At 39.8% G+C, this 288,358-nt stretch overlaps 5 protein-coding genes, 1 long non-coding RNA gene and 5 pseudogenes across 16 annotated transcripts in view; 6 read left to right on the forward strand and 5 right to left on the reverse strand.

The window, feature by feature from the left end:
- The first annotated feature begins 24,306 nt into the window (after positions 1–24,306).
- LOC109266277 (60S ribosomal protein L7a-like) lies at positions 24,307–25,350 on the forward strand (annotated as a pseudogene).
- Positions 25,351–29,036: 3,686 nt separating this feature from the next.
- NRROS (negative regulator of reactive oxygen species) lies at positions 29,037–56,059 on the forward strand. Of its 2 annotated transcripts, XM_019448727.2 has the most exons (3): positions 29,133–29,230; positions 50,104–50,224; positions 53,834–56,059. In XM_019448727.2, the coding sequence occupies exons 2-3, from the start codon at positions 50,117–50,119 to the stop codon at positions 55,802–55,804; spliced, it is 2,079 nt and encodes a 692-aa protein (XP_019304272.2). In that variant the 5' UTR covers positions 29,133–29,230; positions 50,104–50,116; the 3' UTR covers positions 55,805–56,059. The 2 variants fall into 2 exon arrangements, with proteins under 2 accessions (XP_019304274.2, XP_019304272.2); XM_019448729.2 differs by lacking the exon at positions 50,104–50,224 and having other exon boundaries at positions 29,037–29,230.
- A 36,233-nt stretch (positions 56,060–92,292) lies between these two features.
- On the reverse strand, positions 92,293–99,931 carry CEP19 (centrosomal protein 19). 4 transcript variants are annotated; one of them, XM_019448734.2, is made up of 3 exons: positions 99,819–99,931; positions 94,299–94,495; positions 92,293–93,685 (listed from the first exon to the last, which is right to left on the reverse strand). In XM_019448734.2, exons 2-3 carry the CDS (start codon positions 94,426–94,428, stop codon positions 93,324–93,326), a joined length of 492 nt encoding a protein of 163 aa, XP_019304279.1. In that variant the 5' UTR covers positions 94,429–94,495; positions 99,819–99,931; the 3' UTR covers positions 92,293–93,323. The 4 variants fall into 4 exon arrangements, with proteins under 4 accessions (XP_019304279.1, XP_019304277.1, XP_019304278.1 ...); XM_019448732.2 differs by having other exon boundaries at positions 94,299–94,498; positions 99,819–99,930; XM_019448733.2 differs by having other exon boundaries at positions 99,626–99,842.
- Positions 95,962–131,979, forward strand: PIGX (phosphatidylinositol glycan anchor biosynthesis class X). The gene is made up of 8 exons (XM_019448090.2): positions 95,962–96,004; positions 99,632–99,814; positions 99,925–100,359; positions 102,989–103,052; positions 115,684–115,825; positions 124,667–124,880; positions 127,293–127,393; positions 130,834–131,979. The coding sequence occupies exons 1-8, from the start codon at positions 95,962–95,964 to the stop codon at positions 130,975–130,977; spliced, it is 1,326 nt and encodes a 441-aa protein (XP_019303635.2). The 3' UTR covers positions 130,978–131,979.
- On the reverse strand, positions 111,660–112,734 carry LOC109266553 (ras-related protein Rab-5A-like; annotated as a pseudogene).
- A 4,692-nt stretch (positions 131,980–136,671) lies between the features above and the next one.
- PAK2 (p21 (RAC1) activated kinase 2) lies at positions 136,672–230,858 on the forward strand. The gene is made up of 15 exons (XM_019448730.2): positions 136,672–136,963; positions 179,355–179,562; positions 198,273–198,373; positions 198,729–198,876; positions 201,672–201,703; positions 202,493–202,600; positions 203,648–203,780; positions 205,155–205,218; positions 208,158–208,206; positions 208,695–208,807; positions 209,896–210,013; positions 211,575–211,674; positions 214,422–214,618; positions 226,184–226,321; positions 226,779–230,858. The coding sequence occupies exons 2-15, from the start codon at positions 179,376–179,378 to the stop codon at positions 226,863–226,865; spliced, it is 1,575 nt and encodes a 524-aa protein (XP_019304275.1). The 5' UTR covers positions 136,672–136,963; positions 179,355–179,375; the 3' UTR covers positions 226,866–230,858.
- LOC128777264 (uncharacterized) lies at positions 137,240–141,235 on the reverse strand. Its single transcript, XR_008422474.1, has 3 exons — positions 141,161–141,235; positions 139,717–139,827; positions 137,240–137,913 (listed from the first exon to the last, which is right to left on the reverse strand). It is a non-coding gene; the product is annotated as an uncharacterized LOC128777264 (long non-coding RNA).
- Positions 163,009–167,431, reverse strand: LOC109266239 (40S ribosomal protein S21-like; annotated as a pseudogene).
- LOC109266555 (NADH dehydrogenase [ubiquinone] 1 alpha subcomplex subunit 5-like) lies at positions 179,589–181,336 on the forward strand (annotated as a pseudogene).
- A 32,731-nt stretch (positions 230,859–263,589) lies between the features above and the next one.
- Positions 263,590–288,358, forward strand: part of SENP5 (SUMO specific peptidase 5) — a 50,775-nt gene continuing 26,006 nt past the window's right edge. For 3 of the 7 annotated variants that reach the window (XM_019448736.2, XM_019448740.2, XM_053903505.1), the window contains exons 1-2: positions 263,591–263,823; positions 283,570–285,098. In XM_019448736.2, coding sequence (XP_019304281.2) covers positions 283,601–285,098 — 1,498 coding nt within the window. In that variant the 5' untranslated portion in view covers positions 263,591–263,823; positions 283,570–283,600. Of the gene's footprint in view, positions 263,824–283,045; positions 283,425–283,569; positions 285,099–288,358 lie in introns of those variants that run through there. The other 4 variants (XM_019448738.2, XM_053903506.1, XM_053903507.1 and 1 more) reach the window with 4 other exon arrangements.
- The window catches only part of LOC128777266 (40S ribosomal protein S24-like), a 4,342-nt pseudogene continuing 2,457 nt past the window's right edge, over positions 286,474–288,358 (reverse strand).

Consider the following 288,358-nt stretch of genomic DNA (forward strand, 5'->3'; position numbering starts at 1 on the left):
ACAGAGCATGAACAGGGGAGGGTCAGAGAGAGGGAGACACAGAATCTGAAACAAGCTCCAGGCTCTGAGCTGTCAGCACAGAGCCCGACGCGGGGCTCGAACTCACCGACCGTGAGATCATGACCTGAGCCGAAGTCGGACGCTTAACCGACCTAGCCACCCAGGCGCCCCTGATTATTCTTTTTTTAAATGTTTATTGATTTATTTAGAGAGAGAAAGCCTGCGTGCACGTGTGGGGGAGGGGCAGAGAGAATCCCAAGCAGGCTCTGTGCTGTTAGCACACAGCCAACACAGGACCCCATCCCACAAATGGTGAGATCATGACCTGAGCTGAAATCAAGAGTTGATTGCTTAACCAGCTGAGCCACCCAGGCACCCCGGTTTTGATTATTCTTGGCCCTTTTGCTCTTCCCATTTGATCGTTAGATGTAGCTTGCCAAGTTATCCGAAAATTCTGTTACGATTTGTATTGAAAGTAGAAAATATAAATCAATATACATATTAAATTAATAACCTTGGGAAGAACTGATATCTTTATGATAAAGAGTATTCTCATCCATTATCATGGTACATCCCACCATCTTTTATCTCTTTCAGTATTACCTTTGAGTGTACAATAATTAAATAGGATTCCCCACTTAGGTTTGGAACAAATTGAGGAAAAAAAAGGAATAGTACCTGGGAGGCCAGAATTTTACCTTTACTGCTGATAGAGACCATGTTGGAGGATGTGGCTTTAGGTTAGATAACCAAGTGATTGGTAGTTCAAGCCAACAAATATTAGTAAGCATTCAAAAGATTTATGCAAACAATATAATAGACTTAGCTATATATAGGACACTGTCAGCAGTTGCTCCCCAAGAAGAAGAAAAACAGAACTGAGCCTGGCATGCCCAGATTATTCTCCCTAAATGTACTATTTAATGTCACCCTGTCCTCCAAGGAGCAGAATGAGTAAAGGGGCAGAGAGACAGAGTGCAACACCAGTAGAATTCCTTTCAAATGTATGAAAATCTTACAGGTAGGGAAGAAGTATTCTTCCTGACAGGCACCTAGGGTGCTTGGTTTCATTAAATTAAGAATGGAATTTGTTTCCCATTACATTTTCTCATTGGTTACTATCAGCACATAGAAATTCTACTGGTTTATCTATGATGACCTCATTTTCAGCAACCTTAGAACAATTTTATGAGATAATACACCTTTATCATTCCTCTTCTATATGAGGAAGCTGAGGCGATGAAGAGTTTAGGTAGCTTGATCAAGGTCACAAGCCTAGAAAGTGGTAGACACTGGCTCTGGTGTAGGCAGTCTGATTTCAGACTCATCACACTAAATCCCCAAAGATCCATTGGATGACCCAATGCTTATTTACCCAGTCCCTGCTGGTGGGCATTTAGCTCATTCTGTTTTTCCTTATTACAGATACACTGCAATAAATAACCTTGTACATGTGTCATTTTAAACACATGTGGGATAGATTTTTGGCACATAGATTTGCCCTCATTCTTGAATATGTTTGACTAGTGAAACAAATTCTGAGTTAACAGTTCCTTTTCCTTAGCACTTTGAAAATATTACCTTATTATTTTCTGGCATGAATAGCTGGTAATAAGAAGTCTGCTGTCAGTCTAATTATTATTTCTCTGTAGTTAATCTTTTTTTCTCTGATAGCTATTAAGATATTTTCTTTATCCTAATTATTCCACAATTCCACTTCAGTGTGCCCAGATACAAATTTGTTTTCATTTGTCTTACCTGGTACTCAGCATGTGCTTTTTAAAAAAATTGAATATAGTTCACACACAATATTACATTAGTTCAGGTATACAACATAGTGATTTGAAGTTTATTTCACTATAAGTGTAGTTACCATCTGTCCCCATATTACAATGTCACTGGCTATGGGGTGCCTGGATGGCTCAGTCTGTTAAGCATCTGACTTTGGCTCAGGTTGTGATCTCACACTTTGTGAGTTTGAGCCCCGCATCCTGCTCAAAATAAATAAATACACATTTAAAAAAAAGAATTAAAAAATACTTATAAAAAAACCAATACCACTGACAATATTCCTTATGCTGTGCATTTTATTCCCATGACTTATTTATTCCATAATTAGAAGCCTGTATCTCCCACTCCACTGCACCCATTTTGCCCAACCTCCCTCCCCACACCTTCTGGCCACCATCAGTTTGTTCTGTGTATTTATAGGTCTGATTCCTCAGCATGGACTTTTTATACGAGGCCTTATGTTTTTCTTCAATTCTAGACAATTTTCAACTATTTTTTTAACTTTTTTGAGATATAATTCATATACCGTAAAATTCACCATTGTAAAACACACAATTGATACTTGATTCCTTTTTATGTTGTATAATATTTCGTTGTATGTACATACCACATTTGTTTATCCATTCATCAGTTGATAGACATTTGGGTTTCCACTTTTTGTTTTGGTTATGAACACTTGTGTACATTTTTTTAAATGTTTTTTTCATTTTTTAGGGAGAGAGTCAGAGCATGAGCAGGAGAAGGGCAGAGAAAGAAGGACACACAGAATCCAAGGCAGGCTCCAGGCTTCAAGTTGTCAGCACAGAGCCTGATGCAGGGCTCAAACTCATGAGCCATGAGATCATGACCTGAGCCGAAGTCGGACGCCTAACCGACTTAGCCACCCAGGTGCTCCTTGGGTACTTGTTTTTATGTGAATATATGCACAAACCTATGCTTTCAATTCCCTTGGTTGGAATTCTCTAGAAGTAGAATTGCTGGGCCGTCTGGTAACTCTATGTTTAAATTTTAAGGAATGGCCAGACTATTTTCCATAGTGGCTGCACCATTTTACATTTCCAAGAGCAGTGTATCATGAGGATTCCAATTGCTCCACATCCTTGTCAACATTTGCTTTTTTAATTTTTAAATTCTAGTCATTCTGGTGGGTATGGAGTGGTATCTTGTGGTTTTACATGATGTTGAACATCTTTTTATGCACTTATTGGCATTTGTATATGTTCTTTTTTGAGAAATGTTTATTCAACTCCTTTGTCCATTTTTAAATTGTAAAATTTGTCTTTTTAATTGTTGAATTGTAGGAGTTCATTACATACCCTAGAATGATGGTGTCTTTTTGAAGTACAAAAAATTTTAATTTGGTGAAGTCCAATTTATCTCTTTCTTTTTTTATCAGTTGGACATTTGGTGTCATATCTAAGAAACATTTACCTAATCCAAGATAACAAAGATTTACTCCTTTGTTTTGTTTTGGTTTTTTTAAGGGCTTTATAGTTTTAGCTATTACGTTTAGGTAATAAACGTAATTTACGTTTAGGGAATAACGTAATAAACGTAATAACGTAAATAACGTAATAAACGTTTAGGGAATTTGGAGTTAATTTTTTGTTTATGGTATGAAGTGGGGGTCCAACTTCATTCTTTTACATTCAGATGTACGTGTGAACTATTAATTTAAAAAATTCTTCTTGGGGTGCCTGGGTGGCTTCCTCGATTAAATGTTGAACTTTACCTCAGGTCATGGTCTCAGCGTTCATGAGTTTGAGCCCTGCAATGGGGCTCTTTGCTGTCAGTGCAGAGCCTGCTTCAGATTCTCTGTCCCCCCCCCCCCAAAATAAATTAATATTAGGGGCGCCTGGGTGGCTCAGTCGGTTGGGCTGCCGCCTTCGGCTCAGGTCATGATCTCACAGTCCATGAGTTCAAGCCCCACGTTGGTCTCTGTGCTGACAGCTCAGAGCTTGGAGCCTACTTTGGGTTATGTGTCTCCCTCCCTCTCTGCACTTCCCCCATTCGCACTCTGTCTCTCTCTCTCTCAAAAATAAATAAACATTAAAAACATTAAAAAAATTAATATTAAAAAATATTTTTAAAAAGGATATATTTAAAAATAAATAAATAATAAAAAATTCTTCACCGTTCTTTCCATTCTTTTCTTCTGAGACTTCTAAAAGAGATTACATTAGACAATCTATTCTTCATGTTACTTTGCTGTTATATGTTTTTACTTAAATCATTATTACTCCTCTGCTATTTTTGTTTAAGTTTTTTTTTAATGTTTATTTAACTTAGAGACAGAGACAGAGCGTGAGCAGGGGAGGGGCAGAGAGCAAGAAGGAGACAGAATCCAAAGCAGGCTCCAGGCTCTGAGCTACCAGCACAGAGCCCGACACGGGGCTTGAACTCACAAACTGTGAGATTATGACCTGAGCCGAAGTCGGACCCTTAACTGACTGAGCCACACAGGAGCTCCTATTTAAGTTTTTTTTTTTTTTTTTTTTTTTACATTTATTTATTTATTTTGAGAGAGAGAGAGAGAGTACACAAGCGGGAGAGGGGCAGAGAGAGCGGGAGAGACAGAGAATCCTAAGCAGGCTCCACACTGTCAGGACAGAGCCCAATGTGGGGATCAAACTCAGGAACCATGAGATCATGACCTGAGCCAAAATCTAGTCAGATGGTTAACCCACTGAGCTACTCACGTGCCCTCCTTTGTTATGTTTCAATTAGTATATTTTCTTTTTGTGCTTCTGTCTGCTGTATTTTTTAAAACATCGAATAAATATTATGTTCCCAAGATTTCTAATCCATTTTTTTCTGATTAAGAAATAAAACATTTAGGGGTGCCTGGGTGGCCCAGTTGGTTGAGCGTCCAACTTCGGCTCGGGTCATGGTCTCGCAGTTCATGGGTTCCAGCCCCGCTTCAGGCTTTGTGTTAACAAACAGCTCAGAGTCTGGAGCCTGCTTTGGATTCTGTGTCTCCCTCTCCCTCTCCCCCTCCCTTGCTCATGCTCTGCCTCTCTCTGTCTCTCAAAAATAAATAAATGTTAAAACACTTAAAAAAAAAAGAAATCAAACATTTAATTAATTTATTATTATGCAATATAAGCTTATACAAAATTCAAAAGATACAAAATATAACTAAGAGGTTATTGGGTTTTTAAGATATCTATCTACCTGTTCTTGTTTCATTTTTGTCAATTTTTGTTTCATAATTTTGTATCCATATAATGCACAAAAGTCATTGGGCTGTTGGGAGGAAGGAGGAGAGAAGCATTGACACTGAAATGACAGTGGGAAGGAAAGGAGGGGCAGGGAGAGTTTGAGAACCACGAAGGGTTCAGTTAGATAGGAACACAGCCTGTGGAAAGAAGACCAGTGGGAGGCAGTGGCTGAAAAGGTAGGTGTCGGGGTCAGTCTGTGGACTTTGGAATAAAAAGTGAGAAAAGCATAGGTGAAGATTTTCAACACTATTTTCCTAGCCATGTATGCAGTCTATGAAGATTTTTTCCCCACACAATAAACACTATGCTTTAGGAAAAGTAATATGTTTCAGATATGCCAAAGGGAGAAAATGGGTATTCTAGGCCTCATTAAAAGCCTTCGTCTTGGGGGATCTCTCCTCCTTGCTCTGTCTTGATCTCTTTTAATAGGCCTATGTACTTATCATAAGCCAGATGTTTCAGACACTTTACCCATTCAAGTGTTTCTGTATTTAAAATACTGTGTTTTTTTGTCTACTCCTTGGAGTATTTTAAATGCCCCTGATGTGGAAAGACATTTCCTCCTAAAGCATTCTTCTTCCCTGGGTCCCGCAGGGTTCTCCCAGCAGGGGGCGGCAGTGGCACACTTCAGGTGCTAGGGGAAGGGTGGGGTGTTGTGAGGTGCCCTGTGGGGAGGAACTTGTAGGAGGAAACCCATAGAGTGGAAAAAGTTAACTACTCAGTCCCACCTCAGAGCCAAACCCACACCCTGTGGTGGGTGACGCCACAAACACCATGTTTTCTGTAAAGCTGACAGTCTTTTCCTCTGGAGGGAAGAGAATGCTCTCAAAGGTTTTGGGTATGTAAGCAATGAATCACAGGAATCTACCCCCAAAACCAAGAACACACTGTATACACTGTGTGTTAGCCAACTTGACAATAAATTATGTTAAAATAAATATATAAAAGAAGAAAGAAAAAAAATAGGTTTGAGAACCTGACTTTTCGTTCTTTGCTTTTTCCTAACACTTTATCTTCTGCTTTTGCTCATGAAAGTTCTAGTTCCTCCAGCTTTCTTTCTCCCATTCTTTCATTTCCTCTATTTTCCCACTGCCATGATCATTAACCAATCTACATAATCACCTTACTGACACCCAGTCATTCTGGGAATGGAGATGCAGTGAGAGGAAGGGGCAAAGCCGGGTGCTCCCCTAGCTCTTTACCGCCCCCAGAAGTATCACATTTCTCTTCAAGACTCTAATCACCTCTATCAAAGGCCTTGGACAATCTCTAACACGTCTTCACTCACTTGCTGGATGCTCCACCTAGACGGGATGAGAATGTGGGGACCCACTTGCAATGTGGCCTGTAGCTTGGTGTACACATGCCGTGTGGGGAAGGAATCCGGGGGAGCAGCGCATGTGGGAATCCTGGGGATCAGAGCACAGTAGTGAGGGGTGGTTTTGCAGGGATCCCAAAAGAATGTGACCCTCGGACCTTCTCACTGCTTTCCCCCCAAATCCACATTGCCCTTCTACATTATCTCTGTCCTGTCATATTGAAATAGAGGCAGTGTGGGGGATAGAAGTAAACACATGGGAGTTTGTCACCTGGGGGGTGTGGTAGGACTCAGCCACAAGCCATACACTGATTTTACTGCTGTTGGTTTGGGCAAATCACTTACCGGCAAGCCTCAGTTTTCTCATCTGCAAATGGAGGTTAACAATGCCCTCCATAACTACCTCACAGAATTGAGACAAGCATGTAAGATAATGATATGAAAAGGTTTTATAAACAATAGGATGCTTCCAAAACAACATATATTATGACTATTTGTTTTTCAAGTATTCTTTGGCTCCTGTTTCATGGGCACAGAGTCAGGTATTGGGACAAATTGGATTCTTGAAGGTTCCAGGGCTATTGAGAGGCAAGACAGGACAGAACAGAGTGGGAGTATTTCCAGGGACTTGGCTTCTAGCCTTCTGTGAGAGGAACGGATTTCTTTTCTTCTTTTTCTTTTTCTTTTTTTTTTCCTGTGGCCAAGGAAATCTAATAGGGAGATCTACTTCTAGAATTCTGGTGTGGACAAGACCACCAGAGAGTCATCAGTCTTAGACCATTTCCCTGTCCCTCACTTAAGCCTGCATCTAAATTACACCAGATATGGGGCACCTTCGGGGTTCAGTCAGTTAAGCCTCTGACTCTTGATTTCAGCTCAGGCCATGATCTCACAGTTTGTGAGTTCAAGCCCTTCATCGGGCTCCATTCTGACAGCACCAGGGCCTGCTTGGGATTCTCGCTCTTTCTCCCTCTTTTTCTCTCTCTCTCAAAATAAGTAAATAAACTTTAAAAAAAAAACAAATAATAAATAAATAAACTTAAGAAACAACAACAACAACAACTATACCAGATGGATAAGAAAGAATATGGCAGGTAGTCTGTTTGTTAGGTGTTTCCAGGGAAATTCCATAACCTCTCCTGGTAACTCAGAACAAAGTATATTTTACAGTGAGTCTGTATATTTTATTTTTGCCCTTTGGCTGCAGTTGAAGGTTTGGAAGGCTCTGAGGGAAGGAAAGCCTCTATTGATTTTCAGGTCCCATCTAATCCCAGCACAAAATGGCCCTGATGTTGACCTGATCTGTATTGTTCTGACCTCACCAGAGCTAGAAAATATACTGCTCTCCATTCTTGAAATATAGTATTTGCAAAGTTCAAAACAACCTTTGCAATAATTTGGCTTGCTACTTCTCTCCTAACTCTCCCTCCTTTGGGGACCAAGTGAGATACGAGTAGGAACTGGCAGGACTGAACTCCCATTTGTGATCAAGGACAGGCCCCATTATGGCTTGGCTTGGACTCTCCTCCCTTTCCTTATCGCATGAAATCAGCCATTGCAGGAAATTGGCTTCTCCAGATTGTGAGCGACAGGAAGCAACGCTAAGAAGCAGGGTCCAAGAGGGAAGCCAGAGATTTAGCACACGGTCCAGCCCCGTCATTGCCTGGCCCTGTCCCCACTCCTCCTTTCTTGCAGTTCTGTCTTGTTCTTCACCACCTCTGGCCTCACACACCCTTTCCCTGGGGCCTGGCGTGGGAGGCTGAAAAGGACTGTATAAGTCAAGGCCCACGCTCTCAAGTCTTCCAACATGTGCTGGACTCTTCCAGAGATGGGAGTTGTGCTCTTTCCCCAAGAAATCAGCTTCATTTTGCTTTTTATCCAGCTGACAGCTGCCTTTGTAGTCCTTACTGCCCTCTTTTCTCATGGGACAGCTCTTCAGGTGCCTTAGTCTCCAGGCTGACCATCCCCCACCTCAGGGAGATCCTGATAAAAGCTTGAGTTTCTCAGAAACTTAAAAACCCAAAGGGAGTCAGAACAGGAACCTAAGTGGAAAGGAAATGCTGAGAACAATGCCCTTAGTGAGCTCTTTCCTTGCTGAGGAGACCTGGGGTTTACGCTGATGTTTACTACAACTTTGACATACTGCCTTTTCCTCTTCCTGTGAGCCCAGTGTCTTCTGGGAAGATATTTTCCCCCCATTCAGCTCACTTCATTAATGTTTGCTAAAATATTTAAAAGTATTTTTAAAGACATCATGGCATTTTGCTCCTAAGTACTGCAGTATATGTCTTTAAAACATAAAAGGGGCGCCTGGGTGGCTCAGTCGGTTGAGCGTCCGACTTCGGCTCAGGTCATGATCTCACAGTTCGTGGGTTCGAGCCCCGCATCGGGCTCTGTGCTGATAGCTCAGAGCCTGGAGCCTGCTTCTGCTTCTGTGTCTCCCTCTCTCTCTGCGCCTAACCCACTTGCATTCTGTCTCTGTCTCTGTCAAAAATAAATAAACATTAAAAAAAAAAATTTTTTTTTTAAAAACATAAGAATATTTTCTCGGCAGAGCTGAAACCAAAATATAATACCTAGCAAAATTATTTACAATGATCTAATACTTAATCTATATTCATTTATTTATTTTTAAATGTTTATTTCTATATTTGGGGGGGAGGCAGAGAAAGAGGGAGAGAGAGAATACCAAGAAGGCTCCCCGCTGTCGGTGCAGAGCCCAACATGGGTCTCGATCTTCACAAACTGTGAGATTGTGACCTGAGCCAAAATCAAGAGTCGGAGGCTTAATCGACAGAGCAACCCAGGTGCCCCAATCTATATTTAAAATCAGACCAATGCTTGGATGTCTTCATCTTTGCCTTGCTCTTGAGAGGCTACACAGCCCTCAGCCAGCAAACTTGGCCAGTCATTGCTTTTTCCCTCTGCATGCTATCCCTTCGTGACCCAGACTGGTGTCCCTGAGACTTTGGGTCCCTCAGCTGGTTGCTTCCAGTCACGTGGCCCAGGAGCCAAAGCTCCTGCCAAGCTGAGCACCACGCCATACAGTTGTGCTGGGTCACTGCAAAGAGCACCGAGCAGAGGGGAGGAGCGAAGGCTCAAATCTGCCCACTCTTTTACCCGTGGGCTGTGTCTGGCTGGAGGGCATTCCTTGTAACTCACACAGAGACACTGTATGGCAGAAGCCCTGCCCCTGGAGATGTTGGTGGTACTGCCAACCTAGTAGTTAATCCTTTCGCCAGTACTTCATTGTGCAATTTAACCTTCATAGAATCATAGTCTCAGGGCTGAGGGGTTCCGAAGTTCTGAGCACTTAGTCTATCCCCAACACCAATAAGGTGTCCAAATCCCTTCTGAATGAGGCATGGTATTTTGAATTCCCCAACCTCCCCCTCCCTTCAAGCACTTAGATTCTTACATTATGCCTGCAGCAATTCCCCCCCATCTCTCTCTCTCTCTCTCTCTCTCTCTCTCCTTCTGACTCATTGCTTACGATAGCCTCATGAATTCTCAACAAAATATAAATTACCTTGAATCTTTTATCCGGTTCATAATGACTATCACTGACAGACACAATCAACAGAACATGAAACTGACAATTGCTTATAATGAGACATTTAAAAAGTTGTAACTAAATACTGGAAATAAAAATTTTAACAAAATTTGGGCCTGCAAAATTTGAATCAGAAAATTTGGACTTCATAGGGGCGCCTGGCTGGCTCAGTCAGAAGAGCGTCCAACTCTTGACCTTGGGGTGGTGAGTTCAAGCTCCATGCTGGGTGCAGGGATTATTAAAAAAAAATAATAAATGAATAAATAAATAAACTTTAAAAAAAGAAAATTTGGACGTTGTATACATAATGGCCATGTAAACAACTCACAGTGGTCATTAAGGTAATTTCAGTTGCAAGGAATAAAGAGTTCAACTGAACGGGCTTAAAAGGGGGGAGCAGAGAGGGGATTTAATGACTGTACAATAACCATAAAATCCATAAAATAGCTCTTTTAGATGTAGTTTGATCACTTTTGTTTCCATGGAGGCCCCTACGTCCTGCCCCTCTCTGTGTGCTGGTTTAGTCCTCAGCCGGTATTTCCTCATGGCAACAAAATGGCTGCAGTGATTCTAGGCTTCACATCTTCACACAACCCTAGGCAGAGGAAGAGAAGGGACCTGCTTTTCTAGAAGCCCCCACCAAAAGTCTTTTTCCAACCTCATTGGTCTGAATTAAGTCATGTCCTACGTCCTGCCATAATAACATTCCAGTGCATCAGCCAGGAATGAAGTTAGCTTTCCTCAAAGTTCCTGGATTGCCTGGTGAAGACATGGTTCCTGGACAAAAGCTGGGGTTGTCACTAGGAATAAGGAAATAGATGTAGGGGTGGGGGGGCAGGGAGTACAGTCACAATGTCACCTAATATGACAGAAACTGTGGTAAAATTTGATGTAGATCTGATACAGATAAAGAAACTGAGCAATGAGACAAAACTTAACTTAAAATTTTAAATGGAGAAGAATTGATCCTGGTGAAAATGTCTCAGCTGACTAAAAATAAAAACAGATAAAATGGAAATGTGTCAGTATCATAGAAAGATGAACAAAGAATTAAAGTGGCTTAGTGTCTGTTCCAGAAAACACAATCCTGATGAAAATTAATCAATGTTGGTAAAATTCATTTGAAGTGTTTGCATTGAAAAGCTCCTTGGGGACAAGATGGAAAGGATCAAAATGTTCTCTAGCTTCCTACACCAGCTCCTAGTGACCACTGCCCCTTTGAGGTGCCCACGAACCGTCTCATTAATAATCCATTTTGGTTCTGGGGATGGAAATAAACACAATGGTTTGTGGTGTGTAGAATTGAATTTCCTCACTGTTTTGAAAATTGTAATGTGTCTGCCTCTACAGGTCTGTCCCTTAGACAATGCTACAAGGGTAATTCATTTACAAGTCTTCCCAGACTCTGAAAGATAATTTGTTCTGGTCAGATTCCTGGAATTCATATAAAGTCACTGGGTTTGTCTCTTGCAACTTTTTCTCCCACCTTGGGTTAACTTTTCCTCTGGGTGTTTCTATTCTAAGAACATTCCCTTTGACAGAGAAAACAGAAGCAAAACACAAATTGAAGAGTTCTGCTTTCTCTTTGTCACCCACTAACATGACAACATTGACCACAAACAGTGTATCCCCTTTTTGCTTTGAATATGACTTTATGAAGCCCTTTATGGGTCTCTATTCATGTGAGGCTTTCACTTTCTCACAAGTCCATTGGGCATCCGTTCCATGTTTTTGTGTTTATCAGTGGATATGCACCTCTCTGTTCATCTTGGGCTTACTTTCTCATACAATCAAATAAACAAACATACATGCAACTGTTTGGTTTCTTTAAGCTCCTTTCCCTTTTTCACTGACGTGGGATTTTACAGGTAAAGTGAATGTTCCTAAGAAGTACTGAATTCAGGGTACCTGGGTGGCTCAGTCGTTTAACCATCTGACTCTTGGTATCGACTCAGGTCATGATCTCACAGTGATGGGACTGAGCCCTGAGTCGGGTTCTGTGCTGAAAGCGAGGGGCCTTCTTGGGAGTCTCTCTCTCTCGCTCTCTCTCTGCCTCTCCCCTGAGCATGTGTGTGCTCTCTTTCTCTCTCAAAAATGAATAAGCAAACTTAAAAAATAAAATAAAATCGAGGGAACACATCTCAGTGTGTGCTGTCATTTTTCTCACCACCACGAACTGCAAGAAGACACAGTTTCTTTCTTCCAAAGGTTCCTGTCACTTCCACTCTGCCAACCAATTCCTCCTTTTGGCCAAATTTAGGCTCAGAGTGGCAGTTCCCCTTATCACTTCCTCCGTGCTCTGGAAGATGAAATTGTCAGCAAGCAATAATAATAGCTAAGGTCTATTGAGTGCTTGCTGGTTAAGGGGCACCATTCCTATGGGGAAGCTGAGGCCCAAAGAAGATAGGTGTCTGCTCAAGTTCATCCTCTTTGGCAGGTGCTAGAGCCTGGACATTAGAGCCAGAGTCTGACTCTAGAGCCCAAGTTCTGTCTCTGGTTAAAAAGCTTATCACACTCACACTTGGTCTTAGTTGGACAGACTTTTAGCCAGACTGACGATGTAAAGATCTCTTCATCAGCATCTCCCTACTTCTGGGCCATTTTTATGATGTGGAAAGACTAGCGGTCAGCTTTCTGGATCTCTCCTCTCGTCCTACTCTCAGTCTTCGATCCTTGTGGCCTATAATCTGATAGCCTTTCCACTCCTGACATGGGTTCCTTGGTTACTTCCCAGGATGCCTTCATCTCTTCCCCCAACAAGTCAGGCAGAGAGGTTTCTTTAATTTTATTTATTCTTTAAATGTTTATTCATTTTTTGAGAGAGAGAGAGAGAGAGAGAGAGAGAGAATGAGCGGGGGAGGGGAAGAGAGAGAGGGAGACACAGAATCTGCAGCTGGCTCCAGGCTCTCAACTGTCAGCACAGAGCTGGACACGGGGCTCAAACTCATGAACCCTGAGATCATGACCTGAGCCAAAGTCAGACGCTTAACCCACTGAGCCACCCAGGCCCCCGTAGAGAGAAGCTTTTTTAAATGCCTTTGCTTCCTCCTGCTGACAGATCATCTTGCACTCCTCATAGACGTGGTAGGGGAAAGATAACAGGGCACACCTCTGGGGGCCACTTGAGGTTGTGATTCCAAGTAGTATGGCTATTCCTGTGACTCCTCCTTCTGCTCTTTTGTTTTTGTTTCTAAAGTTAGGTAGGTTGGAGAGTGTTGCACCTTTTCGGTTTCTTAAGTAACCCTGTTTCAGTTAAACTGCTGCCCAAGCCTGTTTCCGTTTCCAGTCATCAGGAGTACATCTGACTTTACCCCAAGTAATAAAAAGCCTAATAATCACAATCTGTATGATTGAAGAGATAAGATTGAAAGGAACATTTCATTGAAATGATCTCAGGGGCGCCTGGGTGGCTCAGTCAGTTGGGTGTCCGACTTCGGCTCAGGTCATGATCTCACGGTTCATGAGTTCGAGCCCCACGTCTGGCTCTGTGCTGACACCTCAGAGCCTGGAGCCTGCTTTGCATTCTGTGTGTGTGTGTGTGTGTGTGTGTGTGTGTGTTTGTGTCTGCCGCTCCCCTGCTCACACTCTGTTTCTCTCTCTCTCAAAAAAAAAAAAAAAAAGAAAAAGAAAAAAAAAGAAATGATCTTAATTCAGTATTGCCAAATTTAACCTATAAATCACTATAAACTTAGAATTATTTTCTTGTTGATAATTCCAATTGTAATAACTGTGATCACAATTACATAGAATTCTAATTTCAGAATAGTTTAAATAGTAATTATATAATAGTATATATTATATGTTATATATATTAATATATAATAATAACCCAAATCACAAGAATTTCTATCACATAATCATAAGCCAATCTTCTCAATTCTTAATTTGAGCTGATATTATTTCACCTGTAAAAATTTATTGGTTAGGAGTGCCTGGGTGGCTCAGGCAGTTAAGTGTCCAACTTCAGCTCAGGTCATGATCTCACGGTTTGAGCCCCCCTTGTCTCCCTCTCTCTTTGCCCCTCCCCTGCTCACACTCTATCTCTCTCTCTCTCTCAAAAATAAATAAATATTAAAAATTTTTAAAAAATATTGTTTATTAATGTTTCCACTAATATCTTCGGCATGTTTTATTTATGCATTTATTTATTTTTCTCCATATCATTCCAATTTTAGCATATGTGCTACCGAAACGAGCACTGGCATGTTTTAAATATGTCAGGTTTCCTGTATTATTATCAAGTTTTGGCTAACATTTAACTCTTGTTCTTGTATGTGTTTCCAGGCCTAACTCACCCAGAAGTATACCCCAAGACACTATTTCAGGCTATCAGACACAACTCTCTCTGAAGACAGCTCTATCACTCACGTAACTCATTTCCTTCTAGGGTGGGGGACTCTAATTTTTGACTTGTGCCAGTTGGATTACAGTTCATATTTCCTTGGGGTCCAGCAGCTTTGCTCACAGCTGCACATCATGTGGTCCTATTCTTTTTTTTTAATTAAAAAAAAAATTTTTTTTGGGGGGCGCCTGGGTGGCTCAGTCGGTTAAGCGGCCGACTTGGGCTCAGGTCATGATCTCGCGGTCTGTGAGTTCAAGCCCCGCGTCGGGCTCTGTGCTGACAGCCCAGAGCCTGGAGCCTGTTTCAGATTCTGTGTCTCCCTCTCTCTGACCCTCCCCCATTCATGCTGTCTCTTTCTGTCTCAAAAATAAAATAAATGTTAAAAAAATAAATAAATAAATAAATTTTTTTAAACGTTTATTTATTTTTGAGACAGAGAGAGACAGAGCATGAACAGAGGAGGGGCAGAGAGAGAGAGGGAGACACAGAATCAGAAGCAGGCTCCAGGCTCTGAGCCACCAGCCCAGAGCCCAACGCGGGGCTTGAACTCACGGACTGCGAGATCGTGACCTGAGCTGAAGTCGGAGGCTTAACCGACTGAGCCACGCAGGTGCCCGTCATGTGGTCCTATTCTAACAGGAGTTGTTGCCGTCATTGCTTTCTGCTAGTTCCAGGAAAATCCTTATTTTTACCTTTCCAAATCCCAATACCTCCTTCTCGCCACTGCCTCTCCTCTTTCCCCCATCAACTCTTCCAACTTACAGAGGTTTTTTTTTATTCCCCCTCCCCCCCCACCATTTGGAGGGGTTCTTGAATGCAAGTGTTTCTGACTTCAACCAACAGAAACTGTGCATCCTTTGGGCAGGAAAGGAATTCTTGGAAGGACAGTAGGTAGGTGTCAATGTGAGGCTGAAGATCTTGGTGAGCAAATGAACAGCACCAAGGGGAGGTGGGCAGCTGTAAGCACAGCCGTGGTCATGCCATGGGGACAGCCTGCTTGGAAAGCTGTGTCACTGTGGCTGCTGAGCACTGCCCCTTGCACTGCTGCCATCATTGCCTCAGACATCAGAGGCTGCCGCTGTCACCTCTGGAGCAGTCAGCTTCTTTGCATCGCTTCCTCCAGACCCATGGTTTTAAGCACAGACTCAGATGGTTGAGCCTGGATCATGCAATCATACGCTAATTTCCAAGGCATGGGGCTCTGTTTCCTACCACGGCCGTGCAAAGAAAGACTACATAGTAAGGGGGTTTGGATGCTGACCACTTCTCAAAAACAACCCAGCAAATACTATTATAGATCCAAGTCTTTGGTAAATGGTGTTCTTTTCCCCAAACAGAAGAAGGGAGTCATTTCTGCTCTCAAAGGGATGAGTGTCCCTTTCTCTTTCACAAGGAATACCAGCTGCCTGGAGTTTTCTGATATATACTGACATATAATTAATTTTTATAGTTAAACGATATGAATTTGTAAATATTTATATGTTTATTATCTTTATATTACACTTAAAATAACTGGATAATATATTATATTAATATAGTATAATTAATCTATGTTAATGGTCTCCTTAGCAACCATCTCCAACATAGGATTAGGATAATTGTATTTTAAATAAGAAATGTACGGTACTCGCTCCAGCATCCCGTATGCTAAGATTGGAATGATAAATAAGAAATCTATAACTTCAAAATTTCTAAAACGTAACATTTAAAAACATTTAAACAGGGGTGCCTTGGTGGCTCAGCCGGTTAAGTGTCTGACTTTGGCTCAGGGCATGATCTCTCCGTCCGTGAGTTCAAGCCCTGCTTCAGGCTCTGTGCTAACAGCTCAGAGCCTGGAGCCTGCTTCAGATTCTCTCTGCCCCTCCCCCACTAGTGGTCTGTCAATCTCTCAAAAATAAATATGCATTTAAAAAAATGTTTTAAACCACATTTAAACAGATATTAAAGGGAGTGTTCAATAGTAGGGAAATATTTTTGCTTTGGAAGGCTAAATGTATGTACTTGCAATACTCCACAGCTACAAAGAGAAACTCTGCACACTTTCAAGGATAGTGTGGTCAAATACTACATCAGTCTGTCACTTAGCATAAGGTTTTTGAGCATTAAGATGTTGACAGTCGCTCTAATATCTCATCTACTTTAGAGTGCAATAGTTAGGAAACAAGATGTTTTTTCATAAATGTATTTTCCAGGTAACTGGGTATCAACCTCAGCACTGATTTTTTTCATTCTGATTGTTTAAAATTCTTTTTTTATGTTTATTAATTTGTTTTGAGAGAGAAAGTGTGTGCAGGCATGCTCACACATACAAGCAAGGGAGGGGCACAGGGAGAGGGAAAGAGAGAATCCCAAGCAGGCTCCCCACTCAGAGCCGAGCCCACGCAAGACTCAATCTCACAACCACGAAATCATGACCTGAGCTGAAATTAAGAGTTGGTCGCTTAACCCACTGAGCCACTCAGACAGAGGGTTCACAGAGTTGTACACCCATCACCACAATCAATTTTAGAACATTTTCGTCACTTCAGAAAGAAACTCCATACCCATTAACGCTCTCTCCCCAACACTCTTCAAGCCCCAGACCTACGTAACTGCTAATCTTTCCATTTCTATAGATTTGCCTATTCTGGACATGTCATATAATCAATCATGTATGTGGCCTTTTGTGACTGACTTCTTTCACTTAGTACGTTTTCAAGGTTCATCTGTGTTGTAGCATGTATCAGAACTTTATTCTTTTTATGGTCGGATAATATTCCATTGTACAGATATACATTATCTTTCTACGTATCCTTCAATTTTGTCTTTCTACGTATCCTTCAATGGTTGTTTTGCTGTTTCCACTTTTTGGCTATCGCAAATACTGCTGTTATGAACATTTGTGCATATATTTTTATATGGCCCTATATTTTCATTTCTTTTGGGTACCTACAAATGGAATGGCTGGGTCATGTGATAACTCCATGTTTAACCCTTTGAGAAACTGCCAGACAATTTTCCAAAGTTTCTGCACCGCTTCACATGCCTGACAGAGACGTGTGTGAGGGTCCCAGTCTCTCCCCATCTTCGCCAGTACTTGTTATCCGTCTTTTTATTTTAACCATCCTGGTGGGTGTGAAGTGATATCTCATTGTGGTTTCGAGTTGCATTTTCCTGGTGACAAATGATGTTGAGCGTCTCTTCATGTGCTTATTGGTCATTTGCATATCTTCTGGAGAAATGTATGTTCACATTCTTTGCCCATTTTTTAATTGGTTTATTTGTGTTTTTGTTATTGAGCTGTAAGAATTATGTAAGTTAGTCTGTTCTTGATGACCTAGAGCCCTGTTACGAGCATCGATGACTGAGGGTCACTGCGCATGGGTTATGGACCCCTGCAAGGCTGTCTGCCCTATTTTAAAGGGCAACATGGCATGGTCAGGAGGAACTAAAAGCAGTTACAAGAGCATGCCCTCATATATTTATGTTTCTTTTTTTCTTACTCTCTGCCATCACCCCTTATTCTCAAAGGGGATAAATAAAGAAATATTTATTATTACTCTAGGTAGAGGCTGAGGATGACTCAGTTTATCCCATGTATGAGGTGCCCATCTTTGAGACAGCATTCTGCTGTGTTTTGGTTAATGATAGTTGCCAGAAATTTGATTTCTGGAAGAATTAGGTGGCATTTTACATAGGCAGAGGTAAGAAATTGAATACGATGGGATTAATTAGGGCAGGGTTTGGGGGAGGTGAGTCTTCAGTGAAATCACTAAGGTAGTGATAATAACCTGGTAGAGAAGAGGAGATCCCTGCAGGAAGGACTTTGCAAGATGTGTATGGGAAATGCATCATGGGTGCAACAGATCTTGGTAACTATGGTGAGAAGCAATGAAGAGGAAGAATGTCCTTCAGAGTGGTGAAATTTGCCCGAATTCAGCCTTTGCACTCAGTAGTAATAATCGGTTCTGACAGGTCAATCATCCTCTTCTGCTAGTGTGAGGAAAAAAAAAAAAAAGATCACTCCTCCCTGTTTCCGCTCACCAGCTTCCCCTCCTCTGCGGACCCCACCCTGCCCCCAGCTTGTGGCTAAACTGCCCAACTGCCAATTAAAACCCACACTTCCCAGCATGCCTTGCACAACCCAGAAGCCCCCATCCCCACCATTCATTCTGTTCATCAGCTGAAAGCAGCCGTAGCAAATCAGCTTCCAGATTCAGGGCGCCTACCACAGGGCCTTTCGCTCTCTGGGGGCCTCTCCTCACTACCTCCCCTGACTGTGGCTGAACCTGCTACCACTTGATAGCAAACCACACTTGACACAGGAACAGGGAGGAGAATGGGGCCCATTGCTCTGCGCCTCTACAAAATCAACAAAGTTGTGCTTCTTCTCCTCCCACAACAGGCTGCTTCTGAGCCTTCCGCCCTTCCTTCCTCTCTCCCAGGGTCTCAGGAGGCCTGGCAGGGCCCCCAGTGGTAGTCTTCTTTTTGACGTGTAGAGCTTCTGGGGGTGGGTGCGTGTAAAATGAATTTGAGAGCTTTTGACTGGTGCTCTGTAGCAGTTTGTATGTGCTTTGCCCCACGCCAAGGCCTCTTGGGTCTCCAGAACCAGCACTTTCTTCTCTCTCTGGTGCTCCCTCCCTTCTAAGGAACCCGCTTCTTGTCCTACAGCTGACCTCCAGACCTGAACCCTCCCTGTTTGAGGAATCCCACCACCAATTTTTTTTTTTGGATTCTTTTGCTTTCCTGAGCAGCCAGGACCTTGTCTCATGCTTAGGCCTTTCCTTCTCCTGGCATGCTAGAATGCCCTAGCTGTTGGGAAACACAGGCAGACTGTGGAGCAAGCCAGGCTTCAAATCCTGACATGAGTCCACCATTCTGAAATCTCTGAAAATCAAAGGTGTTTTTGTTTGTTTTGCTTTGTTTGTTTGTTTTTGGTGTCTTTTGTTTTGTTTTGTCTTGTTTTGGTGAGTTTGGCACAAACTTACTGGGTTGCAAAACCTGACCTGAACTGACAAAACCCTATTTTGCTCACTTTATCGTTTGCCCACTTAGTATAAATATTCATGTTTGTTGAAAAAATATTAATTTGTTGATTTCGGGGTGTGGTTCTAGACCCTGTTGAAAGAATTAGCTAGCATATGCACTGTGTTACCCTTGTAAATCATGAAAGAGCATGATTTTTTGAGACACTTTTGGCCCCAGAATTTTAGGATGGGTTATTTTGGACCTGTACTATAATGCCACACAGAAGAGGACTGGATAATTGTAGACATCCAAGTGAGAGAACACCACAGAGCTGATCAAAATCACAGCCATGAAAACTTAAGGGTATAGGAAAATAATTGCAATGCATTGTTATAAATTATTTATGTAAATTTTTAAAAGAACACATGGAATCTGAACTTTATATTTATTTCTGAGAGAGAGAGAGAGAGAGAAGAGAGTGTGCACAAGCGGGGGAGGGGCAGAGAGAGAGGGAGACAAGGAATCCAAAGCAGGCTCCAGGCTATCAGTACAGAGCCCCATGCAGAGCTCAAACCCATGAATTGGGAGATCATGACCTGAGCTGAAGTCAGTTGCTTAACTGAATGAGCCACCAGGTGCCCCTAAACTTTATATTTAAAAAAACATATTACTTATGCATAGAAGAAGCTTGGAATGCAACATACCATAATGTTAATAGAGAGTTGTCTCTGTATTGTGCCTCCATGGTTGATTTTCTTCTTTTTAGCCTTTCCAGTGTCTATGTAATGCTGTTATAGTCAGCAATTTTTTTAAAAAAACCACTAACTTACTAAAAACAAGTTGGTACTAACACTTTTTACTTTGTGGCCTTGGGCAAGACATGTGACCAACCATATGACCCCAATTTTCTCTTCTGTAATTTAAGACTATTAGTACCTACTTCACAGAGTTGTTGAGGGACAATGTATGTACCTAGGCAGGTGGCCATGATTTTTGGACCTCATATCAAGGTCTGCTTTATCCTCCACCAGGCGTGGGCTGCCCATTGTTTTCTTACAATAGCACAGGGCAAGTTCCCCACACCTTGCCTGCTATGACTCCTTGTAAGCAGGGATGATCAATCAACAGTCCATTCAGGTCTGTCTGTCAGTTGCCTTGCCGTTGTTGTAGTCTTCTTCTTCTTCTTCCTCTTCTTCTTCTTCAAGTTTATTTATTTATTTTGAGTGAAAAAAAGAGAGCAGGAGAGGGACAGAGAGGGGCCGAGAGAGAGGGAGATGGAATCCCAAGCAGGCCCCATGCTGTCAGCACAGAGCCCAATATGGGGCTTGAACTCACAAACTGTGAGATCATGACCTGAGCTGAACTTGGCTGCTTAACCGACTGAGCCACCCAGGTGCCCCACGTTGCCTTGACTTCTGCCACACGCAGAGGGTTTTCCACTCTGCCAAGTCTTATGCCAGTTGTGGACTCGATCCCATCTCTGTTCATCTCGACCTGATCCCTCTGCCAGGGAAAATAGATATATTTATATGACAACGCATGCTTTGCGAGAGATATTCAGCACTGACCCTTCCTTTCTTTCATTACCTTATTTCTTGAAAGAGCAGTTGTCCCTCCCTGTGTTTATTTTCATATGCCTAGGCACTAATTAACCAGCACCCTGGCTCCTGACCCCACCCCTCTACTTAAAAACTGCTGCTTTGAAGATCATTCATTCGCTAGTCCACGTACACATACAAGCACCTGATGTGTGTCAGCAGTGAATAAAAGTTCTTTCCTTCAGGGGCACCCAATCTAGTTGGAGAGGCAGACAAGTAGTGAGTACATTTATAAGATGTTAGCCAGTGACATGAATTTAAAAATGTTATGAAGAAAAATTAAAGTAAGGGAAAAGAAAGTGATGCAGGGGTGCCCTTTTAGATGCTATGTTCAAGGAAAGCCTCCTTGAGGAGGTGACATTTGAGCAGAGGCCTAAAGGAAATTAGGGAGTGTGGTGTTTGGCTATCTGGTGGAGGGAGAGGGCATTCCAGGCCTAGGAAAGAGCAAATGGCAAAAGCCCTGAGACAGAAGCCTGCTTGGCTCAAATGAGGAGCTATCAGGAGGACAATATGCTCTGCGTGGAGCAAATGAGGAGGAAAGTGTTAGGGTATGAAATCAGAAGGACAGAGAGGGGACCTGTAGGTTCACAGCCCTCCCAGGAGGGTAATCTGAAAGCCCTCCCTCGTGTAATCTGAAACTGGCCCCTGTACTCAGAGGGCAGGGAGAGACCTAAGAAAGGGCAGGCTGCTCAGGGTTGGTAGGTGGCAATGTTAATAATAGGTACGGGAACTTACATACAAGTCCTGTCCTGAGCAGCAGCAGCAAGATGAATGGATCCCTGCACCCGCCCTCCAATCTGAAAAGTTTATAAGGAGGACCCGACTGGGCACATAGATACCATGCAGGTGTTTTCAACATCACATCACCATCTCAAGGCTCTGTCCTTGGAGGAGACTCTGGGAGTGGGAAAGGAAAGTGGAACCCATATTCCAAAGGACAGGGGAGGGAAAGAGGAGCCTATGAGTGCCTAGGTCCAGCTCATGGGTCTGTCAGTGATCATGTCTTTTTTGATCACATTCCCCAACAGAACCAGATCACGCAAGGCGTTGAGCCCATGATAAAGACTGAGATTTATTTTATTTTATTTTATTTTATTTTATTTTTTATTATTTATTTTGAGAGAGAGAGAGGGAGAGAGAGAATCCCAAGCAGGCTCCACCCTGTCAGCACAGAGCCCAACGTGGAACTCGATCACGACCCAAGCCAAAATCAAGAGATGCTTAACCAACTGAACCACCCAGTTCCCCTGTAAGGACTCAGATTTATATTCATCAATTGTGAAAAAGGATTTCTCAATGACCAATAAGTGACTTTTCTTAAATCTTCAACCTCTCCAACTGCTCTAGAGCAAATGACACTTCAACCTTCATTCATTTAAGAAATTTTCTGTTGCTAGAGGCACCTGGGTGGCTCAGTAGGTTGAGCTTCTGACTTCGGCTCAGCTCGTGATCTCACAGTTCTTGAGTTCAAGCCCCATAATGGGCTTGCTGCTGTCACACTGTCAGCACAGAGCCCACATTTGATCCTCTGTCCCCTTCTCTCTGCCCCTCCCCCACTCGTGCTCTTTCCAAAAATAATAATAATAAACATTAAAAAAAATTCTGTTGCTAAAAAACAAAACAAAGAAACAAAGGTTCCCTGGATGGTTCAGCCCATTGGGCATCAGACTCAATTGGGCTGGGGTCATGATCTCACAGTTCATGGGATCGAGCCCTGCATTGGGCTCCATGATGGCAGCGCAGAGCCTGCTTGGAATTCTCTCTCTCTCTCTCTCTCTCTCTCTCTCTCCCCCCACCTCTCTCTATGCCCCTCCCCTGCTCTCTCTGTCCCTCTGAAAATAAATAAGCATTCAAACAAACAAACGGAAACAGACTCATGCAGAAAACAATCTGGTGGTTGTGAGAGGGAAGGGGTGGGGCGATGGGAAAAATAGGAGACGGGATTTAAAAGGTATAAGATACATCAAGGAGATGTAGTGCACAGCATTAGGGAATATAGTTAACAATATTGTAACAACTTCGTATGGTGACAGGTGGTAGCTAGTCTTCTCACAGTGATCACTTCTTAATGTATGTAGATATTGAATCACTATATCGTACCCCTGAAACTAATACAATATTGTATGTATTGTTCGCCAACAACACTTCAATGAAAAGAAAGAAAGAGGGAAAAACCTTTGCTGGGCACCCACTAGGTGCTAGACCAGGTATTGCTAGGGATGCATACCAATGTGAACAAACCATAGTCCCTGCCTGCCAGGACCCCTACCCCCGGAAAGGCAGAAGTGGAACAAGAACTGCCCGTGTGCAGCACTGGACAGAAGAACCTTGATCAGACTCCTGCAGACGTGCAGAGAGATGCCATCACCTCTCCTACAGTCTCTCCTTGGCATGACTTTATCTCATGCATCACCTTCCTGATCTCTCCTTCGGTCTTTGACCCCACACCCAGTCCCATCTTGTAAGCATGCAGTTCAGACGCTGCCTTTTCCACAAAGCTTCCTTTGGAGTCACCCAGTAGTCATGCACCTTTCTCCCATGACTCTCCCAGCACCTGTCTTTGCATGATTCATTCCCTCCCAACTCTGCCCTGAACTGAACCATGCCTATTGTGTGTGTCCCTCCCCATCAATGTCACAGTGCTAGCTGCACCTTGGCACTGACAGGATACTTCTGCAGGAATCTTGTCATCTTTGCACCACACGAAATCTTTGATCATATGTTGATACTGTCAGTATTTCTAGAAAAGGAAGAGGCAGGGGCAGGGTCCACACGGAGGTCAGTTACTGGAATTAGTGGCTGAGTGAGGCCATGGGCTCATTATCCTAGGAGAGCTTTGTGAGTTGTGTAAGTCCCCACCTCGTGGGCAACAAGGAGCAAGAGGAGCTGACCTGAGGATTTGAGACCCACCCCCTCGCCCAACGGTTACAGCAGAGGAGTAAATAAGCCAAGAAGGACCTTCAGCCAAGCCACCCTCCCTCACCCTCAGTCGTTGCATTGAACCCTAAGCTTTTCCAGGACTGGCATCATGAGGGGTTGAGTGGTTCCACCGTGGGCGGTGGCCTCTCCTCTTTCCGTTTTTGACTTTTGGTTCTTAAAAACTACATTCCAAACGAGGGAAATGAAACTACTGAAGACTCTCCCCCAGCAGCCGGCTGATGTGGGGCAAGAGAACAATTCCCAGTTAAGGCCCCAAAGGAAATCCCCTCCCTGTCATGTGCCGAGGCCAGGAGAAGTGGGGGAGGCACCAGCTCATTGCTTGGCCAGGCCCAGCTACCAAGGTATAGGGCCAGATGGAAGGGCTGCCCTGTCTGTGGTTGGGGCAGAGAACCCAAGGTGAACTAGAAAACACCACAGGGAGATCTCGGTGGGGAGGCTTTGCAGAGGAGGGGAACCCAAGCAATGCCTTGGGGATGGGGAGGGTTGGGGTAGGCGGAGGAGAGGCCATTGCAAATAAGGGAAACCTCTGACAGAGGGAATACAGAGTGGGGAACATTTGTTCTGTGTTTAGGGAAATTGTGAGCAGACCAGATTGGATGAACCCACTCTCTTCACTGAAAGGAAAGAAGGCTAAGAGGAAGAAGGTAGTCCCAGCCCCTGCTGTCGTCAAAACTCAGGAGGCCAAGAAGGTGGTCAATCTCCTGTTTGAGAAAAGGCCCACAAGTTTTGGCATCAGATCGGACATCCAGCCCAAAAGCGACCTCACCTGCTTCTTCAAATGGCCCCACTACATCTGGCTGCAGAGGCAAAGGCCTTTTCTCTAGAAACGTCTAAAAGTGCCTCTCATGGGGGTGCCTGGGTGGTTCAGTCGGTGGAGTGTCTGACTTTGGCTCAGGTCATGATGTCTCGGTTTGTGAGTTCAAGCCCCGCATTGGGCTCTGTGCTGACAGCTCGGAGCCTGGAGCCTGCTTTGGATTTTGTGTCTCCCTCTCTCTCTGCTCCTCCCCCACTTGTGCTCTGTCTGTCTATCAAAAATAAATAAAATGTAACAAAAAAAATTTTTTTAAGTGCCTCTTATGATTAACCAGGTCACCCAGGCCTTGGACCACCAAACAGCTATTCAACTGCTTAAGCTGGCCCACAAATACAGACCAGAGACAAAGCAAGAGAAGAAGCAGATATTGTTGGCCTGAGATGAGAAGAAAGCTGCCAGCAAAGGGCATGCCCCCCCTCGGTGGCCACCTGTCCTTCAAGCTGGGGTTAAAACTGTCACCACCTTAAGGGAAAATAAGTCTCTGCTGGTAGTGATTGCATATGATGTGGATCCCATTGAGTTGGTTGTCTTCCTGCCTGCCCTATGTCATAAGATGAGGGTCCCCCACTGCATTATCAAGGTGAAGGCCAGACTAGGGCATCTTGTCTACAGGAAGACCTGCACCAATGTTGCCTTCACACAGGATAACTTGGAAGACAAAGGTGCTCTGGCTAAGCTGATGGAAACCATTAGGACCAATTACAATGACAGAAATGATGACATTCACTGTCACTGAGGAGGTAACGTCCTGGGTCCAAAGTCGATGGCTCACATCGCCAAATTGGAACAACCAAAGGCTAAAGAACTGGCCACCAAACCGGGCTGAGTGTGTGCTGTTGAATGTTCTGTACATCAAAGTCATAAAGAGTTCTCTTTCAAAAAAAAAAAAAAAGACTGGTTGAAACCCACTTGTAGACACATGTTGAAGTGTGGGAGGTAACAATGACGAGAGGCTGGAGGCAAGATCAGGCTACAGGAGGCACCTGGACTTTCTCCCCCAGTTGACAAGTGTCCAGCTTCTTGCTTTCACCTCACATCTCCTCGGAAACCCTGGTGTCCTGCTTGACACTAAATTTGGCTTTGTTACAGTTGAGCAGGAGATGGGTACAAACTCACATATGGAGCAGGCTCAAAGAAAAAGGCTCAGAGTCCCCCAGACTGTCACCATCCCAAGGAGGGATGTGCTTGGCTAGGGCAGGGCTGGATGCACGGTTGAACTCCAGAGGAAGTACCCTGATCCCCTCTGCCTCGACCAGCCTGCTTGGGAAGGGGTCTAATCCTGGGCTCTGCAGCCAGGGCTACAGCCTTGCTGGCATGAAAAGTGATCTGTCTTCAGCTGCAAAGCAACATTGGTTTCAACTGGAAGTCTTAGGTCCTTCCAGCTCGCTCTAGAGCTGTTGGTGCAATTTGCCAACAGACTGGCCTGTCTCCACACATCCATGAAGACCACTGGTTTTGTAACCGTTTTTGTTTTTGTTTTTTGAGGGGGTGGCCACTGCCTTTCTTAAGAGAAATTCTGTGAAGAATCTCAAAGCATAAAACATTTAAAAGTGGAATTGTTTGGGATGAGGAGGTAATGAAATGCCCGGAGTCCCACCAAGCAGTCCTTAGGCGCCTCTGAGGAACCCCTAAACTCACTGAACCTGGTTTTAAGGTAAGAAAGGCAATGGCAAGCCGTGAAAGTGCTTTAAGCAGGAAGTGAGGTGATCGGATACACATTTTAGAAAGACGCCTGTGGCAACTGGGTGGAATCTACATCGGAGACAGAGAGCCCTGACAGAGAGACAGGAAGCTACTGAAATGATCCAGACAGGAATTGATGAATCTAGACCCAGGACAGTGGCAGAAAGGATGAAGAGTAAGTTTGGATTCCGCGTTAGAATCAGTACGAATGGGTGGCCAATTGGCTGTGAGGGGTAAAGTCTTCCCATGAACAGTGACAGCCAAACAGGGAGAGAAACTGGCTGGGACAAAGGATAAAAATTCAGTTTAGGATATATTGCGTTGCAGCCACTATGGGAGGAGTTGACTGACCAGCAGACAGTTAAAAACAAAAGTCTGGATCCTATTGGGAAGATCTTGGGAGAGAACGTTGGAGCTGGAGATTGTAATTCAGGAGTTATCAACATACAGGTTGACACAAAAGACACGAGTAGAAAATGCATCCCACAAGAAGAAAAAGGCCTGGAAGAGAAACTTCATTCTCTTCCATTTGACTTTGATTGAGTTTTTTCATTAATGTCATCATTATTACCATTATGAATGAATATTTTACGGAGCAAAGACAATTTTCTGGGTATTTGGAGAAGGAACGACTTACTCTTGTTCTCTTAGGATGGACATTCCAAGAATAATAATGCCATACAGAATCACAAATCAACAGGCTACAAGAGATGAGAGCCAACCCTCCAGGACACTTTAACCCTCTAGCTCTGATGGGAAAGAACAGAACTGAAGATCCCTTCCCTGACTCCTACTGTGGTTGCCTGCATTTCTCACTTGGGATGCAGCAGACACTATAAATATTTTGCCTTCTCCACTAGATTCAAGTTCCTCGAGAACAGGAGCAATGAGGTAATGCACAGAAAGCTCTCAGCGTAGTAGTGCCTGACAGCCGATGGTGGCTATTATTAGCTCAATTATTCTTTTGACCTCTTGGCAAGAGCTAGCAGGGAAATTTGTACATATAAGGAAAAAAAAACTTAATCCATGCAACCTATGATCAAGAAGTTCATGGCACTTGATGGGGAACCTGGTGGCTCAGTCTTTGGCTCAGGTCATGATCTCACAGTTTATGAGTTTGAGTCTTTGGCTCAGGTCGTGATCTCGTGGTTCATGAGTTTGAGTCTCATGCTGGGCTCTGTGCTGAGAGCCTGCTTAGAAGTCTGTGTCTCCTTCTCTTTCTCTCTGCCCCTCCCCCTCTCACATTCTGTCTCTATCTCTCACAAAGTAAATAAACATTTAAAAAAAATTTTTTTTAAGTTCATGGTACTCAAAAGTTCACCACAAAACAATTTCTGTGTCTTTTTCTTTTTTTGATATGTGGGACACATAAAAGGAGATTATTAATAAACTATCTGAGTGGATGACTCTTCCAAAGGTGGACTCTCTCCTGATCGGAAAAAAATGCATATCCTACCCATATCCCAAGTCTGCTCCTGCTTGACCCTGGGCTATAACCATGGGGAAGAGTTTCTGGGTCAGCAGAGCTCATAGGAATTGGTTCACCACCCCTCAAAATCTCTAAGGCAAGAGAGTCAAAATGGATTAAAGACCTAAATGTGAGACCTGAAACCATAAAAATCATAGAAGAGAGCACAGGCAGTAGTTTCTCTGACACTGGCCATTGCAACGTTTTTCTAGATAGGTCCTTTGACGCAAGGGAAACAAAAGCAAAAATAAACTATTAGGACTATTTCAAAATAAAAAGCTTCTGCCCAGCAAAGGAAACAAGCAACAAAACTAAAAGACAGCCTACTGAATGGGAGAAGATATTTGCAAATGACATCTGAAAAAAGGTTAATATCCAAAATATATAAAGAACTTACACACCTCAACCACCCAAATAATCCAATTAAAAATGGGCAGAAGACATGAACAGACATGTTCATCATTACTTATCAGGGAAATGCAAATCAAAATTACAATGAGATATCACTCATATCTGTCTGAATGGCTAAAATGAAAAACATACGAAACAACAAGTGCTGGCGAGGATGTGGAGAAAAAGGAACCTTTGTGCACTGTTCGTGGGAATGCAAACTGGTGCAGCCACTGTGGAAAATAGTACGGAGTTTCCTCAAGAAGTTAAAAATAGAACTACCCTATGAGCCAGCAAAATACTGGGTATTTACGCAAAGAATCCAAAAATACTAATTCAAAGGGATATATGCTTCCTAATGTTTATAGACGCATTATTTACAATAGCCAAACTATGGATGCAGCCCAAGTGTCCATCAATTGATGAATGGATAAAGATGTGGTATATATACCTAATGGACTATTACTCAGCCATAAAAAAGAGTGAAATCTTGCCATTTGCAACCACATGGATTAAGCTACAAAGTATAATGCTAAGCAAAATAAGTCAGAGAAAGATAAATACAATATGACTTCGCTCATATGTTAATTTAAGAAACAAAACAAATGAGCAAAGGGGAAAAAAAAGAGGGAGAGGCAAACCAAGAAAAACACTAACTATAGAGAACAAACTGATGGTTACCAGAGGGGAGGTGGGTGGGGGAATGGGTGAAAATAGGCAATGCGGATTAAGGAGTGCACTTGTGATCACAAGGGTGATTAAAATAAAACTAAAAAAAAAAAAAAAAAAAAAAAAGGCTTTAAGGCAAGAAAGCCTGGGTAACCTTGGTTAGCAGTCCTGGGAGACCCCCCAAAATAACCAGACTCGTGGCTAACGTGCAGGCGGCCTGCGCGGGGTGGGGGGCCCTGCGCAGCCGCCCTCTCCCATCCCCCTGTCAGCACCGCAGGGCAGTTCCCTCTAAGATGCCTGCTCTTGCGAGTGCTGAGTCGCTGAGCAGCTTGCTCTCCATGTGACTTCAGTTTCCGTCCGTTCCTTCCGCAAGTGCTAAAATAATCTGATGCCCCAGGGAGAGGAGGCAGCCCAGCCCCGCGTTCGGCTGCTCTCGAGGAGTCCGAAGCCCCGGGAGAGGATGCACCCCGCGGAGCCGCCTGGGCCTGCGGGAGCCGTGAGTATTTCCTGCGGGACGGCCCTGCTGGGGTGGGCGAGCTGGCGCGCGGCTGGGTGGTAGGAGGTCAGCGTCCGTGGCTCGCAGCTCGGGACTGACCGGGAAGTTGTGGCTTGCTGCATCCAAACGCCACCGCTTTTGTGCTCGGTTTGGGGGCCACAGCTCCGGGTAGGTGGAGAAACCTCCCTCTGGGAGCACTTACAGCCGAAAAAGGTGGTGTGGTGCAGTGAAAGGAATGAAGGCTTCGGATTCCTCCTTTGGGGGTTTGAGTCCTGGCCCTCTGGGGAGAACACTTGAGCCTCAGTTTCTTCATCTGTGAAATGGGAACACTAATGCTCCCTTCCTGGGCTGAGTGACTGGAGGAGGTGATAAGACTCTACTGTGAACACTCAACATGCTGAGTGCTTGGACGGATCTCCTTTCCTGTCCCACGACGTGGATTGAGAATCACCATTTCATAGATGAAGGCACTGAGACTCATTTACAGCGACACATATTTATGGATGTCTTACATGTGTCGGTGCCTTCAAGGTATTGGGGATAGAACTTGAATAAGACAGGCAAAGCCCATTCCCCAGAGTTTTTGTCCTTGGGAAATTCTGTAGGGTGTTGTTACTCGGACCCACAGCTAGTAAGTATCAGAGGGAACCTAGATCCCAGGCTTTTCTGGCCTCTTGTCCAGTGCTCTTCTGTAGTAGCCCTGGTGGCCTATCCATGTGGGCCAGATTATAGAGGTTCAGTTTGTATCCCTGTGCACTTAGGAGCTGTCATAAGTAAGGAGCCACTGACCAGGCTTTACCCCAGAGAGAAGGTGGCCACGTGCCCAGCTATGGCTGGAACTATAGGAGGCTGAGCAGGATCTTAAGAATGGAGCCCCTGGAGAGGGCTAGTCCTGAGTGGTGCACTTCCAGGGGACCCCACTGGAGGTTTCTTCCCTGATGGGTGCAGCCTATTGGAGTCTGATGGGAGAAACATTCAGTACACAGAGCCGGCCCTGCGAGCCCCCATGTTGTGCCCCCTTCACCTACTGGCTGTGCTGCAGTAGACGCTGATGGTTTGCTGGGTTTTATAGCCCTGAGACTTATTTATTTTTCTTACACGCCCCATAGGTTTGTATATGTATGTCTGAGAGTTCCTAGGGTGATTAGAAAATCATGGGCCAAGAAAAAAAAAAATAGAACAAAACAAAACCTTGATTATTGCCTTTAGGTTAAAAGAAAACAAAACAAAAGTCTGTTTCACAAAGAGGGTGCTTCATCTAGTGGGCGCCCTTATAGGAACTTCATGAAAACCCATATAAACCTGATCCCACGTAGTGCTTAAACCATTCATTCAAGAGCAGGGACTTCCCAAACAGAAGGCAGGGCCTGGGGTCTTTGGCCTGAGGCCTTTTTAGGAATGCACTGGCCTCTGTCGCTGTATTGTTTCTTCCTCACAGAAGAGTGATGCCAGTACCCGTTACAATTTTCATTCTGACTGCAGTGTGCATCCACACCACAAAGTGTAAACTAGACTCTTGGATGGACAACTAGATGTACCTCACGCTATCCTCAGACCCACATTATAACCACAGAAGTTAGGGGACAGTGGGCTTTCAACCATGACTGAAAAACCTTATCTTGCTCAGGACATGCTATATGCTCAGTGATGCTTACTGACATGCCTGGATATTAGTGACGAATCTTTTTTGCCTTTGATAGAACTTCTTTATTATACTCATTTCCCACCCCTCAAACTATTCTTCGCAACATCACTGATAAAATGTCATGTGCTCAATGTGTAGGGGCTTCTGGGCTAGGTGAGGGGATGATCTCTGAAAGCTCAGAGAGGAGAGGAGAGGGAAAAAGGACACTGGCACTTGGATCTTGTCAAGCTTCACAAGCAACTGTAAACCTGAGTTCAGCGGTCTTTTAGTTAGAAATGACAAAAACCTAACTCAGCCTGGCTTCAGGGGAAAAAAAAAAAATATTGTTTCAAATAAACAAAAAGCCTGTGTGAAATAGCTTCAGGCATGGCTGGGTCCAGGTGCTCAAACACTGCCAGCTTTGCCTTTTCCTGTTATTAGGCAGGTCCTAAAGTTGGTGGCAAAGATGATCCCATTCCTCCATGAATTCAAAGAACTGCAGCTCCAAGCTTAGTTCCCACAAGTTTGGCATCTGAAGGCAAGAACAGAAAGCCTCTTTCCCAATAGTTCTAACAACAGTCCTTCTCTTGATTGTCATGGGCTTGTCATCTGTGATGTACCCAATGTAAACCCATCACTGTGGTTAGGGAAATAGGGGGCTCTGATGGGCCTGGTCTGAGGCCTCGTGCATAGGCCCCTCCTTGGAGCCAGGGATTGAGGTCAAACCCAAACAAATGTGGGCTTCTTAAGAAAGGAAGGGGGTTTGTTGCATGACAATGGAAATGTACTTAACACTATTGAGTTTTACGTTTAAAAATGGTTAATGGGGCGCCTGGGTGGCTCAGTCAGTTGAGCGTCCAACTTCAGCTCAGGTCATAATCTCCCAGTTCATGGGTTCGAGCCCCGCATTGGGCTCTGTGCTGATAGCTCAAAGCCTGGAGCCTGCTTCAGATTCTGTGCCTCCCTCTCTCTGTCCCTCCCCACCCGATGAATAAACATTAAAAAAAAATAATAAATAAAAATAAAAATGGTTAAGATGGTAAATTTTAGGCTATGAGTATTTTACAATTAAAAAGCAACAAAATAAAAAAGGAAGAAAAAGGAAGAGGTGGTTTCCTCAAAGGGGAATTGAGGAGATGTTACCAGAAGGAGAAATGAGTGTGGGTAGGAAAAACCAACTGATTTCCAGAGCAAATGGAGTCAGGTGCTGACACCAAAGCACATGTATCTTCTTGCTCTAATGCATGAGTGATTTCAGACCAACAAAGGGAATAAAGGAGGAAGTAGAACCCTGTCGTGTTCTCACCAGCGAGGTAGGCATAAGGAGCAGAGCTAGCGCCTATGATGGGCTGAATGTGGCCACAAAGCCCTGTGAGGACACAGGGATGCCCCACATCCAGCCCCGACCCAGAAGGTCGCTGTAGTCAGGTGCTAGCTGTGTGCCCCAAGAAACTTTCTGCTGCCACCTCCAAGAAGAAAAAAGAATCAGGAGGGGATTTCTCCACAGAAGATAGCACTTGGGGCTCTGTCTTTTTCCCTTGACTCTGTCCTTTTACCTTTTTACCTTGGGGCTCTGTCTTCTCAAGCAGGACCTAAATGTCTGAGGCAGCCCAGCACCCACAGTGCTGGCAGGGGCTCATCTTGATGTGCACATCATGTTCTCCAGTAACTTCATGTCACTCCTTTCTAGATGTCAGGCTGGACACTGGTTCCTTCTGGTCCTTCCTGTTGTTACTCCTCGTCTAGACCAGCTATGGTCCCTTGGGTCTCTCCTGCCTTTCCAATGTCTCCTTGGGGGGTCCTACCAGATGCCAAGGCTGAGCTCTCTCTCTCAGGTCTTTCCTGGGTTGGCCCTGGGTCACCTCCTTCAGCTTTCAGACACGCTAATGGTCTCCTTATCACTGTCTAGGCTGACAGCTGTAGACCTCCTCGTGGGACTCTCCTGATGGCCTTTCTCTTGTTCTAGGTTCTCCAGACTTTCCCCAATCCCTGAACTGAAGCTTCCATTATATTTAGTAATACTGGCTTCTTGTTTCCTTCTAAATTCCCAGGTTTTTCCCAGGCTTTGTAGCTCCTTTTGCAAACCTGTAAAGGCCTTCACCTTTGTCATAGTTACACTTCATGGCATTGACAGGTTACCCACAGAAGACCATGGCCCCATGAACACTCAGGGGTACTTACTATTCAGAATATCAAACACTGTATGGCACAGGCACTGACCAATCGGAATGGACATTGTCATTAGAAGCAGAATCCTGGGGCCCATGTTGGGTCAGGTGTTAACCTCCCTGGCTGCTCGATCATGGTGGGGCCTGGAAGTTCCAAGAGAGGGGCCAGGCTCATGGGATACCTATTTGCCAACAAATAACAAACCTGTGCAACCCAGCTGAACATTCACTCGACATATATTCGTCCCAGGCAGGTGCACATCCAGCACCTCCTACCTGGGCCAGAACTTGGGTTTTGGCTTGTTGAACAATTGATTTGGGTCTTTCTGAGCCTTGGACTTCTTATCTATAAAATGGAGATAATAAGCAGGGACTTGAACATAGATTTTCATTCCAGTATTCATAGCAGTCTTATTCACAGTGGCCAAAAGGTGGAAATAACCCAAATGTCCATTGATGGGTGAATGGATAAACAAAATGTGATCTATACATACAATGGAATATTATTCAGCTATAAAAAGGAATGACATTCTCATACATGCTATGACATGGAGGGACTAGAAACCTGATGCTAAATGAAATAAGCCAGGCACAAAAGGGCAGATATTACATGATTCCACTTACACAAGGTACCTAGGGTAGGCAAATGTATAGATAAAGAAAGGACTGTGGGAGTACCTGCGTGGCTCAGTTGGTTAAGCATCCGACTTCGGCTCAGGTCATGATCTCACGGTTTGTGAGTTCAAGCCCCGTGTCTGGTTCTGTGTTGACAGCTCAGAGCCTAGAGCCTCCTTCAGGTTCTGTATCTCCCTCTCTCTCTGCCCCTCCTCCACTCATGCTGTCTCTGTCTCTCATAAATAAATAAACTTTAAAAAAATTTTAAAAAAGAAAAAGAAAAAAGAAAGAACTGTGGTTACTGGGAACTGAGGGGAGGGGGAATAGAGAGTTCCTGTTAAGTGGGTACCGAGTTTCCATTTGGGATGCTGGATAGGTCTGGAGAAGGATTATGGTGAGATCGCAGGGCAAAGTGAATGTATTTAATGCTACTGAGTTGTACACTCAAAAAGGTTTAAAATGGTAGCTTCTATGGGTATTTTACCACAGTGAAAATGGAGACAGCAATGCCTATTTTATAGAACTGTTGTGAAGTACTAAACGAGATCCAAGGTCGGTAAGAAGACTTTGCAACTTCATGCTGTTATTGCTATTATTATTCAATAGTGTTAAGTTATAATCCAATTGTTTTGGCTTTATCCAAGAATCCCCTAAGAATCATTGGTATTGGGCACCTGGGTTGTTTATTCAGTGAAGGTCTTGGTTTCGGCTCAGGTCATGATCTCACCGTCCGTGAGTTTGAGCCCTGCATGGGGCTCCACGCTGACATTATGGAGCCTGCTTGGGATTCCCTCTCCCTCTCTTTTTGCTCCTCCCCCGCTTGCGGATGCGCTCTTTCTCTCTCAAAATAGATAAACTTGAGAAGAATATTATTTTAAAAATCATTGTTATTTTTGGCGGAGGGGATTTCTTCTCTTAAAATCACATTATTCCCATTCCTCTGTGAATTCAAATAAGTTGTAGTGAAAAAAAAATCAGCCTTAGAACAGGCAGCCACCTTGTCAGTGCAATTTGGGGGATTTTGAGAAAGACAAAAATCATCTCCCCTACCGTCCTGAACCTACACCATGAAAACTTTATTATATTTCATCATAACTGATATAAAAGAGCCTTGTATTAAAGAGCATATCCGTGTAAAGAGCTGTGAAGTGTAAGATATCCATTAAAGAGCAGTGTATTAAAGGGATATCAGTCACTTACACTGCAGTGTAGACAGCTTTCCTCCTAATTTTGAGGACTCTAAAGCAGTGATTGTCAAATCTTTTTTTTTTTTCTTAACAAGACAAACTTTTCTCCAAGTAGCTGACTTTGCAATCTCGATTAAATTAATTGGATTGATCTAGAAGGTTGAACAAGTAGTAGCTTCATTTTTTGTTAAATCGCTTGATATGCATTCTAAAGTTTTTAGGGGGAAGTATACTGATGACTGCAATCTATATCTTTTTTAAAAGTTTGTTTATTTATTTATTTACTTATTGAGAGAGCACAGGGGAGGGACAGAGAGAGGAAGAGAGAGGATCCCAAGCAGGCTCTGCACTGTCAGCACAGAGCCCAATGCAGGGCTCGAACTCACAAACCATGACATCATGACCTGAGCCGCAATCAAGAGTCCGACGCTTAACCCCAGTGAGCCACCTAGGCGCCCTGACTGCAGTCCATTTATAAATGCATCAAAAAATGAGACGACTTGAGCTCCTAGGTGGCTCAGTCAGTTAAGCATATGATTCTTGGTTTCAGCTCGGGTCATGATCTCACAACTCGTGAGTGCCAGGGCCATGTCGGGTTCTGTGCTGGCAGTGGGGAGCCTGTTTGGGATTCTCTGTCTCCCTTTCTCTTTGCCTCTGTCTCGCTTGTGCTCTCTCCATCTCTCTCTCTCTCTCTCTCTCTCTGTCTCTCTCTCAAAAGTAAAAAAACAAAAGATCTTAAAAAAAATAAGATGGATTGAAGGCTGGATAGAAGGATAGGTAGATCGATAGCTATGTGATAAAAACAAATATAGTAAAATGTTAATAGCACAATCTGTGTGATGGGTATACCAGCAATCACTGTCAAATTCTTTCAACTTTGCTGTGTGTTAAAAATTTTCACAATAAAATATTGGGGAAATGTCAAATTACTCACAATACCTGGTAACTGCTCATTTTGCTTTTCATAAACATAAAAATCAAATAACAAAAATATCAAAAAACTTCAATAAGAGCTGTAACTCTATGATATATTATTATGTTATATGGATTATTGGATCATTGCTCAACTGAACTATTAGAATGAGATGAGGAGGTGACATATGCACTGGGCCTTGAAGGATGAATAGGAGTTTGGCAGCTGGAGAAGACCAGAAAAAGGACCTTTCCCACAAAGGAAACAGTGTGTGAAAATATACAATTTAGTCATGGATAGCAAGTATCCCGGGTGGCTGGGGCTTGTGGCATTGGGTTGAATTTTGCTGGATTCACAGACTAGGTTTGAATCGCAGCTCTGACATTCTCTAACTATATGGCCTGAACCTTTGTGAGCCTCAGTTTACCATGTGTAAAATGAAGATGATAGCATTTATCTGCTAGGATTTTGTGAGGATTATTATATGTAAAGCACCTGGCATAGCGCTTATCCCAAGGTGAACCCTCAATAAACATTAGCTATCGCAATTGAGAGCCTGGGAAGCAATTTGACAGCTTGAATACCACCCCATTGAGCTGGTCCGTTGTCTGGAATCTACATCATTTCTTTCCTCAGTTGGGCTCTTTTTCAAGGGAACCAAGGTTGGAGGGGCGGAGGCAATATAGTTCCACTCTGGGCCATAAGCCTTGGTTCTCACCTATAACCCCTTCCCTGCCTATAGTCTCCCACAGACTTTGGGTGGTCTCTCCTCTTCCGAACATCTCCAGATCCACACTCCACAGCTCAGACGGATGGGAGAAGGTTCTGCCACTCTTCTGTTTTATTTATATCAGTATGAGCTCCCTGTTTGCACAGAGGAATTCTGCGTTTAATTCTGACATGACCTTCTCTTGCTAATGAAGTCTGCAACATTTCCTTATATTGACAAAGTTCTTCACACACATTCTCTCATTCGGTCCTGAAATAACCCTGTGAGGTCAGCAAGGCAGGTATTATTGTCACCTATGACCACATTGGAGTGTGAGAGAGAAACCTGTGATATTGAAAGGAAATGACAAGTTTGAAACTAATGCGTTGTTGGTAGGGTTCCTGTCCACAGAGATTACGTGGGTCTCTCCTAAACGAAGGTGACAACACATGCCCAGTACCACTAGCCATGTAAGAGCAAGGTGTTATGGCCCCAGTGGGAGCATATTTGCATTTTTTAAAACCTGTGGTCATGGAACAGGACAGAGCGAACTGACCTCCATTGGTTCTAAAGGGCTGACCCTGACCACATAGGGAAGCCGGCTGACTCATTTGTAGCCCTGAGGCCACAAAATCGGGCAGGATAGTGTTTAAGCAGCATTCCCTCCACACCGGCTGCCAGGAATTGGTTATAGGTAGAGCCCAAGAGAAGAAAAGCTGCTGTGGCCTCCAGCCTCCCTCCAGGCAGAGACAGAACCTAAGCCATTCCCAGATGAAGACCCTTCCCCCAAGAGTGGGTAAAGCTTGGCTGATCACGTGTGCTAAGCTGTGGTACAAACAAGAGATCTATCTGTATTTTAAACCAGTGCTTGGAAACCACTGCACGGTGTTCCCTGTGGCACCTTGTCCATATCATCCCATCTCTCTGGCCTGAGTGTTCTCATCTCTAAAATACTGGCGGGTAGTTCCTTCAGAAATGCTACAATTCTCCTGAAGAAAAAAAAAAAAGTCAGTTACTAGATTTGAACGAACATGCACGTGACAGAAGAGTCATGTGCAACAGAACTGTCCTTTCTCACATAAATTCTTGGGGCCACACATCCAAGGAGCATTCTAACAAATTCAAATGATACTCCTCGCTTATTTGTGCAGGGGATCACGAGTTCTAGAAGTGGGATCCGAGTTCTGGAAGCAAATGCAAGCGGAATTTGCACAACCAGCTGCTTACAAAGCAGTGAGCTCCCACCTTGGGTGTGTTTAATGCCACAGGCAGGTTGATTACCTGCCAAGTATGACACTTTAAAGATGACAAAGACTATTTTTGAACCTTCTTTTAAAACTTACCTTAATATAGTAGCAACCCTACCACACAGGCATTATGATTCCCATTTTACTGGGGAGGAAATCGAGGCCAAGAAATTGAGTGATGTACTGAAGGTCAGAGCCAGGCTTTGAACCTGTTCCATTTGTCCCCTTAGCCTGGACTCTTTCTTCACCCTTACAGTCACCTTTTTAGAAGCTGGACTAAGAACACGCAGCCCAAAATCTAAATCCCTGAGGCCCTCAAAAAGAAAAAGAATTTCTATAAAACAACTTAGTTATTTTAGTTATTAGTCAATGATATTTTTCCTCCATTAACTCCAAATATCCCTTTAAGCACACTTACAATAATTTCAATTTTAAGCACCTATAAGAAATTCTCTATTTTTGTGATATTTGTTAGGCTCTGATTATAACATATATTTGAATTTCAATTAATAGTATATCGATTCTATTCTTTTAAAACTTGTCTTGGGGCACCTGGGTGGCTCAGTTGGTTAAGTGTCCGACTTTGGCTTACGTCATGATCTTGTGGCTTGTGAGTTCGAGCCCTGCATTGGGCTCCATGCTGCTTGGGGATTCTCTCTCTCTGCCCCTCCCCTGCTGTCTCTCTCTCTCTCAAAATAAATAAATAAACTTAAAAAAAACTTGTCTGGATATAGTAATTGAAGTTGATTGTTGGAGAATTAGAAAACACTAAGAAACAAAAATACAGATGTGGAAAAAGTAAATATTAGGTGCAGTTCTCTCCACTGTTGAGATTCAGCTGTGTACCCTTTCAAGTATTTTCCATGCACATGCACATGAGTGCAGATTCCTTTAGCACACTTGGGATTATACCATACATTCTGTTTTGCATCTTCCTTTTTTTCTTAATATTTTATTATGACCATCTTTCCATGTCGCTAAATATATTGCCACTGAAACATTTTTTATTGTATCATATAGTTGTATCATAATGTATTTAGCCAATCCTTTCATTGTTGGACTTATAGATGGTTTCCGCTTTTTAAAATATTATCACTAATATCTCACTGAATATCTCAGTAAAAATATCTTTGCATACATTATAATTCCTTAGGATAAACCTCTAAGAGGGGAATGATTGAATCAAAAATAATCTACATTTTCAACGTCTTTGATAAATTTTGTAAAATTGTCCTTCAGAAAAAGTGTGCCAATTTTCCCTCCCACCTTCAGGGTCTAAGACGATGCTGGGGGTGATGGGGACTCAAAAGCTATTGTGTTGCCTATGTTTTAACAAGTTCATTACTAAGAGAGAAAGCCAGAGAAGCAAATTGTGAGGTCTGAATTCACACATCACAGTTCTAAATGCCATGTTGCCCCAATCCTCAGTATGCAAGTTCTTTTTTAGATGTGTTCACCATCTGAACATTGATTCTATGCAAAATATAGGAATGTACTAATTCAACCAAAGATTACAGCTGGTTCTTCACTTTTATGACTCTTCTTTATTTTCTTTCACATATAATACCGAAACCAAATTTTAAAAAATCTTTGGATATAAAAGTCCACTGTTTGGACATTTATCCAAAGATATAGAAATAAGTCAATAAAGGCATGTGACTGTTCAACATTATTAGCCATTGGGGAAATGCAAGTTAAAATCACAAAGAAGCCACCTCACAACTACTAGGATGGCCGGAATACAAACGACAGAAAATAACCAGTGTTGATGAGCATGAGAAGGAAATGGAACACTCCTGCCCTGCTGGTGGGAATATAAAGTGTGCAGAAACTGGAAAACATTCTGGCAGTTCTTCAACGTCAAACAGAATTACAATGTGACCCAGCAATTTCATTCCCAGTATGTATAGGCAAGAGAATTGAAAACATGGCCACACAAAGACTTGTACATGAATGTTCACAGATGCATTATTCATAATAGCCAAACGGTGGTAACAATTCAAATGTTCATCAGCTAATGAATTCATAAACGAATGTGGCAAGTTTGTCCGGACAATGAATATTATTCAGCCATAAAAAGGAAGGAAATACCGATTAATATGTGCTGCAACATGGATGAACTTCGAAAGCATTATTCTAACTGAGAGAAGACAGACACACATTGTATGATTCAATATACATAAAACATCCAGAATGTACAAATGCATAGAAATGGAAAGTAGACTAGTGTTTGCCAAGGGAGGGAGGAAGTGACTGCTAATGAGTAAAGGGTCTCATTTTGGGGTGTTGCAAATGTTCTGGAATTAAACAATGGTGATGGTTGCACAACGCTGCGAATATACTAAAAACCATTGGTGAATTACATAGTATGTGAATTATGTATCAATTTTTAAAGTATATCTGTGGCTTATTTGCAGGAAAAGAGAGCACAGAGTATCTTTAAACCTTTTTTAGACATGTTTGTTTGATAGCTAGTTATCAAAGTAATCCAAACTCACTGTTCAAAAGTTGAATAGTTTTTATCTTGAATTTGTGTGTTTGTTTGCTTATTTATTTATTTATTCATTCATTCATTAACTTACTTACTTATTGCCTCAATCAGAAGGACTCCCCCCCCCCCCCCCCAGCCTTCTCATCTTGAATTTAAAGTTTGAATCAATGGGGCACCTGGCTGGCTTAGTCAGTTAGAGCATGTGACTCTTAATCTTGAGGTTGTGAGTTTGAGCCCCACATTGGATGTAGAGATTACTTGAAAATAAAATCTCAAACAAATCAAAACAACAACAAAAAACCAACATAAAGTTTGAGCCAAAATGTCATTCTTGCTTTTCTTTTTTTTTTCCTTCCTTCCCTTTCTTCTTTCCTTTTCCAGACTACATTTTAAGCAATAAATATATCTTGCTAAACCATTTGCTTGGTGTCAGTACAATTTCTCCAAGCAAAAGTCTTGCAAATCAAGTTAGTTTTATGTGCAGATTCTTATAAAACAGAAAAAGTGTCTACAGTCATCTAACATGATGATTTGTCAGTACTCAAAATAAGTCAGTTTTCCTGTAACAAGAATCTAATTAGTTTTGGAGTGCACTTTTTAAAAAATTTATTTTGAAAGAGAGTGGGAGAGGGACAGAGAGAGAGAGAGAGAGAATCCCAAGTCAACTCCATGCTGTCAGTGCAGAACCCAACTGGAGGCTGGATCCCATTAACTGTGAGATCATGACCTGAGCAGAAATCAAGAGTTGGTCACTCAACTGACTGAGCCACCCAGGTGCCCCTAGAGTGCACTTTTAAAAACCATTTGTGTTTTTATGTGTTAATTTTTCATAACTTTTAGCTTTAAGTTTATTTATTTATTTTGAGAGAGACAAAGAGAGCGCACGTGCATGCAGGAGCATGCAAGTGGGGGAGGGGCAGAGAGAGACTCCCAAGCAGGCTCCACACTGTCAGCCGAACTCAATAGTCAGACGCTTAACCGACCAAGCCACCCAGGTGCCCCCATAACTTTTATCTTTGAAGCCGTTTCTAACTTACAGAAAAATTGCAACACAACTAAAAGAATGCCCATAAATTCTTCACCTCTGTTCACCAATTGTTAAACATTTTGTCATATTTGTTTTCTTTCCCTCTCTCTCTCTATTTATTAAATATATATATATATATATATATATATATATGTATTTCTGAATGATTTGAGAATAATGTTGCAGACATTATGCCCCTTTACTTCTAAATAATATAGTGGGTTTTTTTTCTAAGTATAAGGATAGTCTCTTACATAAATGTAATCAAAATCCAGACATTTAACTGGATCTCCACCATAAAACTGTTATTTTCACCTTTGCAAAATTAGTAACTAATCTGTAGAGAGATAGTTTAAGACTACTGTCTTGTTTCCCAACAAATTTTTGCTCTTCAGTTTTCCTTTTCCTTGATAAGTCTTGCCTATGGATTGCACTTGGAAAAATACATTGCTAGCTTTCAGATTTCAGCCACTGTCTCTAATTTTCAGGTAGCATCATGAACCTTGCATGCATCTATTGTCCAGTTTTATCCTTTGGGTTTAAAACTTATTAAAGAGCAAGTCCTATTTTAGTTGGCTCCTTTTTGTTGGCAAGATGCAACAGTAGGGCCAGCCTTTGAGGGGTGTTGTGGGGTACTATCATGAGAAAACATGGAGGTTGGAAATGGATCTGACCCTGCAGAGAACCATCAGGAACCCTAGAGGCAGCCTCAGAGCCCATTCTCACCACCCAGCCTGGAGGGCCCATCCTCCTGTCATTCTTCCTATCCTCCCTTCTCTGATCTCTGTTGAGATGAATGTTGACTGTTTTCATTCTTTTCTGTTAACACACCTTGTCATCTGACTCATAGCTTCTGCTTCCTCACAGCAAGATCCCTCAAAAATTCAATTCTACCTTCTCTCTGTGGCTTTTAGTTCCAATTTCCACTGCCAATGACCTAATTGTCTCCCTTGTGTCTGCATTGGGATCACACATAGGGTGCTGGCTGCATGTAAGGATTGACCTCGTCTGGTCAGATGCTTCCCCAAGATTCTATTAGCTTGTTGGAGGTGGAGGTGGAGGGATAGGTAGAGATGGAGGTGAGGTCATGTGTCTCCCTTGAGGGCTGCCTCGCCAGAGGGACTGTAGGTGTGGTGGACAGAGCTATCGACCTGGACAGTGGAAGTTATATTAGTACATCAGGTCAGAACACGTGATCTACCACTCTAGGGCTCTTTTCAGATAGGAGAGAAGCAGCCTGGAAGCTCTTATTTGAATGTCAAATGTTCCAGTTTTCAGGATATCTTTAAGGTTGGTGTGTATGTGCATTTTTAACTTAACAAATGTTTACTGAACACCTTTCTGAGAAGAATATTTGAAAAATATATGTTCCAGAAAATGCTGGGACAGAAAATTACCATAATTCTCCCTCTCCCTTTAGAAACCCCAACATTTATTTCATTTTCCCTATTAATTTTTATTTTGAAAAATTTCAAACTCACCGGAAGGTTAAAAGAAAGTATCATGCTAAATTTATCAGTTGGTAATATTTTCTTTAATTTTCTTCCTTCCTCTCTCCCTCCCTTTCTCTCTCTTTCTCTCTCAGGCCATTTGAAAGTAGGTTATATAAGTTGTAGACATCATGAAACTTCACCCCTAAATACTTCAGCATGCATTTCCCAAGAATAAGAGCACTTTCCTACATGACCAAAAAATCATCACTGCACCTAAGAAAATCAGCAATAATTCGATAGTATCATTTGTACATAATACCATCTGAAAGCACATTATTCAGTACACATATTACCTCAGTTGTCTCAAATTTTTCTTTTAGAGATTTTTAAAAATCCAAAATCCACTCAAGGTACATGCATTACACTTGGTTATTATGCTCCTTTTTTTTTTTATGTTTATTTATTTATTTTGAGAGACTGAGAGAGCGTGAGAGGGGGAAGGCAGAGAGAGAGGGAAAGAGAATCCCAAGCAGGTTCCACGCTGCCAGCGCAGACCCCGATGTGGGGCTCAGCCTCACGAACTGCAAGATCATGACCTGAGCCGAAATCACGAATGGATGCTTAACCGACTGAGCCACCCAGAAGCCCATTAAGCTTCTTACTCACTTGTAATCAAACCTCCCCCTTTTCTCCTCCACTGCCTTTTTTTTTTTAATTAAAAAAGTTTTTTTAATGTTTATTTATTTTTGAGAGAGAGAGACAGACAGACAGACAGACAGATCACAAGCAGGGGGAGGGGTAGAGAGAGACAGAGACACAGAATCTGAAGCAGGCTCCAGGCTCTGAGCTGTCAGCACAGAGCCCGGTGCGGGGCTTGAACTCACCCACTGTGAGATCATGATCTGAGCTGAAGTCGGATGCCACCCAGGCGCCACACCTCCACTGCCTTTCTTTCTGTTTCAAGACTTTGACTTCTTTGAAGGGCCCAAGCCACTTGTCTTATAGGATGATGTATAGCCTGGATCTGTCTGATTGTCCCCTCATGACTGGGTCCAGGGCAAACATTTTTGGCAAGCGTACTGCCAAGATGGGGCTCTGTGTTTCCCAGCGTGCCACATCTGGAGGCTCAGAGTTTCAGGTATTCTCACTATGGGAGATGCTAAGTTTGAACATTTGGTGAGGGCTCAAGTCACTTCAATTTTTTGCTACGATCAAAGAGACCAAAGCTGTTTGCCTGGGGCTTTCAAATACTTCTTGGTAGTAGGAATGATTTGAAGTGTTCACAGACTGGTGTTTCTGTTTTTTATTATCTATTCTCTGTGGTGTGTGACCAGCTGCCCTTCCCTCTCTCCCAGGACCCCAGGTGGGATTTGCTCTTTTCTTTTTAAACAAAGGCAGACTCCCTTCCTGTGGAACCCTCTAGCTAGCAACTGTACCTTTCTTCAAGGGTCTCAACGTCACACATTCACACCCACGCTCTGCCTCTAGAGATTTCCTCCCCTCAGGCCAGTCCATAAATATTTGTTTCTGAGACCGGTACCTCTGAGAGTTACTATCTTTCTCCAAAGTCCTCTTTCTTTAAAGCATTTTCAGCTATTTGATTACTTTGAGGAGGAAATTCTTAATGACATGCTAATGTATGTATCACATTCTTAACACTGATCGCGCCTTTAGCAAAGAGCGCGCAGTGTGCAGTGGCAGCTCTGGGGGCAGCGGCTAGAGTAGCAGCGGTGACAGAAGGTGGGGAGGTGAGAGTGTGGGAGTGAGGTGATATTCGGGGTGCCCCTGAATGTTAGAAATCCAGCATCCTTGCCTGAAAATGAAGCGGAGCTCTCCCACATTCATGTCAGGGTTACTACTTAGCATTCCCAAACTTTTCGTACGAGGAGATCTTTTTACGGACAAAAATACCTGTAGATTAGCCTTTACTTGTGGTTGTGTTTCACTCCCAGCTGGTTAAGACGTTACATCATGACAGAAAGCTACTTGAAATTAATAACACTTAAAAAAAAAAAGTTTTATTTTTTTTTGATTAATACAGGAAAATCGACATGCATTTGGAAAACAAGCAGTGTACATATATGTTTAAGTGTTAGGGGGGGTCTAATAATACTAAGTGTGCTGCTGCACCCCTGGATGATTTTGATTTTTGTGAGGACAGGGACATGGAAATTTCAGGACTTCCAGAAGCAGAGACCAGTCAAAAGATTTCACTCACCCTCTCCTTCTGTCCTTCGTAAAAGCAAGCAATCTCCCACACGTCCCCTTGCTGAAGCCATTCTTTGGCCTGCATGCCGCCACCTTCTTCCACTAAAGCCGTCCTGAGCCCAGAACTGATGTGGTCACGGGGATGGATATGGAAAGCGCTCACCCAGCATACAGTCAAGCTGCTGCTGGCAGGATCGGGACACCCTGTCCAAAAGGAGTAAATGTTCCCACCCCTTTCAGCCCACTGGGCCGCCTACTCAGTCTTCTTTGACCTTACTTGGCTCATTGAAGCAGGACCTTTTCCCTCCTACCTTGTGGAAATAGAAAAAGCAAACAAGCACACTTTCTAAAACAAGGAGGAACTTTTACAGCTGATGTGCATTCTTCTTCCTCACTGTTCATGTTCTCTTGCTGTAGAATACAGTCTCGATTCATGTTGTTTTTGTGAAGTGGATCGGTTTTCACCACTTATTTATATTCATACTAGGTATGAACAGAGAAAAAATAGACAAAAAGCCATATTGTATTTCTGCCTGAAAAGGAACACTGTGTAGGGTAGCCTGGCTGGCTCAGTCAGAAGAGCACGAGACTCTTGATCTCAGGGTCGTAAGTTTGAGCCCCACATTTGGCACAGAGATTACTTAAAATAAATAAATAAACTTGTTTTTTTTTAAAAAAGGAACACTGTATGCACATGGGATTGATGTGGGTTGAGTCACAGTTTTCCATGATAGCCGATTAGAATGCATAGTCTCAAGACCATTGGTTGCATAGGGGATGCCATTAAGCATCGGAGGTCCTGATATTTCAAGGACTTCTAAGAGAGGTTTGTGATGACTGGACACAAACAGAATAGTTAGAAGATAAAGAAGAAATGTAAATTCAATACTACGAGGACTTCACTCTAACAGAAGGGTAGGATTTATAATCTCAATATCTCCAACTCAAATGTGTTATAGACACAGTACAGTACTTACGTCCTGCTAGCACCCGAGTCAATAGTGCCTTGTCTTTGAAAGCTTTTCACTGATTAGAAGCTGACAATCTCTGGCATTAGCCATGATCAGGAAAACCATGACTGGATAAGACATAGAGAGACCTTATAGAAATTATTAACTGAATAAAAGAATGTAGGATTGTAGATTCTATATAGAAGAGAACCGGACTTACCATTTGCTGCCTCTACACTTAGAAGGAACTCTTCAATTTTGTTACCTGGCTTAAGAAGATACGAGCTGAGTCTGTTAATGCCATCTGCCTCTCATGTCAGGATCTCAGCTTTCATATAGGGGAGTTTCCCAGTGGTTACCCGGACCAGGAGACGTCATACTTATTCAGACCCTACTTAGGGAATGATTTGCAGTTTCTTATGGCTCCATTTCCTCTGTGGCTCCTCAGTGGTCATAGTCCATGAAATGGAAACCATGAATCCAGGACCTTTTAATTATAGTGAGGGGAGGTTCCAGGTTACCTCATTTAAATTATTAATTTCAAACGGCGCCTGGGTAGCTCAGTCGGTTAAGCTTCTGACTTTGGCTCAGGTTATCATCTCACAGTTTGCGAGTTGGAGCCCCGTTTGGGCCTCTATGCTGACAGCTCAGAGCCTGGAGCCTACTTTGGATTCTGTGTCTCCCTCTCTCTCTGCCCTCCCTCACTTGCGCTCTGTCTCTCTCTCTCTCTCTCTCAAAAATAAACATTAAACATGTTTTTAAAGTATTAATGCCACACTCATGTGTCCTCCATTATAATTATTTTCCTTTCACTTCCCTTTCTCTACCCAAAGTGTAGTTGAGGTGATTTGGCTTAAAAAATGGATGTATTTTCTAGAAGATGCCAGAGAGATTGGAGTGAAGTGGGACAGTTACTTATTTGCCACAAGCTTAGATGCTGTCTTATAGCTCACCCAACTAAGGTTAATTGTGAGGAGGGGAAGCAGTCCTGTGCACACAGCAGAGGGTTCATGCGATTTCCAGTGAGATTTGCCATCCAAACTCATCTTGTACTCTTTGCAGCTCCATGGCTCTGAGGAATCCTTCTGCATACTCTTGGAATAGCGTTTCTCAACCTGACTGGTTAAGAGAGAATAAAAAGCCTTTTATTCTTTTCAGGGTCACTATATACCTTTTTTGTTCAGGACTGATCCAAAGCCATTCTCACTTACATCATTGTATCTGCCAGGGTCCAACCAAGAAACAGAAACACCCAGATTATTTGTTAAAGAGAAGATTTAGTGCAGGAAATTGGCTACACATGAAGAGGCTAAGAAGCTAACCAGCAAATAGACAATCAACCCAGAGGTTAGCAATTTCAGGAAGCTATGATCTTCACTAGTAGGGGAAGGATAAAGTAGGGAAAGGATGGTGTTACTAGAGTCTAGGAGTCACCAATAGAAGCTCAAGGACTTCTCAGTCCAAGGCAGGGAGAGATGGAAAGATTCAGTCCTCCTTCTGCTGTCTAACTTCCCATAGTTCCTCCCATTGACCAAACCAGCTGGAGGCCAGCTGACACCCAGAGCTTGGGAAATAGGCTTCAGAAGTCAGTTCCCTATGATACAGAGCAGGGTAAGGCATCTATCTGAGGACAAACAGCTCTCAACCAGCATAGTCTTCTGTTACTGGGAATTAACCTTGTTCTGGAATTTATTAACATAGAATTTTTAATGCAATCTTCCTGCATACCTTTCACACACCAGTTGGTATAATGATATATTCATTCTTACATCCAGATTTTTCATTCTTTTCCCTTCTTTGTGTAACTTGAATTACCTTGGAGATGACACGTAACAGCCACTCAACCAGCTCAATGGTGTTTGAAACTCATAAATAATAATTATGTCATTAACTACCTTCACAGTTAATGAAGCACTTTCACATATACTGGTTGATCTCGTAAAAACTCTGAATAGTTATTATTATCCCCATTTTATGGATATCGGAGTCTTGGAGACTTTATATGAATTGCTTGGAGGCTTTATATGAATTGAAAAACAAATCCTGGAGCCAGAATTCAAACCCTGGTCTGTCTGGCTCTAAATCTGATAATTTTTCCACGCTGCCTCATGAAAGAAGGAGTTGCCCAGAGGGAACAACAGTAGTTTTTCTGGGCTGGTTGGCTGATTTTAGGAGGAAGGAGAAAATATATTTTAAATTTGCAAAAATTTTCTCATTGACCCAGAAATTAAAATTATGCTCAGGGCATGACTTCGGGCCTATCTAACATTCCAGTCTAAAGAATTATATTCTCCCTGAAGAAATCACAATCTTTCCCTGTACATATCTAGATTTAGCATTTCAGTATAAATTGAAATGGCTGTTCTAGAAGGGTCATTGTCACAGCAGCATGTACCATCCCAAGCCTGACAGAAGAGGTGAGGGAGGAAGGCAGTGGGGAAAGTCCTTGGTTTCCATTTCCCTGTCTGTTTTCAATAAAATATAGGACACCCAGTGAAATTTGAATGTCAGGTAAACAATGAATTTCTTTAGTGTAATTATGTCCCAAATATTGCATGGGACATATTTGCACTAAAAAGTTATTTATTGTTTATCTTACATTCAAATGGCATCTCGTAATTTGCTAAGTCTGGCAGCCTTATTTCCAGTTGGGCAGTGATCCCAAGGTTGTTTTGTGTGTGTGTGTGTGTGTGTGTGTGTGTCCTGTGTGTGTGTGTGTGTGTGTGTGTGTGTGTGTGTCCTGTGCAGATCCTAAGGACAAAGCCCATATGGCTCTGCTTCTGCCATCTGTGCCCTGTACATGCCATGAGGTAGTACTTCCTGCACAGGTGCAGAAATGGAAGGAGGGCCGGGAAGGGGATTCCCAGTGTCCAGCAAATACCGATGAATTCTCAATTGGAGGTTCCCTTTGTGGTAAGGAGCGCTGACCTGACCTGAAGTGAAGGTTAAAGTTAATTTACCTGGTTTCGCTTTGCTTTTCTGTTAGTCTGTTTTCACTGGTGAGTATTAAAATCTGACCATGAAGTTAAAGTTAGCCTCAGAGATGTGTAAACTTATTCAAAGAAAGAGGAAGAGGAAGGGGCCCAAGATGGCCTGGGTGTGTGAGGCAGAAAGGTCTGTGGGTCCCATGGAATGGGCGAGGAGGTTCATTTCAGTGCTGGTGCTGCTGGCCTAGGAGAAGCCTAGGGAGCAGGCCCTGTGGTCCCTTCTGGGGAGATGTCAAGGAGAGGATGGAGCAGAAGAAATGCTGGGGCCAGGCACTTGCATCTGTTTGTGAGGAAGCAGAGCTGAGAAAGGAATGTCACTGGGCTCTAAGCCCTCCCAATAGGAGGGCAGTCAGTTCAACAGCACCCTCAGGGAGAGAAATTATGCTGCTTACTCATCCTGGAGCTCAGGGAAGGGGACCTCGGTGGGGGCTGCTCTCAGCCCTGCTACTAAGTTGATCTGGAACCTTAAATAAGCCCTTAGTGTCTCTGGGCCTTTGAATGTTCTCCTGTAAAAATGCAATGGCAGAGAATATAATATATTTCCATTATGGTTTTGCTTAGTTCTAAAATTACATTGGTATATGTATAATTTTAAGCCTTCTCATGGTTCCTGTTCTGTGTTCACTGGCCAGGTAAGAGGGCTGGCAACCACACCTCATCAATAATCCTTATTATACCTGAAGATTACTTTTCATTTGCCCCTTAGTTTTTTTCTCTTATTCAGGCAAACTATCAAAGTCCTTTTTTGCAAAAGGTTATATTCAAATGAGTCAAAACCAATGAGACCTACCCTCCGAAAAGCCTCATGTCAACACAGCAATTAGTAACTCTACAGGACCAGAAGCTACAATTAGTATTTCAATCCCGGTTCACCATTCTTTTGTTCATTCATTCATTCATTCATGCAGCAAATATTTACTGAGTTCAGGCAATGCATCAGGCAGATTTGAGCTTTGGGAGGAAAACTTCAACAGAACTACAAAATGTGGCAAACTCTGGGTGACCTGAGATCCGGTTCCTCAAGTCCTTTGCCTCTCTCTTCTGTTGGTGGGCTCTTAGAAGTTTCAGTATTCAGCCACCTGTCCATCAAGTGGTAGAGGCAAAACAAAAATAAGTTCTTGTCAACTTGTAGTGAAAGGTTGAAAGTGTTGGCTAACTTGAGGTATTTGAATGATCTGTGGGTTTCCACCTCCTGATAGCTGTGGGCCTCTAAGACCAGACATAGCTGGGAACTGGCTCCTTCTACCAAGAGTGCAAAGCAGCCCTCTGGGATGTCCTTCTCTTACTCACTTCTTCCTTGCCCTCTGTTCACAGTGCTGCACTTGAGATGGAGTTACTGCCCCTCTGGCTGTGCCTGGGTTTTCACTTCTTGACAGTGGAATGGAGGAATCAAAGTGGAATGGCCACAGCAGCTTCCCAAGGGGGCTGCGAGTTGGTGAGTTTTCCAGGAAACTCTGTCTGTTGGTTTTGTTCTGACAAGGTCTGGTCTATTGGAAGACTGATGTATTGTCAGTCAAAGAGGGCAGGGAATGAAAGAGTCTGAATCACTCTGTAGCTGCCTAGCATGAGGCCATGTGCAAGCTGCTCCTTAACCAAAGGTTCAGATGACACCTGAGAAAGACCAGGCAGTCCCTGCCTATCTTCCTCATACCTGCTGAAGCCAGGAGGCCCCAGAGACAGGCACAGGTTAGTCGCCTGAAACAAGAGCACCCTGTTAAAAATCTGGATGATTGAGCTCTACTAATGGTATCAGAATCCCCGAGTAGGGCGTAGTAAAATTGGATAAGCCCTGACTCAGAGCTTGTATATGAGCCAATAGCAAATGCTCAAACAGCTGTATTGCAGAGCAACATTCTTGATCACATTCAGGCTGAAGACGATCAAGGGAGTGGATATCTGAGCTTTTACAGTTTACCCTCTCCAGGGCTTTCAGCCTCTATCTGGAAACAGACCTGGCTCATAACAACTGGGCACATTTCTGGAAAATTTCCCCCTTGCCTATAAGTCAAAAGTCTGCTTGAGAAACATATATTTCATAAACATTCCTTGAGTCCTATTATATACTAGGTACTAGAAAGACAAATTGGATGTCGGGGTTAATACCTACAATCAGAATTGTATTCTTAAAGCTGATAAATTTTAAAAACCCAGTTGGTCATGGTTCTTAACCACCTTTAGTAACCTCTGACCACTATGCTGTAGTATACTCTAGTACAGAGTGGGGGTTATGAGCCAGACCAGGTTTAAATCCCAGCTTGGGGCACCTGGGTGGCTAAGTCGGTTAAGCGTCTGACTTCAGTTCAGGTGGTGATCTCACAGTTTGTGGGTTCGAGCCCTGCGATGGGCTCTGCGCTAACAGCTCAGAGCCTGGAGCCTGCTTCAGATTCTGTGTCTCCCTCTCTCTCTGCCCCTCCCCTGCTCATGCTCTGTCTCTCTGTGTCTCTCTCAAAAGTAAATAAACATTAAAAAAAATTGAAATCCCGGTTACTAGCTGGTGACATTGGTGGGGGGGGGGCACTCTGTGTCTCAGTTTCCTCATCTGTAAAATATAGAATAGTGGCACCAACCAATAATACCATAACACTGCATTGCTATGATGATTAAATGAGCTAGTGTATATAAAGCACTCAGAACAGGGCCTTGTTTGTACTAAGAGCTATGTGTTTTATCTGTCATTATTGTTGTTAGTCTCTGTTACTACAGACTTCCATTAATTCCTTACAGAGGCTATTAAAAATTAACTTCAGGGCCGCCTGGGTGGCTCAGCTGGTGAAGCATCTAAATCTTGATTTTTGGCTCAGGTCATGATCTCATGGTTCATGGGATTGAGCCCCACATCGGGCTCTGTGCTGACAGCTCTCTCTCTCTCTCAAAATAAATAAATAAATATTTAAAAACAACATTTAAAGGTTAACTTCACAGTAGCTAAATCAAGAGGGAATCAGAAAGTATGAGTTCTTTGATAGCCTTTCAGGGTTCAGGCTAGACTGCCTGTCTGACCCTCTCCAGCCTGGTGGACAAGAGCAGGGGTCAGCTGCCAGGGGGTTCAAAGAGTGGATCACCCATGGCTCTTGGAAGGCTGAGAGTTTGAGGGTCCAGGTATCTCCGGTGCCCCGCCTTGCCTAAGCCACATGTTATCATAAAGTGGACATGGTGAGATTTTCTTGGGCTCTGACAGCCACCTGGTCCTTTTGCAGCTCTTTGGTGGGGCCACAGGGAATTGCAGAGGTTGACCCCATGCTTACAGCAGCTGTGGTGAGACAGGCTCTCATGGCTTGAGGAAAGCCCCTCACCACAACATTCTCCAGAGAGTCCCTGTCAGGGGCAGACCAACACTTACACAAATAAAGAAATGCACCTTGTTTCTGCATGGAGGGATTCAATTTTGTAAAGATGTCAGTTATCCCCCAATTAACCCATAATTGTAATGTAATCCCTGTCAAAATTCCAAAGATTTTTGAGGGGAGGGGAAGTGTGAAAGGAAGTTGGCAAATTCACTCTGACATTCATCTAGAAATTAAAAACAACTCAAACGTGCAACAACAGAGATTAATTAATCAGATCTTGCTAATCATTATAGCTAACATTTATTAAGCACTTATGTGCCGGGTTGTGTATTAAGTGTTTTTACGTAAACAATCACAAGGAAAAAAAAAAGCCCTTATGAGAAAATTACAAGTATAATTTCCATGTTACAGGTGGAGTAATGAAGGTCCTGACTAGTCAGGTAACCAGCCCAAAGTCACCCATTTGATAAAAAGCAGAGCCAAACTGGACTGACCCTAGAACTCTTGCCTTTGACCACCGTGCTATTCATGCAACAAACTGATATAGAGTTATATAACAGGATGTGATCAAATGTATTTTTATTGCCAAGACGCTATGTCTATACATATTATCAAAGGTGGTAAAAGTAGATCACTGGACAGTTTGCGGAGTATGGTCTCATTAAAAAACTTTTTTTTCAGCAATCATTGACTTTGTCCTACTGACCAATCCTGGGAAAGGAATGTCATTATTCTTCTATCTGATCACTTAAAACTTTTTTCCTGGACACCTGACACCCTGTGACTGATTGTTTTTGCCAGTCTTGTAGAACATTGCGGTGCGTTAAAGCATCCTAAGGCCTGTGTGACCTCTACTATGAGAACAGGGTCGTCCCATCCATCCTGCCTCCTTATGTTGCACAGTTGTGGTAGAACACATCCAGGAAGAGCACTGACTTGGGCATTAGAAGTTCTGGACTCCTGTCCCTGCAATGCCACTGGCTCTTCGCTTCTCTCCAGACCCCACTTCTCTGTACAATTCAGGGTGATGTTGAGGACTAAAGTCCTTCTAAGCTGTAATATTTATCAACCCAGAATGTAGAGGAGCGTCCCAGGCAAAACTCCTTTGGGTGACATGAAGATGCCACAGCATGTTGGCTGTTTTGTGCTAACCCTGTTGGACACACAGGTGTTAGGGTAATAGCGATAACAATACAATAGCGACCGTTTACATTAACGGTGTTTGCTGTGTGTCAGGCTCTGTGCAGCCTCTCACCTAATCTCACTGCAATCCTCTGGGCTAGCTACTCTCTATCTTCATCTCCGTTTTTTCAGAGGCAATAACAGACTTAGGTTAAGTTACTTGCCCAAGGTCACGTAGGAAACAAATGGCAGAGGTGGGATTCAAACCCTGATTCAAACCGGCAGACAGCCCTGGTCCTCAGTCCTTCTCACAGTTGAAACCAAACTGCAAGCACAGTTGTCACCACGCAGAACCCACGACACAGGTGCTCAGATTTTCTCTGACGTGAGGTGTGTTTTAAGTGAGGCCTGGAACTCAGCTCCTAGCTGACTATTTCAATGTGAAGGTAAAGAACCAAGAAAAGTTCCTTTTGTTCCACATTTTCCTAGCCTTTTTTTTTTTTTTTTAATTATGATCTCTAGAGTCACTCTCAGAAGCTGCGGTAAAAGTCAAGTGAATGAGTCACATTTCTGTACATAAACTTGTCTGCCTCGGAGGCCCTCCTCCCTGCTGACCAGTGTCTGTCTGATCCTAGGTTGATGGAGTAGCCAATTGCCGAGGGCAGAACCTTGCATCAGTGCCCAGCGATCTCCCTCCCTACTCCCAGATGCTCATCCTGGATGCCAACCCGCTTAAGATCCTGTGGAACCATTCCCTCCAGCACTACCCTCTCCTGGAGAGCCTCAGTCTGCACAGGTGCCACCTGGAGTGCATCGGCCGCGGCGCCTTCCAAGGGCAGGCCCGTCTGCGCAGCCTGGAGCTGCCCGACAACTCCCTCTCAGAGAACTACAAGGAGACAGCGGCTGCCTTCCACCACCTGCAGGCCCTGCAGAGGCTGGACTTGTCAGGGAACTCCCTGACAGAAGACATGGTGGCCCTCATGCTCCAGAACCTCTCTTCGCTGGAGGCTGTGTCCCTGGCGAGGAACACCATCATGAGGCTCGACGACTCTGTCTTTGAGGGCCTGGGGCACCTCAGGGAGCTGGATTTGCAGAGAAACTACATCTTTGAGATTGAGGGTGGCGCTTTCGATGGCTTGACTGAGCTGAGACACCTCAACCTGGCCTATAACAACCTCCCTTGCATTGTGGACTTCAGCCTCACACAGCTACGGTTCCTCAACGTCAGCTACAACGTCCTGGAATGGTTCCTGGCGTCAGGGGGAGAGGCTGCCTTTGAGCTGGAGACGCTGGACCTCTCCCACAATCAGCTGCTCTTTTTCCCACTCTTGCCCCAGTGCAGCAAGTTGCACACGCTCCTGCTGCGGGACAACAACATGGGCTTCTATGGGGACCTGTACAACACCTCTTCGCCGCGGGAGATGGTGGCCCAGTTCCTCCTTGTGGATGGCAATGTGACCAACATCACCACTGTCAACCTCTGGGAAGAGTTTGCGTCCAGCGACCTTGCGGACCTACACTTCCTGGATATGAGCCAGAACCAGTTCCAATACCTGCCTGATGGCTTCCTAAAGAAAATGCCTTCCCTCTCCCACCTGAACCTCAACCAGAATTGCCTGATGACGCTCCACATCCGAGAGCACGAGCCCCCAGGGGCGCTCACTGAGCTGGACCTGAGCCAGAACCAGCTGTCAGAGCTGCACTTGGCCCCGGGGCTCCCCGGCTGCCTGAGGAGCCTCCGGTCATTCAACTTGAGCTCCAATCAGCTCATGGGTATCCCCACTGGCCTTTTTGCTGATGCCAGTAACCTCACTACAATTGACATGAGCCACAATCAGATCTCACTTTGTCCCCAGCCGGCTGGCTTGGACCTCCCGGCCCCCCCAAACTGTGTGGATTTTAGGAACGTGGCGTCTTTGAGGAGCCTCTCTCTCAAGGGCTGCGGGCTGGGGGCATTACAAGACTGCTCGTTCCAGGGGACTGCCCTCACCCACTTAGACCTGTCTGGCAACTGGGGGGTTCTGAATGGGACCGTCGCCCCTCTCCGGGGTATCGCCCCCACGTTACAGGTCCTGTCTCTGAGGAATGTGGGCCTCAGTTCTAGCTTCAGGGAGTTGGACTTCTCTGGGTTTGGGAATCTGAGAGACTTGGATCTGTCAGGGAATTCTTTGACCAGTTTCCCACGGTTCAGGGGCAGCCTGGCCCTGCAGACCCTGGATCTCCGCCGAAACTCGCTCACAGCCCTTCCCCAGGGGGCCGTGTCTGAGCAGCTCACGAGAAGTCTGCGGACCATCTACCTCAGTCAGAATCCGTATGACTGCTGTGGGGTGGAGGGCTGGGGGTCCCTGCAGCGCCTGCACGCCATTGCCGATTCGGCCATGGTCACTTGCAACCTCTCCTCCAAGGTCATTCGCCTGATTGAGCTGCCCGGAGGCGTGCCTCAGGACTGCAAATGGGAGCGGGTGGACATGGGCCTGCTGTACCTCGTGCTCATTCTTCCCAGCTGCCTCACCCTGCTGGTGGCCTGCACCGTCATCTTCCTCACTTTCAAGAAGCCCCTGCTTCAGGTCATCAAGAGCCGCTGCCACTGGTCTTCCATATACTGACCTGGCCACGTGCCATGGTTAGAAATGGGGTCTGTGCGTGGAAGAACCCTTTCTCTGCCAGATTTCCGGATCTGACGCAGAGAACAAATCCAGTGAATTGAGGTTTAGGTGAAAGTTTAAAATGTTTCCAGCCCTTAGTTGCCCCACGTTCTTCTTCCATCGTTGTGAATCATCCTCATCATCCTGGTAAAATATTTATTAAGTGATGTTCTGTGAAAATAAAACACGTGTCTCATAAATATTTTTTAAATCAAACTCGCCTTGTGTTTTTTCTTTCTTTAATGTTTTTTGGTAGTTTCACTTAGATTACTTTGCACTGTCCTTCCCTTGGTGACATCCATGGAGCTGGCTAGAAAGGGTGCCAGTTCAGGCAAAAACAACCCCAAGAGCATGTCCTGTGGGTGGTGAGAGACAGTGCCCTGGGGGTTCACCAGTTCACCAAGAACAAGAATTTCAGAGCAGAGCCGGGAGTCTGAGGTGAGAATTCTCACCTCTTGTCTTGGCTTGCATTGTCGCTGCAGCCAGAGCGGTCCTGTCTGAGTGCCCTGGGTTCACACCTGTGGTCTCTGCAGGCAGGCATGACCCTTTCTTGGAAAAAAGAGAACACCTGGGCCCTGAGTTCATTCGTGTAGTGAACTGAACACCAGGCGCAGCTCTTGTTTGAGCGAAAGTGAAGAGAAATGTAGAAAGGAGCGACTTCTGCTAACTTGTAGGCAGCCCCCACTCTTCACAAAAACCACAGACAACTACTCAGCCGACTTTGATTATATGTGCACTCACTACATTCCTAGTTTCCTTCGCCTCCTTCCCTCAGTGAACAGGGAATGATTTCTGTGCTCCTCTGTGGGGAAAAGACAATGAAGACACAGGTCTTGCCCTTTAGGTAGTTTAGAATTTATGCTGTCCTTACACTTTTTATCCCTGTTTATCAAATCATAAAGGGGCTACATGCAGGGGTGGGGGGGTGGGGGGAGGAGGTGGGGAGAGGATGGAAATCCCACGAGTTGATTACTATTACCGTGAAGACTACATGTCAGCAGAAATGTTTAGGCAAATCAGAGAGATAAAAACAGTGGTCTTAATTTGACAAAGCAGAAACTTCCCTTGGCCGCTCTACAAGGGCAGAAAAGGCCATCCCAGTCAGGCTCCGCACCCAAGCACTGTGTCAGCCTGCGTTAGATGTTGCCGGTACTGCTCCTCCATCTCTCCTGCCAGTGTGCCTCTCTCCAGCCGGCACTGTCCCAGCCTCGAGCCTCGTATGTCCCTCAGGTCTCCTTGAAGCCTCCGTCCGGCGCTGTCCTGGGCGAGCCCCGTCACCCCACGTCCATAAGACCAGCCGCCCCTAATTTCTTCCCGCATCAACACAAACACTTTTTCCCCGGGGTTCTGCTGTTTCCCAGGGTGACAACTAGCTAATTAGACAAATGAGTCTATCTGCGGCTTGTACATTTACGGTTTCTCTTGAGCTAATGTGTCACCCCTCCTATCAGTTCATGATCTTAGTTTCTTGCAACTGAAGATGACTCTGTCTGATTTAAGCAGCATGGGGGTTCAGTAAAGGGATACTGGGAAGCTCCGGACTCTCTGGGAAGGCTGAGGGACAGAGCTGGGAAATGGGCAGAGACCCGGATGCTACACAGCCGTTCTGACTGCAGCCCAAATCATGCCACAGACAATAAATGTGAAGACATGACTGTGGCCACCCCTTTACTGCTGGGCACCACAGTTTGCCCTGCCACCACTGACCGCTCTGGACAGGGCCACTGCCACAGCTGCCACCCACTGCCCAAATACGTGGCCTCCCAAATTCTGCTCTCTTGTATCACTAGCTCCTGATGCACGGTCTGGAGCAAGTGGACCTGGTCGGTTGACCAGTCCCGGTATGCCCCTGCCCTGGTGGTAGAAAATGGGTTCTGCTTCCTATAAGTACTATACAGGGTGGAGTTCTCAAAACAGGAAGGGAAGTTCAATGTTGAGAAGACGGAAAAAAAAAAAAAAAGACAAATGTGCACCACACCCTCAAGCAGCATGTACATTTTAGCAGAGGACTTCTTGAAGCAAATTCTTAGCATAAAGGAATGACTCAAGTAATGGAAACTTCACGGAGTCGTTCAGGCCAGCAAGGGAGATAGTCTGGGGTCTGGCAGGCCCTTTGAAGCCACTCAAGTCACACCGTGTAGCTCACTACCCACTTTACCTGTCCTTAGGGCCTAGTCTTGGAGAATGGCAAATTGCAAGGACGTTAGGACAGAGCTCTACTCCTGCCTGTGGTAGTAACTTCAGAAGGCTGTGGCCTTTTCTAAGTTGATTGGTCCATCGCTAGGGTCCAAAGGTGATTTCCTAGGTTTCTTTCAGTATGGTGAGAAGAATGACAACAGCAGGTGGATTCCGCAGCCAGTCCTGAGCTATGATTCACCAGCAGATTCTGTATCTTTATCCTCCTTTGCCCACCTCTCCCTCCACCTGCAGAGAAGAGTATACTCTACTGTCCACTCTGGGTGGGTGATAGGCACGAGGACCCACAGATCCTGTTCTGAGTTCCCTGTTGGGACCAGAATGGTGTCTGCCTAAGGCCTCCCAGACAGCCAGATTGAGCACCAAGTGGTTCTTCCTCAGTGGATGGGAAGGGGGGGGCCACCTCCAGCTGCTACATGCCAGAATAGACAGAATCAAAGATACATAATGTCAGAGATTGGACTATTAACATGAGTGATAGTAATTTGGACTTTGAAAACTCAGTCATAAAAAAAAAAAGCTTAAGATTTTTCTAGAGGCACAAAATGTTACTAGGAGAGGTCAACTGATTTTTTTTTTTTTTTTTTTTGAGGACCCTCATTGCAAAAAATTGGGTAAACTATAACCTTGTTTCATATCACTGGTCATCTTTGGTCATCGTTGATCCATACAGAGCCCACTTTTGTTTGTTTAATGTGCCAGTTATCTTGCGTTTGCCCTTCCAGATCCACTCTCCACCCTTCTCTGTCCTGCCCCAGGAGGTGAACCTAATGGGCTTCCTTGCTCTCTGGTTTCCGATTGTACTTGGCTAAGAAGGAGCCTTGGCAGATCAGAGAGAAGGAAGATAGTGAGGTCAGGGTGTTCACTCTCCTGTCCATTCCCTATGGATTTGTCTCGAACTGGCTGCACTCAAAACCAAAGTTTATACTCCTCTGAAGGTGGTCCTTTCTACACAAACCTCTGCCTTGAGGTTCTAGGAGCCACCAGGGACGGGTAACAGGTTTGTTATTACCAGCCCCGTGTCATTGCATTATGTCTCAGGTTTGCCTTTCCCTCCCTGTCCCTTTGTTTTATTTTTTAATTTTTTAAATGTTTATTTATTTTTGAGAGAGAGAGAGAGAGAGACAAAATGTGAGTGGGGGAGGGGCAGAGAGAGAGGGAGACACAATGCTAAGCAGGCTCAAGTTGAGCCTGATGTGGGGCTCAAACTCATGAACCACAAGATCATGACCTGAGCTGAAGTCAGACACTTAACCAACTGAACCACCCAGGAGCCCCTCTGACGGAAATCCACTGTCCCTTTGTAAGCAGTCTCCTTATAAATCCTCCTTCAGTTACCCTTGTTTGAATATGGTTCCCACATTTACCCATCTGGTTTCTGTTGGAACCCTGAGCAATGCAGTTTGTTATTTTATTTAGCAATACTGAAGTAAAGAAGTCTCAGTACTTGTGTCAGAAACCCACAGAAGGCTAAGGATGCAGCCTGTGGGTATAGAGGCCAATCCTTTGGAGACAGCTGTCCTTGTGATCTGTTGTGATTGGACATGAGGAAGAAGCTGGACATGAGGAAGATGGCATACCTCATCATTTTACAAATAAATTCAGATGTGCCCCAGATTGGAGATGAAGTTTCCAGCCTTGGAGACCTTCTTTCAAAAGTATGAGTAAGAATGCCTGGGTAGTTCAGTTGGTTAAGTGTCCGACTTCAGCTCAGGTCATGATCTCACGGTTCATGAGTTCAAGCCCTGAGTTGGGCTCTGTGCTGACAGCTCGGAGCCTGGAGCCTGCTTTGGATTCTGTGTCTCCCTCTCTCTCTGTCCCTCCCTTGTTTGCACTCTCTCTCTCTCTTTCAAAAATAAATAAACATTAAAAAAATAAATAAATAGGGGCGCCTGGGTGGCTCAGTTGGTTGTGTCCAATTTCAGCTCCGGTCATGATCTCACGGTTCATGAGTTCAAGCCCTGAGTTGGGCTCTGTGCTGACGGCTCAGAGCCTGGAGCCTGCCTCAGATTCTGTGTCTCCCTCTCTCTGTTCCTCCCCTGCCCGCTCTCTCTCCCTCCCTCCCTCTCTCCCTCTCAAAAAAAAAAAAAAAAAAACAATAAAAAAATTTTAATAAATAAGATAAAATAAAATAAAAAGTATGAGTATTGTGATGGCATGGAGCCAAAGAAAACAGACAATGGGACTAGGAAATAAGTGTTATAAAGAAAAGAAAACGGAAAATACTCCTCGCTAACTAGTCATCTTCTATTCCGTCGTTACCCACAATTACTAAGTGCTTATTTTGTGCTAAGCTTTTGTAAGGATAATTTCTCTTCATTTGGGAAAACCTCAGACTGAGAGCAGTTGAAGTTTTCCCAAGGTCACACTGAACTGTGGAAAGACATTATTAGCATTAAGTTGAAGAAGAGAAAAGAGCTTCGGCAACTTTGTCTTTATCAAGTTCACCGAACTAAGGACAGCACCCCACAGGTGGCTGGTGGCTACTGACCAGCACAGGTTGGCTGATTAAATGGCGGATGTGGGAGGTTCATATGGGGCATAGATGAGGAAGTCCACAGTGCTTGAAGACCTCCGAGTGCTCAGGCAGCTCTTGGTGTCAGCGTTCCCATGTGTGGTAGACAAGGGCCCCTGAACCCCAGAAAAGACAAACAGAGGAGAATTGCCACACTCAGGCCTCGACATTCCACATGGAGTCTCTCTCACATGATACTTATCAAGGGCTCTTAAAACATTTAGTGACTATTCCCAAGAGCTGCTTGTGTATTTTACACTTTTAACTGTCCCATCGTCATGTCAGTGCAATGACCGTCCTCAGCAGCCTTTTGGGCTGTTCTTGGTCCTGTGGACATTCCTCAGGTGCTCAGTCCTACACTCCTGCCACCTTCAGATCCCTTAATATGCCATATATGGAGGACTAGATTCCAAACTTCTATCCTATTTAAAACTCTTATCCCTGGACAAAACAGTCCCTCCCTTTGCTTATTTCAAGAATGTTTAGCTTATAAAGGGCAGCACATATCATTTTATGTATAAGAACATGCACAGCAATACTGATACCAATTGGGTCTGTATCACAATGATTAATCCCTAGTTACTTTAAGCAACAGTACCTCACATGTTGCTGAAACTGAGAGAAGTTTCTTCCATAATCTCACCATTTTAGGGGAGGTGGCATTAGCAGATCACAGTTTGAAAACAACCTTCCCCACAGATGTCCAAAAAACATTACCTGAGAGGAGGGTTTCGGGAAGGTATACAGCCAGACCAAATTGAAATGGGGATAAAATTGGCTTGAACACTGGACTGGCCTGAAAAGTGCAACCCCAAAGGGGCCTCTAAGCCTCCAAGGGAGAAGGGGGGCCAACGTGGGGAGGGTACAGAGGAGCAGGAGGGTCATGCATTCTGGAGGGTGGGTGTGTTTCTTTCTTTTCCGGCTACTGTTATCGATGCGGTAAGCACATCCCTTCAGCTGAATGCCCTGGAGAGGAAGCCCCGAGCTTCCTGTTGTCTTACCAGTGCTGCAAAATGCAATGTAGAAATAAAGAAAAATGGGGAAAAGAGGAAGAAATGGGAAGCTCCTCTGGCTAGGTCAGGAATTTCCAGGAGGAAACCTAGCTCCTCTTTTCCTGGAAGGGTAGAGGAAAAGGCACATCCTAGACGTCAGCTGCTTCTCACATCAGTCGGGATCCAGCAAATAATCTCTCTATATAAAAAGGAACTTTATGAGGAACAACAGAATAGACAACAAAGTTGAAGATCTTGAAGGGAAGAATAAAGAAATGTGTATAGGGAGATACTGCCAGAAAAATATAGCCATCCCCTGCGTTAATGCCCTTAAAATCCCTCTGTTTGTGAGACTCTACTTCCAAAGTTTTACAGTGTTGGAAAGAATAGTTTTAATATCAGATTCCGTTTTGTTTTGCTGCAACAAGAACCTTAGCTATCTAGGACATACTTTGCGAGATTTAGCTGAAATAACACCCAGGCCTCCAGGGTGAATTAAACAGGTGGGGACAACAGGTTGTCATACACCTATCTATCTATCCATCTATCTATCATCTATTTGCTTATTTATATCATTAAATAACGTATCACTTAGCAAAATAGTCAACCCTTGCCAGTTTTATCCCCATGAAAATCTTTAGCCATGTACCTTCCCCAAGCCCTGCTCTTGGATAATGTTTTTTGGAGATCTGTGGGAAAGGCTGTTTTCAAACTGTGATTGGCTAATGCCACCTCCTCTAAGACTGGGATGATGCGAGGAACTTCTCTTAAACTTTTCAAGCCAACCCTGACTTTCCTGAACTAGATTTCTTTAACAATATTATCTTCCTCTATTGCCTGTGTTTCACATCACAGAACATCCTTCCTCTTAAAGAGATTAAAAACAACAAAAATTCCACTTTGATCAGAACAGTCGATTAGAAAAGGAAACTCCCTCCAGCTTTCTAACTTTTCAAAAATGTCATACTTTCCCCTTGAAATAGGAATAAGTTTTGCATCCCCAACTGCAAGTCCTACAGTTTTCCTAGCAGGCAAGTTAGGTGACACGTGGTGACAGAGGCAAAGGGGCACAGACATCTGCGTTGCTAACATCACGTTACTTTCTTTTTTTGTTACATCCAGTTTTGTTTCTAAAGACAAAGTTTTCCTACTTCTCTCTACTCTCTTTGACTAGAAGCTCCAACGGTATTTAAATGATCTTCTGGACTGACAGTTCTGAAAGATTATCAGATATTCTGCAATATGAATCACATCCCAGAGAAAAGACCTGATATATACATGTCAAGGGACAACCTGAAGTGCAGAGGGAGGTGCCCAGCTCTCTCAGCTGGTTCTCCTTGGGAGTGGGGAGCATTGCAACAAAGACTAAGTTAATTTTTCCTTTCTTTTTCACTGTTGACACAAAAAACTGTCATGAATTGCAAAAATGGCTACAAATTCTGCTAAAGCATTAATTGAAACAAATACAATGCAAGTGGTTCCTTAAGAAAGGAAAGACTGTACGGATACAGGGATTGAAAGCTTCCATGATCATGATGTAGAAAAAAAAAAAAGGTGGAGCATCTGGGTGGCTCAGTGGGTTATGCATCTAACTCTTGATATTGGCTCAGGCTGTGGTCTCATGGTTGTGAGACTGAACGCCGCCTTGGGCTCTGCGCTGAGTGTGGAGCCTGATTGGAATTCTCTCTCTTCCTCTCTCTGCCCGTCTCCTGCTCGCATGTGTGCTCTCTCTCTCTCTCAAAATACATAAATAAACATTAAAAAAAAAAGTTTCACATTACGTGGATTGGGTAGTAATGAAAACACAGTGCAACCCATGAGCATGACAAATTTTGAGCAAAATCAGTCTATTTAATGCATCTAGAGAAAGTAGTTGCCCAAGATAAGGCAAAGTCACACAGGCTTTTACCTAAGTTCCGGTTTCACGTGGATTTCAATGCCATTTGGATATGTGTATGAGGATAGACAGATGAAGAAATTGCATGTGAAGACAAAATAAAAGGGGTGGGAAATGGGCTAGATGGGCATTGAGGAAGGCACTTGTTGTGATGAGCACTGGGTGTTGTACGTAAGTGATGAATCACTGAATTCTATTCCTGAAACCAATATTATACTGTATGTTAACTAACTAGAATTTAAGTTAAAGGATAAAATAATTTAAAAAAAACATAAAATAAAAACAAAACAAAAAACAAAAAATAGGAAGGTCCACAAATAGAAAAAGTGCGAGATCCCCATTTTATCAATATTAAAGGACAAAAGCTTAACAGAACAGTAGAAATTCAAAGTGTACAAAAAATATGAATAGTTCAGTGAAGATATTATCAATGGGACAAATTAATAACAAAAAAAGATGAAAAAGAGGGAAGAAAGTAAAAATATTCGATTTCATAAAGACAGTTTCATTCAGAAATGAAGGACGGTTTGCAAAAAGAATGTGTTCACAGGGGTGCCTGACTGGCTCAGTCGAAGGAGCATGGGACTCTTGATCTTGGGGTTGTGAGTTCAAGTCCCACATAGGATGTAGATTATTTAAATAAATAAATATTTTTTTTTAATCCTTAAAAAAAAAAAAAAAAGACCGTGTTCACAAACAAGAAGCTGGTATTTGTGAAGTCACTCCCTGAATAGAATCCTGGAGAAAGGCATTCCTGCCACTATTCAGCTTTCTCTACGTTTGAGGGGCCCCAACGCCCTACCCACTTCCCGTAGGAGGTAGAACAACTTTGTACTTGAGTTTATTCAGACAAATGGTGAAATCTTTTGACAGCTGGATTTTATTTTCTTCTGATAGCTATTAACTTGAGTACTCCCCCTTTTTAGCATTTAAGATCTTGTATTATAGTTACAATTCATTTCTCAGTCCTCAAAGGAAGAATATTGCTGATACTTGAATTATTTGAGAAGCTCAGCCTCTAGTCGCTGGCACTGAATTCCGTTGGGTCATCACTGAATTTATCATCTTTTCTCTTCCTGATTTATTTAATCTTCCCCCCCCCCCGCCCCCCCCCAAGTTTGTACCTCCTCACTTCCCTTCTTTCACTGTTAGGTGCTCTTCTTGGGTGTATTTTTGTGACTTCATGACCAAATTTTGCTTCTTTTGGGGGGACTTAACTTACCAGTGTTGATTTTTTTGTCCCATAATTGTAAGTATCTGAACCCTGGCAAAATGTTGGGCTTACTGTTTATTTTTGTATTTTGTTTGTAGCTTTAATCACTGAGTCATTTAGGGAAATGTATTTCTGTTGCATGGTTACCAAGATAGTGACTGTCATGGCTCGTTTGTTAAGACTTAACTGATGCCTGAACTTTCATGTCCGTAAAGTTTGTTCATTTTTAGAGGACAATTGAAGTTTGAGTTGGTAGATGAAACTACTAGTTCTCATATTACTGGGTTTCAATATTAAATTCTAGGTCCTGCTTAATTTCTGGTGGCGGATGACAGTGCTTGCTCATCACCTCCTTTGAGATGACTGAGTATAGTCTCTTTTGGGGGCTTATAACAAATGAGGGAGGGTTGCTGTTTGAATGATCCTGCTCCTTTAAGTCCTCGATGACTAACAATTTCTACCTTTCATGGGACGTGGTCTTCTTCCCAATCCCAACCTATTCTCTTCTACATAAATGATTTTTAAACTAATCATTTGATGATAAATTTTTCCACTGTCAGTTCCTGAGCTCTGATAGTAGGAAGGCAGGACAGTCTCAGGTCTGGCTGTTGAATCTACTTTGAAGTTATTCATGATAGAGGAGCAGTACTAGGATAACAGAGGAGTTTTAAACTCGGAGTTATAGCTGAGGTTATAGTCCCAGCGTGGCTTCTAACTCCACGTGTCCCCTTAAATCACATATTTCTCTCCCAGACTTCACCTTCACCACCTACAAAATAAGGAGGTTGAACTAGATTGTCTCTATAGTGCCTTGCAAATCTAACATTCCATGGTTCTTAAGGAGCTTTCTGTTGGACTACGTGAATGAATCCTGCAACTATTATATTTGTAGATAAAATATTAATTTTTACAATAAAATTAGCAACAGTGGGGGTCAGCTTAGGTAAGAAATGGAGTGATACAAAGGTGCCTGGTTTGCTAATGGCCCAAAGATGATAATGAAGCAGCCTTAGCTTCTGCTACACACTTTTATCTAATGGCATGTAACTGTGAGCTTCCAGAATTTTGAGAACACATGGATTTTTTTTTTCTTGTTGTCTATGAGCCTTTTGGCCAATTTTGATCCAGTAACCCTTTGAGGCTGGTGTGTCTCAGGTCTACCTTTCTCCTCAGGGTTCCAGGATCCACCTAAGGGATACTGACCAGAAACTTCCTGCTTAATGCCCCTAAAATGGGCCGGAATTCCCCTCTGCGCACAAACCAACTGACAGCAACTGAGGAGAACAGGGCAAGAGGAAGGTTAGAAGTTACCAAGCATGACAAGGGGTGCTCTGCTAGAGAACTGCCCACAGGTTTCTTGGTATCAGTCAACTGGAGTTTAAAAAAAAAAACAACAAAAAACAAAAAAACCCCAGCTTCATCACCCCACTACCACATCCTTAAATTCCTAATTCCTAATAATTCCGAATCAGGGAATTATAGCTCAGTGTCTTCCCTATGATTTCAACATCATGGACCTTTTAGTTTTGCTAACTTTTAAGAATAGTCATTCATTTGCTTGGGGCTTACTTCAAGTTCAAATGCCCAGAGGAAATACCTCACTCCTTGTTCCATGCCCCTCAGTGTTCTACAGTGAAAGAATGGGCACAGATCCCCACGGCATTCATTTATTCAGCAAATATTTAGGGAGCCTCTGCTCTGTGCCAGGCATTACTTACTTCTTGGGATATATACAAAGCTATTTTTCTTCTCATTGGTTGTCATTTATAAATAATTTTCTTTGGGTGCCTGGGTGGCTCAGTCGGTTGGGCGGCCGGATTGGGCTCAGGTCCTGATCTCGCGGTCCGTGAGTTCCAGCCCCACGTTGGGCTCTGTGTTGACAACTCAGAGCCTGGAACCTGCTTCGGATTCTGTGCCCGCCCCCCTCTTCCCCTTCCCCATTCGTGCTCTGTCTCTCTCTGTCTCTCAAAAATAAATGTGAAAAAAATAAATAAATACTTTTCTTCACTTCCCTCTCTTCAGCCCTCCACTGTTCTTGACTCTCATCAGAATCCATGAGAGCTGAGTCCTGAACTATTCTGGTGACTACAGGGCTGAGGTACTCCTTGCTATATTTGGGCAGTTACAAAAAGAGAGTATCACAAGTGTAGTATACAGTCTTTTCTGTGTCTTCAGTTTTCTTAATTTAATGTGCTCCTGAAAGATGAAAGAGTTTCTGTTCCTGTGCCAGCCATTTATTTGCCACATAATACAAATCTGCACAGTGGCCACTTCTTTACTCTTGATTCTAAAGCTGGGGGACATAGACATTAACCCATCACAGATCCAGTCATCCAAAAGATACTTTAGCCCAGGCTCTGAGACTCAGAATCTCAAAGAAACTAGGAAACAAGTAATATTGGCTTGAGCCCTGGTGCCAGCCAACTGCTTATTTATAGTAGTTTCATATCCATTCTTAACCCTTCCTGTTTTGCTCTGGATCTATTTGCACTAATATAAAGAAATGATTGAATACATGAATGAAGAAGAGGAGATAAGTATTCCCCACAGAAGAATTCTAAATAATGCATGTAGATATACACCACTCCAAAAGGCAAAACTCAGCCCCCTCTCATCCCCCTTGCTTTTGAGTGTGGGCTAGCATTAGTGACTGGCTTCTAAAGAAGATGGAGAGAGAAAAATAACAACTTTACAGTGGAGAGATGTGGTAGATATTACTTGAACCTGAGATGTGGTAGATATTACTTGAAGGGATCAAGGTTAACATCACCAGGCATGTCGTGTGGATATTATGCCTCCTCTGACATGATGTGATGCAATCGGCACTTCATCTCTGTGGCATTATTTCCAAAACCCATAACCTCAGTCTAAACATGAGAAAAACAGAAGACAAACCCAGTTTGAAGAACATTCTACAAATATCTGACCAGTAGTCTTCAAAACGTCAAGGTCACGAAAAATAAGTAAAAACTAAGAAACTGATAACTAAACACAATGTATTATCCTGGGTTGGATCCTGGAACAGACAAAGGTCATTAATGAAAAAGTCTGGTGAAATATGAGTCTGGAGTTTAGCTAATAGTAACATAGCAATGTTGGTTTCTTAGTTTTGACAAGGGGAAACAAATTTGAAGGGATATGGGAACTTTCTGTGCTATCTTCACAACTTTTCTTGCAAATCTAAAATTATTCCAAAACAAAAAGTTTACTCAAAGAGTTTTCTAGAAAGACTGATTAAGAGGAAAAAAGCACAAATTAGCAATATTGGGAATGTAAAAAAAATACTGCTACAGATACTACAGCATTCAAAAGATAGTAAGATGAGAAAACGATCTTTGTGCAAAAAATGTAATGATTTAGGTGAAATCAGCAGTCCTTGAAAAATACAAGTAAATAAAATTGTTACAGAAGAAAGAAAAAATCTGAATAGTCCTATCAATTAAATCTGTAATTAAAATATTCCCACAAAGAAAATTCCATGTCTAGATGATTTCACCAGTGAGTTACTCAAAATGTTTATGAAAGATACAATGTAAATATTGTTTAAATACTTTCAGGGGCACCTAGGTGGCTGAGTGCAGGTTCAGCTTATCATGTTGGGGTCACCAATTGTGGGTTTGGCTTTCGGCTTTGTCCAGCAAAGCCCAGGACAACAGAAGGGATTACTCAAGACTCCATGCAACTCAAGAGAGGTGAGAGGGAGGCTAACGGAAGTCTCCCTGAGCTGCTCTCAAGCTCCCGTATTTATTAGGCATACATTATAGGGAAAACATTGCACAATGTTTTTGGTGACTACGTGCCAGTATGAATGTATAGAAAGTGTGCAAAACAACAACAACAACAAAAACCGAACAAGGTGTTCCCAAGACTACAAAAGAGCAGATATCAAAAGCAGGGTGGAGAGCAAGATAAGATATTCCATAGATAACATAGTCTAAGGAATTCTTGAGCACAGGCAGGACTCAGTCCCTAAATATGCATTAACTAGATACCGGTGAGCTGTTTTCAGCAGGGTCAGAAAGCAGTGTAATAGGCTCCTTATAATCTCCTTAACAAGGATATAGCTATTTGATTTCCCACAGTTCAGTCAGACTCTTGATTTCGACTCAGGCTATGATCTCATGATTCATGAGATGGAGCCCTGCATCTGGCTTTGGGCTGACAGTGCAGAACTTGCTTGGGATCTTCTCTCCCCCTCTTTTTCTGCCCCTCACGCACACTCTCGTGCATGTGCTCTCTCAAAATAAATAAACAAACTTAAAAAAATACTTTCAAAGAGTAAAAGAAAAGGGAATACTTCCCAATCTGTTTTATGATGCTAAGATAATCATGATAGCAAAAAAGGAAAATTACATTACATTACATAAAAGGAAATTTTTAAACAATAAATGTATTTCATGAACCTAGATATAAATAGGCAAACCAAAATATTCACAAATAAAATCCAGCAATATACAAATAAATTATATCACATCTTAATCAGTAATGCCATGTTTATTTCAGTAATGCAAGATTAGTATAAAAGTTGCAATCAATTGATGTAAATTTTACATTAAAGATTAAAGGAGAATAACCATGTAACCATCTCAATATGCAAAAAAGTATTTGACAGTTAATGATAAAACACTCAGCAAGCCATTAATTGGAAAAAAAAACTTTTAATCTAATAAATGGTATCTATCTACACAAAGCCTATGAGTATCATCACTCTTAATGCTGAAATATTGAACACTTTCCCCCTGACATCAGAGACATGAATGATTCAATATTGTATTGGAGGTTCTAGCAATTACCATAAAACAAAATAACAAAGGCATACAAATGAGAAATAAAGAAATAAAACTGTGATTATTCACAGTTGACATGATAATATACGTAGAAAATCTAAAAGAATCTGCAAATAAACTATTAGAATTCAAAAATGAATTAAGTAAAATTGCTAGATAGAAAAACAATCTGCAAAAACAGTTGTAGTTTTTTGTCTTATTATTTTTTTCTTATTATTTTAGAGACAGCACTGAAGAGGGGAGAGAGAGAGAGAGAGAGAGAGAGAGAGAGAGAGAATCTTAAGCAGGCTTCAGGTTCAGCTCAGAGCCTGATGCAGGGCTCAATCAGACAACTGTGAGATCATGATCTGAACTGAAACCAAAAGTTGGATGCTCAACTGACTGAACCACCCAGGCACCCCCCAGCTGTATTCTTATATGCTTCTACAATCAATTAGAAAGTGAAAATCTTAAAGATGAAACCTATAATAACATAAAAACACCAAACACCTAGAAATAAATATAATGAAGGATGTGCAAAAGCCCTATACTAAAACCTACAAAACATTGTTAAGAGAAATTAAAGACAACATAGCAACGGAGAAATATACCATGTTCATGGATTGGAAGACTCATATTGTGAAGATGCTGCATCTCACCAAATTGATCTATAGATTTAGTGCTATCCCAATCAAAATCCCAGCAAGATTTTTTTGTAGAAATTGATGGAAAGATTCCAAAATTTATACAGAAATGCAAAAGACCTAGAAGGGTCAATATATATTCAAAAAGAACGAAGTTGGATGAGTTATACTACCATATTTCAAGAGTTAGTATAAATTACAATTAATCAAGACTGCATTGTATGGGGGTGAAGACAAACAAATTCATTCATAAGAGAGAATAGAGAATTCAGAAATAAACTTAACACATATACTCTCACTTGATGTATAACAAAGGCACCACTAAAATTTAATGGGGGAAAGATGATCTTGTCAATAAATGGGACTAGAGCAACTGGTCATTCTCACAGGAAAAAAAAAAAAAGATCCTCTAACTCACATCATCTATAACATTTCATTTGAAATAGATCATAGACCTGAGTATTAAAACTAAAACAATAAAATTTCTAAAAGAAATGAAAGCATATCATTATGACCTTGGGGTAGGCAACGATTTTTTTAGGCAGAACACACAAGGCAATAAACAAAAGAAAAAAATTGATGCTTTAGATTGATTAAAATTAAGACTGTTTATCAAAGAAATGCAATTGAATGAAAATCTACTCTTATACTAGAGAGATTTTCACAATATGTATAGCCAACAAAAGACTCTTTATCAGAATCTAAAAAGAACTTCTACAAATCAACAAGGAAAAAACCCAACAATCTAATTTTTTTAATGCGCAAAAGACACAAAATTTTACAAAAGAGGATATCCAAATGAACAATGAACACATAAAAAAGTTGCTCAGATAAGGAAAGTGCAATTAAGTCCACAATAATTTACTAATTGTCATTCACTACAATGGCTCAAATTTTTAAGAGATTGATAATACCAACTATTGATGAGTATATGAAACAACTGAACTCTATCCTAGTGGGAATATAGGATAACTTTAGGAAATTGTAGAGTAGTATGTACTTATGTTAATTGTATGCCTATCCTACAACCCAGCTATTCCATTCTTAGTATACATCCAAGGAACATCTCCACCAAAAGATATGTGCAAGAACATTTCTAGCAGTTTTGCTTATAAGGGCTGAATACTGGCAACAAGCTAAAAGTGTATCCATAAAGGGCTCGATAAGCCAATTGTGATATATGCATGCAGTGGAATACCACACAGCAATATAAAAGAAGAATTACATACCACAGTGGATTATTCTCACCACCCAATTTTGAACAAAGAAACCAGATGCTGAAGAGTGCATACTGTCTAATTCAATTATATTTAAGAAAAGATGAAAACCATCTATGGTGGTAGTGGTCAGAGTAGTTGTAATCTTTGAGGGGATTGGGTATTGACAAGGAAGGGGCATAAGGGAGTTTCCTGGGGTTCTGGAGATGTGCTACACCTCCATATTGGTGGTATTACATATGTGTATATATGAAAATATTCACTGAACTGCACATTTAAAATTGATGCACCGTGCTAAACTTCAATAAAATAAAAAGAACTATGGAACAACAATAGTAACCAATCTAGACAATAACAACAATATGGACAAGAGATAATAAAAGTCAGGACCAATGCAGTAGATGTGGTGGATGTTTAGGTGGGTGGGGGGCAAGTGTCGTACTTTCTGAGTTGACGCTTCGGGATTTAGTAGTATCAACAGTAGCAGCAACTCCTTAGAAAGAAAGAACAGTGTGGAAATAGCCATCTTATAATGAGCAAATATATTTATTTCCTTTTCCATCGTATCTTGTATTTTAAGGGAGAATATTGCTTTAAATAGTTTATTTTTTTTCAAAAAATGAATTGCCAAGTGTTACAACCCAGCTTAGGAAAACTTGCCAAAGGGGGCATGTTAATTACCTAACACACATGCAACTCCCTGTGTGAGAAAACAAAAACAAAAAAGGAGGTGTGGGGATCAGGCCTCTGTATAACAGAGGAGAGAAAGATGTTTCCTCTGGCAAGTGGTGAAAGCATGGCGTTAAGTATGTAGGTGACTGCACTTTTCCCTCTTGCAAAAAGGAAAGAGATGCAGATATATTTGTGGAGGGGATTTTTTTTTTTTTTCCAAAGCAGGGTGTAAACAAGAATATTGTGAACCAACCTAAGGCAATTGGGCTGTTTATCATTATTAGGGTCGCTTTGGTAGATAAGAGATGAGGTTCCTACAATGAAAACAAGTCTCAACCCACAATTGGCCACACACACATAATGTTCATTATCAAGCAGGTATAAAAGCAGTCTTAAAATTTGTTTCATGGACTTGATGAAGCCGCGGAGCTGTTCCTTTAAGTACCCCATTTCACTTGAAACATGTCAAATATTATTCTCCTGTGAGGATTCAGCTACCATTCTTGTCAAACTCAAAGGGCCAGAACTCTTCTGAATCAGCAGCTGGATCACAGGACCACTTAGCAGACAAGCCCAGAGTGCCATTCTATGGAGTCTGGGCCACCAGCCTGTGACCCTGAGCTTGCAATGACAGAGACGCTCTTCAGTATTTCCAGAGAACCCACATCTACTTGGGACACGACTAATTTCAGCAGTGAAACATTTCTTTCTATTTTTTTTTTTTTTAAGTAGGCTTCACACCCAGCATGGAGCCCAGCGTGGGGCTTGAACCCACGACCCTGAGGTCAAGACCTGAGCTGAGATTAAGAGTCGGACACATAACCGACTGAGCCACCTAGGTGCCCCAGCAGTGAAATGTTTCTAACATCCATTATGCTAGTTGACAAAACCTCTGGTGTGGTCTGGACACAGAACTATTGGAAGCCTTTGATGACAGGCTTTGCTCACCACCCCCACCAGGGTATGTGTTCTTGTACAGGACATCCAGCCATTCCTAGCATGTAGTTCAGTTCTAATCCACACATTTATACCATTCTGCTGAAGTCTCTAAAGTAAATCATAGACAACAGAACAGAAAGGATTTCTTAACTGAGAACAGAAAGGCAAGTTTAGTGGAAGAGAACAAGGCACTCTCCGACATTGGGCACAGGGATGAAAGAATTATGAATGACAAAAATTAGGAATAAGTGAGAGAAAACAGGACACAAGAAGCAGGTATAGAAACATTGTTTAAAGTTTTCTTAATTTACTGCCTTTAATAAAAAGGGGTTGTAAACACTGGGGAAAAAATGTAGAAAACATAGCTACAAACTCAAGTGAATTCTAAAAGAGCCTCCTGGATGAATTACTGAAACTAGTGTTCAAATCCTACCTCTGCCACTCACACGATGCTAGGTTGCCTACTATTTACTTTGCTCTGCCTTAGTTCCTTAATCTGGATAATCCAAACAGAAATCCTTCCGGGAGGAAATTCTCTGAAAGTAAATCCAAACCCAGCAGAGTCAAACGTCTGATATTGGCACACTCCTGCCCCCTGGTGGTGATTTTTAAAACTATGTGGCTTGTGGTAAGGGCACAAATAAAACGCAAAAACAAAAATCATGAGATGTCTTCCTTGTAGTGCACACTAGCTTTTTGATTGTTAATTTTCTTGCTCCTTAGTGCTGTTTCCCTCCTAATACTGGTAGTCCAAACACACACTGCAGGAAATTTCTGGAGTCATCCAATTAGCCCAGAGGAATTGTGGTATATTTGTTTTCATTTGTATATTTGCTTCTCCTCCAGATCACATGGATTTGTGAAGCACAGCCATGTCTTTGTGCCATTAGCATGGCCTTTTTAGGAGGTGTGACCACAGAATTAAACAAAACCATGGGAGATATACAGAATCCACCTGGAGATCATTTAAATATGTAAAATGGTTGTGGCCCTAGCAGGTAGAGAGAATATGAAAAAAATTCAAGATTTAATGAATCAATAAATTGATGAATTTAATTTAATTAAGAAGTGAAACAATTGAGTTATGGAACTTCACCCATCCTACTTTGGTGACAAAGTGAAAAGAAGTTCAAAAAATTACCAAGGCTTTTTTTTTTTTTTTTTAATGTTTATTTATTTTGAGAGAGAGCATGAGAGAATGAGTGGGGGAGGGGCAGAGAGAGAGAATCCCAAGCAGGCTTCGCACTGTCAGCGAGGAGCCCTACACAGGGCTCAAAACAGGGCTCAACGTGGGGCTTGACACAGGGCTCCATCTCAAGAACGATGAGATCATGACCTGAGCCGAAATCAAGAGTCAGACGCTTAACTGACTGAGCCACCCAAGCGCCCCGAATTATCAGGGCTTTTATTGTACTTAAGGGAATGGGATTATAAATCTGACCCCAATGGTAGAGCATATTTCTTTTTATTTATTTATTTTTTTTAATATATTTCTTCTTTTTTTTTTAAGTGTATTTATTTATTTTGAGAGAGAGAGAGAGAGAACTAGCAGGGGAAGGGCAGAGAGAGAGAGAGAGAGAAAGAGAGAGAATCCCAAGCAGGCTCCACACTGTCAGTGCAGAGCCTGACTCCGGGCTCAAACTCAAAAACTGCGAGATCATGACCTGGGCTGAAATCAAGAATTGGATGCTTAACCACTGAGCCACCCAGGTGCCCCGCAAATTTCTTTTTAAAAATATGTCGGGGCACCTGGGTGGCTCAGTCAGTTAAGCGTCCGACTTCAGCTCAGGTCACGATCTCACGGTCCGTGAGTTCGAGCCCTGCGTCGGGCTCTGGGCTGATGGCTCAGAGCCTGGAGCCTGCTTCCGATTCTGTGTCTCCCTCTCTCTCTGCCCCTCCCCCGTTCATGCTCTGTCTCTCTCTGTCTCAAAAATAAATAAACGTTAAAAAACTTTTTAAAATATGTATTTTCCTGCTTTACATGACTGTGAATGTGAGTTTGGAGTAAGAGGGGATGCAAAGACAGAAGGGAAAGGAGTAGGAGGAAGGTCTCAGAAATGGGGGTAGGGTGCTGGAAGGGGTGGGAGCAAAGACCTTGGCACTCTGGCCTTCTGGTTGACCAGTACTCCTGTCATCTCACCTGGATATCCCATCTTGGTCAGGACCTCATTGCTACCCTGAACATCTAGAGCTTTTATTGGCTAGACTTTCTTCCACCAGTGCTGATTCAGGCCTCGCCCTGGATAAGATTGTGATGTGGCTGAGGTATCTGGGTGTGATTCAAGAGTCCTGGAAGGAGAATTGAGAGTTTTGGCCTCCAGCTCCAACTTGATGATTTGCCAAACCATAACCTCCTGAAGACTTGATTTCCTTATCTGTAAAATGGGTATATCTTTTTTTCTCTAGCTCATAAGAAGTTGTAAAGATCAAATGTGTAAAATACGTGGGCAAGTACTTATAAAAGGCAAGGCTCTTATCACTGTAAAGCAGCGGCATTAATAGCTAGTATGTGATAACCTGCTACCTCCAGCCTCCCCATATCAATTTTATGATATTCTCAGATTCTCCTTCCTGCCTGTCTTCCCCCTACCCCTCACACAGCCTGCTCTTTGTACATAATTGCCATCCATACCTAAATAGTATTAAATCAGAGATTTATACAATTAAATCTGAAGTAGTTACATCTTGTCCAGAAATATTTGGATATTAAACCTTATCTTTATTTGAGCAGTAAAAACATTTAGCCCTTGTCCAAGAAATGTTAATCAACAGTTTGTGGTAAGGAAGAGAAACAAGGTTTTCCTGTGCTCTGAAATCACTTATTTTATGCCTGAATTATCCTATCTAAGCTGGAATTCAGAGCGAACCTTTGGATCAGTATTTTAAAAGGACAGCTTTAGAGAACCTAAATTCCATTTTTTTCTATGCATATAGTTTGTTTTTTAGTTAGGATATTATTACACATACAGTTAACATGGTCCACTGAGAGATGTCCTGGTAAGAGGGCTTAGTGCACAAATTCTGGAGCCAGGTGACCTCAGTTCATACCCCAGCTCTTCCATTTATTACCTGTGTGGCCTTGGGTAGGCCATTTATTTTTTATTTTATTTTTTAACACTTGTCAGTGTTTTACTTTTATTTTCGGGGGGTAGAGGTGCAGAGAGAGAGGGAGCCGGCAGAGAGCCCGATGCAGGGCTTGACTCACAAACCGTGAGGTCATGACCTGAACTGAAGTCGAACGCTTAACTGACTAAGACATTGGGTAGGTCATTTAAATGCTGTGTCTCAGGGGCACCTGGTGGCTCAGTTGGTTGGGCACCTGACTCTTAATTTTGGCTCAGGTCATGATCTGACAGTTTGTGGGATCAAGCCCCACGTTAGGCTCTGCACTGACAGTGCCCAGCCTGTTTGGAATTCTCTCTCTCTGCCCCTGCCCTGCTCTCTCTCTGTCAAAATAAATAAAATAAACATTAAAAACCCCCATAAATTTGTGTCTCAGTTTACTTATCAGTAAAATGGAGGAAATTGATAATACCTACCTCCATAGATTTATTGGGAAGATTACAGAAATCAATAGGTCTAAAATAGTTTCTGACCCTTCATAAGCATTCGCTAGTATTTATTCTAAGTACATGTAAAATAATTCAAACTATTCAGAAATTCAATTTCAAAAATTAAAAATCGCACTTAGGCTTTCAAGCTCCCCACCTCCGGTGTTAACGTCGCTCCCCTTTACAGGAAACTGTTAACAGTTACCTTATGATCTTCTCTCAAGAGTTTTTACTGATACATTTTTTCAAATCATGGGATTATAATACACTCACTTTGGCAACTTGTTTTTCTCATTTCACTGTATAACCAGGAGATTTTTCCAGGTAACTATGTCCAACTCGACCTCCTTTTTCCTACGTGCTTCACACCATGCCACAGCATGGACTCTAAATTTATTTAACTAGTGTTATGTTACGTGATGCTATGTTATGATTTTTCGGTGCCTGCACAGGGACTTAAATAACCAATGTCTTGTTGAGGGGTGCTTATGGTGTTTCCACTTTTCCACTCTCAGGTTCACTTTTCATATATTCTTTACTTTTTGTAATTCAAAAACATCCAGCCGAAGCCCACGAGGCCTTCCTCATTTCACCATAGTAGCTCATTTCCTATTGAGCAAAACTTCTTCCTCAGGTCAGCTCTTGCCACACCCTGCAGGGGTGGGGGCTTTTCCACCGAAAGGAGAAGTGGAATCATCTATCCCGGGCTTTAGGAGTAAACACCCTCATTCCCTTAGTGGTGATGCCTGGGCCACACAGCAGCCCTGCCCCGGGTGGGGGCTGCTGAACAGCTTAGTGGCCTGATAACAAAGTCAACGTCACTTCACCTCCAGTGCAGTTGGCTGCACTTAGTAAGTGATAACAGTCCTGGCCATAGACAGGATGCCTTCCCATAACAATGCTGCACCTCTTTGTAGAAGAGATGTGTGTGCCAGGGTGAGCCTGTTTCCTTAGTGTCATCCCAACACATGTTCCTGTTTTCAGGGGTCATTGGCTATTGGTTTCTTGTCAGAAAGGCTCCTTCCTTTCCATTCTAAACAGACAAATCTCCCTCTGAGGATGAACTGAAATCGGACCCCTTTTTTGAACATTTCCCAGTTTCTGCAGACTACACTAATCCTTCCCTTCTCTGAATTTCTTCAGCAGGAAGACCTTCTTGGGCACCTGCATACCTCAGTTGGTTGAGCGTCCTCTGACTCTTGATTTTCGGTCATAATTCATGAGGTGGAGCCCCACATTGGGCTCTGAGCTGGCAGTGCGGAGCCTGCTTGAGATCCTCTCTCTTTCTCTCTGCCCCTCCTCCACTCATGCTTCTGCACGTGTACACTCTCTCTCACTCTCTCTCAAAATAAATAAATAAACTTAAAAAAAGCAACATGAAAACAACTTATCCAGTTAACCTCCCAACCAGTGTCCTTAGACTACTTTTAGGGACAGCTAGATCATTATTTAACAAAGTCATCCTTCCTATTGCTGGAAGTTTTGATCCTCAGAAAATTCTTCCTTTCATTAAGGTGAGACTTGCTTCTTAAACTTGCACCACAGTGCCTAGATTTTCCCTCTGGAAACACTGCTACATTTTTCTGTACAAAAATTCTTTAAATAATATGCATTAAGGGGTGCCTGGGTGGCTCAGTAGGTTAAGCCTCCGACTTGGGCTCAGGTCATGATCTCATGGCTCTTGAGTTTGAGCCCCGCATCAGGCTCAATGCTAACATCTCAAAGCCTGCAGCCCTGCTTCCAGTTCTGTGTCTCCCTCCTTTTCTCTCTACCCCTCCCCTGCTCATTCTCTCTCTCTCAAAAATAAACATTAAAATAAATAAATAAATAAATAAATAAATAAATAAACTACATTAAAAACAATCTTCTCTTTTGTAGGCAAAAACCCCATCACATCTCCCCATAGATTCTCATGTGACATGGTCCAGTTTGTCAATGTCCCTTTTAAAATGAGGCTCCTGGGGGCGCCTGGGTGGCTCAGTTGGTTAAGCGTCCGACTTGGGCTCAGGTCATGATCTCGCGGCCCGTGAGTTCGAGCCCCGCGTCGGGCTCTGTGCTGACAGCTCAGAGCCTGGAGCCTGTTTCAGATTCTGTGTCTCCCTCTCTCTTACCCTCCCCTGTTTATGCTCTGTCTCTCCCTGTCTCAAAAATAAATAAAACGTTAAAAAAATTTTAAAAAAAATAAAATGAGGCTCCTGGGGGCACCTGGGTGGCTCAGTCTGTACTTTGGTTCAAGTCATGATCTCACAGTTGGTGAGATCGGCTTCTGTGCTCAGACCCTGGAGAGCCTGCTTCAGATTCTGTGTCTCTCTCTCTCTCTGCCCCTTCCCCGCTCACACTCTGTCTCTCTGTCTCTCTCTCAAAAATTAATAAACATTAAAAAAGTAAAAATAAAATAAAATGAGGCTCCTGAAAGAGAACGTGGCTCCAGACAGGATTTGGCCAGACGGCATACAACAGTCCATTCCTTTCCTTGATCTGGACATTGAACCTCAATTAGTGCCGCATGGGATTACATTAGCTGCCTTGGCGCCCGCTGCAGTCTGTTCAGACTGAATCCACTGTCAATTAACCCCCCTCTGTTTCATGTTAATTGCTGTTAAGTGAATTCCATCCCAGCCTGTGCTCCTGCAGTTTATTTTTCTTAATGTAAGCTCTGGGCTCTACTTTGATCTCCATAATATTTCATCCTACTGGTATTAGTCCAGTCACTCAAAATATTATAAAATCATGATTCTGTTGCTCAGTGAGTTATTACTGCCCAGCCTCAGTTGCCTTGAATTTTAGTGTCACTTCTGTACATCTGGAAGACCACCCACATGTATCCACAGCTTAGGAGAGCAGCGGTAGAAGCAAGAGCCTTTTTTTTTTTTCAGTTAAAAAAATTTTTTTTAATTGAGGTATAGTTGACACACAAAGTTACATTAGTTTCAGGTGTACAACATAGATATGACACGTTCGTATGTTATGCTGTGCTCACCACAAGTGTGGCTGTCATCTGTCACCACATCCGCTATTACAATAGCGTTGACTCTATTCCCTAGGCTGTACCTTTTCTTCCTGTGACTTATTCATTCCATTAACTGGAAGCCTGCGTCTCTCACTCCCCTTCACTCATTTTGCCCAACTCTCCACACCCCTCAGCTCTGGCAACCGTCAGTTTGTCTTCTGTATTTATGCGTCTGTTTCCGCTTTTAGTTTATTTTTTGTTTGTTCCTTTTGTTTCTTAGATTCCACATATAAGTGAAATCATATGATATTTGTTTTTGTCTGTCTTACTTATTTCACTTAGCGTAATACCCTCTAGGTCTATCCATGCTGTCGCAAATGGCAAGATCATTCTTTTTTGTAGCTAATACTCCATTGTATATCATGGCTAATATTCCACATCTTCTTTGTCCATTCATCTATTGGTGGACACTTGGGTTGCTTCCATATCTTGGCTATTGTAAACAATGCTGCAATTAACAGAGGGGTGCATGTATCTTTTCAAATTAATGTTTTTGTTTTCTTTGGGTAAATACCTGGTAGTGGAATTACTGGACCATACGGTATTCCTATTTTTAATTTTTTGAGGAAACTCCACACCGTTTTCCATAGTGGCTGCACCAGTTTACATTCCCACGAGCAGTGCATGAGGGCAAGAGACATTTTTTTAAACTTCCATTTATTGAATACTTACTCCTTGCTATATTCTGTACTATGCACACTATCTTATTTAATCCTCACACTCGTCCAGTGAAAACAGGAATTAACATCTCATTTTACAAATGAGGAAATGGAGGGGAAGGGACAAAGATGAAAGTATTCTGTCTCTGACGGGTCTTTCTCACCCGTCATCAGTCTGAGAGACAACTAGGCACACAGGTGCTCCAACTTGCCCACACACCACGTCAGCCTCCCCACAAAAGGAGGCTTGGGTTCAGCCGTGGTTGAAAAGTTTTGGCCACAGAGAGGGAGGGCAGAAAAACGAACTCCTGGCTCTTTTTCCTTAGGGTGACATCTCAATAGCTTTTTGAAGAAGATGAAGTTGCACATAGGAATGGACAAAAATTAGAAACAACTAGGAAAAGACAAAATTGGATTTTTAAAAAAAATTTTTTTAATGTTTATTTATTTTTGACAGGGGGAGAGAGACAAAGCATGAGGGGGGGAGGGGCAGAGAGAGAAGGAGACACAATCTGAAGCAGGCTCCAGGCTCTGAGCAGTCAGCACAGAGCCAGACACGGGGCTCGAACCCACAGACCGTGAGACCATGACCTGAGCCGAAGTCAGACACTCAACCGACTGAGCCACCCAGGTGCTCCCAAAGTTGGATTTTAAAAACAAAGTCTATTGGGCATATAATGCTATAAAATGTGACGTGATCTTGGAAATTGTATTCATGGCTTCATCAGGCTGACAGAATTTTTTCCCCCTTGTTTTCCTTTCTACACTCTGTAACAGTGAATGATGGTTAAGGGAAGGATCAACCCCATACAGCCCTACTTTAATTTACTTGCACAGCATTTATGGTCTTTTTAAATTTTTTTTTTTTACAGCATTTTGGTCTTAAGATATGTTTCTTATTATCTCTCCCCACTGAAATGTGAGCTCAATGAATGCAGGGTTCTATCTGCCTTGTTCTCCTCTGTATCACTATTACCTAGAATCTAAGTATGACATAGAAATCCTACCACTTAAAAAAAGATTATTTGGGGCACCTGGGTGTCTCAGTTGGTTAAGTGTCTACTCTTGATTTTGGCTCAGGTCATGATCTCATGGTTTGTGAGTTCGAGCCCCGCATCGGGCTATGCACTGACAATGCAGAGCCTGCCTGGGATTCTCTCTCTCTCTGTCTCTCTCTTTCTCTTTTTCTCAAAATAAATTAATAAACTAAAAAAAAAATAAAAAAGATTATTTAAAAACAATGTAAAGGCTGAGCAAGTTTCACCCCAGCATTCACTCTACATGTGGGTATAGGCAAAGTGCTTAAATTTTAAAAAAACATTACTGACATCCTTCCAGCGCTAAGCCAAGCTGCCTTTTGATAGGTAACACACACACACACACACACACACACACACACACACACACACACTGCCCTCTAATGGTGGTGGGTTTTTTTGTTTTTAATTTTAGCAGCAATAGTTGAATATTCTAGTTCCCTTAAGATGGAAGTATGGCTGTGGGTAATGGCAGAGCCAAAGAGTGGCCTGGGAGGGACTTTAAGATGCACAATGCACTTGCTATATATGTTCAAGACAATTCTCCTGTCTACTACCCTTTTCCCAACCTTTCCAACCAGATTGCTTCCCCCAGCAGTCTTATTCTGGAGTCCGACAGGTTAACTTGGCAGTGCTCGGGTAGGCCTACCCAGAGGTCGAGTCAGGAAGACAGTGACACAGCTTGCTTGCTAGGGCCAGCTGGGACACAAAGTGGGGTGACACTTCATATGGCAGTTGTCCTTTATTTGTTTGACTTCTCAGTTTGGCCTCTTCATCTTTTGCCTGTTTCCTATTCCCAGCTCCTCTCATAGGTGGAAATGTCAAAAGTTGAAAGTTTAAAATATGTCAGCCCATGATACCAAAAGTTTGTCCCCCAAAGACTACAAAGATGTTAATCTTCTTATCACATGGGGTACCAGGTGTCAAAGTATGATTAAACAAATTTTTAAAAAGGGGGTGCAGTTGGTTAAGTGGCCGACTTCAGCTCAGGTCATGATCTTGCAGTTCGTGAGCTCAAGACCCACGTCAGGCTCTGTGCTGACAGCTCAGAGCCTAGAGCCTGCTTCAGGTTCTGCGTCTCCCTCACTCTCTGCCCCTCCCCGCTTACTCTCTGTCTCTCAAAAAATGAATAAATGTTAAAAAACATTAAAAAAATTTTTTTTAATGGAGGTGCATGGCTGGCTGTCAGTGGATCATGCACATCTCAGTCTTGGGGTTGTGAGTTTGAGCCCCACATTGGGTGTAGATATTACCTAAAAATTAAAAAAAATTATAAATAAATAAATACATAAATAAATATTAAAAAAATTAAAAACATAATCCTCATAGCAATATAAAATGAACACATGTTGGGGTGCCTGGGTGGCTCAGTCAGTTAAGTGTCCGACTTCAGCTCAGGTCATGATCTCACAGCATGTGAGTTTGAGCCCCGTGTCAGGCTCTGTGCTAACAGCTCAGAGCCTGGAGCCTGCTTGGGATTCTGTGTCTCCCTCTCTCTCTGCCCCTCCCCTGCTTGGCTCGGTCTCTCTCTTTCTCAAAAATAAATAAACATTTTTAAAAATTTGTTAAATAAAATAAAATGAAATAAACACATGTCTAAGATTTATTAACTTATTGATGAAGGGGACCAATAAGATGGTAAATTAATTCAAAAAGTATTTTGAAGAACTAAGAATTTATAGGCTTCTACAAATTAATGTTAGAATAAGATTGCTAGGTTAACATCCTATAGGCAAATAAACCTATTGATTACCTTCTCTACTGGATGGAATTTTTTCATTTTTCATTTTTATTTTTTAATTTAATTTTAGAGAGAGAGCACAAGCAGGAGAGAGGGGCAGATGGAGAGAGAGAGAGAGAGAGAGAGAGAGAGAGAGAGAGAGAGAGAGAGGGAGAGAGGGAGAAACCCAAGCAGGCTCCATGATCAACTCAGAGCCGGATGCTAGATTCAAGGACAAGACCCTGGGATCATGACCTGAGCTGAAATCAAGAGTCAGATGTTCAACTGACTGAGCCACCCAGGCACCCCAGAAATTTTTAATTAACATGTAAGTGTACCATATCTGGGCTTTAATCAAACAGTAAACAGCCAAGTCAAACCCAAATACATTATCTTAGAAAATTAAGAATCTTTGGGAAAGCTTTTAAACAAGGCTGGCAGTATAATATCGAAAAAGATGAGTGGCCCTGTCCTTTCCCTTATTGTAAGTTTTAGATAATTTTTAATGCAAGTTTTTATATTTTTCATATACATATGTGTGTATTTTTAATATAAATTTTACATTTTTTATATAAAGTTCTTATATATTTCTCCTGTTTGTCTTTTCCCTGTTTTGGAGTGTGCTAGGACTTCTCATATAGTAAATAGTGGATATGAGAAGGAGAAAACATAAATCTCTCCAAACTTCTCTTGTTGTAAGTTGATAACTCATTTTAGGGAGAGAGTGTTTGTTGTTGAGTGGCAGAGATCAAGTGAGGGAAGAGATGAAAAGTTTTGGGTAAAATGAACTTTGAGGATTACAATAGATTTTAATGTATCCATTCTATTTTGTAGTTCATGATCAGAAATAATGAATACCTTCGAGCTTCTTGTCAGTGGAGAATGCATTAAATCAAAAATGTGAAAATTATGTAGTATTCAGTATTTAATAACAGGGAAGAAGGACAATGGGATTAACAAATATTCAACAGTGTGATGACAGATGCTTGACTCTGGTTAAAATTTCCTTTTAAGTATCAAAGCATGTGGTTAAGGTCAAGAAGGCAGCCCTAATGGAACTTGCTAACCTAAGAGTTCTTACCAGAAACTCAAAGGCTCCTGCACCCATAATCATACATTAGGGTGTCCATATTTAGGTTAGGAACAAGGAGCATTCATTCAAAGAATATCCTGCCTGTGTTGAACATGCACTGTCAATTTTTTGTTTGTTTGCTTCCAGTGGAACAAGCATAAGAACTTTCTGGCTTAAAACAACAACAACAACAACAACAACAACAACAACAACAACAACAACAACACCTAATCTTTTATCACCTTTTTCCTCTGTACTTTTTCTCTCCCTCTTTCTATACATCTACTATTCACTCTGTCCTTTTACATTTTCTTCTTTAAATTATTGATGTTGTTGCCCTGAACCATAGTAAGCATTTTATACCTAACCAATGATTTTAGGATCTGCCTAATTTTCTTCTGCCCTCTGCCCCTCATCAGTCTTCCCAGGACCTTTCAACATGTGAGCTATGGCCCCTCCAACTCTGTAATTTCACAAAAGTCCATAACTCTTTTGATTTTATGGACTTCCTTCTCTACCTGTTTTGGTCTGGAAAGTTCAAACGCTGGATCTCATCACTGCCAGCACTTGCTAAACTTCTGAGATCTCTTAACTCAGTACTTCACTTCTCTGACCCCATTGCTCTGTTTTCTCCCAAGCTCACCTGTCACTACTTGCCAAACCTGCCCTCTGATGCCACCCATTGTAGTACTTTTCATTGCTCAGCTCCTTTCCATTTGACTCAGTTTCCTTCTGCCTCCACAGGATTTCATCCAGCCTTAGATTCCAAGGTCCATGCTTTGTGTTCCCTTTGCCAGGTTCCTGGCCATAGTCAATCCTTTATGCTTTGCTGTCTGTTGTAGCAATCTCTTCCCAGAGATCTCTGGGCCTATCCTTGAAGCACAGGTGGTCCATATTGGGTCCAGAAATGAAAAAGGCTTGTTCCTTGTTAATGGGAGTTTTTTCTTACTGCAAAACCAGAAAAAATCAATTTAAATTGACTCTTTTTTTTAAGTTTATTTATTTACTTAGATTGAGAGAGAGAGAGAGAGAGAGAGAGAGAGAGAGAGAACGTGAGCAGAGGAGGGGCAGAGGGGGAGGGGGAGAGAAAATCCCAAGCAAGCTCTGCACTCTCAGCATAGAGCCTGATGCGGGGCTCAAACTCACAAACCATGAGATCATGACCTGAGCTGAAATCAAGAGTTGGACGCTTAATCGACTGAGTCACCCAGGTGCCCCAATTTAAATTGACTTAAAAAAATTATCATTTCATATAATAAAATGTCCAAAGGCAGGGCAGGCTCCAGGTGTAGTATGCCAGGGCTCTGACTCCCATCTTTCTGTGATTCCCTTTGTTTTGCTCTCATTAAATGGCTAGTGTTATCCTCAGGCTGGCCACAAAAGGACTGCAGTATTTCCAGCTGTCACATCCAGATATAATCATGTCCAGGGAAACAGAGAGGACTTTTCTTTTCTCCAACAGAGAACACCTTTTTCCAAGTCCTCTGGATCCTCTACACATGTTATTGCTATTACTGAGTAACATGCCCATCTCTAAACCAATCACAGACAAAGAAATGGGACCACTGGGATTTATTGAGACCAATCAAAATTTGCTTCTGGATCTGTGACTTATGTGGGAGGAATTATACCTGAACAAATAATATTGGGCCTCCACAGGCAATGAAGAAGGGGAAAAGGATAATGGGTAGGTAATCCACAATATCTGCTATAGTGCAAAATGGTGAACCACTGACAGAAGGACTTTCTGGCCATAAAAGCTAAAGTTTTTGAGCTTGAAGATTGATTGTCAATTTAGCCATCAACACACTCATGGTGCACGTGGGTAGCTCAGTCGGTTAAGCATCTGACTCTTGATCTCAGCTCAGGTCATAACCTCAGCATTCTGAGTTCAAGCCCCGCATTGGGCTGTGCACTGGGCATGAAGCCTACTTAAAAAAATAAATAAAAATAAAAACACTTTTGTAAATTTGACCACCAGAAGTAATTTTGTTTGTTCTTAGAAGAGAGGAAGTGAGGATGGGGAACATCATTTTGTAACTCCTAGATCGCAGATTTTTGTTCAACCTCCACATTCTACTTTCTCTATGTTTAACACAACCAACATTACCCTTCCATATGAACAAAAGTTCTTCTGCTCATTTTCACCCCATCTCCTCAATCTCTCCTCTAGCTCCTCCTCACTATAATCGGATGGCTCTGCCAGGTTCATTTTTTTTTTTTTTAAATATATGAAATTTATTGTCAAATTGGTTTCCATACAACACGCAGTGCTCATCCCAAAAGATGCCCTCTTCAATACCCATCACCCACCTTCCCTTCCCTCCCACCCCCCATCAGTCCTCAGTTTCTTCCAGGTTCATTAAAGAGAAGACCAAAATCATAAACCGTAGTCTGCTCCATATCAGTCTTCTGGACTTCAGATCTTCTGTCTCTCTCTCTCTTTTTTAAGTTTATTTATTTATTTTGAGAGAGACTGAGAACAGGCAGAGAGAGAGGGAGACAGAAAGAGTCCCAAGCAGGCTCCGCATTATCAGCGCACAGCCGCATGCAGGGCTTGAACTCACAAACTGTGAAATCATGACCCGAGCTGAAATCAAGAATCAGATGCTTACCTGACTGAGCTACCTGGGTGTCCCTACATGCCTACATCTTTAACTCTCTTACTCATTCTTAGAACAAATGATCTGTTGACATTGATTCTACTCTAGTTCCTATTTTTTAAGAGCTTTATTGAGGTAAAACTTACATACCTAAATACATATACACCATAAAATTCACCTGTTTCTAAGAGCACAAATCTGGGGCGCCTGGGTGGCTCAGTCGGTTAAGCGTCCGACTTCAGCTCAGGTCATGATCTCGCGGTTGGTGAGTTCAAGCCCTGCGTCGGGCTCTGTGCTGACAGCTCGGAGCCTGGAGCCTGTTTCAGATTCTGTGTCTCCCTCTCTCTCTCTGACCCTCCCCCGTTCATGCTCTGTCTCTTTCTGTCTCAAAAATAATTAAACGTTAAAAAAAATTTTTTTAAAAAGAGCACAAATCAATTATTTTTAGTGAATTTTTAGAATTGTGCAAACATCACAAAATCCAGTTTTAGAGCGTTTCCATCACTCCTATCATCCATCCACTGACCCACGTGCCATCAGTTCCCATTCCTCAGCCCTATCCCCAAGCAGCCACTAATCTGCTTTCTGTCTCTATAGATTGCCTTCTTAGCTATTTCATGTAAATGGATCATATGATATGTAGTCTTTTGTGTCTGGCTTCTTTCATTTAGCATAATGTTTTATTGCTGGACAATATTCTATTGTGTAGATATTACATTTTTGTGTCCCCACTTGCCAAGTGATGGATATTTGGAGTGTTTCCCTTTTTTGGCTGTTCTGAACATTCGAGAACAATCTTTGGGTAGACATATGTCTTTATTTCTCTTACGTAGATACCAGGGGTGGAACTTCTGAGTAGTATAGTAAGTTTTTGTGTAGCTTTTTAAGAAACTGCCAAACTGTTTTCCAAAATGGTTGTACCATTTTACATTCCTGCCAACAATGTTCTAGTTTTTCTGTATCCTTACTAATGCCTGTAATTATTTGTCTTTTTTGATTATAGACATTCTGGTGGGTATGAAGTAGTATCTCATTAGTTTTAATTTTCATTTCTTTGATGGTTGATGATGTTGAACATCATTTCAAGTGCTTATTAATCATATACATATCTTCTTTGGTAAAATGTCTATGCAGGTCTTTTGTTCATTTTTAAATTGGGTTCTTTCTTTTATTATTGAGTTGTAAGAGTTCTTTTTATATGCTGGATACAAGTCCTTTTTCAGATTGTGATCTGCAGATATTTTCTCTCAGTTTGTGGATTCTTTTTTCATGTTCTCAATTTTTTTTTTGAGTATAGTTGAAAATGTTCTCAATATTGTCTTTAGAATACAAAATTTTAAAATGTTGATGAAGTCCAGTGTATCAATTTTTCCCTTTTATAAATCAGGCTTTTGGTGTCAAGTATAAGACCTCTTTGCCAAAACCTAGTGTCATGCACTAAATATTTATGTTCTCCCAAAATTCACATATTGAAGCCCCAACCCCCAAAGTGATGGTGTTACAAGGTAGGGCCTTTGGGAAGTAATTAAAATTAGATGAAATCATAAGGGTGGAGCCCTTATGAACAGGATTAGTGCTCTTAAAATGAGTCCCAAGAGAGCTATGCTCTGCTCTCCACCATGAAAAGATACTACAAGAAGTGGATAGCTTACAACACAGAGGAGGATTCTTACCAAGAAACAAACCAGGCTGGCACCTGATCTTGGACTTCTAGTCACCAGAACTATGAGAAATAAATTTCTGTTGTTTAGAAGCCACCTGGTTTATGGTATTTTGTTATAATAGCCTAAAGTGAGACAACAAGGTCATAAAGATTCTCTCCTTTGTTTTCTTCTAAAAGCTGTAGTTTTAGCTTTTTCATTTAGGTTTATGATCTTGTGTTTCCTTCATGATATCCTGCAATTTCTATCCTATTCACTCCCTTAAAGTTTCATTCTTTTAAGTTTTATTTATTTATTTTGAGAGAGAGAGAGAGAGAGAGAGAGAGAGAGCGAGCAGGGGAGGGCAGAGAGATGGAGAGAGAAAATCCTAAGCAGGCTCTGCACCAGTGAGGATTGATCTCACCAACCATGAGATCATGACCTGAGCTGAAATCAAGAGTCAGACACTTAACTGACTGAGCCACCCAGGTGCTCCCCCCGCCGCCCCCCGCCTTTTTGTAAGTGGGCTCCACGGCCAGCATGGAGCCCAATGTGGGGCTTGAACTCATGACCCTGAGATCAAGAGCTGAGCTGAGATCAAGAGTCAGAAGGGTAACCACTGAGCCACCCAGGCACCCCTCAAGATTCATTCTTGAATATTAAGAGACCTAGCTACCAAATCCAATGGCCTTTCTTCAATTTTCATCTACTACTTTTGTCAAAATATTCTATAGGTGATGAAATAATTACAAAAAAACTTACGAGTAAAATAATTGCAAAAGTGCAAGGGAGACAGATCTGGTGAGACTCTCAGGACATGAGGTTTAAGGTGACCACTCACAGTACCTTGACATACAGGGTGCTTGATAACTCCTTGTTTAATTGGTATATAGAAAAAACCCTTCAGCTTAATTCTTGTGCTGACCCAGGGATCTATATGCAATTTTGGGTTAAGACTACAGTACACTAGGGGCACCTGGGTGGCTCAATCAGTTGAGCATCTGACTTCAGCTCAGGTCATGATCTCATGGCTCGTGGGATTGAGCCCCAAGCCAGGCTCTGTGCTGACAGCTCAGAGCCTGGAGCCTGCTTCAGATTCTGTGTTTCCCTCTCTCTCTGCCCCTCCCCTGCTCATGCTCTGTCTCTCTCTTTCTTAAAATAAATAAACATTAATCAACAACAACAAAAAACTACGGTAGATTAAGAGGTCCAAACTGAATTGTATTTCCAGGCTCACATGTGAACAAACCTACACCTGTGAATGAACCAGAGCTTCTTAGAATAACCCAGGGCCAAAATGAACTATAAGGGCAGCTCTCAAAGTATGGAGTTTCATAGGCTAAGCATGCATCTCTAGTCTAGTCTAGAATTAGACTACAGCCAGATTTGCTCTAAAGGGTGTGGCGGTGGGGGAAGGGTTCAATTTATCTAACTAGATAAGCTATAATTTGGTTAGAAATGGTATTAGGTAAATAAAGACAAGGTGATGCGTTTTCTTGTTTTAATATGGCAGGGTCTTGTGCATGTTAACAGACTGCCGAGAATGAACCAGCAGAGAATGAAGCTGAAAATGGGAAAGACAGGGGTAGAGAGTGAGAGAAAGAATATTGGTGAAACAAGGTCACAGAAGATGGGCTCTGGAGCCCTCTAGGGAAGCCAGATTCTCTGCAGAGTGGGAATTGAGTGAAGTTGAGGGGAGAATTTTCCCATTTTACTTTTACACTCTGGTATTTGTCTATATTTTTAAATAATGGGTGTTGATTATATATTCATTTTATAATGAGAAAAAAATTTAAGAGCTCAACAGAATTAACTCTGGATAAGATACATAAAGAAAAAAACCCCACAACTGCTCAGCTCACATGATCTCCACCCCCTCCTGCTTTAGATAGGGTCTCTCTAGCTCATATATGCTAGTTTTGTTGCTTTGGCTAAACTATGTTAGTATCTCAAAGACAAAAGTTATGGCCCATTTTGCATCTTACTATAGCTCTTAATTTGGTGAATATGAGATGTGCTCAATAAACACCAAAAAACATGGATTGGGAAAGTGTGCTACAGATGACAGTAACATAATCAAAAGAGAAGTGTTTTGATACATATGGGAACTTGCACTTCAAATCACTGGGGTTGGGGTGCCTGGGTGGCTCAGTTGGTTGGGCGTCCAACTTCAGCTTGGGTCATGAGCTCACAGTTCGTGAGTTCAAGCCCCATGTCAGACTCTGTGCTGACAGCTCAGAGCCTGGAGCCTGCTTCGGATTCTGTGTCTCCCTCTCTCTCTGTTCCTCCCCTGCTCACACACTCTCTCTCTCTCAAAAATAAAGATTTAAAAAAATTTTTTAAATCATTGGGGGAAAGATAGGTAATTCAAAATATAGTAGTGTTGGGACAGTTGGATGGGCATCTGGGAAGAAATAAAGTTGGGATTCACATCTTGTGTCTTATATCAAAATAAATTCCTGAGTAGAAAAAATCATGGGATTAAAAAAAAAACCAAAAACAAAAAACCTGGGAGTGAGAAATGCCCGTGTATATAAGACAAAAATGCAGAAGCACAGAGAAAAATATTGATTGATTTGACTAGAAAAAATCTGCCTGGAAAAAATAGCATAAACAAAGTCAAAAAACAAATGACAAAGGTGAAAATATCTACAATTCATATCACAAACCAAGGACTATTTTCCTTAATAAAGAACTTTTTTTACAAATCAGTAAAAAGACCAGCATCACAGTAGAAAAATGAGCAAATGACATGTTAGTTATTTCATTAAAAATCTCCCTCCAGTGTATGAAGATGCTCAGTCTCCCTCGTAATAAAAGAAATGCAAATTAAAACTCCAAGCTACAAAACAAAAACAAAAAAACCCGTAAGGCTATGAGACACCATTTTTAAATTATAAAATTGGCAAAGATCAATGAGTTTGATAACACTATCTGTTGAGAGTAGATATTCTCACGTACTGCTGACAATTTAAGTTGGGATGACCTTCATGTAAGTACTGTGCATTGGTAAAATACACTCCAACCTCTCATCTCTTACCATTTTTCTCTTGTTCAATCCAAATTAGCCACAATTGTGTCCTTGCTCCTCTTCAAGTAAGCCAAGCACACTCCAGCCCTAGGTGTCTATGCACCTACCTTTCCCTACTACCCATGAAATGCACATCAATTTTTCCTTACCTCCTTCAGGTCTTTACTCAAATGTCACTTCTACAGGGAGGCATTCTCTGATCATTGTCAAAAAAAGTGGCTCTCAACCTCTCCATCATTCTCTTTTTACCCTGTTTTTAATTCCAGGCACTTAATATATGACATTATTCTACGTGTTTATTATTGCTCCTCTCCCATTAGACTGTAAACCTTGTAAAGGCAAGGACTTTGTTGTGCATACTGCTGTGTACCTAGACTCTAGAATAGTACAGGCTCAGCATGTAATAGGTGTTCATTAAGTACACACACCGAATGAATGAATGAATGAGCAAACTTCTTTGAAGGACAACTTAGCAATATCTACTAAAATTTAGAATAGAAAAAAAATTTAGAGTAGACATACCTAGCATTTCCCCTCTAGGCATTACATGTAGTTTTACAAAGGCACAAAGTAGAGAATGTACAAGGTTATTTGCTGTGGCATTATTTCTAATAGTGAAAGGATAAACAACCTAAGGTCAACTTTTAAAATAGATCATCTACATCTATACAATGGAATACTATGTAGACATAGAAGAATCTCCGATTCTGAAAATTCTCTTGCTACCTTTGGCAAATATTATACAGATATCACATGACCATCTTAACTCCCTGGTGATATCATTAAGAATGCTACCTGAAGGGCATCTGGGTGGCTCAGTTGGTTAAGTGTCTGACTCTTGGTTTCGGCTCAGGTCATGATTTCATGGTTCATGAGTTCGAGCCCCCTATCAGGCTCTGTACTGACAGTGTGGAGCCTGCTTGGGTTCTCTCCCTCCCTCCCTCCCTCTCTCTCTCTGCTCCTCCCACATGCACACTCCCTCTCAAAATAAATAAACTTAAAAAAAAAAAAAGGAATGATCCCTTTAATGGAGTTTTTAATGGTAAAGAGGGTAGGGATAGACAGGTAGAAAGAGTGAATTTTTTAGTTTTATTTAATATTAATTTCCTTGCAGGAAACATAGAATATCTGCCAGTTAAACAATATTCTAAAAGAAGAAAGATGTAACTGTACACATATAACCTAGTTCAACAAAGATCTTCTCTTTGTAGATCCAAACTCATAAATAAGCCTAAACTGGCAATGCCTATTGTTCATTTTAGTATGGGTAGATTTCCCATATTACAAACAAACTTCTGTAGTTACGGGAAGAGCTTCAGGTTTTCAGAATGTCTTTAGAATGTATTTCCTGATCCTGGAGGGGCAGAATTCCCCAGCCATCCATCAGAAGACCTCAACGTGTGGCAGCCGGCGTCCTGCAGGGCTGCTCTTCTCCTCCACGGTTATACATAAAGACATAATGCCTCTGGAATAATCCCCTGTTAACCATTTATCCCCTCCAATCTTAGCAAACTATAATTTGCTTTCTGCTCCTCAAATAAAATATTCTCATCCCTATCTCTTTATCATTAACCTCCTCTTCTTTTTCTTTCTTCCAGTTTCTCTCATCTGGAATTCTATATAAACTTCTATCCAAATACTACCATTTCAAGGGCAGGCAAAGTCCCATCTCTCCACTAAAGGGCAGTCTTTCCTGACTATTCTACCCTATGGTAACCTAGGCTCTGGCCCTCTAACCTTTCTCAAGCATTTGGCTCTAATCTGTTTGCTGCCTAATTCTGTTAATTAGCTTTTCACAAGTTTTTGACTTATCTTCCAATTAGATTGTAAGCTCCTTAAAGGCATATTTCTATATTCTGTTTCTCCTATATTCCTCATGCATCTACATAGTAGATAATCTAAAAGTCTCAGTTTTGAAAAGTAACATGGTCAATCCAAACATGACCCAACATGTACGTTTAGTGCTCTTTACAGATTTTTCTAGAGCCATGTTTATACATTCTTTGTATAATTGTATAAGTGTATAATATTGTATTATAAAATTATACAAAGAATGTATAAACATGGTTCTTCTACTAGCCCCATAAATTCTTTGAGTTTCTGGTATCAGAACTCGTCAGCTGACTCTGTGTCCCAGCCACAAGACTGAAGTTGTTCATCCTGTGGGAACTCAACCTCGAGGTCATAAACAAAATTTGGATCATCCTTCTTCTTCTGATTTTTCTCAAAAAGTTCATCCATGATGCTCTTTCTTTTGGCAAGTTCCTTGTCATCTAGTTTGTTCAGGTCTTCCTCAGGATCAATCGTTGTTTCCCGCTGAATTTGTTCCATCATTTCTGCCAAACTTTGCCCCCACAAATAACCTCGTAAAAAACTGAATAACTTCTCTAGCTGCCTCAGGGACACTTGTTCCAGGTAATTCTTGTGTCGTGGATTATTCTTTAACTGTTCAGCAGCTCTGCTGCAATCTAGGAGGAAGAAACAAAACTATATACCACACATAACACATACACCAAAAACTACTGATGTACCACAAACTACTGAAAGCATTACCTGCTGTTACAGCCAAGAAGCGAAGTGGCTTTTTCAGAATGAATTATTTTGCAGAACTATTCCTTTATATTGGGATATGTGGGGGGGGGGGGGGGGGGAGGAGGGATGTATTTTTTATTTCCTCAATCACTTTGAGGAGATTTTAAATATTTGCAACTGGAGAAAACATCTGAAATGAAAAGGTAGTATTATAGTTTTAGATATTAGTTCTGGTACTAATATCAACACTGCACATAAAAAACACATTTGGAGGGAGAGAAAAAAGTTAATATTGCTGAATAATGCTTCTCTTTAACCCATATCCAATTCTGAATGGGTGGGATTATCAATTTCCTCTTACAGATCAGGAAACTGGAGCTCACTGAGAACAAGTAATTTAACTGGGTTCACACATCTACCCTGATAGTCAGGATTTGAACCTAAGACTGTGTAACTCTGAAGACCATGTCACTTCATTATGAGACTCAAATCATTCTTATTAAGTGACTTAGAGGAGATTTAAGATAGGCAAGATAAAACATGAGGTACCTGAAAACTTTGAAAAGTTTCGGATTGGCATGATGCGTTGGCGACTTTTCCCCTTCATTTCATTCTCATAGATTAAGATAATAGCTGGAGGCTGGAACCTAATTCCACATTTTTTGGCAATGCACATCATTTTCACATACACTTCAGGGTAAATCAGAGGAAGTCTGATGACAATGTGTTAGTCACATAATGACTTCCTGCTAAAGGGGAAAAAAACATAAGTGTTGGATAAACCACACTCCCTAGTACCCCACCTCCCTAGCAGATCTGGCTCTAGTCCACTTCTAGGAATGCATTCTTGGCCTATCAAGCCCAATACTTTGAGAGCTACTGTGAAAGTTCAGTTTGGCCCTCAGTTATCAGTAGTCTGTTGGGTCCCTGGTTCACTGAGGTGTGTAGGTTTGTTCACACACGAGCCTGGATATGCAGTTCAGTCCGGACCTCTTGGTGTACTGCACTCTTAATCAAAGATTGTAAATGAACCCCTGCATCAGCCCAAGAATCAACTTATAGGACCTTTTTTTTTTTAATTTTTTTTTTTTAACATTTATTTATTTTTGAGACAGAGAGAGAGCATGAACAGGGGAGGGTCAGAGAAAGAGGGAGACACAGAATCTGAAACAGGCTCCAGGCTCTGAGCTGTCAGCACAGAGCCCGATGCGGGGCTCAAACCCACAGACCTCGAGATCGTGACCTGAGCTGAAGTCAGGACGCTTAACTGACTGAGCCACCCAGGTGCCCCTAGGATCTTTTTTATTTACCAGTTAAACAAGTATGCATAAGTACCCTCTATGGCAAGATAGTAAGATTTTTTAACCTTAAACATTATGTCCTGAGAGGTTCACCCAACCAGATCTGTCTCCTCTGTACTTTCCTAATCATTTTACTCATCAAGCTTTTTATGATTACTTAATCATTTACCTACCCGTCTTTCTTTTTTTCTTTTAAGATTTTATTTTTAAGTAATCTCTATAGCCAACGTGGGGCTCAAACTCACAACTCCAAGATCAAGAGTCACATGCTTGGGGTGCCCAGGTGGCTCAGTCAGGTAAGCGTCTGACTTCCGGTCAGGTCATGATCTCACGGTTCGTGAGTTCAAGCCTCACATCAAGTTCTGTGCTGACAGCTCAGAACCTGGAGCCTGCTTCAGATTCTGTGTCCTTTTCTCCCTCTGCCCCTCCCCCTCTGTGCTCTCTGTCTCTCAAAACTAAAAATAAACGTTAAAAAAAAAAAAAAAGAGGCACATGCTCTACTGACTGAGCCAGTTAGACATCCCTCTTCCCCCTTCTATTCTACATGCTACATGAGGTAAGCAATGTATCGATTATTCACCAGAACATCCCAGTATAATACCTGGAATGTAATAGGCATTCCATACATACTTGTTTGATTTAATGTACTAATACAAGACACAGCCTCTGTACATCCTCTAAGTGTTCACAGTCTAGAAGTCTGATAAAAAATGCAGACTTGATGCAGATTTAACCTCTACATATACAAGCAATAAAGTTTTACATGGTTTTTATTTCAACTCATTTGTCTCACTGTATGTTTTTTCAGTCACAAGAAGCACAGCTATTTTGCAGTTAATACTTTCTATCCCCTCTTCCTGGTGCCCAGTGCCAAAATACACTTAATGATAGGGACTGCCTTAGATAGGACTATGACATTCTCAAGAAGACTTCAAAATGTCAAGGAACCTAGAGGTAAAGCAGCACAGGGTGATGATATCTCCATAAACTTAGTTCTGTTAGAGAATCACTTTAGGAAAATAGTACATTGTAGAAAACTGGGGGTTAGGTGGAAGAGGAGGAGGAGGAAACATATATAAAATAATTACCATTGATTCTTTCCAGTTTTTTTTCTACACATAGTTTTTTTAAATATAGTATTTTTTATATTAAGCATCTGTCTTCTGCCTTTTAAAGAAGGCTCCATACGGGATAGGCTCAAACTCACGACTCTGAGATCAAGAGTCTCATGCTCTACAAATTGAGCCAGCCAAGAGCCCCTATGTCTTGCCTTTTAAGTTTAACCACCTATGTGACTTTGTCATTAGATGTTTTACTAAAATGCAAATTTTTATATGATAGCCAAGTGTTTTATCCTATGGACATACCATAATCTATAACATTCACCCCTTACTGTTGGACATCAGAATATTTACTCTTAAGAAATTAATCATAGGGGCGCGTGGGTGGCTCAGTCGGTTAAGCGTCCGACTTCGGCTCAGGTCATGATCTCACGGTCGGGAGTTTGAGCCCTGCGTTGGGCTCTGTGATGACAGCTCAGAGCCTGGAGCCTGCTTTGGATTCTGTGTCTTCCTCTCTCTCTGACCCTACCCCATTCATGCTCTGTCTCTCTCTGTCTCAAAAATAAATAAACATTAAAAAAATTTTTTTTAAAAAAGAAATGAATCATAAAGAACTGCTTTTTCAAATTACTGTGCTCTGCCCTGATCTGATGTAATAATTTCACCCATTCCCTTCTTAACAAATACTACTCCCAGTTCATCTCACTAAAATCTAGCCTGTTAGTAAGCTTTCTAGGAGATCCCACTGAGCACAATATAAATCCCACACACTCAAGCAAATGCCCGTACTCATGAATGACATACGCAATTGATAATAATGTAGGTTTTTTTTTTTTATTTACTACAGAGTCTTTTCTTTTTAAAATTTAACTTTTATTTGTACTAAAGTAATGTCTCTTTTCTGTTTAAAATGTAAAATAGTGATCCCTATCAAAATGACACCAACAGTCTTCACAGAGTTAGAACAAACAATCCTAAAATTTGTATGGAACCAGAAAAGACCCTGAATAGCCAAAGCAATCCTGAAAAAGAACACAAAGCTGGAGGCATCACAATTCCAGACTTTAAGCTGTGTTACAAAGCTGTAATCATCAAGACAGTGTGGTACTGGCACAATATTACTGGGTGATTAAAAAGAATGAAATCTTGCCATTTGCAACAACGTGGATGGAACTAGAGTGCATTTTGCTACGTGAAGTAAGTCAGAGAAAGATAAATATCATATGATTTCACTCACAAGTGGAATTTAAGATACGAAACAGATGAATATAAGGGAAGGCAAGCAAAAATAATATAAAAACAGTGAGGGGGACAAACCATAAGAGACTCTTAAATACAGAGAAGAAACTGAGGGTTGCTGAAGGGGTTTTGGGTGGAGTCTAAATGGGCAAGGGACATTAAGGAGGACACTTGTTGGGATGAGCACTGGGTGTTATATGTAAGTGATGAATCACTAAATTCTATTCTTGAAATCATTATTGCACTATATGTTAACTAACTTAACTAACTTTACATTTTTAATGTAAATTAAAAATAATAAGAAATAAAAGAGTGGTCAGAGAGAAGAGTAAGATTATGTCAGGACAAACATATTCCTGCTACAGAAACAGAAACAACCCCCTCCAAGTATGTATCAAGTTCAGAACTCTGCTTTGAAGAATAAACAGGAGTTAAACATAGGAGGTGGAAGGAATTCCAGTAAAGGAAATAGCATTGGTTATGCCAAATGCATAATTCTATGGCATTCATTATTGTCGTAACTGAAACATGGATAGGCTTGAGATAATAGGTCAGAATCAGGCAGTAGTAGTCACACCATTCAGAGCTTTATGGTTTGATCTTACTTGGAAGTTCGAGCTTTACCCTAAAAGTTCTGGGGAACTCTCAAAGGACTGGAATCAGAGCAGAAGTGTGGTTCCAGATTGGAGGAGGATTACACAGAGAGCTGGGTATTGGGAGGGATAGTAGTGACCCCAAGTGAGAAGGCTCTGCACTGAGACTGGCAGGGGGGGTTAAAGATTCAATTCCAAAGGTGCTAAGGGGGTAGCGTCTGCTGTCTTGGTGATGTGATTGATTGATTGGATATGGGGATTGAGAGAGAGAAAAGTATAAAAAAATTCAAAGGTTAAAAAAAATAAATCAATCAGGAGCCTGGGTGGCTCAGTTGGTTAAGCAGCCAACTGGCTCAGGTCATGATCTCACAGTTTGTGGGTTGGAGCCAGGCGTCGGGCTCTGTGCTGACAGCCCAGAGCCTGGAGCCAGCTTCAGATTCAGCATCTCTCTCTCTCTTCCCCTCCCCCTGATGCTCTATCTCTCTCTTCCTCAAAAATAAGTAAACATTAAAAAATAAATAAATAGGGGCACTTGGATGGCTCAGTCGGTTAAGAAGTCGACTTTGGCTCAGGTCATGATTTCATGGTTCATGGGTTAGAGCCCCGAATTGGGCTGTCTGCTGTCAGTGCAGAGCCTACTTGGGATCCTCTGTCTCCCTCTCTGTCTCTGCCCCTCCCCCACTGGTGCTTTGTTTCTGTCTCTCAAAGATAAATAAAAGTTAAAAAAATTAAAAACAATTAATAAATAAAATAAAATGTAAGATAATTCTCTGAGGATTACGACAAATAACTGCTGTCCTCTGCCCTTCCTCTCTTTACAGGCAACCAGTTTCAATTCTTTTAAGTGTTTCTTCCAAAATGTATCTCCATATTTCTTTTTTTTCAAAAAAATTTTAATGTTTATTTTTGACAGAGAGAGAGAGAGAGAGAGAGAGAGCATGAGCAGAGGAGGGGCAGAGAGAGAGGGAGACACAAAATCTGAAGCAGGCTCCAGACTCTGAGCTGTCAGCACAGAGCCTGACGTGGGGCTCGAACTCACACACTGCGAGATCATGACCTGAGCCGAAGTCAGACGCTCAACTGACTGAGCCACCCAGGAGCCCCTGTATCTCCATATTTCTTTAAAAATTTTTCTTTTAATGTTTATTTTTTATTTTTTAGAGAGAAAGAGAGCATGAACATGGGAGGGGCAGAGAGAGAGGGATACACACAATCCCAAGGAGGCTCCAGGCTCTGAGTTGCCAGCACAGAGCCCTACCGGGAGGGGGCGGGGCTCGAACTCACCAACACGAGATCATGACCTGAGCGGAAGTCCGATGCTTAACCAACTGACCACCCAGGCGCCCCTCCATATTTCTTAGTAGCATGCTTATACTGCTGTTTTCAGTATTTGACAGAACATTCTGGCATCTTTCCTCTTGCAGACACCTGTCCTAGAAATGTCTGTTCTGCTCCAATCTGCATCTAGGCCTACTTGCAGATTCAACTTAATTCATGAAGACAGACGACACATTTACCTAAGTCTTCCACTTAGGCATTAACACTTTTCTCCCCGGGGATCAGTGACTGCCATGACCTTGCTAAACATCCCCTACAGCACCTAAAAGTGTACGGATTCTGCCAACAAGTACACGATCCTCTCCCTACTCACGTCCCCACCAGGGCAAGGCTGACTTTCTTACCCTTAGAGAAGTACAGAAAGTGCATCTTCTGCAGGGGAAGATCTAAAACCGCCGTGAGGGGGTTGTTTCCACCCAACCGCTGTGCACAGAGGAGCACTTACCTCGACTTTGAGGCCGGGCGCTGCAGGAAGAGTCGACAGCCACAGCCCCGCAGACGTGAATTTCCCTGCAGGAGGCCCGAATCCGCAAGTACCTGTCAGTGCCGGTGGAGATAGGGAGCTCCCGGATCCTGCTGGAAGGAACGCGTCCGGGGTTCGGGATCTGGATGCAGGCCCAGGCAGGCGTTTCAAAGCAGTAAGACCTGGCACACGTCACGGCGCCTGCGCCGCTCTTCGCCCCGCCCCCGACCAGACGGCGAGGGGCGGGGCGGCGACGGAGTGAACTAGGCGGACTGTGCTGCAGCCTTCCGCGACGCCGGAACTTTCGGGGGTCCACTGCTGCGGGAAGCCGGGGAACGGCAGGACCGCAGGCGCGCGTCACTGAGTCTTCCGTCCCGGTCACCAACTCCGTGGCAGCACTCTCTAGGAGCGGCGTGAGGCGTGCGCAGGCTCCTCCGTCCGCTCGCTCCTCTGTCTTCACACGGTCCGCACGCGCTCCTTTGGGGAGCGCGTTCTCCAGCGTCCTGGCTGCCAGGGCCGTGGGCGTCCGGGCGGTGGCCTGGCTGCTTCTCTGGGAGGTGGCTGGATTCACTAGCATACCAGCCACGGCCTTCTCTGCCGCTCCCACCGACACTGGTAAAGGGAGGGGCGGGGCTGCGGGAGTGGGGAAGTACAGCCATCAGGTGTCTTGGGATGCATGAAGCTTGTGACCACCAAGGCCACAGTGCCCTGTGGGGTGTGAGAATCCCAGTCCAGAATACAGAGCCTGCCGGGGGTGGGGGCGTGGGAAGGGGAGGACAACTAGTTTTGTTTTACAAATATTTTTTGTAATAGACTGGATTGGGCTGCGGTTTTTCTTATGACTCCGGGCTGGGCAGACGAGTTGATTTCATTTCTTTGGGCCCGAGTTGGGGGCCGCAGTGCTGTGCTAGGTGCTGTGCAAGGTGCTGTGCAATAGTCATGAGAGGGAAAGTCAGTACAAATCAGGTTAGTTTCTCCATCTGTAAAATGAGGATATTAGACTAGTGTCAGTCACTGCTTTTGTGTCTTCACATATTAGGTTTCCAAGTTTATTTGAAGTATTATGAAGCTAAAATGAAGTTTTAAACAACTGGTCTTGGTGATCTCTAAAGACTCTTCCACCACTGATATTTTATAATTAAAAAGAGGTCAATTTCCAGAGCCAGTTCAGGCAACAATAACCAAATAAAGTAATATTTAAGAGGAAAACTCTTGAAGGTGAATTCACATGCAACAACTTCATTTTGAAAATGGTATTTTTGCCTTAAAAATCACAAATAATAATAATATACTATCAGTAAATCAGCCTTTCTTCCAACCCAGGTGAATATGATTTACTATTCTCTAGTGTATATCCCAGTAGAATTTAAGCCAATTAGTATGAACTTTTTTTCCTAATTTAATCTATAGGTAGATATAAACACCTACTCCCCACCCCTATTAAAATTAAACATAATGAAGAAACATCTGAATTTGTACAAGAGATACCTAAAGTTATTTGTGTGAAACAAACAACGGAATAATTTGTTCCCAGAGCAAATACAGATTTCTTTAAATAGCTAGGAGGGTGGAAATATCTTAGGCTTTAAAAGTCAGGCACATCTTGCTTCTAATCAGTCACTTACTTAGTGGTATGGCCTAGAGTCAGAACTGTTTATTTTTTATTTATTAAGTTTTATTTATTTAAATAATCTCTACACTCACTGTGGGGCTGGAACATATGACCCCGAGATCAAGAATCTCATGCTCTTCAGACTAAGCCAGCCAGGCACCCCAGAATCAGTTTCCTTCTATGTGCAAATGGCAATAATTTTGCCTGCATATTTTGCTGGGTTGTGAAAATTAAAGCACGCGAAAGCCCCAAGTAGATCTATGATATGGATATTATTATTATTTTTTAAATCTATTTTTGAGAGAGAGGGAAAAAGTGAGCACGAGCTGGGCAGGGGCAGAGAGAGAGGGAGACAGAGGATCTGAAGCGGGTTCTGTGCTGAAAGCCTGATGTGGGGCTTGAACTCAGGAACCGTGAGATCATGATCTGGGCGGAAGTCGGAAGCTTAACCAACTGAGCCACCCAGGCACCCCTGGATATTATGTAATAAATATTAACCTATACTTTTTTTCAGTCTTTTAATTTTCATAAAATTTTTTCATGTGTCTTTTCAGGAATACATCTAATGGATTTAGCAACACATGATGTTTTGTGGTTTTCTTTGTGTTTGTTTTAATGTTCTTCCTACACACTCCCATCTTTTGAAAATGGAGTAAAATTCCATAGCAAGGTGCCTGGCAGAGTTGATGATCATTAGTTACTGAATTTTTAATTTTATGATGTTAACACCAAGTAATAGTTTTAATATCTAAATTCTGCATGATGTCAGTACAGTGAGATTTCTGGTTATTCTAGGTTTATAAAGGAACCCTTTGAATCTTTGAAAAGCCTCTGCTTTTTGTTTCTCTGTTTTAAACATTCCCAACATCTTCACAGGGCATGAAAGTACCATCTTCTCAGTTTTCCAGGTGCGGATGGTGTACAGAAGTTAGCAGTATGTATCAGACACACAGTTTCAGTGAGCTAGGATTAAAACTGAGATCTCCTGGCTCTTTAGCCATTCTGTTCCTTTTGGTGTCCTGGGATCATCTGAATAAAGTAGTATTAATAATAAATGCCTAGGGGCGCCTGGGTGGCTCAGTCGGTTGAGCGTCCGACTTCTGCTCAGGTCATGATCTCACAGTTTGTGAGTTCAAGCCCCGCGTCGGGCTCTGCTGATGGCTCAGACCCCGGAGCCTGCTTCAGATTCTCTGTCTCCCTCACTCTATGCCCTTCTGCCGCTCACACTCTGACTCTCTCTCTCTCAAGAATAAATAAACATTAAAAAAAAAATAAAAAAAAAATAAGTACCTACAGTGAGCTCTGTCGTGGTAAGCCCTGTTGCAATTTATTACGTTTTCATGACAACTAGCAGAGAGAGAAACTGTCTTGTCGAAAGTCACATAGCTATTAAGTGACAGACTGGGATTTAAAAGTAAGCTATCTAACTCCAAAATCAATGTTCTTAACCCCTGTGCTGTACTAGAAGTAGCTTTTTTAGGTAGTTTAAATTGCTTAAGTTTTAAAAGCTTTTGTTTATAGGTTGGTTAGATTTTGCAGGCAAGTGAAACCTATTCAAACAATTACTTTCTAATTATTTAAATTTTCTTTCATAGTATGCTTATTTAAAAAAAAATCTTCTGGTTCTTATAGGCATAAGGGCCACTTGTTCTGAAATTATTTTGAGGCAAGAAGTTTTGAAAGATGGTTTCCATAGGTAAGTTGCCCATTGACTTCTACTTACATCAAAATACTGTTTTCATATAATTTAGAGCAAAATCAGTAACTGGAAAATGGATAAACCAAAAATCACTTGCTTTCTTATATTATAAATGACAGGTTTCTCATATGTGGTTCACAGTTTGAAATAGTTAAAATAACAGAGAAGAAAACAAATGTTTATTTTTTTACCATACATGTATATTTTATATATATATATGTATATAATATATAGCTAGAAACTATGTACATAGTATTCATATAACATTCACAATGGTTGTGAGATAGATGATACCTTTCTTGCTTTTCAGATGAGAGAACTAGGGCTCAGAGAATTTAATTTAGTAGAAGTTAGGTTGGTAGAGCTCTGACTCAAATTTATGACTGTCATACTCCAAAGACATGCTATCAAGTACTAAGATGTTATGTCAACCTAAGTCACTGTTTTTGATTTATAATACTTGGTTCCAAATGACCAAGCTGTTTCCAAAATAGAAATTATTCTCAAAAATGAATATTTGCCAGGATTGAAGATATTTAAAAAATGGTTAAAAAGTTGTAGAAGCTGTTCTTTAAGAAAACTTCCCAAACTTTAAAAGCTTTTCAAGGTAATTAATTTGAAATGATTCTCAAACACTTGATTTACAAGTGCTGATACATTTTTGTACATACATTCAGAACCACTGAATTTTATGTCACCTTAAAATGAAACATCTCAGTTTCCACTGTCTTCAAAGTTAGCCTACATATGACTGGCTAGGAGGCATAATGGAAAAAACTTGTTTTTTTGTTTTGTTTTGTTTTTTTGTTTTTTGTTATTTTTTATTTTTTCTATTTTCGATGAGCAGGGGAGAAGGGCAGAGAGAGAGAGAGAGAGAGAGAGAGAGAGAGAGAACCTTAAGCAGGCTCCATGCTGAGCACAGAGCCCAACACGGGACTCAACGCGGGGCTTGATCCCATGACCCTGGGATCATGACCCGAGCCAAAATCAAGAGTTGGATGCTCAACCAACTGAGCTACCCAGGCACCCCTTGTTTTGTTTTTTAACTCAGACAAATTTAGGCTCAGAGTGTAGCTCTATTATTTAGTAACTGTGTGGCCTTAGTCAAGTTTATTGAAATCTTTGCTACCTTACCAGTAAAATTGGATAATGATAGTATTTCCTCATTAGGGTTGTGAGGATTAAATCTGAGAATATATGGAAAGCCTCTTAATGTAGTGCTTGTCACATAGTACATCCCCAGGAAATGTTAGCTTTGATTATTAATAATGAGATAGGTGGGGGCACCTGGATGGCTCATTTGGTTAGGATCTGACTCTTGGTTTTGGCTCAGGTCATGATCTCACAATTTGTGAGTTCGAGCCCCACATCAGGCATGCTGCTTTTAGCACAGAGCCTGCTTTGAATATTCTCTCCCCTTCTCTCTGTTCCTCCACGGCTCGTGCTGTCTCTCAAAAATAAACATTTAAAATTAAATAAATAAATAAATAATGAGATAAGTGACCAAGGTAGGCAATACAGTTTCTGTAAAAGAAGAGATGTGACTATAAAGTAGTAAAACTGATTTTGGGAGGGCACTCACTCCTAAAAGGCATTTTTGGCCAAGTTTCAGATATATTTTAGGCAATGTCAGGGTAATTATGCCAAGTAATTAGGAGGGTGCCTGGGTGGTTCAGTCAATTAAGCCTCTGACTTTGGCTCAGGTTATAATCTCGTGATTTTTGAATTTGAGCCCTGCATCGGGCTCTGTGCTGATGGCTCAGAGCCTGGAGCCTGCTTCAGATTCTGTGTCTCCCTCTCTCTCTCTCTGCCCCTCCCCCACTCATGCTCTGTCTCTCTCTGTCTCTCTTTCTCAAAAATAAATAAAAATTTTAAAAAATTTAAAGTAATTGCGATATATTCTCAAAAGGAATGGGAAATACTAAATAACACTTGACAGTGCAATCATAAATGATTCCAATGAGGAATAAAGAAGTACCTGAAGAGGCTGTTGTGACAGCAAAAGTAACTGTCCAATTAGAAGTGCTGAAAATAAAAACTGGGACATAAAACTAAGGGTGAAGAGTGATAGAACCCACAAGAATAACTTCAGAAACTAGAAATCTCAGAGTTATTTGAGACCTTCAGAAAATTCCATAGATCTTTTTTTTTTTTTTTTTTTTTTTTTTTAATACTTACTTATTTTGAGGGAGAGGGGACAGAGAGAGAGAATCCCAAGCAGGGTTCAAGCTCAGCCAGGAATCCGATGGGGGGTTCAATCTCATGACCTGAGCTGAAATCAAGAGTCAGATGCTTAACAAACTGAGCCACCCAGGTGCCCCACCAGTAATCATTTTTTTAAAAAGGCTTTTTAGTTATTAGAGCAGGTGTAGTCTTGCTGTTAGGGTGGAGGAAGAAACATTAATAGATTATAGAAAGTAAAATTATTTCTGTCCTCTTGTTCAAGAAGTAGTAATTCTGGAGAGGGCCAAGCAAATATTGTTAGTAGGAAACAAGTGCAAAATATGGAAGGGAATTATATAAAAGGACCTTACTATTATAAATGAGTTTAGGGTCTCGTGTGATGAACTATATCTTAGCGCCATACAAGAATTTTCTTAAATGATTGCTGAACTTCTGTTTGTAATCCTTGGATAATCTGGGACTTAGTTGATGTAGATTCTGGGAAAAATTCTAGCTCTGATTATTAAAAGTATGGTTTGTGAACCCAAAAGAGGAAGTGGTGGTCTCTGGGAACCAGCATGAATTTATTACAAATTTATGTCCTTTATAGAGATCACTAGATAGGTAGATCAGAGAGTCTTTTCTGCAAGACTTTTGATGAAGTTTTACATGTTGTATTTGTGAACAAGATAACGTGAACTCGAAAATAGAACAGAGAAATGACTTCATAAAGATTAACAAAATAAAAAAAAAAAATAACAGATTCATCCAGCATGTTCTGATTAATGGATTGAATGTCATCTTGGAGGGAAGTCCTGAAGAGTCTTTTTTTTTTTTTTTTTTAATTTTTTTTTTTTTAACGTTTATTTATTTTTGAGACAGAGAGAGACACAGCGTGAACGGGGGAGGGGCAGAGAGAGAGGGAAACACAGAATCGGAAGCAGGCCCCAGGCTCTGAGCCATCAGCCCAGAGCCCGACGCGGGGCTCGAACTCGCGGACCGCGAGATAGTGACCTGAGCTGAAGTCAGACGCCTAACCGACTGAGCCACCCAGGCGCCCCGAGTCTCTGTCTTTTTAAATACATATATATTTTTCTAATTATAAAATAGTACATATATTCATAATTACATATACATTATCTGGAAGAAAAATTATAAGTATGTTCTACTTTTATAGAGGTGAAGTGATATAGTGCTAAGAATGTAGGGATTAGAGTATAACTACTGGGGTTTGAATCTTGACTCTTGGATAAATTAGTTTCTTAGTGCTTTGGTTTTCTTTGCTTTTTTTTTTCTTTTCTTTTTCTTTTTTTTTTTTGAAGAGGGAAAGTATTTTTGTTTCTTCCCATGTAAATACAGGACTTTGGGATTTAATTGATTTGCATATTTTATCCTTAGATTTTATATTACTAGAAATGATATTTTTTAATGAAAATAGAATATAACAATACCACAAATATTATTCAGAATTCTTTTAGTGAATACAAATTATTAGGAAAATAAAATGCTATATGTAAAATTACCTCAGGCTATTTGGAAGAATATAAGCAAAGAAACAAAAATCTCTGTATATTTAGCTGCTGTTGATAATCAGTTCTTTATATGCATTCTTTTTTTTTTTTTTTAATGTTTATTTATTTTTGAGAGAGAGAAACAGAGTGCAAGCAGGGAAGGGGCAGAGGGAGAGGGAGACACAGAATCCAAAGCAGGCTTCAGGCTCTGAGCTGTCAGCACAGAGCCTGACGCTGTGAGATCATGACCTGAGCTGAAGTTGGATGCTTGACCGACTGAACCACCCAGGTGCCCCTTCTTGTCCATGTTTAAACTGAATGGCTGGTTTGTCATCTTATTATTGGGTTGTAAGAATTCTAATTTTGATGGAGTCCAGTTTATCATTTTTTTTTTCTCTTGTAGTTCATCGTTTTTGTGTCCTAAGTAAGAAATCCATGCCTATTCCAAGATCATTGAATTTTTGTGTATACTATTAGGTTTTTTTCCTTATGGATATCCAGTTGACCCAGCATCATTTGGTGAAAGGATTATTCTTTCCTCATCAAATTACTTTGACACATTTGTTGAAAATTAATTACCTTATGTGTGAGGATCTATCTGTGCACTCTATGACGCACAAACATTTGGCAAACTGGCTCAAGGCCAAATCCTGCACATGGCTTATTTTGTACTGCCCTTGAGCTAAAAATGATTTTTATGTTTTTGAAGGTTGTTGTTTTTTTTTAAAGGCAAAGAAAAATATGTAACAAATTTTGTAAGGCTCACAAAGCCTGAAATATTTACTGTTAGGGTCTTTACAGAAAAAGTTTGCCAACCCCTGGATGTCCATCCATATGCCACTAATGCACCACCTTGATAACTATAGCTTGATAATATTATGGCTTCAAATCACAACGTCGGAGTTCTTCAACTTTTTTTTCAAAGTTGTTAACTTTTGGAATTAATTTGTAGATCTCTTCAAAAAGCTTCATGAACTTTTCATTAGGATTCTGTCGAAACTCTAGATCAATTTGTAGAGAAGTGATATGTTACCATTCATGAGTATTCCGGTGCATGAATATGGCATCTTCATTTATTTAGGCTTTATCAGTTATCTTAACAACACTGTAACTTGCAGAGTATAAGTCTTGCATATGTTTTGTTAAATATATCCCTAAGTTTTTTTTAATGTAAAAAATGTTGTTTTAAAGTTTTTATTTCTGGTTGGTTTTTGCTGGTAATAAAATACAGTTGACTTTTGTATGTTTACGTTGTACCCTAATTCCTTATTGAAATCATTTATCAATGCCTGTGGCTTTTTCATGGATTCCTTAGGATATTCTACATAGGTGATCATGGGTTTGCAAAAGAAAGGCAATCTGTATGATTTTTTTTTAATGTTTATTTATTTTTGAGAGAGTGAGAATGTGCGTGAGCGTGAGTGGAGGAGGGGCAGAGACAGAGGGAGATGGAGAATCCCAAGCAGGCTCCGCGCTGTCAGAGCCTGTCGTGGGGCTCAAATTCATGAACCGTGAGATCATGACCTGAGCTGAAATCAAGAGTTGGACATTTAACCAACGGAGCCCCCCAGGTGCCCCTGTATGGTTTTTATATCCTTACCTTTTTGAACTGGCTAGAAACTCTAATACAATGTTGTTGTTGTTGTTGTTTTAATTTTTGTACTTTTTAATTTATTTTTTCCTAATACAGTATTGAATAAAACATCCTTCCCTTTCCATCCATCCTTGTTTCTCATCTTAAATGGAAGGTATCCAGCCTTTCACCATTAAATATGGTATTTATGTTAGATATTTTTGTAGGTGGCTTTTATCAGTTGAGGATGTTCTTTTATGTTCCTAGTTTCCTGAAACTTTTTTTCATGATTAATGTTAAGAATTATTAACAGCTTTTTCTGCATCTATTATAAGAGAATCATATGATTTTTCTAATTTATTCTGTCAATATGGTACAGTACAAATGTTGATAATTGGAATAATAAACTTCCCCCTTGGTCGTGATGTATTATTATCTTTTTGAAATATTACTGGATTTGATATGCTAGTATCTTGTTAAAGATTTTTTACTTCTGGGGCACCTAGGTGGATCAGTCAGGTGGGCGTCCAACTTTGGCTCAGGTCATGATCTCACAGCTCATGAGTTCGAGCCCCGTGTCGGGCTCTGTGCTAACAGTTCAGAGCCTGGAGCCTGCTTCAGATTCTGTGTCTCCCTCTCTGCCCCTCCCCCACTTGTGCTGTCTCTCTCTCTCTCTCTCACTCTCAGAAGTAAATAAACATTTTTGAAAAAGGTTAAAAAAATTTAATTTAATTTAAAAAATAAAAAATAACAAAACAAAATAAATAATAATTAAAAGATTAAAAAAATAAAAATAAATTTTAAAAAAGGGATTTTTTACTTCTCTGTTCATGAGGAATATTGGTCTATACTTGTCTTTTGTTGTGATGCTTTTTTCGGGCTTTGGTGTCAGGCCAGTGCTGTCCTTGTAAAATAAATTGGGAAATATTTCCTTCTACTTTATTTTCTGATTGTGCAGCATTGGTATTATTTCTTTTTAAAATATTTAATAGAATTAAACAATAAAGCCATCTAGGGCTGAGGTTTTTCATGCGGGAAGGCTTTAAACTTTTTCTTTTAATTACAAATTCAAGATACAGAGATATTTAGATATTCTATTTTTTCTTTTGTCAGTTCTTGTAATTTTTTCTTTCCAGGAATTTAGCTATTTTAAGTTGTTTAATTGGAGTAAAATTATTCAAGTATTCCCTTATTGTCCTCTTCATATGTAGAGATTGTATAGTAATGTTTCCTCTTTTATTCCTGATATTGGTGATCTGTGCTTTTTCTCTTTCATGATCAATCTAGAGATTTGTCAATGTTACTGATTTTTGGAAAGAAAAGGTTTCATTGATGTTTCTCTGTTGTCTACTTTCTGTTTCATTGATTTCTGCTCTTTATTATTTCTTTCCTTTTTGCTTTAAGTTTAATTTCCTTCTTAGTTTTTTTTTTCTTAAATTTTTTTTTTAACGTTTTATTTATTTTTGAGACAGAGAGAGACAGAGCATGAACGGGGGAGGGGTTAGAGAGGGAGACACAGAATCGGAAGCAGGCTCCAGGCTCTGAGCCATCGGCCCAGAGCCCGACGTGGGGCTCGAACTCACGGACTGCAAGATCGTGACCTGAGCCGAAGTTGGACGCCCAACCGACCGAGCCACCCAGGCGCCCCTCCTTCTTAGTTTTTTAATGTGGTGGCTTAGGTCATTGATTTTAGAGTTTTTTCCTTATTAAAGTATCTTTGCATTTAAGGCTATGTTTCCTTCTATGCAGGACTTTAGCTGTATCCTGTAAGTTTTGACGTGTTTGTTTTCATTTTCATTTAGGTCAGTATATTTTCTAATATCCTTTTTGATTTCTTTTCTTACATCAGTTATTTAGACATATGTTGTTTGATTTTAAGGTTTTGGGGGATTTTCCAGAATTTTTTTTACTGATTTTTTGTTTGTTTTTTTATAGTAACTATTTATTCTAACCTGAGCACCTCAAAATAAACTGAACACTAGTGAAATGTTTTCTTTACCAATTTGGAATTATTATAAATGTACAAGTTCTGCTAGCTGTTCAGCACTCAAATAGGTTAGATCATCCTTGACACATAATGGAAATACCTAAAACGATTAGTGCAATATACTGAAGTGGTCAAAATAAAATGAATTCGGAAAATAAGGCTGCAAGATTATTACCAACATATTGCAGCACTCATATTATAGATTACAGGTATGTTGTTTACGATGGTTCTAGCCATACAGGAACAACTGAAGCCCTCTTCCTTGCAAAGAAGGAGAGAGGAAATAATTAGCTGTTTTAGTAACTGTACAGTTTACATACTTTCAAACAACTCTTAATATTGTAGAAAAGTAAACATAATATGGACACTACAGTCCAGTACCTTACTTCCAATACAGTTGAAGATTGAATTTAAAATAAGTTTGGGGTGTCTGGGTGGCCCAGTCGGTTAAGCGTCGGACTTTGGCTCAGGTCATTATCTCATAGGTCATGAGTTTGAGCCCCGTGTCGGGCTCTGTGCTAACAGCTCAGAGCCTGGAGCCTGCTTCGGATTCTTTTCTCTCTGTGTCCCTCCCCTGCTCACAGTTGTCTCTCTCTCTCTCTCTCTCAAACATAAAGAAACATTAAAAAAATTAAAAAAAAATAAAATAAGTTTGAATGTACATATTGTTAGTGCATCGACTATATTACATCCAAAGGGAACAAAAGCTCCTTTTAGCCCCTAAACGACAAAGCTAGTAGTAATTAAACAGATTCACAGACATCTGGTTTGTTTCATTTTTGTTGAAGAGCCCACATGTTTGCAGGGAGTGCTGTTCATTAAGATGCATTTATCAGTTTCATATTCCTAAATTTAGATGTGGTTGCACTTGAGTTTTTTAAGTCTATTTAAAAAATAACAGGACTGGCTATAGTTTAGATGTCATTGATGTTTATTTTTTTCCCCTGAAGATATAGGACTGTTTTCTCATGGCTAATTTGTTAAAATGTGGAATATACACTTTAAATGTAGATACTAGGAGAAATTATCGTTTGTCTGAATTACTGTAGCAAAGTAGAAGTATCTTTAGATCATCCTTTTTAAAAAAGAATGTTTTGGGGTGTGTGGGTGGTTCAGTTTGTTGAATATCTGACTTTTGATCTCGCAGTTCTTGAGATGGAGCCTTGTGGGCTCCGTGCTGATAGCGCAGAACCTGCTTGGGATCCTGTCCCTTTCTCTCTGCCCCTTCCCTGCACACACGGCCTCTCTCTCAAAATAAATAAATAAACTTAAAAAAAAATAGAAATAAATAAAAAAGAATGTTTTTGCAAAGCCTAAGTTAATGAGTTACATGCCTTTTTCATAGAACTGTGGTTAACTATGGGTCCAAATAGTATTTTGTTATATCTCTGGTGATAAGATATGATTTCCTCTAACCTTCCAATAAAGCAGTGGACAAATCTAGAGATTTGTCAATGTTACTGATCTTTGGAAAGAAGGTATTTCATTGATGTTTCTCTATTATTTGTCTAGTTTCTATTTCATTGATTTCTGCTCTTTATTATTTCATTTTCTTCTATTGCTGAACAGAGGGACACGTGTGTTATTAAAAATTAAGTTCAAAACACTTAAAATAATTCTGTATTAGAAACTTGACTCTATCATAAATCTCTTTTTGGAAATCACATTGGACCAGTTAAGTGTACCAGTTTCAGTGTTATTAACATTTAAGGAAAAAAAACATTTTAAGAAGCAGAAGAATATTCCAGCTAGCTCAAACTGGAGGTTTAGTAACTACAACACTGACTCCTGGTTGGCTGTGTGAGTTCAATAAATTCTGCTGCTCTTCCTCTGGCAGAATTTGCTCCTGGATTTTGTGCTCCATTATTTGGCAGATTTTTTGCTATTACTGTAAATATTTCATTTACATTCATTGATGTTTTAGCTGATGTCTCCATGAATAATAATTTTGTCATCTGCATAGGACTGTGCTTCCTGGAAATCTACAGCTCATTTATTCTAGGTCAGCTTTGTTTCCTGGTAAAGCTATGACAGTGTCAGGACTTGCTTGCCTCTGAAGTTCTTTAACCCAGTTTTTTGCTCTTGCAAAGAACTCCTCATTTGAGATCTCATATTCAGGTCTGGCTACCTGTGCTTCTCTGTGGTACATTGGTGCTAGGCTATAGTATGATTCTTGACCAGCTGTGTCCCCTACTTCAGACTTCACAGTTGTATTATCAAGCTAGCCAATTTGGGTTACAGAAGCAGCCACAGCAGTATTCTCTTGAAATTCATGAAACTGGCCCTTCACAAAACAAAGAACTAGGCTTGATTTGCCAAGGGCAGACTCTTCCAGAAGTACTAGTTTGAACTGGCATATTGTATCTACAGTATTTGGCCTGTTGGGTCTTGTTGCTCCTCCTTTAGCCATGTCCACATTTGAAAGAGGCCCTAATTTCAATCTCCTAAATGAATTTCCAGGATGCAGGGTGTCCATTTTTTTCTTTCTGGTGGTAAAGAAACCTGAGACTACACATGTAACTGTGAAGCCAAAGCTTCCTGGCAGCAGATCTCAGGCAGAGGCAAAGGAGGAGACAGCCTGAGGCTGTGGCTTTGGTGAAGGCGGTTTCTCCTCCTCTTGTGATTTCTAACTCAATTCCCTGTGGTTAGAGACTATACTCAACAAGATTTCAGTCCTATGAAAACTTCTAGAGACTTCTTTTATTGCCCAGCATATAGATTTTTCTAGTGCAGTGTGCTCTTGTTTGGTAGAACAGTCTATTAATGTCAGATAAACTTGATTGAAGATTGTGAATGCCTTCTATATCCTTACTGATTTTCTACTTATTCTATCCATTATTGAGAGAGGGGTATTAAAATCTCTGGCTGTAATTGCAGATTTGTCTATTTATCCTTGAAGCTTTACCAGTTTTTGCTGTGAAGTAAAATACATGAACATTTTGAAGCACTGTTTTTAGATGTTTTATAGCACATTTAGGATTATTATGTGTTCTGATGAATTGATCCTTTTATCTTTTTGTAATGTCCTTCTTTATCCCTGACAATATTCCTTGTCCTGAAATCTGCATTTTTGATGTTAATATAGCAATATTTTTATTATTATTATTTCACTATTTTTATTATTAATGTGTGTCTTATAGATAGCATATAATTAATTGTTGCTATTTTATCCAGTCTGTCAATCTCTACATTCTAATTGGAATGATTAGACCATTTACTTTTTTTTTTTTTTTTAATGTTTATTCACTTAGAGACAGAGTGTGAGTGGGGGAGGGGCAGAGAGAGAGGGAGACACAGAATCTGAAGCAGGCTCCAGGCTCTGAGCTGTCATCCCAGAGCCCAACACGGGGCTGGAACTCATGAACTGTGAAATCATGACCTGAGCTGAAGTTGAACACTTAACCAACTGAGCCACTGAGGAGCCCCTAGACCATTTACTTTAAAAAAAAAAAAAATTCTTAAGTTTATTTTGAGAGGGAGACAGAGAGAGAGTGAGCACACATGTGTGCTTATGTGAGCAGGGGAGGGACAGAGAGGGAGGGAGAGAGAGAATTCCAAACCGGCTCTGCGCTGACAGCATAGAGCCCAACATGGGACTCAATCCCACAAACCATGAGATCGTGACTTGAGCTGAGGTCAAGAGTCAGAAGCTTAACTGACTGAGCTACCCAGGTGCCCCTGGACCATTTACTTTAATATAAATATTTATTTGTTTGGTTTGGTTTAACCCTATCCATTTTGTTACTGTTTTTATATTTGTCCTAGCTAATCTTTTCTCTCTTTCCTTGCCTTATTTTAGATACATTGAATATTTTTTAAGCATTCCATTTTATCTCCATTTTTGGCTTACTAGCTATACCTCTTTCTTTTTCTAATTGGTTGCTTTAGACTTTATAGTGTACAATTTCAGCTTATCATAGCCTACCTTCAAATATTATTCCACACTAAGAATAATGTCTGAATCTTAGAATCATTCATTTCTTTCTCCTCTTTCTCTTCCTTTTTTTTTTTTTTTAATGTTTATTTACTTTTGAGAGAGAGTGCGCACGCTCAAGCAGGGGAGGGGCAGAGAGAGAGGGAGAGACACAGAGTCTGAAGCAGGCTCCAGGCTCCAAGCTGTCAGCACAGAGCCTGACATGGGGCTGGAACTCATGAACCACTAGATCAAGACCTGAGTCAAAGTCAGACACTTAACTGACTCAGCCACCTAGGCATCCTGATATGAGCATTTTTGAGTGTGTGGATTTTATCTTCCTTTGAAGGGCATTGGGCTTATTTTTTCTATTAGCAGTTAAATTAACTTGTGTATTAGCTTGATCCTCTTAACCTTTTTTTGTATAGGTCTACAATTAAAGTGGCCTTTACTGCAAGGCTAATTTAGCTGCAAAGGCCTTGCCGTATTGGTATCTTTACCAAAAGCTATGGTCTCTGTACTTTGGTTGGTTGGAAATGCAGATTTCTCCCAACTTGTGTGAAATTTTAGCATTTCTTATTTTTCAGTTCCCTGGTTATTCTTTGCCCAGTCTCGTGGAATTACACTTTACTCATGCTTTACTTAGTATTCAGAAAAAACTCAAAGGGAGACCAATTCAGATTTATAGAACTCCTACGTAGTACTGTCCTCTCTGGAATTTAGCACCTTATCTTCCAGCTACTTCAGTCTCCCTTAACTTGTTGTTGTTGTTTTTTAAGTTTATTTATTTTGAGAGAGAGAGAGAGAGAAAGAGAGAATTCCAAGTAGGCTATGCACTGGCAGCACAAAGTCCAACATGGGGCTCAAACTCACAAACCTTGAGATCATGACCTGAACAGAGATCAAGAGGTGGACGCTTAACGGACTTAGCCATCCAGGCGCCCCTCCCTTTACTTCTATCTCTGTTTTATAATTTAAGCAAAACCACTGTGTTGTGCTTTGGGTTTCCTTCCCCATACTTGGTCCAACATGTGCCTTCAGACAGAAAGCTGGGACAATTATACATTTAGGTTTATAATCTACTTCAAATTAATATTTGTACGTGGTATGAGTTTGAGATCAAGGTTCATTTTTTTTCTGTGTAGATTTCTTGTTTCAGTACTACTTGTTGAAAAGACTCTCCTTTTCCTATCAAATTATATTGGCACCTTTATTGCCTATAAACGTGTGTGTCTGTTTTTGGACTCTATTTCTTTCCATTGATCTTTGTTTTCATACTAATACTGTACTGTGGCTTATGACATAAATTCATAAACGATCTCATGAGTGGTTCTGACATGATATAAATACTTCATTTGACTTTATGATTTTCTGAAAAATGAATTTGAAATGCAGTGTTTTTACTAATTCGAATGTAATGTTATGCTATTTCATTTAACAATTGAATGGAGAGATTTATTTTAAATGTACTTATCTTACAGAGACCTCTTAATAAAAGTGAAATTTGGAGAAAGCCTTGAGGACTTACAGACCTGCCGACTCTTAATTAAACAGTACATTCCATCAGGACTTTTTGTGGATCCATATGAGTTGGCTTCATTACGAGAGAGAAACATAACAGAGGTATAACTATTAGAGAATTTTTTTGAGAGAGAAATTATTTTAGGGATGCTATAATTTGGATTAAGGAAAAATAATAGACAAAGCAACATTGTACTCTTTATTCATTTTGTTAAAGCATATAAAGTAATTTCTTTTAGGTAGGATAGGAATATTCTTTAAAAAATGAGTGATATGTGTCAAACTTGTCAGTAATAAACCAACTAAACTGAACTAGTTAAATGCTTTTTGTCAGATTGGCTCCTAGTTTAGTGACTATTATATGTTTTTGTGAAGATTAATGATTAATAAATACTGCTTCAGCATTTAACAGTATCGTTAGAGTGACATATACCCTAACATCTGTATAATTCGAATGTGGGAGGATATTGGATATCTATATGCCAGATATCTTCTTTTTTTTTTTTTTTAAGGAAGCAAGGTATATTAAGCATTAGAGAAATATGATGTCCCATACCTTCTGCACAGATCAATCTTTATAAAAACCCTAGAAGTATTATCTTTCCACTTTATAGATAAGGAACCTGAGGCACAAAGAGGCCAAGTAACTTATCCAGGATCACACAGGTAAATGGAAGAGCCAAGAGATAAATCCAGGATTGTCTAATTGCAAAGTTGTTGCTCTTTCCAGAAATGAATCTTATTCCTTAGTTAATGGTTTCCTTAACTTTTGGTAAGAATTACTTGGGGCTGCTTTTTGTGCAGATTATGTCTTTCTGGGAAATCTTAATTCAGTAGATCTAGATTGGACCAAAAATCTGTTTTTAACAACTCAGATGATTCCTATTAAGAAATTTTGGGAAATCTTTGTTCGTAAGATTATAATCTCTATATAAATATAGGAAAGGTAAAATAAATATACTATACTTGGAGTCATATATAATGACATTTTATTTCTAATTGTGGTTTAGGCCAGTTTCTTCATCTGTTTTAATTACTTAAATTTCTTCTTGAATAGGTAATTATATTCTCATGGTTCAATATTCAGGAGGTATGAAAAGGTGTATAATGATGAACTTCCACCTCTCTCAACCCCCATTCACGAAATTTCTTCCTGTGTTCTGTTTTTTTTGCACATATATAACAGTTTAGATACACATGTTCACATATATGGCAGTGTCAGTACATATACACATGTGGAAAGACCTCATTGCTTTTTTCCTCATCTGTTTCCTTCACTGAGTCATGAATTTTGAATGAGGCTTTTGAAATTTTAATAATAGGTTTCAAATTTAAACGCAGTTCTTGGCTTGTAGTGACATGGATTGGAATCATATTTAAATTTCCGTAATAAAATTGCCTACCATGTTTTAAGAAAATGGAATTATTTTTGCACAGGAGTGCCCAAAAAGAGGTCACATGCACACCCTCTTGGTAGGGATGAGATTGGGGTATGTGCAGATGATTGTAGCAAGAAAACTGGGCAGGAACAGGATGCCACTCTGGATTGATTGACAAGTTTCTCTTTATCTTGATTTTCTGTTTCCTTTTTTTTTTTTTTTTTTTTTTTGGAGAGAGAGTGAGTGAGCTAGTGGCAGAGAAAGGGAGAGAGAGAGAGAGTCCCAAAGCGGGGCTTGAGCTCACCCCAGGCAGGGCTTGAGCTCACCCAACATGGGGCTCAAGCTTATGAACCATGAGACCATGACCTGGGCCAAAGTCAAATGCTTAGCCAACTGAGCCACCCAGGTGCTCCTTGTTTCCTAATTTTCTAATCCCTAATTATAAGACTTTTAAGTGAATTTGCTTTTTCATTTGGTAATTTCTAGAAAAATAGATGTCTCATTTGTGACACATAGCTAATTGGAAGTTGATTTCCTGATATATGAGATGTTATTTCCTTCTGCCTAGCTGGGTTGAGACTGTGGCCCAATTATTTGTGCAGAGAAACTCTGTCACAAGAAGTGGTATTAAATGATGAGTATAACTGGATAGAAGTTAATTTATATGTAGTAAATGATCAATGCTTATATATTTAGATAGAGATCTTGACTGTTCCATGAGATAAAATGTGTGACTGCAGCAAATAGAACAGTGGGTTCAAATTAAATGAGTGATGTGTGGCAACAAAATGTTTTGTAAGGAGTTTGTGATGGTTTATCAGCAATTTGAAAATAAAGACAAGCTTTAAATAGGTACATTGGATAAGGCACATCAAATGAATCTCATTTCATTTTTAGATAGGGCTATTAGATGTACTTAATCAAAATCTTTCACATTCTTTGAAAACAGCATAATATTAGATTGAAACATATGAAATTGCTGTTCTTTAGATCAAAATGGAAATGCTGTGTTTTTGAAATCATAAGTTTTACTCAATCAAAATATGTAGTATTAGGTTCTATGCCCTGACCAAGTTGGAGGACAGCGACCAGATATACTGTCTCACATGAAACAACCAAGAAATAGACAAAATATATGAAATGATGGAAAAGATCATTGACTATCAGACAATGAGGGCAGTGATATGTGAGGTAATTGGGCAATTAATAAGGTGAGCTTTACAACCATCCCAGCTTATTGCTTTGGAGAGTTTTCAGACTATAGCATAGGGAGCAGGAACCCAAGCAGAACCTGGTAGACTTCTTGAATTGAGGAGATGAAGGTGAGATTCTGGGGAGACCGAGGTCAGCAGAATTCACAAGACAGCATGGTAGAGAGGAGAGAATTGCATAGAGACAACTCCAGAGATCCATAAAAGATTCCCCTCAAGTACATAGTTGAGTAGTGATTAGTGCATGCATGTGAGGAAACTACTTGCTGCTGGGAAAAGAACCGTATGAAAAAATTAGAGGTTATAGTGTCTGGTACTCGCATAAGGCCAGTAGTAGTGTCTGCTCCCAGCAACCAGGCTAGGAACAGCCTCCTGATTCACTGGGCATTAGATAGAGTAAATAGAAGAAATTTTACTCAGTAGTGGGAGATACTTAGCCCTAGGCTGAACATTATGGCAGTTCTGTTTAATAAATCTTAAAAGCAAGACCTTCAGAAAACCAAACTGTTTGTACGTGACTTTACTGCATACAAACAAAACTCAAGAATACTTATAGGAATACAGAAGTATCCAGCACCCAATAAGATCAAAATCACAATGTCCTGATTCTAATAAAAAATTAGGAGGTATGAAAAGATGGGGAAAAATATGACCTGTAATGAGATAAATGAATCAATCAAAACCAATCTAGAACTGGCCCAGATAGTAGAATTAACAGACAGGACATGAAAACAGTTATTATAACTGTATTCATATGTTCAAAAAGGTACGTAGAGACGTGGAAGATATATAAGAGGGCAACATTGAACTTGTGAAGAAAGTAATGGCATTCAAGGATTGCAGAAAAATTAATAAACTTGAAAACATAGTAATAGAAACCACAAAAAATATAAAACAGATTAAAAAATAGAAATGTAAAAAGTAAATGGAGCAGTAGTGAGTTGTGGGACAACTTCAAATGGCCTACTGTCCTGTGATTGAACTATCTTGAAGGGAAATCTCTACCCCATATTCCTTGCAGCATTATTTACAGTAGACAAGCTATGGAAACAACCTAAGTGTCCATCAACAGATGAATGGATAAAGAAAATGTGTGTGTGTGTGTGTGTGTGTGTGTGTGTGTGTACACACACACACACACAATGGAATGTTACCTATAAAAAAGAAGAAAATCCTGCCTTTGCATCAACACACATGAACCTTGAGTGCATCATGCTAAGTGAAATAAGTCAGAGAAAGACAAATCTCACTTATATGTGGAATCTAAAAAAAACTGAACTCAGATTGGTAGACTGGTGGTGGTTGCCAGGAGCAAGAGTGTGGGAGGAATAGGTGAAGGTGGTCAAAGAGTACAAACATCTAGTTATAAGATGAGTAAGTTCTGGGAACTAGTGTAGAGTATGGTGACTGTAGTTAACAATAATGTATATTTGAAAGTTAACAGAAAAGAGTATACTTTAAGATTTTTCATTGGGGGCGCCTGGGCTGGCTCAGTTGGTACAAAATGTGACTTTTAAGTTTATTTATTTTGAGAGAGAAAGAAAGCATACGTGGGGGAGGGGCAGGGAGAGGGAGAGAGAGAGAATCCCAAGCAGGCTCTGCACTGTCAGCACGGAGCCCAACTCAGGGTTTGACCTCATGAACCATGAGGTCATGACCAGAGCCAAAGTGGGATGCTTAACTGACTGAGCCATTCAGGCACCCAGGAATAGATCATTAAAAAAATGTACGGTTAGAATTAACATCTCAGTGTCAGAAAAGTATTATACCTTTAATTTTTATAAAGTTTTACATTTGTAGATTGTAGAAGTTGTTCAAAGCTACCACTTACTATGCCTTAATTGAGAAGTTTTTTTGAAGAGCTCTAGTTCATGAGAGAAAGATATGGCAAATGTTATTGATATGGCACAATTTCATAGCTTAATTCATTTAACTTAGCTGCAGTGGTTTGTGACATATGTAGTCACATGACAACACTCAACTATTGTCATGAAAGAGTATAGATCCATGTCTGTTAACCAGTGTATGCTCCTTTTGGATTAATGTTTGATGTATAATTTCAGTTTTTTGATAATACGTTATTGCTATTTTATCTGCAGTGAAAATGGAATAACAAAATATTTTTTGCAGATCAGTATATAGTCACTAGGCTTTTGGGGGTTGCACTGATAGTTTAGGCACATATTTGGGAAATCTAGCATCCATCCATTGTTCAGATTACTTTTGATTGTCAGGTTATGATATCCAAAAATATTTTTCTCTTGTTTTACATCTAAAGTGATATACACACCTCCAGCTGTCTGAGGTTTTGGTTACCTGTCAATGCATGTACCTACTTGTACAATTTTTTCCCTTTCCATGTTGTAGGTCGGTTTTAAGAAACTCCTAGCCCAAACTCCTAAATCACCTCTAAGACCTAAGTTGTTGTTTATGGGTTAGCTTGTGTTGATTCTTAATTGATCTTGGTTTAAAATGGATTTAGGTCTTTGTTGAAGTTCGTGTAAAAAAAAAAAAAAAAGATTCTCATTCTAAGAATTGAGATACAATTCAAATCACAAAATTCACCCTTTTGAAATATACAAGTTAGTAGTTTTTAGTATATTCATAAAATTGTACAACCATCACAACTATTCTAGAATATTTTCATTATTTTCCAAGAAACCCTTAAAAGGCTAACTTTTGAGTTTCAATGCCTAGTGTAAAAGTTTTTGAACCGTTACCAAATAACTCTTCAACCAACAGAGCCCTCTCTGAAGGCCAAATTGTTATTTCTTCCTGCCTCATTTTCATTATATCCCAGTTTCAATGCACGTTTTAAAAATTTTCAATTCGGAGAACTTACCATATATTTATTTCTATGGGAAAAATAATAAGTAAAAAAACAATATTTAGAGAAGTTGAAGATCATCGTGCCATCATAAATTCTAAGTATCACAATCAGGAATATACTTTATATCAGTTTTACTTATGCTTAATTTTCAGCTACAGGCATATCTCATTTTACTGTGCTTCACTTTACTGTACTTCACAGATACTGTGTTTTGTTACAAATTGAAGGTTTGTAGCAACTCTGTTCAAGCCTATCGACATCATTTTTCTTTTACTTTTTTTTTTTTTAACGTTTATTTATTTTTGAGACGGAGAGAGACAGAGCATGAACGGGGGAGGGTCAGAGAGAGAGGGAGACACAGAATCTGAAACAGGCTCCAGGCTCTGAGCAGTCAGCACAGAGCCCAACGCGGGGCTTGAACTCAACAGACCGCGAGATCATGACCTGGGCTGAAGTCGGACGCCTAACCGACTGAGCCACCCAGGTGCCCCTCAACATCATTTTTCTAACAGCGTTTGCTCACTTCATGTCTCAGTATCACATTTTGGTAATAATATTTTTAACTTTTTTATTATTATATTTGTTATGGTGATCTGTGATCAGTGATTATAACTTGCTGAAAGTGTAGATGCTGGTTAGCATTTTTTAGCAACAAAATATCTTTAAGGCATGTACATTGGGGTTTTTTTTAAGGCATAATGCTATTGCACACTTAATAGATTACAATGTAGTATAAGCATAACTTTTATTTGCATTGAGAAGCCAAAGGATTCATTTGATTTGCTTTATTGTGGTGATCAAGAACCAAACCCACAGTATCTCTAAAGAATGGCTGTATTAAATATTAGTTTTTTTGTTTAGTTTAACCTAATTGAATAAGGGAGTCCGTGTGACCTGGCTTTGAATCTTGGCTCCTCTACTTATTCTTTATATTGTTTATTCACTCAGATACTTTGTTTGCTCATTTATATAATAAGGCTAATAGTTCCTACCAGATAGGGTTCTTGTGAAAATTAAAGGAGATAATGTATATAAACCACTTAATGAAATACCTGTCAACATAGTAACTACTCAAAGAAAGATATGTTTATTATTATCATGTCATACATACATAAGATAGATAGAAGGGGTGCCTGGGTGGCTCATCGGTTAAGCATCTGACTTTGGCTCAGGTCATGATCTCACAGCTCGTGAGTTCAAGCCCCGTGTCAGGCTTTGTGCTGACAACTCAGAGCCTGGAGCCTGCTTCAGATTCTGTCTCCCTCTCTCTCTCTATCCCTCCCTCATTTGCTCTGTCTCTCTCTCAAAAATAAATAAACACATTTAAAAAAATTTTTTTAAAGATAGATAGAAAATAAGATGTTCATAAGATAAGATAGAAAATTTTGGGCTGTTTTTTTATTTACACTTAGTTGTATCCAAGGAGAGTTCATTAATAAATTTCTAGCAGGAGGTCTCTAGTAATATTCCTTAGGACTTTGCTCTTGATCCTCCTGGTCAATGTTTTTATCCTTAAGTGAAAATACAGAAGACATAGTTACCAAATTCATAAATGTTACATAAATGTTGGTTGACAGGTTGAATTTCAATTAAATCTCAACATCCTGGAAAAAATAGACTGTAGCCAGGAAGATAAAATTTAATAGAGATAAATCTAGGCCCTTCATTTAGTTAGTAATAAGTCAATTATTTGAAAAAATAGTATGGGAGTTTCTTGAATGTTTTTGCAAAATTTTCAAATGAAAGATATAGGGATGAATAGGTGGAACACAGACAGGGTCAGCGAAACTACTTTGTAGGATGCTGTAATGGGAATTTATGTCCTTTTACATTTGTCAAAACACATAGAATCTACAACATAAAGATTGAACCCTAACTTAAATGATGGGCTTTAATTTGTCAAAACCGGCTTATCAATTGTAACAAATGTACCATACTAATGTTAATAGTAGAGAAAACTGTAGGGTGGGGGGTGATACATAGAGATGCTGTATTTTCTGCTCTGTTTTCCTGTAAACCTGAAACTGCTCTGAAAAATAGTCTTAATTTTTTAAAAAAGTACATATATCTTCTATATATGGATATATATCTCACTGAAATAAGGCTGCTAAAATAATCTTACAATTTTTGACTGAAAGTAATATTGCTACTATATACCCTGAGTGTTTCTAAAGGTAACTAATATGATGAATGATTCGGAAACCATATCATGAGAAACCAAGAAAGCTATGAATGTTTCTCTGAGGAGGAGAAAATTTAGTGGAAATGTTTGAGGGACCCTTAGTGAAATAGGGAACAGTTTTATTGTAGGTATTGTAAGCAAGGACAGTTGTGAATGTTATATACCAGAGCATCAAATTTCTACGCATAAAAAAAGAATCACCTAAAAAAAAAAAAAGAAAAGAATAACCTTTTAACAGTAGATAAAATGAGATGACTTAAAGCAATAAGCTTCCTTTTAGTCATTGAGAGTATTCAAGCAGTGACTGGATCCTTGAACAATGCTCTCATTGGGACAGTGGTTTAATTTGATCACCTTTAAAGTTCATTATGACTGATAAGATTATATAACTCCTTGGCTTTTGCCAGTGAGTTGTTTTTTTCTTATTCCTGTGATAATCAGAGAAGGAAAAACATGTGAAAAAATAAAGTACTTGGTGCTTCCATCAAACAGGAGAATTAGGATGTTTGCCATGATGGGAAGAAGTTAATTCTGTTTTTTTCTCTGAGATGTATCTGGGCTTCACATAGAGAATCTAGAGACAAGTTGTATGTGTGTAGGTCTGTACACACACATACACACACACTCACAGATTATGTATAGAGTGCCTATATATGTGTACATATATGTGCATGTGTATATGTGTGTTTATACATAAATGTGTGTGGATGGATATATATACACACACAAACATTATAATTCAGGACTAATTTCGGCAACATATGCATTTTTACTTTTGGTGTAGAATATCTATTTTAAATTGTTTTTTACCATATTTTTTTAAAGAAGCATTTACTATTTTTCTATTAACTTTTTATACCAAATATGGAAAGAGTGCTGACTTTTGCTTTGACTTCCTGACCACAGTACTCTGTCTTACTCACTGCCATCTTAACTTCTCTGAAGAACAGGAAATTACCAGAATGATAGCAATCATTTCAACCCAATACTGGGTTAACTGTTTTTGTCATAGTTTTCATACTTATTAAATGCTATATTCCCAGAATTTCTCTTTTTTTGGTACCTGTTTTGTCACCCAAGCAAGGTTGATAAAGAAACTACAAATAAATAATTTTTATTATGGGGAAAGTTCACACCCTAGAGTATAATTTCCTCAGTTTACTTTTAGTAAACAAACTTTTAGAGCACATCTTGTGTTTTGCGGATGGCATGGAATGGAAATTGTTTATAAGGGGGGGATTAGACATTTCTGTTCATCTGTATAGCAATCTTCTGGTTTTATTTATTGATCTTCCTCATTCATTTCTTCTTCTGGATTAATATTTGCTGTTTTTTTGACAGGCAGTGATGGTTTCAGAAAATTTTAATATAGAAGCTCCCAATTATTTGTCCAAGGAATCTGAAGTTCTAATTTATGCCAGACAAGATTCACAATGCATCGATTGTTTCCAAGCTTTTTTGCCTGTGCACTACCGCTATCATCGGCCACATAGTAAAGATGGAGAAACCGTTATTGTGGTCAATAACCCTGATTTACTAATGTATTGTGACCAAGGTGAGGGTTGCAAGCCTTTTCTGAAGGTTGAAAATAAAAGTAAAGATGTGGTGGCAAGTCTGAAGTCAAGGGCAAGGATGACAAAAGCATGTTTCTTTTTTCTTTTTAATTTTTTGATTGTAAAATAAACCATAGATATAGAAAAACTTCACAAATAAATAGTAAATTATTATAAGGCAAATACCCTTGTAATTACCTCCCAGGTCAAGAAATAGAACTTCACCAGTCACCCTAGCAGCAGCTCTGTGTGTCCTGTCTCAATCATTGCTTCCTCCTTTCCTCTAAAACTAACCTACTATCCTGACTTTTAATCACTTCCTTATGTTTCTTTATACTTTTTTTTCACCCAAGTGGGCATTCTTAGAGAATAAAGCTTCATCTTTTCCATTTAAATAAATGTATTACCGTTAAATCTCTTAATTTACAGATTCCTCCTCTTTCCCTTTCTTTTTTTGAAAATTCCCTTTTTGAGGAGCACCTGGCTGGCCCAGTCAGTAGAGCATGAGACTCCTGGTCTCAAGGTTGTGAGTTCAAGTCCCATGTTGGGCATGGAGCCTACTTAAAACAATAAGTATAAATAAATAAATAAATAAATAAATAAATAAAATAAAATAAAAGTTAAAATAAAATAAAAATTCACCTGTTGAGAAACCTGGATTTCTCATAGTTGGGGTTTTGGTGATTACACATTACACTCATGCTGTTCATCTAGCCTCTGTTTCCTGGAAGTTGGCCACTGGCTCCAGATGTGTGATCAGATTCAGCTTTGATTGTTTTGACAAGACTAGAGGTGGTGGTGTGTTCTTGTATGATTAGGCATATAATGTCTAGTGTATTTCTTTTTTCAGCCATTGATCCTCTGTCCCTTTGCTGCTTTCTGTTTCTTCATGCTGATTTGCAGGACTTGCAACTATTGGTGTTTTGTATCCACTGGCATGGATTTTTGTATTTGGTGGGGATACTTTATCACCTAGTTTTGTTATAAATGTTGGCCATGACTTTTTGGTTTGGGGAATAATTTTTCTCTCTGTTTTACGTTAAAAAATTTTTTTTAAGTTTATTTTATTTTTGAGAGACAGAGCACAACCAGGAGAGGGGCAGAGAGAGAGGGAGACACAGAATCCAAAGCAGGCTCCAGGCTCTGAGCTGTTAGCATAGAGCCCAGTGTGGGGCTCAAACTCATGAACCGTGAGATCATGAGCTGAGTTGAAGTCAGCTGCTCAACCGACTGAACCACGCAGGCGCACCAGTTCTTTCTGTTTTTATGTGTGATTTGTGTAAATTAAAACTATGCTTTCCCCATTTGCAGTCTTCCTAGAATCAAGACTTTAAGAAACTCCTTTCAGATTTTGGCTCTTTGTGTCTCCAAATTTGAGTTGATTGGAATAGTCACAAATTAGTAGAACTAAAGACTGGGAGATTGGAAGTTTTTAATCCTACTCTGCTGCCATCATATTTTTCATGATGAAAAAATAATAAAGTGTTCAATTCTGCTAAATTTGTTCATCCAGCCTAGCTTGCTTTCTTTTAATTACTCTAAAGTTTGAAAAAGTGCCCTTTTTAAAAAATACTTATTTATTTTTGAGAGAGAGTATGAGAGTGGGCAAGAGCACATGTATGGGGAAGAGGCAGAGAGAGCATGGACAGAGGATCCAAAGTGGGCTGCATGCTGACAGCAGAGAGCCCGATGTGGGGCTCAAACTCATGAACTGTGAGATCATGACCTGAGCTGAACTCAACCAACTGAGCCACCCAGGTGCCCCGAAAAAGTGCCCTCTCTTGAGAGAGCATCTAGGATTCTGGTATTGTTCATTGTTTTTGTTTGTTTGTTTGTTTTTAGTCTGAATGCTCTTTTATATGGGCTTGTTTACTCAATGGAAATTTTTTTGGTTATATGCTTAGTATCTATTCATTTTTCTGAATATATGTTATACTTCAAAAAAATTTTTATTATTTATTTATTTATAAATTTTATTTTAGATTGAATGGAGGAGAGGGGCAGAGGGAGAAAGAGAGAATTCCAAGCAGGTTCCATGCTCAGCACAGAGCCCGTTGTGGGCTTCGATCCCATGACCCTGGGATCATGACCAGAGCCAAATCAAGAGTTGAACGCTCAACCAACTGAGCCGCCCAGGTGCCCCTACATTAAATTTTTAAAATGTGGTACCTACTGTAATGGGATTTGTTAAGAAGTCATGCTTAACTTCTGCACAGTCTTAGTAATTTTGTAATTCCTTAGCATCCATGTAGAGCAGGCTGCTAAAATAAAACAGCATGTGATAGATGGATTCAGGTCATGTACATTGTGTATTAAAAGTTTGAATACTGATATCTCAACATGAAAGACTGGCCTCACCTCTATCTAGTCCAGATGCAGGTTTTCTGATATAATGTTCTACCATTTCTTCTCAGAGTTTCCAATTTTGAAATGCTGGGCTCAGTCAGAAGTGGCCGCTCCTTGTGCTTTGAAGAGTAAGGATATCTGCCAATGGAACAATATGAAATATAAACCAGTGAGTTAATAGTTTATGTTGTTTTTAGATCATGCTGCCTCATTTAAAACTCATAATGTTTCTGCCACATTTAAAGGATTAGCATTTTATATTCTACCATAGAAAGCTGTGTTTGGTTGTTCTCAATGTTTCTTTGCTACTAGTGGCAACAGTGGTTCCTCATTAGAGCCAGAATCATTTAATTTGGGGGCCAGATATTAACGTTAGTTCCATGCCTCATTGGTCCAGAGTTTAAGTATAACTAATATGCTTTTTTTTTAATGTTTATTTATTTGGAGAGAAAGGGGGAAGGGGGGGGAGAGAGAGAGAGAGAGAGAGAGAGAGAGAGAGAGAGACATCAAGTGGGGGAAGGGCAGAGAGAGAGAGAGAGAGAGAGAGAGACAGACAGAATCCTAAGCAGGCTCTGTGCTCTGTCAGCACAGAGCCCAATGTGGGGCTCGAACTCACGAACCGTGAGGTCATGACCTGAGCCAAATCAGGAGTTGGATGCTTAACTGACTGAGCCACCCAGTTGCCCCCCCTTTTTTAATGTTTATTTTGAAAGAGACGGAGAGAGACCCAAAATTATAAGATTTATTAATTTTTAAACAACAAAATGAGTTAATTTCACTATATTGCACAGAACAAGTGAAAAAAGGAAAATAAGACTCAAAGTAGTATTTCAACTGTGATAAAGTTTTAGATCATTGTATTGCAATTTGTATATCTAAATCTAGGTCGTTGCTGGCCATTTTTATAGTTTTGACCTCCCAACTTGTTTTCAGCTAATAAATTAGGTTAAGTATTCATACTTCATTAACTTTGGCTTTGTCTAAGGAGTGTACAGTTTTCTATTTACCTTTAGTTAACATGGTCTACTTCTTTCCTCTCTTCGGAGTGAGTAGTTTTATATAATCCATCTCTTTTCTTTCTCTTTTTTTTTTTTTTCCTGTCCTTTCCTTCCTCTTTTATGGGCTGCATTTTAACTGATGGTTGTAATAACTGTGTTTCTCTTTGTCTCTAATTCTCTTTAAGGCCTGCTTGCTTTGGTTGAGTAGCACAATCTGTGCCATCGCTTTCACAATTTACTTTTACAAGGAGTCAAATGGATTTGCAACCGAAGTAAAGTAAATTTAAAATATTAGGTAGCCTGTGAGTCAGATAAACATAAAGCAGATTTGTTCATATGTTCAATTGTGGATATTTAAATTCGAAGTATTTTCCTTGGAGTTGTGCTTTGAAGTCTGTCTACCAGCTAGCTGAGAAAATAACTACTTAGAGTGCAGGCTTACTGCAAAGCACTGCTATTTTGTTGTGGAGAACTCTCTTAGAACTGACAGTTGGTGAGATGCATGACTGTGCCAATATCTTTTGCAATGTAGAGTTGCTTTTGAGTAGATTTCCATTACCATATGGAACCCAAATTTTTTTTCAAACTCTAAAATATATCTGGAGCATTACATTTGATTTTTTAAATGTGAATTAAGAGTATAATCAGTGTTTATTTATGATTTATTAATTTAAGGGGCGCCTGGGTGGCTCAGTCAGTTGAGCGCCGGCTTCAGCTCAGGTCATAATCTCACAGTTCATAAGTTCGAGTCCGCATCGGGCTCTGTGTTGACAGCTCAGAGTCTGTAGCTTGCTTTGGATCCTCTGTCTCCCTCCCTCTCTGCCCCTCCCTTGCTCATGCTCTGCCTTTCTCTCTCTCAAAAATAAAATAAACATTAAAAAAATTAAAATATTGGTAGTGTGTTGGGAATGCAAGCTGGTGCAGCCACTCTGGAAAACAGTATGGAGGTTCCTCAAAAAACTAAAAACAGAACTACCCTACGACCCAGCAATTGCACTACTAGGCATTTATCCAAGGGATTCAGGTGTGCTGTTTCGAAGGGACACATGCACCCCAATAATTTATAGCAGCACTATCAACAATAGCCAAAGTATGGAAAGAGCCCAAATGTCCATTGATGGATGGATGGATAAAGAAGATGTGGTATATATATATATATATATATATATATATATATATATATATATACATACATTGGAGGTATATATATACTTGGCAATCAAAAAGAATGAAATCTTGCCATTTACAACTACGTGGATGGAACTGGAGGGTATTATGCTAAGTGAAATTAGTCAGAGAAAGACAAAAATCCTATGACTTCACTCATATGAAGACTTTAAGAGACAAAACAGATGAACATAAGGCAAGGGTAACAAAAATAATATAAAAACAGGGAGGGGGACAAAACAGAAGAGACTCATAAATATGGAGAACAAACAGAGGGTTACTGGAGGGGTTGTGGGAGGGGGGAAGGGTTAAATGGGTAAGGGGCATTAAGGAATCTACTCCTGAAATCATTGTTGCACTATATGCTAACTAATTTGGATGTAAATTTAAAAAAATAAATAAATAAAATGCAGTTCAAACTTCAAAAAAAATATTGGTAGTGTGCATTGCTACAAAATAAGTAATTACCTTATTAAAACATTTTGAATTCAGTTCTTTTAGACCATGTAACTTGAAATAAGAGGTCATAATTAAGCCCTTTGAATGTGTGTGTGTGTGTGTTTGTGTGTGTGCATGTGTGTGTGTTAGTATTGCTTGTTTATATATACCAGAAAAATAGGTGACCATTACTACAGTGGTGATCTATACACTAAGGCTTGTTGGTTTAAGACACCATTTTTTTGGTAGGGTGGCTTTGTTACAGATTATGTTGGTAACTTTTTTTTAATTTGAAGTTATAATCCAGATATTTATAAAAAGAAACCAAAAATAAAAGTATTCCCAAGGTACCTAAATTTTAATATTTTTAAAAACTATTTTAACCTATAAAATTTACTAGAGTTTCTAATTGAACCTCTTTATCTTCAAAACCAAATAGAAAATAGAAACTAAGTTGAACATAGAACTTTTGTATTACAGGTTAGTAGGACAACAGATTTGATGTTGTACCAATAAAAGACCCATTCAATTGTGTAATTTGTGAATAACAGACTTTTAAAAGCTATTTTGGTGGAAGAAATAAAAAAACAGGAGTAAATGCATACTTAGCTTTATTGTTTTAATGTTTTTTCTTTAGGGCTTTAACTGTGAGAGAATTCTGTATTCTAATAGGAAACAGAGTAAGAGGAAGTAAATGTTTATATTGATTACAGAGGTGATGATGGGAGATAGCATCTGCAGAAAGCAGAAAAAGTCAAAACTAAGGAGAATTTAAGGATTATTGTGGGGATTGAGTCTGATTCTGTTATATTAAATAAAATGTTGAATACAAAAGAATCATTCAAATAGTAATGTTACATGTAGTGTAGCACTGGCTGGAAGATATTTAAAAGAAACAAATTAAATTAAAAAATTAAAGAAATTGTGGTTTCACCTTAAGGTGTGCATTTTAAATATCTCTAACTTCTCTCTCTTTCTTTCTCTCTCTCTCTCTCTCTCTCTATAGGTATATAAGAATGTGACTCTACAGGTTCCAGTGGGACTGACTATACATACCTCTTTAGTATGTTCTGTCACTCTGCTCATTACCATCCTGTGTTCTACTTTGATCCTTGTGGCTGTTTTCAAATATGGCCATTTCTCCCTATAAGTTTTACCGAGTTAAGTGCTTTCCATAAACCTAAATAAGACCTATTTACTTGTGACTAGAAGTGTTCTTCTAGAATTATGTCACTATTTTTGTCTTCATTTATGACTAAAATTATGTCTACTAGAGGAAATTTTGGATCATTTTCAACTAATTCCAAAATTTAGTGCTCTGTTGTATAGACCTTTGGTAATCTTCAAGCTAGTGCCAATAGAGGAAACTTAGTTTCGTTAAATTAATATTTATTTTGTGACAAGTGATTTTATCTTCATTTCTTTTACAAAAATGGGTACTTTATGTATTAGAGACAAATTCTCATTGTGAATAGAAACATTTAAATTTCAGCTAAAAATTGAGAAAATCATTATAAATAAGAATAAAATATTTTGGATGAATCAGTTTATTTAAACGTAAATTTTATGAGAATATTAAAGTTACTTATCCAGAGTTTAAAGAAAATAAAGTAGGAGAGCTAAGAAATTATTCATATCAAAATTGATTATTCCTTAAAGCAATTCCACACTTCTTTTATATTTTATTATACTCTTCTGAGTATATGAATTTACAAAGGGCTTAATGAAACTACGTACTAAGATCTAGTTTTGATTTAGTACTGAATTTGTCAAGAAGACAATTCAGATTGTCATTTTAAAGAGTATATTTTATTAAGTTGTACCTGTACAAAAAATCTTTTTTGCATCTTCAGTGATTTTTTTTAAACAAAAGCTCTTGATGTACTGTTTTGCTTGGGAAAAAAAGTAGAAAATAAAGTAAGTGCCATAAGCTAGTTAAAAAATAAAAAGGCAAGCATGTTCTTCTGTTTATTTAGGGCAGTGCATTTAGGACAAGCATATTCCGAAACAGAAGCCAATAAACCAGGGTATGTTGGCAATGTTTGTTTTATATAGAGTAATGGAATGATAAACATTTATATATATCACTGCTTAATTTCCTAAAACATTCTGGTGTTTTTATAGGAATAAATCGTTTGTATTTTGACATGTATGACTTGACCAGTCAAAATAGTTCTTTTTAAAGGTGTGTTTAAGAACTTAAATATTGAAAAAAGCAACCAAGTGCCATAAAACAGAAATATTAGAGATCGATAAAATTTCAACCCGGTCTAATTTTATACTTGTTTAATGTTTTCTTATAAGAAAGAACTCCATGCTTTTTACAAGCATTTCTTTCATACTGGGATTTATATAGTGGCATTGAAGTAAAATTATATGTCAGTCAAAATTCAGTAACATCAACAGACAACATTTTGAAATATGGAGAGGGGAACATGGTACCTCTTAAGAGTATATGTGGAGTAGAGGGCAGAGTGTACATATATCTTTATTTTCTTTTGCATATTAGCACCAAGTTTCATCAGTATTTAAACAAGTTTTCAAGTTAATATTTGAGATGGTGGTTTGGAACATGTTTCAGCCACTTACGTATTTATACAGGTATTCAGAAGTGTAATAAAAATGTGAAAGGAAGTGAAGAGTACTTTCATATGACTCTTCTTGCCTAATAAGTGGTTGCTAATGACATTACTTTTGATACAGTGGAACATTTCTGGTTTTGAACTCTTTATATTATCTTCTTTGGATGCTTAAAAAATGAGTAAGCACTTTATTTTTTGTAATTAAAAAAATTTTTTTAAATTAAGCTCTGTTCCCAAGGTGGGGCTTGAACTGAGGTTGAGAGTCACATGCTCTGTCTACTGAGCCAGCTAGGTACCCCTAAGCACTTTATTTTATTTATTTGTTTGTTTGTTTGTTTTTATTTTTGAGAGAGTGAGTGAGAGTATAAGAGGAGCAGAGAGAGGGAGAAAGAGAATTGCAAGCAGGCTGTGTGCTGTCAGTGCAGAGTCCAACAGGGGGCTCAATCTCACGACCTGCAAGATCATAACCTGAGCTGAAATCAAGAGTCAGAAGCTTAACCATCAGAGCCACCCAGGAGCCCCTAAGCACTTTACTTTTGTAATCAGTTTTGTAATTCAGTGTATGGTCTTTTTTGTTTAAAGCTAAGAAAATAGGTACTGTCCTATTGGTCATTCTGTTCCAGTATCTGCTCCACTTTTATGGTTTAGTTTTCTTAAAGTAATATGTTCTTTTGGATGAACGTAACAGAGACGTGGGTTACCTCAACTAAGGGTGGTGATGGGGCAGAGATTATTTGAGAGTGTGTGTGTGTGTGTGTGTGTGTGTGTGTGTGTGTGTGTGTGTCTAAGCCACTCTACCAAGAATTTACATTATTTAACTAGATCTCAGGGAAGATGGTATACTATATGACTTGGGAACTGGAAAGATCTATGGCAGCTCTTAATGATTTCAGAATATAATGAGTTTAAGGACTATTCTAGTAAGATATTCTATTTCAAGCTACTCACCTATATTTTCATAATTAGTGCTTATTGGTAAGATGAGATAAATTAGAGGTGACCAACACCTATCTGCATTATCCTCCAAACTTACAAAATATTTGTTTGGCAGGTTGTTGAATGTAGAGTTGAGAGAATGAAATAATGTGGATTAAGTATGTTCTTCAGGATCATCCTAACCAGTGATAGGATGAGTAGGTTTAGCTATCTATCTGATTTGCATCTTAGACCTTACTTCTAGAATCCGTTTCCTCCTGAAGTGTATCTTTTTAATGAGTTCCTTTAGTAGGTCCCTGTTGTTGACAACATTTTTTTTTTTTTTTTTTTTTTTTTTTTTTAGTTTAAGTATAGTTCACACACAATGTTACAGTTAGTTTCAGGTATACAACACAGCTATTCCACAAGTCTATATTTTATGCTATGCTCACAAGTATAGGTACCATTGTCGCAATACAATGCTATTACAATACCAGCAACATTTTTGTTTGATGATATCTGTATTTCACCCTCATATGACCAATAATTTTGCTACACATACACTTCTAAGGTTGGTTATTTTATCTTGGTGTAATATTTTGGTCATCTTGGTAAATATTTTTCCATTGTCAACTGGTACGCATTGTTGCAGTTGAGAAATCTTCAGAAGTTCAATAGTTATTTCTTTGTAGGGTAGGTCTTTTCTTTCTAGTTGCTTTATTTTTGGTATTCTCCAGTTTCATATTGACATGTTTGAAAAGATGTCTTTTCTTTACCCTGGTTGGGCTTCACTTTGCTTCCTGAATCTAAAGGATCTTGTCTTTATTCAGTTCAGGAAAATTCTTGGCCATTATCTCATTATATACTGCCTCTTTTGTCTTCTCTCAGAGTTCTTGCTAAGCATATGATAGACCTTCACAATCCATCCCCATGTCTCTTGATCTTTCTTTCATATTTCCCTTGTCTCTGGGCTATTCTCCATAATTTCTTTAGATCTATGGTCCAGTTTAGTAATTCTCTCTTCAATATATAATCTGCTATTTAACCGAAACATTGGCTTTGATTTCAATTATTAAATTCTTTATTTTTAGAAGTTCTACTTGGTTACTTCTCAAAATTGCCTGGTCACTTCTAAAAAAATACTATCTTGTTTCGGGGCACCTGAGTAGCTCAGTCATTTGAGTGTCTGACTTCAGCTCAGATCATGATCTCATGGTCCGTGAGTTCAAGCTCAGCATCAGGCTTGCTGCTGTCAGCGTAGAGCCCACATTGAATCCTCTGTTCCCCTCCCCATCTTGCATGCTCTCTCTGAAAAATAAACATTAAATAAATAGTATCTTGTTTCTTGCTCCTGTATTATTTTGTTTAATCAGTTTAATAAACTCATTGTCTATTCTGTAACCAATAATTTGACTCTCTAAAGTTCAGACTTCATTATTTTGTTCACAGTTTCTGCTGATTCACTTATGGTGCCTTATTTTCTGAGGTATATTGTAGTTATATTTTGGGTGCTCATATTTAGCTTTTGAAATCCTGTTTATCTTTGGGAATCCTTTGAGTCCTGGGTTAAGAGTGAACCTGTGTGGTGAGGATTTGTATTTGTTTCTTCCAGGCCTCCAAGCACTACCAGCCTGGGACCACTTTCTTGTCCTGAGGTTTCCTGGACAGTATAGGTAATGTCAGTTTGAACTTTCAAACACATGTGAGGGAAAGTTTCTGGTTTTGAATTCTAAAGAGACATTGTTTCCCCCTCCATACCAAGTCCAGACAAACATACTAATGTCTGCTTGTCTCCCAGGGCTGGTGCAGGGGATATTTTTTATCCTCAGTCTATTCTTGGAGGGCATAGCCCTTTGAGTTTCCCAGTCCTATACAGGATCAATGTCCCAGCTCTTTGTACAGCCCAAGGCCTTGTCTTTGCTCTTCTGTCCAGCCAGTAAAAAAACCAAAACAAACAAACAAAAAACAAAAACAACCCAGAAACAAACAAACAAACAAAAAACCATTTTCTGAGATAAGTATATACCCTCAACACAACCATAGCTTCACTGTCCTGCTTACTACTCAGGTTTTTTGCTGTCTCTTTGGGTTGAGTGTGGGGTTTGGAAGACTGTCAGAGGTATTCCTCCTCCTTTCTTGAAAGCTTAGTTATGCCTTCGAAAGGATGTTCTATTTTATCCAGCATTTCGGTGTGTTTAATAATGGGGCTGTTTTTCAGGTTATCTAATAATAGTGTGCCATATTGGTCTTTGATTCCTTTCTCTCTATATCAGTTTGTATTCTACATGTATAGATAAACACAGTCTAGCTACCTTTTTCCAGTTCTGCTTTCTTAGTATCAGTCATGATTACAGCCTTTCTAGTTTATTTCCTTCTATTCTTGCATCTATATACTCTATTCGCCGCATAGCAATCTAGTGATCTGAAAATGTAAGCCAGATAAAATCACTTCCCTGCTTAAAACTCTTTAGTAGCTTCTTGGAATAAATCCAAATTCTTTAGCATGGCATTCAAGATTCTTCTTGACCTGAATCTTGTCTACTCTACTGTTTTATCACAGTACATTACTCTTCTTGCTCTAAGCTCAAGCTACACAGGTCTTCATAACTGACCATAGCAAGTCCTTTTCTCCCTCCTGCCTATAATGCTTTCTCCTAGGGGCTTTTCATAGCTCTCTCCTGTTCTCAGCTTAAATGCCCCCTCCTTAAAGATGCTTTCTCTGGCCACCAGATCCAAAGTAATCTCCCCAGTTGTCTCCTCATACCAGATATCACTAGTTTAATAATTGTGCTTGCATATTTGTAAGCTGCACAAAGGCAAAGTGACTCATGTTCACCCTTGTATCCCTGATACATTTTAGATGCTCAAATGTTTGTAGAGTTACTGAATACAATGATGAGCTCCACTGTGGATAAAACATGAAGGCCTTGATTTCAAGGAGATGGGACTTATTTTAGCAGCAAGACATAGTAAGAGTTTGTAAGTAAAATGCAAATGGGTAATGGATGAGTTCCCAGAAACAAATGTTCTGGAGCAGGTTTATGTAACAGCAGTGTCAGTCAGCATCTTTGGTTGGCACAGACCTGACTGGAGACCATGCTAAGTTAAACGAGGAACTGGCTCTCCTTCTCAGTTTAAAGAATATTCCCTAAACCCCGTCCCCAAAAAAAGAAAGAGAAAGGCGAGAAAAGCAGACTGCACGTCTCCAAACTACGAGTCCCAGCAGCCCCGGGCGAGCCCGCCCAGCGGGAGGTGGTGCCGGTCTCCACCCCGTGGAGCTCGGTGCTTGGGCCGGCGAGGGGGCGGAGTTCTGGCCCCGCCCCTACCCGCTCCCCGCCGTCGCCCTCCCCCAGGGTTGTGGCCACGCGCAGCGGCGGCGGTTGTTCCGCTTCCCCTCTGGCCCGGGCCGTCGCCATTGCCGAAGGCTCCCTGCCCTCCCCTCCCGGCGCCCGCGGGGCTCGGCTGCCGCTCGGCCTTGCGGTAGCAGCGGCTGCGCTCCAGCGCGGCTCGTCTTCCCGCCCCGCTTCCCCCTCCCTCCCCGCCTGCCCTGCGCCTTGCGCTTGCCCGGGGCGGTTCCAGAGCCCGCCGGGAGCTCGGACCGAGGCGCCTCGCTGGGGCGGGGACCTTCCCTCGCCTGGGGTAAGTGTGCAGGCGGGCCGGGACGCGGGCCGTCGCTCTCTTCCTCCTTCTTTCTCCGCGGCCTGGCCGGCGCCAGCGGCCCGCGGCAGCCTACCTGCTCGGAGCAGTGCCGGGGCAGCCGCCACCTGCGTGCCTGGAGCCGTGGCTCCCGGGGCGGTGGCTCATTGTCTGCTCCCTAGGGCTGTTTTCTTCGGCTTCAGCCCGAAATGGGAAGCTTGCTGGGCTGGCGAAGTCTGACTCTTCCTGGACCCAACCCTGCCCAGGGCCGTGTCGCGCCACAGGCTCTGCCCACTCTCGGTCTCCCTTCCCTAGCCTTTCAGCTTCCTCCTGTTCTCAGTTTACTTTAGTGTTCGACCTAACGACTCAGGTTTTAGTCCTCGATGATTTTTCCTGAGTCCCAGCTCCTCCTTGCTACCTCTCTGGTCATCATAGTTTCATTGCTTAGGCATATATGGTCTCTAGTCCCTTTACTCTTTTCTAAACTACAATGTGAAATCTCTTCCATATTTCTATTGGTAGAAACATAGTTTTCCGAGAGTTTGAGGGCCTCACCTAACAACCGAACTTTTGGGTCTTCTCGTGATTCTTGTTTGATCTTCAGCCAGGAGGTGAATATTTGCTTCTTTAGGTAATTTAGGTGAAGGTTGGCTTTTCACCATGTTTGGCTTTCTTTAAGTCAAGACACATACGACATTGCTGCAACATCCTCGGTGGACTCAGCCTTTTGAGTATTTCTTTAAAGTCATCCCAGAATTAAAGTATGAAAAGTAATTTCTGTTGTCGGTTGGTGTGGGGCTGTATCCTCCTTGTATCTTCATTTTAATTGGAATACTCTAGGCAGTTGTGAGCGTGATTTGTTTCCTCTTTGATAAATCATGTACAACTTCCATTGATAGTTATTTCATTTCTCCTTTAAAAGTGATCTATAGTTGTTTTTTTCTTTTTAACCTCTGTAAAAGACAATCAAAATGGTTAGGCCTAAGATTAGACTCCGACGAACTGTGTTTTGGATCAAGGTTGTGCACGTCACGTTTTTTCCCCTGCTCTGTTAGACTCTTCCGCTCTTATAAGTAGGCAGGATATTGAAATGTACAAGAATTTGCTTGGGGGGGGGTTTAGTTTTGTAGAGTTATCCAAAAAAATAACATTAAATAAAATTAGATTGGGTTGAAGGCAGTGAACAGTAATTTTTAAAGCAGGTTACAACTTGTCAACTCTGCCAGAAACTCTGTGGCATTTGTAAAACACACTTATACTAACTTCTAAATGTTTTTTATGTGTGTATATGTATATACACACGCATACACATATTATATACACACTTACAAGTGGAAAGCTTTGTTCATGTTCTCCTATTAAGCTATTAAGGGTATTGATTTGAGGCAATTCTTTCGCCCTTGGCTTTTAAATCTTTCTAGCTATTAATTATACAAGAACACTGATGTACATTAGGGAAAATGAACCTTAAAATGTTTTTGAACTGTAATATATGTAGGTATTAAGCCTACTTCCAGGTTTTGTTGAAAGTGGTTGATGTAAATTCAGTGAATTTTGTTTTCATTAAATACTCCATTTTTACCTAAGTGTTAGTACTGAGCCTTAATACTGTCATCATTTGATGTCAGTTGTCCTTAACTTAATTGAGAGGTCTTGTTGCAGGTATAAAAATGATAGAGTATATAATTTGGTGTATAATGCCAGCTTTTCTGCCAGTTTCTATAAGCAGATAGTTGGTTTTTTTTTTTTTTAATATTTATTTTGAGCGGGGGGGTGGGCAGAGAGAGAGGGAGACACAGAATCAGAAGCAAGCTCCAGGTTTTGAGCTGTCAGCACAGAGCCTGCTATGGGGCTCAAACTCACGAACTGTGAGATCTGTGAGATCGTGACCTGAGCCAAAGTCCAACGCTCAACTGATTGAACCATCCAGGTGCCCCTATAAGCAGATAATTTTTACCAAGGAAGAGTTCCTTATTCCTCTTCCCTTAGGGCCTTGATTCCTGGTTTACCATTATTCAAAAGGAGAGTTACTCTTCTCGACTTTGTGATGTTCATTACTAACCTTGCAAACCTAAAATTGTAAAGTAATGGTAAGTTTGTACTTGAGGTGTATCTACTAAACAAATGAATTGGGGTTCCTATGGTTCTCTGATCTTTATGATAGGCAGGTTTCCAAGTAGACGTGATTAACAGTGGTGTATATTTCTTTTTTATTATACTTTTTTAAAGAAAAAAACTTAGAACTTGTTCAGGTAACTAAGGATAAACTTTCAGTTTTTTTTTTTTTTTTTTTAAAGAGAACTTGTTCATATAGACAAAAATAAAATAAGTAGGTACTTTTAAATCCTTATGTTTGTTCTGTCAATATTGATAATTCTAATATTCAAGTATGTTTCTTTTGATTAAAACTTGAAACTGGACCTTGTTGAAGGCTTTAAGCCTTTGGGATTCTGATGTTTGTTTTCAAAAGCCCTCCCAGTTAGAGAGCTAATTCGAGGCTAGTCAGAGGGCTGGTTAAGTTGCTGACAAACCTCGGTTGTCCCTTGTATCCTTCTGGTACCTTGGTAGAAACTGAAAGAAGGAAAAATAGCCCCCTTGGCTTTGAAGAAGTACTGATTGTTTTCTTCTGTGATCAGAATTTTCACTGCTTCTTCATTTTAGGATCACTAACCTATTTAAGAATAGTCATTCCGAACATTCCTGCAGGATTTCAGAGTACTAGCCTATTATTATCTCTGAGGTACATTAGCACTTACCATTTCATGTATCTCAGACGGTTAGATGCTGGAGACCTGGGTTTGAATCTTGGCTCTTCTAGTTGACTCTGGGTAACACATGTTCTCTTTTCAAGATTTGGTTTTCTTCATCTATAACATGGGGATTGATAGTAATAATCATATAATACAAATTTCATGGGACTATTTAAAGTAAATGAGATAATGCAGGTAAAGTACTTTGTGAATGTAGTAGTTCTTTATAGAGGTTAGTTAATATTCCATTGTAAAATAGGCTTTACATTTAATTTCTTCTGTAACAAGCTCCCAAACTTAAGTTTAAGAATGCTTTCTGGAAGAGGTTGGAATCTCAGGACCAAGTTTCTGAAACCATAACTGTTAAAATTATTTTTTGGGAAAAGTTTTGCCACAGATATAAAATATAGGTTTTCTAAGTACATGTTTTTCAGATTTTAAAAAAGTATGCATATTTCTCATAGAAAATTTGGAGAGTAGTGAAGATTGTTAAGAAACAGGACAAAAATCACTTTAGCCTCAGATAACCATCATAACAGACTAGTGCTTTTTCCCTTATTTTTAAATTCCAGAAGTGGTTTTTGCTTTTTATAAAAGGTTCCAGCAACTCTGGGCGCCTGGGTGGCTCAGTTGGTTGAGCGTCTGACTTCGGCTCAGGCTCAGGTCATGATCTCTCGGACCATGAGTTTGAGCAGTGCCTAGAGCCTGCTTCAGATTCAGTGTCTCCCTCTCTGCCCCTCCCCCGCTCACATTCCCACCCTCCCTCCCTCCCTCTCTCCTTCTCTCCTTCTCTCTCTCTTTCTCTCTCTCAAAAACAACTCAATTATTTACAATAAAAAAAAAAATGAACATTACTCTTTCCTCACTTTCTAGTCCCATTCCCTACAGGTACCCCTGCTAACAATTTTGTTTTCTTTATGAAGTTAGGAATAAGCATTATGTTTGTGGGTTTAACCAATTTTTTTAAAATAAAAGATCTGGTCATTATATTATCTTTTCCATCCCAATACACATAGCTGTACTTCATCTTTTTAACAGTCATGGTGTAGTCTATTGTATGGTTGCACTTTATTCATGGTAATTTATGTTACAGTGGTCCCCCCTTATCCATGGAGGATACGTACCAAGACCTCCAGTGGATTCCCGAAACCAGGGATAGGCTGAACCTTATATATACTATGTTTTTTCCCATGTATACATATCTGTGGTAAAGTTTAGTTTATCATTTAGGCACAGTAAGAGATTAACAACAATAACTGATAATACAGTAGAACAGTTATTACAATATGCTATAATAAAAGTTATGTGAATGTGGTGTATCTCAAAATATCTCATTGGACTCTACTAACATTTCTTGTGATGATGTGATGATAAAATGCCTATATGATGAGATGAAGTGAGGTGAATGGTGTAGGTAGACACTGTGATGTAGTGGTAGGCTATTACTGACCTTCTGACCAAACCTCGGTAGTAGGATCCAGGACTGCGGTTAGACTGCTGGCAACTGAAACTGTGGAAAGAGAAACCGTGGGTAAGAGAAGACTGCTGTGCAGATCTTCATCAACTTACAATGGGGTTTTGTCTCAATAAACCCACTGAAAGTTGAAAACATTGTATGCCAAAGCATTATAGCTCAGTCTAGCCTACCTTAAATGAGCTCAGAACACTTAGGTTAGCCTACAGTTGGGCAGACCCCTCTAACACAATGCCTGTTTTATACTAAGGTGTTGAATATCTTATGCACTTTATTGAATAGTATACTGAAAGTGAAAAATAGAATGGTTTTAAGTGTTTCAGTTGTTTATCCTCTTGATCACATGGCTGACTGGGAGCTGCTGCTTGCAGCTACTGCCCAGTGTCATAAGACAGTGTGGTACTGCATATTGCCAGCCCAGGAAAAGAGCAAAATTCAAAATATGGTTCCTGCTGAATGTAGAAACTTCACTTTCATACCATCGTAAAGTCAAAAAACTGTAAGTTGAACCATGAGAAGTCAGGGACAGTCTGTATTCTCAATTTTGAGCAAGTAAAACTGGAGCCTTAGTGAACTTACTGTATCTTTGTGCACATGTGTGTATACACAGATATTTCCTTAAATAAGATTTTTAAGTGTGCATTTTAAGTTTCGATTGATGCCAAATTGCCATCCTAAAAGGCTATATCAATCTATACTTCTTAATTGAATTGTCGAAGCTTTTCATACATAATAGATAATAATCTTTTACTTTCTGTTTAAGCACTTTCCCATTGCATGTTTATCAAAAACATTCTTCTTAATAATTGTTGTATTGGGGTGCCTGGCTGCCTCAGTTGGAGGAGCATGCAACGCTTGATCTTGGGGTCATGAGTTTGAGCCCATGTTACGTGTAGAGTTTACTTAAATATATAAAACTTAAAAAAAAATAATAATTGTACTATCCTTCTGGAATTAGTGTCTGTGCACAATAGGGGTAAGGAAGAGTTTTAACAATGTAAAATAGCTTGGCTATTGAAGTGAAATATGGGCATAGAAAAAATTTTAGGAGTTTTAGGTTGCTGTGAAAATGGATTATAGAGATTCAGGGTGTAATATTGTAATGGTTTTATTGTAAGCATCACATCTGAAAAGCAAACAAACAACCAAAAAGCCCTTTTATCCCCATCTTTTGTCCTCTACTGATTTCATCCTCATCCTTCAAATTTCCACCTGTGTGTGTAGCTCTCTTTGGCGGTTTTTCTTGAGCTCCACTCTGGTTTAGGTATTCTTATTGTTCTTATATATTTTCTTAACATGTTAATCCATAATCTTTATTTGCAGTGTGGGGAAAGCCTGAGTTATTCTTCTAGAAATGAGAGTTATTTCTCAATTTTTGCCAGTTGAAGCTAATCAAAGAGGGAGGTGTAAGGAAGAACTCACTAGTGTTGGTTAAAAGTAATACATGTACTGGAGCCCCTGGGTGGCGCAGTCAGTTAAGCATCTGACTCCTGATCTCAGTTCAGGTCATGATTTCACAGTTCATGAGTTCACGCCCCCCATCCTCATGGGATTCTGTCTCTTCTTCTCTTTGCCCCTCCCCTGCTTGTGCGCACACTCTCTCTCAAAAATAAATAAACTTAAAAATTCTTTTTTTTTTTTTTACATTTATTCATCTTTGAGAGACAGAGAGAGACAGAGCACAAGAGGGGGAGGGGCAGAGAGAGAGGGAGACACAGAATCCAAAGCAGGCTCCAGGCTCCAGGCTCCGAGCTGTCAGCACAGAGCCCGAGGCGGGCCTTGAACTCATGAGCCGTGAGATCATGACCTGAGCCGAAGTTGGACGCCTAACTGACTGAGCCACCCAGGCGCCCCACAAAAAAATTTTTTTAAGTGCTACATGTACATATGCATGCAGAGCACTTTTAGCTTGCACTACTGAGTTCTTCCTCACATCTTTCTGATCAAGCTTTGGTAATGTTTTTTCATGTGAATGTTTAATAGGTTCTGGAAAGCTAGAAGGTTTCATTTTGGCCTTTTATTTCATTAGGACAAGGTGATTTTAAGGTGTATTCTCAGCTTTGAAATTTTTAATTTCTGTTCTTAATTTATAGGCTTGTGAACAAAACAAAATTATTATATAATAAAAATGTGAGCAGCAAAAGGTGGGTAAAGCATTTAAAGAAAATTTCAGGTGCTCTAAAGAGTAAATTATTAAAGAAGGAAAAGTTACATTGGCACATATAATAGTGGAAATAGAACTAAATGTTTGATAAAGTATCTCTATTGTAAATTGTAAATTCTTACTGAACTTTTTTCACCTTCCTGATTAAATACTTGAAAAGAATAAAGTTGCTTTTTTTTAACCCCTTATTCCATTATGTATGGATATCAAAATACTGTTGATATTTTGTTATGCTTCCTGCCACTATATATATATGTATACATACACACACAAATATATATACACGCATATACACATGTATATATATATATATATATATATATATATACACATGTATACACGTACCTATATATGTGTGAGAACAGTTTTATATATATATATATATATATATATATGTATACACACACATGTATACACGTACGTATATATGTGTGTGAGAACAGTTACTTTTATAAAATTGGAATCCTGGTTTTTATTATTTGTTATCTTGCTAAATCTTGAACATTTCCCTTTGTTCTTAAGATCATTTTTTAATGTGGGGCGCCTGGGTGGCTCAGTCGGTTGAGCGTCCGACTTCAGCTCAGGTCATGATTTCGCAGTTGGTGAGTTGGAGCCTGGCGTCGGGCTCTGTGCTGACAGCTCGGAGCCTGGAGCCTCCTTCGGATTCTGTGTCTCCCTCTCTGCCCCTTCCCCGCTCATGCTCTGTCTCTCAAAGATGAATAAACATTAAAAAAAAAAAAAAAAAGATCGTTTTTTAATGTTTGCCTAAACATTCCATTGCACAGCTGTGCTGTATTTGTTCTTTTCCTATTGCTGAATGTGTAACTTATTTCCTCTTTCTCTTTCTGCCCCTCCATTGTTGGTGCTCTCTCCCTCTCTCTCTCTCAAAATAAATAAACTTAAAAAAATGTTTAAAAAATTTTTTAAAGAAGAGAGGTAATAATTGTCATTCTTAGAATGTCTCTGGTATTTTTACAATTAAGGATGATGGCAACTGTTGGTTTTAGAGAGATAGTGTTATTCTATTCTGTTCCTACCTTACAACAATAGGAATGGCTTCTGAATTTTAGCAGATGTTTTTATGACACTTTTTAGGTGTTGATAAGGTTTTCCTTCTTTTAACTACAAATAAGTGTACATATCATAAATTTGCTAATAGCCAAAGGTATCCAAAGGGACATGTTATGAGGAACCAAAACCCCACTCATATTAGTCAAATGTGCAGAATTTATTGAAAGAGTAGAAAAGAATCTCAGAAATTTAGTTTAATAGTATACAGGCCAAATGGTAACTTACATAGTTACTTCTGTAGAATCTTGAGGAATCCTTTCTTTTTCATGAGTCAGTTTTGATAATTTGTATTTTCCCATTTTATATTTTTAAGATTTTCAAATTTGTTATTATATGGATGTATGTAATATGTTATAATTAAAATCTGGTATTTCTACCTTTTTATTAGTGATTTTGTTATTTTTCTTGATTTGATTTGCCAAATGTTTGTCTACTTAGTTGTTTTTAATAACCAACTTTGAGGTGAATTCTTTTGGTTTTCTGATTTCCTGATTTCTACCTTTCTCCTTATTTTGATTTTCTTCTTCTTCTTTTTTTTTTTTTTTTTTGAGCTTTTTCTACTCAAGTTCTTAGTTCCTCTTTTTTTTTTTTTTTTAAATAATGAAAGCATTGATGCTCTTAATTTGCTTTTGAGGACTGCTTTGGCTGCACTCTAAAATTTACACGAATCATGTTCTTATATTCATTACTTTCCAAATAGTAGCTCTAGTTTGATTTCCTCTTTGACTCAAGTGATATTTAGGACAGTTCTATTCACTCTGTTTTTATAGTCTTTTAAATTATTTTTTAAGATTTACTGGGGCACCTGGGTGGCTCAGTCGGTTAAGTGTCTAACTCTTGATCTTAGCTCAGGTCTTGATCTCAGGGTCATGAGTTCAAGCCCCATGTTGGACTCTCTGCTGGATGTGAGGCCTCCTTTAAAATAAAAAAAAAAAATTTTTTTTTGATTTACTGAGAGTTTTGTGCATGTGTGTATGATTTAAAGGATAATCCAATTTGGTGAATGTTCTGTGAAACTTAAAAACATTTTCTCTTTGGGGTACCTAAGTGGCTCAGTTGGTCTCACAGTTTGTGAGTTTGAGCCCATATCAGGCTCTGCACTGACAGTGTGGAGCCTGCTTGGGATTCTCTCTCCCTCGCTCTGCCCCTCCCCTGCTCCCTGGCACTCTCTCTCTTTCAAAGTAAATAAGCTTTAACAAAAAAAACCACTTTCTGTTTTCAGAGTATATATGTAAAACTTTATTCAAATTCTCTTATTTGTTTTATTATTCCTTCTTAATAGTTCTTATTAATTATAAAATTTAGTCTTCATTAATTTTTAAATCTTAATATGTCAAAGACTGACAGGGTAGCATTGTTTTTAAGAGCCTTATTTTCACATTGGGACTTTTACATTTTTGTTTCTTCTGCCTGAATCTTCCCTTCATACATTACTGTTTTGAAAGGGCCTTACCTGATCAGTCTACTAGAATAGTCCCCACCTAGCCCACTTGGTATCTGTCTTCTTGCCCTTCTGTGTCTTGTTTTGTTTTGTTTTGTTTTGTTTTTAACAGTAGGCTCCATGCCCAATGTGGGGCTTGAGCTCAGGACCCCGAGATTAAGATTCACATGCTCTACCGACTGAGCCAGCCAGGCATCCCTTTTTGTCTTTCTTTATAGCACTTTCATCTGAAGTTATTTGGTTTCTTTCTTTTTCTTGTTTCTCTGTTACTTTGCTATTCTACTTAGAACACATGAGCTTGCAGTAAGTACATGTTGGTTGGTTGTCGGTTTCTTTCATTTCTAATGATTTTTAATATTTAAGTTAATAGACTTTATATATCAATTTTAGGTTCGTGGCAAAATTGAGTAAAGAATACAGAGTTGCCATATACCCTAAGCTTCCCTGTACTGCCAGCACTCCTTCCCCGACAGTCAACATCTTGCCATGTGTGGTATATTTGCTATAATTAATGAACCAACATGGACACATCAAACAAAGTCCATAGTTTACATCAGAGTTCACTCTTGATATTGTACATTCAATGGGTGTGGACAAATGGTGGATAATGACATGTATCCATCAGAAAAACAGAACAGTTTCCCAACCCTAAAAATCGCCTGTGTTCCACCTATTTATCCCTCCCTTCTCCCTAATTCCTGGCAACCACTGGTGCTTCTACAGTCTCCATAATGTTGCCTTTTCCAGAATATCCTATAATTGGAATCATATAGTACGTAACCTTTTCAACTTGGAATATGCATTTAAGTTTCCTTCATATCTTTTCATGGCTTAATAGCTCATTCATTTATAGCACTGAATATTATTCCATTGGATGTACTACAGTTTGTTTATTCATTTACCTGCTGAAGGATATCTCAGTCGCTTTCACATTTGTCATTTATAGAGTTGCTATAAACATCTGTGTGTATTTATTTACTTATTTTGAGAGAGACAGAGCATAAGCAGGGGAGGGACAGGAGAGAGGAAGAATCCCAAGCAGGCTCTGTGCTGTCAACGCAGAACTTGGCACTGAGCTTGACCCCAAACTGTGAGTTGAAACCAAGAGTTGGTCGCTGAACCAACTGAGCCATCCAGGTGCTCCTGTGTTTGGTTTTTGTATGGATAGAAGTTTTCAGCTGATTTGAGTAAATACCAGGGAGCACAATTGCTGGATTGTATGGTAAGAGTATATTTATTTTTGTAAGGAGCCTTTAAATTGTTTTTCAAAGTGTCTATACCATGTTGCTTTTCAACCAACAGTAGGTGAGAGTTCCTGTTGCCCAACATCCTCATGAGCATTTGATGTTGTTAGTGTTTTAGACTTTAGCTATTTTAATAGGTGTATGTAGTGGTATCTCATTGTTTTGATTTGCAGTACTCTAATGATTGATGTTGAGCATCTGTTTTTGTTTTTTTTTTTAAGTTTATTTTGAGAGACAGAACGTGAGTTGGGAGAGGGGCAGAGAGAGAGGGGAAAAAGGGAGACTCCTAAGCAGGCTTCAAGCTGTCAGAGCAGAGTCTGACCTGGACCTCAAACTCATGAAATCATGAGGTCATGACCTGAGCCAAAATCAAGAGTTGGATGCTTTGGGGCACCTGGGTGGTTCAGTCAGTTGAGCATCCGACTTCGGCCCAGGTCATGATCTCATGGTTTGTGAGTTCAAGCCCTACATTGGGTTCTCTGTTGTTAGTGTGGGCCCACTTCCACCCCTCCCCTACTTGCATTTTCTCTCTCTCCCACAAAAAAAAAAGTCAGATGCTTAACCAACTGAGCCATCCAGGTGCCCTGAGCATCTTTTTACATGCTGCTTTTCCATCTCTGTATCATTTTTGGTAAAGTACCTCTTCAGATCTTAGGCCCATTTTAAATTGGATTGTTAATTTTCATATTGTTGAGTTTTAAGAGTTCTTTGTATATATTCATTAACTGTCCTTTATATATCAGATGTTTCTTTTGCAGGTATTTTTCTCCAGTCTGTGGCTTGGCTTCTCATTGTCTCAACTCTAATGATTTTTATCATGTATTTTGATGCAGTATTATTTGATGCATGTGTAAGTTCTCTACTGCTAAAGATCTTCATTATAGATTACACTTAATCAAAAATAATCACCCTGCTTTCTGAGTCTTGTATTTTACTTAAATTGCTGTCTGTCCTAAATTTCTTTGTTCAATAAATTACCCAGCTTTCTCATTCCATGCCATTTTGTTTTAGTTGTGTCTCCTTCTTTTTTCTTTTTCTTTTTTCCTTTAAAGTAGGCTCGAACTCAATGACGCTGAGATCAAAAGTTGGATGCTTCACCAACTGAGCCAACCAGGCACCCCAGCTGTGTCTCTTTTAAATTACATGTGGTTTGTTTTTGTTTTAATTCAAGGTAAATGCTTAAAGTTAGTTTATTGTCATAATGAATTATGTTGGGTGTGTTTCTATTATTTTATTTTTAATGCTTTTGTTTTTAATGATTAATTGCTGCTTTAATTGTTGTAAAATACACATAAGGTAAAATTACCATCTTGACCACTTTATATAAATCTTTGACATTAAGTACATGTACATTTTGTACACCCATCATCACCATTCATCTCATCTTCCCCAACTGAATCTCTTATACTCATTAAACACTAACTCCCCATTCCTCCCTACCCGCAATCCTTAGTAACCTATCTGTGATCTACTTTATGTCTCTTATGATTTTGCCTATTCTAGATGATTCATATAAGTGGAATCATACAATATTTGTCCTTTTGTGTCTGGCTTATTTCACATGCCATGTATAGCATGGATTGGTACTTCATTCTGTTTTAAGGCTAATACTCCATTGTATATATATACTTGACCCTCGAACAATACGGGGATTAGAGGTGTCAACCCCCCATACACAGTTTGCATCTCACTTTTGACTCTCCCAAAATTTAACCACTAATGCCCTACTGTTGACCAGAAGCCTTAACCACTAATAATACCCTAGTGTTAACTGGAAGCCTTACAAATAACATAAACAGTGATTAACACATAATTTACACATTAAATGTATTATAGATTACATTCTTATAAAGGAAGATAAAAGAAAATGTTACAAAGGAAATCATAAGGAAAACATATCTATTGTACTGTACTGTATCAAAAAACTGGCATATAGTGCACAGTTCAAACCTGTGTTGTTCAAGGGCCAGCTGTATACCATATTTTGTTTATCCAGTTGTCTGTTGATATTTTCTGTCTTTTGCATTGTAAATTATATTTGGGTTGCTTTTATCTCAGATATTTGGAATTTATACATCCTGTTTTTAAGTCCACTATTTTATAGTTTATATGAATTCAAGTGTAAATCTAGGTTAAAAAAATAAACCTATCTGCTTTTTCAGACTGAAAAAGAAAATTACACTTTGACTCGTTCTATATTAGAAGACTAGCTTCTCAACTCTTAACCCACTTTCACTTTATCTGTGTTTTCACTCTATGGTGAGCTTGGAACTTCATATAGTTAGTATATTTTTTACCCATTTCATGTTTTTAACTTATCTTTCAAGACTTTTCTCTTGGTAATTACATTGAATGTTAACACAAATTCTTTAAGTTTTATTTAAATGGAGTTGGTGCTCATTGCCAATTTTCTGTATTTTTTTTTTTTAATGTTTACTTTTGAGAGAGAGAGAAGAGGAGAGAGAGAATGCCAAGTGGGCTCTGTGCTGTCAGCACAGAGTCCCATGTGGGGCTCAGACTCACGAACTGTGAGATCATGACCTGAGCCGAAATCAAGAGTTGGACACTTAACCGACTGAGCCAGCCAGCCACTCCAACCAATTTTGTCTTAACATTTAAGTTGATTGATCATGTATGTCAACCAGAATTTTCAGCTAATATTTTTAGTAAGAGTAACTAGAAGACATATTTAATAATTACTAGATCACTAACATCCTCAGAAGTTCTGTAGGTGTCGTTCTGTGTTGTCTTGCATTAATCATCTTGCTTCAGAGCTTCCTGTGCCTGGTGGTGATAAAGATTTTTCTTTTTACTGAAATGTTTTGACAGATTATATCTTTTATAAATGTTCATTAATATTGCCTGATACGTTAGTGCCTTATAATCTTTGTACTTCATTCTTTTTTCATTTCCAGATATGTTTTTGGTTATTTTGATCTAGTTCTGTTTTCTTTCTTGAAAATACTTGTAATAATTAGGCTGGCTTATCATTTCTGTCTTTTCCATGAGCTTCTCAAAATGTTTGTCCTTATCACTCATTGTATTTTCCTTTATCTCTTCCGATGTAGGCTTTATTTCTGCTAATGAAATTTTAGCTTCTTTACATCCTTTAAAAATTTGCCCTACTCCCTTTTCTTCTTACTCTGGTTTTATCATTGTCTTTTCTCTCCATATATGCCTGTTTCATAGAGTTTGCCAAACTGGAAGTTAGTTGCGTCTTGAGGTTATTTACCATCTAAATTAGGCTCTGCTTCTATGTGATGGGTAATTATCTCTTGTGCTACATTATTTTTTGTTGGAACCAACAAAAATTGTTGAATATATTTTCTGCTTCTTCATCTTTGAATTATAACAGTTATATAGTATCTGATATGCATTTGTTAGAAATGTTTGTGAATTATCCTTGCTATAGTTGACTGGGATTCTGGTTGAAACCTCTTCTTAGGTGTATTGCTGAAAGATAACACAGCTCCTAGTCTGAGTTCCAGTGATTAGTAGATACTCATCTAATATGATAGTTCTGGTGGGATCTTACCCTACCCTGGTTTCTAATATGCACTGTTAGGGCTCTTTGTGATTCTAGCATTCTACCCACAACACAACACTTTGCTTATATAGGACTATACCTCCCAGGAAGCCATGCGCCAATCCATGTTTCTCTGTACTTACACAGCTCCACCTGAACCTTACATGCATACACACAGGCACATAGACACTTCTTGCTTGTTTTCTGGAACTTGCTTGGTAGTTTCCTAAATGCATGTAGAAAGATCAGACAGGGAAATGAATGCTGGCTGCCACAAAACCCACCTCTGCATAGCAAGAAACAGCTTAACTAGACTGGCTGATTAGTTTGTTTCTTTGAGGCCGACTTTGGGTCTCTAAATAAAAGGTGGCTTACAGAGAGGACAAGATATCTTCATATTTTCTCTTAGGCAGATGGTTGAACTTTCTTATATGAAACAGAGCATGGCTGGGTCATGAATCTTTTCTCAGTTAAGATTGACCTTATAGCTAGTGGAAATCCTTCAGAGATCTGATATAAATTGTTTTCATGGAAATTTGAGATAGACTACATGGGTGGCTTCTGATTTGATACCATTTTTTATGAGGATAAGCTGGCTCCAATTTTTGTTTAACTTAGATAACCACCCAAGGAATTGAGTAAAATCGGTCTGCTATTGACCATTTTTCAGTAAAAGGTCTTATTTTAGATTGATAGATTATCACTTTGATGGTAGGAAATGGTATCTTGTTCCAGTTTGCATCTCTCTTTTCATATATTTATTGCCCTGCTCTTTTTTTTTTTTTTTTTTTTTTTTTTTTGCTGTTTGGTGTTTGTGACCAAAACTTTTTTTCTTTTTAAAGTAGTCTTTGTTGTTCCTTACTTCCCCATTCTCTACCTTACAGGCTTTTTGAAGCATTTTCTGAGTCTTGACCCTTCTTTCATGCTTGGTCATTGTTTCACTTTTTTAGTGTGGTGATTGGGTGAAGGCCTGGGGGAAGAAAAAAAGGATTACATTTAGACTACAACATTTCTTTACATCCTGCTTCCTCTGTGTATAGAGACCTTCCTCTCTTTACTTGCCTGGCAAATTTCTTCTCATCTTTCAAAAGACAAGTCTGATTTCTTGGCCTCATTACTCATATGAATGGGAGCTGTGGGTCCTGTTTTCCATTGCATTCCACTCATCCCTATTGCTCTTACCTTACTTCACAGTAGTCATCTTGTTATTACTTTTCCCACTGACAGCAAGCTCAGAGGGGACACTGAATGGTAGTTATCTTTGATCTCTAGCATCTGACACAGTGTAGGCACAAAATAAATATTTGAATGACTTAGGAGAGCCTGAGGGTGTTTTTCCTTTAACTGTGTCATTTCCCTGCTTCTAGTGTGAAAATATAAAAAACAGGTCTTTCTGGGAAGTGGAATTTAGATTTTATTCTGGTCTGGGTTTTTTTTGTAATGATCATGTACTACTTTTGAGAATAAGAGATGAAAAAAAAAATATTTGTTTTTTTTTTTAACTCATTTTTTATTAAAAAATTTTTTTAATTTTTTTTTTAACATTTATTTATTTTTGAGACAGAGAGAGACAGAGCATGAATGGGGGAGGATCAGAGAGAGAGGGAGACACAGAATCTGAAACAGGATCCAGGCTCTGAGCTGTCAGCACAGAGCCTGATGCGGGGCTTGAACTCACAGACCGCGAGATCATGACCTGAGCTGAAGTCAGACGCTTAACCGACTGAGCCACCCAGGCGCCCCTATTAAAATTTTTTTTAATGTTTATTTTTTTGAGAGAGAGAGAGAGTGTGAGCAGGGGAGGGACAGAGGGAGAGGGAGACACAGAATCTGAAGCAGGCTCCAGGCTCTGAGCTGTCAGCACAGAGCCCGAGCAGGGCTCAAATTCGTAGACTGAGAGATCATGACCTGAGCCGAAGTTGGATGCTTAACTGACTGAGCCACCCAGGTGCCCCTAAACTCATTTTTTTTTTTAAAGTTTATTTTGATAGAGTACGCACGTGTGAGCAGGGGAGGGGCAGAGAGAAATGGAGAGAGAGAATCCCAATCAGGCTCGCACTGTCAACATGGTGCCCAACGCGGGGATCCATCTCATTGTTCAAGAGATCATGACCTGAGCTGAAATCAAGAGTTAGATGCTTAATCACCTGAGCCACCCAAGCACCCCAAGAATAAAAAATACTTAAAACCAAATTTCTCAAACTTCTGGTGCTCCCAGTTGCCCAGCACCTGTGACTTTTTGGCCCCATTCAACAGTCTGACCTTTCACTACTTGCTGCCATATGTCCTCTTGTCTCTTTGCTGTCCCATAAATTAGATCATACTTACATGTTCATACTTGTTCCTTTTGCCTGGAATCCTACCTTCTGAGTAGGAATATGATCTGTTGTAAATTGAGGAATTCTTGTAATAGGGATTGAATTGTGAGAATTTAGACTGTTTAATGTCCTGCTGGTCTTATCCTGAATATATATGGTTGTTAAGGTGAGATTCCTAGATCAGTTTTATCAATTGTGAGGATCAGAATAAATAGAGTGTTTAATTAATTGTCTTAGTTTTCTAGAATAGTGACCTGAAAGAAGACAGAATAGTGACTGTATCTTCAAATTTTGCTGGGTCCCTTCTAGCCTAAAAAGGAAAAAACCTTTACTTGACTCTGATGCCATCATAGATAAAACTTTCATTGGTTTATTTATTCAACAATTACTCATGTAAACAGATGAACTGGACACGATTTTAGGTGATGAGGTGGTCAACAAAATAATGGATCCGTGCTTGTGGAGTTTATAACATAGTAAGGGAAGACAGACATTAAAAAGGCAAATCCAGTGTGATGAATGTTAACAAACGAGATAAAATAAGATACATGGGATGGGAGTGAAGAGATGTTAGAGAAGGTTTTCTGAGAAAGTGACCTGTATGCCAATACTCGACAGGCAGAGGTGGTAGACAGAAAATAGGCTGACCAACTCAGTTGCAGTTTGCCACAGGCTTTCTTGGGTTTAGTATTGAAAGTCCCATGTCCCAGGAAAGCTCCCTAGTCCCAGGGAAATTAGGATGACCGTTCAGTGAACAAAAATATCTTCCTGGAAGGTCATGTGTGAAGGCCTGAGATGGCCGTTAGAAAAACTGGAAGAATGGATAAAACTTAAAGCCCGTAGAGGGAAAGACTACAAAGAAATGAGTCTGGAAAGTTAGGGACCTTATCATGCATGTATTGTTGGGCTTTATCTTCAGTATCCCACTTGAAGGCTTTAAATAGGACACTGAAGTGACAAAATTTAATGTACTTCAGGGTTGCTCCCTGCAGTGTGAAGATTAGACTGGGAGGGGCTGAGAGCGCATTTAGGGATAATAACTGATTAAGTCATGGGCTGCAGTGACTTAGAAGTTTTGAGAGGCATGGATGATTTTGAGAATTAGGGTATTATGATAAGAGTGTGAAAGCCTGAAACAAATGATTTTCAAAATTGTTTTCCTCCAAGAACATTAACTTCTTAAAGGAAAAACTGAACATTTTTACTTCCATATTTTTATGTCACCTGATAGAGATTTTACTAGCAGCACACATAATCCAGACAGCTGTTATTTTTTGGTGTTTTTATTGTTGTTGTTGTTGTTTTGTTACATGATAACTATCAGTCTTTTTCTCACATATGAAGAACAGTAGCATAGAATGTAGGAGGCATGGCTTTGAAGTTATGATGATTCATTTTCTGAACACGGCAAGAAGTGTGACTTTAAATAGTTTTGTCTCCTGGAAAGCTGTCCCATTGAAAGGCTGTATATCATTCCAGTGATGTTTCTATTCTTCAAATCATTTGTTTAGAAGTCTTTTTTTTTTTTTTTAATTACTCTAGGAGGCTGCAGCAATTTCTTCAGAGTAGCTTCTTTACCAGAAGTAAACCCTCCATCTCTGCCTCTGTTTGTTATTCCCTTTCTGCATCTATATGGCTTCTTTTCCTTTAAATTAAAAAAAAATGAAATATAATTCATCTATGATAAAATCCACCCTTTAAAGGGTATACATTTAAGTGGGGGTTTTTGTGTGTTATATATTTTAACTGTATTCATAAGGTTACCTAACCATCACTACTTTTTAATGTTTGCATTACCGCAAATAGAAATCTTGCACCCGATAGCAGTCACTTGTTTTACCCCAACTGCTCCCCCCTTGTCCCAGGCAACCACCAATATGTTTTCTGTTTCTATAAATTTGTTCTGGATATGTAAGTAGATTCATGGAAAATGTCTTATGTGGTTGGTTTCTTTCATTCTAGCACAGTGTTTTCAAGGTCGATTTATATTGTAGTGTGTATGGCTACTTCCATTTCTTTTTATGGCTAAATAATATTCCATTGTATGGGTACACCACATTTGATTTATCTACTCATCTGTTAATGGAAATAGGGCTGCTTTCACTTTTTGACTGTTAGACAAATAGTGCTTCTGTGAACATTTGTATATAGGTTTTTGTGTGGACATACTTTCATTTCTTTTGAGTATATACATAGGAATGGAATTGCTGAGTCATAGGCTAACTCCATGTTTAACCTTTTGAGGAGCTAACAGGCTGTTTTCCAAAGCGACTCTACCCTTTTGCAATCCTGCCAGCAGTGTGTGAGAGTTCCAATTTCTCCACATCCTCACTAACACCTGTTATTTTCTTTTTGATAGTAGCCATCCTAATGGGTGTGAAATGGTATCTTGTGGTTTTAATTTGCATTTCTGTGATGGCTAATGACATTGAGTATCTTCCAATGTGCTTATTGGCCATTTTTATATCTTTTGAGAAATATGTATTCAGATCTTTTGGGAAAATATCTTGTGTTCAGCGTTGAGTGGTTTAGAACAGTGCCTCTCAGAATCTTTTGGTACTGGACTAACAACTTTTGTAAAATACTATACAATGGAAATGAAAGAAAAATTAGACATACAAAATACAAGCCCTTTTTGTTGTTAGTGTCAATAGCAAATTACTGTGAGAGTTTCTAAATTGAGTTTCTCTCAATTTTTGTATTCCATTGAGTACTGGTAGAAAACAGTTAGTGTAACTCTTTTTGAGTGGTACTGTTTTACATTACTAAAAGGCATTTGAAAAGTCACGCAACTTTTTCTGTGTTTGAACTCAAGGCAATTGCATGTTTCTTCTATTTTCTGTACTTCCAGCTATGACTCCCAATTCTAACTTGCTACTGAGGTAATCCCACAGAGGGCTGGTTTTGAGGCTTGAGGAAAACACGCATTTCATACAGATTTTACACAAGCTAGTTACATTTTACTGGGATAAGCTAGAGTGTACCGTTTCAGCAAAGATCAGGCAAATTAAGTTTGGGGCCAGTGAGGATAGCCTTCTGACCCTTTCCCACTTTCCCTCATAGGACATACTCTCAGTGTTGATGATACTGTGCTTGTTAGAGGGGGGTTTCTGCCAGGTTTCCAAAAGCACAGAAGGCAGCTTTACCATAAAACCTCGTCCTCCTTTATTTTACATCCAACCTTATCACCCTGAAATTCCAATGTAGTTATGTTACTTGTTTGTAAATAACTTGTCACTTGGCTGTTTAACATCCTTGTTCTGAGCATAATTTTTTACCTTATTGTTTCACATTTATACAAAAATAAGCATTATTCATCCTCAGTCTCTTTCTGACCCTGTAGCCATGAATAGTCTGTGAGCATGAGCAGTTCATATCTCCTATCTTACAGGGCCTAGGAGGTCTAAGCATGTTGGCTGTTCCAGTCTCTGAAACCTTGTAGTCTAGGGACATCAAAGAGTACATTCTTATGCTATCCTGATTATTTATGGTTTGGTTGGTGAAATTCTGAAACCATTGCGGATCATTAAAAAGTGTTTTATTTGTTTATAGCGGTCCTAAACTAATGAGGGTGTATAGAGTATTTATGAATCATGTGAAGTGAGTTTAAACATTTGTTAGTCCCTCTGTATTAAAAGAATTATATGGGACAGCATCAGATTGATGCAGCAAATTAAGAAAAATGTTCCTTGCCAGCCATGAGTTTAAAATCTTATAGAGGGGCACCTGGGTGGTACAGTCAGTTAAATATCCAGCTTTTGATCTCGGCTCAGGTTATGATCTCACAGTTCATGAGTTCGAGTCCCACACTGGGCTCTGTGCTGATGGTGCAGAGCCTGCCTGGGATTCTGTCTCTCCTTCTCTCTGCCCCTCCCCTGCTTTTGCAGTCTCTCTCTCTCTCTCAAAATAAGTAAATAAACTTAAAAAAAATATCTTACAGAAAGAGAGAAGAAAAGTTAGATGCCGGGTGATTGAAGTTCAAAGAACTGTGTAAGTGTAAAACTTACAGATGGGACTCTATCATTCTGGGTCCAATCAGAAGAGAAACCACAGAATCATTTGAACGTGGAACGAATTATTGATTATAACAAGAGGGTAGAATAATGACGCGTGAGCTAGTAAGAAGTAAATACAAGTCTGAAGAATATAGTAATAGATATAAGGAACAGCTGCTACCTAGGGCTCATAGCTCACTCGGCACCTAGGAAGGAACCCTCCTTCCCCCAGAGCGGAGATCTAGACCTTGTTGGAGACAGCATGCCTGTGGATACCTAAATAGCAGTGGTGCTGCTGTGTGGGCAGAACTTGCCGAACGTCTGTTCTCTAGGGTACCAGAGAAAGCTGTTGACAGGGAGGTGTTAGTTAACTCCACTACAAAAGCTCCCAAGAAGAGAGTAGGGGGAACCTGGTGGCTGCTGGGTATGCTGCTGGTCACCTTGCCGAATACAAGTCTGATGCTGGAGGAGTCTGGTGAGCAAACACACCAGAACCAGGAAGCAAAACTTTTCTCCTACAATGTCTCTCCTGCGCCCTCTACTGATAAAGCTTAACATCGTGCCCGCTGGCCAAGGAAAAACTTTAAAAGTCCCAGGTCTATTTTCAGAATAGACAGACTGGATGACTTGGAATTGAGAGGCACTAAATCAGTAACCAGCAAGGGAATGGTATTAGTGCTGTCAGAGCTCATAGGAGTAGAGCTTCTATGAGATTATGACAGTTGAAGAAGTAGTAGTATATGAGCAGGGCGCCTGGGTGGCTCAGTCAGTCAATCCTCTGACTCTTGATTTTGGCTCAGGTCATGATCTCACGGTTTGTAGGATGAGTCCCACATCAGGCTCTGTGCTGACAGCTTGGAGCCTGCTTGGGATGCCCTTTCTCCCTCTTTTTCTCTGCCCCTCCCCCATGCTCACTGTTTCTCTTAAATTAAAAAAAAAAAGTAGTAGTATATGAAGCTCTTGTAAGATCAATAGGGTTTTTTTTTAATTCAGCTATGATTGACATACAATGTTATATTGGTTTCAGGTGTACAGTATAGTGATTTGACAATTCTGTATATTACAAAATGCTCACTACAATAAGTGTGGTTACCATCTGTCACCATACAGTGTTATTATTACAATCTTATTGACTATATTCCCTATACTGTACTTTTCATCCCTATGACTTATTTATTTTATAACTGGATGTTTGTACCTCTTAATCCCCTTTACCTTCACCTATTTCACCTAAAGTTTTTATTTTTTTTAATTGAAGATGACAGCTATTATTCCTCATTACAAAAACAGTACATGTTCATTTATAAAAATTAGAATATAGAAAAGTATTTTTCTCCTTGTGTATTGTAGAAACATGGGAAAAACATTCAGGTCTATTACCCTTAAAAAGAATCAATGTTAATCATTTGATCAAATATGGCTAGGTAGAGGAGATAGTTGGGAGGGAAAGCTTTCTGTGGTGGTGCTTGCTGCTGCTTTTGTATATTTGTTTACAGAAGAAATTGGCTTTGAAATATAATAATGCAAAATGGTATATACTAGCATTTGGAGGAACTTTAACTTTGGTGTTTATGCAAAATTTATTTATGTAAGTACTTTAAAATTTTTTTATTATATTTTTTGTATTATTATTTTTAATTCCAGTATAATTAACATACAGAGTTATATTAGTTTCAGGTGTACAGTATAGTGATTCAACAATTCTATGTATTACTCAGTGCTCATCACAATAATCCCTTTCACCTACTTTACCCATCCCCCCTGCTCCACCTCCCCTCTGTTGACCATCAATTTGTTCTCTGTGTTTAAGAGTCTGGCTTTTTGTCTGTCTCTTTTTTGTTGTCTGTTTTGTTACTTAATTTCCATGCATGAGTGCAATCATAAGGTATTTGTCTTGTCTGACTTAATGTACTTAGCATTATATCCTCTGGATCCATCCACGTTGTTGCAGATGGCAAGGTTTCATTCTTTTTTGGGGGGGTAATATTCCATTATATTTATATACCACATCTTTATTCATCTGTGTAAAAAAAATTTTTTTTAATGTTCATTCTTTTTTTTTTTTTTTAATTTTTTAATGTTTATTTATTTTTGAGAGAGAGAGAGAGAGAGACAGAGCATGAGCGGGGTAGGAGCAGAGAGAGAGAGGGAGACACAGAATCAGAAGCAGGCTCCAGGCTCTATGCTGTCAGCACAGAGCCTGACGCGGGGCTTGAGCTCACAAACCGTGAGATCATGACCTGAGCTGAGGCTGGACGCTCAGCTGACTGAGCCACCCAGATGCCCCAATGTTCTTTCATTTTTGAGAGACAGAGTGTGAGCAGGGAAGGGGCAGAGAGAGGGAGATACAGGATCTGAAGCAGGCTCCAGGCTCTGAGCTGTCAGCACAGAGCCTGATGTGGTGCTCAAACCCACAAACCGTGAGATCATGCGTGACCTGAGCCAAAGTTGGACACGTAACTAACTGAGCCACCTAGGCACCCCATTCATCTATTGATAGACACTTAGATTGCTTCCATATTTTGCTATTGTAAATTATGCTGCAATAAACTTAGGGGTGCATATATCTTTTTGAATTAGCATTTTTTATATTCTCTGGGTAAATACGCAGTAGTAGAATTGCTGGATCATATGGTAATTTTATTTTAATTTTTTGAGGAATCTCCATACTGTTTTCTGTAGTGGCTCACCCAGTTTGCATTCCCACCAGCAGTGTACAAGGGTTCCTTTTTCTCCATTCTGACAGGTGTGAGATGGTATCTCATTGTGGTTTTGATTTGCATTTCCCTAATGAATAATGATGTTGAACATCTTCATGTACATCTTCATGTGTTCTTTTGTTCATGTCTTCTGCCCATTTTTTAAATTGGATTATTTGGGGTTTTTTGGGTGTTGACTTACATAAGTTCTTGATATATTTTGGATACTAACCCTTTATCAGTTATGTCATTTGCAAATATCTTCTCCCATTCTGTAGGTCATCTTTGTTGTCTTTTAGTTTTGTTGTTTCCTTTGCTATGCAGAAGCTTTTTATTTTGATGTAGTATTTTTGTAACTTTTTATAGAAGCTTTCAAATAGACAATCTCTAGACATTACTTTGGTGTTCTTTAAATGACCATCAGGAAGTTAATCACATTGTAGTTGCAGTGTAATCACATTGATGGAATGTTGCATCTTAGAAGTCCATCATGCTTTTCTCTTTGCTCAAAGATTTTCATATGAATGCGCCTCTTAGTAAACAGGGTTCTGGCAGACTTAATCTGGGAAAACAAATTGAAAACTGAATTTTGCCTTTGTTGAGGTATAGGAATTAATCCTTGCCTAGATGTCAAAGACTGAAGGATTCTCATGAAAGAAAGCCTTTATAATTCCATATCACTGTTTATTGGCATTTACACTTTAAAAGTTAGACAGTAATTCTAAAGAATGAAAGCAAAGTTCTTGGGTGTTAATTCACAACTGGGCTTATATAAATAAGTGGCCAGGATATATAATGTTAGGCCCATTTTCAGAGATATATTCTATACTACTAAATCTAGACTGGTTCTTGTTGACTTGTCAGCCTTTTAACCAAGTTGGTACAGAAGTGAACTGTTTGCTTTCCATTTTTGATAAACTTAAGGAAAACATTAAAACTTTATACTAAAGTTTAGTTTTTAAACCTTTTCGGTATAATCTTGACTTAGAAATATCTAATATTAAAATAGCCACTCTTCCTCTGACTGTATATGAGTGGTTGTATAGAAGGATTTAGAATAGTGCTGTTCAACTTGAACTTGTTGCCATGATGTAAATGTTCTATATCTCTGCTGCCCAATATGGCAGCCACTAGCCACATGTAACCGCCGAGCATTTGAAATATGGCTAGTATGACTAAGTATCTGAATTTTATTTCATTTTAATTAAATTTAAATAGCCATATATGTCCAGTATATCCACCCATATTAAATAGCGCAGTTTACAGAATGGTATGTTCATACTGAAACAAGTTTTATTTACTTTTTTTAAAGATTTTATTATTGTTTTAAGTTTATGTATTTATTTTTGAGAGAAAGAGAGTGGGGGAGAGGGACAGAGAGAGTCCTAAACAGGCTCTGTGCTGTCAGTGTAAAGCCCCATGAGGGGCTAAAACTCACAAACTGTGAGATCATGACCCTAGCCAAAATCAAGAGTTGGCCGCTTAACCAACTGAGCCACCCAGGCGCACCAAAGGAAAACTTTTCTAAGTATTTAGTTGTTGTTGTTGTTGTTGTTGTTCTTTTTCTTTGTTTTTAAGTAGGATCCACATGCAACATAGAGATTAATTTCACAACCCTAAGATTAGAGTCATGTGCTCTATGGACTAAGCCAACTAGGTGCCCCTTGAGTGTTCAGTTTTTGTTTTTGTTTTTTTTTTCAACGTTTATTTATTTTTGGGACAGAGAGAGACAGAGCATGAACGGGGGAGGGGCAGAGAGAGAGGGAGACACAGAATCGGAAACAGGCTCCAGGCTCTGAGCCATCAGCCCAGAGCCTGACGCGGGGCTCGAATTCACGGACCACGAGATCGTGACCTGGCTGAAGTCGGACACCCAACCGACTGCGCCACCCAGGCGCCCCAAGTGTTCAGTTTTTTAAACCTCTGTATGTAATTTGATACTGCTTAGGAATATATATGTAATATATATATTATATATATCTCCATCATTTTCCAAAAAACATTTTAAAAAATTATTTTTTTTTAATGTTTATTTTTGAGAGAGAGAGAGACAAAGTGTGAGCAGGGGAGAAGCAGAGAGAGAAGGAGACAAAGAATGTGAAGCAGGTTCCAGGCTCCAAGCTGTCATCATAGAGCCAGGCAGGGGGCTTGAACCCACGAACCGTGAGATCATGACCTGAGCCGAAGTCGGACATTTAACCTACTGAGCCACCCAGGAGCCCCAAATAACATTTTTCTTAAAGCAAGGAGAGATTTTTTTTGTCTGTCTTTGCTGGATTATTTTATTTCATACCCTCCCAGAAGTGGAATGCAGCCTCAGAATTCTAATCACAGCCTACAGGAAGATGTGGCAGCCAGCCTCTCAGGATCATTCACAATCAGTCTGTGAGGTGAAGCCTGTTCACTGCGATCTATAGGTAGTACTGGAGTATCCTTCCCCCATTTTTTATCTGTGGAAACTGTCTATCTTTTATGTCATTTATCAAGTCAAAGTCATGCACTTTCACAAATCATTTTGAGATGGTAAAAATGATCTCTTATTCCTCTGTACTCATGCATTCATTCAACAGATATTTATGGATTGCCTTGCATGTGGCAAGTTTTGTTGAACCATGACTAAGGTATGTCACTTGTGGACTGAGACAGTTAAAAGCCCACATGCTCCCTTAGTCTCTCTCTTCCATTTTGGTGACAACTTGTTAAGATAGTAAACTTTAGAATCACAGCAGCCTAGATCCATAAATTATCTTAAGGAAAAATAACTTCCTCAAGCTTAGTGTCCACTAGAAATAAACCTTCTTTGTGTTAAAACATTAAGATTTTGCAATGTTTGTTATCAGCACATGGCCTGGCATATAAAGGGTTGTTTTTGGTCTTTTATTGGTATGACAGTACTACTATAAATATTCTTACAATTTGCATATGTGCAAGAGTTTCTTGGATTTATATCCAGGAATAAAACTGCTAAGTTGCAGAATGTAAAGGCAAACAACTTTACAAGCTAATACCAAATTGTTCTCTGAAGTAGTTTTGCTACTTTGCACTCCTGCCAGCAGTTATAAAAGTTCTCTTTGCATCTTGGTAGCATTTGATTTTGGTCAGCCTTCTTAATCGAGAAGATGTAAAATGTTATCTACTAATGGCCTTAACTTACATTTCCTTATCTACTACTGGCCTTAACATTTCCATGATTTTTTATGAGGTTGGGCATGTTCTCATGTATTTTATTCACTTGTCATCTTCCATGAAATGCCCATTCATGTCATTTGCCCATTATTTATTGGGTTGTTTGTCTTTTACTTATTTCTTTTTTTGGGGGGTGCTGTTTATTCATGACAAGTATCTCACATCCATGATCTTCTTTAGTCAGAAGTTCTTTGAAACGATGCCATCGGCCTTGACCAGAGTGGAGTCGTTTCTCTCACCCATCCTATGAATGGCGCCACAGATAGCGTAGGTTTTAAACTGGCCATTGAACCTGCCCGTCACCTTGTCAGCTTCAGCCGCTTTCATGTGAATGGATGCGTGGTCCTTGGTGCCGATGATGCAGTTGCTAGAGGAGCATTTTCACGGCACATATAGGTCCACGAACTCACTGGCATCATTTTGCCTGCCAAGGGTGCACCTGCTGCCACTGCCACTAGTGCAAGTACAGAACGTATTTCTTTATAAGAATTCTTTCTATATTCTGGATACAATTTTTGTCAATTTACTTCTGTTGCAGATATCTCCTGGTTTATGGCATGTCTTTTTATAGTATAGAATGTAGTCATATTTATCATTCTTTTCCTTTAGAGTCATAAAAGGTATTCTTCTACATAAAGATATCCTCCTATATAATTTTCTAAAAATGAGAATTTTACGGGGCGCCTGGGTGGCTCAGTCAGTTGAGCATCTGACTTTGGCTCAGGTCATGAACTCGCTTTCGTGAGTTCAAGCCCTCCATCAGGCTCTGTGCTGACAGCTCAGAGCCTGGAGCCTGCTTTAGAATCTGCGTCTCCCTCTCTGCTCCTCCCCTTTTCGTGCTGTCTCTCTCTCTCTCTCTCAAAAATACAGATTAAAATAATAATAATAATAATGAGAATTTTCCTTTCACGTTAAATCTTTAATCCATCTAAAATTTTATTTGGTATGACATAAGGCAGGGATCTTTCTTCGCCTGGATTCACCAGAAGGCAGAGCTTGCAGCAGGAGGCTTATGTATCTTTTCATTATTAGGAAGAATATATCCCAGGGAGCAGAAATAATGGGAAAGAGGGAGTGGAGCATACGTAGAGTGGTAGCCCATATGGAAGTGTAACTGATTGCTCAATCCCATTGTACTGTCCTCCAGGAAGTTATAGAAAGCTTGTCACAGGATCATCCAACACAGGATAGAAAAAGGATCTGTCTAATGAGATGGGATGTCTTCTCATCACGGATAGTTATAGGTTCACCCCTGCACTACCAGATTGCACATGGGTGGGTGGCAATGTACGCAGCTCAGGAATGAAGTGAGGCATTGTTGTGTTGTGTATGCATTTAAAAAATGGCCACGTCCATTCCTCAAAAACCTAAAAATAGAACTACCCTACAATCCAGCAATTGCACTACTAGGCATTTATCCACGGGATACAGGTGTGCTGTTTCGAAGGGACACATGCACCCCCACGTTTATAGCAGCACTATCAACAATAGCCAAAGTATGGAAAGAGCCCAAGTGTCCATTGATGGATGAATGGATAAAGAAGATGTGGTATTTATATACAATGAAGTATTACTTGGCAATCAAAAAGAATGAAATCTTGCCATTTGCTACTACGCGGATGGAACTAGAGGGTAATATGCGAAGCAAAATTAGAGAAAGACAAAAATCCTATGACTTCACTCATATGAGGACTTTAAGAGACAAAACAGATGAACATAAGGGAAGGGAAAAAAATAATACAAAAACAGGGAGGGGACAAAACAGAAGAGACTCATAAATATGGAGAACAAACTGAGGGTTACTGGAGGGATTGTGGGAGGGGGGATGGGCTAAATGGGTAAGGGGCACTAAGGAACCTACTCCTGAAATCATTGTTGCACTATATGCTAACTAATTTGGATGTAAATTTTAAAAAATAAATAAAATTTTAAAAATTATAGAAAAATAAAAAATGGCCACATCCAGCATAGAGCTGGTTGCTGGAGTAGCAGCTTGAATAAGAGACAGGTGAGGCTAAAAGGATTGGAAAAGATGCATAAGTGGTGTGGTATCTGGTACAGGATCCAATTTCTTAGATAAAAAATGTTCATAGCAGGGCAAGTCTCTCCACATGATTCTATTTTGGGAGTGTCTTTGCTACTCCTGAGCCTTTGTTCTTCCGTATAGATTTTAGAATTAGCTGTCTAGTTTTTCATAAAACCCATTTGGGATTTTGATTAAGATTACTTTGGTATTTTTTGTTTTGTTTTTAATTTATTTTAGAGTGAGTGCATAAGCAGGGGAGAGAGAGAATGAATGAATGAATGAATGAATGAATGAATGAATGAATATCCCATTCAGCATGGAGCCCCACACAGGGCTCAATCCCACAACCCTGGGATCACAACCTGAGCTGAAATCAAGAGTCAGACGTTCAACTGACTGAGTCATCCAGGTACCCCTGATTAAGATTACTTTGAATCTGTAGATTAATTTGAGGAAATTTGGCATCTGTACAGTTTTGAGTGTTAAAATTCGTAAACATTAGTATCTCTCTCCATTTATTAGTTCTACTTAATATCTTTGAGTATATTTCCCCTCTGTGTAAACGTTCTAATTACATGGTTCCCAAACTGATATCCCACTGAGCTCAGAGTCACCATGGGATTTTAAATATTAGAGGGTATCGGTGATTGACATCTGTTGAGCACTGTGTGGACTTTGAGCTCTTGGGAGTTCACAGTTTCAACATTAAGTTGTGATACATTTGATAATGTCTGTCTTTATGAAGCAGTTGCTGAGATTAAAAGTACAAAGATCAGCATGGAGCAGGAAATGAGTGTGGGCAGTGTCTGAGGTCTTGAGTTGTGCAGTGCCCATCAGGTGCATGTTTCCCAAAGTTGTTTGGACCTAACTACTAAATAAATGAAACCATTTGGAATTTCTTTTGTCATTGTTGAATAATTACTGGGAATAACAAGGGCACCGTGAGTTGAGAAGATTTGGGAACTTCTGTTCTAGGAACTTGGTATTTTTTTATTATGTTATAAATGGTATCTTTTCCCTTTCCCATTTCACTTCGGGAAATGCAGTTGAGTTTTGTATATTCCTCTTTATCTTGGCAAAATTTGTGTTTACCTTAATAATTTATCATAGTTTTGTTGGCATTTTGTAGACAATCTTTTTAGTTGCAATTAATAACACTTGTTTCTTCTACCATAGCAAAACCATTGGAGGAAAAGAACTAAATGGTAATAAACCCAGATAAAAACATTTTCAAAGCATTTTTCACACCCTGCAGTCTCCTGTCCCCAGTCACTTCAAAAATAGTAATTCAGGTATTAATACATTTTATAGGTAATTGAATTGAAGGACTAGAGAGATAAGTGAATTGTCTTTCAGTAGTCAACTTGATTAGTTGCAGTAGTTTACTTGCCTAAACTGGCTAACATTGTTTATGTAGGTGAAAAACACATTTTGGTATTCTATGATGTTGACGTATACGTATATAACACTTTGCCAGGTGCTGTTGGGGAGTAAAGAGAGAGATAAAATTAGTACCTTCTCACAAAGGGAGTTTGGTAGAGGAAATATGATACATCATAATAGCTCATAATAGAAGCAGTGTCATAACCTGGTTAATGAGTATTTGCTAAATGTGTAACACATAATGAAGTTCCCATTGTAGATGTTGTAACCCCGAAAGATGTAATAACAGAAGAAAATGGGAATTTTTAACCTCTGCCAAATTGCATTTAATTTTGTACAGTGGTCTTTGTTTCACTTAATAGTAAAGCTAAATAAGTTTCACGTATTGTCTGTGAAGTGAAAAATGTGAGGACATTTTTAGCAGCCAATGGATTATTAGATTGGGTCTCTGTGGTATCTTATTTATTTCAAGTAGTGGTATTCATTCTACTTTTGTTGGTAATTTATTGAGGGGGAGAGAGAGAGAGAATCCCAACCAGGTTCTGTGCTGTCAACTGTGAGATCATGACCCAAGGCAAAATCAAGAATCTGCGCTTAACTGACTGAGCCACCCAGGTGCCCCAGTCCCCCCCTCCCCATTTTGTTCCCTTCCTCCCCCCCACAGTAACCAATCGAAGGTTTATCCTTCAATGAAAAAGATAATAAGCATGTGTTAGTGCATATGTGCATGTCTATGTGTTGACGTGCCTTTTCTTTCCCCTTAGATAAATGGTAGCATATGATACTTCTATTTTTCTCCCATCTTTGATTTTCATTAGTAGCGTACCCTGAGATCACTCCATGATAGAGTGATTTTCTCATTCATTTTCACATATAATACTTTAGTGGGAGATACATATAGCTAATTAAACCAGTCTCCTATTTATTACTATTTGAGATGCTTCCAGTCTTTTGCTGTTACAGGTAATGCAACCCATTATTTATATATATTAATGTATATTTATATTTTTTTATATTTGTTTATTATATTCATTATAAGAAATAAAAGGAAAACTATAATACACATTTGTAAATACTTGATCACAACTACTCAAAAAATCAGTATGAAGCACCTGTATCTATCTGTTCATAGGCTTGACCTAATGCAATCTCATGTAGATGTACTGCCATTGATTACTCATCCAGCATGAGCATGTTGCTTTAAGTGATATGATATTACAGATGGTGAATAAACATCTCAGTAAAAGTGAACTGAGCAAAATGAAGGTCAAGGTCCTCTTGGTTTCATAGTGGTTGCATGGCTGGAAAATTCAGTGAGAGTTAAAACTGTAAAAAATATATTTTAGGGGCACCTGGGTGGCTCAGTCAGTTTAAGCATCTGACTTGGTTTGTGGGTACGAGCCGCACATCGGGCTCTGTGCTGACAGCTCAGAGCCTAGAGCCTGCTTCCAATTCTGTGTATCCCTCTCTCTCTCTGCCCCTCCCCTGCTCAGGTTCTGTCTCTCTCTGTCTAAAATGAATAAACGTTAAAAAAATTTCTTAAAAAATATATTTTATATGTAAAAGAGAACTATGCTCTAGGTTCATATATATATATATATATATACACACACACACACACACACACACACACACATATACGTATTTATTTTTATATATAACTAAACCATTGCACGGTGGGACATTCAAGAGTTATGAGGACTTGCTGGCCCATTGCAAAATACTGGTTATCTGTGATCTCTGCTAACTACCAGTAGAACTCCTTTTAATTCCTATGAGTGTTTATAAAGTAAAACTTCAGAACTCTAAGTGTCCTTAAGTGCTTTAATCACATCCGGCAAGTGTGTGTGTGTGTGTGTGTGTGTGTGTGTGTGTGGTAAAATATACATAACATAAAACTTAACATTTTCAAAACTTTTCTTAGCCCAGACAGAAACTCTGTACCCATTAAACAAGAAGTGCTTATTTCACTCTACCGTCAGGCCCTGGTGATCTCTATTCTTTCTATGAATTTGACTACTCCAGATGCCTCATGGAAGTGAAATTATACACTATTTGGCCTTTTGTGTCTGGCTCATTCTACTTAATGTTTTCAAAGTTGATGCTCATTAGGGTACATATCAAATTTCACTTCTTTTTTATAGATGAACATACTCTACACTAGGTATATACCACATTTTGTTTATCCAGTCCTCTAAATTTTGGTACATAGCTTTGTCACTCTCATTCAGTTCTAAGTGTTTTCTGATTTCCATTATATCTTTTCTTAACCGTAAGTTTTTAGAGATGTTTTAAAATTTCCAAAACTTAAGGTATATTTTTCTGGTTTTCTTTTTGTTCTTGATTTCCAACTTGACTGATTTTGGTTAAGAGAATAGTGGAATTCTAATCTTTTGAAAATTTTCTTTGTCTCAAATTATTTTTATTTTGTCCTCATTCTTAAAAGAGTTTTGTTGAATCTGAAGTACGTTGGCACCTTCTCTCTGGACATTGAGAATGTTCCAATGTTTTTTGGCTGTTGTTGGTATCAGGAAGTAAGCTAAAGTCCAATTGCCCTTTTTTCTCCTTTGGCTGATTTTTGGAACTCTTTGCTCTTTGATCTTAATTTCACTCTGATGTGTCTTTACTTTGGTATGTGTAAATTACTTTTATCCTGCTTTTGATTTATTAAGTTTCTTCATCTTATGGATTTTGTGTCCTTCATCACTTCTAGAAATTTCTCAGCTACTAATTTATCTGGTAAACCATTCCTTCATTCATTATGTCCTTTCTTCTGAAACTCCAAATAGTTATATCTTAGGTCATCCAACCTACTCATCTTACTTTTCTTTCATATTTTCTCTTTGTGTCTATGCAGCATTCTAGTTACTTTCTAAAGAGACCTACCTCACCCAGTTCACTAATTCTTCCTTCCACTAAGTCTGCACTCTTTTTTACTTCAAATGTCAAATTCAAATATTCAGGTATTATGGTTTTTTTTTTAAGTTTTTAAATTTGAGGTTGAGAGAAACAGAATGGGGGAGGTGAACAGGGAAGGGCGGGGGGGGGGGGGGGGAGAGAATCCGAAGCAGGCTCTGCACCGACAGTGCCTGTTGAAGGATTCGAACTCCCGAATCATGAGTTCATGGCCTGAGCCAAAGTTGGACACTTAACTGACTGAATCATTCAGGTGCCCCTTTCCAAAAGTTTTGTATGGTGGTTTTTCATATTTGCTTTTTTTTCAAACTTCTAATACATATTCTGTGTCAAATCATTCTACATCTATTTCACCAGTCTGTTTTGGCTAGTTCTGTCATGGTGCTTTGTTTCATTTTCTGAATTTTCACTATGAGATGTTCCTTTTCCTTAGAATTTTATCTTTGGGTATTATTTGAGATCTGAGTAGTACCCAAAAAGATCTAAAGTTCTTGTCGTTTGATTTTACCATTCACTAGCATGACCATATTCAGTTAAACCTATTTGGGAATTCAGTTCCCTATTTGGGAATTTGGGGGACCTCAGAGGTGGGATGAATTCATACCAAAAAACGTACATTTTGTTGTTAGGATTTCTCAGAGATCCTCACCCCCAGCCCCCACTCCACAGTATCACTGGACTCAAAATACTGAAGGTTTTCTTGTTCCGTTTGGCCCAGAGGGATTCATTCCTGATTTACTCTTGAACAGGTTATACTTTTTAGGTCCTGGTCTTGTGTGGAAGGGGCTGCTATTAGATTTTTCAATTCAGGCAGACTTGGCTTTATCACCTGTCCCCTGTGACAGCCATCAAAGTGGAAATTTAAGGTCTCCAAGGGTTAGTCAAAAATCCTTCAAGAATAAATGGATTGGTAACTTGCTTACTCTTTGTTCTTGGTTTCACTTTGCTTTGGGCTCTATGGAAACATCCTTTTCATCTTAACTAGCCTATCCTTACATTTTTATAGATTTGATATATTATCCACTCCTTCATTTATTTGAGTTTGAATCAGAGTTTCTTTACACTTCTTTATTCTTTTCCAGTGCCCCAGTTGTCTTCTGTATCTCTTCCCCACTTTCCTTTTCCTTTCTGGCTTTGCTACTAACAGACCTGATGTTATGGCCATTGCCACCAAATAAAAACACTCCTTTCCTTTTAATTTGTGAACTTGCCTTCCATAGCGTGTGTTGTACATTTGAGGTGATTAGTGATATTTTTAATCGATACTTTCTCTCTCAAAAGCTTTTGAAGCTTTTGTGAGGTGGGAAGGGAGGAGAGGCCAGTGTTTTGGGAGCTCTTATAGCTTATTGAGAGATTGCTAGAAGTCTATCAAATAGTGTTAGATTTCGGGGCGCCTGGGTGGCGCAGTCGGTTGAGCGGCGATCTCGCGGTCCGTGAGTTCGAGCCCCACGTCAGGCTCTGGGCTGAGTTCGAGCCCCGCGTCAGGCTCTGGGCTGATGGCTCGGAGCCTGGAGCCTGTTTCCGATTCTGTGTCTCCCTCTCTCACTGCCCCTCCCCCGTTCATGCTTTGTCTCTCTCTGTCCCAAAAATAAATAAAAAACGTTGAAAAAAAAAATTAAAAAAAAAATAGTGTTAGATTTTATTTTTAAGGTACTGAAAACTTAAGATTCATTTGTTATTTATATAAAATGTAAGTAAAAAATATAAAGCAAGTTGTGCTTTTCAAATCATTTTTTAGTAGTGTATGGTTTGTACATTAAGTACCATAGTTGATCCAAGTTAGATTATAAAAAAATTAACGATTTTTGCTAGTTAAGACTGACTAGTTCCAGACACCACTCCTTTTTTTCATTTCTGTCGTATATTTAGCTTCCCCTGGTCTCCTTCAGTAGACAATTGAGGAATTGTTTGTTTTTAAGTCGTGTCACAATTAAACAATGGGCCTGTTAGAAGAGTACAGTGTGTTTTGGGGCTTTTTGTTTCGCCTACTTGTTTTTCACTGAAAAGTAGCAAAAAGTGAACAGATTTAGAGAGAGGCATTATTATCATTTTTTTTTAAGAAAACATTTTTGGGTAATGATGGAGCAAAACACTGGTAAATCAGAATTTTATCATGAATTGTTTTTATATTGTTTCTGGCTAAAATATAAGATGTAAAGAACCTTATCACATCGTCACTTAGCACTTTTTAGGCATTTGACACCATCAGTAGAAGCAACGCACAGAAAAAAATAACATTGTTTTATGGAAAAGGATTAAAGACTAACGCCATGAATTAGCTATTAGAGGAAAAGTGTAAATCTTTCCAAAGATATTTTTGTTAATATAGGGTAGTTTATATGTTGTGTAGTGAAATGCTTTTTGATAGAGAACTAATAAATTTGGTAAGAATATTTCCTCTGGTGACAGAGTATATAGTACCTTAAATCAGTAACTATTACTGTCTTAATACATACAAGGATCTGTGTTAAACATTAATGCCTTAATACATGCAAGGATCTGTGTTAAAGATTAAAGGAGACAGTACAATATATAATAATAGTGGTGGTGGTGCCTTTCAATTGCTTGAAGTCTTGAGCAGGAAAGATACCTAAAAGAATAATTAAGGATGCACAGTTGTAACTCATTGCCAGAGTCCTTTAAAGGTTTTATTTTTAAGTAATCTCTAGGGGTGCTTGGCTGACTTGGTGGAACTTGTGACTCTTGATTTCGTGATTGTGAGTTCAAGCCCCACGTTGGGTGTAGAGATGACATAAAAAAATCATAAAGTCTTAAAAAAAATCTTTACACCCAACATGGGGCTCAAATTTACAACCTGGAGATCAAAAGTCCTATGCTCCACCGACTTAGCCAGCCAGATACCCTGAGAGTGATCCAATATATTAACATGATTAAGAAAAAAACAACAATGTGAGATTGAGTTGTTACTGACCTTGAATTCTGGTCTTAGTTTGTTAGTAATTAAATTCAGCCTACTTATTTTGGTGGCTGTTGGTCCTTCGCATATAAAATAAGGAAGAGGGGCGCCTGGGTGGCTCAGTCGGTTAAGCGTCCAACTTCGGCTCAGGTCATGATCTCGCACTCTGTGAGTTCGAGCCCCGCATCAGGCTCTGTGCTGACCGCTCAGAGCCTAGAACCTGCTTCGGATTGTGTGTCTCCCTTTCTCTCTGGCTCTCCCCCCATTCATGCTCTGTCTCTCTCTGTCTCAAAAATAAATGTTAAAAAAAAAAAAAAAGAAAGAAAGAAAGAAAGATGGACCAGGTAAATTCTAATCCAGCTTTATTACTCTCTGAATTAGTTTTCCTGTGTAACTTGTATTCAGAGGATGTGAGGGGCCTGTGTGGAGGTGGGGGGGGGGGTCAGTCTTGTTCAGAGGATTTGAAGGATCATTTTGAACAAGGATAGACAGGAATGATCTTACATAGGAAATAATTCTTGCTGAACATTGAAAGATTTGGTTAGATACAGAAAATAGTGAAGAAAGTTTAAGAATGGAGAAATTTATACACAAAGATGAGTTAGGCCAGAAAATTCTTTGGTGTATTTGGGTAAAATGAGGCATATGATTTATGTGGTGCATTCATGATATCAGATCAATTCAGTAGTAAATGTCCCTAAATATCAGAGTTTAGTCCTCAGTCTGTTGCTTATAGGTAGCTCTAAGTAAAACCTGAATGCATGGAAACTCTTTAGGAAGCTGGTTAAAGCTTCTAACCTCTTCCTCTGAGCAGCAGTTGAAGACATAGATACTGGTTAGAGAAATCTTGAGATGAAGTGATGAAGTCCTCAGCTAAGCTGATGTCATAGTATCAAGGATTGTCATGCTTGTATTTACTAAGATCTAATCACTTATGAGGCATATTAGAATTGTTGCTGTCATATTTGTCATCTTGAGTAATTTCATTAAGGATATCTGTGACCCATACGTTTAATGTTAAATTTGGGGGTTTATTTAGACATGTGTTGCCTGTAAGGTAATAACATCATGTTAATTGGGATTTCCTTGAGATAGCTAATTCAACTTTACCTGTAATGTATAATCACCAAGAAGAATGTTGTGAAACAAATAATCTATTAGCTCCTCTTTAGTTCTATTGGACTGAATGTATGCAGCAAATTAAAAAGCTACTGTGCAGTATATTAAAATAGAGCAGTAAAGAAAATTTTTTGGGTGAACAAAGTACTGTATATGGAAAGGCTGTGTTTTGAAAGAATGAATAAATATGTGTCTTTTGCCACCTCAGTAAAACAATAATTGGCGTATGAGGGTGAAGTGTAGAGCTGGGATATACTTTAAAGCAGCAGTTCTCAATGTGGTGCGTGGTACCACTGGGGTTTATGAAGTCAAAACCTATTTTCATAATAATACTAAGATACTCTTTGCCTTTCATACTGTTGACACTTGCAGTGCTGGCAGGTAAAACAGCCTATATTTTGGCACAAATCGAGGCAGTGGCCATACACTTGGAGGGTTTTTTTTTTGTTTTTTCTTTAAAACCAGTTTCATTTAAGAATGTACTTCGCGTTTGCAACTACGTAGGATGAACTGGAGGGTATTATGCTAAGTGAAATTAGAGAAAGACAAATATATGACTTCACTCGTGTGGAATTTAAGATACAAAACAGATGAACATAAGGGAAGGGAAGCAAAAATAATATAAAAACAGGGAGGGTGACAAAACCCTCCCTGGAGGGAGGGTTCACCTCTTAGTGACCACTAATCACCTGCTGTCTTTGTGGAAATATTTGCATGTTCTTGACATTTCATATAAATGGTATCATACAGTATGTGGTCTTCTTGTGTCTTTCTTTTTCCACTTATGTTTTAAAGGTCCAGCCACGTTGTAGCCGGTATTAGTACTTCACTCCTTAGGAGACTCTTAAATACAGAGAACAAACAGGGTTGCTGGAAGGGTTGTGGGTGGGGGGATGGGCTAAATGGGTAAGGGGCATTAAGGAAGACAATTGTTGGGATGAGCACTGGCTGTTATACACAGGGGATGCACTGGAATCTACTCCTGAAATCATTATTGCGCACTACATGCTAACTAACTTCGATGTAAACTTAGATAGATAAAATTTTTAAAAAATGTACTTCATGAAATCAATAAAATGTTTAATTTTGTTGTATCTCATTTTTTATTTTTTTAAAAAGTTTTTTTAACTTTTATTCATTTTTGAGAGACAGAGACAGAGCATGAATTGGGGAGGGGCAGAGAGAGAGAGAGAGGCACAGCATCCAAAGCAGGCTCCAGGCTCTAAGCTGTCAGCACAGAGTCCAATGCGGGTCTCAAACCCACAAACTGCGAGATCATGACCTGAGCTGACGTCGGCGCTTAACCGACTGAGCCACCCAGGTGCCCCTCTCTTATTTTATTTTTGTTTTTGTTTTTGTTTTTATCTGGGGAAGGGGGGCAGGAATCTCAAGCAGGCCCCATGCTCAGCATGGAGCCCGCCCCAGGGCTTGATCTCATGACCGTGAGATCATGACCTGAGCTGAAATCAAGAGTCAGAGGCTTAACTGAGCCACCCAAGCACCCCTGTGTCTTTACTTTTAAGTTCACTTTTAAAGTATTTTATGTAGCGGGGTGCCTGGGTGGCTCAGTAGGTTAAGCATCCGACTTCGGCTCAGGTCATGATTTCATGGTTCTTGAGTTCAAGCCCCGCATCGGACTCTGTCTCCCTCTCTCTCTGCTCCTCCCCCACTCGTGCTCTGTCTCTCAAAAATAAATCATTAAAAAAAATTTTTTTTTAATTTGAGATAGATATTCACATAGCTGAAACTTACCATTTTAAACTGTGCAATTAAGTGGTTTTAAGATATTAAAAAGGTTGTGCAATTCTGATGTCTAATTCCAGAACATTTTCATGAAATGGCGTTCAGAAAGAAACGCCATACCCATTAGTAGTCACATCCCATTCCGTTCACCTCTTAGTGACCACTAATCACCTGCTGTCTTTGTGGAAATATTTGCATGTTCTTGACATTTCATATAAATGGTATCATACAGTATGTGGTCTTCTTGTGTCTTTCTTTTTCCACTTATGTTTTAAAGGTCCAGCCACGTTGTAGCCGGTATTAGTACTTCACTCCTTTCCGTGGCCAAATATTCCATTGTATAGATATGCTACATTTTATCTGTCCATTTGTTGATGGATATTTTGGGTGTTTTTTTTAATCTTTTGGCTATTATGAATAATGCTATGAACATTCATATGCAACTTATTTGTGGACATATGTTTTCAGTTCTCTTAGGTATATACTGGGAGTGGAATTGCTAGGTCATATTGTAGATAATTCTATAACTTTTAAAGGAACTTATTACATAATTCATTTTGAAATAGACTTTTTATTGTGGAATAATTTCAGATTTGCAGAGATAGTAGATTTCCTGTATACCTATCACCTATCTTCTAATGTTAACACAAACCTTAAAATGTCTGTCAAAGCAAAGAAGCCAACATTGGTACATTACTGTTAACTAAATTCTAGGTTTTATTGGTATTTCACCAGTTTTTCCACTAATGTCCTTTTTTTGCTACAGAATATAACATTGTCATGTCTCTTTAGACTCCTCTGCTCTGTGAACAATTTCTCAGTTTTTCTTTGTTTTTCATGTCTTTGATAGTTTTTTTTTTTAATTTTTATTTTTTTAATGTTTATAATGAGAGAGAGAGAGAGACAGAGTACAAGCAGGGGTGGGGCAGAGAGAGAGGGAGACACAGAGAATCTGAAGCAGGTTCCAGGTTCCAAGCTGTCACCACAGAGCCTGACGTGGGGCTGGAACCACAAACCACGAGATCGTTACCTATGCCCAAGTTGGATGCTTAACCAACTGAGCCACCCTGGTGCCCCTTTAAGGAGTATTGGTCAGGAATTTTTGTAGAATGTCCCTCAGTTTGGGTTTATCTGATGTTTTCCCATAGTTAGACTGGGGTTATGGAATTTGAGGAAGAATACCATAGAGGTAAAGTAGGTTTCTCATCACATTCAATCAGGTGGTGTGTGACGTCAGCATAACTTATTACTGGAGATGTTAACCTTGATCACTTGGTTAATGCAGTGTTTGCCACATTTTTCCACCATGAAGTTATTTTTCCCTTTCTATACTCTGCCTCTTGGAAATGAGTCACTAGATCCAGCATATATTCAAGTGGGGAAGGAAGTTAAGTTCCAACTCCTAGGAGGGGATGTAGCTACAATTATTATTTGGAATTCTTTTATAAGGAAGATTTGGCACCCCACCATTTTATTTATTCATTTGTACTGATATGAACTGTATATATTTATTTTTTACTTTGGGTTAAATATAATGCTACTTTATTTTTCTGCTCCATTCATTCCAGTATTGGCTTTTGGGAACTCTTTCCTGTGTCCTTATCCTTTTTAAGTACTTTTTTACCTTCTGACAATATAAGATACTCTAGGCTCATCCTTATTTTCCCTGTCCCAGGCCTAGAACCAGCCGTTTCTTCAAGGATCCCTGACTACAGTTAAGTAATTTAATTTGCCCAAGGTCACACACTTAAATAAATGGTGAAACCAGGATTCCGACTGAGGGAATCTGATTCCTCAACCCATGCTTTTAATCATAACTTTGGACAGCATGCAGCTGAAGGTGCACTGGCAGTTTCTAGTCATGTTCCATCTGTGAACCAGTCTTTTTTTTTTTTTTTTTTTTTTAATTTTACTCATTTTTGAGAGAGCACAAGCAAGGGTGGGACAGAGAGAGAGGGAGACACAGAATCTGAAGCAGGCTCCAGGCTAAGCAGGCTCCAGGCTCTGAGCTGTCAGCACAGAGCCCGATGCGGGGCTCGAACTCATGAACCATGAGATCATGACCTGAGCTGAAGTCGGACACTTACTTAACCTACTGAACCACCCAGGCCCCCCAAGTCTGTGAGCCAGTCTTAAGGATACAGTTGATAGTCATCTCACCCTAAATAATTATTAAGCCCTGTTTTATATTGATTTTTTTTTTTTAACCACAGTTGTGATGGTTGTAATCAAGCTAAAAATTACTTGTTAGCCACAATTAACTACTGTTAATATTTTGGTACATTTCTTTCTTGAAATGCATGCAAATGTATTTTGAGATTTTGTTATATTATCCTAATTTTTAAATATGCACAAATATGAAGCATTTACAGTGTAACCAGAATCTGAATGTGCCATGTCTGTTTTAAGTGGTGATTAAGATGAAAGTGAGCTGCTATAAAGTCATTCTGTTTTGCCTTGATGTTATGGTCACATAAGAGATAAACATCTGTCTTGATTTATCAGGTTCTCAAGTAATCTTCCAAGTGTTGTTCCTAAGCCTTATCTTTCTTCCATTTCTAGCAACAGATAAGTCCTCTCTTGTGATGCACACCTGACAGTCCACGCTTAACAGCCAGTTGCATCTCACTCCAAAGCAGAACAAACCCCACATGTTGTGATCACTTGGTTTGGAAGAATCATCTGACTAGGTCATCTGCGTGACATTCTTAGATTCCACCCCCATTTCTTCTTTTGACCACCAATATTGATTTCAATTCAGGAAGTCTTTCTCACACACACAGATCTTTTTTTACCCTCTTCTCCCAGCCATTCTCTAGCTAGTTATCCCCAGAAAAGTTTATTTTCCCCCTTTACAGCCTCTCCTTCTTCCTCTTTTGTAGGCTGAAAAGTAATTGTCATTATGGAAGACAAAATACACAGTGGTTTTGGGGGTGCCTGGGTGTCTCAGTCGGTTAAGCGTCCAGACTCTTGATTTCCACTCAGGTCATGATCTCACAGTGTCTTGAATTTGAACCCTACATTGGGTTCTGTGCTGACTCTGCAAAGCCTGCTTGGGATTCCCTCTCTCTCCCTCTCCCTCCCTCCCTCCCTCCCTCCCTCCCTCTCTCTCTCCTTCTCTCTCTCTCTCTCTCTCCCCCCCCCCCTCTCGCCCCCCCTCCCCTACTCACGCTCTCTCTCTCAAAATAAATAAACTTAAAAAAATTATTTAAACTATTCTCTCTCTCTCTCTCTCTCTCTCTCTCTCTCTGCCTGCCCCTCTACTCCACTTGTGTGTGTGCTCTCTCTCTCAAATAAAAGAAATTTTTTATTCATTTTTAATTTTATCTAACTATAGTTGGTATTCTTTACATTGTATATATACAAAATTTTATTCACTTAAATGCAATAAGTAGCTATAATAAAATCAGGATCTAATTACCAATTGAAATCTTGTTTAGTGAGGAGATGTGTTGTTTCCTAATATATACTTTTGTATCAGACCTCATCTGGAAGTTAGGCATACCCTCCCCTTTACTGCTGACTTTAAATGTGTATAATCTACTTTTTGTAAAAGGACTAAAATATATAAATATATATGTAAATATGTATGTAAATAAGGTTTATGTGATATTAATATTTATATATATAAACAAGGTTGACGTTTTCCACTGAATTAGTCATGTGGATTAAGAGGGGTTACTTGACTGCCTGGACAGGACATCACATGATGACAGAAACTTGAGATTTGGCCATACTCTGGTTTTGAGCCAAAATCTAGATTTACTTTTGAACTAGATCAAGTTCTATGGAACTGTCTGCAAAGCTTGCAAGAGACTAACACATGTAGTTAGAACGTCACATTTTCAAAGAAACCATATATTACATCAGTGGCACATTCTCATCCTTTAGGAGAGTTTATATGAAGGCTAAGTTGTAATCACAAGGCTAGGGAAGCATGGACTCAGATTCTTTGTAAGGAGTGGTGTTGGTTGATATATTTAACAGCAAGCATTCTATCTTTGCTACAGAAATGGACCTGTCAGGCACCTATCCTTTGGCTGGTTAGAACATAATCTTCCTCTTTGGAATTCTCTTTTTTTAAGACTTCATGTTGTCTGTCTTTTCATTGGAATATTTACTCTTAGAATCAACTGATTAGGTGAATATCTTTTGAGACGTTATTATCGTCATGCTTTCCCAAAACTTACCCTAGTCCTCTTAACTGGACATGGCTTTTCAAACATTCTCTCAGCTAACCATTTACCACCTTTGTTACGGGAGATTACCTATATTAATAACCAGTTTCGTCGCAAACTTCACTCTAAATGGATAACATTTTCTAATTCACAGTTGAAAAGAGGACAATTATTACTGTTTCTGCTTGTCTGTACTATTTTTTACTTTGTTATTGACTGTATGATTTTTGCCTATCTATTTCAGGCCACATCATAATTCCGAATCATGTCTGATAACGGAGAACTGGAAGACAAGCCTCCAGCACCTCCTGTGCGAATGAGCAGTACCATTTTTAGCAGTGGAGGCAAAGACCCTTTGTCAGCCAATCACAGTTTGAAACCTTTGCCCTCTGTTCCAGAGGAAAAAAAGCCCAGGAATAAAATCATCTCTATATTCTCAGGCACAGAGAAAGGTAAATAGCTATTGTGGCTTCAAGAGTCTCGGTTATTATTATAATTTTTTTTTAATGTTTATTTTTGAGAGAGAGAGAGAGAGAGTGTTGGGGGATTAGGCAGAGAGAGAGAGGGAAACAGAGAATCCAAAGCAGGCTCTGAGCCCAACGTGGTGCTTAAACCCATGAACTGTGAGATCCTGACCTGAGCTGACATCAGATGCTCAACCAACTAAGCCACCAAGGTGCCTGACGAGTCTCAGTTGTATTTTATGTTACCGATTTTGATATCTTTTTTTTTCTCAATTATGGTATCTTTTTAATTAAATTATAATAATAAGTTGATATTTTATGGTGAGAACAATAACAAATCTAAGAAAACAATTGATGGTGGTATATAGGCACTATTAGAAAGGCTAGTTTCTCTTAACTCTGATAATAAAGAATAAAACTAAGTTTTTACTCATATACTTGGTATATCAAATGAATTTCTCTAATCCTCTCCTTCATTTTCTAAGACATGAGCTTCCCAACGTGAATGAGATTTGGAGATTTGAGAAAGAACTCATTGAGAGAGTTTGTGATTTTTCAGTAGTAGTAATACTTAGTACTATTTTTTAATCTTGTATTCTGTTAATGCCCTCCAAGGCAGCACTCCGTGATTAGTACATTAATGTGTCTTCTGCAAACATGAGTCTGGTCCAAGGTTTGTCAATCTCAGTAAGATTGACATTTGGGGGCCAAATAACTTTGATGCAGGGATTGATCTTGTGCATTATAGAACATCCTATAAGCCATTCCTAGCTTTTACCAACTAGATGTCAGTAGCACCTCCCACCCAGCTATGACAACTAAAAATGTCTCCAGACATTGCTACATATCCTCTGTGGAGCAAAATCACCTCCAGTTAACAACCACTGGCCTAGTCACACAAGCTGGGATAAAAACTATAAATAGTCATCTCCTATAAATTGAAGTCACTAAATTTGTTTTGGTGCCAAGCCTCAGGAAAGAACTTGTGGTTTTCAGAGCTTTTTGGATTTTAGAATTAGATAGGCATTATGGACTGGTAATGGGTTTTAGAGTAAGAATTAGGGATTAGTTTATTTAATTACATTAAGCATGGCTATATGGCTCTGATAGCTACTAATAGATATAAGTGTAGATAAGGATATATTTCCACTCATAGATAGCCAAGTTAACATGGTGAAGGAAATCCAAATGGAAGAGGAGTAGTGCTTTGTATATAATAATAAATATACAGGGCCTGTTGGCGTGGCCATGGTAGGTTTGCTGAAGAAGACTACTGGCCTTGTGGTTTTGGCTTTGTGTAAGTCCACACAAGAGGCTAAGAATATTGTACACAACGATTCTTGATGTTCTTGAGCAAATTCCTAAAAATGCAGCAATAGAAAGTATACAGAACAGATTACAAATGAGAAGTTGAGTATGGTTAAAGTGTAACCAGATGTTAAGAAATTAGAAGACCAACTTAAGGGTGGCCAACCAGAAGAGGTGATTCTTCAGGCTGAAAATGAACTAAGTCTGGCAAGAAAAATGATACAGTGGAAACTATGGGAGCTTTTAGTGGAAGAGCCTCCTGCCAACCAATGGAAATGGCCAGTATAATCATCATTAAATGACTGTTGTGTTGATGGGGAGCTAATACAATTAAACTTTCTGTTATATTAATGTTTCCATATTATTGACATCTTAAAATCAAGAAAACATACAGGACATATTTAGGAGACTTGTTAAAATTGATGACTATGGTAATAGGGATTTGTGACTCCATTTTTTTATGTAAAGCATTCACTTGAGTTATTTCAAAGATGTTTTTGGGGGGGGGTTGTTGTTATTTATTTTTTTAACAGGTTAACAGATTTGAAAGTTAATTGGAAAAATTCCTATAGATTTTCAATGCAGAGGTCATAATCAAAATGTGAAGTCATTTTAGTGTTTTTATATCATTTAATGTTTTTTATCCTGAAAAAAAACAGGAAAGGAATTTAATTATTATTTTTTAGACAGATTTATAGGTCACTGAAGTGAAGTAGTAAGAGTAAAAACCATCAAATGATAAGGTGAAGAAATTGATTTGGTATTTCAAAGAAAGATTTCTTATTTGCAGTGGTAATTGGAAAAACTTTTCCTTTTGTCTCATTTAAAGAAGTTAGCTTTGTGTTCCTTAGCCTTTAGCTTTCTTGATCAACCAAAGTACATCAGGATAGAGATTGAATTTATGTAAAAGAAGAGACAGCAAAAGTTTAAAATTTATCTGATATGGTGGATAGGCTTATATTCAGAACATTTTTGTCATAGGGTTGTAACTTCAAAGTAGAATGACTGGTAGTTTTCACTAAGTTTCGAGTATGAGTGCAGTTGGGTATAAAACTGAAGATAAATACTATTCAAGGAAAGAAACAGTTGGCGTAAATTACTTTTCATGTGTCCTCACCCTTCCTTCCTAGACCCTGTCATTTCTAAATACTTAAGCTTGATATTTTTAACTTCGAAGATAGTACTTTTGTGTGTGTTTGTATGCATGTGTGTGTGTTGCTATCCCTTATTGCAAAGCAAAATCCAGAATTTTCAGAATGAGAGAATTGTCTTTTTTTCCAATATATTTCTCCCCTTACAGAGCTGTAAATTGAATGGTAACTGAATATTAAATGAAAAAATAATACACATTTTACTTGAGAGTTAAGAATACATAATCAATGAAAATTTACATAGATTGAAATGTACAGAAATTAACTGTACAGTTTTGACCAGTGGGTACACCTGTGAAAGCCATAATCGTTATATCACCATATCACATTATACACCATTTTTATCTCCCCAGCCTAGAACTTTACATAACCCAGCCTAGAATTTTATCAATACCTCTGAAGCCCCCATCTGCCACACCCAATCTCTCTTTTCTCCACCTCCCACCAATATCTACCCTCTTGAATTATGCAGTTTTTTTCCCTTGCTTTTTATTATAGTTTTACAACATAATATCTCCAAACAACATATGGTTTAAGCTTGCCTATTTGGGAACATTTTATAAATGGAATCATAATGTATGCATTTTTCCAGGACTTACATTTTACATTTTTCACTCAACTTTATGCTTTTGAGATGCATTTTGGTATACGTAGCTATAGTTCATTTTCACTGCTGATGTTGTTATATGCAGCTGTGTTTTGTTCATTTTCACTGATGTATACTAGTACACTGTATAAATATATGGCAGTTTAGTTAGCTGGTCTCCTATCAAAAGATATCTGGGTTGTTTTCATGAACAGTGCTGCTCTATGGGTAATCTTGAGGGCATGTGCAAGTATTTCTCTATGGCAGTGCTTATTAAGCATCAGGTGACCCATTAGTTTAGTTCTTGATTCTCACTGCTTATTAGAATCTCTTTTTGGTGGGGGAGGGACTTAAAAAAATAAATCTATGTCCAAGCTCCATCTCAGACCAATTGAATCAGTCTTCAGGGACTTACCTGGGCATCAGTTTTGTTCTTGTTTTTAATTTTTTAAATACCTCTGGTGAATCTAATGTGTATCCAATGTTAAGAACCACTGCATTAGTGTCTTGTGAAATCTATATAGTAGGTATAATGTTAAATGAAATAGAAATAATCAGAGTATGTCGCACACTGTGCAAGAGTTGTGTCATGGGGGCACCTGGGTGGCTCAGTCAGTTGAGTGTCTCTCTCTCTCTCTCTCTCTCTCTCTCTTTTTTTTTTTTTTTTTTTTTTTTTAGTATTTATTTTCGAGAGAGAGAGTGACAGAGCACGAGCAGGGCTGGATCAGAGAGAGAGGGAGACACAGAATCTGAAGCAGGCTCCAGGCTCTGAGCTGTTAGCACAGAGCCCGACCTGGGGCTTGAACTCATGAACCATGAGATCGTGACCTGACGAAGTCAGAGGCTTAACCAGCTGAGCCACTCAGCTGCCCCTAGCGTCTTACTCTTGATTTAGGCTCAAGACATGACCCCAGGGTCATGGGATGAAGTCCCAAATTGGGCTCCGTGCTGAATGTGGAAACTGCCTGGGATATTCTCTTTTTCTCCCTCTCTCAAAAACAAAAAAGAAAAAAAAAAATGTTTGTTTCATGAATTCATGAAACTTTTGTTTCAGTTATGTGTGTATTAGGTCAGAACGTAAACATATTGATGTGGGTCTTGGCCAAAGATTTAAAAATTGCTCTGAGATGCATACTTGGGAGTAAAATTGTAGGGTTACAGGGTATTCCCATGTTTGTCTTGAGTAGGTTTGTCAGATTGTTTTCTGAAGTCTTTTTAGTGTTCATTCTTACCCACAAAACATGAATGTTTGCTGAACATCCTTGCAAATTCCTGTTTTACAGGACTTGAATTTTTGCCACCTTGGGAAGTATGAGATAGTATCTCATTGTGGGTTTAATTTCCATTTCCCTGAAGACTTGGGAAATTATCTTTTCATATGTTAATTTACCAGTTATTTGTGTTTTCTGTTACATATTCCTCAGTCCATTTTTCTGTGGAGTTGCTTTTTCCTTCTTTATTAATAAACATTTCTTATTGTCTGTATACTAATCCTTTGTCAGCTAAATGTTATTAAATATAGTTTTCCAAGTGGTGATTTGCCTTTTCACCCTCTCAGTGATATCTTTTGTTGAATAGAAGTTACTAATTTTGGTGTAGTTAAATCGATCAATCCCTTTATCAAATATGAGCTTTTTGTGTTTTAAGAAATCTTTGCCAAACTATGGGTCAAAGATGTTTTCTTATATTTTTCTAAAGGTTTAACAGTATGCCTTTTATAATTTAAACCTTTGAACTGTCTGGATTTGGTTTTTGGGTATGTATAAAGAGAGATCCATTTTCACTTTTTTTGAACCAGTGTTCCCAACCTTTCATTGAAACTTTTGTCATTTCCCCACTGACCTGCCATACTAGCCCTTATCTGTCAGGTTTCCCAGTATGCCAGGGTCTGTTTCTCTATTGTCTACTTTATTGCATTGGCTTATTTGTACCTGAGCTAATACTGTACTGTCTTAATCATTATAGCTTATAATTCTTAATGCCTGAGAGAGCAAACCTGCTATCAGGTTCTTCTTTATGATCTTTTGTCCTTTTGCTCTTCTCTTTAAATTTTAGAATTTGTTTATCACGTACTTTAAAAAAAAAAGAACAAAACAACCAGGGGCGCCTGGGTGGCTCCATCGGTTGAGCGTCTGACTTTGGCTCAGGTCATGATCTCACTGCTTGTGGGTGTCTCTGTGCTGACAGCTCAGAGCCTGGAGCCTGCTTCGGATTCTGTGTCCCAGTCTCTCTCTCTGTGCCCCTCCCTCGCTCATGCTCTGTTTCTCTCTCACGAATAAATAAAACGTTAAAAAAAATTTTTTTTAAAAAACAACCTGCTGATGTTTTCATTAGATTTGCATTGAATTTGTAGAGTGAGATGGGAAGAATTGCATTCAGCTTTATTGTTAAGTAAGAGTAGAGCTCCTGCAGTCTCTGTGTAGCCTAGTTGTAGAGAGAGAAGGAGAAAGAAAGATGGACTGTTTGGAGGGTAGGGTGCTCCTTAATTCTTCTCATTCTCTAGGGTTCTTCCCTCCCTTTCCAACCCAGCCTCCCTGCACTTTTGTTTCTTCCTAGAAGTTGTCACCTCCTACATTAGTGTGACCTGAAACTTTGAGGGTTAGGAAAAAGGGAGAACCCTGTGTGTGTGTGTGTGTGTGTGTGTGTGTGTGTGTGCGCACGCGTAATCATGCTTCTGTAAACACAGAGATCTTACCTGCTTAACTAATCCCGACATTTCTGAACTGGCATTCTCCTGCCTACATCCTGAGTGGCTGTTTCTCTCCCATAGTTTTATCTGAATTGCTTTTCATCTTTAGGCATTCCTCACTGATTTTGTTCCATGATAAATAAAGAGATTTGACCAGGAAGGGGAGGGCTACAGTGTGTGGTTAGTCTTGAAAACAATCTAGAAGGGAAAAATTGTATTTTTATTTTAAAAAATCATAATTACCGTAAGATTTTTGCCATCTCTAATGTCCTAATCTAGAAGTACTCATTTTATTCATTTACATCCCTCATTGGTGTCCTTACTAACAGGCAGCTAATGTTTTCATTAAAAAAAAACAAAACAAAACCCTGGCCTGTTCTCAGTGATTCATTATTGGTTAATCAGTGTCACTGGAAGAGTTAAGAAAATTAGAAATTCTACTTTTTGCTACTTTTTTTTTTTTTTCCTAAAATGTTTACTCCTTTTTGAGAGGGGGAGAGCCCATGCAAGTGGAGGAGGGTGGGGAACAGAGGATCCGAAGCGACAGCAGCAAGCCCAGTGTGGGACTCGAACTCACGAACTGTGAGATCATGACCTGATCTGAAGTCAGACGCTCAACTGACTGAGCCACCCGGCACCCTTAGACATTATACTTTTTATGACAACTTGATTGAACAGATCTCTTCACATTTTGATACATACATATCATGTGTACCCTGTGAGTCATCAGAGATAGTGATAAGCAAAGCAGATGGTATCCCTGCTCTCATGACATACCAAAAACTATAACATGAAGTTACAAACTATGAAAGTGGTAATAGGATTAGTACAAGACGTCTGTCCTCTCTGGGAAGGCTTCCTAAAGAAGTGACAATAGACCTGAAGAAGACTAAAGAATGAATAAGTGAAAATAATTAGGAAGATTTTGATAGTTAAATGTGTGTTCTGTGCCTAGAAAAGAGTTTCAGACGGATCATAGCATATTCATGGAGCTGAGTACAAAGCTGAGTACATATTCATGGAGCTGAGTAGATAGCATGACTCTAAAGCAAAGAGAGGGAAAGAATTCTAGTATGATGTATGGAAGAAACTACAGACAGCAGAAGCAGCTGAAGAGGTGGACAGGGAACAGGTCATAAAGGGCCTTATATTCCATGCTATAGAGCTCAGATTTTATCCTGTTTCCTAGGGAACCATTACAGAATTTTAAACATGGGAAAGACATGACACATTTCTGTCTGAAATAGGAGAGACTAGTAGCTGTATAGAAAATAAGTTTTGTTGGAGGCCTAAGACTGAAGTTGGAAGCTAGTTAGGAGGATTTTGCAGTAGTCCAGGTGAACAATGGCTTAACAAGTCTTGTAGTTTTGTTAATAAAAATGGCAATGAGCCACTGTCTTGGCTTATTTTTAAAAGCTCTATTCAGTTAGTTAGTGTTGAATGGTATGGTATTTATTAACCAAGGCAATTTTCTAGTTATTCAGTCTGTATGCACCTTTACTTCTGGACAGTGATGAAGATGATGGAACTGTGAATATCCCTTCTGGTTCAAAAATTGAATTCTAACTTTAATAAGAGTCGCCCATACCCGTCTTCCTATTTGCTAGAGAATACTCTTCTTTGTCATGAAATAAAGTTGGTTTCACTAATTTGAAGTTGTTCTGGGTCAAAGGAACAAAAGGGTAATCACTGATTCAGTTAGAGTAGAAATAGAAGAGTCTCCCTTTTAAGGAGATGGGGGGTGGGGCGGTGTCGAGCCTTATATTCTAGCTCAAGTGTAGCCTAAAAGGTGGTGGCCTTAAAGAATGTGGCAGTGACATACTTATGACTCTTTTTAAGTACATTCTGTGTAACACATGACTCAGGGGCCCCACCTTTTGGCCGAAAGTTGCTGCTGGCCTGCTTGTTTTGTTCTATAAGGACGAAGTTGTGGGTTTTATTTCTGAGAGAAAAGAGTTTCTTTCCCTGATCCATTACTTCCAATCTAGTGATTCAGTTGCCTGGTGGATATCTGTAGATAGAAGATGGTGGGGGGTTTTGTTGGTGGTGGTGGTCCTTGTAGTTCTTGGTTTCCAGAGTCATAAAGGAATGATTCTGTTTATGTAACAATATCCTTCTAGCACATTGTTTGATTTGAAACATGCTTCACTATCTTTTTTTTTTTCTTAGATATTTTTTTAAGTCTCTCCTTTCCTGAGACAACTAAAATACAGGAAATACATGTATGTATGTATGTGTGTTATATAAAAACAAATGGAATTAAACAGCTTTTTAGGGTATTGAGTCATTTCTTTTATAGTGGATTAATGTATGTAAATGTCTTAAGTTCTGCTTGTTTTTATTTAACTTTTTATTCTGTACTCCTAATACATATGGAACTTTCTTTAGTATGTGTCTCTAAACTCAACATTCTCAAATTAAAAAATATGGCTGGGTCTTAGGCACAAATGGAACCAGGAATCTTCTTCCTACATGTCTTTCTTTATTTTGTTTTAGACAGAGAGTCCAAGCTAGGGAGAGGGGCAGAGGGAGAGAGAGTTTTAAGCAGGCTCCACACATAGCACGGAACCCAATATGAGGCTCAATCCCACAACCCTAGGATTGTGACCTGAGCCAAAATCAAGAGTCAGACGCTTCACTGACTGAGCCACTCAGGCACCAGATTTTTTTTTCTTAAGTTTTTTTTTAGTTTATTTATTTATTTTTTGAGAGAGAAAGAGAGAGAAAGAAAGAGGGGAGGAGGAACGAGCAGGAAAGGGGCAGAGAGGGGGGGGAGAGTGAGAATCCAGGCAGGCTCCTTACTGTCAGCGCAAAACTTGACATGGGACTCAGTCTCAACAATTCTGAGATCATGACCTGGACGCCTAACTGACTTGAATGCCTGACCAACTGAGCCACCCACTCGACCCTCTAAGCAGATTTTTTTAAAAGAAGAGGAGGGGCACTTGACTGGCTCATTCAGAAGAGCGTGCAACTCTTGATCTTGGGGTTATGAGATAAAGCCCCATATTGATTGTAGAGATTACTTAAAATCTTTTTTTTTAAAGGAGAAGAAACAAGTACTTTGTAGTACATGAAATTATGTATTTTGCTGTCATCAATTCAGAGTCATATAAAAAGTAAACTATTGGTTTATAGTTGGTTAGTAAATATTTCTTCTGTATTCAGGATACTTAGTTAGAAATCTAGGGACTTCTGAAGAGTCTTCTAAAGAGAAATAGAGGGCATAACCTCAGAATACTCATAGTGTAGTGGAAGATGAGAGGTTTTTGGTTTTAGGGGTTTTTGGGTTTTTCTTTCTTTTTTTTTTTTTAACATTTAATTTTTTTGAAGGAGAGAGAGACAGAACGTGAGCGGTGGCGGGGCAGAGAGAGAGGGAGACACAGAATCCAAATCAGGCTACAAGCTCTGAGCCATCAGCACAGAGGCCAATGCAGGGCTCGAACCCACGAACTGTGAGATCATGACCTGGGCCAAAGTCAGACGCTTAACCGACTGAGCCACCCGGGCGCTCCAGGGTTTTTCTTTTTAAGTTTATTTATTTTGAAAGAGACAGAGCATGGTGGGGAGGGACAGAGAGAGGGAGAGAGAGAATCCCAAGCAGGCTCCATGTTGTCATTACAGCCCAATGCAGGGCTCCATCTCACAAGTTGCAAGATCATGACCTGAGCCAAAATCAGGATTTGAACACTTAACCAAATGCTTAACTGACTGAGCCAGCCGGATGCCCCAAGAGGTTGTTTATGATAGATGGGGTTGTGCATTTCAGTAAGGAGAGCAAAATTTATACTCGGCTTTAACAGTTCCATTTCCCTCTGCTCCTTGCCACATCTAATGTGCCCTGCCCTCTTAATATAGTAAGATCTCAGGCACCTGGGTGGCTCAGTCAGTTAAATATAGTCAGATCTCTTGTAAATAAGTATTCTATATGTCAAGGAGACCTAGAAAGGAGATGGACATTTGAGCACAAATCTGTCACCACTAGTCAAAAAAATATATGTATTTCCTTCTGATGCTAGGTCAGTAGCGTCTTGTAAACAAAGAATAGTATATAGTAACATTCCAATTGTAGATATGCAGACCTATCAGACACAGCTTTTAACTCTTTTATACTAGAATTTTCTGGTTAACAAAGCAAATTGACCACATCTTGCTGTCCCTCCCCAGACCCAAGTAAAGTGATAGTTAAAAAATTTTTTTTAAATATCATAAGGGCAAAATGAATAGGAGACAGTAGTGTACAAAAGATTTCAATACATATTTGGAAGATGAAAGGGTGGAAAAGTGGCAGCTGAGTAAACTGAACAGATGAAGACCTATCCTAAGCATTTGCAGAGGGAACGTCTATGAGAAGTGAACCAGTTTTCGTGTAAAAATCTCAGAGGCTTAGAATTTAGAGGCACACATCATGTGTGTGGTGGGGTGAGAGAGCTATTATATACAAGTTGAAAATGGGTGGGGGGGAATTAGTGGAAAATCTATGTAGGAGGTGTCAGGCCCCTTAGGGCTCCTTCTTTATCCTATTCAGCCAATGAAATGCTGTAAGTCCCATCTTCTGGTAGAACAAAAGAACAAACTGATGCTGATATGTATTCAAGGAGAAATTAAACTTCAGAGGCCCCTCATTCTTGTTGGAGGAGTCAGTGAAAGATGTAGCACTAAAATAAGAAAAGTAGATTCAATGTAACTTAATATAATAAACTTCTTTTCTCTACCCTGCCTTCAGAATACTTAGAGCTTGACTCAAAGCCCTCAGACTAGAGATTAGAAGATTTTTCAAAGTGTAGGTACCCCCCGTCCCCATCTTTAATGAAAAGGCTGACTTATTTCCCAGTTAACTTTTTAATACTTTGCTATATGAAGAAAACCAGCCTATACACACAAGTGAACTATATATAATCAAGAAGAAGATAAGTGGCATCCATGAAACAAGGAAAGTATTCTCAGAGAAAGATCAGATCAGAGAACAATGAGAAACAATTCTTGGAAAATCAACATTTAAGATTACCAAAACAAACAAAAGATATCAGTAGGTGGAAGATTGGAAGATAGTCAAGAAAATTTTCCCAGATTATTAAAAATGCAAAGATGAGAAAAATATAACAGTTACAAGATCAGACCAAGATGTACTGATGTAACTAATAATGAACAAAGAAAATAAAGTGAAATAATCCAAGAAATAATAGAAAAGTTTTCCCGGATCTGAAGAATATAATTTCCAGACAGAAAGGATGCACCGAGTACCCAGCCCAATGAAAGAATAAAGACCACCTCAAATCATATCATCCTGAAATTTCATAATAACATAGCTAAGACAGCAAAACCTGTTGTATACACAGTCCAGATGGAGTAACAGTGACCAGATTTACCCCTCCACCTGAAAGAACTGAAATAGAACTGGGGGGGAAATATGCAAAACAGTGGTTTTCATGATATTGTCCATCAAGTAATGAAGAAAACCAACCCCTAAGAGATAGGAAATGATTGAGGTGAGCCCTACAATTGATCCAGCTTACTTCCTGGCAAGAGTTCCCAGGCTGCAGCACAGGGAGGGACAATTAGGTGGTCTCCTAGAGCTAAGAAACAGAGCTGGGAGCTGGGAGATGTCAAGGCAGCCAGTTTGTATACACACACCAGAGAGGGAGAAAGATCTGTAGAGATCCCCCTTGAGTCTTCAGTAGCACATGCATGTGAGATAAGTACCCAGAGGTGGAAAAAGCAGCCACTGGAAATGATGAGAGGAAGCTGTCCTCAGTGCTCACACAGGGCCCAGAATATTTCCTAGTCCCACCATTCAGAATAAGAAACAGAGAGAGGTCTTGCGTCAGTAATGGGACAGAATTAACTCTAGATTTAATGTTGCTCCAATTTTGCCTAACAAAACTTTAATTCCTAAAAGGATCAACTCTTTCTAAATTTGTTTCTTTCCTATATAAGTAAACAGCTTAGAATCACCTGTGTGTGTCTCAAAACAAAGCTCACCAATACTGATAGGAATACAAAAATATCAGGCACCTACCACGGAAAATTTTTGATGTCTGCCATCCAGTCAATATTTTCCAGGCATGCAAAGACCCATAATGAGTAAAATCAATCCAGAAATGACACAGATGATAGAATTAGTAGGCAAGGACATAGAAATAATTATATTCTATTTGTTGAAGAACCCAAAAGAAAGATTCAGCATATTTAGAAGTAGCGATGGAAGATAAAGAAAAAAATTTTAGAGATGGAAAATACAAGGGATAAGAATCACAGATTAGGCTTGCAGAAGAAAAGATTAGTGAATTTGAAGACCATGGCAATAGAAACCATCTACAACGATATTTTAGAGAGGGGCACCTGGGTGGCCGAGTATATTAAGCATCTGACTCTTGATTTCAGCTCAGGTCATGATCTCACAGTTCGTGGGTTCAGGCCCCATATCGGGCTCTCTGCTGAGGTTCTCTCTGTCTCCTCTCTATCTGCCCCTCCCCTGTTCATGTGCACGACTGTGCACGCATGCTGTCTCCCAAAATAAGTATTTTTTTAAATAAAATAAAACGAAAGAGGAAAAATCTGAAACAAAAGTGAATAGCTGTGGGATAACTTCATGCAGACCTGATACAAGTGTAATTGAAGTCTCCGAAGAATGGGAGGGGGAAACAAAAAAAAAAAAAAAAGTACTTTTTAAAAAGTGGCTGAAAACTTTACAAATTTAATGAAAATTATAAACCCATAGATTCAAGAAGATAGTGAATTCCAGGCACAAAAAATATGATGAAAACTACACCCTGGCACATAATCAAATTGTTTAAAACCAATAATAAAGAGAAAATCTTAAAAGCTTTCAGACCTTGGCTCAATTTTCTGTGAACCTAAAACTTCTCTAAAAAATGAAGTCTGTTAAAAAACAAAAAACCTTACTGTTGTAAGCTGAAAAAATAAGCTGCCAGAAAGAAAAGACACACATGTATAGGAACAAAAAATGACAGCGGACTTTATGGAAGTAATGGTGCATCCCAGAAGACATGGGGCAATATCTTTAAAGTACTGAAAGAAAAAAGTCTGTTAACTTGGAATTCTCTGTCTTGTGAACGTATCTTTCAAAAGTGAAGGGGAAACAGGCTTTTTTAAATGTGTAAAGGCTGAAATAATTGATCACCAGCAGGCCTGCACTGTAAGAAATGTTAAACCAAATCATTCAGGCAGAAGGAAGATGTTGTCAGATGGAAATGTGGATCTGCATAAAGGAATGAAAATCACTGAAAATGTTTTTTCTTGTCTAAATCTCTGAAAAAATAATCAAGTGTTTAAGAAACGAAGTACTGATACATTCTATCACAGATCAACCTCAGAAACTAAGTAAAAGCCATTTACACACATGTTGTGTGGTCCTTTTTCTTTTTTTAAGTTTGTTTATTTTGAGAGTGACAGAGACAGCACAAGTAGGGCAGAGAGAGAGACAGAATCCTAAGCAGGCTCCATACTATCAGTGCAGAGCCCATCACAGGGCTCGAACTCAGGAAACTGCTAGTTCATGACCTAAGCTGAGCCAAGAGTCAGACGCTTAACCAACTGAGCCACCCAGGTGCCCCCATGTGGTCCTATTTATATGAAATGGCCAGAATAGGCAGATGTGTGGTGACCAAGATTAGTGGTTGTGTAGAGCTTGGTAGGGGGAGTGGGATTAATGGGTAGTGATTGCTGATGAGTACAAGGTTTCTTTTAGGGATGATGAAAATGTTCCACGGTTGGATTGCAGTGATGGTGGCACAACTCTATATATAAATAAAACCCAGATTAACTTTATGGCATATAAAGAGTTACCACTTAAAAAACCAACAAAGGAGGGGCTCTGGGTGGCTCAGTCCGTTAGAGTGTCCGGCTCTTGATCTCAGCTCAGGTCTTGACCTCAGCGTTGTGCGTTCAAGCCCCATGATGGGCTCTGCACTGGGTATGAAGCCTATTTAAACAACACAACAACAACAAAGGAGATAAAAGGGAATTATAAAAAATACTTAGTTAATCCAAAAGAACAAAAAGAGGAAAATGTAAACAAAGAATAGAGACCATTAGAAAACGAATAATAGAATAGTGATTTTAAACCCAGCTGTATAGATAATCACATTAATTGTAACTGGTCTAGACACCCCAATTTAAAAGCAGAGTTTGTTAGGGGCGCCTGGGTGGCAGTTAAGCATCCAGCTTCAGCTCAGGTCATGATCTCACAGTTCACAAGTTCAAGCCCTGCATCGGGCTCTGTGCTTACAGCTCAGAGCCTGGAGCCTGCTTTGGATTTTTAAAGTATGCTAACGGTGAAAAGAAAACCTGTACTGACTGATGTTAGATAAGGTAGACTATAGAGCAAAAAATACTGCTCTAAATATTTAAGGGATAAGGATAAGAAATAGGTTATTTTATAATGGTATAATGTCAGTTCATCAAGAGGATATAATAGATGTAAACATTTATGCACTTAATAATAGGACTTTGAAATACATGAGGCAAAAACAGATAGAATTTTAAGGAGAAATAGATAAGTACACTTACAGTTGGAGATTCCAGGATACTTTTTATCAATAATTGATAGAGCAAATAGATAGAAAAGTGCTAAAACTATCAATCACCTTGACCAGCTGACATTTATAGAACACTCCACCCAGCAGAATACATATTCTTTTCTAAGTGAACACAGAACACATCCTGAGATCATATTCTAAGGAGATTTTTAAAACCTAACAATTCAGAAGAATTTAAATCACATGAAGTATATTCTGTGCCCACAATATAATTAAATTAAAAATCAGTAACAGAGAAATTTCTGGAAATATTTTAAAAGTAAAATAACAACAAAAAAACCCACTTCTAAATAAAGAACTCAAAAGATATTTAGGAAGTATATTAAACAGAATGAAAATTCAAAGCATCAGTATCTGTATGATGCTGCTAAGATAATACTTAGAGGAAAATTTATGCCACTAAACACCCATATGAGAAAAGAAAAAGATTTCAAATCAACGACTTAAGCAAAGCTGTCTTAATAAACTAGAAGGGAAGAGTGAGTGAGATCCAAAGTAGTAGAAGAAAAGAAATAACAAAAATTAAAGTGGAGATCAATAAAATAGAAAAATCAGTGAAACCACAAGCTGATTTATTGAGAATATCAATTAAATGAATAAACCTCTAGGCAGACATAATGGTGAGTAGGGTGGGGAGAGAAGACACAAATTACCAACATTGAGAAAGAAAGAGGTGGCATTTAAAAACAATTTTTTTAATGTTTATTTACTCAGAGAGCAAGTAGGGGGGAAGGGCAGAGAGAGAGAATTCCAAGTAGGTTCTGCACTGTCTGTGCAGAGCTGGATGCAGGGCTCGATCTCATGAACCCATGAGATCATGACCTGGGTTGAGACCAAGAGTCAGATGCTTAGCCGACTGAGTTACCCAGGAGCCCTAAGAGGTGGCATTTTTACAGATACTAAAAATGATAGGTAACAAATTCAGCATGTTAGATAAAGCGGGTAAATTTCTTGAAAAACACAAATTTTCAAAATTCATTCAAGAAGAAATGGGTAACCTAAAAACACTATCTCTTAGGAAAATTTAGTTTGTAGTTATTAACTGTCCACAAAGAAAATGTCAGACCCAGATGGCTCCATTGGTGAATTCTACCAAACATTAGGAAGAAATGTCAACATTTCTACATAATCTTCCAGAAAATTGAATGAGAAGGAATACTTCCCAACTTATTTTATGAGACCAGCGTTACTCCGATGCCCCAACCAAAGATATCACAAAAAAGAAAGCGACATACCAATGTTTCTCATTAACATAGATGGAAAATCTTAGCAAGATTTTAGCAATTAGAATCTCACAGTATATGAAAAGCGTAATAGTACATACTGTCCAGGTGGATATCATTTCAGGAATGCAGGGTTGGTGCAACATTTGGGAATCAGTCCATGTAATTTATTATATTAACAAAATAAGAAAGATAAAACATGTTCATCTCAGTAGTTACAGAAGAAGCATTTGACAGAATCTAATATTTGTTTCTGATAAAAACATTCAGCAAACTTGGAATAGAAGGAAATGCCCTTAACCTGATAAAAAGAGCATCTTTGAAAAACTACACTAGTGTCAAACTTAATTGTGAAAAAAAAAAAAAAAAAAAGAATGTTTTTCCTTTAAGACCAACAGTGTACTAGAGGTTGTAGCCAGTGCGGTAAGATAAGAAAAAGAGATGAAAGGATGTCAGAATGAGAAAGAAGTAAACCTTTATTCACCAAAAACATGATTGAATTTTTATATGAAATCCTGTAATAGCTACAAAGCTGTCACTGGAACTAAAAAGTAGACATTGTAAAGTTTCAGGTATAAGCTCTATATCAGAGTTTTTCTGTGCTGTCAATGAACAGTTGAAAACCAAATTTAAAAAGCTGTACCATTTGTGGGGTACCAGCTGGCTCAGTCACTAGAACATGTGACTCTTGATCTTGGGGTCACAAGTTTGAGCCCCATGTTGGGGATAGAGTTTACTTTAAAAAAAAAAAAGTGACCTCCGACTAAGTGCTTTTACATAAAGGTGCCTTGGCAGGAGAGAAAGAGTTTTTTTCACTAGTAAAACATACTATCACAGTTAACCAGAACACCTTTTCAAAGTTCAGTAAGTGCTAGTATCTTGCATTGTAAGAACACTCCTTCACTAACTGGCTTTGCCATTAAAGCCACCAATGCCTGGAGTGATATAATAAATAAAAAGTTGTACTATTGCAGTTGCAACAGAAATTTTTAAATACTGAGGCAGAAATCTGACAGAAGCAGTGACATCTATACACTGGTAACTGAAATATTGCTGAGAGAAGTTAAAGAAGTCCTAAATGAATGGAGAGATTTGCTGTTTTTCATCAATTAGAAGATTCAATATTGTTAAGAAATCAGTTCTCCCTGAATTGATCTGTAGATTCAGTGCAATTCCAATCAAAATCTGAGGAGGATTTTCTGTAGAAATTATCAGGCTCGTTCTAAAATTTGCACGCAGGAATGCCTAGGTGGCTCAGATGGTTAAGCCTCTGGCTCTTGATTTTGTCTCAGGTCATGATCCCATGGTTTTGAGATGAGGCTCTGTGTCAGGCTCTGGTTGATAGCTGGGAACCTGCTTGGGATTCTCTCTCTCCCTTTCTCTCTGCCCCTACCCCACTCACACGCATGTGCACTGCGCTCTCTCTCAAAAATAAAAAATAAATAGGGGCGCCTGGGTGGCTCAGTTGGTTGAGTGTCCCACTTGACTTAGGGCGTGATCTCATGGTTGGTGAGTTTGAGCCCCACATCGGGCTCTCTGCTGTCAGCACAGAGCCCACTCCAGATCCTCTGTCTCCCTCTATCTCTGCATCTCCCCTGCTTGCTCTCTCTCTCAAAAATAAAATAAAACATTTTTTAAAAATGATTATTCATTATTTTTGAGAGAGAGAGACAGAGTGCGAGCATGGGGGAGGGGTAGAGGGAGAGGAAGACAGAATTTAGAGCAGGCTCCATGCTCCGAGCTGTCAACACAGAACCTGATGCGGGGCTCAAACTCACAGACTGTGAGATCATGACCTGAGCCGAAGTTGGACACTCAACTGACTGAGCCACCCAGGCGCCCCTAAAATAAAACATTTTTTAAAAATTTTAAATAGACATTTAAAAACTTAAGTAAAATTTGCATGGAATTGCAAAGGACCTAGAATAGCCAAACAACTTTGAAAAAGGAAAAAGTGGCAAGGCTTATACTATGTAGTTTCAAGTGTTTATTTTTAAACTACAGTAGTCAAGGCAGGCTGGTATTGGCATAAAGGTAAAGAGATCATTGCAACAGAGTTGAGCATCTAGAAATAGACTCAGGCATATTTGGATAGTTGATTTTCCACAGTGGTTCAGAATGGCATTGGCCTTCTAAATAGCAACACTGGAAATTAGAAGAAATTCCAAGGGGGGGGGGAACATTTTCAACCTAAATATATATAGTCAAAAATTATCAAGGGGTAAACTAAGAAGAAGGAAACAGAATAATCCAGAAAATAGATTCTAGCACAGGGTAAAAGTTTAGGAATGTCCTAGGACAATAGCTAGGCCAGAAGCCTAGGCATAAACTGCAGATTAAAGCAGGATATAAGAGCAAGGCAGGTGGGAGGTGGGGGGGGGGGGGGCAGGGGTAGGGAGGAACAGATGTGTTTAAATTATAGAGAATATTATTTTTTTTTAACGTTTATTCATTTTTGAGAGAGCATGAGTGGGGGAGGGGCAGAGAGAGAGGGAGACACAGAATCCAACGCAGGTTCCAGGCTCTGAGCTGTCAGCACAGAGCCTGACACGAGGCTTGAACCACGAACCATGAAATGACATGAGCCAAAGTCTGACACTTAACCACCTGAGCCACCCAAGCGCCCTAAATTACAGAGGATATTACTGATGTGTGTCAGAAATGTAGCAAAAATAATTGGTACAACCACAGAAACACTGGAAAGTGTTAAGATGTAACAGTTATTAACCTTATAAAAAGGAAGGGTTAACGTTGCACAAGAGGCATGCACATAGACTCTTTGTCTATACCATCATAATAATGTAAGTTCTTTTGGGATGAAGATAGCCTGATGGAAATAGACATTGTTTTCTAGTTTGCTCAGTGAACTGAAGTATAGGCTTTTATGAGAACCAGTGTTCTAAAGGGCTGTGTCTTCTGCCCTGTGCTCTTTTATTCAGGCCCAGTGCTGGGTCAGTCTTTGTACCTCTTTAATCAGGCCATTGTCTGGTTGTCCCCACCTCTGCTTGATGACAGAATAGGTTACTTTACTTCTTTTATCAGTTTTCTATCAGCCAGTGTCTTTAGGGGAAGTCTCTTCTAGAATAACTTTGTTCCTGATCTGGTTTGGGGAAAAACCTAATTATGAGTACCTTTATTAATCTTGTTTAAATAGATGATTCTTTTTTTAATGCCCTCTAGGAAGTAAGAAGAAAGAAAAGGAACGGCCAGAAATTTCTCCTCCATCTGATTTTGAGCACACTATTCATGTTGGCTTTGATGCAGTTACTGGAGAATTCACTGTAAGTTTACCAGACTGGGACTCGTTTATGTCCCTGCACTTAAACCTTTCCTTGCATCATTATGTTTCAAGTTAACTTTTCTGTCCACATGTTAACTGTGAACTTTTAGTGCTTTTCTCTTATGAAAGTGTTTGTGGTTGGATGTATCTTTCTTCTAGGGAGCTGAGCCCATTAGTTAAGATTATGCAAAATAGACTTAGAAAAATTGACCTTTAGAAAAATAAGACCTACAATTTAGTCAGGCCTGCAGTTATGCAGATTGACTTGTTTTTTATGTATCTTGTCATTTTCCTCTGGAAGTTGATTTTATTAGAGCAACTCAAAACCACTAATTTCTTAATATGTTTTTTGTTAGGGCATGCCAGAACAGTGGGCTCGATTATTACAGACCTCCAATATCACCAAACTAGAGCAAAAGAAGAATCCTCAGGCCGTGCTGGATGTCTTAAAGTTCTATGACTCCAACACGGTGAAGCAGAAATATCTGAGCTTTACTCCTCCTGGTAAGATGTCCAGCAATGGTAAAAGGCTGATTCAAATGGGATTGCAGAATTTTGAAGCACACCTAGATAAAAAGATTGCTTCTGGAAAAATAAAAACCTAAGCTATGGTTCTTGTCTCTACTTTTTCCCCTGCTCTAGATCTGCCTTTTGTAAACTGATTGGAGCAGCTCTCATGCATAATTTGGAGTCTGGGGAGTATGCTATTCTCTTAGTTTTGCCAAAAGTGGATGTTTTGGCCTATTGTTTGTTTTTTCTTGTCACTGCTTTTGAATGACTCCCAGCAATAGAAGAGAAAGATGCTGATTTATAGGCATGTTCATACTAGAAATATATTTATTGTCAGTGGGACAGGAGGAGCATTGTTTTCCTATATTAAACACACAGACTATGAAGTAAAAAAATGTTTAAGTCATTCAAAAATTTGAAATTGGTTCAAAAATATATGAATATAAAATAAGCATTAGAACTTAAAGATTTTATACCTTGGAATTAAAATCATTTGGTAAGAATTGGAGTATAGTGGATTTTTAAAAATAGTTTATTTGTTCAAATCAGGATCAGAATAAAGTCCATACATCACTGTATCTTTTGAATCTCTTTCGATATTTAGGCTTCTTCACACTTATTGTTAGATTCTCTTTTCCTTGCATTTTATTTGTTGAAGAAACAGGATCATGGGTCCTATTTCCTCTAGTGGATTTTGCTAATTACATCCCCAGGGAGTCATTTAATATGTTTCTCTGACCCCTAAAGTCATACATGTACTTTTTAAAGTTTTTTTAATTTTTAAAAAATTTTTTTAATGTTTATTTTTGAGAGAGACAGACAGAATGCAAATGGAGGAGGGGCCGAGAGAGAGGGAGACACAGAAAGAATCTGAAGCACAGAGTCCAGGCTCTGAGCTGTCATCTCAGCACAGAGCCCGACGCAGGGCTTAAACTCACAAACCGAGAGATCATGACCTGAGACGAAGTCAGACGCTTAGCTGACTGAGCCACCCAGGCACCTCCATACATGTACTTTTTAAAAACATGATTGAGCTAAAATTCACCCATGTAGTTTTAATTAATTGTACTTAATTTGACTGCATTTTCACAGAAATAAGGGCTATGTTCAAGGAAGAAATAGAGACCACTTGGCCAAATGATCTTGACTTTTTTACCTAGATCTCGACCTTTTTATCCTTAGCAAAAGGTCAGACTTGTCCCTAGAACTTTTGTGTCAGCTAGTAAATCTGTGTAAATTAGTATTTTTTTAAATCAGTGTTTGACCAGAAAATGGTATATTCTTTTCACCCTATATATATCTTTAATATATATGTTAAAGTCACGTTAAATATATACCTTTAATATAATCACATTTATAAGTTACACTTATTTATATAATATATAAGTATGTTTTGTATATTATGTTAATTTATAATGGTAATATATTAATATATGTTAAATAACATGTTAATATATGCATAATGTGTTCACATATTATTATATATTATTACATATGCATATGTATAAAATGTAAATTTCCCTGGGCCTTTTGAAAAGTAAAACAAAACAAAACTTGCTTTTCTAAACGCCAGAATGAATATTTTGACATTTAATGTTAATGAACTGTGTTTTGCCTTCAGGAATATGCTTTCTCATTTTAAAAAAAAAATGTTTTTAATGTTTATTTATATTTGAGAGAGAGAGAGAGAGAGAGAGAGAAACCATGCATGAGTGGGGGAGAGGCAGAGAGAGATGGAGACAGAATCAGAAGCAGTTTCCAGGCTCTGAGCTGTTAGCACAGATCAACACATGAGCCGTGAGATCATGACCTGAGCTGAAATCAGAGGTTTAACCAACCTAAGCCACCCAGGCGCCCCAAAGGAAAATTCTTGACATAAATTTTGATCAAAAAGAAAGCATATTCCTGGGGCACCTGGGTGGCTCAGTCGGTTAAGCGTCTAACTTCGGCTCAGGTCATGATCTTGGAGCTGGTGAGTTCAAGCCCCTGAGTGGGGGCTCTGTGCTGACAGCTCAGAGCCTGAAGCCTGCTTTGAATCTTTGTCTCCCTGTCTTTCTGCCCCTCCCCTGCTCATTCAGTCTCTCTCCGTGTGTCTCAAAAATAAATAAACATTAAAAAAAGAATTTTCCTTGGGGTGCCTGGGTGGCTCAGTTGGCTGAGCCTCCAACTTCCGCTCAGGTCCTGATCTCGTGGTTTGTGGGTTCGAGCCCCGCGTTGGCTCTGTGCTTGCAGCTCAGAGCCTGGAGCGGTTTCAGATTCTGTGTCTCTGTCCCACTCTGCCCCTCCCCCACTCGTGCTCTGTCTCTCTCTCTCTCTCTCTCTCTCTCAAGAATAGTAAAAAAACATAAAAAAAAAAATTTCCCTTTGTACAACTGCCATTGTCTGAATAGTAGCTTTAAGTTTCTCAATAGTTTACTGAAGAAAGTATTGCTATGAATAAATTTGTTTTATTTTAATTACACTTTGACAAGTTTAGTTTCAGATATGTTTTTAATAACTTTATTAAAATCATAGTTCACATGCTATAAAATTCACCCATTTGAAGTATATACATCAGTGATTTTTAGTAAATTTACAGTTCCATTAAGATTTGAGATTTTTTTAGCACAATCTTGTGTAAATTCTTATTTTAATATTGATACTGTCATTTTTCTGAAGACTTAATTCAACTTGAAATCAGTCTAAGAACATTTTACTTGCTCTGCTTTGTATTTTCTTCCTTTATTATATAGAAGTTGTTTTATTTTTTGAGTTTGTTGACTTAGCATTATTTTCTGTTCCACATCCAGAGAAAGATGGCTTCCCTTCTGGAACACCAGGAGTAAGTTAATACGTTACTTCTTGTAACTCTTTTTCTAACTTAAGTTACCCAAAACAAATCTCAGTTTTTATTTTGCTTTCTAAAATAAATTACAGCCACCAGAAAAAAAAGAACTACTTAACATGTCTTTCTTATTTATTTATTTATTTATTTATTTATTTATTTATTTATTTATTTATTTATTTTAAATATGTTTTAAGCTAGCTGCTTGATTAAGCAAATAAGGAAACCATATTAAGTAAATAGAATTTCCTCAATTGGGAAGAAACAGTCTCCTCCTAGAGTTATGAAGACTAAATGAGGTAATATGTAAAGTACCTACTTAGCACATATCTGGCGTATAATAATAAACTCTGTATAAAGGTTAACGTCTTCCTTTATTTGATTAGCCACCATTTTTTATGGTGATAATCTGGCTGTTTAAAATGACCAAAAATGACTCTGACTTATGTAAAGCCTAGAGGATCTTTGTTTTTGGTCTTAACAAATAAAGTGATTATTTCCTTTTAAGACTTGTTTAAAGGGTGTAAAATTCTTCATATAAAAGGTATAAATTTTCTTTTAAGAAAACTTGATATTTACTGTAAACATTTATTTCATAAACTCAATTTCTATAAGTTATAGAATTGCCTTTACTCTTTAAGTGATTATATTAGAACCAGTGAGGTTTTATCATTTTGAAATGAGGTATTAAATACGTTTTTTCAAGTATGTTAAAAAGAGAGTCCTATTTTAACATATTGTTGTATTTGATGTATCTTCCTTACTTTGCTCATGTGATTAATACAGCTGAATACCAAGGGGTCAGAAACATCAGCAGTAGTAACAGAGGAAGATGATGATGATGAAGAGGCTGCCCCTCCTGTTATTGCCCCACGACCGGATCATACAAAATCAGTGCGTGTCTGATTATTAATTGGACTGTGGGTGTCTGGGCATGTGTGTTTAAAAAAAAAAAAAAAAAGTAGCAGTCTGTATTTGACTTCCAGTGATGAATTTTCAAAAGCCCTCAGTATGGGGAAATTTGACTAGGAGATCTTTACCTAAAATCCACTCATCAAAAAACTAATTTTTTATTGAAAACTTAAATTGAATGACTTCCTTAAAAGTTAAAATACTCATTGTTTTTTCTTTCTATATTACACCTTCTCTTCCAGAGAATTCATCTATTTCCCTGACTTTCTCTGTTTATTTCAATGCAGATAACTACTATATCTGAAACCTAACTCTTAACTTCTTACCCAGATTGTGTACATTATCTCCCATTTTACATTTCTCTCAAGGTCTTGATGTCATTCAGGAGGCTGCTGTGTGTGAAATTCCCAACCGGATATGGGAGAATTTAATGACCTCAGATAGAGGCAGAAAGAGTCCTTTGCCTCCCCCTGTACTAGCACAAGGGAAGTGTGGAGAAGGTGCCGTGTTGTGGAACGCTGGCACACTTGACAGGAAGGACTCTGAGGACTGCCACTGGATCCTGATCTAATGAGAGAGGCCTCTGATTTCTTTGTTGACCTCCTAGAATTGGCTGCTTAAAATGAAATAGTAGAAATCATCTTTGGGTAAAAGTTTTTGTGAGAATTAGTAGCTACTAAGACAAATCTGAAAATATTCTCATCGTTTAGAACAACTGGAGAAAATTAGTTTTGGTTAGAAATCAAAGAATTGAGGGGCACCTGGGTGGCTCAGTCGGCTGAGCAACCGACTGGATTTTGGCTCAGGTTACGATCTTGCATTGGGCTCCATGCTGGAGCCTGCTTAAGGTTCTCTCTCCCTCTGCCCCTCTCCCTTGCTTGCTTGTGAATGCTTTCTCGCTCTCTCTAAAATGAAAATAAAATAAAAACAAACAAAAAATGTATCTTAAGTCAAAGAACTGAATAGTGTGCCAGTAAGAACACCTAAAAGTATTTTTCCTCAGATCTCCGTTATTGACTCTCTCTACAGATTTATACACGGTCTGTAATTGACCCTATTCCTGCACCAGTTGGTGAATCTAATGTTGATAGTGGTGCCAAGTCTTCTGACAAACAGAAAAAGAAGACCAAAATGACAGATGAAGAGATTATGGAGAAATTAAGTATGTTACCTACATTTTACATTATTCTTAAACTGCTAATAGTTCTTGAAACATTTGGCTCAGATGGGTTTTAATTTATACCTTATATTTTGGCTTAAGACATAAAAAATAGTTTTCTTCTAGGAACAATAGCTTTAATTAAAATCTCCTGAAGCCAATCATACTCTAATTTGCTTTGTTTATTATGTGTTGACTATTGAGTAATGTCTTTGCAATGGTCAGTACCTTTGGGAGCAGTACTTTTTCCCAAAGGGCCAAATCTAAGGCTCATGATTAGAGACCTTATTGAAAGAAATTTGTCTATATTTATGCATACTTCTAGCTTCTCAGTATGAAAATACAAAATGTTCCCAAATAACTAAACAATATGGCATTCCTGTATAGATATATGTGTAAACATTAAATATATTTTTTTCTCTTTTCCCTTTAAATCCATCAGCTGCCATTGGCCTGAATCAACCATTGGAAATAATGTACACAGTGCCAGGGACAGGGTAGCAGTAATGTCTGGTCGCAAGTCTACAACAGCTGTAGTTATAAAGAGCACTTTATATAGAGAGGGATCAAGGAAAAATACTACAGCTATAGTAGCTCTAGACCTAAGATTGGGTACCTATATAAAATTGGATTATTTGTGTGAGTTTCCTTGATATGATCCTATCTCCTTTTACCTTAAGCAAGTGAAGACTTTGTGTGGTTTTCTCATGTTTTGACTTAATGATAGTAAGAATATAAATTATAGTTTTATATCCAAATCCTGATTTTAAAACTGTTCATTAGTTGTGACTTTGTGAACCTTCCTAAAACAGATACATGATTAGTTCATACTAAAGTAATCTTTATAGTAATAAGTGGCTTCCTAAATATATTGGAAGGTAGAAGATATATGGGAAGAGTCAGAAAAGCCATTTAGGTTTATTCACTTGGATATCATTTATGTATTATTTCTGATAGTAAGTAGTTTCATAACTTATCATTAGTTTAATACATTTCAGTGTATTAAAGGATACTCATCCTTACCCAAGAATTTTCCAATTAAGACTGAATCTCCTACATCCTGAAAACCTCTTACATTCTTAGGCAGACTAACACAGTTGGTCATTTTAAAGTGTGTTTATTTTTGAGAAAGTGATAGGATAATGAAGACATTGGTTAGGAGGTCCAACCTAATGTAAATAATATGTTCTTGCTTCTGATAAGTTTCATTAGTGTTTTGCTTTTGAAACATACATTATTTTTAAAATTTAGTGTTATGTTTGAAAGCTAATGTTCTAAAATCAGTAGAGTTTATTAGGAATAATGATGGAATTAGTTTACAAATTTAAAATACTTGACTGAGTTTCCAGTGTTTTGTTTGTTTTTTGTTTAAAATAGGAACTATTGTGAGCATAGGTGACCCTAAGAAAAAATACACAAGATATGAAAAAATTGGGCAAGGGTAAGTATTCATGAATATATTATACAATATTTAATAATTCTTGGGTATACAGTATGATACCTCTTTTTTTTTTGCCTGTTGACATTGAACACTTACAGTATTCTATGAGTGGTATTCTTGTAAGTAATGCATTTATTTCTACATGCTACTAAAAACTTGTGCCGTTTAGCAATAATCTTACATTGCTTTTTCTTGAATGTTATTTCCCATTGGTTGTTAAGAGATTAGATGGGGAAATTGCCCTGCCCATCAAATACATTTAAAAGATAATAAGAACATTTACTACAAGATTATAAGCAATAAAAGCATGTATTTAATCACATCACTGAATATTGGTTTTTGAGTCTGATACCCTGATTTTGTCCAGTAATTTGTCATTTTTACATTTTTTTTAATGTTTATTTTTGAAAGAGAGCATAAGCGGGGGAGGGGCAGAGGGGGAGGAAGACAGAATCCGAAGCAGGCTCCAGGCTCTGAGCTGTCAGCACAGAGCCCAATGCCAGGCTCAAACCCACAAACTGTGAGATCATGACCTGAGCTGAAGGCTGGCGCTTAACTGGCTGAGCCACCCAGCCCCCCCCAGTAATTTGTATTTTTAAACTATACTTGGGACTCCTCAGTCGGTTGAGCACTGACTTTGGCTCAGGTCATCATGATCTTGCGGTCCGTGGGTTCCAGCCCTGCGTCGGGCTCTGTGCTGACAGCTCAGAGCCTTGGAGCTGTTTTGGATTCTGTATCTCCCTCTCTCTCTCTGCCCCTCCCCCACTTGCTCACAGTCTCTCTCAAAAATAAATGCCAAAAAAAATTTTTTTTTAAACTACACTTTTTTTCTGTTGCTTGGGAGCAAATGACCATCTTCAATTTTTAATTTTTTTTAATGTTTATTTTTTGAGAGAGAGAGTGCGTCTGCATGAGTGGGGGAAGGGCAGAGAGAGGGAGACACAAAATCTGAAGCAGGCTCCAGGCTCTGAGCTGTCAGCACAGAGCCCAATATGGGGCTCAAACTCACGAACTGTGAGGTCATGACCTGAGTGGAAGTCAGATGCTTAACCAACTGAGCTACCCAGGTGCCCCAACCATCTTCAATTTTTAATGTTATTAATCACTGGAAAAGTATTCTGTGAATTTAGAAAGAGAACTTAAGTCTTTTTTGAAAACTTACTTATGAATCTGTTTGTATATATGAATTTCTTTTTAAAAGTTAAATTTAAGTGGTGCCTGGGTGGTTCAGTTGGTTGAGTGAGTGACTTGATGTTAACTCGGGTCATGATCTCAGGGTTTGTGGGTTCCAGCCCTTCATGGGGCTCTGCACCGATAGCTGGAAGCCTGCTTGAGATTCTCTCTCTCCTTCTTTCTCTTCCCCTTCCCCTCCCCCACTTGTGTGCACACATTCTCTCTCTCTCTCTCTCTCTCTCTCTCAGAATAAATAAACTTAAAAAAAAAAAAAAAAAAAGCTAAATTTAGGGGCATGATCCCAGAGTAGTGGGATCAAGCCCCATGTCGGGCTCTTCACTAAACGTGGAGCCTACTTAAGATTCGCTCTCTCCTGCCCTTCTCCCCTGCTTATACTCTCTGTCTAAATTATTTTAACAAACACAACTAAATTTAGTTGCATCACTGGTTTAATAACAAAAATTTAAAATCATCTTAATATTCTTGAGCATGATAATGGATAAATTATATTGAATAATATAAATAATTATTATTATGAATGAATAACACCTATCCCAAATCCAATGTTGAATTAACGTTAAATCACATGGGGCACCATGGGGGCTCAGTTGGTTAAGTGTCCAATTTCAGCTTACATTATGATCTCACAGTTTGAGTTTGAGCTCCCCATCAGGCAACTCTGCTATTAGCTAGTGCAGAGCCTGCTCTGGATCCTCTCCCTCCCTGTCTCTCTGTCCCTCCCCTGCTCATGCTCTTACTCTCCCTCAAAAATAAACATTTAAAAATTTTTTTAAAAATTGCAGAAAAATCTATAAAATGAAACCCTTAATAAGAAATTTAAAAACTATGTTAAATGTATTTTATAGTGATACACACCCTATGTCCTTTATAATTAAAGTGTAGGAATGTGCTTGGAAATGGTGCACATCAAATACAGACTACTTTTGGGAGAAAGGAGGATGCCTTTGTAAAGTGCACACAAGGACATTACAAATTTATTTGTAGTTTTTTTGTTTCGTAAGCAGGGAAATGGATCCATGAGTATCTATCACTTTTATCTTTCTTTTTATGACAAATTTCTAACATAAGTTTTGGCCACAGGGATTACCTTTTTCTTATTTTTCCCCCTTTTGTTTTGCTTTTACTCCTGTTCAAACATGTTAAGTCTAGGGGCGCCTGGGTGGCTCAGTCGGTTAAGCGTCCGACTTCGGCTCAGGTCACTATCTCGAGGCCTGTGAATTCGAGCCCCGCGTCGGGCTCTGTGCTGACTGCTCAGAGCTTGGAGCCTGTTTCGGATTCTGTGTCTCCCTCTCTCTCTGACCCTCCCCCGTTCATGCTCTGTCTCTCTCTGTCTCAAAAATAAATGTTAAAAAAATTTTTTTTAAAATAAATAAATAAATAAAAAATAAACATGTTAAGTCTTGGGGTGCATGGGTGGCTCAGTTGGTTAAACATCCTACTCTTGATTTCAGCTCAGGTCATGATCTTATGGTCATGGGGTTGAGCCTGGTTGGGCTCTTCACTGACAGCACGGAGCCTGCTTGGGATCCTCTCTCTCTCTCCCTCTGTTCCTCCCCTGCTCGTGCTCACTTATGTTGGTGTGTGTGCGCTCTCTCCCTCTCTCAAAATAAACAGATAAATAAAAGATGTTTAAGTCTTAAGTGTACTTTAATCCTTTTGTAATCGTTCTAAGTATAAAGTTTTTAGATATATAAATGATAGTGATTTAGAAACCTTAAATCTGGTTGTGTCTTTTTTCCCCCTAGGGCTTCTGGTACAGTTTTCACTGCTACTGATGTGGCATTGGGACAGGAGGTAGTTTCTTTTTCATACTTTGGGTGTTACCATTAGCTTTTAGTGTAGGAAGAAACTAGACACATCTGTGAATAATCAGTAGGAATCTTTTTTTCAGTCGAATATATTGGAAGAATTACTTTATGTAATTTTGTAGCACTTTTCTTAATAGGGAAAAAAAGAAGGAATTATGCATTGAGTTTCATAAATGAGCAGATATTTTAAAAATTATTTTCCCAGCTTGGAAAGAAAAGAGGATTCATTCCTGGCATTGGTATGACCTTGGGCTGATTAATCAGGTTTAGAGAAAATACAAAAGTAGTTAGGTTCTGTGTATTACAGAGCATTGTGCATTGCCAGTGTGGAAGTAAAAGTACTACCTGTGAGTAAGCTCACTGATAATATAATAGATACACAATAAATTAAATTATTACCTGATTGGTGTTTGTAATTTTCTAAGAGAATTAGAAAACTTGTTCTGATTTTTCTTGTTTCTCTTTCCATCATAGGTTGCTATTAAACAGATTAATTTACAGAAACAGCCAAAGAAGGAATTAATCATTAATGAAATTCTAGTGATGAAAGAATTGAAGAATCCCAACATAGTTAATTTCTTAGACAGGTAAATATGAGTATTTCAAGTCTCCTGCTGTTGGGGGCTAGCCCCTTGAGTTAAGACTGAGTAGAATGTCAGTGTTGAAAAGTAAGCTTGAAGGAGGAGGAGAGGTAAAAAATAACACATTGTAGTTTAGCAGGCCTTTTTCTACATATATCTCACTTGGCAAGTTAGAGAAAGCAGTTAAATGAAGGACATTGCTGCTGGTGCTTGTATTAATTATAAATGATCACAAGCAGCAACATTAATGGAATGAGTTGTGATTAATGTGTTGACTAACAGGGGTGCCTGACTACATGGTTTCTAAACTTACATCAGTTTTTATTTTAAATGCTGTCTTTCATGGGCAGATAGTGTGTCAAAACCTCATTTAATTTTGGAGTTGATGTTAAATAGCAGAACAGAAAGCAGAATAGAAAATTATATATTGTACCATTATGCAATTACATATATGTGAATGAAAGAAGAATAATAGAAAAATAAAAATTAAAATAGTGATTATATTGGAGATAGAGGATTATAGATGACTTTCTTAGTGCCATATTGAAGTTTGTTTAGACTGGGGAAAAGATAACACATTTTTAGATTTCAGCCCTAGTAATAGGGGACATGTTCATAAAAATCCACTTCTCAGGTATATTTCCCTGCTTTTGGAAATACTGTTTCAAGTCAGTCTAGCATGGCAGGTAAGATAAGCCATAAGGTTTGGAATTAGTTACACTTGGCTTCAGATTCTAGTTCTGTCACCTACTAGCTATGTGAACTTAGATGAGTAGCTTCTCCAAGCCTCCATCTCTTCATCTGTAAAACAGGACTAATAATTACTGCCAAACAGTGTCATTTTAATTGGAATGATCTATGTATACACTCAAGCCACAATTGGGGGCAAACTTTCAAGTCACTAGGGAAAATCATAATGACCCTCAGTTAATTTTCTGTGCTGTTGCATTGCAGCTTGCCAGTTTTCTCCCTGGCTCTCAAAACTTCCAACTTTCTAGTTTTGTTATTAGGGTGCCTGGCATTTGAATTCTTCAACACAGAGTGGTGGTGAAATAAAAATGTGAGTGTATTTTGTGTGTTCATAATAATTTTAGCTACCTGATGGGAGATGAATTGTTTGTGGTAATGGAGTACCTTGCTGGGGGATCACTTACTGATGTCGTGACGGAAACCTGCATGGATGAAGCACAGATTGCGGCTGTATGCAGAGAGGTGAGTGTGTCCCCTTTTGGATAAGTTACAGCAATGTGTGGTTAAGCAGGAGGTAAAAAAAAAAAGGGGGGGGGGGGGCGGGAGCTTTTTGCACAGGTAATTTTTACTATGTGAAATACTCACTCCATGTGCATTATTCTTTGCAAGCGGCAAGCTTCTCCATACCATTTTATCCTACATGAGAGTTTAAACCCTTTCTTATGTATAAGATAATTCTGAAATGGAACATAGTTTTTTGAAGAGCCCAGCTCACAGGTAAATTTCAGCAGGGTGATCATTAAAATTTAGCATCCAAACAGGGTACTTTTAAGAGTGAAAGGGAGGGCCAGTCAACAGTAGAAACATGGACTGTCTCAGGCAAAGCAAGACACATGTTTACTTTAAGTGTTAAGTTTGCTTCTGGCTTTATAAATTTCATCGAAGGTGAAAAACTGGTTGTTTCTTGATATTCATTAATGAATTTTTAGACATACTGTTGCTTCAGCCAATAGAATTCTGCCAAATTGCCCAATAAGTCCAAGCCTTTGGTTGTTTCAGGAGGAAAGGAAATAAGAACTCTTTAATAGTTATAAATATTATATTTCAATAATATGATATCTCTAACAAAGAATGTTTGATCACTTAAAAGCTAATAAAAAGTTAAGAATTTATCTATTAATGGGGCACCTGGATGGCTCGGTTGAACATCTGACTTTTGATTTTGGCTCGGGTCATGATCCTAGGGTAGATTCAAGCCCTGAGTTGGCATTCTATTTATTCCTCTCTCTCTGACCTTACCCCACTCACACTCTTTCTCTCAAAATAAATAAACTTAAAAAAAAAAAAAGAATTTGCCTATTTATATATAATTTGTTTCTCTAATTTCTTTTCATAATTGTTTTAAAAATTATTTTAGGGGTCCCTCTAATTGGCAACTTAGAGAAAGCAGTTAAATGAAAGACAAATTTGTTTCTACTCATTTGTACCAGTGTTATGGGGAGGATTTGTTCTTTTCAAGAATCTGCTTAAATGCTTGGTAAATGTAATACAGTATTACACAATTTATCTGTTTTTCCTTGAATGAATAGTAGAATATTTTGAATGAGATTTTTAGTTGTTATTCATAATGTACATCCTTTATTTGTTGTTTTCCTCTTTTGGGGTAAGAAATAAAAACAGCTTTTTCCATGTTTATAATTTATACTCAGTTTATATTCAAAAACATAGGGGCAAGCAGATTTTAAAACTCTAATGTTCCTGTATTTAAGGAAGGAGTAAGTTTTTCCTCACTTCTGACTCCCATGCTTTCTGAAACATAGCATAAGAGGAAAGTTATTCTTTTATCATTGGTGTCTAGGTTGTGGATATAGCTTTATGTAAAATCCACTGTAAAAGTAATGGGAGAAAACATCTTACATCACATCTGTGAGCAGCTGGATGGAACTAGACCTCCCAGGATCTTACCTACTTTTCAGTGGCTAGATTAGACTTCTGAAGTCATGCTCAGGCCATAAGTACTGTGTGTGAACTTCCTTTGGACTTTCCAGGGACTGTTTCATTGATACGTGTTTTTCTTGTTTAGTGTTTACAGGCATTGGAGTTTTTACATGCTAATCAAGTGATCCACAGAGACATCAAAAGTGACAATGTGCTTTTGGGGATGGAAGGATCGGTTAAACTTAGTGAGTACAAATGAAGAAATAACATTTATTTGTTATACTTCTGCCTTTTGTTTAAGTAAAAAAAACAAAAAACCTATTGGGGCACCTGGGTAGCTCAGGTGGCTGAGTGTCCAACTCTTGATTTTGGCTCCTTCACAATCTCACAGTTCGTGGGTTCAAGCCCCACATTGGGCTCCGTGTTGTTAGTGAGGAGCCTACTTGGGATTCTCTCTCTCCCTTTCTCTGCCCCTCCCCCACTCACTCACTCACACTCTCTCTCAAAGTAAACTTCAAAAAATTAACCTATTAATATTTTTATGACTTAATATATGGAGGAGGACAAGGGAAAGAATGGTAAAGAATATGAGCTCTCAACTGGACAGCTTGGGTTTAAATAGCAGATAAGCTACTAGTTGCTGACTAATTTGGGGTGAGTTACTTAATCTCTTTGTGTTTATTTTCTCAATTATATGATAAGGAAAATAAGATTAAGTATCTGAGAATTTTTCTGAGGATTAAAAATGTAAAGCACTGAAGAAAAGTGCCTGGGACTGTTGTAATGTTGGTGCTGCCTTCCAAAGATAAACTAAAATTTTCTCTGTTGTCTGTTAGGGTAGATCTTTCTTATTAATGCTGTTCAGCTTTCTTTGGATTTGGTAAAGCATGGCCTATTTGAGGGAGGGCTATATGACCCTGACCTGAGAGATGACAAGGGAAAAAAAACTCTTATAAACCTCTTTTCCTAATTATCTTCTGTATCAGACATGATAGAGTCATGGAGGAAAAAAATCCTAGACTTCCTTTTCCTCTGTTGGCTATAATCTGTCAGTTTCATCCAGGCCCTCTGGAGGATTCAGGAACAACTTGTATTGAGTTTCCTGCAACTGTGCAAAATTCAAGGCATTTCTTGGATCAAGAAATCAAAAAGTTTTCCTTCTGTTCTGCTAGAATGTTTGGCTCCTTTTTCAACATCTCTTTTTAAAGATACTTCCTCCAGAGAGTATTCAACCACAAGAAAGAGGGTTCTGTTAGATGGTCAAAAATACAAGATTACGAATCTTAATCAGCAGGCAAATTACAAATGGACATTTTCCTACTGTTTTGGTGGATACACATGTAAACTGAATTAGACTTTTTTGGATAATATTTTATCCTGGCTCTTCCACATACTAGATGAATGATCTTGAGCAAGTTACCTAAAAATATGTATGCCTTAATTACCCAATTTGTAAAATGAGAATAATATTAATAAATATGCCTATCTCATAGAGTTATCATAAGGATTAGGTATGTTAATTCTTATAAGATACTTGGAACAGTCCCTGGTTGTTAGAAGTACTCATTTTAGCTATAAATATTACGATTTGATGGAACAATTGCTTTTAGGATTCTTTTCTATAGGTTTACTGAACATAAGCACAACAATAAACACAAAGTTGTTCTCTGCAACACTGTAAAAAAAAAAAAACCTTAAATGTCAAGGAGCATAGGAATGATAAAATAAATTATAAGCCTCTTTATTTTGTAATATTGCATATTTACAGTAATGAGGTAGATCAGTGTACAACTATGGAAAAATCTCTCAAAATAAATTTTAAGAAACAATATACTGGAGCACCTGGCTGGTTCAGTTGGTGGGGCCTGTGACTCTTGATCTCAGGTTTGTGAGTTAGAGCCCCACATTGGGGGTAGAGATTACTTTAAAAAAATAATAAAAAGCACTTTACAAAGTATCCTAACTTAGATAAAATAAACCATGCAGTTCATGGTAATTTTTGTACCTATGTAAATTCATAACAAGAAGTCTAAAGCTTAAGAACTTAAATGTTAATAGTTACTTTTTAAATAGAATGGGTCTGTAGAAGGGAGGAGAAAATTCTAGATTCTCATCTTGATATTCCCACTAAATAAACACTGAGTGCTAACCTAGGCTTTCTGCTCCTGTTATAAAATAAGGTGGTTGGAGTGGAGTGATGCTGGCAAGGACTTTGTTAGGTATGGCTGTAGTTAAAGCTGTTCCTTTTCTAGAAGTCTGCTAAGTCAGATATGTAGTAATTCTACCGTCTGTTTATTTTCTTCAGAATTAGTTCCCACCTCCTGACCTTTACCTGTTTTATAGAATTTAGTTTTGTTCACCTTTGATACCTTTTCCTTTTAGACCTTTTTCAACTTCTTTAAAATTTTTAGGATAAAAGACCTGATAATTTGTCCTTTGCTTGTGGGAAGTAAAAGTAAACAAGTGAAGAGTATGTAACATCATCAAAATATTTGTAAACCCATTCTGGTTTAGTTGTTGTTTTTTGTTTGTTTGTTTGTTTTAACGTGAGCTCTGTGCCCAATGCGGGGCTTGAACTCACAACCCCAAGATCAAGAGTCATATGCACTACTGACTGAGCCAGCCAGGTGCCCCGGGTTTACTTTTTTTAATACATTTAAAAAAAAAAAAAAAACAACAAAAACTGGGGTGCCTGGGTGGCCCAGTCAGTTAAGCAGCCAACTTCAACTCAAGTCATGATCTCACAGTTCGTGGGTTCAAGTCTCATCTGTGCTGACAACTCAAACCCTGGAGCCTGCTTCAGATTCTGTGTCTCCCTCGTTCTCTGCCCCTCCCCCACTTGCACTCTGTCTCAAAAATAAATAAACATTTAAAAAAAAAAAAAGAGGCTGAACAGTCCATTGTAATTGTCATCTATCATGACCTCTTAGATGGAACTATCCATGACACCATTAACTCTAGATACGGTTTTTTGTGTGTTTTTTTTTTATAGCTGACTTCGGTTTCTGTGCCCAGATCACCCCTGAGCAGAGCAAGCGAAGTACCATGGTTGGAACGCCATACTGGATGGCACCAGAGGTGGTTACACGGAAAGCTTATGGCCCTAAAGTGGACATATGGTCTCTGGGTATCATGGCTATTGAGATGGTAGAAGGAGAGCCTCCATACCTCAATGAAAATCCCTTGAGGGTAAGACCAATTAAACACCAGCCTTATTTTTAGGAAAATACATTTCTTTAGAACATTTATTTAGAATCTGATTGTGCCAGGCACTCGCCAAAAATTTAAGATACAAAGTTGATATAACCTAGTCTCTGCCCTCTGTATCTAAAAATTATTTGCTTCTGGGTTATTGAGTTGAATGTGTGAGGTAAAGAGTTTGTAGAGTTTTAGTAAGCTGTATGGTTTTAAAGTTTGCACATAAGAATTTGCTCACTTTTGTACAAGTGTCCCTAGATGTACCCTTCAGATTGTCAACTTTGAACCTTGGCTTCTGTACCAAGTGCACAGGAGAGGAAAGCAAGATTGCATCTGTGAGAAAACTGTGTAGATGGTGATGTTAAAGGTCACATTCAAACAAAAGAGTTAGGGTCCTGAGTTAGAGATGGGGTCAGTAGACTTTAAACAATTAGATATTCCAGTAGCTGAGGTGAAGAGTTTAGGAGTTTGTTTTTTCCTTCTTCCCCCCCACCCCCTCTCTCTCTCAGGTGAAGGGTTTAGGAGTTTGTTTTTTCTTTCTTTCTTTCTTTCTTTCTTTCTTTCTTTCTTTCTTTCTTTCTTTCTTTCTTCTACTTATAAATTACCATATATGGCTCAATATCATTAGTTATTAAAGAAATGCAAATCAAAACCCAAACAAGATACCACTTCACACCTTCAAGAATGACTATAATCAGGGCTCCTGGGTAGCTCAGTCAGTCAGGCACCCAACTTCGGCTCAGGTCATGAACTCATGGTTTGTGGGTTCAGGCCCCACACTGGGCTCTGTGCTCACAGCTCAGAGTCTGGATCCTGCTTCAGATTCTGCGTCTCTCTCCCTCTGTGTCCCTCCCCTGCTCATGCTCTGTCTCTCTCTCTCTCAAAAATAAATAAATTAAAGAATGACTATAATCAAAAAGGTGGACAATAAGTGTTCGTGAGAATGTGAAGAAATTGGAACCCTGATACATTGCTAGTGGAACTGTAAAATGGTGCAGCACTTGGAAAACAATTTAACAGCTCCTCTAAAAGTTAATGTTGAGTTACCATATAACCTAGTAATTCCACTGCTAGTTACATACCCAAGACAATTAAAAGGCACCTGGGTGGCTCAGTCAGTTAAGCATCTGACTCTTGATTTTAGCTCAGGCCATGATTTCACAGTTAGTGAAATTGAGCCCCAAGTTGGATTTAGGACTCCAGACTGACAGAGTGGATGGAGCCTGCTTGGAATTCTCTCTCTTCCTCTTTGCCCCTCCCCAACTTGCCCACACGCATTCCCTCTCCTTCTCTCTCAAAATAAAAATACTTTTTAAAAAAAAAAGTTTTTATCCACATAAAATCTTGTACACAAATGTTCATAGCAGCATTATTCATAATAGTCAAAAGGTAGGAAAAACCCATATGCCTATCACCTGATGAATGAATGAACAAAAGTGGTATCCCACTACAATGGAATATTATTTAGTCATAATAAAAGTAGTGAAGTACAGGTATACGCAACTTTAAACATGAAAGCATTTTGCTAAATGAAAGTCATACACAAAAGGTCATATATTGTAGGATTCCATTTGCCATCGATTTTTTTATTCAGGTTTTGCAAAGCCGCAAACACTGAATTAACAAATTCTGAACTGTTGTTTTTAGGGGAGATACAGGGTTGGGTTCTTGTAAGCCTTTGGTCACATTTCTGTCAACAGATCAATACATAACCTTGCTTTTTGTGTGTTTCTGTTTAAAGCCATTTAAAAAAAAAATTTTTTTTTTGAGAGGGAGTGAGCGAGAACCACGAGCGCATGCACACAGAGATGGGGCAGAGGGAGGAGAGAGAGAATCTTAAGCAGGCTCCATAGCCAGCACAGAGCCCGACTCAGGGCTTGATCCCATCTATGACCCTGGAATCGTGACATAACCAAAAATCCAGAATCCTTACTGACTGAGCCACCCAGGTGCCCCATGAATTGTACACTTTAAAAGAGTGATTTTTGAGGCACCTGGGTGGTTCAGTCGGTTAAGGATCTGACTTTGGCTCAGGTCAATCTCATAGTCCCTGGGTTCGAGCCCTATGTAGAACTCTGTGCTGACCCCTCAGAGCCTGGAGTCTGCTTTGGATTCAGTGTCTCCCTCTCTGTCTACCCCCCCACCCCCACCCCACTGCTTGCACTCTGTCTGTCTGTCTGTCTCTCTCAAAACTAAACATTAAAAAGAAAATAAGGATGATTTTTATAGTATGTGGATTGTATCTCAATGAAGCAATTTTTAAAGTTTTTAAGTTACCATATGAGTATAGGCTTATTGCCAGAAATTGTTCTTTTCTAATTTTTTTCCAAATAAGTTGGACTTGTTATAAAATGGACTCCAGAGGCCAAGGTAATGGGTATTTGTAGGAGGGGCCCTGTCTGGGTGGCTTTGGATTTTGACGCTCTTTTTTCCTGAATGCTTTTGCAAAGATTCCAGTTCAAGTAAGCAATTACAGTACTTTAATAGAAGTGATTAATTTTAGAACACTTTGGAACAATTTTTAAAATCCTCTAATTTCATTCATTTGTTTAACAAATATTGATTCAAGTACCTGTTCTGCGGTAGGCACTATACAAGGTGCTGTCCACCGACAAAAATTCCTGCCTTCATAGAAGGTAGAGAGAAACAATAAAATAAGTAAGAATAGTATGTAATATATTAAATGGTAGAGTCTAAGTGCCCTGACTGGTAGGAGGGATTCAGGAGTGTTTGATTTCACAAGAGTGCTTGAGAGGGCTTCACTGACGTGACATTTGAACACAGGAGATAAGAAACATAGGAGGTACCTAAGGGAAGAACATTCTAGTCAGAAAGAACAGTACATGCAAAGGCTGTGAAGCCGAAGCATTCGTGGTATATTCAAAGACCATTTAAGATTCCTCCATAGCTAGTGTGCAGGGAGCACACAGTAGGAGAAAAAAGATAGGTGAAGAAATGGGACCAGACTGTATAGTGCTTTATTAGGGTTTTATAAGAATTTTGGTGGCACTTGGGTGGATCAGTCAATTGAGTATCCAACTCCTGATTTTGGCTCAAGTCATAACCTCATGGTTCATAAGTCTGAGCCTCGTGTTGGACTCTGCACTGACAACCTGCTTGGAATTCTCTCTCCCTCTCTCTCTGCCCCTCCCTGACTTGTGCATGTGTGCATGCACTCCCTCAAATAAACATTAAAAAAAAAAGAATCCTGGCTTCTTCATAAGTGAGACAGGCAAACCATTGTAGAGTTTTGAGCAGAGATGTGAAATGGTCTTATTGACATCTTAACAAGATCACTCTGGCTACTTTATTGAGAAAAGATTTTCAAGTGAGGTAAAGATAGACACAAGAAGACCAGTTAGAAGGCTATTGCAATAATCCAGGCAAGACATGAGGGTATACTAGACCAGAATGGTATCAGTAGAGGTGGAAAAAAGTAATTGGATTCTGGATGTATTTGGAAAGGAGAGCCTATGGCGGGGGTGGGGGATGGGGGGTGGGTGGGGTGGGGTGGTGGGGGAGGTGATATGACCCAAGAATTTGGCCTAAACAACTGGAATGGTGAAATTCAAGTTCACCTTAACTGAAATGGGGAAGACTACAGGTAGAGTGGCATGTGGGGTGGCAGGTGGGAGATCAGGAGGTAACATTTTAGCATATTTTAGATATGTTCTATTAAGACATCCAAGTGGATATGTTGAATAGGCTGTTGGGTATGCCAGTCTAGGATTAGGCCAGAGGTGTAAAATTGAGACTTAGCTATAGAAATTATTTAAAGCTATGCAGCTAGATAAGATCACCAGGTCAAGTGGGCATAGACAGACAATAGAAAATTTTCAGCTTGCATCCTGAGGCATTTATTCCATAGTTAACAGTTGATGTGGCAGACCAGCAAGGAATGGCTGGAGAGGTACATAAAACCAAAATAAACACATGCCCTTGAATCCAAAAAGTGGGGGAGGCATCAGCTTATCAGAAACTACAGTTACGTCAAGTAAGATGAAGACTGAGACTTGATCGTTCAAGTTGGCAATGTGAATGTAATTGATGGAAACTTGGCAAGCAGGAACTTCTCCTGTCAACATGGAATAACAGGTACCAGATTAACCACCCTTGCCAAAAGGAACAACAACAAAAAAATGAGAATATATGAAACAATGGTTTGCAAGACCCTGGACATCAAACAATGAAGAACAGTGATCTCCAAAAGTGGGAAAGGCTTGAGGTGAGCCCTGTGGCTGCCTCCAGCTTAATGTCTTAAGAGAATTTCTAGGCCTTGTACAGGGAGGAAGGGCCCAGGTGGAGCACAGTGGTCTCACTGAGAGTCTGGGGAGAATAAGGCAGCTGGAGTTTACAAGACAGAGAATGGGAGAAGAGAAAGCTTCATAGAAGATTCTGGAGATCCGTGAAGTCCCCTTTGAGCATTAGGTAGAGATTGGTGCATCTGTGTAAAGAGTCTATCCAAGGTCAGGGGACCCATCTGGTAAGATTGGAGTAAACAGTTGCTTGGTGCTCACACAGAGGCTGGGAATAGTTCCTGCTTTTGTCAGCCACAGTGGAAAACCTTGTAATTCACAGGATATGGAATGGAAGACTCAAAAGAGTCCTGCATCAGTGATGGGAAATAATTACCCCTAGACTAAATGCTGCTATGGTCCCACCTAACAAATCTTAAAAACAAGACCCAAAGAGATCTTGTTCCCAAGTAACTGCATTGCAGAGCAAAACTCGAATATTTATAGGAATACAGAAATATCCAGCACCCAACAAATGCTTAAATATCCAGTCAGAGTTCATCAGAGAGGCAGAAGAGCAGGAAGGTACAACCCATAATGAGAAAAATCAATCCATTGCAACAGACCAGAACTGACACAGATAAAAGAGTACATAAAAGCATTAAAGCAGTTTTTAAGAGCAGAGGCATTTTAAAAGAATATTTTTTCAAAACCCAAATTGAAGTTATAGATAGAAACTACAGTGTAGTTCGAAGGTTTATAGTTTGAGATTGAATTAATAGCAAGTGATACATTGCAGAAAAAAATGATTAATGATAATCATAGACCAAGTAATAAAAAGCTATCCAAAATAGAAATAAATTTTTTTAAGAAATGAAATAGCAATAGTGACCTGTGAGATAACTTTAAGTGTTCTAATATATGTGAAATAAGTTTTGGGGAAAAATCAGACAATCAGGAATTCTGCAGCCAATGAATATCTTTTTAAAATGAAGGCAAAATAAGGATTTTTCTCAAACATAGACACTGAAAGAATTTATCACCAGCAGATCTACACTACAAGAAATAGTAGAAGAAATCTTTCAAGCAGAAAGAAAATGGTAATATGACTCCACACAAAGAAATGAGGAGTATTAGAAATAGTAACTGTGAGTAAATAAATCCAATTTTTTTTTCTTATGTAAATATCTTTAAAAGATAAAACTGTTGGGGCACCTGGGTGGCTAGTTGGTTAAGCATCTGACTTCAGCTCAGGTCATGATCTTGAGGTTCGTTTGTGAGTTCGAGCCCTGCATCAGGCTCTGTGCTGACAGCTCAAAGCCTGGAGCTTCAGATTCTGTCTCCATCTTTCTCTGCTCCTCCCTCAGTCACACACTGTCTCTCAAATATAAAACATTTAAGTAAGTAAATAAATGTTAAAACTGTTTACATCAAAATAATAATGGGAAGGGGAAGAAAAAAAACATGTACAGGTAAAATGACAACAAAAGCATAAGGCTGAGGAGGAGAACCATAAGACTGTCGTAGTCTGGTGTAATATTGTGATGATTGTGAAATTGAAAGATGTATGCCCCTTACCTCTTAAGCAAACCCTAAAATACTGAAAGAATTACACCTAATAAAATTCAACTAAGGAGATAAAACAGAATTATAAATAATTCTGAGTTAAAGAGAAGACTCCACATGGATCGGTTTGTCAAAGGGGTAAGGTGCCAATGAAAAGAGCTCCAGTGGCCAAAGATGCAACAATTTGAACAAAATAAAGTTGTAGGGGATAATAATCCAAAGTATAAGATAATATGTATGTGTCCTTGCTGGTATAAGTAAGTAATTGAATAAATAAATCGGCAGGAGAGACAACTCTTATGCAGAAAATTTTCAAATAATTTGTGTGGATGTTCCGCCCTAAGGGCGATGGAGCATAACTCCGTAGTCCTTAAGTATAGACTGCACATAGTGATACGAGCACAGTAAGAAAAGAGAGGAAAACTAACTTTGCAGTAGAAAAACCTGACAGGCACCGCCTTAGCCAGCTGAAAAGGTCAACATCAACAGGCATAAATTATGTTGATAGTATATACTTTTGATATGATGCAGTGAAAGTGGCACTCTGTGATGTTGCTTCCCAAAGCACATATTCTCATTCTAATCATGAAGAAAACATCAAATTCCAGTAGAAGGCATTCTGTAAAATAAAACCTGACCAATACTCCAAACTGTCAAGGTCATCAAAAGCAAAGGAAAGTCTGAGAAATTTTCACTGCCAAGAGGAGCCCACAGAGACATGACAACACGATGTAATGTATAATGAGTGTCCTGAGACAGAAACTAGGATGGGAGGAGGGGTGAAATAGGGAAATCTATAGTACAAATGCTGGAGGCACTAAGGGCCTCTATGAGGTTAATGATGCCAGTCCACAGGGATCTATTTCTTCTGCTGTCCTTAGCTGTGGAGGTACAAGCAAAGAGCAGGCAAAGTTTGATATGTAGCAAAGTGATTGCTATGAAGTGCAAGAGGGTCGAAGTGATTATATGGAAGGAATGATGAACAACTGGAAGATCAATGGGATTTATTTAAGTTTAGTGGAGTCAAAGGATCGCGGTATTGAGGTGTTCACAATGCAGAAGGTAGGAGGTGGACAGCAATAGTGATTTCAGAGTTGCAGTCATGGGTACTGATGAGGCACAGGCTGTGACCATGAGCTTGTGTGACCAAGGGAGGCCAAAGCACAAAAGCATGGGAGAAGAGGAGGTCAAGGAACTGTTACTGGCATCTCTGTAGCTACTGAAATCGCTCTGAATTATGAGCAGTGTTAGAGATGATAACAGTGTTTGGTAGATATTTGAAACAAAGTAAAGTAGATGTGAGTTTGAAAGCCTGGGACTTCCAGAAGAGGGAGGTAGATATCTCCGGCAATGAGGAACCACCAGGACACTCCTTCTCTAGGTACAGTGGTACAAAGGGCTAAAAGGGACTGGCCTACTCCTAGAGAGCACTGTGGATGAGGCAGTTCATCAGGGGAGAACAGTTCATAAACGGAGGGGCAGTGGTGGATGAAGAAGTGAAGGTGGAAAGGGGAGCATGCAGAGCCAAATGGGCATGAGAGTATAGAAGCTGCGGGAACAAGCAGTCCCGGTCTCCTTGTAATCACTAGCATAAATGCAGATACAGAGGGTAATAAGATTTATTTCAAGGTAGAAAAATGGCTGTTAAGCGTTTGGAGAGAAGGCATACTTGACAGGAGTGCTTGTTTTTATGGGCTTCCCTCTTAACCCCTTCTGATGGAGTATGGGGCTTAGCAGTCTGAGGATCTTCACTTGAATTGCTCTCTCAAGTAATTTCTTAGCATGGCATTTGTAAATGAAAATTTTATCACATAAAGAGAAGTGAGCTCAGGTGGCAAAGAAATGGGCACACTCATGTCCTGATTTTTTGAGTGTCAGTATCCTTTTTTATGGCATTTTGGTGATACAGCAGAAACGTGAAATAATTCAGGAAAAAATTTAGGTGACCTTGGGTTTGGAAGTGTTTTTAGATAAAACATTAAAAAGCATGATCCATAAAAGAATAAATTGGACTTTATTAAAGTTAGAATCATCCTTTCTGACAAAAACACTATTAAGAGAATGAAAAGATAAGTCACTCGCTGGGAGAAATAATTTCCAGAACACCCATTAGATGATCAAATGTTGTCCAAAATATATAAAGAACTCTTCAAACTTCAACAATGAGAAAATAAACAACCTAATGCAAAAATGGACAAAGCATCTCCACAGACAGCTAAAGAAGATACACAGTTGGCAAATAAGCATTTAATAAGATATTCAACGGGGCGCCTGGGTGGCTCAGTCGGTTGAGCGCCCGACTTCGGCTCAGGTCATGATCTCACAGCTCGTGAGTTCGAGCCCCGCATCGGGCTCTGTGCTGACAGCTCAGAGCCTGCAGCCTGCTCAGTTTCTGTGTCTCCCTCTCTCTGCCCCTAACCCACTTGCATTCTGTCTCTGTCTCTCTCAAAAATAAACATTAAAAAAAAAAAAAATTTAAAAAAAAAAAATAAATAAGATGTTCAACATCGTGTTTATTAGGGAACTGCAAAATTAAAACAACACAAAGATATATACCTATTAGAATGGCCTTAAAATTTTTTTTTTTTAATGATGATACCAAATGCTGATGGGAATGTGGAGCAGTAACTTTCTTTTGTTGCTGGTGGGAATTGAAAATGATACAACCACTTTAGAAGACATGATTTCATCTATAGAGTTAAAAAGATCAGTGGTTTCCAGGTGTTTGCAGAGATGAGATGGGGAAGGAGAATGGGTGGAGCACAAGAGATTTTTAGGACAGTGAAATTTTTCTGTAGGATACTATAATGTCAGAAACATGACCATGTGCATTTGTCAAAATCCATACAACTATACACGGCAAAGAGTGGACCCCAGTGTAAGTCATAGACTTTCATTTAGTGAAAATATATCAGTAGTGGTTCTTCACTTGTAACAAGTGTATTAATGTAATTAATTAATTACTTTGTTGAGTGATTGATGTAATTAATTGATTGTATTAATGTAAGGAACCATCCCCATTATCAACATCCCTCACCAGAGGGTACATTCCACAATCCATGAACCTGCATTAGCACCTTGTTATCACCCAGAGTCCATAACATTAGGGTGCACACTTGGTGTGCAATTTTATGGGCTTGGACAAATGTATAATGAAATAGTAACATATGTCCATCACCATACATAGTATTTTCACTGCCCTAAAAATCGTCTATGTTCTGCCTGTTTCAATAGCTTTATAGATACAGCTGGTTTAAAAAAAAAGTTTTCAGACTTCAACCTATATTACAAAGCTGTAATCATCAAGACAGTATGGTACTGGAACAAAAACAGACACTCAGATCAATGGAATAGAATAGAGAACCCAGAAATGGACCCACAAACGTGTGGCCAACTAATCTTTGACAAAGGAAAGAATATCCAATGGAATAAAGACAGTCTCTTCAGCAAGTGGTGCTGGGAAAACTGGACAGCGACATGCTGAAGAATGAACCTGGACCACTTTCTTACACCAGACACAAAAATAAACTCAAAATGGATGAAAGACTTAAATGTAAGACAGGAAGCCATCAAAATCCTCGAGGAGAAAGCAGACAAAAGCCTCTTTGACCTTGGCCTCAGCAACTTCTTACTCAACATGTCTCCGGAGGCAAGGGGAACAAAAGCAAAAATGAACTATTGCAACCTCATCAGAATAAGCTTCTGCACAGTGAAGGAAACAATCAGCAAAACTGAAAGACAACCTACCAAATGGGAGAAGATATTTGCAAATGACATATCAGATAAAGGGTTAGTATCCAAAATCTATCAAACTCAACACCCAAACAACGAATAATCCAGTGAAGAAATGGGCAAAAGACATGAACAGACACTTCTCCAAAGAAGACATCCAGATGGCCAACTGACACATGAAAAGATGCTGAACATCACTCATCATCAGGAAAATACAAATCAAAACCACAATGAGATTATCACCTCACCCCTGTCAGAATGGCTAACATTAACAACTCAGGCAAAAACAGATGTTGGCAAGGATGTAGAGAAAGAGGATCTCTTTTGCACTGTTCGTGGGAATGCAATTGGTGCAGCCACTCTGGAACAGTATGGAGGTTCCTCAGAAAATTCAAAATAGAACTACCCTATGACCCAGCAATTACACTACTAGGTATTTATCCAAGGGATACAGGTAGACTGTTTCAAAGGGGCACATGCACCCCCATGTTTATAGCAGCACTATCAACAATAGCCAAAGTATGGAAAGAGCCCAAATGTCCATCGATGGATGAATGGATAAAGAAGATGTGGGGTGTGTGTGTGTGTGTGTGTGTGTGTGTGTGTGTGTGTACACAATGGAGTATTACTCAGCAATCAAAAAGAATAAAATCTTGCCATTTGCAACTGTGTGGATGGAACTAGAGGGTATTATGCTAAGAGAAATTAGAGAAAGACAATATCATATGACTTCATTCATTTGAGGACTTTAAGATACAAAACAGGTGAACATAAGGGAAGTAAAAATAATATAAAAACAGGGAGGGGGACAAAATATAAGAGACTCTTAAATATGGAGAACAAACAGGATTACTGGAGGGGTTTGAGAGAGGGGATGGGCTAAACGGGTAAGGGGTATTAAGGAATCTACTCCTGAAATCATTGTTGCACTATATGCTAACTAACTTGGATGTAAATTTTAAAAAATAAGTAAAAATAATAAATAAGTAAATAAATAAATAATAAACTGAAACAAAGTTTCAAGGAATCCTGTTTTAAAATCTGATGTGACTTGAGAAAAAAAAGCTTGAGAAAGGTAAATGGATGCTATATGTTGATATTGGAATTGTGCTCATTTTTCTTTCTACCCTTATGTATTATAGTTCTTTTATCAATATGTATTACATTTAGTATAACCCCTCTCCAAAAAGATGAAGCTAATTTTTGAAAAAGAAATTAGGAGGGACACTGGAGTGGCTCAGTCACTTAAGCATCCAACTTCGGCTCAGGTCATGATCTCACAGTTCGTGAGTTCAAGCCCCACATCGGGCTTTGTGCCGACAGCCCAGAGTCTGGAGCCTGCTTTGGATTCTGTGTCTCATTCTCTCTCTTCCCCTCCCCCACTTGTGCTCTGTCTCTCAAAAATAAATAAACTTTTTTAAAAAATGTGAAAAAGAAATGAGAATACAACATCTAAAAATAAAGGGAAGGGGCGCCTGCGTGGCTCAGTTGGTTTAGCGTCTCATATGAGATCGAGCACCTTGTCAGACTCTGCACAGGGTGTGGAGCCTGCATGGGATTATCTCTCTTTCTCTCTCTGCTGCTCCCCGTGGGTGCTCTGTCAAAATAAATAAATAGACATTTAAAAGTAATAAAAGCTAAGGGAGAATATATGAAACAAATAGGCAGAAATAATACTAAACCTTAATTTAGTGTTTCTGGTGATTGTCTTCCCCCCACCCCCGCCCCAAGAGACCACACAGGGGAGGGTCAGAGAAGAGAGAGAGAGAAAACAGAATTCCTAGCAGGGTCCCAGCTGTCAACACAGAGCCAGCCCTACATGGGGCTCGAATTCACGAACCCTGAAATTATGACCTGAGCCAAAATCAAGAGTCAGACGCTCAACTGCCTGAGCCACCCAGGCATCCCAATAAATAAATCTTTAAAAAAAAAAATTAAGCAAAAGATCCATAAACTTTTATAAAGTGGTGTCTCACTTTGTTGCGCTACCTTAAGTATGTCAAAAATGTTCTTCTGTTTTTAGGCCTTGTACCTGATAGCAACTAATGGAACCCCAGAACTTCAGAATCCAGAGAAACTTTCCCCAATATTTCGGGATTTCTTAAACCGTTGTTTGGAAATGGATGTGGAGAAAAGGGGTTCGGCCAAAGAATTGTTACAGGTGAATTTGGAAATAATACTATTTTTGGATAAGGTTGACTTTTTTGAGTAAGCAACAGAAAGTTTACATAGGGTTAATAATTACCATTTTGCTCTTCATTTATCACCAGCAACATTGTAGCTGCTGCAGTTTAGGATTGTATCTGCTAGGAATAAAATAGCTATAACACTAAAATAAGGTATATGAGTTTTTGCATGCTGTCAGTTGTCAGACAAGTCCATTGCTGGTGTGGGTATCTGGGTCATTTAGGTGAGCTTTTATAATATTAAATAGACTAAAAAGACTGATTTCAACTATAAAAGTGATATATTGATTATGTTGACTTTATACACATAGTGAAATATGTGTTTGTTAAATAAATTCTAATCCGTAAAATAGTCTTTGGGGTTTAATTGAAAGGAAATTTTTAGCTTCTAAACTAGTGACATTCATGCATCTTTCCCCCTCTTTCTGGCAGCATCCCTTCCTGAAACTGGCCAAACCATTGTCCAGCTTGACGCCACTGATCATGGCAGCTAAAGAAGCAATGAAGAGTAACCGTTAGCATCATTGCCGTGGCCTCGTATTCTTTCTTCCATTTTCTAAAAGAAATCTTTTAATATATGAAAATTATTACTCCTTGGGGCTTAAAGAAATGGTCTGTATAACATGGAGGAAAAAGCAAACTACTGCTTCCTGAAGACAACCAAGAGAAAATTACAAAACGGAATGAAAACTTTCCATTGAATCCCTTCTTTATAGGGTCCAAAAGGAATTATGGACTGAATCACTAGCCATCTTTCAGCAGACAGCCCATCAGGGCCATTTATCATGCTTGAGATTTGCATTTAATTTTGCTGATTTCACTGTAATGGATCCCATTCATTGTCCCTTTTGGGGGGGGGGAGGGTATTTTCAATACTTGAATGGCAGATTCGAGTTTTTCAAGAGTATTTGTTTCATCTGCTAGTCTTTTCTCTCCATAGCCTTTTTTTCCCTTGACATGCTCTTTTTGAGTTGCTTTAAGAAATTTTTGTCAAGCCTAAATTTGAGGCAAATGTAATAAAATTATGTAGTTCCTTATATTGGCAAAGGAGCTCAAAATCGTTTAGCTTTGTATAGAAGTTAGGGCCAGCTATTATTACACGTAGTATTTCAGTTCATAATTTGAACTGAAGGAAGGGAAGAAAAATATGTGATTTTTACCTTTTTTAATAATGTGAAAGTCAATTTTAGAAATTTCATGGTAGTGAGTTGTTTGGCATTTGTTACATGTATAATAGAGAGACTAATAATCTATATTTATAACTAAATCATTGAGACAGAAAAAGAATCCCATTGACTATACAACCTTACAATTTAATTTCCTTTCTAAGTGTATCCTCTTCAGATTGGGCTTTAGGAACCAAAGTTATTTGCTCTTTCTTGTTCCAACTTGGGCTTTGTGACTGGTTGGTATTGCTACTTTGCCCTTCCCCCTTTTTTCACTTCATTTTGGAAATAAGTTTCTGTATATGTTGTAATTTTAGTTAGTTTGTTTTTTAATTAACCCTCGCACCCTACTCCACCCCTCTCCCTTTGGTAAATAATATAATAACCATTGAATTTTCAGAATTTAAAAGTTAATTTTTTTCCCATTTAAAGAAGAAAAATACTCGGAGCTAGCAGAAACAAAGCGAGAGACTAGAACTCTAAAATAATTAGGTAAGATTATATTCATGTAAGAGAAATGACGGTTACATAGAGATGCGGCTTCTGACCAGTAAACTGTGGAGATTTGTTATAAACATTGTTCCCAACCCAGTACCAACATTTTACTAGCAATGAGAACTTAACATGACAAAGTTCTTGATAAATTCATTGATTATTTGAGATGTTGAGTTACTCTAGATTTTTTTCAAAAAAAATAATGTGTAAAAAAAAAACTAGAGAAAGGAAGAAAAATGAAATATCCTTGTTGATAGCAATACTTTTTTTATTTTAAAAATTTTAAGAAGGTCTGTGACCTGTAGCATTAATTATGAGAGTGCCCTCTCTTCTCCCCTCCCATTCTCTCCTTATTTTTTATTTTCTTATGGAAGCAGTGTCGTCCCTCAAGCCACATTAAAGAAAACAATCTGGTTTGGTTCAGGCATTTTGTTCCCACCACCACTCGTAATTAACTTCACACCTACTTGCCGTCAGTAGTACAAATCATGAATAAAAATAATTTTGAGTACATTAAGGGAACTAATAGAATTTTATGTCCTATCATTTTCATCACATCTATGTTAAGATATGAGGATAGAATGCCTGTTTTTTATTGATAATGCAAGGTTTTCACAAAATGTGTAAAATAATTAGTGGAACTTTTACGTAGAGCACTTAATGATTTCTGTTTTCAGTTTGATTTTTTTTTAATTACAAAGTTTTTTTTAATGTTTATTTTTGAGAGAGAGAGAGACAGAGTGAGCAGGGGAGGGGCAGACAGAGAGAGGGAGACACAGAATCTGAAGCAGGCTCCAGGGTCTGAGCTGTCAGCACCGGGCCTGACAGGTGGGGCTTGAACTCAAAAATGTGAGATCATGACCTGAGCCGAAGTCGGGCACTTAGACCGACTGAGCCACCCGGGCACCCCCCAGTTTGATTCCTGATTTCATTTTTCTTTGGATTATATTGACCACCTACAGCTATGACTAAATTACCTTACAGAAACAAGCTGGTTTATTTCTGATGAAAATCTACAGTGCCTCTTGAGTTTCAGATTTGAACATTCTGTGTAAATAGTTGTTTGGATGGATTACGATAAAGAAGATGCTACCAATGAAATAGAAAACCAACTAGATGTTAAGACTGTGATCCTCATGACCACTCTAGAAGGCCCTTCCATACATATGTCATAAAGACCATATTCCTTCAATTTAGTGCCAATGCCCCATTTTTATGCCTGTGACTCAACAAAGGTCTTTTCAATTTATAGAAGCAGTCTGGGATTTATATTTACAACTTCTTTGAGGGTTACCTGCATGTCCATTGCTGGCAACGGACTTTGTCATTAAAACCTGACTCCTAGGTTAAGGGAGCTACACTGTGGTTTATTCTTTACTTACTTGGATAAACTAACTTGTAATAGAAATATACTTTGGTTAATTCTGAAATGTGTCATTTTTAAACAACGTAATCCTAAAAGCAATATGGAATTGTGATTTATTAGTTAATTTTAAATTAAAATGTTCAGATCTTGTTGAAAGAAAAATTATATCTGAATCAGTTCATGTTTTTTTAATAACTACCTTTTGTAGTCACCCTTTTTGTCCTCACTTTAGAATGAAGATTCCCATTTAAATCTAAAAGTTACCGTAGTTGTCCTCTTATGTTATTAAAACAATGTTACTATAGTACTTATTTATTATATTTCAGATTTTCTGGTGGTCTTAAAGTTTCCTTCTCCTCTTGTTCCTTTTGCTGCTTTTAAGGGACAGTTAAAACCGGGAAACCATGAAAATATTGAATTTTTTAAACAGAGTGGTTGTGATAGCGTAAGAAACCAAAGCTAACACAACTGTCTTTGTGTGTTGAGTGCCTGGCACATAGAATAAATTCTCTTCCCTTCCACACATAAACATTAAGCTGCTTAATAATATGTATCTAGTTACCACCAGTCCTAAATGAAACTGTGCCTTTCATAAGCAATTTAAAACTACCTATATGAGTATTTCTTTATAGGGCTCACATAAATACATGTCTGTTTCTATATACTGTATTCTAGCCAGAACAATTTTAGATCTGATTGGGCTGTAGGTATAGTTAGAAAAAAATGAGAATTTGCATCAGTTTTCTTAATTTAAAAACTTTAAATATAATGAGATCCATATCCAGTGAAATGTCAAAAAATCATTATAGAATTATAGCTAAAATCCAGATTCATATTCCTTTTGGGTTTTTTATAGTAGAATTTCATAGTTAAGTAAAGTGAAGATTGTCTTCGGTGTTTCCATTGCTTCCACAATAGATAAGCTAAACAATTAAAATTCGTTTTCCCGCAGTGTATGTATATGTGTGTGTGTGTAAGAAAGGAAAACACACACACACACACACATACTTTTTTTTTTTTTTTAATCACTCAACACATTTACTGACCACTTTGGCAAAGACACTGTGGTATATATATTGTGGGAATTACAAAGGAGAATCAAGCACTGGACTGGCCTGGAGAGAGTTGAAGTCCTTTTACTCACCATTCTGGAATGTTGCTAAATGAAAGGGAGAAAGAAATGTATAACTCTGTCAAATTTTCGTTCTGTATTAAGAAAAGCAAAGGATTATATTTGGAATTGGATGTCTTTGATAGGAATGTGTTGCCTTTCCCCCCACCCCTTATTTTGATAGATAGAAATGGAATTAAGTGAAAGTAGCTTGTCTTTTCTGTTTTGTCTTCAAATTTTATATTGACTTTTATTTTTAATTTAATCCCGTTCAATTATTTAATTGTTACATTGACATTAACTGCTGTATTTGATGACTTTGTTCAATAATTTTGTTCTTTCAGGGCTAGAAATAAACATTTTTTTTATGTTCATTTTCCCCTTTCCTAAACTTCAGTTCTTTCTTTAGATCAGAATAGTTTAAAAGAACAATAGATTTTCAAAAAGCATTCTAATATTTTTAAGGATAAGTGTTTTTTAAACATGGCACCATTCAGAATGTATTACAGAGCTCCCAATTAGAAAAGTTTCCGGAAATGTATGGATAGTAAGCATGAACCTTCTCTCTTTTAAGTCAGGTTTAGGATACGTTTCTTTTTGTTTATATTGAGAGAGAGCAGAAGAAGGACAGAGAGGGAGAGAACAAGCAGGCTCTGCTCTGTGAGCACAGAGCCCAACATGGGGCTCGAACTCATAAACCATGAGATCATGACCTGAGCTAAAACCAAGAGTTGGATGCTCAACTGACTGAGCCACCCAGGAGCCACTAGAATACATTTCTTGTAAGTGTTCAGGCTCTCAAACCCAGGGAAACATTTCTTACCCATCTTATTCTATAACTTGGCCTGAAATTCTAATGCTTACCTCACTGAAGTAATAATATTACCAGCATTTCTGTGTTAAATACACCAAGAGATCTTTTTTTATATATGTTTATTTATTTTGAGAGAGCACATGTGCTCACGTGGGCAGGGAGGAAGGAGCAGAGAGAGGGAGGGAGAAAGAGAATCCCAAGGAGGCTCTGTGCTGTCAGTGCAGAACCCAACTGGGGGCATGATCTCACAAAGTGCAAGATCATGACCTGCGCCAAAATTAAGAGTCAGACGCTTAACCAACTGAGCCACTCAGGTGCCCCATTTTTTAGCATAGGGTGGGATATAGGTAATGACTGCTTAAAATATATTTGTTATTTTACAAAATAACCAGCTGAGCATCTGGGTGGCTCAGCTGGTTAAACATCTGGCCCTTGATCTCAGCTCAGGTCTTGATCTCAGGGTCATGAGTTCAAGCCCCACATTGGGCTCTGCACTGGGTGTAAAGCCTACTTAAAAAAAAAAAAAATTATATATATATGTATATGTATATATATATATATATACACATACATATATATACACATACACATACATATACATACACATATATACATATATGTATATATATACACATATATATTACACTATAAAGCTGTTTAGTGCTATTCTAACATTTGTATATCTTTATAGCAAATGTTTAAAACATTTGCCTAAGAAAGGTTCAGAAATGCCTGGATGACTTAAAAAGCACTATTCTTAGGAGGGGCATGTGGGTAACTCAGTCGGTTTAGCATCACAATCTCACGGTTTGCGAGTTCGAGCCCTGTATTGGACTCTGGGCTCGGAGCCTGGAGCCTGCTTTAGATTTTGTGTCTCCCTCTCTCTTTCTCTCTGCTCCAATCCCGCTCGTGTTCTGTCTCTCTCTCTAAAAAGTAAACATTAAAAAAATTTTTTTTTAATGAAAAAACACTATTTGTAAAAGCTTCATGCTTTACTACTACCTTGATACTTTTGATATTTGTGGCTTTTTTAATTAGAGAGTTATTTTTTATGCTAAATTAATAAGTTTCATCTTTCAAAAGGAGAACATGAAGGGAAGTGTCTTTTTAGGCCTAATTATTCTAGGTTTTTAACAAAGCGATGTACATAGATTAAAAATCCAAATAAGGGAGTTGTAATAAATAGTACCAGTCTCCAGCTTTAAACTCCCCACGGCTAAGTCCAGCTCCATGAGGATTCCACTTTTAACTCTGAGCTGTTCGTAGCAGGCATTAATCTTCACATTTTTAAATTATATACTTCTGCAAGTATTTCTTGACATTTCTATATTTTACTTTAACAACTTATTAACGCAGTTGAGAATTTGGGTACTGTCATACCAACTTACTGTCCCATTTCACTGCATCTAGTCTCCCATTTAAGAGAGGTAGCAATTTTCTCTTAAGTTTATTTATTTCTGAGAGAGAGAAAGCATGAGCGGGGAAGGGACAAAGAAGGGAGAGACAAAATCCCAAGCAGGCTCCCCACTGTCAGCACAGAGCCCGACTCAGGGCTCTGTCTCTCAAACCTTGAAATCATGACCTGAGTTGAAATCAAGAGTCATGCTTGACCAACTGAACCACTCAGGCACCCCAAGAGGTAGCAATCTTTGTTTATTGGAGTAGCAGTCAGTTTTTACCTTATGACTATGTGGGAATGTTGTTCACTTAAGTAATTTATTATCGTCACATACCATTTATTGTACAACTCTTTGCTTTTCCTGTTGTTCATTTTCTTGTCTTACTGTGTCCCTTGAAAGTTTCCTGTGTTCCTATTAACTAAGTTATCCCAAACTCGCCACAAAATTGCAAAAGCCCTCGGAAGACTATTTTCTGTGCAATTAGGCATCTCAGGTAATGACAGTTCCTTTTTCTTTCCTGGAACTTGAACTTGCATGTCTGAAAATGTTTCACATTTAATTGATATACAGAATTTTAGGTTAGAAATCCTCTTCCTTGAGAATTTTGAAGTCACTACTTCATTGTCTTATAACCTGACATTTCTGATGGCTATATGTAATCATTTTTCTGCTTCAGAATGTTCTAAAATTTTACTATTAAGTGCCTTGGTGAGGGTGTATATATTTTCATTGGCTTTGTGCATATGCCAAGCCATCTTGATAACAGACTCCTTTCCTTCAGTTCTGAGAAATTCTTGTATTATTTATTTAAAAATTGCTACTTTTCCCCCTGTGGTTTCTAGAATTCCTGCATTATTTATCTTTTTCTTACCTTTTGCTTCTTTTTTTCAAAAGTTATTACTTTTTTAATGTTTTATTTATTTTTGAGAGTATGAGTGGAGGACGGGCAGAGAAAGGGGGACAGAGAGGATCCGAAGCAGGTTCTGCAATGACAGCAGTGAACCCAATGTGGGGCTCAAACTCACAGACCTTGAGATGGTGACCTGAGCTGAAGTTGGCCGCCTCCCAACTGACTGAGCCACCCAGGCGCCCCTAACTTTTTTTTAATGTTTATTTTTGAGAGAGAACGAGACACAATACAAGTGGGGGAGGGGCAGAGAGAGAGGGAGACACAGAATCCAAAACACCTCCAGGCTCTGAGCTGTCAACACAAAGCCTAACTCGGCTCAAACTCACGAACCCGTAAGATCGTGACCTGAGCCAAAGTCAGATGCTTGACCGACTGAGCCACCCAAGCACCCCAACTATCAGATTTTTAATTTCCAAAAGCTCATTCTTTCTGATCTTTGTTTTCATAGCCTTCTGCTCTTGTTTCATAAATTTAATATCTTTCCTAAAATAGTGTGAGTTTTTAGTTCAGGCTATCCTAAAATATGATAGCCTGAATGATTTAAACAACAGAAATTTATTTCTCACAGTTCTGGAGGCTCAGAAGTGCGAGACTGAGATGTTGGACAAGGTAGGTTTCATTCTGAGGCCTTGGCTTCTAGGCTGCCACCGTCTTGCTGTGTTTTCACAGGACCCCTTCTTTGTATATGCACGTGGGGAGGGAGAAATCTTTCTGGAGTCTCTTTTTAGAAGAACACTAATCCCTTCATGAGGCCCCATTCTCATGACCTTATCTGACTATAATTCCCTCCCAAGGTCTCCATCTCCAAAATACCAATACAGTGGGTGTTAGGACTTCCAACATTTGAACTTGGGTATTACAAACATTCATGCTGTACTATGTCTGGATTGTGTGTTTTTGCTGGGTTCTTTTTTGCTTTTGATTCTTTCACATAGGCTTTTTACAGATGTCTGGTACATATTTGCAGATTAATACTATTTGTGGAGCAACCCTAGGATTGTGCTGTCTGGCACTGCACTAAATACTCATTTACACATTAACTTTTCTCAGTTCTTAGCTGGGCTCTCCTTGATGTTCGATCATTCATTTTAGTCCTAGATCCTTTTTTTTTTTTTTTTTCTTTTTCTCCAACCTAGCTCATGATTCTCAACCCCTTTATCCCACCATCTCAACACTTTCTTCCACCTTACTGCTGAAATGTTCTTGGTTTCTATCTTTGACTTACTTTTGGTCTCAGTGCAGGATGTTCTTCCATCTCCGCAGCTAACCTCACTAAGGACCTGTTTCCATATTTCACCACCTGCCAGGTCCTCAGTCCCTCTGACTTACCTTGGCTCTCCTCTACCTGCAACCTGTAACCCTCAAGCATACTTGCGTATCCTCCTTTTAAAACAAATTTGATTTCTCTCAGCTAAACTTCTAGAAAGAGGAAACTAAACTTACTGTTTTTCTCTTCATTATCATATTACAAATGCTCTCAACATATCGTTGAAACTAAATATCACCAGTAACCACTGAATGTCCAGGCAATTCTCACAATATCAAAAAAAAAAAAAAAAAAAAGACCTCTTCAACTGGTAGCTAGTGTGCCTGCTGGGATTTTTTGAGAATTCCTAAAATTCTACTTTTTTCAGACTTCTTCGTTGTAGGATAGAGAACTTTTATTCCTAGCTCTTAAATGCTATGACCAGACATTTATTTTGGGCTAAGGTCTAGAATATAATGTAGCTATGGATTTGGTAAACTTCTGGTCAGTAGGAGTCTATTTTTGCCAATGAATATATAATATGCAAGAAGCTCTTGAAATTATCTTTAAAATCTACCGTTTATAATAGACCAAATGTATGAAGTATCTAGAAATAAGTAATACCAAAAAATTTTTATAAAGACAAAAAGATTTTATTGATAGATTTTAAATTTGGGTTGGGAACTGCTTTATGGATAGGATAGTTTCAAATGTGCACATTGAAAAGAAAACTTAAAAAGTGTGAAACAATTTGATTCAGTTTAACCCAGATTGATGAAACATTGTTTCAAAGTCAGAAATGCATATTCCCCTGAATTTTGGTATAAGGTGACGCTTCTTAGAAGCCATCACGTGGCTTGTGTACTAATCTAGCCCTTTTGTATAGTAGTTTTGGTTTGTGTATATGCTTCCAGCCTAAGGAAGGTACCCACCCATTTTGTGTTCCTGTTCTTGGGGGAAACTGGTTTCTGCAGAGCTACATTTTGTTGACTGCTAACCATCCTTCCAGTCAAGAAACTTGATTAAATTCTGGAAGCCTCTTTTCACTAAGGCCCTGAGGTGACCTTTGGCTAAATAAGGAGAGTTGAAGGAATGATTAATGAAAAACAATTGCAGATATTTTCCTCTGGTGTGGGAGTGTTGAAATTATGTCCCAGTACATTTAATGAAGAAGATATTTGTTTAGATTATGAGCTTCTCTTTGTTGCAAATATCCCCTGAAGGATTTATATCCTTTTGGTGTAAATTTCATTAATCCATTAATCTAAATTCTAGTTGAACCTTCGTTAATCTCTCAGAGGATGGATGAAAAGAATTGTGGAGTATGAAAGGTCATCAAGATAAGGAGGATCTTGACAGTACTGGGTGTAAGTCAGAGGATGAACACAGGACAATATTTTTGAAAAATATGACAGGGGATTGACCAATTTTGCTTACTTCTTAAATTTGCTTAGGATCTTGGCTTGGTGTCAACAGTTTTTAAAATGGGAATACTTTGAGAGGTTGTAAATTTCAGTCTCTCCTAATTCAGACTGCCATGCTATTCAGGTACTGCCATGCTATTGCTGAGAGGGAGAGTAAAAGAGGAGTCAAGTCGGGATGAAAGGATGTATATCACTCCTCCCTGCCCTCCTTTCAGGATGATATAGTGCAAACTTTTAATATTTCTAGTTCAAAAGATCTGTGGTAATATAACTCCTAAATGTGCTAAGGGCCTGTTGCAATACTTTAGTCAGCATTGGATTAGGGTGGATTACTGGATAGCGAAGGATAGAACAAAAGGCAGTTTTTAAAAACTGACCCTGTTCAGGATTGCAGAGTACCATGGACTTCCATAATGAAGATCTTCTATGATTAAGTAGACTCAACTTTTGGAGAGAGATGAACTAGAAAGGGATAAAGAAAAGCATGGCTTGCATATTGTTGCAAATTGACCTAAGCCAATTTGTTTGTGTACTACTCATAGGTTCTTTGGATAAAGCTAGCCACCCAAAAAATTTGAAGTGGTAAGGGGTAACTAACCTCACCACCAGTCTGGTGGCCAAATTGTAAGCAAGTCTCAAACCAAGCTGTGCCATGCATCTAGAAGCTAATTAAGCAAACATTTATTAGCAAAAGCATTCAGCCTGTTCTGCAGTTCATTGTAATCCTTGCTGTCTGTCCTGTTAAGTGCTCTGTCCACACCTTGCATGAAAGGTTTCACTTCAGGCAGAGAAGGAAACATTCCAGAGAGCAGGACTCTGTTACCCTTAAAGATGCCATCATGGAACCAGACATCCTCCTAAACAGTGTTCATTTAGAGGTAGAGCTTTGAGGGCCACCCTTTATTTTTTATGTTTATTCATTTTTGAGAGAGACAGACACAGAGTGCAAGTGAGGGAGGGACAGAGAGAGAGAGACCCAATTTGAAGCAGGCTCCAGGCTCTGAGCTGTCAGCACAGAGCCTGATGTGAACCCACGAATGGGGAGATCATGACCTGAGCTGAAGGACAGTTAACCAACTGAGCCACCTAGGTGCCCTGAGGGCCACCCTTTAAAGACTCAGGTTGCAGTCCTCATTAGATTCTTTTTCTTTTTTAATTTTTTTAAATTTTTGATAGAGACAGAGCACAAGTGGGGGAGGGGCAGACAGAGAAGGAGACACACAATCCGAAGCAGGCTCCAGGCTCGGAGCTGTCAGCACAGAGCCTGACGCGGGGCTCAAACTCAAAAGTTGTGAGATCATGACCTAAGCCAAAGTTGGACGCTCAACCGACTAAGCCACTCAGGTGCCCCAGTCCTCATTAGATTCTTAAACCCTGTTCATGCAAGGCTACAGTTCCTCTTAAATTACTTTAGCCAATCCAAATAGCTTGATCACCCTTAATTTCACTGATAAGAGCCCATTGCTAACTACCAAGCAATGAATTTCACAGAGAAACACCCATCTCTCATCTCCATTTGACTTGTTAGCAGAGCTTTAGGTGATGATTGAGATAGGGATACAGAAGTGCTTGTAGGGGGCACCTGGGTGACTCAGTCGGTTGTTTTGGACCCTTGGTTTCGGCTCAGGTCATGATCTCACAGTTGGTGAGTTTGAGCCCTGTGTGGGGCTCTGCACTGACAGTGTGGACCCTGCTTGGGATTCTCTCTCTCTCCCTCTCTCTCTGCCCCTCCCTTGCTCACTCTCTATCTCTCTCTCTCTCTCAAAATAAACATTAAAAAAAAAAAAAGAATAGGTGGAACTAGAGGGTATTATGCTAAGTGAAATTAGAGAAAGACTAACCATATATCATACGACTTGACTCGTGGAATTTAAGATACAAATGAACATAAGGGAAGAGAATAAAAAATGATATAAAAACAGGGAGGGGGACACAACATAAGAGACTCTTAAATACAGAAAAACTGAGGGTTGCTGGAAGGGTTGTGGGTGGGGGGATGGGCTAAATGGGTAAGGGGCATTAAGGAAGACACCTTGTTGGGATGAGCACTGGGTGTTATACACAGGGGATGAATCACTGGAATCTACTCCTGAAATCATTATTGCACTATATGCTAACTAACGTGAAAGTAAATTTAAAAAAACAAAAACAACAACAACAACAAAACGTGTTTGTAGTAGCTGTCCATAGAGTATGACCTTTCTGACTAGGAACTGACCCCACCTTGTGTGTGAATGTCCTATTAGAACAACACACACCGTCCTTGCTAAAACATTTTAAATTACAGATGTTGTGATACAGATAAAGTTCTTGACATATACAGTTTAATATTTATGAATTTAAGTGCTAATTAGCAGTCATCTATGGTTGCTCATCATTTCACTAAAGTAAAATGACTAGAAGGCACAGGAAAGAGGGGCATTTGGCTGGTCAATGATTTTAGTCGGTCACTCTTTATCCACATTTTCTAACTGGCATGGAAGCACTAACTTATATGGCTAAAAGGGGCCACTTAAATTTTCAGTTCTACTTTAGTGCTTTTTTTATTCTTTGAGGGACATTATGCTATTTAGTGCTGTTTGGGAATTTATGATGATATCAGGATGTCAGAGATATACTGCACCATGTAATGTTGCCTATGGCAGATTGTGCCTCCAGTCTTAGTCCCAGAAGTCCAGTCAGGTGTCACTTCCACTGAATGCAATTCTGGTACAGTGTGACTGAATCTACATAATCATATCTCAGGATCCTTAGATGTTGATAGATAGTTATTGGAGGCATGGAATGCAACCCAATTAAAAGTTCCACAAGGCAATGAGAGCTTTCCCAAAGACAGAATATTCTAATGACTGGATTCTTTAGAGATTTTTAGTTCTGCCATAGTTATGTCCTAGTTAAGTCTATCTTTCAAGTTCATACTTGGGATGCCCAATATAGGACCTATCCACTTTTGCCTACATACCAATCTTAAATCTCATAGGATATAGGGAAGAGGAAAGAGCTTCTACACCTTCTCCTTCCTTTTGTTAATAACCAGCTAAATTCTACTTTCTGCAGGGCATGAGGAAAGGACTTTGCAAGAAACTGTCTCCCCATGCTCACTCTTTTCCTGTTCAATGGAGTATTCTGATGCATTGTTAGTAGAATGGCCTAAATCTTCTTCCTACACCTGTAAAATGGGGTCAGTAATGCTGACTTTGTGGATTGTTGTGAGGATTATTTGAAATAATTCACTTAAGGTGCTTAGCACAGTGCCTAGCACGTAAAAATCCCTCAATACATGTCATTATTTTTTTTAACGTTAAGATAACTTTAGGTTTGCAGAACAGATAGTACAGAGATCTTATTTACCATTCATTCAGCTTCCCCTAATACCGTTTTACTAACCATGGCACATTTGTCAAAACCAAACAATTTGGTACGATAATGTTAAACTACAAGCTTTATTTGGTTTCACCAGTTTTTCCATTAATGTCTTTTTTCTGTTTCAGGATCCAATCCAGAGTACCACGTTGCATTTAATATTATGTGTTCTTTCGTTTTTTGTTTTTGTTTTGTTTTGTTTTTTTAGAGATAGAAAGCACGTGAGCAGGGGAGAGGGGCAGAGGGAGAGAGAGAGAATTTTAAGCAGACTCCACACCCAGCACAGAGCCCAACCTCACAACCACGAGATCACGACCTGAGCCCAAATCAAGAGTCAGATGCCTAACCAACTGCGCCAACCAGACACCCCCATAGTATGTTTTTAAGTAAGAAAATTTTATTTTCTCAGCTCATCCTGATTCCCAGGTGTTCAGCATTGTAACACCATCAGGCCCCTGGGAGGCATTCAAGATATTCACCTTAGGGGTGCCTGGATGGCTGAGTTTGTTGTGTCTGACTTCAGGTCGTGATCTTGGGGTTCATGAGTTTGAGCCCCACGTTGAGGTCTGTGCTGACAGCTCCGAGTCTGGAGCCTGCTTCAGTTTCTGTATCTCTCTCTCTGCCCCTCCCCTGCTCGCACACTGTCTCTCTCTCTCTCAAAAATAAATAAACATTAAAAAAAGAAAAAAGATATTCACCTTAATTTTCTGGGACTTCCTTTGGGCCTTCATCCACATAGTGTAACTCTTCCACCCAAACAAGCTAGGTAGATGTGAGGAATTGTTTTATTCACTGTGATTCTCAAGGGCCTTTGAGGAGATGGTGTCAGATGCTGAAAGAGCTCAGGGCTGGGCAGGGGCAAAATTCCAGGATCTGGTCTGGGGGTTGGGGTGAGGAACTATTTGTTTATGGAGCTGTGGTAGCTACAACCAAGGGAGCAGCATGGGCAGGAGTGTCTCACAGAAGTGTCATATTAGGGCCGATTAGCTAATGCAAAACTGGGTCACTAGCCCTCAGTGGTTAAGAGGGGATGTCCAAGTACAAAGAAGAAAAACATAGTTCAAAAGAACTTTTGAGGGGTGCCTGGGTGGCTCAGTCAGTTAAGCATCCAACTCTTGATCTTGGCTCAGGTCATGATCCCAGGGTTCGTGAGATCAAGCTCCATGTCAGGCTCTGAGCTGAAAGTGAGAAGCCTGTTTAGGATTCTATCCCTCCCTCTCTGCCCTTCACCCACTTACATGTGCTAATAAATAAATTAATTAATTAATTAAAAAATAAATAAATAAGTAAAACTTAAAAAAAAGAAAATATTTTGAGATAAATGAAAGCAAAATCAGAATATATCAAAACTTACAGGACATGACTAATTCCGTGTTTAAAAGGAAATCTAGGGGCGCCTGGGTGGCTCAGTCCGTTAAGCGTCTGACTTCGGCTCAGGTCACGATCTCACGGTCCGTGAGTTCGAGCCCCACGTCGGGCTCTGTGCTGACAGCTCAGAGCCTGGAACCTGTTTCGGATTCTGCGTCTCCCTCTCTCTCTGCGCCTCCCCTATTCACGCTCTGTCTTTCTCTGTCTCAAAATAAATAAATATTAAAAAAAAAAAAAAAAAAAAAAAAAGGAAATCTATAACTGTAATGACCATATGTGCATGTGTGTGTGTATACATGCACATACATATATATACACACACATGTATACATATATATATACACATGTATGTTTACGTATTTATTTTTAGTAATTTCTACCCACAACGTGGGGCTCGGACTCATGACTCCAAGACCAAGAGTCACATGCTTTTCTGACAGCCAGCCAGATGCCCCAATGGTTATATATATATTTTTTTTCCTCTCTCTTTTTTTTTTTTTTAATTTACATCCAAATTAGCATATAGTGCAACAATGATTTCAGGAGTAGATTCCTTAATGCCCCTTACCCATTTAGCCCATCCCCCCTCCCACAACCCCTTCCAGGAACCCTCTGTTTGTTCTCCATATTTATGAGTCTCTTATGTTTTGTCCCCCTCCCTGGTTTTTTTTTTAAGTTTTTTTTATTTATTTATTTTGAGAGAGACAGGGAGCATGAGAGAGTGGAGGAGGGGAAGAGAGAGAGACTGAGAGAGAGAGAGGATCCCAAGCAGGCCCCACACTGTCAGTGCAGAGCCTGATGTGGGGCTTGATCTCACGGACCAGGAAATCATGACCTGAGCTGGAATCCAGACTTGGATGCTTAACCGGCTGAGCCACCCAGGTGCCCCTCCCCCTCCCTGTTTTTATATTATTTTTATTTCCCTTCCCTTATGTTCATCTGTTTTATCTCTTAAAGTCCTCATATGAATGAAGTCATATGATCTTTGTCTTTCTCTGACTGACTAATTTCACTTAGCATAATACCCTCTAATTCCATCCATGTAGTTACAAATGGCAAGATTTCATTCTTTTTGATTGCCAAATAATACTCCATTGTATATATATACCACATCTTCTTTATCCATTCATTCATCGATGGACATTTGGGCTCTTTCCATACTTTGGCTATTGTTAATGGTGCTGCTATAAACATGGGGGTGCATGTGTCCCTTCAAAACAGCACATCTGTATCCCATAGATAAATGCCTAGTAGTGCAATTACTGGGTGGTAGGGTAGTTCTATTTTTAGTTTTTTGAGGAGCCTCCATACTGTTTTCCAGGGTGGATGCACCAGCTTGCATTCCCACCCAATGGCTATATTTAAAAAAAAACTCAAATCAATAACCAAACCTTCCATCTTAAGAAACTAGAAAAGTCATCTAAATCCTAAGCAAGCAGAAGGAAAGAAATAATAAAGATTAGAACAAAAATAAATGAACTAGATAATAGAATAGAGAAAATCAACAAAACTAAAGGTTGGTTCCTTGAAAAGATTGACAAAATTGACAAATCTCTGTGTAAAATGACCAAGAAAAAAAAAGATTCAAATTAGTAAAATCAGAAATTAAAGAAGGGACATTACTGTTATCCTTACAGAAATAAGAAGAATTATAAGGGAATACCATGAACAATTGTATGCCAACAAGCTAGATAACCTAGACAAAAATGGTCAAATTCCTAGAAAGATGGGTTGGTCTAACAAAAAAATCATTCAAATTCATAGAATAAATATTAATAGAGCAAAGTAACAAAACCACATTGCAATAGATGCAGAGAAAGCCTTTGACAAAATTCAACATCCCTTCATGACGAAAACACTGAAACAACTAGGAAAAGAAAAAGGAACTTCCTCAACCTGATAAAACCATTTATAAAACCCACAAATAATATCATACTTAATGGTGAAAGATCAGGAACAAGACATAGATGTCCATTCTTGTCATTTCTATTCAACATTGTACTAGATGTTCTAGCCAGGGTTAGAAAACTATGTCCATTCTCAGATGACATGACCTTAGAAAATCCTAAGGAATTCACACCAATACAAAAATTTTAGAATAAATGAGTTCAGCAAGGTTTCAGGATCCAAGAACAATATGCAAAAAGGAATAGTAATCAATAAAGTGCGGTAATGGCATAAAAACAGGCATAAGATTAATGGGATAAAATTTAGAGGCTACAAATCAATCTTCACATTTGTGGCCAATTGATTTTTGAGAAGGGTGCCAAGACAATTCAATAAGGGAAAGAATAGTCTCTTCAACATATGGCACTGGAACAACTGAATATCCATGTACAAAAGAATGAAGTTGGACCCCATCTTTACACTATACACAAATATTAATTCCAAGTGGATCACAGATGTATGTGTGAGAGATAAAACAAAAACCCTTTAAAAGAAATAATAGGAGGGGTGCCTGGGTGGCTCAGTCAGTTAAGCATCTGGCTTTTGATTTTGGCTCAGGTCATGATCTCATGGTTCATGAATTTGAGCCCCACGTTGGGCTCTGTGCTGACAGTGCAGAGCTTGCTTGGAATTCTCTCTCCCTCACTGCCCCTTCCTTGCTCGCTCCCTCTCTCTCTCAAAATAAATAAATAAACTTTAATAAAGAAATAGAAGAAATAATAGGAATAAATCTTTATGATCTTTCAGTGGAGCAATGATTTCTTAGATAAGACTACAAAAGCATGTGGGGCAAAATAAAATAAAAGGATAAATTTATTCAAAATTAAAAACTCTTATGCTGCAAATGATACCATCAAGCCCACATAATAGGGAAAATATTTGCAAATTGCATATTTGATAAGGTATTTGTATCCAAAATATGCAATTCAATAAAGCTATAGTAAAGAAATAAGGCTGGCTCCAGACTTCTTATAGCAACATTCACCACTAAAAGATTGTATTAAGTCCTTGAAATCCTTAGTGTAAGAAAATGTCACCCTAGGATTCTATACCCAGGGAAATTGCGGTAGGGTCCCTCCCTAAGGAAAGAAAAACAAAAAAAACCAAAAAAACCTCAAGGTAACCTGGTTATATGCTCACGGGACAACATCCCTCACAATCTTATAACATGAGACCACTTAATCAGGCTACATGTTTGTATGTTACCATATATGGGAGATAAAAAAGTGGAAAATATATAAAAAAAACTATACCATGTGACGTTCGGGGACTCAGTTCTTCAGGTAGGAACCCAACTGAGTGGTGTTGGCCTCCGGAGTAAAGTTGCTTCCTGGAAAGAAAAGCCTCGGTGTCAGGACTCTCTGTGTGAGAATCCTGCTACATTACTTGGGGGCTCGTTTGGGGGCTCGTCTGGGATTTGGAGCCGGTGCATTTCCATCTCCTTTGCCACTGGGGATACGAACCTCAGGGCACTCGGAGAGGCAGCTCACCTGATGGGCCAGCAGACCACTTGATTCTCAGGAAACTAGCCGGGAGTGAGGACCCCATGTGTTCCAATGGAACTGGTGAGACCCAGGAACCAGCTCAGACAGCGCTGCCTGTCAGACTGGTAAGAATCCAGGTTTGTTTTGGCAAACCTGCCCCTAAGATGGAGAAGGGGAGCCTGATCACTTCCCAGAGTTGCTGGAAAGAAGCTGCAACTCTAAGGAACTGGGTGCTGGGCGGTGGGTTGGAGTTGCAGTGTGACTGTGTGTGGGGACTTGTCTAACATTCATTGCCTCGGTCAATGGACTGTGGTAATTAGAGCCAACTGTCTCTGGTTATTCTACCTCAGAACGGGGACTTTAAGGAATATTCCCAAGCAGCTGCCGAAACTCCTTTTGTTTCAGGGAAATTCCCTGCCTTCTTCTGACTGACTTGGGACTGCCTAATGCCACTAGTGGAAAACAAAACAAAACAAAAGAAACCTGGAGTCTACTCCTCTCTCTGAGCTGACAAGATTTAAAACTCAGAATTCTCTTTCTCTGCCTTCTACTGACACCTCTCCTTTTCTGCCTTCCCTCCCCGCCCCCCCTCCTTTTCTGCACCACCTGGGGGTGGCCTGCACCACTGGCTCCTCAATGCCTCAGGCACCATCAGCTCCTCCTCCCACCCTAGAAGTCAAGGACCACGAACTTCGGATTTTCCCACCAACGTCCCAGGTGAAAGTTAACCATGGGGAACAAATTGTTTGACATAGACCCAAGTAAAACGTATTTAGTGTTTAAGCTACTTTAAGTTTGATGGTTTGAGACAGACAATGTTTATCAACATTAAAAAAACTTTTATTCTACCTAGATTTGCTGAAGGTCAAATAAACTCAGGTTACCTCTGTGCCAATTTGTTAACAAAAGGATGAGTTAAACTAATGTTTTTTCTTTGTCTGTCTCATAGTTTTTTTTGGGGGGGGGGGGGTAATTGTTAAGATCACTTTCAAAGTCTCTGTTAACCTAAAATGTTAAAGTTTTTACTTGCATAATAAGTTGGGATTAAATTCATTGGATATCTAACAAGATAAGAGGCTAGAGCACTAATTATTAGATGTAGGTCTGTGCTTTTGACTTATTGCAAAAAACTAATGATATTTGGATCTGTTGAAAAACATGGTTTGTGCTTAATGGATTCATAAGTTTGCCTTCTAAAATAATTCTGATGTAACATTGAGTTCACAAATGGTTACTACTTAGTTTTCACTGGAGACTAAGGTTTCTAAGAGTTAAAATTCTGCTAAATGTAGTTAAAACTTAATAAAATAAGAAAAACAACTCTGTATGCTGTATGCTCTGTATGTAGAAAAGTAGGAGATATGAAAGGTATAAAAAAAATAGAAATATATTTTTGTTAAAGGTAAAAGAAGGTAATTTTGTCCTAAATGAAACTTGTTATTTGGGGAGAAATGGCTTGGGACAAAATCTAAATGCAAAGAAAAGTTGTAGAAGGTTCCCGAAGGAAATATTTAAAAAGAAATTTCATGTGTGGTCAGGATGGACTAAGGTTAAAATAAATGGATTTTAAAGGTGCACTGGGTTAAGATTAAAATTCCTTCTACTTTGATCCAAAGACTGGGAAAATGATGGCAATACCCTTGGAGCCGGCCTCCAAATCCTCCACATTTGTGTTGTTCCTGTTTAGCAGAGGAACGGATGCCTCTGCCATATGAGGGATGGATGGTATATAAAGGGCTTTTACTAAGATACTTGGGAGCCATTTTACTAAACTTAGCCCATTGTGTGTACAAATGGATATCCACATGGCTAAAACATATTTATGTGGGCATTGTTGAAAAAGGCAGAATAGACCTAGACTTTGGCCCTTTAACTCCCTCCCTCAATGGCCAATGATCATTCTTTTTTTTTTTTTAATATGAAATTTATTGTCAAATTGGTTTCCATACAACACCCAGTGCTCATCCCAACAGGTGCCCTCCTCAATACCCCTCACCCACCCTCCCCCCCCCCCGCCCCCGCCCCCAACCCCCCATCAACCCTCAGTTTGCTCTCAGTTTTTAAGAGTCTCTTTTGTTTTGCTCAATGGCCAATGATCAATATGTAAGTTACTGTTGGGCCAAAATAAAATTAGTGCATCCTACAACAACCAGGAAAGTCTTGCTTGGTCACAGTCCATACCCCCAAAGTCCTGCAGGTGACAAACGGAGGGGTAAGAAAAAATAGGAAAGACCAGGTCAGCTCTCGGAGGTAGGGTCAAGCCTGGGTGAGAATGACTACTCCCAGCACCTCGCAAGACTGACAGGGCTTTTGGCTGTCAGTCCCATACCCAGCCAAAATGCACGGGGCCAGGAGATGAGGTTTCTCCTGGCCAGCTCTAGGAAATTGAAATAAGAGACAACTTTCTTCCTTTTTCCTATAGATGGGTAACTCCCCAACCAAAGCGATTACTCCTTTGGAATGCATTATGATTCATTTTCTTTTGCCCAAAGGCTTGGCCCCAATACAAATTGGAAGAGGGAACCTGGCAGCCAGAGGGAAATATCAGTGACAGTATTATCCTATAACTGGACTTGTTTTGCAAATGTGAAGGGAAATGGGGAGAATTCCCCTATGTTCATGGTTTTGGGGCCTTAATAAAAAAAAAAATCAAGATATATGTAAGCAATGTAAGGTGGATGCTAATTTAATGGCAACTCTTTCTAAATTCCAGCAATCAGGAGGGAAAACAATTAAGGGCCCCTTACCTGTATCCAAAACAGACCTAGAGAAGGAGGAGAGGGATCTTCATCCTCCTCCTCCTTGGGTCCTCAATCTATATATATAAAAAATTACAATTTTGCTCCTGCTACCCACCTTATCCAGGCCCTCCCCATAATGTAACAGGCATGTTTCCCTTATAAGAAGCTAAAATGCCAGAAGAAAAAACCTTATTAAGACAGGTAAAAGTGGATCTAGGTAAATTTTCTGATCAGATAAGTATATAAAGGCTTTTCAGAATATTACGTATATTTTGAGTTGACCTGGAAAGATATAATGCTTTTGTTAAATTAGACCCTTAGTGAGACAGCTGTTTTGAAAAAAAATTAAGAAAATCTAAGATTTAGCCCTTAAATTATGCTAAATTAGCCACTATTTTACAAACACAAAATGAGAGCCCAATGGTATTCCTGGAGAGGTTGAGAGAGGCTCTCATTAAATATATGGTTATCTCCCCTGAGACTCCTAAGGCTGAGATGATTTTAAAGGACAAATTTATCACTCAATCAGCCCTAGATATTCAGAGAATATACAAAAATTGGTTGTTGGCCTTGAAGGGACCCTGGAGGAGCTCTTAGGAGCTACCAAATGGGTATATTAATGAGAAGAAAAGCTAGTAAAAACAAGATAAAAGGGGCCAGCCAGATGCCCGAGGCTGCATACTTTTGGCTTCTGTAATCTTGTTTGCCTCTTGTGTCCACCAACTGCCCGGATAGCACCACTGATAAAGGCCCCCTCCCCTTTTTCTTTTGTCTCTCAACCCCCAACCATCCCAGCCATAAAAGGAGGCCGATGCCAAGGTTTGGGACTCAGCCTTTGGAGGTGACTCCCCTGGCCTGGCACTGGTATGCAATGAACAGTCTTTTCTGATTCCCTGAGTGCATATGGCTTGTCTCTCCTGGGCGCCAAGTACTTGCTATAACATTTGGTGCATGGGCCGGGAAACTCAACAGCCACGCTGGCCCCTCGAGCCACCATTGTGGGAGGCCAGCAGAGAGTCCAATCTTCGAGGGCCCTACGATGGAAAGGAAGGCATGCCATGTGATTTCACTGGACCCTGACCCTCGCTGGGCCTGGCAATAGTCAGTCCCTGCTGCGCTCGGATGGACTCCAAGGGGAATCAGAAAATTCTGCCAGGATGGGACGTCGGATCAGGTAAGTGTCCCCAGGGACCCAAGACAGAGTTCAGGCCCGCCCTAGAGGCAGAAGAGGAGTCTGATCACCTCCTGGGTGACACAGTCACCACATAGGACAAGGAAGTCTTGGGTGGAAGCCTGCAATCTGTCTGAATGTATGTGTGAGTGCCCATGCTCCACCGTCTCGGCTACGGAGCTTGAGTGGGTCCTACCTTGCGATTCTGATTCCTTGATGACCTCATACGGCTCAAGGCAGAATCAGGTCCTCAGAGGACTGATCCAGGTCAGGGGTTTATACTGACCTGCCAATGCTAAAGGGTGTCTAAATCCCTGAGAGGGGAGTGGCTAGGCAGAAAAAGTGACCTCTTCCCTCATGTTTGTCCTATGACACTGTACATTGGGAGGGATCTATCTAGGATACCACGATGGAGAGAGTTCCTCAAAACCAACTGTTTTGGAATGTATAATTAAGAATTTTAAAAAGGGATTTTCAGGTGACTATGGGGTCAAATTGACCCCGGGGAAGTTACACACCCTCTGTGAATTAGAACGACCCACGTTTGGTGCAGGCTGGCCCCCTGAGAGCACCCTAGATGTCCCCACAGTTCAAGCTATTTTTAAAGAAATTAGTGGAGACCCTGGCCACCCAGATCAATTCCCATACATTGATCAATGACCGGACATAGCCTAAGTCAAGCCTCCTTGGGTCCGGTTGTGCATTAATAGTAAGGAACAGTGTAGGGTCGCAGTGACACAGGCCAAGAAGAAGACTTCACAGCAGAAAAACTGCCCCCCATCTTCCAAGAAAATTCAGAAGAAGTCCTTCCATTTCTGCCACCATATGCCCCCAGCAACCCATCAATCGAGGGAAGGGAACCTCGCCTGCCTGATAGTCCACCTCCATCAGTCATGCCTCTGCCAGCAGCCAGCCTACCCCAACCAGGGACACCTGAACCAGTAGAAAGATGCCTCAGGTCTGAAGCTCAAGGTCCAAGGCCCCCAATGGCAATGCAGATGCCATTGCGGGAGACAAGTGGTCCCCAGAGAATAGGGGCCCTACAAGGGACCCTACAAGAAGGGGCATCGGTTTTCTACTAACAACTGTTCTCCACACTGACTTCCTCAACTGGAAACAGCACACGCCGCCCTACTCTGAGAAACCACAAGCGATGATAGATCTCCTAGAATCTATAATTCAGACTCACTGTCCTGCCTGAGTCAACTGTAAGCAGCTTCTTCTTACCCTTTTCAACACAGAAGAGTGCTGACAAATTGTCAGCGAAGCCAGCAAATGGCTCCAGACTCAGGCACCAGATGGGAATCTAGACGTTGGAGCTTGGGTACGGGAGGCTATGCCCGAAGAGGAGCCGCGCCGGAACCCCAACGCAGAGGTGGGAAGGGCCAGATTAGAAAGTTACTGACTCGCCTCCCTCCAGGGGGTAAAAGCAGGGGCCAAAAAGCCCACCAACACGGCAAAGGTATCTGAGGTCCTACAAAAACCAGAAGAGAGTACGGCTGATTTCTGTGAAAGATTATGTGAAACCTTCAGAGTTTACACTCCATTCTACCCAGAAGCCCCTGAAAATCAGCACATGGTCAATGCTGCCTTTGTGGGACAGGCCCAAAGTGACATTAGACAGAAGCTCCAAAAATTGGAAGGATTCACTGGAAAAAAAGTCACTGAATTATTGGAAATCGCCAACAAGGTTTTTGTAAACCAGGATCAAGCTGCCAGAAAGGAGGCAGACCAAAGAATGAAACAAAAGGCAGCTCTCCTGCCACTGCTTTGGGGCGACCACCCTCTCCAGAAGGGCCCCCACAGAAACCATGACAGAGTCAAGAACAAAAACGAAGGGTGCCACTGGGACGTGATCAATGTGCCTACTACAAGGAATGTGGACACTGGAAAAATGAATGTTCCAACCACCAAAAAGGGAAAGAAAAACCACTCCACCCAGCCATTACCAACCAGGACCACCTGAGGCTGACCTGATCAAACTGGAGTGGACTCCAAACTAGGAGTGGACTCTGATTAGGAAAGACCAGGCTCTATCCAACTAGGCCCCCATGAGCCCATGGTCTAAATGAAGGTGGTGTGTGGGGGGGTGGTGGTGAGGGGGCCAAACATTAGACTTCCTGGTCGACACTGGGGCCGAACACTCTGGTGACACACAAGGTGGCACCTCTGTCAGGTCGAGAAGTCACCATTGCAAGAGCCACAGAGGCACAAACCTGAAGGCCATTTTGTGGTCCCTGACAGTGCCAGCTCAGGGGGTGGGGGTAGGGGGGGCACGTCACCAAGTAGTTCACGAATTCCGGTATCTACCTGACTGCCCGGTCTCACTGTTAGGTAGAGACCTCCTAGCCAAGTTGAGGGCAGAAATAGCCTTCTCCTCAGATGGACAGACACAATTGTGCCTAAACAAAAAGGCCCAACCCATGATTTTGTCCCTGACGATTTCATGGAAGAGGAATGGAGATTATATACTTCCCCTCCCAGTGAGCCAACTGTGGCCCCAAGGCTAGAGGCTGAATTCCCTTCAGTTTGGGTAGAAGGGAAACTCCCTTGGTCTGGCAAAAAACCACCCCCTGATATTAAATGACCTAAAGCCTGGATCTCAACCTGTCGAAATATGCCAATACATGGTCCCATGGGAGGCACACCTGGGGATCCAGACACACTTCAACAGGCTACACTCTACTAGGACTCATACCCTCGGAAGCAGGATGGTTCACATGCCTAGATTTAAAAGAAGCCTTCTTCTGTCTCCAGCTAGCATCTAATAGCCAACCCCTATTTGCTTTTGAACGGGAAAACCCTGCCACAGGGGCAAAGGAACAGTTCACTTGGACTAGGCTGCCACAAGGATTCAAAAATTCACCAGCCTTATTCAGTGGGGCGCTGGCATCTGATTTAGCCAGATTTCTGGGATGGGACCTAGGATGCGTCCTCCTCCAATATATGGACGATCTTCTGCTAGCCAGTCTCACAGGGACCCCAGTGCTAGGAGGGAACCAGGTCCCTACTCAGGCTACTAGCAGAGGCAGGATACCGGGTGTCAAAGAAAAAAAGCACAGATTTGCCAACGGGAAGTTAAATATTTGGGCTTTAAAATTACCCAAGGCAAACGGATACTGTGAGCCGAAAGGAATCAGGCAGTCTGTGCCATTCCGGTTCCCACTACCCACCAGCAGATCCGAGGGTTCCTGGGAGCAGCAGGATTCAGTCGAATATGGATCCCATGGTTCTCGGAGTTGGCCAGACCTCTATACGAGGTACTAAAGGGGCAAGAGAGAGCACCCCTTTTCTGGGGCCCTAATCAAGAAACTCCCAGATGTATCACAAGATTTCAACCTGTTTGTACATACAGAAGAATGGGGTGGCCCGGGGGTTTTCACCCAGGAATTTGGACCTTGCCAAAGACCAGTGGCATACCTTTCAAAGCAGATTGACTCCGTTGCGGCAGGATGGCCACCCTGTCTGAGGTCACTAGCAGCCACCACACTTTTAATCAAAGAAGCAGACAAACTCATGTTGGGGCAAAATCTAAATGTTAAGGTTCCCCATTCTGTCATTACCTTGATGGAGGCCAGAGGGCAACACTGGCTAACACATGCTTGGATGATACAATATCAGGAACTGCTCTGTGAGAACCCACGAATAAGACTGGAAGCTGTAAAAACTCTAAAGCCTGCCACTTTCTTGCCTGCAGCAGCGGGGCTCCCAGAGCACAATTGTCTAGAAGTACTTGATGAAATCTATTCTAGCCAACCCGACCTATCAGATAGGCCCTCGCAAAATCGTGACTTCATCCTGTACACCGACAGCAGCAGCCTTCATGAATGAAGGCAAAATATATGCTGGTTATGCAGTAGTCTCTTATTTTGAGGTCACAGAGGCAAAAGCCCTTCCACAAGGATGGTCAGCCCAAAGAGCAGAACTGTGGGCCCTAATAAGAGCACTAGAACTCAGTAAAGACAAATGGGCCGACATACACACTGACTCACACTATGCCTTTGCCACTCCACATGTACATGGGGCTCTATACAAGGAGAGAGGACTTTTGACCGCAGGAGGAAGAGAAATAAAAAATCAGGAAGAAATCCTAAAACTATTAAGGGCAGTCTGGGAACCAAGGGAAGAAGCAGTCATCCACTGCAAGGGACACCAAAGAGAAAGGACTCAGTGTCAGAAGGTAACTGATGAGCCGACACCACAGCTGAACAAGCAGCAGGAAAACAAACAACACCCTCAAAAATCATGCTGGCCCCACAACTGCCAACTTGCCCAAAGTGCACAATCCAAGAAACAAAATGGGGCACAATAGGAAAAAGGAGGCCAGACAAAAGAAGGATGGTGGGTACTTCCAGACCAAAGAGCTAGTCCAACAGGTGGCTCTCCAACAGCATGTGTTCACCCACCTAGGAAAAACTGCCCTTAAAACCTTATTAAGCCATTACTATGTAATTGCTCGACTCCCGTCCCTCTGTGCCTCAGTCTCTCAATGATGCCTCCTCTGTGCTCAAAATAACACCAAACAAGGCCCCACTGGGCCCATTGAATCCAACGCTGTGGTCAGGCACCCTTCGAAGATTTAGAGGTAGACTTTACTGAAATAAGACCCAGTAAAGGATGTAAATATCTTTTGGCATTCATCTGCACGTTTTCAGGCTGGGTTGAAGCCTATCCCACACACACTGAAAAGGCAAGAGAAGTAACCAAGGCCTTGCTAAGGGATACCATTCCCAGACATGGTATGCCGTTAACCATAAGCTCAGACAATGGCCCAGCTTTCGTGGCCGAGGTGGTGCAGCAAGTAGCCAAAGTCCTAGGCATCTGATGGAACTTACATGCAGCCTTCCGGCCCCAGAGTTCAGGGAAAGTGGGATGTTTGAAACGGACCTTTAAATCAGCCATGGCAAAACTATGTCAGGAAACTAACTTGCCCTGGCCAGATATACTACTCCTAGCTCTCCTCTGAATACACTGAACACCCTGGGCAAAAATAGGATTCTCCCCATTCAAGATCCTATGTGGAAGACCCCCTCCACTAGTCAAATTCAAGGGGGACCTGACAGAGCTAGGGAATTTAGAAACACAAAAACAACTACAAGGACTAGGGAAAACTGTATTTGAGATACATAGATGGGTGACAGACAGGATACCTATTTCCCTAGGAATACCTGTACACCCCCACAAACCTAAGGATCAGGTTTGGGTAAAAAATCGGAAAAAGGAACCACTTAAACTACCTGGAAGGGACCTTATTTAGTTGTGCTAACCATGCCCACAGCTCCCAAGGTTGCAGGTCTAACTGCCTGGATCCACCATTCTTTTTTTTTTTTTTTTTTTAATGTTTTTAAATTTATTTTTGAGACAGAGAGAGACAGAGCATGAACAGGGGAGGGGCAGAGAGAGAGGGAGACACAGAATCGGAAGCAGGCTCCAGGCTCTGAGCCATCAGCCCAGAACCCGACGCGAGGCTCGAACTCACTGACCGTGAGATCGTGACCTGAGCTGAAGTCGGACGCTTAACCGACTGAGCCACCCAGGCGCCCCATGGATCCACCATTCTTGAGTAAAGGCAGCCCACCTGTCACCTGACAACCACTTGAAATGGAAAGTAACTGCTAACCAGAATAATCCTCTACGAACCATCCTTAAGAAGATAGCAGATGATAAGCGGTCTGCAGCCAATACCTGACAACTCTCTGTAACCAGAAGCTTGAGGAAAATCACGAAGCAACTTAAATGAACCATAACAAATTATTCTTTCTCAGATTTCATTGTCATCCCCTACCTATTTCTCTTTCTATACTTCTTGCTATACTCTGCTGTCAGGCTGGACCTGCTAACGCACGAAAGGAGAGGACTGTCTCTTCCTAAATGAAGAATATTACTTAAAAGTCAATCAACCAGGGATAGTCTGAGATACGGTCCAGCAGGTAAGGGAGTGAATCAACAAACGAAGACAGGAACAAACGAAGACAGACTGGAACTCTTGAGGCAACATAAGAATAGGGAATCTTGACTCCTCCCTTCAGTGGGTCCTCTCCTAATGCTTTTCATAGATTGGTCCTTGCATTCTTTTTTTTTTTTTCATATATATATATGTTTTATTTTTATTTTTGAGACAGAGAGACAGAGCATGAACGGGGGGAGGGCCAGAGAGAGAGGGAGACACAGAATCCGAAGCAGGCTCCAGGTTCTGAGCTGTCAGCACAGAGCCTGACATGGGGCTCGAACTCACACTGCGAGATCATGACCTGAGCCGAAGTTGGACGTTTAACCGACTGAGCCACCCAGGCGCTCCGGTCCTTGCATTCTTAATATGCCAACCAGGTTTGTTTCCTCTCGTCTAGAAGCTATAAAACTCCAGATGATGCTCCAGTTGGACCATTCTAGCTGTCGCTACTCTCCTTTGGATGACGAAGAACCCTAGCTGCCTCACCCCTCCCTTCGACATCCCTGTCCAGCAGGAAGAAGCCAGAATGGTCTTCACCCCTCCTCCCATGGCGGCAAAGGGTTCCCTGGCCCCCACAAACTGATTCTCTCTACGTCTGCCACAGCAGTTTGAGAATCAAGAGGGGGGAATGAGAAGAAAAGCTGTAAAAACAAGATAAAAGGGGCCAGTCAGATGCCCAAGGCTGGATTCTCCCCTTGCATACTTTTGGCTTTTGTAATCTTGTTTGTCTCCTGTGTCTACCAACTGCCCAGATAGCATCACTGATAAGGGCCCCCTCCCCTTTTTCTTTTGTCTCTCAACCCCCTACCATCCCAGTCATGAAAGGAGGTGCCAAGGTTTGGGGCTCAGCCTTTGGAGGTGACTCTGCTGGGCCGACACCAATGCACAATAAACAGTCTTTTCTGATTCCCAGGGTGTGTGTGGCTTGTTTCTTCCTGAGCGCTGAGTACTTGCTGTAACATTACAACCAAGATCAAGAGGAGAATAAAACAAACAAACAAACAAACATATAAATGAAAAAGAGGCTTAAAGAAAAAATCTGAGGCCTTAGTTGTGGCCTTACTACTATGTCAGACCAGACTTCCTGAGGTCCTGGCACCAAGTGCCATTTACATGACCATTCAGAGCACTAAAATGAGAACGTCCTGAGAGAGGACAACCGAAATTAAAACCCCATAAGCCTTGCCCTTATGTGGAGACAATCACTGGAAATCTGAATGCCCTTGGGGACCTCTATCTGTGAGGGCTCAGATAACCAATGTCCCTGGAAGGGACTAACGGGCCTGGGGCTCTTCATGGTGGCTCCCCTAAACCAACTGTCTATCAGAAACTCAGAGCCTTGGGTAACTCTAAATATAGAAAGAAAACTGGTTGATTTCCTTCTTAACATCAGAGCTACCTTTTCGTCCTCCTTTCTACCCCAGGCCAACTATCCAAATGCAGCATGATGGTTAGAGGCATCTTCAGAAAACTAACTAAATTTTTCTCTCAGCCCCTGGGATGTATATGGGGACACCTAATTTTTTTTCATTCTTTCCTGATAATGTCAGAGAGCCTTACTCCCTTTCTAGAAAGGGACATTATAACTAAATTAGAGACTATGGTGGTGCTAACGCCAGGACAGAAAACATTTATGTGAGTTTTTGGAAATTACTGGATATTGTAGGCTATAGTTACCAGGGTTCAGGAAAATAATTTGCCTGCTATATCATTTATTAAAGGAGACTCAATCCCACCTACTCTCCCCTCCCCCCAAAATAAACTGCAGTCTGACTCATAGACACTATTTGCAGCCGTTGAATGATTACAAACAGAACAGGCCAGTTACTGTTACCAAGCTCACAGAGCTAAAAGATCATTAAAAGACAGCATCAGGCCTTTTATTTAGGGAGGGACAAAACGTATCAAATGGTCCAAAGGATGTTTACTGGAAAAGAATTTGTCAAGGACAGTTCAGCAAGTAGTATCAGCCTGTGAAGTATGTCTTAGAAACAATCCTCTCAACCACAAACTTGCTCTCCCAGGCAATCAAGAAACTGGAGGCTATCCAGGAAAGACTAACAATTAGGTTTCACTCATTCAAGGTCAAAGAGATTCCAACATCTGTTGGTATGGGTTAATACTTTTACTAATTGGGTAAAAGTCTTCCCCTACAAAACAGAAAAGGCACAAAAAATAATAAAAATTCTGCTTTATAAAATAATACCCGGGGCGCCTGGGTGGCTCAGTCAGTCGAACGTCCGACTTCAGCTCAGGTCGTGATCTCACAGCTCATGGGTTCGAGCCCTGTGTCGGGCTCTGTGCTGACATCTCAGAGCCTGGAGCCTGCTTCCGATTCTGTGTCTCCCTCTCTCTCTGCCCCTTCCCCACTCGCATTCTGTCTCCGTCTCTCTCAAAAATAAATACACATTAAAATAATACCCAGGTTTGGCTTACCTAAAAATTTGCAAATTAGTAATGGTAAATGGCTGCCTGACTCTTTCTCTAGTAGAACTCCAGGCTCTTGGAAAAGTTTTACACCTCAAAATAAAGCAAACTGTCTGCTTATACTCAGCAAAACTCTAAATAATAGCTAACAAGCATTAGATGCTTAAAATTTTCTTTTAATTAAGTTAGGGCCAAACTCTTGGAAATAGAGCCACCATTGATTACTTACTGCTCCTACTCCTCCAGCACCTGGGGTACGAGAGATTCCCTGACATATGTCACTGACAAAGTCAGGGTCTCTCCTAAATTGTTTGACAGGTTTAAAAACTGGAGACATTTTAAGATGCCATCTTTTTGGTCAGTATAATCTCTACTTTGTGTCTGCTAATGTTTATGCCGCCTCATGCCTGCCAGCCTTCCTGTAGAACCACACCGTGGGCCACTCGACTGACCCTAGGGTAGACTCTAACTGCTGTATTCCCACACCATCCCTTATCAGCTTGAAGGAGCCAATACGGTCATCGTCCCTGTTCCCTAATAGCAGTTACAGGCCCTATTCCAGGGGAGAAATACATAAGAAAAGGGTTAACATTAGGCAGGGAGAGATAGGGACCTTCAGGGAGGCAGACTGCAGGTGTAAGTGGGAGGCTAAAGAAGCAGATGGGATTCTCCCTTTATAAAATCCTTTATGGGTGCCCTCCCCCCATTATCAAGGGCATAAGGGGGGCATCTAAATGAGATAGGCAAATTAACCCTACGGCAACAGATGCGGGCCTTGGCTCTACCCTAACCACCTTATACCACTGGGTCAGGGAGCAGTTACCTGTGAGTCTGACCACAGATGCTCACCTCTTTAAATCAGGAGATGCTGTATGGGGGAAGGAATGGAATGTCCAACCCCTAAAGGGGCCTGTTCACTGTCATTTTGTCCATCCTTACTCAGTAAAGGTAGTCAAAGTGGGTCCCTGGATTCACTACAGAAGAGTAAAGCCGGCATCTCGAAACTGGGAGTGCATTCCTGATCCATCAACGCCATGCAAGCTGACCATATGGGAGAAGCAGTCTGCAACTCCAGAGGCTCCAGGAGACTGCAGCCTTGCTTTAGTCACTCCAGAAGCTGACTAATCTACACGTGGCAGGAGCTTGACAGTTTCAAGCTGTCCGATGAAACAAAAGACTGTCCTTATTTTCTATGTTTCCTTACTGTGATGCACTGTCGCGCCTTGTTTCTCGTTATTATTATGATTCTTGCTCTACTCTTTGCCATAGGATTGCCCAAGGCCACCCTGGCTGGCTGAAAATGTAGTGAGAGGTTTCTGTTAACACTCACCTTCTTTTTGTGGATAGGATACTTCGTTGGTACCAACATGGGGAAACAACGGCCATAAGAGACTAGAAAATTAGATCCCCACAAACCTTATGGTAAAACAAAATACCCCAGTCCTACTACTGGGGTTTGTCTTCTCAAAAGCTCAATTATTGGGAAAAACTGTTTTTCCTAGCAGGGAAAAAGTTCACTGTTGTCTTTGTTAAAAACTTAACATGCCTAGGCCAAAGATTTTATAACTCAACTGCCAAAAAAACCCGATGGTGGGGGACCCCAGATCACCTTGAGCCAGATCTCCACCCCTTGTCTAACTTCTCTCATCTCTAAGAGGCCTGGAACAATGTCAACGCAGCCATCAAATGGCAGGCCCCAGGTGGACCAAACTAGTATGTGGAAGCACAGCCTATATAGTACTTCCCTCAGTCTGGTCAGGATCATGCATGTGTGCTGGAAACTATTTGTCCATCTTCCTGCTCCCACTTGCCTGAGGGAAACATTTGGGAGGCTTTTTTTAAAAATTTTTTAAAAATTAAAAAACAATTTTTTAAATATGCAAGAACTCTAAAGTATTTTGTTCTTATAAAATCTTCCTATTTTTTTCTGTAAAAATCTAAGAGTAGAGCTTTCCAGTAAAACTTTCTGCAATGATGGAAATGATTTATATTTTTGTCTTCCATTATGGTAGCCTTTAACCACATATAGTTATTAAGCATAAGAAATGCACCTAGTGTAACTGGGAAACTGAATTTTAAATTTTATTAGTTTAAATTAAAATAGCTACATGTGGCTAGTAGCTATTGTTTTATAGTACAGTTGTAGAGTATTTAACCCTAAAGGGAAAGCAAACTAGTATTTTTTTAGGGACTTTAAGATCGGATGGATCCCACTACATGGCTCTAGTGCAAGCGTATGGGGACAGGGAGACTCAAAAAAAGCGGCATGCCTTACAAATCGGCAATTAAAAACATGATAAATGGCCTCCCGAGCATATAATCCAATATTATGGCCCTGCCACCTGCGCAGAGGATGGGTCCTTGGGCTACCGCACTCCCATTTACATGCTAAACCTCATAATCAGACTACAAGCAGTTATAAAAATTATAACCAATAAAAGTGCCAGAGCTCATAACTTACTAGCCAAGCAACAAACCAAAATGCGCAATGCTGTTGATCAAAATCGCTTGGCCTTAGATTGCCTACTTGCTTCTGAGGAAGAAGTTTGTAAAAAGTTTAACCTAAGCAACTGCTGTGTACAGATAGATAATGAGAAAAAAGTCATAGAAGATATCACAAGTCAAATGAAAAGAATTTCTCATATCCCTGTCCAGACCTGGAATGGTTAAAAACCCAGGCAGTTATTTAGAGAATGGTTTTCAACTTTCAGGGGATTCAAAACTCTCTTAAAAATTATCCTGGGAGGTTGTTTAATCTTACCTTGCTTAACTCCCCTGGTTGTATGGTCTGTCTTGTCTCATTGAGGCCATAATTTAAAAAGAACGGCCACTCAGGTAAGTCTGTTATAAAAATATAAACTCTAAACCAAGATGATGCTCTTTGACCCAAAATAGAGGGGTCAGAGCATCAAAGAGGAGAATGTGGTAGAGACCCCTCCCTAAGGAAAGAAAAAACAAAAAAACAAAAAAACCTCAAGCCACCTGGTTATATGCTTCCGTGACAACAGCCCTCACGACCTTGTAACATGAGACCACTTAATCAGACTACATGTTTGTATGTTACCATATATGGGAGACAAAGAAGTGGAAAATATATAAAAAAAACTACACCACATGGCATTTGGGGCTCAGTTCTTCAGGTAGGAACCCAACTGAGTGGTGCTGGCAGGAATAAAGTTGCTTCCTGGAAAGAAAAGCCTCAGTGCCACGACTCTGTGTGAGAATCCTGCTACAAAATCATTATTTAAAAATAAAGGCATGCGGGGCACCTGGGTGGCTCAGTCGGTTAAGCGTCCGACTTCAGCTCAGGTCACGATCTCGCGGTCCGTGAGTTCGAGCCCCGCGTCAGGCTCTGGGCTGATGGCTCAGAGCCTGGAGCCTGCTTCCCATTCTGTGTCTCCCTCTCTCTCTGCCCCTCCCCCGTTCATGCTCTGTCTCTCTCTGTCCCAAAAAAATAAATAAATGTTAAAAAAAATTAAAAAAAAAATAAAGGCATGCAAAAAAATTCAAATAAAAAATAAAGACATATATCACAATTTTTTTTAATGTTAATTTTTGAGGTAGTGTAAGTGAGGGAGGTGCAGAGACAGAGGGGGACAGAAGATCTGAAGCAGGCTCTGTGCTGACAGCTGAGAGCCTGATGTGGGGCTCCAACTCATAAACCCTGAGATTATGACCTGAGCCTAAGTCAGACACTCAACTGAGCCACTCAGATACCCCAGATCACAAAAAATTTTTAAAATATGCAAGAACTCTAAAGTATTTTGTTCTTATAAAATCTTCCTATTTTTTTCTGTAAAAATCTAAGAGTAGAGCTTTCCAGTAAAACTTTCTGCAATGATGGAAATGATTTATATTTTTGTCTTCCATTATGGTAGCCTTTAACCACATATAGTTATTAAGCATAAGAAATGCACCTAGTGTAACTGGGGAACTGAATTTTAAATTTTATTAGTTTAAATTAAAATAGGTACATGTGGCTAGTAGCTATTTTTTTTATAGTACAGTTGTAGAGTATTTAACCCTAAAGGGAAAGCAAACTAGTATTTTTTTAGGGACTTTAAGATCGGATGGATCCCACTACATGGCTCTAGGCCTATGACTAACTCTACCTTCTGTCTTTTCATTTATAAAAATAGAAAAATCCCCATATCAAGGGTTTGTTGTCAAAGTAAAATGTTATATCCATAAAATGTTGAGTACATGGTAAGAGCTCAGTTATGGTTATTATTTTTTTAATCTCCTAAAAAGTCTACCAAATCATGGATGGAAAAATTATGCAGAAGGGTTTTGTAGTGAGGAATGAATCTATATAAATGTCTAAGTCTAAAGAAATGTGAGGATTTTGGTTAGAAACTGAAGGTATCACTTATACTTTGGGCATTGTAGACATGCTATAACTAAGTTTTACAAGTGACCTTTCCTTCCAAATAGGACATAGTAGGTTGTAACAGGACAATTTTCCTGCTACAACAACCTTAGAAAATGCAGAATAAGTTAAAAATATCATAGTTTAAAATGTATCAGAGAGCTGTGAAGTAAGAAGGACTTGTTACCTAAGTTGAGGTAAACAAAAACTCCAGAGAGGGGAGAGCCCTTGTAAGGTGAGTTGATAATCACTCGCTGTTTTATTTTCTGGAAACATTTGCTGATTTTAGGGACAGGCTGGGAATCAGTCTTTTTTTTTTTTTTTAATTTTTTTTTCAACGTTTTTTAAAATTTATTTTTGGGACAGAGAGAGACAGAGCATGAACGGGGGAGGGGCAGAGAGAGAGGGAGACACAGAATGGGAAACAGGCTCCAGGCTCCGAGCCATCAGCCCAGAGCCTGACTCGGGGCTCGAACTCACAGACCGCGAGATCGTGACCTGGCTGAAGTCGGACGCTCAACCGACTGCGCCACCCAGGCGCCCCGAATCAGTCTTAATCTAGGCAGAGGCAGCCTATGGGGGCAAAGAAAACCCAGAGGAACTTTTAGTGGGCTACTGGGACTGACTGAAAGCAGAAGCGCCCCCATGCATGCCTAGTTTTCCACGTAGGGCATTTTCTGAGTGGAGACCTGCTTGGGAGGCTATGGGACTGAACCAAAACTTAAAAAAAAAAGTCATGGTACTTAGGAAACCATACCCCATTAGAGGGACATGGCCTCCTCAAACACATGGCTAATTTCTCTCTCTCTCTCTCTCTCTTTTTTTTTTTTTTTCCAGCTCAGCAAGACATTTCTCATATTTAGAAGCACAATTGGTTGGAGGCTAAAGAACTAAGCTCAAAGCCCCAGAGGAATGAACTGGAAGTACTATAGTCTCTTAGGGCTGAGGAAACAGATTTTCTATCAAAAACTTGAGCTACATCTGAGGGATGAACAAGAGGTAGAATGAGTATAGGAAGACAAACTTACCAAGACCCATCTCAATCCCTGATTAGACTCCGAGGACTAGCCCCTCTCTACCAACCTAACAGAGGGAAGGGGGAATCCTCACCAGTAGATGATATCATGTGGTGGCTCTGCAATCCTTTTATGTACACAAGAAAATATTACCTACCGAGCATGTGAAGTGGCAGGAAAATATGACAGATAATTAAAAGAGAATAATGAATCACTGAACTAGACCAAGGATGATCAAAACATTGAAGTTAGCAAACGAGGACGGAGGGAGGAAAAAACAAACAAACAAAACATGATAAAGAAAACAGAAGAAATGATGAACAAAATGAAAAGCTGGAGATTTTCATCAGATATAAAATCTACATAAAATTTATAAAACAATCAAAACCCTGAATATACATTATTAAAAATTAAGAACTCAGTGTATAGATTTGACAAATGACTGAAGATCTCAGAAGAGAGAATTAGGAAACTCAAAACAATAGGACAATAGAAAACATTCAAATTGAAGCATCAAGTGAGAAGAAAGATGGTACAGAGTGTTAGAACACATGATGTACAAGGTCAAATAGTCTTACACATGTAATTGGAATCTCAGAGGAAAGGAGGGAATGAAGCAAAAACTCCAGTTGAAGAGACAATGCCTGAGAATTTCCTACGGGCGCAGGGCCCCAAGCACCCCACCCTTAATACTCATTTGTATCCCTCTCCATTCTATTCCAAATCGAACGTCCAAAATTGAATTCACTTTCCGCTATACATCTGCTATATTTTCTGTCTAGACATTGTATTATCCATTTACGACTCCCCACAATTAGACTGAGGGCTTGCAAGATAAAGACGTTAAAAAAAAATGTTGAGTGACTAGTGCCTCAATATACCAGGCTGAAGCCACTTGTCTCTCTCATAAGAAATTAAGTAACAGTTTTACTGAACACCTACTAGGTAAGCACTTGTAGGTCAGACACTGTTCGGTGCTGGGGCTATAACGTTAATAAGACCCGGCTCTGCTCTCCAGGGGAAGTGTTCCCTCAGAGGCGGAGCACAGATGAAGAGGCACATTACTATACCAAGGGGTAAGATCACGGAAAAACCAGAAAAGCAAAGCTTGGGCCAAGCCTTAAAGTGCATCCAGAGCAGGAATGTGGTCTTTCGCTTTGGGCCAAAGGGAAAAAGGGATTAGCGGAGGGAGCGGCCATATAGTAGTTGTGGTCTGCCTTGGCCCTTTTGGGGTTATAAAGGTGAGAGGGGGCTGAACAGAAAAGTCTCGAAGCAGCCCTGCCGAGCCTCTACAATTTCCAGGTACTGTTTCTACCAAACCCCTCCCTTGCAGAGGCACGGGTAAGAGTCCCCGTGGCGCGACAGGACGCGTCAGCTGACGTCTCGGGGGGCGGGGAAACGCGCCGCCGGAAGCGGAGGGAAGGCGGAGCCACGCCCCCACCGCCAGCCTGCCACTCTCTCTTCCGCTGCCCGCACGGGGCACGGGCGGGGCTGAGGCGGAAGGGCACGGAAGGAGGTGACGATGTAAGTGAGCGCCGGCGTCGCGGCGGAGGCTGCAAAGGAAGCTCGGTGGCCGTGGCCGCTGTGAGCAGGCCGGACACCTCCTCACTGTCTGGGGTTCCCTAGAGCTGGCGAAGGCGGGGCCTTAGTCTGAGCTGCGGCCGTATCTGAACCCGCGGTGGGGCAGGTGCCGGCAGCGAGCGACGTAGGTAAGTAGGTGCCCGGTGTCAAATCGGGATGACTTACGGACCGGGCTTGCTGGCCATTCCCGCGCCAGAGCGCGCCAGCTCAGCACCCCGGCCTGGAGGCCTCGAGCGCTGCCCTCCCCCACGCCCGAACCGGAGGCAGCAAATTTCTCCTTGGGCGCTGCTCTGCCTTTCTGGGGGCCGGAAGGGAGCTTGTCCCGAGGGACCTCTGTCCTCCCCTTTTTCTTTCCAGTTTGAACTGTACGACGTAGAAGCGGAGAAAGCTGGGGCCCCTCCGAGGCCGGGGAAAGGTTTGAGAGGAAGAGCTGCTGTTAGAGGTCCTCCCGCTACTGCCGTTTTTAAAGCCGAGAGTCTATGTTTGTTCGGACAGCTCTGCTTCCTTCCTGCCTTTGGTTCCTTCCCCCCGCACACTCTTAAGACCCTGTTGTAGCGAATGTGTGTGGCACAATTAAACATTAGGATGGGGGGAAGTCTGTTTTCTATGAGGCTTTCTGTTTTTCTGTCTATGCTGGGCAGTATCAACCCCCTTTCCACTGGGCCACTCTGTTGGGGGAGGAGAGACGCCGAGAGGATGTGGGAAATGAGGGTTTTGTATTTAAGTCGGAAGAGCGGAGTTAAAATCCTAGCCTGCCATTTGTTAGTGGTTTTAATCTCGTGTTAGACACTTAGACATTTTTAACCACATGTAAAGCGGAGCTTTCTTATACCTACATAAATACCTGGGAGAATGTAGAGAAGTGAAAAAAGCAGAACATCAGCCATTAAACATTTTGGATTTAAGAATATCCTGGACATTTAATGGTAGGTTCTTAATTACATCTTTTACTCAGAATAACTACACTTGCTATGGAGGAGGGGGCCAGAGGAGAAACTAGTATCTTATGTGGTTAGAACCTAACTGTGGGCTCTACTTTGGGTTGGGCAGCATTAGGACGAGGTCAGACTCTCCTAGCTAACCAGATGTCTCATGTTTAATGATAAGCATTATTGGTATATGAGGAATAACCTAAATCAGTTTTGCTCCTTACTCAAGATTGTTTTGTCCAGTGGGCCCTTTCTAGGATAAAAAGCTGGAGGGGCTTTATTTACACCTTGGCCTGCTTTAGAAGAAATTCTTTGCATATCTTTCTGAGGACCCCTCACTCTGCCTCTGAAACACTTCGTGTTAATTGAAAATGTGCAGAGAATAAAAACAAGAACTTGACCTTTGAGTGGCTGGACGTTACAGTCCTGAGTTAATCTGAGGAGCTGCCCTTTCTCTGTATTGGAGAGAGTAGAACATACCCCACTCTGAAGTTTAGTTTTTCTGTATGTTTTATTTATTTTTGAGAGAAAGTATGAGTCGGGGAGGGGCAGACAGAGAGGGAGACACAGAATCCAAAGCAAGCTCCAGGCTCTGAGCTGTCACCTCAGAGCCCGACGTGGGGCTCGAACCTAAGAACCGTGAGATCGTGACCTGAGCCGAAGTTGGAGGCTTAACTGACTGAACCACCCAGGTGCCCCTGAAGTTGAGTAGACCCTAAGTTAGAGAAGTGTTTGGGGAGGAGCGAGCGGATATGCAGCCAAGTGATTTGAGTAAGTTGCACCTGTTCTTACAGTTGCTTGCTCAGACAGATTAAGGATGCTTCCTTTTCCTTAACGGAACATGACAATGGCTGCCATGCAGTATGTACCCAAGTGCAGTCTTCAGTTCCTTTGGCACAGAATTGTCAGTTGGGAATTTTAACTCATGGACACGAAAGGGACCTTGAGGGTTATCTAATCCAGTGGTTCCAAACCTGGCTGGGCATCGGCTGGGGTAATTAAAACAAAACCCCAGGTGCCTGGGTGGATCTGAAGTGGCACATGGGTATTTGTGGTCTTTAAATAGTTTCTCAGGTGATACTCAAGTTTTGAAAACCCAGATGTAGAGCAGGTTTCATATATTAGTTTATAAACAGGCTCAGAGATGAAATGTAATGTCCAACTAGTTTGTTGCCTTCCATACCTTTTTAATTTTTTTTTTCCCTTCCTTTTCTTAACAAATCACTTTACTTGAATCAGTAGTACTCTTTTGTACCACCTTGAGCCCAGAAGATAAGTCCTTTAAGTCCGTGGCTCAGTATAATTCTGTTTTTGTAGTTTCTTATGCATTAACACTCCTTAAAGCTCTTTGATGAAAGTATTAACTTTTACAATAAAGTTTCTTACTGAATGTTGCTTAGGTTTGTTTTTTGGCATAATTATATAAAGGTTATATCACTTTGTAAATCAGCTTTTTAGTAGGCTTTTATGCCAAGCTTTCACAAACCATGGAAAAATTCTATTTAAGAAAATTTTGCTGTTGTTCTCACTTATCATAAACCCAGTCAACTTTACACAGACTTTTTTTTTTTTTTTTAAACCCCTTCCTCTATCCTCATATGTACTCCTATGTATGACCATTCTGTATCGCTGCTCAGCTTCCAGTGAAACACAGTTTGAGAACTGGGCTCTAAACATCTCTAATTGCCTTATTAACACCTAATTTAACTAGAGGCTCTTGGTATTTAAGCTTGTCCTTGAATTTTTAGTCCCTTTTCTTTTGGTTAAGTTGTAATGTGTCACTGGTTTAAAGAATTTGATGGGGTGCCCAGGTGGCTCAGTTGGTTGAGTGTCTGACTTCAGCTCAGATCATCCATGATCTTGTAGTTTGTGAGCTCGAGCTTGGCATCTGGCTCTCTGCTCTCAGCTTGGAGCCTGCTATGGATCCTCTGTCCCCCTCTCTCTCTGCCTCTCCCCAACTCACTCTCTCTCTCTCTCTCTCTCTCTCTCTCTCTCAAAAGTGAATAAATATTTAAAAAATTTTGATAGATGCCTGGAAAGGGTCAACTGATTAGGTGGTAACAGTATTTCATGTGTATTTTTCTTATAGTGAAAACCTCTTGACTATTTTTTGTAATATTTTCAGAATTGCTAAGGTAACGAGGCAGAGTTGAACATTCTCCTTTAGGGAGATATACTCATTCTCAAATTATTCTTCAGTAACCTCATTGCTTTAGTATCCCTGTTCTGTGTTAGTAGGAGAGCCACAAATAGACCCTACATCACAAGTCCATAGGATGCTGAATTATTTTCTAAAAGTGACCCTGTTTATTAGCATGTTAACTTCCTACAACCAGATGACAAAGGGCATTCTAAATTTGCTAATTAAAAAAAAACATGTTAACAGGGGTGCCTGCCTGGCTTAGTCAGTAGAGCATGCAACTCTTGATCTTGGGGTCATGAGTTCAAGCCCCACATTGGGTGCAGAGATTACAAAAATAAGTATTTTTTAAAACCCCCAGGTTAACAGATATGTAGTCTGTGAATTCAAGTCTAGAGAAACATGATATGTGTCTGAGATGAAAAGCCGTTACTGAGTCTCCAAATTTTTTTATTTTTGTGGCTGAAATACCTTAATTCTGAGGTTTTAAAAATTGTTGAGTTTCATATTTTGACAGCAAAATTTTCAAGTTAGAGGTACTTAAAAAGGATAAATCTGAACCCATGGTTCCAGTTTTAGTCTAAACTGATATTACAGGTTTAACATAGAAACCAAGGCGGGCTGAGGGTAATAACAACTTGAAGACCCAGTGAAAAGTGGAGTTTAATAGAAGTCATTTGCTGGCCTTTGAGGCAGTCTTCTATGTCTGTGAGGACTTGAGAGCATAATGGGATACCATTTGTTTTAATTAAAAAAATTTTTTTTAATGTTTATTTTTGAGAGAGAGAGCAAGCAAGCAGGGGAGGGGCAGAGAGATAGAGAGAGAGGGAGACACAGAATCTGAAACAGGCTCCAAGCTATGAAATGTCAGCACAGAGCCCAGTGTGGGTCTCGAACTCGTGGATGGCAAGATCATGACCTGAACTAAGTCATATGCTCAACTGACTGAGCCACCAAGGCACCCCTAATTAATTTTTTTTTATTTTGAGAGAGAGTGAGCAAAGGTGGGGGAGGGGCAGAGAGAGAAAATATCTCAAGCAGGCTCTGCACTTGTGCACTGTCAGAGAGGAGCCTGATGCAGGCTACAACCTACAAACTGTGAGATCATGACCCGAGCCAAAATCAAGAGTTGGACGCTCAACTGACTGAGCCACCCAGGCGCCCTGAGATTTGTCGATTTTAGAGCACACTGGATGGACTCTCATTAGAGAACCTTCAGTAGCAGTATCTTTGGCTTTCCTTTTGAGCAAGTTAGATTCCTCAAAAAAGAATCTTCAGGGGCACCTGGTTGGCTCAGTTGGGGTTGTAAGTTTGCAACTCTTGATCTTGGGGTGGTAAGTTTGAGCCCCACAGTGGGTACAGAGATTACTTAAAAATAAAATCTTAAAAAAAAAAAAATCTTCACATCTCCTGCTTGGAGCTTTTAAGCTGGCTGCCAGCAGTCTGGTAGCTAACCTGAGTGAAGGGATAGAGATTTTAGCCCTTAGTGTGTAAACTCTTTATGTTTGGTTAACTATTTTCAGTATGATACTCATATTCTTAACTGGGCCAGGAATCCATTGTTTTACCTTCTAGAGCTGCAGTGTCCAATATGGTAGCCAGTAGCTACATGTAGCCACTTAAATTTAGTGATTAAAATTAAAGAGTAAATACCTCATTTGAACCAGACACATCTCAAGTGGTCAGTAACCATATGTGTCCAAAGGCTACCATGTTGAATAAGGCAGATATAAAATATTTCTGTCATTGCAGAAGTTTCATTGGACAGCACTGTTCTCGTATAGAAAATAATTCTCCAGGGGCGCCTGGGTGGCTCAGTCCGTTAAGCATCCGACTTCGGCTCAGGTCATGATTTCGCAGTCCGTGGGTTCGAGCTCCGTGTCGGGCTCTGTGCTGACAGCTCAGAGCCTGGAGCCTGTTTCAGATTCTGTGTCTCCCTCTCTCTGACCCTCCCCCGTTCATGTTCTGTCTCTCTCTGTCTCAAAAATAAATAAACGTTAAAAAAAAAATTAAAAAAAATAATTCTCCATACTTGTATAAAGGTGAAATAGGGGTAGTTGGCTGGTTTTGTGGAGAGTAGGAGGTTATCTAAATGATTTGGTCTAATTTTTAGCACCATGTTTACACCTCTCTCATAAAACCTGATGCTGCCAATTCCTGATCTGTTTTGAGGCACTGTTGCATAAACTGGATTGCTTCCCCTTTGCGAACTTGAGATTAACTTTTTTCAGTCTTTAAGTCAATCTGCGTTCCAAGTTCCAAAAGGTTTTGTTGTCCCCTCTTCCATTTTGTGTATATATGCTTTAAAAAAACCCAAAACCTTTTTATCTATACATTTCATTGTATATAATTCATATTTTAAAAAATAAAGTTAAAATAATGTTTTATTTTCATTTTAATGGGATTTTGGAGGGAGTAAGAGTAAAATGTGTTCAGTCTGCCATCTTTTTCCATAAGTATAGTATGGAGCATTCATATATGAACAACTGTCTCCGTTAAAAACAAAACAAAACAAAACAAAAACCCCTACCCTATCTCGTATTTACTTGGGCTTCTTGGGCAGTTTTATATATTGTCTTCTTCAATCTATCTTGGTTTTTGTTCTCTCCATTCTATGAAAATTTGACTTACAAATGTCATGAGAATCAAATGGAGACTTTTTAATCCTTATCTTGCCTTTTTTGTTTTGTTTTGTTTTTTGTTTTCTAAGTAATCTCCACACCTAATATGGGGCTCAAGCTCACAACCAAGATCAAGAGTTTCATGCTGTACTGACTGAGCCAGTCAGGTACCCCAGTCCTTATTTTGCTGGAGCTCTCAACAGCCTTTGACCATTTCTCTTCTTCTAGAAACTTTCTCTAGCTTTCCTGATACCACATTAACCTGATTTTCTACCTATTTCTCTGATCATTCCTTGTCATTTTCCTTTGCTAAGTAGTCTTCCTTTATCTCACTCTTACATCCCAGAGTTCCTCTGAATACTGCCCTATGGTGCATTTGCTTCTACCTTTTACAGAGCCTCCCTAGGTGAGTTTATCAGTTTCTGTAGCTTTAGTTATTATAAGCTGATGGCTTAAACTATAATTCCTATGGTATCCTTTTTTTAGACTTCCTGACCTGTATATCCAGCAGTATACATCCAGATGAATTTCCTACAGTCACCTCAAGTCTACCATGTCTAAAACTAAAGACATAGCCAGTATAACCTTCCTCCAGTCTTTCTCCATTTGTTCCATGTAAATTATACAGCCATCTACCCAGTAGCTCATACCAAAACTCTTACTCCTCTCCCTCCACACAGTCTTCTAAAAAGTCTCAAGATTGATTCACTTTGCTGTTTCTCTCCATTGTCTCTTAATCTGAGTGACTTTGCACCTTGCCTATATTTACCTGCAACAGCCTCCTAACAGGTTTCCTTTGCTATGGCCTTCTCCCAGCCATTCTGTACACAGCAGGTAGAATGATCTTTGTAAGTATACAGATCAGGTCTTGTACCCCTCTTTATCTTTTAGTGGCTTGACACTGCCTTTATGTTAAGTAGCAGCACCATTAGTTTACATTTTCTATTCTCCGGGTCCTCCTCCAAGTGATCCTGAAGTTTCTTTCATTTCCTTTGAATACTGCATTCACTGTCCTGGGCTTTTGTTGATCTGTTCCCTTTGCCTAGTAACTATCATCCTTTGTCTCAGCTTAAAAATAATTTCTTCAGAGAGGTCTTTCCTCCTGACCCTTTGCCAGAATAATACTCTGTTGTTGTTGTTTTTAACATCTAGTGCAAGTGGGGTGAAGGGGAGAGAGGGAGAGAGAATCCCAAGTAGGTTCCATGCTGTCAGTGTGGAGCCCGATGTGGGGCTTGATCTCAGGAACTGTGAGATCATGACCTGAGCCAAAATCAAGATTTGGATGTTTAACTGACTGAGACACCCAGGTGCCCCTTCCCATAATACTCTCAATTTGATCTTCTATTCATTACATTTGTGAATACCTGTTCAAATGACTCTCACATTAGACTATAATAATTTTTTGAACACTCATATGTCATCATATTTGTAAAAACTCATTTATTGAATTGAAATTTGAAAGATGTTTGTATATCTTTATAACTTCAGCATTATTGGTGATGTAACCACCACCAAGAAATATGTTAGATTAACTTTTTAAGGTACAGTTCAGATAGTTTCTCTAATTTGGGCAGGACTTTTAAGATTTTAATTATACATTTTTTTACCCCCTTCTTCAGTCTAGATTTGTTATGGGCTCATAATTATGTAGCTCTGTGTGTGTTTTTAGAATAAAAAACATAGGGGTGCCTGGGTGGCTTACTCGGTTAAGCATCTGACTGTTGATTTTGGCTCAGGTCACAATCTCCCGGTTTGTGAGTTTGAGCCCTGCATCAGGCTCTGTGCTGACAGTGGAGAGCCACCTTGGGATTCTCTCTCCCTCTCTTTCTCTCTCTGTCCCTCCCCTGCTTGTGTTCGTTTTCTCTCTCTCTAAATAAATAAATAAACAGACAAACATCTTATTAAGATTTCCCAGTGATTATTACATTTAAGTATTAGGAAGAATAAATTCCAGATCTCCTTTTATGTTGGTAGTGCACATGAGAATGTATTTGGATTTCATATTAAGTTTATTTTAATTTCTTTTTCCATTGATAAAGGGGCACCTGGGTTGCTCATTTGGTTTAGTGTCCGACTTTGGATCAGGTCATGATCTCATGGTTTGTGAGTTTGAGCCCTGCATGGGGTTTGGTGCTATCAGCACAGAGCCTGCTTCAGATCCTCGCTCTCCTTCTCTCTCTGACCTGCCCCACCACCCAAAAAGAAATAAAACCTAAAACAACAACAACAACAACAACAAAAACCTTAAAAAAAAAAAAAAAAAAGGTAAAATATAATACCCTAAACCAGAGGTTCCCAAACTTTCTTTGTTTACTGCCCCCCTTAGTGTCTTTTTCATAGTATCCTTAGGCCTAATAATTAAATAACTAGTAATTTATTAAGTAATTAGATCTAAACAACTTAAGTACTTATAGTCTAGCAACCCAATAGTTGTTTAAAAAATACACATCAGGAGCTGGGTGGCTCAATCGGTTAAGTGTATGACTTCATCTCAGGTCATGATCTCGGCAGTTTGTGGGTTTGAGCCTCACGTCGGGCTCTCTGCTATCAGCATGGAGCCTGCTTTGGATCCTCTGTCCCCACCCTGTACTCCTCCCCCACTGATTCTCTCTTCCTCTTTTTCAAAATAAATAAACTTAAAAAAAATTTTTTTTAAATACACATCAGTTGAAAGACAATATAGTATTTTTATTTCATTCTTAAATAATCAATTACCCAATGTACTGGTTGGGCACTAGAGAACTTCTCAAACCTTGGAATCATTAGACACTGCTACCCACATTTCCTATTTCAAATAGATTTTTGCAATTTTTTTTTTTTTTAATCATCACAGTAACCAACAAAAACCCAACTTTGCAAAGATAGGATGTCATTAGAAAGAATATACCATGATCTAATTTGAAACTGAATTGTATTAAACTGGTAGTTTGTCACGTGTTTGATAGGTATGACAGACAGATAAAGAATATTGTTTTTTCCCCTCTGATTTAGAATGCTTTGTGATATCCCTCTGAATTTACTGCAGAACCCTTGGGTTCCTTGGCATATAGTTTAGGAACTGTGGGCCTAAACTCTTAGTAGTTTGGTGTAAATTCTGATAGACATGTTTTCCCCTATAAATATTCAAAATACACGGCTTTTTCCACTTAGCAAAAAATGGGCTCGTACATTTGTTTAGCAATTTTTTTTTTTTTTAATTCAGCAGTGTGTTATGGTAAGGAAATTGGATTGAATGTACACATTTAATTCCACAGCAGCCTGAAAACTCCATTAAAACTGTAGAGAAGTGAGGAGTGCCTGGCTGGCTCAGTCAGAGCATGCAACTCTTGATTTTGGGGTGGTGAGTTCAAGCCCCACATTCTGGAAGCTGGAAAGCAGAAAAGACTAGTGGTAACTGATTAACAGACTTGAGAAAGCTGAATCCTAAACCAACGAGTAGAGAAAGCCGACAAGTAGTCATGTTTGTGTTTCAGAACCTTTTAAAAGTTTCAGGGTTAGTGAGTAGTGTCATGGACTGTGGACAGGTAGGTGAAGGTGGGACTAAAATATATATACATAAGTGATTGAAAGTCTGTTTAAGAAAAATCCTCCCAGATCTGACATTTTCTTCTCCCTATACATAAAAACAGGATAACTAAAGATTTAGTATGTGGTGTGGGGAGGGTAAAACAGTCTCTGGTCTGAGGGAACCTTGCCTATTTGAGGATGGGATGTAGGTGCTTTATAAAGGGACTAAGTAGAGGGGCACCTGGGTGGCTCAGTCGGTTGGGCATCCGACTTTGACTCGGGTCGTGGTCTCCCAGTTCGTGGGTTTGAGCCCTGTGTTGGGCTCTGTGCTGACAGCTCAGAGCCTGGAGCCTGCTTTGGATTCTGTGTCTCCCTCTCTCTCTGTCCCTCCCCTACTTGCACTCTGTCTCTATCTCTCAAAAATAAATAAATGTTAAAAAAAATAAAAGGGACTAAGTAGAGAAATGTATACTGAAGGAGAAACCTCTAGCCCTCTTTCCTGACTTAGTTCCCAGAATCTTGCTCCTTTCTGCCATTTCCTGTTTCCCAGCAACAGCCACTTTCAAGTCTTTGAGCTGTTCTTTTGGTATCAACAGCGTGTCCCTAAATTAGCTTTTTTTTTTTTAATGTTACTTTTGATTTCCTAATGTTAAGCTTTATCTGTAGACTATGGAAGATAAAGATTTACTTCTCTTTAACATGTGCTCTTCACTTCTACATACATGTACACGTCTGCTGTCCCATCTATCCTCACTGTGTAGTGATTCTGTAATTTTGGCTAGAAGCGGTTTTTCTCGATAGGGGCAGTATTGTCATTTTGGATGAGACGGTTCTTCATTATCCTGTCCATTACATGATATTTAGCATTACACCAGGCACCAAATATCAATACCAACCTAAATTCATTGTAACAACCAAAAATTTCCCACACAGTTCTAAATACTGGACTGAGAGGTATGATAAGGAGTGTCTGGTTGAGAACCATTTGATTAGAGCAGTGTTTGCCTTTTTATGATTATGTAAATGGTAGTCACAGCTAAGTTATGTATTACTCTATGATTTATAGTGACTGTTTTTCCTTTCTTGTGCAACTTTTTCTTGTCCCTAAAGTGAGTAGTCTTTTTAGTAAACTAAATATATTTTCAAGCTCTCTTCCAGTTGTATCTCATCTGTCTTTGCATTCAGACATTTTAGAAATTCTATCAATTTCACATTTTTGGAGACATCTTTCCTAAATCCTTTTGACCTCTTTCTTCTGGATTGGTGGCTCTCTAGGCTTGAGGCATAGTTGTCACTCTGATCTTTCTTTACCATTTTCTTTAGGATTTCTCTTGCTTGTGTGTTGTTTTGGATCTTTCCTGGGTCTCAGGTCTTTCTTCATTTACTCATTTTGTCAGAGTGTGACAAAATGTGGCTCCCTGAGAAAAAGATGCATGGTAGTTCTGTATTTTAATAACTTACATCTCTGAAAACCTTTTTTCTGTGCTCAGTTTTGATTGATGAATTGGCTGAGTTTCAAGTTCTGTGTTGAAAATAATTTTCCCTCAGACCTTGATCTTCTGGTTTATAATCTTTTTCTTTCTTTCTTTCTTTCTTTCTTTCTTTCTTTCTTTCTTTCTTTCTTTCCTTTTGCCACTTTTTTCTTTTCTTTTTTTAATTTAATTTTTAATTTTTTAATTTTTTTTATGTTTACTTTTTTATTTTTGAGAGAGAGCATGGGTGAGGGAGGGGCAGAGAGAGGAGACTCAGAAACTGAAGCAGGTTCCAGGCTCAGCTGTCAGCACAAAGCCCAATGCAGGGCTCAAACTCATGAACTGCAGGATCATGACCTGAGCCGAAGTCAGACACTTAACCAATGGAGCCAACCAGGCACCCCTGTTTTTCTTTTTTAAAAATATTTTTTTAATGTAATCTCTACTGCTTAATGTGGGACTCAAACTCATGACCCCAAGATCAAGAGTCATATGCTCTACCAACTGAGCTAGCCAGGTGCCCCTCATTGGTCTTTTCTATTTTTAAAACTTTATTTATTATTATTATTTTTTTTTTTTAATTTTTTTTTTTCAATGTTTTTTATTTATTTTTGGGACAGAGAGAGACAGAGCATGAACGGGGGAGGGGCAGAGAGAGAGGGAGACACAGAATCGGAAACAGGCTCCAGGCTCCGAGCCATCAGCCCAGAGCCTGACGCGGGGCTCGAACTCACAGACCGCGAGATCGTGACCTGGCTGAAGTCGGAGGCTTAACCGACTGCGCCACCCAGGCGCCCCTATTATTATTTTTTAAGTAGGCTTCAAACCCAGCCTGGAACTCAGTGGGGGCTTGAACTCACGACGGAGATCATGACCTGAGCTGAGATCAAGAGTTGGATGCTTAACCGACTGGGCTACCCCGCTGCCCCTCTATTGGTTTTTTAGTCTCTATTTTATTTATTTCTGTTCTTTATTATTTCCTTTCTTCTACTCGTATTGGGTTTTATTCTTGTTTTTCTAGTTCTTTTAGGTGTAAGTTTAGATTACTCATTTGAGATTTTTTTTTTTTAAGTTTATATATTTACTTAGCATGGGGAGGTCGAGAGAGAGGGAGAGGGAGAGAGAGAGGGGAGACAGAGGACAGAGAGGAGAGAAAGAGAATATATGAATGAGAGAATATGAATGAGAATCCTGAGCAGGCTTCACACTGCCAGCAGGGCTTGAACCCACAAACCACGAGACTGTGACCTGAGCCAAAATCCAGAGTTGGACACTTTTAACCGACTGAGCCACCCGGGTGGCACCCCGAGAGATTTTTTTTTTTCTCTTGAGGTAGGCCTCTATCACTACACATCTCCTGCTCAGAACTGCTTTCGCCATGTCTCAAAGATTTTGGACTGCTGTGTTTTCATTTTCATTTGTTTTCGTGTATTTTTTGGTGTCTTTGATTTCTTTGTTCACCCATTGGGTGAACATGTGGTTCAGCCTCCATGTGTTTGTGGTTTTTAATTCTTTTTTTTTCTTGTCATTGATTTTTAGTTTCATACCATTCTGGTTGGAAAAGACACATAATAGAATTTCAGTTTTAAATTTATTGAGACTTGTTTTATGGCCTAACATGTGATCTTTTTCTGGACCAGGACCCCATCCAGGATTACATGTTGCCTTAGTTATCCTGTCTTCTTAGGCTTAGTCCTTTAATCTGGGACAGGTCCTCAATCTTTTTGTCTTCATGACCTTGACTGACACATTTTTTTAAATGTTCGTTAATTTTTGAGAGAGAGTGTGCACTGGGGGGGGGGAGGGGCAGAGGGACAGAGGATCTGAAGTGGGCTCTGTGCTGACAACAGAGAGCCCGGTGTAGGGCTCAGACTTAAGAACTGTGAGATCTTGATGTAAGCTGAAGTCAAACGCTTAACCGATTGAGCCACCCAGGCACTCCTGCTTGACACATCTGAAGAGTATTGGCCAGTTATCCTATAGAGTATCCGTCCCTCAGTGTGGCTTTATCTGTTTTTACTTATGATTAAATTCAGGTTATACATTTATAACATCACAGAGGTGGTACATCATACAAGTGACATTGTGCTACATCAGGAGGCATATGAACATCATATCTTACTACTACTGGTGATGATAGCCCTGATCACCTGACTAAGGTGATGTTTGTCAGGTTTTCTGTTGAAAGGTACAACTTTTCCCTTTGTGATTTTAAGTATCTTGTGGAGATACTTTGAGACGGTATATATCTTGTTTCTCACTGTATTTTTTCATCTAATTTTCTTTCCTGAGTCTGTTGTTTATGAGTTGCAAATTATAACTTTTCTATTTCCATTATTCCTTCTGTATTTATTAATTTGAAATTCTGTGTAAGGAGAGCTGTCCCTTCTCCCCATTTATTTAGTCATATATTGTTGCAGACTAGGGCATTTGTTTTGCTCTTATAATCCATTTCTGTCATTATATATTTAGTTGCTCAGAGTCTTTGACCATGGCAAGTCTCTTTAGGTTGGTTCCTGTGTTCTTTTGACATGTCATAATTTCTTGAGCACTTTTTTTTTTTTTTTTTTTTGCTTTCTGGCATTATAATGATATTCCAGGCTCATCTATTTGTTCTGTCCTGCTCTGGCATCAGTCATTTTTTAAAATGGGAACCAAGATCTGGGTGCTAGGGGTGTTCATTGCTACTGGGATGTTACTGCTTCTACACTAAGTAGACAGAGCTAGGAAATACACATGTGTGCACATTTCTAGATGTATATCTGTGTATATGTATATATAAAATCATGAACTCATGGATACTTCTGATTTCATTCTGTCATTATAGATTCAAACCTGTCTCAGTCTGTTCACTATCTGCTACTCCTTTCATCAATGGTGAAAAACCTAGCTCTATTTATCTACAACTTATTTTCCTATGTACTCAGTTTTAGAGTATTTACAAAGTTGCGGCATCTGGATGGTTCAGTTGATAAAGCATATAACCCTTGCCCCATGTTGGGCGTGGAGCCTACTTAACTAAAAAAATTAGAATATTTACAAAGTAGTTTCAAAATTAACTCATTCATCTGTGAAGACTAATTTGCTAACTAAAGTACAGTATTTGTATACAGTCCTTTTGTTTCTAGTCCTGTACAGTCCAAATGTTTTTGAAAATTACTTTGGCTAATTTTTTCATACTTTTTCAGTATAGTTATTTATTTGTCATTCATTTGCTATTTGTATTTCATTTTGGAGTCCTCCTGCATTCTGGTTGATTTTAATTATTTGTGTGTGTGTGTGTGTGTGTGTGTGTGTGTGTGTGTGTGTATGTATGTATTTTTTAAGTTATTTATTTTTGAGACAGCGTGAGCAGGGAAGTGGGGGACAAAGATTCTGAGGCAGGCTCCACACTGACAGCAGAGAGCTGGATGCGAGGCTTGAACTCATGAACCATGAGATCATGACCTGAGCTGAAGTCAGACACTTAACTTACTGAGCCACCCAGGCACCCCTATTTGTATATATTTTTTAGTATATGAAGCATTAACATGGTTTTAAAAGTCAGAACTTTATAAAAAGGCAAGCTTAGAGAAGTACCACTCTCATCCCTGTGCCATTTTCCTTCTCATTCTTTCATCCTATACATATCTATAATTTCCTGTATGTTATTGTTCTCATTAGTTTCTGGTTTATCCTCCCATGTTTGTATTTTTATTTTATTTTGTCTTGGGGGACGAAAGGGCAGATATGTGTATATTTTTGTAATTTTTCTTTCACGAGAAGCAGCTACATGGTAAAGAATTTAACCTTGCCCCAAAAGCAAGCCTTTATCCTTGGCTTCTGGGAGGTAATCTCTAAGCCCTTGGAATGTCATGCCTTGTTGGAATGTCTGTATTTGCCTGGGAGCTTTGTATCACCAACAGTCTAACAGCATGGATTAGGATGGGGATTGGCCATGCCAGAAGGACCGACAGTGTAGTTTAGGGTAATGACTTTGGTATCAGTGGATCTCCAGAGGGGCTGAAAGACTGAGCTCAGTCTTGTGGGCAAACAGTTGTGCCTAAAAACCCCAATAAAAGCTCTGGATATCAAGGCTCAGGTAAGCTTTCCTGGATGGCAGTATTGTCATGCACTGATGTCAGGACAGTAAAGTTCTCCTGTGTTCATGGTGCTAGAACACCTTATGTGCTTCTCCACTTGGCTGATTTAATCCATATTCTTCAGCTTTAATAGACCATAACTATGAATATAATAGTTTTCAGTAAGCTCTGTGAGTCCTTTTGGCAAATTGCCAAACCTGAGGCTGGTTTTGGGAACTCCCCAAACTTGCAGTTGTGGTGTCTATGTGCCACAGTCATGTCTTGGTGGCATAGTATTAATACTCATTTGAACTTGGCTTTTTTCACTTACCCTGGAAATCATTCCATGTTAGCTCATGGAGTTCATTTTTATTCTTCTATAGCTTCACTCAGTGTGTGAAAGAACCATACTTTATTCAACTACCTTCCTGTTAGGTCTCCAGTATTTTGCAATTACAATGTTGTAATGACTAACCTTGATTTTGTATTTTCATTATTATTGGAGGTGTATCTTAAGGACAAATTCCTAAAAGTGGGGCTGCTAGATTAAAAGGTAAATACCAGGGTTTGTTAGATATTATCAAATTCTCCTCCAAAAGGATTTTATCGGTCTGTATTCCTATTAGCAAAGTATGAAAGTTTCTTTTCTCCCACCAACAGAATGTGTTGTCACAGTTTTTGCCCGTGTTTTTATTGAGGTATAATTAACATATAGCATTATATCATTTTTAGTTCTACATCATGATTTGCTATTTGTATACATTGCAAAATGATGACTATAGTAAGTCCAGTTAACATCTACTATACTTAGTAACAAAGTTTTTTTTCCTGTGATGAGGACTTTTAAGATTTACTCTCTTAGCAACTTTCAAATACACAGTACAGCATTATTAACTATAATCACCATGCTATACATTACATCTCCATAACTTACTTTATAACTGGAAGTTTTTACATTTTGACTCCTTTCACTCATTTTGCACAACTTCCCAACCCTCTTTGCCCATTTTTTTTTTTAAGTTGAACATCTTTTCTTATGTTTAAGAGCTATTTAAAAATATTTGTGAAATGTCTCCTTATGTCTTTTTCCCATATTTCCATCAGGCTTTTTTTTTTTTCTTTATCCCTCAATTTAAGAAAGTTCTTTATATTAGGGATATTAGCCCTTTACTTTTTACTGAGTTTTTCAATTCTTTTAAATTTCCAAGGTCCCTTTATTATTTTTGATTGTTCCTTTAGAAAAACAAAACGGCACCTGCGTGGTTCAGTTCGTTGAGCATCTGACTCTTGATTTCAGCTCCGGTCATGATCTCATGGTTGTGGGATCAGGTCCCAAGTTGGGCTCTGCATGGAGTGTGGAGCCTCCTTGGGATTCTCTCTCTTCCGTTCTCTGTCCCTCTCTGGCTCATGCTTGTTTTTTCTCTTTCTCTCAAAAATAAACAAACTTAAAAAAAACAACATAAAACATGCTATTATATTCCCCCCAGTGGATATAACTTTTTTTTTTTTTTTACTTTGAAGATACTGTTAGATTTTTTTTCCTTCCCTCTTGTTTTTTAGTGTGGTAAATATATACATAGCATAATTTTTACCATTTTATTTCATTTTATTAAAAAAATATTTTTTAATGTTTATTTTTGTGTGTGTGTGTGTGTGAGAGAGAGGGAGAGAGAGAGAGCGAGCATGTGTGCAAGGTGGGCAGGGGCAGAGAGAGAGGGAGACAGAGTCTGAAGCAGACTCTAGGCCCTGAGCTGTCAGCACAGAGCCCAGCGTGGGGTTCGAACCCATGGACCACGAGATCATGACCTGAGCTGAAGTCAGACACTTAGCCCACTGAGCCACTCAGGTGCCCCAGCTTTTACCGTTTTAAACATTTTTAGGTGTACAGTTCAGTGGCATTAAATACATTTACACTGCTGTGCAACCATGGCCACAATCCATCTTCAGAACCTTTTTCATCTTCTTAAATGGAAACGTGTACCCATTAAACAAGAACTCCTCTTTCCTCCTCCTCTTAGTTTTTTATTTTTATTTTATTTTTAATTTTTTTAATGTTTTATTTATTTTTGAGAGAGCGCAAGTGGGGGAGGGGCAGAGAGAGGGAGCAGAGGATCTGAAGTGGGCTCTGCACTGAGAGCAGCAAGCCCGATGTGGGGCTCGAACTCACAAACTGTGAGATCATGATCTGAGCCAAAGTTGGACGCTCGACTGACTAAGCCATCCAGGTGCCCCCTCCCTTAGTTTTTTGAAGTGGACTTCTCTATGTAAGTTTTTGCTTTTTTAAATGTTTACTTTGGTCCACTTGTCAACCCTAGAAATCTGGTGAATCTTGGATTTTCCTGTCATTTTAAAGAATAACCACTAAGAGGTTGCTTGGTAATTTAGAACATGCGGTGAGACTTGGCAACTTTGAGATGTACTGTGGGCCATCCTGGGCCATTTTGGAGGGATATCTGTATGTATTTTCTTGTGGACTAATTAGATTCCCCAGAGAAGAATCTTCTAATTTCCTACTTGGATGGTAAAGCAAACTGCCAAGGTTCTGGGAAATGAGTGGGAAAGTGTTGGGATGCATATATTTAGTGTATAAATCCATCTTCATATTGTGTCTGGGATCACCCTGGCTGCAGAGCTTCATTCACTTTTACCCTTTCTGGAGAATAAACTTCCAAAGTTGGGTAGTGGAGGGGCAGTTACCTCCTGGGTGGAGTTGGGGAGGGATTTGGGGTCTCACTGCTTAAACTTTGGGGTATAGTGTAGAGTAATTGTTCGGGCCTGTTTAGTTGAGGCATCCCCAAAAATCAGTATCTGCTCCCAGGGCTGATCTCTTCCTTAAGCTATAAATCTTTTTCTGGGATCTAAATGGGGAAATGGGTTGGGGAAGGAATTCACTGTATAAAATCCTAGATCCTGTTGAACCCCTGCCTTCAGTTGTGCATGATGTGCCTGACTAGCCTGGTTCGTCCTCCCCAGAAAGTAAAACTTTGGTTATCTGCCGGGGTAGGAGAATGCGCATCTTGGGGGTCTAACTGCTTCTTATTCAGACTTTAAATGGGTCCCTCCTTTTTGAGCTCCCTTCTTTGTTTTACAAAAATTTTTATTATTTTTTTAAAAATTTTAATATTTATTTGAGAGAGGGAGAGAGAGAGAGAGACACCCCATGAGTGTGGGAGGGGCACAGAGGGAGGGAGACACAGAATCCGAAGCAGGCTCCAGGCTCTGAGCTGTCAGTACAGAGCCCCATATGGGGCTTGAACTCAGAAATAGTGAGATCGTGAGTGAGCCGAAGTCGGATGCTTAACTGACTGAGCCACCCAGTGCCCCTTAAAGATTTTATTTTTAAGTAATCTGTACACCAAACGTGAGCTTGAACTCAACCCTGAGATCAAGAGTTGCAGGCTCTACCAGCTGAGCTAGCCAGGTACCCCTTGAACTCCCTTCTCTTGACCTTCATAGGTATTGTTGCTTCTATTCCTGAGCCTTTCTGAGGTCCTGTAACTTGCTTCTGGTCTTCGCCTGCTGCTGGCTTAGATTTTCATTCTTTTGGCCTGCTCATCACTCAGTTATGTGCTTTCTTCTTTCAAAATTGTATTGTTCTTGTCTGCTTTTTTAAAAAAATTTTTTTTAAGTTTTTTTTAACGTTTATTCATTTTTGAGAGACTGAGAGAGACAGAGCATGAGTGGGGAAGGGGCAGAGAGAGAGGGAGACACAGAATCTGAAGCAGGCTCCAGGCTCTGAGCTGTCAGCACAGAGCCCGACGCGGGGCTTGAACTCATGAACCGTGAGATCATGACCTGAGCCGAAGCTGGACACTCAACCGACTGAGCCACCCAGGCACCCTTTCTTGTCTGCTTTTTAATTTTCTTTGTCCGTGGGAGTTTTTCCCTTCTTAAAACCCATTTCTGTCATCTTAATGGGATTTGGAGAGGGAACTGAGGTAAACATGTGCTCAGTCCTTTTTTTTTTTTCCCAGAGAAAACTGATGCACAAAAAAGTAATACAACTTTTCTTAATAAGCTAATAGCAAGCTGAAATTAGATTATTAGTTTTTTGATTCATAGTCTATTATTTCTTCTGCCCCACCACCCACAACAGCCGACACCTTTCATTCTGCACTGAAGAGCCTTCAGTAGTGCTAGATCTTATTAAATCTGAGGAGGGATCCTGTTTGGTTTTTGACTATCATTTTCATCTATCATTCCTAATAAGTGTGTCCCCGAACTTCATATATGCGTGTGTGTGCGTGTGCTTTTTTACTTAGATTCACTTGAGAATCAGAACCCTAACTGTGTGAGAGCACCTAATGGGCTCATATCCCTGCATAGTCACTCAAAGTTTTTGACTGACTGACAAAGAGGAAGCTGGTTTCCCTCTTGAGGTACTGATGTTGCTTGCATTGTCTGCCTCTAGATGTCTATACCCAGCAAAAGTATTGCCCTTCCTTTCTAAGATTTGATGTATAGAACACACTCTTTTAAAAAAAAAATCTTTTAATGTTTATTTACTTTTGAGACAATGCAAGAGACAGAGTGCAAACAGTGGAGGGGCAGACAGAGGGAGACACAGAATCCGAAGTGGGTTCCAGGCTCTGAGCTGTCAGCCCAGAGCTTGACGCGGGGCTCAAACTCGAACTGTGAGATCATAACCTGAGCTGAAGTCGGACCCTTAACCGACTGAGCCACTCAGGCACCCCTAGAACACACTCTTTTTATATGGAATCAGTTTTAAATGGTATGTGGTCCCCCCTCCTTCCCCATCCTTCATTTTACAAATGAGAACACAGAATTTGGGTGACTGACTTAAGGTCACTTAGCTAACAAGAAGCAGTGTCAACACTGACCGATTTTCTTCTGACTTCCTACCCTGTTTACTCCATCAGAAATTGACTGCATATTGGGAAATGATCTTGACATTTCTGTCAGAGTCAGCTATACCAAATGGGGTCATGTGAGAGTATTCATGTCTTCCAGTTTTCACTGTGGGGAAAACCTTAATCAGGTAAGGATTTCGTTATGTCTGATAGTCTAAATTGCACTTCATAGGCTTTTTTTTTTGCCCCTAAGAGTTTTCTAACTTCTAATGCTGTGATTATATCTTAATGACATTTTTAGGGTAAATGTGTAACTCTTCTTTCTCTTCACAGCTGCATCAAGATCTCATTATGCATCAGAAAAATGAAAAAACAGAAGAAAATTTTATGGAGGAAAGGAATCCACTTAGCCTTTTCTGAGAAATGGAATACTGGATTTGGAGGCTTTAAGAAGTTCTGCTTTCACCAACACTTGTGCATTCTGAAAGCCAAATTGGGAAGGCCAGTTATTTGGAGCAGGCAGCTGAGGCATTTCCATTGCAGAAAGAAGGCCCTTCAAATCCAGAAGACATGGATCCAGGATGCACCTTTTTTTGCTAAGGCAAAGTCCAGTGTGGCTCTTCAGAATGTTAGTACTTTGCCCTCTAAAGTGAAAAGAAAAGACTCTAAACACTTCATTTCCTCCTCAAGGACCCTCCTGAAACTCCAAGCAGAGAGGCTGCTATCATCAACAAAGAACTCTGACCATGAATACTGTGGAGATAAAAGTCTCTTGAAGGCGGTTGCGGACTTACCAGCAAATAGTGTTTTAGGTCAGGTCAGTGGTCACAGACCTAGGACGGAGCCACAAGCTTCTGACTTTCCCATGAAGTTCAATGGGGAGAGCCAAAGTCCAGGTGAGAGTGGCACAATTGTGGTCACCTTGAGCAACCATAAGAGAAAGCGCTTTTGTTATGGCTGCTACCAAGGGCTGGAGCACCACAGGAACGGGGGACCCCTGATTCCAAAAAAGTTTCAACTTAACCAACATAGAAGAATAAAAGTATCTCCTCTTATGATGTATGAGAAATTATCCATGATTAGATTTCGGTACAGGATTCTCAGATCCCAGCACTTCAGAACAAAAAGCAAAGTTTGCAAGCTAAAAAAAGCCCAGCGAAGCTGGGTGCAGGTCACTGGGGACCATCAAGAGACCCTTAGGGAAAACAGTGAGGGTGGCAGTTGCAGCCCATTCCCTTCCCCAGAACCTAAAGACCCTTCTTGTCGGCATCAACCATACTTCCCAGATATGGACAGCAATGCTGTGATGAAGGGAAAGAACTCTCATGTGCCTGATGGCCACACTAAAGGAAGCCCTTTCTTGGGCAAGGAGCTTAGTTTAGATGAAGCATTCCCTGACCAACAGAATGGTAGTGTCACATACACCTGGGACCAGTCACCCTGTTCTCCTAAGTGGGAGTGTACAGAGCTGATTCATGATATCCCCTTATCAGAACATGATTCTAGTAACATGTTTATCTCAGAAAACGAAAGAGAAGTTATGACTCTGGGTCAGGAAAATCGGACAAGTACTGTCAGTGATGACAGAGTAAAACTGCCCATGTCTGGGGCAGATCAGTCTGTGAGTGATGTAGATGGGCCTGTGTCCGAAAAGACTGAGAGCTCATGCCAGATGGATGAGGATGGATCTCTCAAGCAGAACATTCTTAGTTCTAAGTTGCTGGACCACCCTTACTGTAAAAGTCCACTGGAGGCTCCTCTGACATGCAGTGGACTCAAACTCGAAAATCAAGCAGGAGGTGGGAGGAACAGTCAGAAAGCATCTCCTGTGGATGACGAACAGCTGTCAATCTGCCTTTCTGGTACGCACTCTTCCTTTATTCTCCCTCAACCTGCGGCCCACACTTGCTGTCCATTATCTTTTCTTTCTTTGTTCTTTTTTTTAAGTTTGTTTCTTTTTGAGAGACAGAATGAGTTGGGGGAGGGGCAGAGAGAGGGGGAGAGAGAGAATCCCAATCAGGCTCCGTACTGTTCCCACGGAGCCTGATGTGGAGCTCAAACTCACAAACCATGAGATCGTGACCTGAGCCAAAACCAAGAGTTGGATGCCTAACCGACTGAGCCACCCAAGTGCCCCCCATTATCTTTTCTGGGAGATTCCTGTTTTTTCCTTCCACACATGGATTTCCCTGTAAGCATTTAGACATTCTTCTTTGAAGTCTTCTATATTGCTGTATTATGGAGATGTTCAATACTTTAAGTTTTGGTTGATGATATTTGTGTTGCTTCCAGTTGTTTTCTTCTATAAATGATAGTGCAATGAAACTACTTCTATATACTTTAACAGTTTTTTCTCTAAGTTAAATTTGTAGTAGTGGAATTGATGATGAACAAATACACTTAAAATTTTAAGAGAATTGTGAAATTACCCTCCAAAAAGTTGAACCAGTTTACACTTGTTAAAATTTACTAATCTTCTCTTCTAGATCACCTGAGAGTTGTTTTGATTTGTGTTTGAACATCTTTTTCTGTGTTTCTTGGCCATCTTTGGTTTGTATATAATTTTCCTTTGCCTAGAAGTTCCTATATGCCAGGCACTGTGCTAGTTCTGAGACTGTGGCAGTGAGCAACAGTGATTCCTACCTTGTTAAATTTTAATTACAGATGTCCTAAGAGTTTAAGTTTTTCCTTCCCCAAAGGTAAAAGTACCCTGACTTTGAGTGTGGTAATTTCGCTTAAGGGAAATTATCAATTCTTCATTGTGAAACTTATCTATCTTTAATGGCTTCAAGTTTTTACGTCATACTTTAAAAAGTCTTCTTGTCAAAATCTACCCCATGAGTAAGCTGGTGTAAACATTTTTGGAAGACAATATGGCAATATTAGTCTTTGACCCATTCCCCTTCTTGCAGTTTATCCAAAATAAGAATATATTTATTTGTATAGGGACATTACTTATAGTATTGTCCTGGTAGTAAAAAAACTGGAGACAACTGGAGCACCTGGGTGGCTCAGTCAGTTGAGCGTCCGACTTCGGCTCAGGTCATGATCTCGTGGTTCGTGAGTTCGAGCCCCGTGTTGGGCTCTGTGCTGACAACTCAGAGCCTGGAGTATGCTTTGGATTCTGTGTCCCCCCTCTCTCTCCGCCCACCCCTACTTGCTCTCTGTCTCTCTCTGTCTTTCAAAAATGAATAAACATAAAAAAAATTTTTTTTTTTTATAAAAACGAAACAAAACTGGAGACAACCAAAAAAAAGTTTCTATGGAAGTATAAATTACAGCACATCTGGGCAATAGTACATTATGAAGCTGTTAAAAAGTTCAGTCTATATTTTGAACTGAAAGCTGTCTACATAAAGTGAAAAAAGCAAGTTGCAAAACAGAATGATGCCACTTTGTTAAGAGATATACACACAAATGGAGCATATGAATAGAAGTGTGCACACACATTTGTATCGGCCACATCTGGAAATATATATCAAATTGTTATAAAGGGCTTTTCTGGGGAATTAGGAGAATTACTTCTTGGTGGTTTAAACAATTCTGAGCACTTTGTTTTCTTAACCATTAAGTATGTATAGAAAGTTTTTCTCCACAAAAAGACACAGAGTAGTACAGAGTCCTAGCAAATCTTTAAAAACAAAACAGTTTCTGTTGTTTATACTGTCTTAGAATAGGGAAAGGCAAATTCTCTACTATAAAGTTAGCAAAACCATATAATAGATAAACCTGAAAAAGTAAGCATTTACGCATAGATACCAATTAACTTAAAGAGATGTAGCACTTCCAAAAGCAATTGATCAATTGACTAATGGCATACAGTAAGACTGTAGTGTGACATGAGGAAGTAGGCATTTTTACAGAATGCACACTTGGTGATCTGCAAAGTAATTCATTATTTTAATAGACTGAGGAAAGAAGAACCAGAAGAACCATTTTTGGGGTTTTACTTAGCATCTCCATGCTGATTGAAAAGGGTTGAAGGCAGAGCAACAGCTACTGCCCATCACAGCCCTCCCTGCACCAGCAAAAAAAAAAAAAAAATTACCCGAGTAGAGATAAGCCCACAATCTATCACCAAATATGAGGAAAGCCAGCACAATGAAAAGGACAAATTCAACAAATAAAAGAACTAAACCTGAATAATCAGGATTAATAGAGCAATTAGAATAGGAATCCATACGGGACAATCAGTATAGTGAATGCTCCTTTAACTGACTTCTATAGCATTAGTTAATACTAAGTTCCACGGCATGGTGAATGCTGGCTTTTCTCTAATAGAACTACACATGTTCACTGCAGTAGATTGATACACTTATCAAGAGCCAGTTGTACTTACTACAGTTTACTTACTGTTTTATAATTGTAAATATTGCATAAAACTGGTTTTGGAAGGAAAAAAAATAGATTCCTATGTCAGTATATTCCAGGTAGATTAAAAATTTAACCAATTAGAAACAAACACACAAACCTGTACACAGATGTTCATAGCATCATTATTCATCATAGCCAAAAAGTAGAAACAATCCAAATGTCCATCAACTGATGAACAAGTAAGTAAAATTTGGTATTTTATACAATGGGATATTCTGGCATAAAAAGGAATGAAGTACTGCTGTATGTTTCAGTGTGGATGAACCTTGAAAACATGCTAAGTAAAAAGAGCCAGGCACAAAAGGCCACATACTGTGTGATTCTATTGATTTGGAATGTCCATGGTAGGCAAATATAGAGATAGAAAGTAGGTTAATAGTTGCCAGGGGCTGTAGAGAGGAAGTAATGAGGAGTGACTCCTAACTGGTACAAAGTTTCTTGTGGAGTAATGAATGTTACTAAATTAGGTGATAGTAATGGTTGGACAACTCTGAATTTCCCCCCTCCCAAAAAAAAAAAAAATGAATTTTACACTTTAGAAGAGTAATTTTTTGTGGTATGTGAATCACGGGTCAGTAAAGCTATTAAAGAGAACACATTTTATAACACCATTTTATAATTTCACATTAATAATACATTTAATAATTTTCTTATTTTTTTGAGAGAGTGTATGTGCAGAGATGGGACAGAGGGAGAGAGAGAGAATCCCAAGCAGGCTTAATGCCCAGCGTAGATCCCAGTCTCACCA

The sequence above is a fragment of the Panthera pardus genome, unplaced genomic scaffold (assembly GCF_024362965.1).
Source record: "Panthera pardus isolate Hobbes unplaced genomic scaffold, ASM2436296v1 HiC_scaffold_16, whole genome shotgun sequence".
Classification (NCBI taxonomy): domain Eukaryota; kingdom Metazoa; phylum Chordata; class Mammalia; order Carnivora; family Felidae; genus Panthera; species Panthera pardus.

What these genes read in the sequence shown, in the direction of transcription:
- CEP19 (XM_019448734.2), bottom strand. Translation starts at nt 94,428, where the DNA reads ATGATGTGCATTGCCAAAAAATGTGGAATTAGGTTCCAGCCTCCAGCT. An exon ending in AAACTTTTCAAAGTTTTCAG is followed by an intron (nt 93,686 to 94,298) that starts GTACCTCATGTT and finishes TCTTCCTCCTAG; the next exon opens with ATTGCAGCAGAGCTGCTGAA.
- PIGX (XM_019448090.2), top strand. Translation starts at nt 95,962, where the DNA reads ATGACATTCTCAAGAAGACTTCAAAATGTCAAGGAACCTAGAG. An exon ending in AAATGTCAAGGAACCTAGAG is followed by an intron (nt 96,005 to 99,631) that starts GTAAAGCAGCAC and finishes TCTTACCCTTAG; the next exon opens with AGAAGTACAGAAAGTGCATC. An exon ending in ACAATATGAAATATAAACCA is followed by an intron (nt 127,394 to 130,833) that starts GTGAGTTAATAG and finishes CTCTCTCTATAG; the next exon opens with GTATATAAGAATGTGACTCT.
- NRROS (XM_019448729.2), top strand. Translation starts at nt 29,123, where the DNA reads ATGCCCCAGGGAGAGGAGGCAGCCCAGCCCCGCGTTCGGCTGCTCTCG. An exon ending in CGCCTGGGCCTGCGGGAGCC is followed by an intron (nt 29,231 to 53,833) that starts GTGAGTATTTCC and finishes GTCTGATCCTAG; the next exon opens with GTTGATGGAGTAGCCAATTG.
- PAK2 (XM_019448730.2), top strand. Translation starts at nt 179,376, where the DNA reads ATGTCTGATAACGGAGAACTGGAAGACAAGCCTCCAGCACCTCCTGTG. An exon ending in TCCCTTCTGGAACACCAGGA is followed by an intron (nt 201,704 to 202,492) that starts GTAAGTTAATAC and finishes TGATTAATACAG; the next exon opens with CTGAATACCAAGGGGTCAGA. An exon ending in GACCGGATCATACAAAATCA is followed by an intron (nt 202,601 to 203,647) that starts GTGCGTGTCTGA and finishes CTCTCTCTACAG; the next exon opens with ATTTATACACGGTCTGTAAT.